This window comes from Rhinolophus ferrumequinum, chromosome 14 (assembly GCF_004115265.2).
Source record: "Rhinolophus ferrumequinum isolate MPI-CBG mRhiFer1 chromosome 14, mRhiFer1_v1.p, whole genome shotgun sequence".
NCBI lineage: Eukaryota > Metazoa > Chordata > Mammalia > Chiroptera > Rhinolophidae > Rhinolophus > Rhinolophus ferrumequinum.
Window position 1 is genome coordinate 11,660,681 of NC_046297.1, and position 288,358 is coordinate 11,949,038.

The 288,358-nt window shown below is 40.0% G+C and overlaps 1 protein-coding gene across 5 annotated transcripts; it reads right to left on the minus strand.

The window, feature by feature from the left end:
• Positions 1 to 4,035: 4,035 nt before the first annotated feature.
• SULF1 (sulfatase 1) lies at positions 4,036 to 151,610 on the minus strand. 5 transcript variants are annotated; one of them, XM_033126610.1, is made up of 22 exons: positions 151,477 to 151,610; positions 129,108 to 129,202; positions 73,132 to 73,204; positions 72,597 to 72,828; positions 62,393 to 62,632; positions 52,419 to 52,570; positions 49,888 to 50,057; positions 39,580 to 39,730; positions 38,437 to 38,612; positions 37,030 to 37,158; positions 36,704 to 36,760; positions 35,787 to 35,916; positions 24,485 to 24,698; positions 21,687 to 21,930; positions 20,304 to 20,400; positions 19,743 to 19,837; positions 19,359 to 19,424; positions 17,955 to 18,127; positions 15,520 to 15,662; positions 15,302 to 15,425; positions 13,436 to 13,469; positions 4,036 to 4,346 (listed from the first exon to the last, which is right to left on the minus strand). In XM_033126610.1, exons 4-22 carry the CDS (start codon positions 72,766 to 72,768, stop codon positions 4,316 to 4,318), a joined length of 2,598 nt encoding a protein of 865 aa, XP_032982501.1. In that variant the 5' UTR covers positions 72,769 to 72,828; positions 73,132 to 73,204; positions 129,108 to 129,202; positions 151,477 to 151,610; the 3' UTR covers positions 4,036 to 4,315. The 5 variants fall into 5 exon arrangements, with proteins under 5 accessions (XP_032982501.1, XP_032982500.1, XP_032982503.1 ...); XM_033126609.1 differs by lacking the exon at positions 151,477 to 151,610 and adding an exon at positions 137,620 to 138,080; XM_033126612.1 differs by lacking the exon at positions 129,108 to 129,202 and having other exon boundaries at positions 4,169 to 4,346.
• Positions 151,611 to 288,358: the final 136,748 nt, after the last annotated feature.

Here is a 288,358-nt window from a genome sequence, read left to right on the forward strand (position 1 = left end):
CCATCAGCTCTAAAATCTGGAAAAATAAACATTGAAAAATAATTTTTAGAAGGTCGACATGATTAGGTACGCTTGGCATGGGATGGGAATTTTAAGTAGTATTCGTTCCTTCTCTCTTAATCAAAATACCTTGCAAATGCTGGTGCCCATAGGAATTTTTGTTTGTTTGTTTAAGAAAGGTGGGAGGAGCCTCAGATATTAGTTACCAAGTTTGGGTGTGGCAGATAGGTTTTCGTCTTGCGTGCCAGTGCCATCAATGCACCAATGCTGATAGCAGCTGACTGGAGAAGTAGCTGCTGTGTTGAAAATGATTCTAAGGGCCCACGTCCTGGGTTGGTGGAAAGTGTCTTGAAGCATTAGCGATATCTTCCGTGGGCACATTTTGGGGAAAGAAACGCATATGCTATCCATTTGCATCCTTAAGTCGAACCTCTTACTTCGCAGTTGAGGAAGATGTTTCGGAAGCTTGTGTGACTTTTCCAAGATCACACAGAGAGTAAAAACTAGACTTTGCCATGAAGTTACGTCTCTCATTTCATGTCCATTGTTCTTTCCATGACTTCTTACCAAATGGGGTCCCACTACAGCCTCTCTTCCCTAGTGTGTGTGCGTGTGCGCATGTGTGTGTGTGTATGTGTGTGTGTTGAAAAAGTGGAGAGGGGCTGGCTCTGGCCTCTGCTAAATCTTTTCCTCCTCTAAATCTGTGGGGAATGGGAAGATGGAAAATCAGTTCAACCCTTCTAAGCGTCAGCCTCCTTACAGATCAAATGAGGCCAGTTGGCCAGCGAGTCTCTCTTGGGCCTTTATTCCACATTATCAGGTTGGTGCCAAAGTAATTCCAGTTTTTGCAATTATTTTTAACCTTTTCAACAGCAATTACTTTTGCACCAACCTAAATATTAAACTAAGATGCAATTTTCCCCAGGATAGCAACATTTGGCCTAGTCACATTTTACAGGAAAGGAACAAGAGGAAGGAAGGTACAGTGACGTGCCTTTGGACAGCACTGTTATCTTGGACTCTTCCCTTGATGAAAACTGTGGCGTATGGACCAAACTGGGACCCCTCTAAATTCATATATTGAAATCCTAACCCCCAATGTGACTGTATGTGGACATAGGGCCTTTAAAGAGTTAAGTAGTTAAGGTTAAATGTGTTCAGAAGGGTGGGTCCTAACCCTCTACGTCTGGTGTCCTTCTAAGAAGACACCGTGCATGCACGTGCACATAGAAAAGGCCAGGTGAGGACACAGTGAGAAGGCGGCCATCTGTAAGCCAAGGGGAGAGGCCTCAGGAGAAAGCAAACCTGCCAACAGCCTGCTCTCAGGCTTCCAGCTTCCAGAACTGTGAGAAAACAAGTGTCTGTTGTTTAAGCCACTTGTCTCTGGTGTTCTGTTATGGCAGCCCTAGCAAGCAAGCTAAATACACATGGTTTCCTCCATGATCAAAAGATTGAATTGGCAGATTCCAAAGTCCTTTGCTTTTTCTCCCCTTTGTTATTACTGGAAATGTTGGATTTCCAGACATTTCATATTGTTAGCCCCTCTACCTGGGGGAGAAAGCACCTCAGGAGCTCTGGAGCAGAAGGAATTGCATGGCATTTGTTAATTAGAAAACTTGAGGTCTTGGAGAGTGATCAGGTTGCCCCCCAAATTCATGGTCTCCAAAGAACCCAACTGCTTTTGGTGGATCTGTCCTCTTGGATGCATAATTTGTGGGTCCAGTGAAAAATGGAAATGCGGGATCCCTTGTTCAAGAATTATTCAAGATTTCAAGATGGTGACAGTAGAGAATGAAACCAGGTCCAGGTTGCAGCCGCCCTGGTGCTGCCTCTGCCACAGCTATGAGATAAAGCCATGTTGTAATCCCTAATGTAAGAATGTTCGATAACCCACTGACTTTGGGTCCGTGTTACTAATACAGCTAATATTCAATTATATAACGTGTGATCAGGACTCAGTTTTACTTACAAGGAATGGATGCACCACAAAGACTTGGTTAAGCTCATTTCTCTGAAACAGGTCAAGTTTAAACACCTTTTATTTCAAGAAATGCTTCTAGACTTTCCTGAAGCCAGAATTGTTCTATAAAAGTATCACAGAATATTACACAAGATTAAAAAAACACAGTATGCGTCCTAATAACCTGAAACTTTCTTTACAAAGCTCATCATTCATGACCATAAATATGTTTCTTCTGTCATTCAGCCAGTGACACACACATCTGATACAGAGCTAGTTAATTTTAACATATGTACAGGGTCTATAATAAAGACTTAAAGTTATCAAAGATTCCACTATAACATATTAAATTTTCTTTAAAAGAGTTTACCTTAAGCACTTAAAGAAAACATAATTTACCTATGTGTTTGAATTATCTAAAAAGAAAATCACTGTTAAGCTATTTTTGGGAAGTTGATTAGGATGCTGATAACTTTCAATGAGGTAATCCTTTTGCTGGTATTTAAAAATCTAATACAGAAGAATAATATTTTCAAGAACTCAGAATCTGAAAAGCAATTTTGAACTATGCCTTTAGAAAGTCAGAACGTGGCGAAGGCCTTAAAAATAATCGTACGACACATAGGGTGTGTTTAAATTATGCAACATTCATGAATTTGTTTTATTGAAAAAAATCCTTATAGAAATTCAAAACGAAACATATTTTCTCAACACTTAAGCTTATTAGCTAGGTCAAGAAAACAGAGATGAGGGGAAAAAAGTCTTCCGTCCTTTTATCCTGGTAAGAAAATAATAAAAATTTAGCAATGTTAAGCATAAGATGAATACTGCGGCTAGGCACAGAGAGAGCAGGCAATCTTTGTTTTGTGTATTTATTTATTTTTACTGCCAACATCATCAGCCATGCCTTTCTGCTAATCAATTTTAGCAAGTCGAGGTGAAACACATGCACTAGTTTCTGGCAAAAGCATATGTTAAACAATATGGGATCCATACTGTGTGTCGTCCTTAGGGGTCTATTTTATTTTGTCACACTGAGAGCAAGCAGTGAGACTGTGACAAGCCTGTAAAAAATAATAATAATATAATAATAAGGACTAGTCAAATTGACATGGCATTCCGATCTCAAAGTGCAAAATCACTGAACTAAAAAGGATGGCATCAAAAAATTCCAGTGGTTAGAAATGAATCAAAACCACATGGTGCAGGCAGTGGAAAGCATGTTGAAAGACTGACCAAAGATATCCAGTTTCAGAAACTCAGCAAGGCACCTTTCTGGCCATCTTCATTGGATAGAATCGATATATGCATGTCCCTACAACTTTCAAAAGATAATACTGTTTTAGTAGCCCCCCCCATAAAGCCCCCCCAAAATCCACAAATCCACCTTTCTTTCTACTCGTGACACATAGTGACATCACTGAGTCCCGGGGCCTCTGCTTGCATGCACACTGACTTCTACTGCACCTAGGGTAGCTTGGAATGTTGGTTGTCATGATTACCTTGATTAGTTTACTAATAAAAAGTTAAAAAAATACTGTGTTTAGGATAAAGTAACAATTTCATCTAATCAGAGGAGAGCGGAAAGGAGGCACTGCCTTCTCGAGTCTGTGAGCTCCCCTTTCTGTGATTCTTCTCTACCTCGATCCGCACGCTCTCCGTGCTGGAGTTAATAGGCTCCTCCAAGGTGGACATTCTGACTGTCTGATGAGTAGAATCAACGTCAGAATGCACAGGAAGATACAGTTGCTCTTTGAAAACATCCCGTCCTGGACCACCTTCCCGGGGAAGTTCTTTCTGGTGTCTAATGGGCTGCAGCCTGGTGCTGGGCTTGGGCATCAGCTCGAGCCCACCATTGCCACTGAAATCAGTTGCAAGATGATTTCTCTTTCTTTATGTTCCATCCATTTGTCAGTTTTATGATTTCTCCAGTGTTCAGAATTCAAATGACTAACTTCTGGAATGTTGTTATTCCATTCAAGTTTCCTCTCTGGACTGAATGTCGGTCGGTTCAAATGCAGGGTGCGAAGGTCAGCTGGCAAGGTCAAATGAGGGGCTTCCCCAATTGTAGGACGTGAGTCTTCATCGGACTCAGCAGAGGCCATCTCTACCGGCACAGAGAGCTCAGCAGATGCAGCCAGGAATCCATCACTTTGAGCAGATTTAGTCTTATTTGTTTGATTTTGCTCATGGTGACTGTTCAGCAGTGCAAATATTCTATCTACATCCTTCAAGTAATTAGTCCAGTCAACCAGACTAAGTCTATAGTTCTGTCTGTATTCATAGACGCTTTCATTCACGCTGTAGAAATTCTCCAGGCCTCCCCAGGTGACGTCTGCAGTGAGACTGCGCCGATTAACCTTCCCATCCATCCCATAACTGTCCTCTGTGAGAAGAGAGATGAAGGTGGGTCATTAGTGGAGAAAGCATTTCCTAGTTTTGGACAAGCAGCATACATTGCTTTTACAGAGCAAATCGATTGGAAATACAACACGAAAAAGCATTTTCCCCTAGTAATTTGTTATTACGGAGTGGCCTTAGCTTACAAAAGTGATCGAACAATAAATAACAAACAGTTGGAAAGAGGATCAAACAAGTGAGAACTACGATTAGGCACAGCTGGTGCTAGAAATGCACTGTACGTCAGTCAAGGGGCTCATGTTTTACTCCTGGCTCCACTCAAGTCAACTGTGTAACGAGGAAACCCTGTGATGAGTCTCTGAGTCTTGGTCTGTCATCTTGTCAAATGTGAGAATCACTTTGTGATACAACCTTGATTACTTATGGGGTTCTGGGGTGAATGACGAATTTGAAAGTATTGTAATGGAATAGTCAATGCTTCGTAAGATATTTTTATTTTATAGTCCCTGCTATAAAAAATCAACCTGAATGCAATTAAACTCTTCAAATCAAATGCTTGACTGTTTCTTTGATTGTTGTTTTTTTGCCCTAAAAGTTCTATGCCTTCAGTAAATCACCCTCTCAGTGGTTTTCAGAGCATGCAAAGAATGCAGCAGCTTTTTCTCTCTCACATCTTTTCTCTAGTTGCATCCAAGTACCATTCTAAAGAGGCGGCTAATCAATCCAATGAACGTCCCGCAAAACAATACAGAGCAACAGAAGCATAGTAAAACTACACAAGACCTATATTCTCAGTTTAACTAGAAGATAGAAAACGATATAATCTTCAAATCACCTATAAGTAAAAAAAAAAAAAAAAAAAGTTAATACCAAATCTAAGCAGAGCTGTATTTCACACTTTGGGGAAAAGCACTGGGAAAACAGTGTGGATAAGAGAAGAAGGAATTGAAGATGGAGCTAAGAGTTGATTTGCAATCATCGCTGGAAATTTGAAGTATGAAATGCTGTGAAGAGTCCTGTAAAATGGCAGTAGTGACAATGAGAAAGGGACTTAAGTGCCCAGGCATTGAGATGGTTGTCCCTAAAAGGTATTGCTTCAGGCAGAAAAGCAGACAAAGGAAGAGAGATATACTCTTTGGAAATTGTGATAAAGAAAAAGGAAGGGGGGGGGCAATTTCACATCCTGCAAGAAAAATAGAAAAACAAAAAATTGGAGGACACACAATTTTTCTCACCTCCCCCCAATAATAATAAAATAAAAAAGAAGAAAGTATACTTGGTTACACTGACAGAAAACGATACTCTTAATCTAGGAAACTTGCAAATATTTCACATCCATGAAATTGATAAAGGCAGTCTAAGTCTACACAAAATTATTAAATAAATAGAAAATAAGAAAAAAAATCGATCGTCTTATGAGAATGCTCCTGCTAAAATACACCATAAAGTGAAAAAAGCCACGACACAACACTGCCAAGTAAATTAAATCAAGTGTCTGAGGATCCTAAATCAGAAATTAAAGTATGAGCCAAGGATCTTATATCCAGCCAAGCTCTGCTTCAAGTACCAATGCTGTAGAAAAACAGTTTTAAAAATGTAAGAATGCAGGGGGTACTGTACACATCAGCTCTTCTCGAATAGTCTTCTAGAAAATGAATTTCATTCAACTAAGAAATCTCTGGGGGAACTACTGCAAAAGGACTGGTGGTGTACATTTAATATATCAGATCTAGGAGTAAAACAAAGCTAGGGGTAGGGTAAAAACAATACATACATTTCACATGACAAAGTGGAAACAATGCAACTGAAAACAGGAGGAAAAATAGAAAAGCTGGAAGAGAATAAGTTCATTGAGAATATAGTTTAAGTAATAGTTGGGAGTTAACAAAACACCATTAAAAACTGACCACTGAGGTAATAAAAGATTAAATAATAAACAGGGATTAGGGATATTAAAAATGTATAAGTTCAAAGGCAACCAACAGGACAAAAGTACAAACCGTATTACGTTCCAAAGGGAAAAATAAAGGGCAACCAGTTTTATAAGGAAGAAGCTACCGGGCCGCCCGGTGGCTCAGGCGGTTGGAGCGCCGCGCTCGTAAAGCTGAAGGCCGCCGGTTCGATTCCCACATGGGCCAGTGAGCTGCACCCTCTACAGCTAAGATTGTGAACAATGGCTCTCCCTGGAGCTGGGCTGCGTGAGCAGCCAGAGGTTGGCATCAGCTGCCGTGGGCTGCTGAGTGCTGCCGTGACTGGTGACAGACTGCCTCAGCCGGGGGGAGCGCAAGGCTCATCACACCAGCCTGGACCGGGGAGCTGCGTCCTACACAGCTAGACTGAGAAACAAGGGCTTGAACCGGAGCGGGGGAGGTAGAAGAAAGGGGGGAATATCTATATAAACAAATAAAAAATAAAAGAATAAACCCTGAATTAAATCTCATTTCTACTGTTTAAAAAAGAAACAAACGAACAAAAAGAAGCTACCTAATAGAATAGAAGATACAGTGAGAAACATAATTAATAGTAGATACTCAATTCAAGACAGGTCAAATCGACTAAAAGCAAATAAGAATGCACAAATACTAATCAGGTAGAGCTTTTAATGATGAAGGAAAAGCCTATTTACAATAGTAACAAAGAAGATAAAGAACTTATGAATAAATTTAACAAGAAATGTACAACACGTATAAGAAAATACTTTAAAAAGTTTCTGAAAGACCCAGAAGTATACTTGACCAAGTAGAAAATTATCCTTTGTTCTTGGATGGAAAACTCAGCATCATAAATTTATCAGTTCTTCAAAAACTAGATAGAAAAAATGGGCAGAAGACACAACCAGATAATCTATAAAAACAAGTAAAATGGGCTTTAAATGTTCAAAAACACGTTCAATTTAACTGCAATATGAATGAAAACCATACTGAGATACCGTTTCTTTCTCATTCGATTGGGAAAAAAATTAAGAAGCTGGACAGCTGTTGAAAGCAGACGTGTATACATTGATGATGGCCAGGCAAAACGGTACAACCTGTATGGAGAGGAGTTTGGCAATATTTAATACATCCATATATGCATTTGCCCGTCAGTTCAGTAATCCCATGACTGGGAATTTCTTCTGAAGATATGTTTAACAATGTGAAACATATTTGCACAAGATTCTTTATTGTGCAACACTACTTGTAGCTGCAAAATATGAGAATAACGCAAATATCTACGCATAAAAGAGTGGTTGAATAAATGACATCCACACAGTAGAGTACTATAAAAGTCACGAAAAGAGAATGGGAAAATCTCTGAACTACCAGGGAGGATGTATTTTAAAGAGAAAATCAGATTTCAAAGTGAAAAAGACACCAAGTACAATGTAGTACGTATAATATGCTACCTTTTATGTAAAAAGGCAAGAGAAATAAAACAAATATACACCATAGGCACATTATTGCACCAAGAAACACAGGAAGGTAAAGCAGACACTGACGAGACTGGTTACCTTCACTGCACGGGTGGGAAGAGGCTGTGGAAAGAAGTAACATTTCTCCACAAAGGAGGTGAAGCCAGAATTTATGCCCAGTTGACCCACAAAAGCGTCCTAACTATTTATGGGACCTAATCTGATCAACCCCAAAGCTTCTTGCTTTCTTTTTCAAATTGTGGCGTTTTGGAACTATGTTGATGCATTGCATACTAAAAAAACGAAACAATGGTGAGAAAAACCAGACCCTAAAATGGACTACGAACAGAAATCAACCAACCTTACTCTTATTTCGAACGAATAACATAATCACAATAAAGAGGGAGGGTGGCATGGAACGAGCCCAAGTAACTTTGAACACAGTTCTGTTTTCTCTTCTAAAGACAAAAAGAATGGAAAAAATATATTGAACTCGAGTTAGCAGGTTTGTTTTTGCAGTAGTAGGATTTAGTCCTTCTGAAATTGCCTTCTGTGTCCTGTAGTGTTTAACCAATGCGTTAACCCATCCAGGATAATGGAAACACCTCACTGTTGGAAAAATAAGTTGTAATATAGAAACTAGGAAGACTACAACGAACCTTGTGGTGTCGCATTAGAAACCTATCAGTATAAACACATTGTTTCTAAATATAGGTAGCTACATCCACACCTATCTCTGTATCTGTAGGTATAGGAATAGCTATTGATATACTGGGGGTGCCCAAAAAAATGTATACACATGACTTATATTCATCTTTTGTTATTGGTATATATTGAGTATTACAATTTTTATTTTTTAATTTTTTACTGGGGAATATTGGGGAACAGTGTATTTTTCCAGGGCCCATCAGCTCCAAGTTAAGTCGTTGTCCTTCAATCTAGTTGTGGAGGGCGCAGCTCAGCTCCAAGTACAGTCGCCGTTTTCAATCTTTAGTTGCAGGGGGCACAGCCCACCATCCCATGTGGGAATTGAACCGGCAACCTTGTTGTTAAGAGCTCGCGCTCTAACCAACTGAGCCATCCATCCGCCCCTTGAATATTACAATTTTCATACAGTTTTTTTCCTTTCTTAAAATGTGTATACCTTTTTTTTATGGCACCCTCTGTGTACATCTGTCCTGGTTTCTGTCAGTCCTCATCTCACAAAACACAATGCCCTTTTCTTGGACCATTCTGAAGTTCTTTATTCAAGGAGCAAAGGGGTGAATAGGTTTGTTTGGAAAAGTGAATTTTCAAAATGAGTGTAGACGATTTCAAGTTACATTTATTTCTCTTTGAACCCGAGAAATAGAAAGGTTGTGAAACCACTAAGGGAAATGAAAAAACCCACACAGGTCTCAAGCTGAGTCATCTTTCTTTCTGGATGGCATTGACTTACTTTGAAAAACATGACCACAGATTGGGTGACTTAGAGATTACATATGCATGGAATTTTAATGCTTCCTGGAGGAGTATTATAGTCAACAAGAGCTACCGGTGTCCTGAGAAGCAGAAAGGACAGTTTCTACAGAGATGGCCTGACTTCCTCAGCCTGTTCTATTCCTTTTCCCCACATCACCCGTGTCCTAGCCTCATGGGACAACGTATAGTTTCCAGAAAGCACCAGATTCTCCGTCCTCAGCACCTGTATTTGTTCCTAGAAGGTGCCTCTGTGCCTCACCATCCTAATTGGCTCTCAGCCTTCAAGATTCAATTTGAGCATCATCCTCCCTGCGAAGCCTTTTGTGACCCTCCTCTTCCCCTCCCCTGGGTTTCCGCAGCACTGGCAGCCCCTCCCAGTAGGTGATTCTGGTATCTGTGCTCAACAGCAAACTTTAAATTTCACCTGGCTAGATGTCTACCAAGTCAAGGAGCGAGGAATAAGTCACCCAGAAATTCATAAAGCGTTCTAGTTTTGCCGATCGTTGCTACCTGGAAGGGCATTTTAACTAATATGGCTATTTTCCTCCCAAGTTTCAGTTCTGAAGGCACCAATCTGATTTTCAAAATGGTAACATTCTTTGGAATTATAGTATCACTTGCTCTCTCCTTTCACATACAGAGAGCGTGACCCTGAAATGTCTCCCTCATGAAAATGTTTTTTGCATCCCCTATTGCACCTTACTAATAATGTCCATCATTACAGGGGTTTGATACGTGCCAGACTTGTTCTCAGCTTCTCATTAGCGAGGCTGGGATTTGAACACAAGGCAGTCCGGCTCCGTTGTCCGTGCTCTAACCACCGTACACTACAACCTCTCACCCACATCCATCTGTAAGGCACAGACTGTGGCTATAGGGGGAGATGCGTCAAAGAAACAGAAAGATGTGGACAGAAGCATGGCTGCTGAGGCTGGAGCACCGTGTGGTCTGCTGGCCTGCAGGGCGTGGGACAGCAGGATCAGGAAGCAGCCCTGCCAGTGTCAGGCTGCTAAGAACTGACTGCCCCACAGCCACTGGGCACACGCCATGACAGGCAGCAGCTCGTGTCGGGCATCAGAGGGCAGCAGCATCAGTTTTCACATGCAGTGGAAAAAATAAACACCCCACCGACCTGTTGATCCTACACTATTTTGCAACACAGAAATTCTTGCTTTCAACTCAAGCCAAAAATTCTTTCCTGAGTCATGGGGGCCACTTACTGAGCTGTGTCGTTATGCTGAGCATGTCCTAACTGAAAAATGACCAGTGGGAGGGCGCCAAGCATGTCAGCTGCCCCCGGCCTCATGTACACACCACAGCAAAAATAAACAGACAAAAGGAATCAGGAAATTGCATAGGGAACAGACTTGCTTTTCGAAGACCTTTTAAATACATCGAAGGATTCCTTTTTGGAAATCTACAAAATTGAAGGTGGTTTAAAAACTCTTGGTGAGTCAGTCTTGTATGAGATACATTTTCTAAAATACGCTTGCATTTTCAAATTTCAAATTCTTCAGGTTTGCTTATCATTTTTTCTCAAAGTCTTTGTAATGAAATTTCATAATTCAAAATGGCTTTTAATGAATTTTTCCATGCCAACCCCCTACCAAACACATCTGAAATAATCAAAGCTTCTGAAACCCAGTAAGCAGTGCCATCATTGGAGGGCTGTGTACTGGTAATACTGGTTCCGCTGGAGATCTGGAGAGAGTTTCTCCGAGGCATCACACATACAGTAGCTTGTTCTGTTCCCTTCCAATCCAACAGGATATAGTGAGCAGGTACGTCCACATCAAACACTGCTTCTGAGTGTCCAGTGAGTCCCCAGGTGTGACCGGCATGTGTTCTCTCAAAAACCCTGTCCCATGATTGTCTGCCTGCAACATGGACACTAACTTAAAAGATAGCTTGCCTCATGGGTTATGGCATGGTGGCACCTGAAAACGCCAGTCATTTTGAGTTACAGAGTATCCTTAGACTTGTTCTTTGGTAAGGAAGTTAGGAGGAAAAAAATAAGCAACTGGTAACACTATTTCACCCTGCACAAACGCGTTCAATGGCCAAATGACCAGAGAGGGGACTCCATTGACAAAGTTCCCACTGCTGTGTCAAATGACCTCAGAAACAATGGGTTTGGCCCCGGTTAGTGGTGGTGGCAGAGCTCAAGAGGGGAGAGCCCCAGATGCTTGCCACTTATTTATGACTGGAGCGCAGCTAAAGGTTCTTCATCTCAAAGCATCTCGGGATGGAGAAGAACTCTGACTCGGCTCTCCCCAGGCTCAAGCCTTAAACAACCTGCTAATATCCTTTTACCTCTCTCGTGACAGAAGTAAAAGAAGGCCAGCCCGAAAAGGTTCAGCTGTAAAACTGAGTGCATCATAAAATAGCTGTCAAGTCAATATTTAGTGTTAGGTCCGTTTCTTTTTTCCCCCCTTTTCCCACCTCCCCCACCCCCACTCTTGTTCAAGCCGTTGTTTCTCAGTCGACACAGCTCCCTGACCCATGCTGATATTATGAGCCTTGCGCTCGACACCAAGCTCGCTCTACGCCAACCTCCAACCTCCGGCAGCTGATGCCAATTTCCAGCTGCTCACTGCAGCCCAGCTCCAGGGAGAGCTGTTGTTCACAGTCTTAGCTGTAGAGGGCGCAGCTCACTGGCCCATGTGGGAATGGACCCGTGACCTAGGCGTTCAGAGCATGGAGCTCCAACCACCTGAGCCACCGGGCCGGCCTGTCAGGTTCATTGCAAATGTCACATTTTGGAAATACCGTGTTTCCCTGAAAATAAGACCTAGCCGGACAATCAGCTGTAATGCGACTTTTGGAGCAAAAATTAATATAAGACCCGGTATTATATTATAAAGACCCGGTCTTATATAAGACCCAGTCTTATTTTACTATAATTTTTGCTCCAAAAGGCACATTAGAGCTGATTGTCTGGCTAGGTCTTATTTTCAGGGAAACACAACATCTTAACCTGATCCCAGTGCTGGCGTATGGGGCATTACCTCGTCAGCTCATATCCTGGGTGAGACCAGCTTAAGAATGGGTTGTTCTGCTCTGCCTTACGTGGGCTAGGGGGTCACGTAGGGCCAGTGTGGGGGCAGAGTGAGGAAAGGAAAGAAGAAAGAAGGGAAAAAAGAGACAGAAATGGTTATCAAGTAGCCTCAAACGTCCAGCTTTCTTTGTTTACATCTTCCCACCACTTTTCCTACTGTTTAGCCTCTGGTCAGACCGGTGAGCTGCCCTCTGAAAGGGGGAATCTGAGACCACAGCTCTGGAGGTTGGAGTGGACGGACAGGGAGCCCTGCAATGTCAATATTGTTTGGTTTCTCTGAGGCGATATCAATATGGATGGCGCCAGTGAAGTCCACGTTCCTTTGATGGAAGTTTTTCTCCCAAGCAGTTCCAGTAACTAGGGTGCTCACACATCATACATCAACTTCCCCACAGTAGAGGTGGTAAGGACACTCCCCTCCTGCTCCACATGGCACATTTCTGACAAACCGGCCTGAGGGCTGTGCTTGGAGTGGAAGTCTGTGCAAGGGACGGGTGGGCGTTAGAGGGGATGAGGTAACTGGGCTGGGGCCTGCTGGTGAAGCGTTTGTGTGTCTGGCAGTCGTGCGTCCATGCTTACTGAGACCTTTCTGCGCGCCTTACTCCTGATACCGTCTCCAGCCCGAGCACCTTCTCTTTAATCACCACCACCCTGCAGAGCCTTCTGCATCACATTACAGCTGCCACTCACCACCAGAATCAATTAAATACTGTTAACAAGGAAGCTTCTACTTCTTCCAACTTCAGCTTTAGCATGCTCTTAAAATTCTCATCCCTCCTTTTGTGCCTTTGACGTTACGGTTCATAAAAATCTCTAACCAGTTTCCATGAAGCGTCTCCACCAAATCAACCGGGAAGCACCACCCGCAACATAATTCTCCCACCCTCTCGCCAGGGCTCCCAGAGGTCATTCTGGTTTTCCTCCTTCACATCATTCCACGCTTAAAAGCATCATTCAACAAGCCAACAAGCATGGGAGTGAGTAAATGCTCTGAGACATCCCATTGTGACAGTGAGCTGATTTCAAAGCAAAATGACAGATCTGGAACCAATGAGGCAACATGGTGGAGAGCACTGTTAGAACATGCATGCAGCCCAGCGAAGCGCTGTGCAACGTGGTCAGAAACAGAAATTAGTGGAAATGGCTGAATCATGCAATTATCGGGAAAGAAGCTGCCAGGGAAGAATAAAAAAAGTGTGAATACCTGTGTAGGTCATAGCTTCCTCCATCTTTATTTCCTGATATAGGAAAATACAAGAGTAATTTATGTTAGCTTTAGGACTCATAAAACCATTCACTATGTAGTGCAGTGTTCCATGTACAACATCTAAATCCTAGAAAGAAACATACTGTGTTAAATATAGACAGTGTTGAGATCCAACAGAGCTTTTCTATTAGACAGGTTCAAAAGGAGGATGGAAAGCTATCCACAAAAAGGTTTCAGATAAAACACACAAGCGTTCCCATGAAAGATGGGTGGGAGTGAGAAAGGAGGGGAGCCCATTGAAAAGCAGCTAGGAAGTGCTTCCAGAAGCCTGTGTAAGTCTCAGTAAAAGTTAAATTTGGGTTATTTTTAGACAAAACACTTGAAGAAAGGGGCCAATCGTCATCTCCCCCAGGAATCGTCTAGAAAGTGGAGAGGACGGCATGAAGTGTGAGAGCACTAACTGGCTCCACCTGGTGTGTGATTTCACCACGAGGAGACTCGATCGGGTTTCACTAAGTAGAGTGGTTATGTCATCACCAATAAGAATACTATGTTCTTTGGGGGAGAAATAGCCGGGTGTAATATTTCCAGTGCCTCCAGAGTTGGCTTCGTTTCCAGGCTTTTTTTTTTCTTTCTTTGTGTAAGGATTGAGGAAAAGGTCAACAGATAAGCAGGATATTTGAAAAGATTTGAGCGGAGTGGGGTCAGCGACCAGAAGGCCTATTCTGCATGGCAGGACTGGGCTTTTCTCGCAGGCAACTAATTTCACCAAGGTGTTAACTGAGATGTGTCAACTGGTAGCTGAGATGGGACCTCTCTCACAGGATTTATGATCGCTTATGGGATTTTCTCTCAGCGCTAAAGCCTCCAGGACCCTACAATGGAAGAAATGACAGGTGGTGATGTCTACCATTTTAGGATGCCCCCACCCCCACCCCTTGAAGTCACGTGACCCAGGGAGCTGCCCAGTTTCATTGTTGGTGATGCTGGCCCCGTGGGCGACCCACAGAGACACAAACTCAGCTGCACAACAGAGGGCTCCTGCACACTGCTCCCCGCTGCCTGTGGGGCCAGCTCTCCGCCCTTTGGGGGTTGGCATGCTATGCTGATGCCAATGGCTTTGGCCAGCTTCAGCTCTTTCTCCTTCCTTCCATGGACAGCGGGTATTTACATTTCTACAAGAATGACGAGAAAGTATTCTCATCCACTAGGAAAGCTCTGGAACAGACACTGAAAAGGACTGCATCCCCAGGAGCCGAGGGAATAAGCGAAAGAAACGCTGACGACCAGAAGAGGACATGTGGTGGATTCCATACAGGCCCTCTTATACGTTAAGATCCCAGGACAAGAAATGGCTCAAATACCGCGTTTCAGATGGGAAATCCTGGCAAAAGAAATTAAACTCACTGTCTATGGGCAGGGGTCCAAATGGGGGAGCTCCAAACTGTGATAAGCAAAAATAGGACATCGTGTGTTTTTCCCTGCAAATTGTCTTGAAATGAATAGGCTATCCTGGTTTATCTAGAGTATATCTTAGGACTGTTGACAGCAATAATAAATGTATGCCCAATGCTTTTGTCCCATCTTCCAATGGATGCTTCTAGCAGGAATTGAGGTTTAACGGAATAGACGTATGGGGAGTTTGGAACGAAACACTCACCAACTCTTTTGGCACATGCCATTTTTCACTAATGCACCCAGAGCTAAATTTAGAGAAGACATTATGTTTGCAATTGCCTGGAAAGTTTCCCCAGTGCTTATCCCAAACTGTATGTTTCTATGCGTATAAACATTTCAAAGGCAGAAAACGACCACACAAAGAATTTCTCAGGTAATATAGGGAAAAAACATTTTTTTCCTTACCCAGTTCAAGGCCCTTAGGTCTTGGGTTGCATTGCTTATAACCTTGACAGGTTCTGAGCTCCATCAGCTGGATATGAAGCTGATTCAAAATGCCCCGTTCTACAGTGTGCACTGTATTTGTGAGCTGTGGGTAAAGAGGCCAGGATGAGATAGTTAAGCTTGTGCCCCGGTTATTCTATTTTCAGTAACGTTCATGAAGTGAAAACATACTGACTTACCTGGTAAGGATCTGTATTCATATCAAAGAACTCCAAAAAGCCAGTGGCGAACTCGCAGAACAGAAAATTATGTGTCTCATTAACTGTACGCAAACACCAATAGGTGTTATTGTTGGAACTTGTGCACGCACAGAAAGACCCCACTGTTGGTAAAGAAAAAAGAAAAACAAAATGGAAAGAATGAAGAAACGGAGGCAGGCTAGCCATTCCAACCTTTTTTAAGTGCTGTGTGTATAGATGTTAAAAATAACTATATTTCCCCCGCTGTCTATACAGATTTTCTGTGAGATGTGAGTTGATGTGATCTTGGACCAGGCAGTTTGCTTATTTGTTTATTCATCTACTATTGATTGAGCATCACAGACATGGTCTGGGATCTTGGGAAACTTACAGTCTAGTAGGGGAGACAATTGCTAAGCAAAAATTAAAAACGAAAAACCACAAAGTGTATTATCACAAATACGGTAAGTTCTACGTAGAAAAAATATGCTGAAAGAGTGTAGAAAAGGGACTTAACCTAGTTTGAGGCACAGGGAAGGTCTCTGTGAGAAGTGACGTTCCCGTTGAGCTCTGAAGGTGAGTAGGTCAAAGACAGGCACAGGAGTTTGGGTGACTGTAGGTCGAAAGTCTTTTAGGGAGTGGGAACAGTGTGTGCAAAGGTCCTGTGGTGGGAGGGCACTTAGGATGCTTGGGGTACAGAGAAAAGCCGAGCAGCTGAAGTAGGTGAGCATGGGAAGAAATGGGCCAGAACAGGACAGGAACGTGGCTTTGCTCTACACGTTAAGGATTTTGCTTTTAATCCTAAGAAAGACAGGATGTAGTAAACGAGGAGTCTACATCCTTTGAGCAGAACAGATTGGAAAGAGCAAGCGGGGAGTCTGGGAGACACACAGGAGGTTCTGCAGTGGTCGAGGTAAGAAATGGTGGCGTCTTGGGCAGGACGGTCTCAGCTCAGATGGGGAGAAACTGATAGAGGAAGGAAGAACTTCCTGTGTAAGTTATGAGCAAACCACAACTTCACTTTTCTCAATACTTCACCTTTAAAGGGGCGTGCCAGTCCTGGACACAACACCTGCACCACTTCCTCAAGACCCTTGGCTCCTGCTATTCCCCCTGTCTGGGATGCTGTCCCCTCCCACCCACGACCCCCTTTCACACGGATTGCTTCTCCTGGTCCTTTAGGTTTCAGTTTAAATTTCACCTCTTCAGAAAGGCCCATCATCCCCGCCCTCTCTCAAAGGGTCCCTTTTAATCATTTTAATCACCATTTTCTTATGGCATCACTACACCTTCTCATTATTTTATCTCATTTACTTTCTTTTTATTATTCCTCACCCCCACTAGAATGTAAGTGGGACAAGGGCAGAGAATGGGGTATGTCTTGCTCATTGTTGTTCTGCAGTGCTCAGCCCAGGGTTTGCTCAGACCCCCAGCCATCTGAGTGGCCCTCAGAGATCCCCACACCCCGCCTTAGGGAACCACACTGAAAGTTACATGCTATGACTTTAAGAGTTCACTCAGCCTTCGTGTGACTGTGAACTTAAATGCAAACGTGGACACGAAACATAAGAAGCATCAAAATAGAAAGATAAAACAAAAATCCTCCTGGGTAGCCCTTAGTTCCCCCAAGAATGGTCCATGGATTTCTGGGCGTCCCCGAGTCCTGGTTTGAGAAACACTGGCCCGGGAGGGGTCTCCTGTGACCGGGTCAGTTAGAAGATTCAATGTTTCAGCCACTCCATGGGATGGTAAGCCTTCAATCAGATGACACGGCACAAGAATCTGGGGTGTTATTTCTATGTGACCTCAGTGAAGATTGCGCACAGATGACTGAAGAAAATCTAAGTGCTAATCTTAAAAGCGCACAGTTGTTGTTATTCCATATCCGCAGCAATTCTACGTAAGAGCAGATATTTTGTGGAGTCCCTATTATCCTGCAAGCACGGGGCCGGGTACTGACGGGGCCCGAGACCGAAGGGGACACGGTCCCTGCATTGAAGCAGCTTTTACTTCCTTTTATTATACTCAGAGCTTGCACTTGAAATAAAGCAGAAATGAAATACATTTGGGGCAGACTTGTTCCTCCATTTATTTAGTTATAGGTATAGAGCAGTTTTACTTGGCAGGAACTCTGCCAGGGGCTGGCAACTGTGTGAACTATCAGGAGGAAAATCCAGAGAGCGCTTGGCATTTTCAAACACAATATTCTCCCCTCCTCTCTGCCCGCCTTCCTCCACAATTTCTGAAGAAAAAAACTAAGTTTTGGCAAAATGATTCTAGCTGCCAGTAGAGAGAATGACACGATGCTCTCCTCTTGAATGAGTCTCGAGTCCTGGCTTTCCGCTGCTGAATTCCTTGTCTAAGTAACTGTAGTGTGTATGAGTCGCTGTCTCTCTGCACGGTGGCAGTAAGTGGCATCCAGGAGGAGGACTTACAGTTCCAGAAGGGGGCGGTCTGCCAGTGGTTGTTGTCGTGGGTGAAGCAGGTGAGGCCAGGAAGGCTGCACTCCTCCCCCTTCCTCTGGCGTTTCTTCTCCTTCCTCTCCTTCTTCCTCCTACGGTTCTCCTTGAAAAGCTGCAGTTTGCTGTCTACTTCTTGAGCGGCCTCCCTATTGCAACAGAAGAGGCTTTTTAATGACCAGAAAGCACTTTCTCAATTAAAAATAGGATTATCGCTATGAACCTCCCACCAAACTTTAGACACACGATAATCGATACACGATAATAGAGCACTTATTCTGCACAGTTTGCTGATTTGACCCCTCAGCTAGAACCAGCAATAGTGAGGACAAGTTCAGGTGACAGGTCTCTTCGAATTTTACGCAGCCTTCACAGCATCAACATTTTCCTTGTTTACACGGAAACATGGATGGAAACAAATGTCAACAGGAGTCTGCAGACCCTGGTGGCCACCTTTTTTTGGACAAAGGGCATAACTTCCTGGTGGCCATGAAGTCAGTGGTTGGTTGGACTTAGACGGCTTGGATTAGAAGGTTTCTAAAACTCCTGTGGCAAATTCGACAGTATAGGCATGGGAAGAACTTTTTTTTAAGTTTGTATTAAATTAATTGGGATGAAATTGGTTAGTAAAATTATATAGGTTTCAAGTGTACAATTCTATAGTACATCATCTATCTATTATACTGAGGGTTCACCACCGAGAGTCAGTTCTCCTTCCATCACCATGTATTGGACCCTCTTTTCCCTCTTCTACCGCCCCCCACCCCGCTGACCCTCTGGTAACCACCAAACTGTTACCGGTGTCTGAGGTTTTGTTGGTTTGTTTGTCCTCTTTGTTTGTTGCTTTCCGTTTTATAGCCCACGTATGAGTGAAGTCATATGGTTCTCGACTTTTTCTGTCTGACTTATTTCAAGGTTAGCACGATAACCTTGATTTTCCCAGAAGGGCTCAAATTTTGTGGAGACGCAAATACTAAATCCCTTTCCTGTGCAGATTTTACTATCATTAACAAAATGTGTATATTTCTTCCAACAGTCAGAATTCACCATGTTGAGCAGGCTGCTTAACAGAACACTGTGACCTAATCCAGGGTCCCCATCTCCACGTCACTGTGCACAGACGGCAGTGCACGGACTAAATTAAACCCAGTTACCTCCACACACGTGGGCAAGAGCATGTACAGCGTTAGAGGAGAACTCCACACAGCTCCCTCGCCAAGGTGTGGGCTTGATTTTAACTTCTGGAGCTGGATGCCCTCCCAGTTGAAGCTACTTTTCCCAAGCAGCGCTCCTTGGAACATAGGGGTCCCTGCGGCCTTCTGGAAACACCCCACGGACAGTCCTTCACTCCCAGCATATGTGGGAAACATAGTGACTTACTTGAATGGGTGAAGATGGCTCTTTAATTTCTCTTGCTTTTTTACACCTTTCTCTTTATTGTAATAGCTAGAGGCAAGGAGATGAAAAAGTGAGTCTTCATAATCATGCATGTGATCAAATAGCTTCTTTTATAAAAAGAAAGCAAAATAGAAGGAAGGCAGTACCTATCTTAGCTTAATGAGACTTTTTTTTTTTTAACCTTCAGCTTAGGTTTATGACATACTTAATTTGACCGAAATAGTTTAGGTCATTACAATATATGATAATGAATTCATTTTATTAAGCTACCTACCGGTAAAAGAGAGGAACAAGCCTCATGCTAATCCATGTAGCTTGTGCAAAAATGAGTTTGGAAAGGGGACCCTGGGGTGGACACACGCTCACCTCTGTTTACTGCAGACACACTCCTCAGGCTTCCTTCTTTTTAGGTGCCCTCTCACTTCTCTTAAATTCTTAATTTTATCTTGCAAAGCTTCAATCTGGAAAACATATAATTCAACAATTATATTTCTAAGATGAGGATTTTCTACGCCAAGTACCTTTCTTCTCACCTTGTTTTCTGGGTTCCATAATTATAGCTGTTCACCTGAGATGATGATTCATTTAGAAACAAACCTTGCATAGATTATACTTACCTCTGTACTCCACCCGGTGTGTTATAGTAAACATTAACAGGTGTCTCTTTTACAATTGAAATATTTTCTGGTAGAGATTTCAAAAGGTCATCATCATTGAGTCAGTCCCCATTCTTTTGGCACACTCTGTTTTCTTTTCTGTCAGGAGAACTCTCAGTGTGTCACGGGAGAATGAGCAATACCCTGCCATTCTGTTTTTCACAGAATTATAAAAAAGATGGAGTGTGCACACAGGATGTCTCACCAGTAGGGCTGGTGCGCCGCTGAGTTTGCTTTTGAAATAGCTTCCCATCCCACAGCCACGGCTTACCTCTTTGTCAATGTACGCCTTGTGGTCCTTCCAGGCTCTGGCTGACTGGTACAGTTCTCTCTCACAATGGATTGTATCATTTGGAAGAATAAAGCACCTGCAAAACCAAACAACAAACATTAGAAATAGGTTTACAGTCTAATATTAAAAAACAACAACACACACCCAAAAACCAAAAAACATTAGAAATACAAAGGGAACTTAATTATCCTCTACACTCTTTATTTAGCTACAAGCAGCAGTTTGGAGCAGAGCCATAGATTGGGATAACTGGGAATGTCTCCTGGTGACTGGTGTGGGGAGAGGACCCCACTAAGATCCCCTTTTGAGGCATCCAGCTCTCAATATTCATGTTCCCGTGAAGAGACATCACCAAACAACTACAGTTTTGAAAGCCCATCAAATATTATAGGGTGAAAAAAAAAGGTTTTCACAGTTATAATGGAAATGGCTCCGTTGAAGAAATACAGTTAGGAGGGGGTTAGTCATCCCATTCGTTTCCATATAAAGGGCTTGCCTGAAGTACCCCATTACGTTTGCTGCAAAGAAGCAGCCCCAGGGATAGAGAGCAGGTGGGATATGAGGTCCATCAATAACGTGAGAGAAGCAAATGCTGGTCTAAATCTCCAAGCACGTAACCATGGCAACTAAAGGCAGCCGGAGACCCATCCAGAGATAAACATCCCGGCAGAACCCATGGTACCCCTACCGCCCCAAGTGGTGGAACGAAAGAGGAAACAAATATCTTGCTGCTAACTTCAGAACAAAAATATTTCTCTGTCAAGAGAGTAAGTAGATTTTGGGAGGAACGGAGGAACGACGGCAGTGTGTTAAAGCTCCCTTCTAGTCGCCTGACTCCCAAGGCCCTCTGTGCTCTCCGGGACCTGGACAGGTGAGGTGTTTTGGCACCTTTCGTCCATTCCCAACCTACGCCATCTCTCTGGAAGCTTCTCCAAGACCCACCGTTCCCCCTTGACCTGTGTTTCACTTCTGAGGCCGTGATGATACCACCGCTGTGTCCTCGGGACCGTGCAGCATGAAAAGCCCCCACCCATCCAGTAATGGCTTCGCTCTGTTTTCTAGACACCCAGAAAGGCAACTACTTAACGACAGAGCTCCATGCCTGCGAAGTCACGATGTGACAGCATCACTCTGGCTCAATTCCCAGCTGTTCAGCCGTAATGTGACACTGAACCCAAAGGACATGTCCAGGCCTACAAGTGTTTGCATCCTTGTTCTTATTTAACTCCCGCATCATCACGCAGGCCAGCCCTCAGATGTCATGTTGCCGAGTGACATTACTTTTTGTAAAGGGACAAATGGTGGTCATATGGGGGGGGGCACTTAGAAGGCAGCCCTCGTGAACGCCCAAAGCCTTCCTACTTGTGGGTCACTCGGACGGTGGTGGGCAGGCCCACGGCATTGCCGCCGTCGGCTAGCATGCTGTCCCCGTTGCCAGCTTGGTGACCTCCTGGCCCCTTGTGACCTTCATCATGACGCTTGGCAACGTTTCTTGGTCGCAACACTTGCAATTCTTCTTCTTCCAGGTTTATGTCGTATATTTCGCCTTCAAATTCGACTGACAAGGAGCGTGTCTGCCGTGTGTGGACAAATCTGGGCTTGTACTCTGGAAATAAGGGAAGATGCGTGAATCCAGAGGTCCAGAGGGACTTGAGGGGAGAAGAAAGTGATCATCTGGTTTGATGAGCATTTTGGAAAGGGACAAGCTGTACATACTGCATTGCCAAGGGGCACCGTGGTGCTATGGACAGCCCCCTGGGATTCCTGCCGGGAGGGCGGGCCCTGGTCCTGGCTGTGCCACTGCATAGCGGTGTGATGGCCACCATGCTTGTCTGGGCCTCAGGCCCTTCGGCCATCAAGCGATGGGGTAGGTCTGGGTGATTGCTAAGATCCTTTCCACTTAAGATAGGCTCTGAATGTCTCCACTGAGTTTTCAACGTGAACTGCTAAGTCAGCTTGTTTGACTAAAACTATATTCACCCTTATGGTATTAAAAATAACGATTATCATTTATTGAGCTTTTGCTATGCATTATTCATCTCGTACTGATCTCTAATCGACAATCTTCAAAGAGTGGTACCATAATAAATCTTTAGGTTAAAAAAAAAAACATCAGATTATCCAAACAGGCTCATGAATTTGGTGTTATCATTCTTCTTTTACAGGTGAGAAAACTGAAGCTTTGAATGTTACATCCATTTTGCAAGGTTACACAGCCAATAGCCAGGTGGGAGCTAGGTTCAGATTCTAAGTAATTCAGATTCTAAACATGACAGTGTCTTCCTACTACTTTGGGATGCTTCAAAAAGCATCTCTGCAGGATCCCGATGGCAGTTTCCAGACAAGGAAACGCCTCTGGCTCTCAAATACATTAAGACTCTATGTGGCTTGAAAAAGTGGCCCCAGACTTCTTCAGTTTGTACTCAATATTGAAAAATCAATGAGCTTACACAATGGAATACTATTCTGCCATAACAAAAGATGAAAGAGGGCCATTTTTGACCACATGGATGGATCTTGAGATTATTATGCTAAGTGAAATAAGTCAGACAGAAAAAGTCAAGAACCATATGATTTCACTGATGTGTGGGATATAAAACGGAAAGCAACAAAGGAACAAGTCAAACAAACAGAAACAAAAACTCACAGACACAGACAATAGTTTAGTGGTTACCAGAGGGTAAGAGGGGAGGGGGGCAGGGCTGGGGTGGGGGGAAAATGAGGGTAGACGGGATCATATGTATGGTGATGGAAGGAGAACTGTCTCTGGGTGGTGAATAGATAGATGATGGATTACAGAATTGTACACCTGAAATCTATGTAACTACTAACCATTGTCACCCCAATAAAATTTAATTAAAAAAAAAAAAGAAAAATCAATAGGCTTTACGAACAGTGCGTGGAGGTGAACATTTAACTTCCTGGGAGAGAAGTGGCTCCTAGCTCTATGCTGACCGTTGTAATCAGCTTCTGTTAAGCGAGAATGTCCCTTGTAGGTTTGCCACTTGATATCTTTGCATGAATTATTAAACCTGGCATTTTCTGTCAGGGAGAGAAGAAAGTCTCCCAAATTAATTGTTCTCAGCCTCTGGGTTATGGACTCATTTAAGAATTTGTTGAAAGTTATAGTCATCGAGAAAAATGTGCAGAGAATATACTTACATTTTTGGATAAAATGTTAGAGGGTTCATGATTCCCTGAAGTTCATCTGCGGAATCCAGGGTAAAAAAAAAAGGCCCTGGCTTAAGAGCTTCCACTGTTCTAGTGAATGATTTGATGTCCTAATTTTGGACAAGGAATTGAGTTTAATGTATTTTGCTGATTTCCAAATCAGTATAGAAAGTAATTACCCCAGAAATGAGTGACTTTTCATATTATACCACTAGATGGCGCTAGACTCCCATTCTTTTATAAATGGTACAGGACAGGGTTCTCGTATCTATATAATCATAGGAATCTCATAGCTGCCCGATAGATAAGAGTTTTTATAAAGAAAATACTTGGCAGTGATTTTCATATTGAATTCGACTAGTTTGACAAGTGAAATTAAAAAAATATATTGTCCGAAAATAAGTATGCCTTTAAAAAAAGTTTTTATGCTTTACCTATTAAATGCACAAACACTAAATCCTTCTTTCTTTCTTTCTTTCTTCTTTCTTTCTTTCTTTCTTTCTTTCTTTCTTTCTTTCTTTCTTTCTTTCTTTCTTTCTTTCTTTCTTTCTTTCTTTCTTTCTTTCTTTCTTTCTCTTTCTCTCTCTCTCTCTCTCTCTCTCTCTCTCTCTCTCTCTCTCTTTCTTTCTTTTCTCTGTCTCTCTCTTTCTCTTTAAAAACAACTTAAGGCAGACAAATCAGGACACTGGCATTAAGGTAAAATAAAACTGGCTTTGCCCCTTGACAGCTCTTTTATGTATGTGCATGTTTTGTGTCTGGTGCTTTTACCGAATATATTTGCATTCCATGCTGAAGTGAAAGTGTTCACAAAGCAAAATTTGAAATTATCTTAGCGTTTTGTTTTCTAAACAGAAAAATTATCTGCTCTTCGCCCTCAAACTATGCACTGGTCATATCTAAAATGTAGAAGGAGCAAGCCTTTTGTCTCCCCAGCGTCCATTCCCAAAGAGCCCGGCCCACCCCTGGGATGGTCACGGCATCTGCCTTACTCGGAGTCCCCTGGTTTCTCAGGAACTGCCGCTGGCTCTTCCTCTGGCTTCTGCTGGCACGATAACCAGACTCTCCACAATTGCACTCTTTGTCCTTGTGGAAGCCGCGAGTGTAGAGGTTCCGTGTGCTCTGCCGGATGGTGAGCAGGTCACTGGATCCTTTACACTTGTGAATGCGAAGCTTGCCAGATGTATCCTCGATGCATTGCCACTTCTGCAAAAGCCAACGGGAAAGCAGTTTACCAATCCCGGTCCAGGTGTTTTTTATTAAGAACTGCTGTTTTAGTTTTTAGAAGCACTGGCAACCCCGTTAATGAGAGCGCATGAAGAAAGGCAGGCTTTTAAGTGACTCTGTACTAGTAAGTCGCCTGCCGGTCCTCTTAGTCACATCTTTCATTGTAGGCAAATACAGATGACAACAAAATCATTGGAAATCAGAACTACTTCAATGACACTAGAGCCCCAAATTGATATATAAATCCCCAGCATCCAGACTAAACAGAGTCTTGAATGAAACATGTAAAAAGCCCTTCATTCACCAGGCACAGAGCACAGCTGTCAGGGCTGATTTCCCCAGACCCCTTTTTCTCTGGAAAAACAAATGTGGCTGCTTTGTTCTCTGCCCCTGAATTTCTAATGCGAGCCAGGGAAGAGAGGCACATGAGGAGGACAGAGATGAGTTTAATCTGAGTCCATCACAGGACGAGCCAACTTTCATATACATTAGCAGACGTGTCAGGTTTTCCTTTGTGCCTTTTCTTACCCTTCTACAGACGCCACACATTCATCCCGCAGAGCAAGCTGCACCTAAACACATCGCTCCCCTTCCCCAAAGACACGCATGAGGAGCTGGCACTGGATTTTCTAGTTTGTGCCTTCTCTCAAGACTGCCGCAGACACAGCCACCTGAATTCCAGACAAATAAGACACAGCGGTGGGTCTCAGTGTCTCCCTCTTTCTTGAGAATCAATCTGGCTGAAATAATAGTGCTTCACCTGGGGGTCATTTCATAGGCTCCCCCATATCTTAAAGACCTAATTCCCTTCCTTTTACTTTCTATTTGTTCTCCCTAAAATGTTAATTGTGGAAGCAGAAGAATACTGACCCTAATTTTAAGCTGATCATGGCTGTTACAACATGCTATAATGTAGTGTTATCAAACTTTTGTCTTTTTTTTTCTACCATGTATATCAACTGTGCGTCATTATTTACTCATACTTTACTTTTGATGGACACATGTCTAAACTGTGGCCAAGGCAATAATGAGTGTAAAATTATGTGTTTGTTGTACCAGTTATGTTTTCAAATATGTGCTAAAACAAATACAAAACTATTAAATAAAATGTTTTTAATGCAGGGACTCAGCTCCTGCTCCCCGCACAAGAACGCAGGATATGGTGAGGCCCAAAAGGAACAAAAACGGAGCCAGAGATAGGGAAGTCATACCGCTATATTCTCGCTGGGGGCTGGTCAAGACGCAAAAGTAGGACCAATACGATCTGCAATCCTCAACCTGCTTGCGAACCACACTTGCTAGCGTAGCCACAGCAGTTATATTAGTGACTAATGGCTCACTGGTTACAGCCGATGGCCAGCGAGTTACACTGATGGCCATCTGATCACAGTTGATGGCCATCTGCTACCTGAGCCAGCCCCTTTCCACGTGAGGCCAAGAGCCTGGAAACTGCTCTCAGGGACCCCGTTCCTACAATGTTCTTTCTTGCCTCACGTAAAACAATCTCACAGTACCCCTTGTTCTACTTGTACCATGCTTTAGGGTACCATTTTGATTTTAAAGTGTCCTAAGGCAAGCTAAAGTTTGGCCGAGGGTCCCAGATGGCTTGGTCCCCTGACAAATGACACCTGTGTACAAAATGGCGCACAACCATCCCCCGCGGTCCAAGGTGCAGAGCACAGTTTATTTTCTCTTAACAGAGTCATATGCCTTCAGTCATATGAACGGTTGCCGCTGCCTTTGAATTTCTCCCTAATCCCAGGCATATAGTCCTTGTCCTGTGATTCCCCTTTAGCCCCACTCTTGGTGCTACTGAATTTGATTATTTCAAGCCACATCAGGTTACAACCTTCTTTGGTGGCTTGGATGGAATGTCTGGAATGCCGAACCTCTCCATCCTAAGAGGCAGGAGCTCAAGAGACAAGGCAGGTAACCACCTATTTACAAAGCCATGAAAAAGCAACACAAACAAGAACAGTCTAAGGACTAAGTTAGAGATGATTTAACTAAAAAAAAAAAAGAAAGAAAAAAACAAAATAACAGCCCCCCCACCCCCCCAAAAAAATGTGAAGTCAACCTGACAAGGCACACAGGAGTAACGTCAGGCACACTTCGCTGGACAATGGGATTTTCGAAAGCTAACCGGGTGATTCTCCTGTGTAGCTGGGGTTCAGAACCACTGCTTTAGACTCGCAAAATCTGGTTACTGCACCTCTTTGCAGCTCGATCCCATGAGGACGGCAGAAGAGATAGCTTTGGGGCTGAGTACCTCCGATGGATGAGTCTTTGAGAGGGGTACATGTATTTTTGGGTGTGGGTGTGAAAGGTATCTGTGTCTAGAAATGTACTGAGGTCACCAGGTCAGAAAATGACTCCAGTTAACAGGTGAACACTACAGCTCATCTATACTGGCAGAACTAAGAGGGACCAGTTCTCCTCAATCTCTTTCCACAGTTCGTTGACAAGGGAGAGAACCAAGTCTTTGTATATTCTTAGCTGAAAACTGCATGTGGTTTATTCCATGGTTCTACCATTTAATGTGGAGACCAGTGATTTCTAAGCCCGGGTTTATAGCACTTCCAGATATGTCCAATTAGCTTGAGGAGGTGCCGTGAAATTCTCCAAAAAGTTCTCAGAAACTCATACGCAACTGCATTAATAAATAATTATGTCTCAGGTAGAATTCGTGCTGGTGAAAATTGTTGTCAAAACAAATGACCTTTCATAGCCCCAAAAAATCTGGGAACCAGTGGTGCTTGAGTGTCTGTCTATAGCCGTCTTAAATCCAAATGGTTTAAGACATATCCATCCACCTGGGTAATCTCTACCTCAAGCATTCAAAACCTAAGAGTTGCCTACTTAATGCCTGTAGTAGCAAAAGAAGCTGTCTGTGGATTCACAATTCAAGCCAAGTAGAATCTTCCAAAGTGCTCTATTTTATATCAGACAGAAAAACGCGGCTAACTATAGACTTGAAAAATAATGGCCTTATATCTTTTTGTGGTTCTAATTTATATCAACTTTAGTATAAATACTAACTTTTAAAACATACAACGTGTTGCAAACCTTCCTTGGTTTTATAACCACAATGAATTAAAAAAAAAAAAAATTCTGCTTTTTTTTTTGGCCTGGAAGAGCTGAGGGTACAAGTAGATTCCTGTAGAACACAAAAGCGTAGGCAGAATTTTTAGTGACTTAGCCTATTTGGAATACAACGTGCATTTTTCCATTAGCCAAATTCCTGCTGACTTCTGAGGGGATAGAGATGAAAGGAAAGACTGTTTCCTTCCTGAAGAGTTGAATTTAACCACACCTGACATCTGGCAATGTCCTTGGCAGTGATGCTATATATACACAATCAAATACACATACATACGTGTGAATGTACACACATGCACACACACATATACCTACTACATACGTGCCGTGTATACTACATATATGCACATACCTACACACATTCATGTATAAAACAAGAGCCGCTGACAAAAATGCCAATAACTTTCTATACTGTGGATCCTTTGAACATGTCACAGACCCTATTAGATAGAATAATTAGCTAGAGGCTTTGACAATCTGCTTAGTGGCAAGCGTCCTCGGAATTTTAAGGAAATGTAATTGCCACACGTTTGCCATCGTCATTTTACTGTTCAATATCACGACAATTTTTACGGCTGAGCAATAAAACCTTGAAAGAGCTGCAGCTAAAACGGTCATCTTACTTGGAGTTTATAGAGGGAGGTGAAGAAAGAGAATGTTTAAAAGAATGGCTCTGAAACTCCTGCCGCGTGCCGTCAAAATGGTCCAAATAACGAGATGATTTTGCACTGCAGAGGTCTGCCAGGAGTCAGAGCAGAGTGTGAACTCAGGTGAGGCACCTGCCAAGGGGACTTGGAGTCAGCCTCAGAAACGAGCTTTTATAAACCAGCGCCCTTGCAGGACTACAGAGGTCACACTATCTCGCTTTTATCTACACCCTTGAAGTTTATCAGTAAGTCAGTTAACTGCCAAATCCACTCTGACCAGTCACTGCTGCAAATCCCTCTCCCGCTTTGTGGGACGACAGCATCTCATCTCCTCCTGCCTCTCGGACAGCCAGCCGTTTAGCACGCATTCATTCCACAGATATTTCTGCATACCTACTGTGTGTGAGGTGGGAGACGAAACTACTTAAATAATTTCTTGAGTTATTATTACTTCATTTTAGCCTTTCCCACCCTATTGGAACTTGGGATTAAGGGCAAAGATCATGCCTCATCTGCCTGAATCGTACCCCAATGTTAGCTCACCATTGAATCGCTGTTTAATAATTATGTCTTTGTATTTTGAGTGATTATATATACCTGTAGGTAAGTAACATCTGATGAAGAAAAGGCTGGCTATTTTGGAACAAGGATGCTTGTGTGCAGCTAGTTTGATGGAATCAAACCTAATGAGAAATATGTCAAATGCCTTTCAAATAATTACTTTTGACACCACTGTCACCACCATCACGGTCATTAGCTATTGAATTTTTATGTGGTCTAGAGTACTGTCTATAACTTTACTCATTTAATCTTCACAACAACTTAAATTGCTGTCATAATTCATTGATAAGAATAGAAATATCATTTCTTGTCGTAGTGAATACAACCTGTATTTTATGCCTGGGACTTGGGAATGGCATTTCACACCCATCCTGATGTGGCTTTGTGGAAAAACATCTGGACTTTCAAGCTAGAAAAGCCTGGATTTGGGTATTAGTTTTACCCCCTTGCTATGTGGCCCTGCGTGAGTCAGCTGCATAATCTAAGCTTCTGAGGGTCACGGGCATGAGGCAAAGGACAGGAGGAGCTGAGCCCATGGCAGGCACTCAGCAAAGGAGCTGCTCTTATTATTATCACTGTTATCACAGACACACACAGTTTATTACTCAAAGAAGTCGATCTCACGTAAATTTGATGAGAGGCAGCCATTTTTAATGGAGATAAGTATTGGGGTAGAGATCTGAAGACCTCGATTTTCATTTTCTTAACTGCCAAGTTTATGGCATTGAGCAAATTGCAGAGTCGCTTTGTTCTTCCAGATTTCACATCTGGGAAAATAACACTTGCTCCTTTTGGCCTCAAGGATATGTCATGAGAATAAATTGTCGAGTGTTTTCAGAGTTCTGAGGAAAAGATGCACTCTATGAATCAGAGCAGTACTATTAATTGAGCTTTCAAAAGGGTTCGCCAATTCTTGGGCAAGTTACTGTTTCCTGGGTGTCCACTGTACATAATATAGTAACTATTATTTGGGGGGGAGACTGTGGTTTTGAATCAGTTTGAACTCCTACTGGTCACCCTTCTAGCTGTGACACTTTGATCAAGTTCCCTTCCTGTCTGAGCTTCGGTCTCTTTAGATTTAAAAGGGGCATAATATCTATTTTATAGAACCGTTTTCAGGTGTAAAATGGTCTCTGTAAAAAACCGAGAGCAATATTAGATAATAGAACTCTGATTACTTCCCTTTCCTGATATGACCTCTAGGTAATCACCATAGTTTCTACATTTTGAATTGCATGTATTTCTCAACTTGCTCAAGAATGTTCTGTATTCTTATGTGTGCCTACTTAGGCCCCTTTTCATAAGAAACAAAAAAATTGGCTACATTTTCAAAGGTACACTGCAATGAAAGCTGAATTTTACACACACATACACACCCACACACCTCATTTCTCCATTATTATGTGTCTTATTACATGAATTTAGTCATAATGCAGGTCAAATCATGTTCTCTAAAATGTAGCAACCATACAGCAATTTTCTGATAATGCAATTATCCTTTTAGGCCAGTCTAACATCATGAAAAGCAGTTACCTGCAGGTGGACATGTGTTTAGAATTTTTATCTCAACACTGGGGAATATAAAGAAACCATATGAACGTCATTGTTCAAACTGCTACTTAGCTCCAGCCATTGCCAATTTTTTCTTTCCCCCACAAATACGAAATCAAATTACTTGTGCCAACGAGATTTTTCACCCATTTTCTTTGAGATGGAGTGAGGAGGAACTGGGGGGAAGAAAAGTGGAAAGGAAGGAGAAGCTGAAGAGAGAGAACAAGCTTCCTCCTTAAGATTTTAATCTGGGTAATCATTTGTAAAAGGCAGTGTTGGAATATTGCAAGAAGTATGGCTCTTGCAGTTCGGGGAAAATAAAATTGGTGACTAGACCAAAGCCGATCATCGATAGCCAGCGCTGGCTCTTGATGCCAGCCCTGTTCCAGATGCTTAATGCATTATATTTAACTTATCAAATCTTTACAGCAACCTTTTGAGGCAGGTGCTATTATTGTGCCCATTTTACAGATAAAGAAACTGTGGCAGAGTTAGGTTAAGTAACTAGCCTGTGTTACGTACCAGGAAAGCAGTGGATCCAAGATGCAACCCTAAGGCACCTTGACCACGACACCAATAAAAAAGGAGAAAGGCTTGGGCCAGAGGGTGAGGCATCAGGTGGGTGTCAGTTGAGGGGACAGCATTTGGAAAGGCAGAGGCAACCACTTACACGCAGATGAGAACATTATGTTGAAGAGACAAGGAGGAGGGGTACCTGACCAGAGCAGGCCGTGTCAGGCAGTAGTGGAAGATAAGATACCATAGCGTACATGACATAGGGTGGGGCCACATGATGTTGTTTATGAGTAATGTTTGTCCTGGAGTTTTGTCTGTTTCTGACTTGTTTAGAGCATCACGAAAGATGGTTTGATGGTTAACCCTGCGGTTTGTATTTTTGGAAAATGCACAGAAGCCAAAACATGTACGTAGATACAAAGCTGTTCCGTGCAGGCAGAGGAGGGGAGCAGGCAAGGTTTAGAGGCTGAGCTGTCCACACTGGGCCCTGTGCAGACCAAAGTTCTGCCAGTGGATGGCACTGGGACCTAGTCCCTCTGGCCGTACGCTCTGGAATCAGGAGAACTGGGGCGGGGAATGCTTGGGAGCCACACAGGGCTCAATGAGTTTCTGGAAACAGGACGTCAATTTCTGACACGCTAGCAATTCTAGCCAGATCTTACTGGTAAATGTCCTTTTATTTCCACTGTGCAGCTGGCCACAAAAGGTCTGAAGGATAACTTTTGGATGAGAACATAAATCCTGGAGCTAAACCAGTTCACACTCAACAAGCTACATTCTTATTCTTTTTGCTTGATGCTGGGTTCTTTTTAAAATTTAAACATATCTTTGATCTTATATTGATACAAGAATAGAAAGGCAAACTACACTGCAAAGAGGTTGGAACTCAACAACTCCACAAAATGACATGGCATTTGCTATATAAAAAGAAAACAATTTTTCCTGTTAAGTGACAGTTATATTTAAAATACACTTCAAAACTGAATGCCCAGGGAATTTCTTTTTTATGTAACTCTGATTTAAGGAGTCAATATCTATGCCTAAAAGAAGAAATAAATAGTGCTTACTCTGCATGGAGGATTCTTAATCTGACTGCTTGGAGGAAACACTCAGGGCTTGGGGAAGACGAAAAACAAACCGCTGATGCCTGGGTCCCATCACCAGAAGTTCTGATTTAATTTGTCTGGGGTGGGACCTAAAAGGCACCGTTTCTAAAACTGCCTGGTGATGTTAACATACAGTCGTAGTTGAGAACCACTGTCTTAGACGGGTTGAGTGGGTCCTAAACCCATGGCTTCAGCCAGGCACATGCCAGGAATAATTTCAAAGGAAACATCTAATATCTTACATTGTTGCATGTTCTGGGGGATAAAAAGACAGAGCATGAAGTGAAGAAGCATAGGATCTGTCTTTGGGTTTGTCCCTGAAGTTTTTTGGATCTAAATTTCCTTATTCGGAAAATGATATCATTCAACTAGAAGATTTCTAAGACCCCCTCTACCTTGGACAATCCCTGACTCGAGGTCTGTGGCTCCTAATCCAATTGAAAACTACTGATGCCTTGGCTTCCATTTTAATCTGATTGGCTTTTGCATCGGTATTTTCAAAAGCGCCCCAGGTGACTGTAATGCACAGCATTGAGCATCACCGGTCTATGTTCTCTGTGGAACCAAAGTCTTACCAGACGTAAGTTGAGATTTGCGTGTGTGTGTGTGTGTGTGTGTGTGTGTGTGGTGTCTGTACATAAATGTGCTTGGGGGTGTAATGCCAGCTGATAGAGTGGTGGGAATTCACCCTCAGGAACATGGAAATAAGGCACGCATTATGCGTCCATGTTGTTTTCATTAGTCCCTGCTGGTTGTTTTGTTCATGTAGTGGAGAAAGGATGCCAGAAGTCTGGACTTCCAGCCCATTTTCATAGAAATGAAGATGACAGTCCCCTAGGAAGGGCGGGGACCATGCCACCTCCCTGCATTTGCACCCTGCTTTACAGTCCTGTACATACCTGATGTTGCTTTATCCTCCCAAGACTGAGATGGATTCGTTCCATTTCAGAAACAGAAAACCTGAGACTCAGCAGAAATCGAGTGTCTTGTCCAAGAATACACATTTACAAAGTAGTGGATGCCAATATTCTAACCCAAACCTAGTGATTTCAATTCTTTTAAAAATTTACTCTATTTCATGCATCCACACTGGTCCTACCACAATCCTTAGCTGACTAGGCATGGCGGTACGGAGGGAGGGGGCACATACCATCTCTTTGGGGATCAGGAGTGAAGAGAATGGCACTAATTGAGCTGATTTTGCCTCTACACTCCACAGAGAGTCAAACCAAAGAGAAGACTGTGTAGTCTTTGAATGAAGCCTACCTTGGTTAGAGGAAGAGACACAGGGCACAGGCCAGGAGTGAAATCATTGTCAAGAGAAGAGAGTCCAAGCAAGTTAGTTCTAGCCTTAGCTGCCACCTTGACCCTGAACAATACAATATCATTATTCTGGACTTTTTTCTTCCTTTTTAAAAGTCAGTGATATTATAACTAAAAAGATAATCTTCAAAGGAGCCAGACAGAGCAAAAGGCCAAATATAAAGATTCTACAGAACACAACTACGCTATGTCAGGTTTGACCTACAGATTCGATAACCGCCTTGAAGAGGCTCACCATTTCTTGAAGTTCTCAGACTCTCACGGAAATCACCATCGTGGGGCACAGTCTAATTCTTTGTCCCACTACTTCAGGCACTTTTAAAAGAGATCATTGCTAACCTTCGCATACATTCGTGTGATAGAATCTAAACTCAAAATGCTTAAGGCAGAAATAAACCAGAGAGGAAAAATTCCAGGGAGCCAGCTATTAAAAGCATTTCATGGAGGACAAACACATTGAGAAAAATACGAAAGAGCAAAGTGAATTTTTAAATAGCGCATACATCCCATGAGTAAAGAGCTTGGGCCAAACACCATGCTCAAGTTTAGGCTCTATCTGCCCTTTAAGACATACATTTAAATATCAGCACAAGCTCTATTGCCAGGTTTGTAAAATTGGGTACTCAGAGGAAGACAGTTTACCTGATTCGCAAATGGTAATAATGCTCGCTACTTACAGGGCTAAAATAGTAACAAGATTGCCCATTTGCATGAGATATATTTAACATGGAACATTTCCAACTCCCGAATAGAAGTAGATTAGCCTACTGAGGCTGCCGCATAGAAATCATTTCAGAGCTACAAAACAATTCTGAGGTTTTTGTCATAATAATACTTAGAGCTTCCATAAGAAGGATTTGAAGACTTCAAATTAAATTATAATGAATAGGTCTAAGCTTCTCCACTAAACACTTGAAAACTAAGACCTACTAGAATGCCGTGCAGGCCTGGTGTTATCCCTTCCTTCAACAAGCCTCCCACCTCATCCTTTTTCCTATTTCAAAGGAATCCCGGTGTACAAAAGGCACAAGGAAATACAGAGAGCAGGAGGATCAAGTTGTTTATTATGAATGTCTCTTTAATAAGCTGGAGACCATATAAAAAGAGTATAATGAACGAGGCCATTTTAATAATAACCGGGCTATTCATTGCATGTGTCCGATATCTTGGACTGGCATTGGCAAATTGTGTGGACATCTAGAGGTCAGGTAAGTTTTTTAAAAAAAGACTCACAAAAGAGTTGAACTTCTTTTCCCCCGATTAACGTAACTTACTTTGGCAGCACGAGGCCTGAGTGTTTTAGTCAGACAACTCCTTTGGATCCCACCTCTGCCACTCTCTAGCTGCCCACGGATGACAATGCCCAGCTCACGTGGCGGATGTGAAGATTCAGTCGGGCTAAAGTATATAAAACCCCAGTACAGTGCCTCGTCTAAGACAAATGCGCTGTAAGTGTTAGTCATTTTTCTCTTTCCTCTGAGTTTATTTTAAATTGCAGTGCGCATTTCTTTTAGCTTGTACAGATTTCAATCAAGAGTGCTTAAAATAGCTCGTGTTCGTATGTATTAACAGGTCTGTGTTAATTCATCACATGGTATTTCTTTAGTTCTTACAGATCACAGTTGGTATTCTGGGTAGCCCTGAATGCTACAGTCATGTTTTTATTAATGAAGAGGACTCATTCAGAAATTTTGTGAGCCAAGGTAGAAGCAATAAACAACGAGTATGGTTTCCCTTTTCATTCCCCAACCTTGGTCATAGAGTCTGTCCTCCTCTCTTAGTTAGGACATCTGACTTTAGTCCAGAGTCGAAAGACCCCCATCACGGCTCTTGCAGTGGTTCGCTGTCCAGAGAGTCAGCATCTACCCACGAACTTGACTAATCTGCCCCTTGACCCTTCTCGATGACCCCAGGGATGGTGCCTTCTCCTCAGATGGAACCAGTCTCCGATCTTTCTAACTGGTCTACCATTTCGTGTGTCTGAACATCTTGAACTGGTGCTGGCTGATTGGATGGAGATCTAGAACGCCCTCTCTGAGAACACATCTCCTATAATAGGAGGACGCACAAGCAAAGAAAAGGAGGCTCCTCTTGGATAAGTCAGACAATTCTCAGTCAGGGGAGAGGTGTCACAGTGAGCACTCCATGAATGGCATAAAAAAATCACTTATACATAAATGTACATTATGGTATATGTTGGAAATCTTTTAAATTAGAAATGGAGACGCACGGGAGCGGTGATGAAGAAAAGTTGTGTCACTCACCTGCCCAGGTTGTTCACAGGCTGTCTGGTACCGGGCCTGCTGGCACAGTTCTTTGACTCTCTCATATTTGGGCAAGTGATTTGACTGTTGGATATTCTTGTTGGCTTCTTCCTTCTTACGGAGAAATTTCCTTCGACAAACAAGGGAGAAGTTTCTTATGGGAGAAGTGATCTGAATTACCTTCCCTGCGACCTGCCTGTTCTTTTTCTTCCCTGTCACACGACTCCACGTTCTTCAAACAGCAAGAAATAGATGTTAAGGCTCTGACCACAGCAGGAGTTCAACACTGATGAGTCTTTTGTGACAAGGTACTATGAAGATGAGAGGTCAGCATAGGAGAAATCATTTCCCCCCCCAACACATTAATTTCAAAACTTTAGACATCCATGTTTAGCTCTACAGGCTCCAAAGTCTTTTTGTTAAAAAGCAATTATAGAAATGCTTTCTCTCATTGTGTATATGGACAAAAACCAAGACAATGAGCATTATAAATCAAAAGGGGAACCCCAGAAGCAACTACAGAAATAATTACAATCTAATACACTCATGTATTTAAAACTAAGAAAGGCACATAAGGGAAAGAAGTAGAAAGGTGCCAGGTAGGGCTTGTGGGAAATGGTTAAGAAAGTCAATTGACTGATCTGACTAGGAACCAAGGTTGGGAAACATAGCAGTGAAATCACAGCCACAGTAAGGGCTTTGGTGCCATCTTAAGAAAATGTATTCTTTACAGTTCCTATGCCACAATTGTTAGTCAGCTGGCGAGCAAAGAATGACTAGCAAATCATTTGCTCTTGTTCCTAGGCTTACGAAATCTCCATGCTTAGTAAACCAAAATAAGAGGGAAAAAAATACCCAGCAGGGACAGCTGCCCAGTAGGAGTGCTTCCCAGAAGGACCCCAGGAACCAATAATTACCCTCTTTCCACGAGGAATGTGTCACGCCAAATTTTGGCCCTCTTGTTTGTTCGAAACCTGCAAACAAAATAATAATATTTACAGTTGGGATCTGGATGCTTTTCCAAACAGATCTGTGCCAACAGTTTATTTAAAGGAACACCTCTCACTTCCCACAGACCATGACTGCGTCTCCATCAATATGCTATATAAAAACAACCGAGACCCTCTCAGCTCGGGGTGATCTGCACGGGCAAAGTGTATTTTGCCTCCATCTCTTTCAGCTGCTGGCTGGCACTGGGTGCTGGTGAGCTTGGGACTCGCAGAGGGAAAGAAAATGCACACACCTGTTACCTGGCTTTTCCAGGTCCAGAAGTTTGAGGACAGACTTGCCGTCCACATCGGGAGGCGGGTCGAGCCCAGCGATGTCCAGAATGGTAGGGGCCAGGTCAATGTTTAGAACGATCTGCGGGACTCTGCAAAGAGACAGATGGTTACGCCTCAAACCCAACACCAGTGGACGGTGGCACTTAGAACCGCTTTCTGCACACCCTGACTCACTGGCCTTCTGTGCTTCTCCCCTTGCCTCTGGTCCCCTAAGGAGGGTAGCTCCATTTGGCCAGGCTGACTCCGCGGTCAGTGACGGCACAGAGCAAAATGAACTGGCTTTCACAGGGCTCCAGCTGGAGAGACGCCCAGACCCCTAAGCTCTGGCCACACTGTCAGACAAAACCTGATGTATGGTCTTTGTAGGATGCATACTTTCTTCAAAAACCTGATCATCCATAACTCCTCCGTTGAACTTTAAAATCAGTCTTCTGAGGAAGGACACAAGGTTTTTATAGCTGAGTCCATTGTATGCTACCTAGTCTTTCACACGTAAAGCCTTCTAACTCTCGATCCGACAATTCGTAAGGTATTTCTAGTGATCTGAGGAGACGTAATACATTCTTCACAGAACCCCTTCTTACTGACATTGCCTTCTCCCTAGGATGTGATAAAGGCAGTGCATGGATGAGGTTCAGATATCTGGGTTCTGGGCCCTGCTGCTGCTACTTCCTGATCGGGGAGTCTGAGAAAGCACTGACGCTATCGAGCTTCCTCATCATTAAATCAGGGGTCCAGGCTAGATGCTGAAGGGCCCTTCCAGCTGTTGAATTCTACTTGCCTTCTTTTCTTCCACTTTCCATAATTGTTTCATGTACACGATCTCATTTTATACAAAACATTCTGTTGTGATTGTCAGGGCATAGGAAAACCATTTTATGATAGGAAAACAGAGATGCAAAGGGATGCAGTGGCTTGCCTTCTTTTCTTTTAAAAGAAAAATCATGCTTTTCAAAATTTACTTAAAAAAAACATTTAGTAATAATTTAAAAAATAAATAAAACAAAGAAGGTGGTGCTGGCTGTTTTTAAAAAAAGAGAGTGTTGCTGATTCAAAGAAGATAAGGATGAAGTTCGTAAAGACCACGTTCTGTGTCTGCATACGTGACATGGATTCTGGTCAATTTGGGAGAATTAATCATTGATACAGTTATATTTCCTTTCTCTTTAAATAGCATACTTTCGTTAATTTAACATGTGGTGGGGGTTGGGGAGGTGTAGGTTTTCATCTTCTAAATTACCAACCTACAAACGCCCTTTTTTTTTTTTTTTGGATGAAAGGAAACCAGACCCTGAGATCCGTAATCGAATTATCTCCGACGTACATGAACTACGACAGCTGAATGTTGCAAACAGAGACATACGTACATGGATCCTGGTTCTACACTTGGACCACGAATAAAGAAAGGCACCCGGATGTCAAAGTCATATGGCATGGATTTCCCCTTGACCAGTCCGAACTGCCCAATATGGTAACCGTGGTCAGCGGTGTAAATAATGTAAGTGTTCTCCAGCTCTCCCGTTTCCACCAGCATGTTATAGAGCTGAAACACAGCACAGGGACAAGTCAGAAGTAATTACGATGGCCCTAAATGACAACAGTGTTGCCACGATTTCCCCCCAATCTTTTCCCCATTATGTTTAAAAGGCGAGGGCTGCTTTAATAAGGCTGACAAACGCAAACAGTAACCATATTTTCCCGTCGCCTAAAATCCCAGAAGGAAAAAAAGTCCAATAATACAGCTGAAAAGTAACATTTTGAATCTGGTACATGCTACTTAAAGGTCTTTGTTCACTTATTTGGGGAAAAAAAAACAACAAAAAACAAAAACACAGAACAAAACGAAAAACAAGACAACCTCTACCACCAAACTTACAGATTTTACTTTGAATAATCCATCGTGAAAGCAAATGTTACCATCATTCTTAGAGCTGGTTACCAAGGGCTAAAAACAGGCCGCTTCTGAAAGCTAGATCTAGTCTTTAGGCAGGTCTTACTTGCCTTGTGTCATGTTTTAGAATTCACAAAATTCCAAATAAAATTTTGGTCGTTCTGGTTTCTTTTAAAAAGTCAGAAGACCTGACAAGGCCAGATCCGCATTTTTGTATGGCAAAAATTAGTTGGAGGTGAGTAGTTGCTCCTTGCTTTGGATAGGGCACTTAATTTCAAGTTCACTGCAATCCCCACCACTCCCTATTGCCTTATCCTGGACCTGTTTTAGTTATTCACATTATTTGCTTAATTCCTGAAGGTATTTGTGGGTGTAGCTCTCGACTTAGGGTGTTTTGACGTTTATCTCCTCTCTGCTGCTGGCTCCCCAAGAACCAAGCCTGGAGAGATAATAGAAGGGGGCAGAAGAAAAGAGAGGACCGATAAAGTCACTGGAGCTCTCGTTCCAAAACAAAAGAAACAGACAAACCCCAACAACAATAAAACAGGATTGGCAAGAATGGGTCCACGCAAGGGAAACTGGGCCAAAACCCATCACTGAGGCACCGACATGTGCTTACCCGTTCCACAGAATCATCCACTGACATCAAAGTCTGAAGCCTTTTGCGATGCAGAACGTTGGTAAATTCCATGTGGATGGGCAGCATGGGTCCTGTGTACTGCATAATCCAGTGCTTATCCATGTTTGGTGCATAGTTATAACTAGGAGTTCTGAAAATATCCAGAAAGGAGTCGTCTTACTATCTATTCTTGAGCCATTTAGAGAAATAGCTCAAGTTAAAGGTAGTGAAATCATTTAGGAAAGATCACGTAGACTCTGCTCCAGTATTTTCCTCTCTGCCATGTTCCTTCATTCTATGTTTCTAAGAAGGTCTGAAGTCTCCGCCACCCCCAAACAGCATACAGCCTCGGAAGGTATAAGGATTCAAACTTACAAAATCAAGACCGGCAGCTGAAAATCTCATTAGTGAAAGTTCATTTGGGTTTATTGAACAAAATGCGTAAAAACACCATCAAGATGATAATGGTAATGTTACAAACCTACAGACGAAACAGTAATGTAGAAAGGAATGTTTTCATGGCGATGTTAACTCGTAAAATTTTATTGCTAATTAGGCTATTAAATATAGTCACAAATATGCTATGTGGAACGATGATGAATCACAATTTCAATGTATTTTTTTTCTCTTGAATTTACTAGAGCATTTTATTGATTACTTATATATCTAGTCTCTACAAGTTTTTTCATTCCTAACCTTGTATATAGATACCATTAATTTAATTGGATTTGCTGGAATTATAACCAAGTCTACTTCTGCAATATACATGCTTTACCAATAAAGCTGTTCATTTTATAGATAAATCAACATAGGTGCAGGGTATAATTTTTGTTAACCACAGGAAAATGGGTCGTGCTGTTTTAGGACAGGTCAGTTCAAGCTTATATTTAATCTATTACAGAAATCCAAGGGATGTCCCATACTTTCCATTGGGGACCCATAAAATGTCACCTTCTCTTTGAAGTCTTACCTAACTCCCTTGAGCATTAGATGCTACCACCTCATATTCCCAAAGAATATATCTATACTAGAGCAATTCTCACACTGAAAATTATTGTATATATTTGACCTCTCCACCAGGCTATAATGTACTTGAAACTTCTTCTCAGCTGTTAAGTGTGTACAGCTGTTGAATGTTAAAAACATAGTATTTACCAAGTGTCAGGTATAGTGCTAAGTGTTTTATGCACATTAGATCCTTTCATTATCTCAGCTCTTCTGGAAAATAGGTTTATCATTCCCATTTTACAGCTGAGAAAACTGAGGCTTAGCAAAGTTAAACATTTTCCTCAGATTAACAAAATAGGCAGGTGGAAGAACCAGGACTTGATTCGAAGGTCCTTTTGCTTTAACAAAAGGAAAGAAAAGTCAAGTGAGGGCTGCTTCCTACCTCTGAGATTGCTTTTCACGTGAACCACGAGTTAACAAATAGCCAATCTCGCAAATAAGCAATAGTTCATGTGGATTAAGAAATTTGATTACCAGTCTCTGTCTGTTCTGGGAAGGATCCTATCGGTGGAAGGTAGTCACAGTGAAGACTGAAGGGGAACCTGGGTCATTTTTTATATTATGAAACTAGAGAAACCATCAGTTGCTGTGAGTCTGGGGAGCTCAGAGCCTCAAGCATTTACTGCACTGGTTCCGTTGTGGAGTGCATTTCCCATGGGGTAAACTTGGAGTTTCTGAGACACAAGAGTGTGCCTGGGGCATTGCACACTGAGCCATATCAATGGCACACGTTAGTGTACATTTTTTTCTGCCAGTGGATGTGCAGAACATCTCTTCTGATTGTTGAGGTTTTGGTGCCATTGGCCGGACAATCGGTATGGATGCTGGTTAACTAGCATCAATGCAGCAGCACAAAAGTCAGTATAACTTGGAGGGCAGAAGACTTGATCTATAAAAGTGTACAAGGTACCCACAGAGTGGAAGTCCACTCCCTTTTAAAGAGACAGATTTGTAGAGTGGTGGAGAAGCAGGTGCTGCCCAATTTGCTCACCTGTAAATGGGGATAATAGTACCTGTCTTAAAAAGCTGTTTTGAGGAACAACTTTATCTATCTGTCTATCTATCTATCTATCTATCTATCTATCTATCTATCTATCTATCTATCTCACCCTTAAAAGTGTCTAGAAGAGAGGAAACACATGAGTTTCCTACATGCATCAATAAAAAAAAGCACATTCTATATAAATAAGTACAGGTTGAAAAAATCCTGTAGCATTAAAAAACAAATGAGCTCCCAGGTACCACCTGCCATTCTTTTTAAGAGAAACTTGCAATATAGACTTTCTTCTGTTTACGAAGTAAATGACTCATAAACCAAACGGTCCCATTTTTCGGATGAAAGGGTGCCTCTTATCTAAATGTGAACCACAGGCTGAATTAGACTCTTGTAACTCAGGAGCTTGTGCAGGAGGAAAGGACGTTAAGCCTGCATTTCTTATTCTTTACTATTCTTACCATAGCATGTCGAGTTACAAACAGGATTGGATTAAGAGCTGAGGTGCAGCTGAGGGGGCTTCTAAATCCCATAGGAAAGGGATTTTCACCCGTTGGGGGTAGTGCGAGGTCAGAGGAACACACCAAGTTGGTAGTGAAAGGTCCCTAACCACTTGCTGATATGTGCCCCTGAAAAAGAATACAGCTATAAAAGATTCCACAGCGTTTCTTTGTAATACCTAAACATCCTCCTCTTTCTGCCTTTGATGTCGGTTCGCCTTAATTTTAAAATAAATTCAGCTGACTTTTTGAAAACCACAAAACTTCAACACAAATAAAAATTACAATAGTGAACTGAAACACAGGCTCACAGTGGGCAAATTATATCTTCCACCAGTTACCTTGATGTGCTTGGCATGGCTCCACCACACTGGGAGGCGGAGGGAAGGTTGCAGCAGATTACAAGCTTCAAATTGGACTCCCGGATTTCCAGAATGACATATGTTAAATCTGGCTTATATTAAAAGCGAGAGTTCAGACCAGTTGTCAAAGCTGTACTCCCCCGCCTTTCTTCCCTTAATTTCTTGATGAGAGAGATGACCCCCAGCTCTGGGGATAAAATCCCAGGTGGGGTCTCAGCAGGGGGAAGGGAGGGGGTATGCATTTGCCTTTTAAAGGAAGGCAGACTGCCACTGCTTCCCACAGAAAGGCAGCTGTTCAGAGACCTGCAGGTGGAAGGTCGGGGGTCGCTGAAATTGACAAAGTTGTTGAAAAGTGATCTTTTGCCAAAGGCCTGTGGTTGCCTCCTGCTGGGGTCCACCAAATTCCTGGAAGACGCAGCCCTGTGTCCCCCAGTGATAATTAAGGCTTGCTTCCCTAACTAAGAATCGCCTTACAATTACTCAAACACGGCCTGGAGCTGTCAGCTGGAACAGAAGCTGCCCACAGAAGCAGGTCATTGTTTTAGGGAGAAGTGGAAAACCACATATCCAATAGTTCCCGAATGTCTTAGAATCACATCCGAATTTTCATCCCAGCCCTGTTACTTACTAGGGTGTGATCTTGGGCAACTTTTTTCTCTAAGCCTCTGTTTCCTCATCTATAGAATGGGTATAACAACTTCAAAGAGTTCTTGTGAGGGTTAAAGGGGATTTCAGGGACTCTAGAGAACACATCCTGGGAAATCTTGTCATTTCATAGTGCATTTGATCGCGGTGACAACCCTGAGGAGCAGGCGGGGTGTCTTATTCCCATCTTACAAACGAGAAAGTAAAATGTACACAGGTCGCTCAGAAAGACCACGCTGGGGCCCCTCCTGCTCCTTCCCTGACGTCACACTGACCAGCGTCTGGAACCACAGTCCCCAAGAAGCACCCCAAAATCCCAGTCATCCAAAGAAGAACTGATACAAACGTTTGTATCAAAAGTCCTGAAATCCTGAGCCTTCATCCTCATTTAAAACATTAGCCGCTTCTGCTTCGTTTTCAGATGCCTCCCAGCAGGTGCTAGTGTCTACTTTTGCTGCAAATACAGAATAAAGTTTGACCCTGCAAAGGCACATTGGATGCATCCAGCGGAAAGGTACATCACGCTGGTTATTTGCTTTAAAATTGAGGGACAAAGGACCAAATCATCGTTTTTGAATTTCGGTTGCACTAAATCCGTGTGAGCTACAGTCCCATGTGCCTGGTCTGGTGAGACTTTCTGTGTAGTCTGTTCAGATGTGTGCTTTGCCCAGAACTGTGCACTCCAGACCTTAGACTCAAGGAAACAAACATACCCGTAACCCTCAATAGACTATTCCAATACTTAAGCCCGTTAACTTCTACCAGCAGGGACTGGCTGCACCTTGCTTTCCTCTAGTGGTTAACTCGTTGGACTGGCCTGCCCAGCCCACTAGATCACGGATTGTTTAGAGCCCACGTTCAGCCTCCCCCATCAATGCTGATTCTCCTTGCCTTTGATTCTCCTTCCAGTATTGCTTATTGACAAGAGAAATCGGAATCCTGAAAATCAGCCATGTCACCTTTCTTTTTGATGGGAGGGGTATTTCAGGAGAATAAGTCTTACTAGCAAAGAAATCGCTTCAAGAAACGCACGTGTTGTAGATTAAATCCATACTTGGGGGAAAGCAAAGAACTAAGCAGCTCATTCTTTGACCTGCTGGCCTTTGTTGTCACCAGTGAAAAGAAACATGTTTCTAAGTGTGTTAGATTTGAACATGTGTTTTCTTCACTTGTTCTTTAGTCTCAGACAACAACAACAAAACCTCACGCTCTAACTCTTCAAGGGTACTGGTAGCAGCAGTGCTATCATGTGCTGAGAAATGAACCAGGTCTGATCCCAGAAGAGGCCAGTTGCACAGATTTCAGACACACACTCAAAGCATTAAATTGGAAACTCTATACTTAATCTCTCCAGCCACATGATCTCAGCTTTGATGAAAACGGAACTTATTTGAATTTGTGGAGCTCTTCCTCACGAGTTCCAATGTCTTTAGGTAGGTAACGTGGAACACATGCAGAATAATGACCCAGATTCTTGTTATAGGTTATGCCATCAAACTAATTTAGAGTCTTCTAATGATGTTGCAAACTCTACTGAGAACTGTGCAAATACACCCATAGGAACCACTTCTAGTACTAATTGTGACAGGGATGGGTATGGAGAAAACCTGCTGGGAACATCACTGGGGTCCAAGAGAATCGAGTTGTGGCCCTGGCTTTGTACCCATTACTTATGTGACCTGGACAAAGCCATTTTCTTAAAATTTGACTTTGGGCTTTCATTTTTTAATAAAAACCTTATGGAACAATACTATCTTTAGGTGTCCTTTCAATTCACAAAACCAATGAACCATTTTTAAATGGTTTCATGTCAGCTAGTTGGTGGGGTTAACATGTTTATTCATTTGCTACACAAAAATATATCCCGTAACTAACTCTCCAGGAGCTGTGCTCAATGGGCACCAGCAGGGAGAGATGAAGCACTTCGTCCTGCCTTCAGGAAAGAGCAGCCTTGCATCACTCCAGAACCCCATTTACACAGTGTTTTGTGTGAATGCTGCCCCCTGGAGTTGTGCCGTTGGATTTCAGGGATCTGGGTAAACAGCCAGTACAATGGGATGGGCAGGAAAGGAGCGAGAGAAAAACACAGGAAAGGGAGCAACCATTTCTGCCCAAATCAGACATTTTTATGGAGGAATTAAAACTCATCTTCGAAAGCGTTTCATTTTATGTATTTGTGGAAGAAATGAAGTAAGGATGTGCACATTCTTTTTAAGGCAAGACATTTCTTTGCAACTTTAGGTAACAAAGGTGTTTCCCAAACTTTGTTTGGAGCCTTCCACAGAGGTCGTTTTCCCTGTAATATACTATGCTCATCCCAAAGCGCCACTTTCAGAACTATTCTTGCCTGTTAGTGGACATGGATTGTTCTACGGACAATTTAGGTTTCCCTTGAACTCGTGTTTGTGTGTTCACACACAGTCACACACAGGTATAGAAAGAAAGCACTGTGGGACTGGAAGAAAGAAAGCACTGTGGGACTGGAACAAAAAAAAAAAATTTTTTTTTTTTTTAAGTCGATAGAGGCATCTTTGGCAGGAAGGTGATAAGGGAGCTCCACAACTGCCCATCGAACTATCTAGTTAGGCCAGTGGACTCTCCCTTCCTCTCAGGGCTTTTGTTGCAGGTGCCTATTATCACGTCACTGAGGCCAAGAGACAGAAGTTACGTCCAAGTGAGAGTGAGGATACAGCATGACTCTGAGGATACTGGGAAGAGAACTTCCTGGAAAGGAGAGCAGAGTCTCAGCCACAGTGAAGGGCTTTATGATACGGATATTTATGAATATTATCGTGATGGGGGCATCCTCGGATTTCTTGCAGGCCCTGAACAGCTGAGCTACTGTCTGATTAAACAGTGTCTCCTGTCACAAGTGGCCGATAATCTGCTCTCCTTCTTAGTTGGTAGGCATAACCTCTAGCCTCGTGTGTAAAGCCAACAAGCCAATACTGGACTGGTTTCCTTTCTTTGTTGGGAACGGCACACACCGTGGAAACGTGATACATTTGCTCTGGGCTGGGAGGGTCAGATAGCAATAACCCAAAGCCGAACGAAAGGCATCTGGATAATGCCTGACCACCAAGGAAGGTGACCTAAAGGAAAGCGTTCACATTACTTGGGTCCCCCCGACAGGGTCGAGTCCGCAGCTTCTTGCTCTGTTTTCATTGGGCCTGCCAAGTACTTAACTTCGTACATCCCTTTGCTTGGCTGTATTTGTTGCTAATGTTTTCGCTAAGGAAACCGGCCTTTCAGGAGCTCCGTGCACCCAAATTGGCAAGCTTGTCTTCCATTTGTCTCACTCCCTTTGTCTGCGGACTGAACTGTGAACCTGTGCAGTCACTCACAGTGACAGGAGACGCACACTGACTCTCTCCAGCCCCTTCCTGCAGCGGCAGCAGGGGAGACCTTTACGACAAGAAGCCAGGAATCCAAGGCTGTCAGGCCGGCGGGGAGACACAGCAGATCTCTTAGGTGTGCCCAAGCCCAAGGCTTAGCAGTAATAGAAGCTGAGTCACTCAGCCAACCACATGAGTTTTCATTTTCTACGGCTAAGGCTGTTCTTCAAACTGGCACTTGCCCCTAGCACACATTTTGCACCTGGAAAAGATAACACAGCCTGGATTGGTGCTTATCCTGTCTGCGTTTTTAGAATGGCCAGGTGTGAGGGGCTCATCACAATGTGGGTCTTAGCTTGTCAAGAGATCTGTCATGTCACAATGGGCAAGTATCAACTTGTCATTTCTCTAGCTGCTTCCCCTAAACATTGAACTGAACCAAATGAAGCTGCACTCTTTGGAGGTCAAGAAAGATCAAATCAAGAAAGGACAGGGTTCACAAGAATTAACATCTATAGGGTGGCTTCTATGTCCCAGGCCCTCCCAGGGACGTTAGCTACGCTGCCTCTCTTTATTTTCATCATGTCAAGGGGCGAGTATTATCCCCATTTTACAGGTGAGACAATGGAGGTTCTGAGAGATTAAAGAAATTGCCCTCGCACCTAATGAGGACAGCTGAGATAGGAACCCACTCTTATTTGTCTCTAAGGTCTGAATACTTTCCAAGTGGCCGTGTGTACATCTCCCTTTATGAAGTCCCTAGGAAGGCACACAGGTGGTTCATTTGAACTTAAAAGGAATAACAGAAGCTATTTCCACGCAGAAATGACCGAGTCAGGTATTATGTCATGACCCTACTAACTGCCCTCCGGTGACTCTCTGCTTATGGTTATGTAACAATTCACACAAGTCCTCAGTATTCTGCTAGTTTCCCATTTGGCTTTATCCCTATTGCTTTCCTTGCCCCCATTCTCCACTTCCCAGGTCACATTTCAGATCGCCTCACTTCCATGGTGGCCACTTGTCCGTGCCACATTCTTTTCCAGAAATCATCGGCCCTGTCTGTAGAATCAGCTGCAGGAATTTTACCCATCCTTTCAGGCCCATTTTGAATGTTTCCTTGTCCATAAAGTTTTCCTGGTTTCCCCCAAAGATGTGAACGCTTCTTCCTCCAAACTTCCACAGCCCCCTGCGTGCCTACTGGAGGTCTTATCACTTGTGGTCCTACTGGTGATATGGCTACTTGGACACTTGCGTGTCTTCCCACTAAGGTGGGGTGGGGGGCCAAGTTATTCTGCCAAGGACCAGACAGTCAGTATTTTAGGCACTGCAGGTCACACTCTGCTATTGTATTGTGAAAGCAGCCATAGACGACAATACCTAAATGAACTGTGTCTCGGTAAAACTTGATTCACAAAACCAGATGGCAAGCTGGATTGGGCCCCCGTGTGCCACCCCCACTGGTTCTCCAATGTCAGCAATTGTGTCTTCTTCATGTCTACATCCCAACTGCCTAGGTCACAGGTAGCACTCCTAAATGTTTGTGGAACTAAACAGAATTTTTAATTGCTGGAAGCAGAGCTGCTTCCTTAGCTGTCACGGAGGCCCTGAGAACTCTGCAGATTCCTCTCCTCCTGAGATTGTCATCTGTGCCCGACAGTCTCTGAACCTGCGGCTGAATTTTCCTGTAGGCTCAGGACCTTGCCTTGAAGCTTCAAAGGCAGGCTGACTCCTAAGGAGCCACAAAGCTCATTCTGTCAACCCCTTCTCCTCAAACTTGGGGAAAACACGGGTAAGGTTTGGTTGTGAAAAGTCAACTTAGCCTAGGAATCTGCTAACGCAACAAAGGAAGCTGCATAAGGTGATTTCTGACTCAGAGGAAAGGGGAACATGGGTCCCAGGGCGGGAAGAAGCCCGCTCAGACCGTTTTCTTTCACAGAACCAGCTGGTTACTGAATTTGTAAGGGACCTGTAATGGAGAGCTGCTGGCCACTGGCTTCCTGGTTATCTATAGGATAGATCTTCAGAGGCCTCGTTGAGATGATTGAAATCCCACTGACAACGAGTCATCCATCTTTCAGTTATCATCAAACACAGAATATAAAGAAGAGGTTCTCCAGGGATGGGTAACGACCAGCAACTGGAGTGCCTTCAGTAGTTACTTCTCTCTTTTCATAAAGAAGTATAGTTGACCCTTGAACCACATGGGTTTGAACTGCGTGGGTCCACTCACACGTGGAATTTTTTCAATAGATCTACAGTTGGCCTTTCGTATCTCCAGGTTTCACACCGTGGATTCCACCAACTGTGGATTGAAAATAGTATTTTCGATCTGTGGGTGACGAGGGCTGACTGCACACATTGTTCTACACCATTGTATACAAGGGACTTGAGCATATGCAGATTTTGGCACGAGAGGGAGGTAGCCCTGGAACCAATCCCCTGCAGACACCGAGGGGTAACTATAGCTAGGTTTTTGGGGAGTCAAAAGCTATATGTGGATTTTCAACTGCATGGAGATCAGCACCCCTAATCTTCCCATTGTTCAAGGGTCAACCATACATCTCATCTTTTTTTCTCTTTGCCTGGGATCGTGGCTAGAAAATCAGTGTGGATAAAAAGGGACGGTATTTAAGCACTAACAGATTAAGAACCGACTGGGGAGGTTTAGTGAGAAAGGAAACAGAAATCAACTCCCTCTTCCCTACCTCTCTGATGGCTAAACTCTCAGCAGACCCAGAGCCAGCTCCTCTGTTTAGAAGACTGCATGTTATCACAAAGGAGAAGAAGAAAATGAGTCCACAGAAATCATGTTCTCTGCTGCCAAAGCATCCAGACTTTTTCCACCCTTGGCTAGAACCACCAACATAATGCAGCCCTCTGCTCTGTCTCACCCCCCCACACCGTCAGCCCCCTTCTCCGTGCCTCCCCACCCACTCCTTTCAAAAAGAAACATTAGGTTATTTTAAAGCTGTGACCTGGGCAGGCCTCTTGGGCAAGCCCCCTCAAGCTGCTTTCTGGAATAATTCTAATTGCACATCTGCAGCAAAGCTGCCACAGTCTTCACCTATAAAATAAATCCATGTTGCTATAAGCAGATGAGGCTCAGCACTCGGCCGCTGTGAAAAGCATACTGTTTGATCCTTATTATTATTCGATTACACTCATGAGTTATCATTTAAGACAACTGAAGGGAAGTCTGGATGGAAACAGCCGCCGTTCACCCTGTGTGTCTCTCTCCCTCTCCTTTCAGTGACTTAGAAGTGCAGGGGATGTGATTCCGAATCAAACCACCTGGACAAGGCCCTTGATTGTAGGCCCTGTTGGCCGGCCTGTTCCGTGGTCTCCGGGCAGACGCCCGCATTCCTACCAAGTGGAAGGAAATGGGGTGTGGGGAGCAGTGGGGTGGGGAGCAAAGGAAAGGCCTGTGTTCAGCAGGTCCCAGAGCTGATGGCATTACTCACATGTGTTGGGAAGCATTGGGGTACAGTTTTGAGAACTGTGGGGCCGAGTCCTCCGGGCCGTGGGGTGCCGCGTGGCTGATCACCATCATTATGGGCCTATGGGGATACATTCTCTTAGACATTTTGAAGTAATTAATGCTCTCGTTAGTGATTAAGTCTGTGAAGTAGTCCTGAAACATACATTTGACACAAAACAAAAATTACAAAAGGTGACATTCATCAGATCACATTTGAATACTGCTTTCCTCAGAAGCAACTCAGTGAATGACGAGGTACGCGCTAAAGCCGGAAGGAGCACTGTACTTCCCAAGACAACAAAACACCTTCCCTAACAGACAAAAATCCGTTGCCAGTGACTTTCTAGAGTTGCTAGCTCGGCAACATGCAAAAAAACGCATTTTAAGGAGTGCACAACTTAGCAATGAGGAAAGAAAAGTCAAGTCCTGTTTGCCCAAGATAGCGATCAGATCTGGCAACCCAAATGCTAGAGCATATGAAACACCGGATACATATTTCATTCTCAGATTTCGTTGATGTAATCCGTTGACAAAAAATTTAATTACTCCAAGGGCAGAAAACACCCACACCCACTACATATTCATTCACAGTTACAGAACACACACACACACAGATACACACACACACACACACTCACACACATGCACAAACAAATGGAAAGATCTTTTCTTCAAATTGAAAAAAATCCCGGTGGGAATTATACAATAATTCCTAAGGAAAACCTTGGCCAAAATCTGGGTGCACAGGGAGAAGCTGCAACATTGTATCAATTAATTCACTTGAAACACTAAATATGGGAAGCAGTTGATTTCCTGCAGATTATCCTCTGTTACTTGCACAACTGAAATGATACAGCTGCTGAGATTAGAGCCTGACTTGCTAATAAAATGCCTTAACTTGCAGTCCAAGGGGCTGATGCGAGTCTATAAGGGGGAGGGAGGAAATGGAATGAAAAGGAAAGAAAAGATGAAAACTTAACTTAAACCACCTGCTTCTCTAAGTGTGTATCAATGGCCTGGAGCTCCAGCATAAACTTCAGAAAGTGCCCAGGCAGGGTTCACAATGTCAGAAGCTTCCAGGCATGACTAATCGCATATAGATTTAAGAACCAGAACAGCTGCAAAGAACAGTGCCCGAGGGACAAAATCTGTGTCACGTGTCATTGTTAGGACAAGTCCACAGCCTATCACCTTCTTCCAGGGGGGGGGGTCTATTTCATTCTTTCCCTCACTTTAAAAAAGATATATATTCCTTTTGGACACAGTTGTCTTTGACACTTAATCAGCTGTGATAATGGGCGAGTTACGCTGATTTAGTCTTTGGAGGGAATCTTGATTACTTTGCTCTCCTTAGGACAACAGGGAAAGAAAGGTTAATGGCTTGAACAAGGAGCATGAAAAGCATCCCCACAGATAAAAAATGATAGCAGTGACAATTAGTGGACTTTGTAGGACCGTTGCTCAAATCTGCCTCTAAGGTCCCTCCCAGCTCTCAACTTTGATGAGTCTGGAAACCTATTAGCAGTGTCTGTGAATTCATTTGCATTCGTTGTTTTCTGAAGGGTATAAAAGGGCGAGACTGACTCCTAATCTCTCACCAAGTCCCTTGCGCTCAAATCAGGTCAAGCATAAAGACAGTTTTGTGGCAAAATGACATCGAGTCCCCTCTTTCTGATTTCTACCAATGCCTCTTTCTAGTGATCTGCGCTAAATGGAGCCGATTCTTGGCCTTTTTGAGGCAAATGAGGAAGAGATGGGTATGGCCAGAAGGGAAGAGGATATTTTAGGCTAATTAGGGACTAAATTCAAAGATATTTTTCCTCCTCACTCCTGTGATCTGAAAATCGTTTTATTTACATTGGCAATCACAGAACCTTTGTGAATGAATTTTAAAGTCTAATGTACGATCTATTCGTTAGAGAACCGTGGGACATGTCAATTTCAGTTTCTATGAACTAATGTGGGAACCTGAGGATTGACAGGCTTCGAGACTTTGGTGGACTCTGGCTGCCATGGGGCAGGTATCCTTGTCACATATCTAAGCTTGGTCAGACGGAAGTAAAAGCAGGGAGTGTCGTTTCCCAACCTTTGATTATCCTGCTTGTCTGCTCTTATTTGTACATCTAAATCTGAAGACAAAATCGACTTTCATCCTAATGAAAAGCAAAATAGTACAAGATGAACATTTGATTATGCGGACAAGTCCTCTGGGGGTGGGAGGGAAACCAAAAATTATCACAAGACAGAATGGATGCATCTATGATTTTCTTGATGATACTTTCATCAAAGGCTGATTGCCTTCTATTCTAATGAGGGGGGAAAAATTACTACATAAAGTCAGTGTTCCTTGAGAGTCTTTTCTTGCCTGGAGTTTAAAATTACCTTAACATTTCTCATTCTAACATTGTGAGAACATAGAAAGCCGATCTTGTGGATAGGTTAACTCACTGAAAATGGCTGTTCCCCATTATGCACAAAGTAAATTGAAGCAGTGTAAAAGGGCCTGAAAATTACCTTTGCATAATCAAATCCATGCTTTTCTTTGATGCCATTGCGACAAACAGTGTAATTATAGAAACGAGAATTCTTGATTAACCCAAGCCATTCTCGCCACCCAGGAGGGATGTAGCTGCCATTATATTCATTGAGGTATTTTCCAAAAAAGGCTGCAATGGGGGGAAAAAAAGGATTATTGTCTCATATGAAATGATTGCTCATAAATAAATGCATAAACATGACATGCTGGCTTGAAACAGAGACAGTGAAACAAAAGTTAACCTAGGTAATAGTGGATGCCAAAATAGCATTAATGTAATATTCCGACCCTTTGGGAAAATGACATACACACATTTTCCTTCTGAATAAATAAAAGTAGCCCCCAAATACACGGCTTATTGTTCAATAAAATCACCGTAACAACCATGGTACAGTGGATGCAGCTATTCTTGTGGTTCTACGGGGGATACCAGCAGAATGTAGCCTTTTGTTAAGTTGATGTAACAATAAGAGAAATAGCCAGTGTGAGATTTACAATGCCACCCCTGGGCACGTATTGGAGAATTGAAAGTTCAGTCTTTGTGATAAATGAAATTTCCCAACTTACTGTTGGAGAGTTGTGAATTACAGAAACACGACTGAAAAGCTTGTCTTTGTTGTTGCATATCCAGAGAGCACAAATTTTGTGGCGAACTCCATTTCTATGGGACGTGGTCAAGGTTTTTATGTCACGTGTATTTTAGGGCATCCGTGTTTACATTCTGTGTCTTTTATGAACGTTTATGTCTGTTGGTAATCAAAACATTCTGGCAACATGGAGTTACTACATAGATAAACTAATTTTCCTAGAATGATATAATCCTATAAAAATTTGCGCCAGAATCATTCCACTGTGCCTTGAACAGGCCACTGGAAGGACTTCACATTCTAACTTCGGCATGTCACATCCAAGAAAGGCGACTGTGCATCACGGCTTACTGAGCCTTTTGGAGAGAGACACCGAGGATTTGGTCCCCTGCCAAAGATAACGATAGGAGAGGAGGTGACAGGGAGAGTAAGGCGGGTTGGGTTTCAGTTTCTATGAACTAATTTGGAATCCTAGGAGTGATAGCCTTAGAGACTTGAGATTCTGGGGTTTCAGGAACACAGTGGGTGCGATTCTCAGTAGGATACCTATCATCAACAGAAAGGTAGCCATAAATGTATTGCTGGCACACTTTTGAGAGAGAAAGAGGGTGATATTTGTAATTATTGTCATTCCACCAGGAAAACAGGTGTAAGCAAGCACTATTCAGGGTATACCTAGATGTTTGATCACCCTATTAGGCACACACATAGCGTTCCCCTCAAGTATGAAGGACTAGAGACCATTTTATATATGTACATATAGGGATACATATGGGTGTAGGCATATGTGTGTGTACACACACACCTGCATCTATTCACACATGCATGCAGTTTTAATTTTCCTGATTTTTTAAAAGGCTGCCATCTTTAATCGAGGGAGAGACCATGTCCTCTGCCGTCTGTGTCAAAGCCATTCTCCGTCTCATTAAGCAGGCTTTACAGGTGCCTCCACTTACATACACGAGGAAAGGGAGTTCCTGGATGACTGGATTGGATGATGGAGCAGATCCTAGAATCCAGGCACTTCCAGGTATTGCTCCTTAAAGCACACACATCTAAACCTTTTTCACATTTTCTTAATGAATTATTTGTCGTACGTCATTCTGTGTCTTTAAGGGATAGCTATTTACCCTGCTTTCATCTTTGATCAACAACTACCTGTAGAAAGCCTCCATCTGAACGTTTTACTCGACCTTAAGACAGTCGTCCAAACAGAATCATTTTCCCTCCTAAATTTACTTCTCTCCTCAAGTATCCTTTAATTCTCTGAGTGGCATAATCACGCCCTGCTGTTTAACCAGGCTTGACAACCTAGAACCTTCCCTGATTCCATCTGCTCCTTTGCTCTGCTTGTCCAGCAGTAGCTACCACCTGTAGGTTCTACCGGGTAACAGCTCTCGAAACTTCCCTCTTTCTCTGATTATGACGCCCCTCATGGATGCTCGTAGTCTCCTGACCAGCTTCCTTAGCCAGGCTCCAGTCTTTCTACTCTCACTGCCACCTTCCTGAAGACCTACTCTGGTCACATCACCCTCCTCTCACAATCTAGATGGACCTTTGTTGCCTGCAGAATCACATTTAATTTGATAGCGTGCCATCCAAGGCCTTCTGAACAAAATCCCTCTTTGCAACCCCATCTTGCGTTCCTGTTAACTGTCCCTCTCTCCAGCTCTGTTTGCTCTGGTTTCCACTTCCCTGCCTCTGTCAGGGCTACTCTCTCCATCTCCCTCTCTGGGTATCAAGGCCAGAGCACAGGCCATTTCACTCCCACTCTTCGCCCCAATCCCACAGGAATTTCTGTCTGTGCTTTAATGCCATCTTCCCTTTCTTCCTCGTGGCACAGTCATGTTCATATTTAAGCCTCATCCTTCTTAGATGGTAAGGCATTTGAGGGCCAACACAGCCTTTGCCTCGTCTCTGAACCCCACCCCCATCCTCGCACATAGTATAGTATCTCCATAATTTTTGTTTCTTGAACTGGAATTCATGGACCTCCCCCCATGTATTCTGGGGATTCCAGTCTTGTTAAGTGTTGCGTTTTCCACTCAAATTATAATGTTTTAAAGCTGATTTGGTCTAAATATTTTCATAGACTAGAGCTTCAGAGTTGCTGAAGTTGATACTTCTCAGATGCATTTCCTTCGAAGGGTTGACTCAAGCCTGAGGAACATGACAATGTTTATTTAGTTGTTGAATAAAGGCGTTTATCTCTTGAATCTGTGAATGAGTGAGTCAAACAAATCATCACTTAGCCAAACGCCCACTGTTGGAGGATTCTGCCAGGGCCCTGAAGGAGATCGAAGGGTGTAGGACCGAGTGTCAGAGGCTCTCACGTCAGCTATGACTCAGGGTTTCCCTCCGAGCTGACTATGTACAGTAGGAATTCTCCTAATGAGGGTTTCTTGTCTTCACAGATTAACCCACCACCTTCTCACAAAGAATCACAACATGTTTTTCTGACAAAAGGCAACATAACTGGGAGTCACAGGCAACTGACCAAGACCACACCCCACCATCATTACTTCAGAAAGGGTCTGTTTCCAGGAACCTACCGCTTAATGAGCTCAGGCACAGATCTCGCCTCTGGCCTGCTCCTCGGCCCTGGGGGTTGATTCCATTTTTCTCTCTTTTTGTCTTCCAAGCAGTAAAAGAGTATAATGGTTTGGGATATAAACCCTAGAGCCAGCCCGCCTGGGATCCAGTCCTGGCTTGCTACTTGCTAGCTATGCGTCCACGGGCAAGGTACTTGACTGTCCCCCGCCTCCAATTCCCTTTCTGTAAAACCGAGAAGGTGATAATGGCAGTGGTAGGGTGGTTGTCAGGATTCAAAGACTTCAGACACAAGTATTTGCTGAATACAGTGCCTGGCACGTAATAAGGGCTTTTTGAGTGCTGCTGTCACTAGTATTATCAGCACCGCCACTATCGTGATCCTTTCAACTCTGAGTTCTGATTTGAAGTCATTCACCATTCGGCAGTACCAGGGAACCTCATCCTAGGGTTGACAGATTTTTTGAGAGGTCACATAGTTTTCTTTTCCCATCTGACTTACTTTTGTGGCAACAAATTCTCACCCATTTGGCTTCCATTTTCCTGCTGGATTCATTTTAAAAGCTGTCCTGCTACTTTTAGTTTTATTTTTGTGTGTTTTCCCCTCAGGGCAGCCATGCCACGTCATTCCTGCCCTCCCTTCATTGTTTCACTCGTTAGGTTATTTTGTACTGTTTCCTATCCATTGCCATGGCTATTCCCTCTCTGTTAATCCTCCCCTTGTAAACTATTTCTGCAAGTCTCCTAACTGTGCTTGTTATTCATGTCAGAACTCCCTCCAGGTTTTTGGTGTCTTTGTGTTAATGGAGTGTAAAAAATGTACTCAGTATTCCAGATGTGCCCTCACCCATCACGCTTGTTCCAAGAGAGGCTGGGATCTCATGAGTCACGATGTGGCACCCCAGTGTTGGCAGCTTCAAGTGACGCTGGCCTTTCTTGTTGCCTCCTGACATTGAGACTCATTTGTAATCACCCCTGGCCTCTTTCAACATTACGCGGCCTGGTAGCGCTCTGCAATTGATTATCTGGGCTTCTAATTATTTTCCTCCAGATGTATTAAATCTCTTTTTCCCTCCCCAAAATGAATTTCATTTTCTTGCTCATATTGCCTTTATAGTATGTGTAGTTTGAAGTTTTTCTCTCTTTTGGCATTGGCAATTCAACTCAACTTACTACTATGCTATCTGAATACACTGCTAACATGCCATCATCCTTCTATACCATTTTCTTCTCTGGGACTCCATTAAACACATCTCTTCACAGCTGTTTAAGAAGGTGGTGGTGGTGGTGGTGGGGTTAAGTGACAGGGAAAAAGATTAGAAACACCTGATTATAATTATTTTTGACTTGAGGCCATGATACTCTGTCTACGACTATCTGTTCCACAACACGTAGAAAAATTTCCTTGAACTATATGAAGCAAAGGCATTTATTTTTAAGTCGGCTTAAAAATAGTAACTACATAAAAGATTTTTGATGCCGTAGAGAAGTTACATCTTGTTTAATATAAAAATGGCATACTAACTGAGCTTTTCCTCTATGTAATTGATAGATGTCGGTCGCAGGATTTCACTGGTAGTAACTAAAAATATACACAATTTTGAACCAAGTTAAAATTATGATTTATTCTTATGTCGACTTGTACACATGAGTCTGGTTTCCCCAATTAGATTGTAAATCTAATGAAGAAAGGGGTCTTATTTTATATCTCTTCGTATCCTAGTGTCTAGTGTAGTTCTAAGCCTACTGTGGTTCAATGAATAGCATACTGTATCATATGTTTATGTGCTTACCAAAAAGCTATAATACCATAACTCATAAAAATAGGAATATTAGTTTGCCTTACTTTAAATGAATTCTACATTAAAACAATCCCATATTAGAGAATTAGTATACTTGCTATAAGTTACATAAATTTTGCAATGCACCATATTTTGCCATGTATAATGCGTATTTTTTTTTATAATGCGTATTTTTTTGCCCAAATTTATGAAGGAAAAATAAGGATGAGCCATAATACATGGGTAGTACTAATTCCGTATCTACATAAATGGTTTTAATTCTTTTATTTATGCTTATGAGTTAAAAGTGTAACTCTAGAAATCAATAACAATATCCATATGCAAAATAATACCCTGGAATACAATCATAGGTTTTGTCGAACTTATGACGAACTTGTAACTGCAAAGAATTCTTGGCCTTCTATGATGCGTAAATATAGTAAATTTGTTACCATTACATAAAATTTCTTGTACTTATGTCTTGGTGCTGTGCTTTGTAATTATTTGTTACATTAAATTTCTTGTACAGTACATTAAAAAATAAATGCTAAAGTTATTTATAATACAAACAACAAGCACCTAAATGTAAACAAATAAAATTTTGAATTGAAAAATTAAAACGAAAAATTTTTTCCCTGAAAGTTTGGACCAAAAACGTAGGTGCGCATTCTACACTGCAAAATACGTTAAAAAGATATGAAATTAGAAAATTGATTAATTTGTCTAAATTATTTTGTTACAAAAGAATTCTTTACAAAAAGATTTATTGCAGATCTCTATAAAATATTACCCCTTCCACTCCAGTGATATGAAGTAGAATTTTAGTAAGACTAAAATTTAATTCACATGAGAGTTCATGTATCACGTGTTCTGATTATAATTTGAACACTACAATTTTTAAATAAATCAACATAATAATTACAGTGATTATAATAAAATTACAGTATAATTTTGGACAGAAAAACAACGTAGGAATCATCCTAGTTCAATCTTTGCATTATAAACATTGGAAAACTGGCCTTTACAAGTTCTCAGAACAAATTAAAGGCAGAGCTAAGATGTGATTGCAGCTCTCCTGAGTTTTTGTTCAGCATTTTTGTTAACACTTGATGCTGCCTCTCAAATGTGGGTTATTACTTTTACCTTAGACACGTATCCTACGTTTTACATTCATGTCTATACCCTCACAAGAAATGTAAACTAAATTTTGTTTTTGAGCATACAGTCAGGCAGGATATTCACTTTTATGACAGATATCCCATGTCATTCCCAGTTCACTTGTCAGAACATAAAATGCAAGACATGTTCCTGTATTTTCCCCTTCTCGAACATTTAAGCTGTTGTAGAGTCATATTTTCCATGAGTAAATTTAGAAAAATTTAGGCAATAGCCAGTCCAAAAATATGCCTCAGTTCTGAAAAAGAAAATTCATGTCATGTAATAGTAAATACAATATTGGATCAATTCGATTCATTAAATCCATGTATTCTGGATGCCTCCCAAAATAAGCCTTTTAGTAATTTGTCTTCTCTGAGCTGTTCTTCATAAATCTGATTGCTGCTTTATGCTTCTCTCTTAATGGATATTTATATGTAATACACATTTCAGTTTCTGTCATTTTTTTTTTTTTAGGTTCTCTGCTAAATGTTCTAAATAATGTATTCATTAGTAGGAAAACAATAAAATATTTATACATTGGCTCTTTTCCGACTAGTCTAGTGGCTCGTAAATAATTATGCTGGTTTGATCCCTGCTCACCAGTTCTTAATTTCCTAAGGTGCCTGTCATCTTGATGTGCTTATTTGTCTATTTTCAAATGTTTCTCTGTCCCTGGCTAGATCAATAATTATCATCGTAGAGACATCTTTACCTCTTAATTGTCTCAGACACTTCAATATGTTCCCATCAAAGATAAATTTAAACTCTGTAGATCTCTATCACTGCCATTTTAGTCTTCTGTTTGTAATTTTTCTGATTTATGAATGGACACATCAAAATTTATTCTCCTAACTAAAATAATTTGGAAAAGTCTTTTGTTTCCCTTAAAAATTCTTTTTAATTTATAAGATGACTCACTATAAATTCCATTGTAACTTCAGTGTTTATCTGGACCCTTGGGGGAAAGCTTGGCTTCGGAATCAGATTTAATTTTCAGGAAGAGATCTCCTGTGCTTGGAGAAGACAACTAACTGAAACAGGCCCACTAGGCTGTACAAAAGGATAGACACCCCTGCCACTGGGGAGGCCACAGTGTGCAATTTCATCCTAGACCTAACCCACAAGGTTAGAGCAGCATACTGGAAACAGGCCTGAAGACGATGCCTGATCTTGACATTAGAACATCAAATGTGTCACTTCAGCAAGTCACCTTCATCTGTGGGTCTAAGTTTGCTCATCTGAAAATAAGGGAATTGAATTAAACTAGCTTGGAGTTTTATTTAAGCTCTGGTAATCCACTGTAGGGTGGATACAGCCTAGCATAATTAAAACAAGCACCAGAATACACTACGTTTCTTAGAAGCAACGACGTTGTTTTTATCTTGGCGACTCAGTGTACTTTGTAATGGACGGTGTTTCAGTTTTTGCCTTTGCTATCCTGGAAGAAGCTTATTTCTGAATAGACAGCCTTTCTCTGTAACTCCATGGCATGCAGCTTATATATCAATCTTTGCCTTGACTTTAACTAGTTCTACTCTTTATTTCCATTTGCCAGGGTCCTAATTGCTCTATATTCTATTATGTTATATGTTTCTCTGTGAGGCTTGATACATGATAGAAGCACATCTAAAGAAATAATGTAGAGGAAAGGCTGTGGAGTCTAATGTGCTGGATTCATTCTATCACTGACTAGCTTGTCTTCTAAAACAATGAACTCTCGAGTTGTCATTTCTTCACTGGTAACATGGACAAATCCTTTCTTTCAAGGTTGCTGTCAGAATCAGGTGAGACAACTTAGCTAAAATGCCTGGTATAGGGTAGCTAATTTCTTTCTCTTCCCTCTTTCTTTACTGAGATAAACTTACAATCAAAAATTGTATATATTTAAGGTATACAACCTGATAGCCTGATACATATAAACATTATGAATATTCATGCTCGCCAAGCCAATCAACATATCCATCACCTCACATCTTTATTACTTTCCTCTTTTCCCCTTTGTGGTGAGACAAAGATCTACCCTCTTAGGTATATAATACAATATCGTTAACTCTAGTCACAATGCTGTATATTGTATCTCCAGAACTTATCATTTTCTTTTTTTTCCCCTTTTTTGGTTTCACCCTGAAACAACTTAGCAAACCCTAGTTGACTACTCTCAGTCCTGGCAGGGTTCTCTGTGTCACCCCACATCTCTATTTCTTATCATGGACATCGTTCCTATTGCTCTGGATATGGTGAGAGCCCCAACCCTTCAAGCTGCATGTCTACTGCTAAGGGATTAAATTATAGGGAGCCTGGGAGTTGATCTCACACATGCTTTTCATGAGCAAAATACAACTGGGTGGTTAAAATCAGGAACCAGGCATTAGGGGACCATTTCTGATTTTGCTTCTGAGCTGGTCACACGATATTTGAAATCCCCACCTCAGGTATAAAACAGAGCCAAGTATACTTGCTGTCTCTGAAGCCTACAGGGATGTTTGATGGATTTGCAAATTGCTTTGGAGCTCTCTAATGAAAGGTGCTATAAATTTAAATCACACATTCAGGAGAAAACACACTCAGGATAAGGCACTCTGAGCAACCTAGTTTCTTTCCTAAGCATAAGCCAACGTTCTTGAGATGCATGCAAGGAGCTTCCTCTGAGTGGAGATCTTAAGATGCCTGGGAATGACAAATCCCACCATGAATATTTCACCATGAATATTTTCATTCATAAATAAGTATTAAGTGCCCATGGGGCGTTCTGCAAAGAAGCAAATGGCCACATATTTCCTGAGTCCAGTGGGAAAGCTTACTTTCATTTTTTTAAAGAGATTTAAGAGAATATATTTATCTGAAATCCTTTATGTTTATACCTTCAGGTGAGAGAATCTGTAAAATCATTTCCAACAGGTTTTAAGGATGACATCACTAATTCTTATAAATAAGTCTCAGTGGCTCTGAAAAAAACTATTTTGCACTGTGGCCCCTCTAGCTATATCCTTGTTTCCTTTCGTGAAGAAATGCTGAGAAACCCCCAGAGAGCATCTAAATGTTCAAAGAATAAAGGCTTTGGTGAGAGTTGGTGAGGGACCATCTTATGAGAAGGTGCCTTGCTTCTTTCTTAGAAAGACTGGAATGATTTTCATGACCTCTCTTGAAAGAGGACCCCAGTCTTCAAAAGACCAGCTAACCTAAACCTTTCTTTTGCTGTATGAGGTGAAATAACAAAAGGCGTAGCCATGGCCTTCTTGTCCTGGAAGATGGAGGTGAACATTTGAGATCTACAAATGACCACAACTGAAGCTAAAGAAACTCCAATTAATCCTATTAATTTTGAAGGAAAAATAGATGAATTAATAAGGTACACATCATTGGTTTATTCATTCAGTTATTTATCATTCATAAATAACTGTGATCACCTACTGTGTGTCCCAGACTTCCCTGGGGGAGATGCTAAGCAGTTTCAAAATCCTTGATGGTTTCTCACTGAACAAGCAGCAGGATTTATCAACATCTAAGACCAGCTTCAAGTGGTTCCATGATCCCTCAAGATTTGGGGAAGTTGAGGGAAGCAGGAAAATGTTATACAAATGCATCTGTTGTAAGTTCTCCTGAAAAATTCCAAGTGCTGGGTGCTCTGATGGGCACACCATTTTCACAACATGTCCAGTGAGAATCATTCTGACTTTTCTCTAAGGGCTTTCTCATGGGTACATCCTTCAGAGTGAAAAAGCAAGGGACGGAGAAGCTACTGATACAGCCTAGAATACTTCCATTGAGGGACTTACTGGAACTCCATATATTTCATTATACACTGCCTTTTCCTGTGTCTAAGACATATTCTCAAAGGCTCCTGAGAGCCTAAAGGCCAGCTAGGTCACCCTTTACCTGTTCTGTAGCCGGTGTTGTTAAGATACACAGCGAAAGTCCGAGGTTCGTGCATCGCCTGCCATGAGGGGGAAGAGCAATTCTCATTGTTGGTGAAGACGTTATGGTTGTGCACGTACTTCCCTGTGAGCATGGAGGACCGGGAAGGGCAGCACATGGGTGTGGTCACAAAGGCGTTGGTGAAAGTGGTCCCACCGTGCTCCATGATCCTCCTCGTTTTGTTCATGACTTGCAGGGACCCTGAAAGGCACAATTCCAGTGTCGCTGAGCAGAGCGCCCCACACAAACACCCATTTCTGTCTTGTCACTCAGTGACTCGGCTCCCCTGATTTATCAATTTCCTCCCCTTGGCTTGAAGGAGTTTATAATTTGACCCGCGCTCATTTCCAGCACAAAATGAAACATGTGGGATCCTACCAGCTCAAGTATTTTGCAGAATAATAAACACATTTCAGCCGCTCACCTTCTTAATCACATAAATAAATAAATAAATAAATAAATAAATAAATAAATAAATAAATAAAAGGGGCAGGCTAATCTGATAATTAAAGCTAGAATTTGAGATAGGGAGCAGATTCAAAGGCCAGCCGCCCTTTGAAGATTACAGGAAACAATAGCCTGTTACACAGAGCATCAACTCCCCAGCCCACCCCACATGCACAAAGCTAGTGACACTGCAGAGATGACTAGTGTTTTAATCATAGGAAATAAAGAGGAAAAAAAAAGTCTTCGATGTTGTAACTTGGTATCCTATAGCAAACTCACAAATGCCTGCCCAGTTTTTTTTTTTTTTTTAACCAGGATAGCACTACCAGTTTATATTTTCACCTGTTTACATGTAATTTTAAAGACAGGTGTGTGCTTGTGAAAGAGCTATGATTCTAATCCACTCAAACGTATTTGCGTGGTCGTAAAATCTTCCATTTAACTGTAAAAGATGAAGTGTAACATAAGATTGCTGAGGAAGAAAAAAAAAATTCTATTTCGATTACTTGATCCAGCCAAACACTGCAGCTGAAACAACATCCAACTACTGCAGAAAAAAGCACAGGCCAGAATTCAATAGCCTTTTCGGGACTTGTCAAGAAATGCACGACAGAGCACTACAGCCAAACCCACTGCATTTGATTCCCCTGGAGCCTCACATTTCCACAGGTCCCACTTCTTCCAAAGAAAGGGAGAAAGTCTATGTAGTTTTCCAGCAAGGAAGGAAATCGTAATGCAAACCAGGCAAGCATTCAGAGCAGAAGAGAAGCGAGCCACCATCCAAAAAGCCACAGTTAGCTTGATTTTTTCACATACCAGCTTTTGCCGTTCACGTGAAACATAGGAAAACAGGAGGAGGGGTTCTAATGGGTCTTTTAGAGTTCCCTAAAATACGTTCACTTAGGAGGACTCCTAACTGCCTTTTCCCCCTCTGGATGTCTTCAGGGGCAAGCAACCTTTTTGTAATCAGTGAATAACAAGTAGTGAGCGCCCACTTCATGCTGAACAGTCCATCAACTTGCATTCTGGGCTGGTCCCCAAGTGTAGCATTCACAAAGGAAATGCAAAATTGTGTGCTGCCTCTGGTCTTCAGGAGTCAACTACCTAGAAGAGAACGTACATATAAAAATCCCTGGGAGATATTTGCAAAGCAACTTACACACACGAGTATGGATATAGCAGCCAGTGTCTCTGGGGATAGAGGGGACCAGGAATGAATGTCTCATAAGAGTTCTGAAGCAAGAGATGAGGGCAAGTGGAAGGACAGAAGGAAGACAAAGTGGATTGTTGGGAGAACGGGGAGGATGCTAAGAAGTCAGTGGAGTGATGAGTACTACACACTGATGTCCTGGAATCGAAAAGAAAATGGAGGATTCTTGGGATGAAATGTGGGAGGTGGAGGTAGCAAAGAGCTGGGAGACTGCGTAGAGATGTTTGGATTTGACAGAATAGACAAAATGAAGGCAGAGTTGATCCTTTGTCAAAGGCATGAACATCATGCTAAGAAAAGTCTTTGAGGAGGTGGCTGTGGCAATGTGGCAATGGGGTTATGTTAAGATGTGGGAACAGGCTGATCCATTGGGGTGGAGCCAAGAAGTCGCTGAAGCCATCAGGCCATGAGGTGAAAAAAACCTGAACGGGATTGTGTCTCTAAAAATAGAGCGACTCTAAGAAGCAGACTCAAGAGACTTTGTAATGCATCAGAGGGCTACGAGTTGACCACAAAGTTTTCGGCATAGGAAGAAGACTGCAGACGTAATTGTTTCACTATGAGTCAAGAAGTAACTAAAAAGAAATATGCACTATAGAGACCATTTTAGAAATGTTGCATTTTATATTTGTGTTGGTTGATCAAATAGGGGGCAACATCCTGGACATAAATAGATGAGTAGGATCATGGGAGTGGGGACAGAGTCCAAAGTCTGATGAACAGTCTCAAGATGCCTAAGTCTGTTCGCTTCGTCCCTCTCCTCTTTAGATTACTGTAGTACTTACTCCCTGTGATGTCTTGAATTTTGGGAAAACTCAGCAAACACTGTTGATGGACTTTCATTGCCTAATATTGTCTTAATTTCAAAGGATGAGCTCTTAGAGTTTCCTTTATGAGCCTAATTCTTAGCTGAATTCAAATTAGAAAAAAAAAAAATAGAGCTGGAGGCCATCTTCTAAGGTCTTGAATCACAAAGCTACAATCTCCAATTTATAGACTAATCCGGACTGCAACTATGGGATGATAGGTCAAAATCTGATGTAAGGTTAAATAACATAAAAACAGGCTAAAACTTAGTTCACATTTCCGGAATTACCCCAGCCAGGACTCTCGCCTCATTCTAAGGATCACACGTTTCTTAATTAACTAAGCTGACTGTCGAGGTCCTCAACAAGCTCTGCCAATGCTCTGCTTCCATCCAGTCCCTGTGTTAAAGGGGCTGATGATGACATTTGGTCCCACTGTCACTGTGACCACTGCATTTCCACCACTGGCGCTCCTGAAAGTGGGCATCTGGCTTGAAGTTTCTCAGTAGACAGGAGATTCGGAGACAATCTTCTCCTAACTTTAAAAATCACCCAGAGAGCATATTAAAACACAGAATTCTGGGCCCACCCACAGATACTGACTTAGTAAGACCAGGGAAGGGCCAGAGAATTTGCATTTCTAACACGCTCCCTGTCCATGGTCCACACCTGGAGAAGTATTCTAGGCTGGACACAGAATCAGGGAAGCTAGAGCTGGGAGAGACTTTGGTGGCTGCCTTGTTTTAAGTGACCTAAGTGGCTCAGACCTCTTCCAAGGCTGCAAGATACTATAGGACAGGAAAAGAAAACACTGATTTCATACTTAGTCTCAGGTTTCCATTAAGTGTTTCACATACATCAATCCATCGTAATCCTGACAATCAACTTTTGCCGCGGGTGCTATTATATCTTATTCTCATTAGGGATGATATAAATAAGGTGCACAGGGTGAAATAACATGCCCGGGGCCACACAAACCTACGGAGCAGAGCTCAGACGCAGTGCAGGCAGCCTGCTCTAGAGACCATCTCTTAAGCTCCATCTAGGCTGTGACATTGATGTTTCAAGACGACGCAACAGAAATGATATCTGTTTGCAGTCAAGAGATGCCTCCCTTTCTGGAGCCTCATACTTGCTTCATCTGGACTCTTAGGGAGATACTAACAGACACTGATGGTTGCCTCCTGCCCTCTGAAGCACTGAAGTGATCTCAGTAGCTGAGGCCCCCGTGAAGGGTGAGGGCTACAGACGTGTCTTCTTCAGTCATTGACAGCGACCTTGGTGTTCAACGCGGCCTCTGATCTTGGTGCATTCCCTGGCTAGATGCGGATGATGGAGTGCAGGAATCATACCTTTTCCCTCTGCTGAGCTGGGAGGCACCAGACTGCCACCCTCCCCGCTCCCCCCCCCAAGCAAGAAGCCTGAATTCATTACCATTTAAAGTTGTCCTGTGAGGTGGAAGCCTGACAGGATGCTATGAAGTGACTGTGATGAGTCCTACCGCTGAGCAGGCTGGCTTGAGGACCAGGAAGGTCCAGGCCACAGTGGAGTCCGAGGACTGCCAAGAAAAGCTGCCCCAGTACCAGAGTTTGCAGGTTGGGACTGGGGACCTCTGCCATTGCTCCTGCAAGGGTGGCGAGGCCATGACAGGATGCCGCTGGGTCAGTGGTGACTGGGGGGGACACAGGGGGCGGGGGGGCGGTAAGGAGACACGGCACTCTTCGGGAATCCTGCAAACATACCAGGTTGCAAGTTGGGTGGTGTTTAAAAATCCAGGCTCTAGGAAGAGTTACTTGGATGGAGTGTGTGATAGGGTATGTATTGGGGCTGGATGGAAGCGTGGGCCAGGCACACTGAAATCATTCTACACACCCATCCCCCAACTCATAATTCCCAACCCAACTTATCTGTGCAAAAAAGGTCAGGAGGGAGACAATGTCCCACTCATCTGAATGACTTTACCAAAGTCACATAGCGAGCTTGAATGACTTTATTTACATGTTAAACTTTACAGCAATGTGTTACTTTTTGTGATTCAAGTATCTTAGTGTTTGATTAGTCAATATTTGGTACTATCAAACCTTAAAATTTTCATCAAGCCTACTTATCATGTCCAGGAAAACTCACAAACCCTGAAATGCAATAATAACTATTGCCATCGCTATCCCTTAAGGAAATCCTGGGCATGTGGAATTCATATATACCTGGCTCCCAAGGGAGACACCCCGTCACCCCACCAAGTGGACTGTAATGGTACATGGTTTGATGAGTGACAGCAACAAGCAAACACAACCCTGATTAATTACACAGGGTTGTTTTTAGATGGCATTGTCTTATGATGAGGTAAAGTTAATGTCCTAAATATATAAACGGTCAGTACTGAATATATCACTGCTATCTTCTCATATGCCAACTGTTAAGTATAGCACCTTAAACAGTGCCATTTCCAATATTAAAAGTGGCTTTATTGGTCTAGTGAATATTTCAATTCTGAAACATAAGACAAAAATAACACGAGAAAACAGTATACCTTCTTCTATCCAAACTGTGGAATTGGTAGGAAAAAATCCAGATGTTTTGGCTAAAACCAGTGGAAGAAAAACAAATTGGGGAATAAAGGGACCAAGAAGCAGATAATAAATCAATCTGGAGTGTTTCTAGGCCACTTGGACTCATTATATTTTTCCCCCCAAAGAGCAAAAGGCCATTAAAAGTGGAGACTAGTTTCTGAGGGGAATGGAAATGAAATGCCTACAGAGCTAGACAGAGAAGGTAAGCAAGTGAAGGCAGCCAGGTACAAGAAAAATCACACGGCTCTTGCCCGTTCAGTTTTTCACATTTGATAGCCGTGTAGGTGCACAGAACTCTTCCCTGACTATAAGAAAAACCACAGTATGGCCATGATAAATGGGCCTACGTGTTGGAGAGCAATGGAGAGTGGTGGGGACCTGGGACATTCTGGGGAAGAAATGCCCGACATAATGGGGGCAGCTTTGACTGCTTTCAAGCATCTAATACATCGTTGCCTCGTGGAAATGCAAGCCCTCAATCTTCTGAATTTTCAAGAAAAGTTGGAACCTGGATTTTTTTTTCCCCCTTTAAAATGTTGCCTTGATTTTACAAAGTGTGCTGGGTAAGCAAAACACATCTATGGGCTTGCTCTGGATGGCACAGCCCATTTGTGACCTTTGATTTAAAGAAACAAAGGGTTTCCATGTATGCATGGCTTCTTAATTCCACTATGATCTAAGAGAAGTATCGGTAGGGTCCGCGTTACTAAGATGTTAGCGTCAGCCCAATTTCCTCAGAGCATGAGAAATGCCACATCGAGTCAGATCAGGGGTCCAATCAGCTCAATAGTTTGTTTCTCAGAGTGGCAACAAGGGACCACTTGGGAAAGATTTAGAACCTACTCTCTTTGACTCCAGTCCCCAAAGGTTAGGGGATTGTGACAAGCATTTCTGATTTTCTTGTTTGTGATTCATAAAATATCTCAAGCTCAGGGACATAACAGTATAAACAACATGTCTCCTAGCTTTAGTGAAGCTTAACATTTGATCATAGTGGCCTCAGATTTATGTTTTAATTTTAAAACAAAATGTGGATACTGTCCACATTCTTGGTTACCTCTCCTTCCCCAAAGTTACCATCATCCCGAAACTTTATGTTGACCATCACCATGTGTGTTTTCTTAGCTTAGAAAAGTATTAACCTTCCACCCATTATCTTGGGCTAAAAACCTGGACTATTTACAGTTGTGGGCATAACCTGAACAACCTCTTAAGTTGTAGGAAAAAAAACCCAAAAAATAAATCCAGAAGTAAGAGGACCATTAACCTCATTTAATCTTTCCACATAGTAAGTTTTCTTCTGGAATAATGATCTTTGTCCTACCCACCCAACTTGGGTGGGATGACAGCAAAATGAAATAATGAGAATGAATGTTCTTTGGAAAAAGATAAAGCATTATCCACATGCACTTTCATTAATGAATTCCTTACATGTCTTGTTCCTTTCACAAAGTATAGTTTATTTTTATTTGTCCTCAAAATTGAGGGAGTGGCCCCTATTCCTCCTGAATAAGAGCTTTCCTTCCCAGCTTGATTTCATAAACTTTGATGACAGCCCTTCTCAGCCTTTGTCTTTCCAGACAAAGAAGTAGAATTGTTCTATTTTCTCCCCAAAACGAAAAGTATTCTATTACAGTTTTCCTAAGCCTATCCTAACTCTGTTATATTTTTCTGGAGGCACAGGAGCCAAAATTGCCTGCAGTATTACAGGTACAAAATGTTTTGCTTAGGTGAATATTTATTCAAGCATTTGGTGAACATAATTACATGTAAGTAAACAAAACAAAACCCAACCATATCAAAACCACAATAAGATACCACCTCACACCCATTAGGATGGCTATTATCAAAAAAACAAAACAAAAACAAAAACAGAAAATAACAAGTTTTGGTGAGGACGTGGAGAAACTGGAACCCTTGTGCACTGCTGGTGGGAATGTAAAATGATGCAGTTGGAAAGCTATGGAAAGCCTGGAAGTTCCTAAAAAAGTTAAAAATGAAATTACCAAATTGTCCAGCAAACCCCTTTCTGGATATAAACCCCAAAGAATTGAAAGCAGGGCATCAAAGAGATATTTATAAACCTACGTTCATAGTAGCATTATTCACAATAGGTGGAAGCAACCCAAATTTCTATCAACAGGTGAATGGATAAAGAAAATGTGACACACACACACACACACACACACACACACACAGTAGACTAGTATTCAGCCTTCAAAAGGAAGGAAATTCTCATAGATGCTACAACACGGATGAATCTTAAGGAAGGACATTATACAATGTGAAATAAGCCTGTCACGAAAAGACACATACTGTGTGATTCCACTTGTATGAAGCACTTAGTATAGTCAAATTCACAGAGGTAGGAAGGAGAATAGTGGTTGCCAGGAACTGGAGGGGTGGGAAGTAATTGTTTAATGGATCCAGAGTTTTAACTTTGTAAGATGAAGAGAGTTTTACAGATTCGTTTGAAAAACAATGTGAATATACTTAACGTTACTGACCTGTACACTTAAAAATGGTTCGGCCGGTAAGAAAAAAAACAACCCCAAACCAACTAAAGTCTAGAGCAGTAAGATTCGTGAGAGATGACGAGAACATCACAAAAGGCTCGGCAAAAGTCTCTGACAAGCAGTACCCGCTACCAAGGGCATAGTTTTTTTGCGGAGAAAAGAGATCTTCTCTAAACTTTTTATCCACGGATCACTGTGGTTCGTCATGAACTTGTTTTGCCAACAAGACAATGAGATGCCTCTTATGCTCCTGTTATGTCTCTCACAGAACCTAGACTATTACAAGCATTTATAGATTGTTTTTAGGAAAGGCTCAATAAACATTTCTTGATAGAATGACTGATTGAAGGGAACACATTTAAAGGTAGCCGTGGAGACCCAGACCTAACAGAGGTCCTAGTTTCACCATTTACTAGCTCACCACAACCTACTTAACTTCTCTGCCTCATTTTTCTAATGCATAAATTAAGGAGACTAATTGTTACAGTTTCATTAATTTATTGTGAAGATTAAACGAGTGATGGTGTAGCATAGTATCTGGCTAGAAAATCAAGGAAAGAGGTAAAGGTAAATATTAAGAAAATAACTGGGCTGATTAAACCTGGTCTGTGACCCTTTATCATTATGCTCACGTCCAATAGAGGCCAGTACTTAGTAGTTGCTCAGTAAGTAATTACTGAATGAAAAATAAATTTATCAAACAATTCCTTAATTTATTTTAAAGACAAAGACATATACTCAAGAGGTAGCTCATGATGGATAATTGTATTCATTTCTGGGGACTGTTACTTTTGCAGGCCCGCGTGGGTCTATTTGCGGTTTATTTAGTACCTACTATATTTCCAGCATAGTCTCAGCATCAGGATTGCAACATAGACAAAACACACCCCTCCCCTCTAATTGCTCTCAGTCAAGTGGAAGAGACAAGCATGAAAGCACAGGATGGATTAAGGGCCACACCGGAGGTATGTCCGAGGTGGTGTAAAGGAAAGTTCCAGCAACCTTGAGAGAGGGGAGTACAGTTTTGGTGAGGGAAGACCCCTCGAGGGTAAGGCATTTGAACTGGGTCATTAAGAGTAGATAGGGCTTCTCCAGGTGGAGAAAGAGGGGAAAGGCAGAGAGGACGAGATGTACAAAGGCATGAAATACAGGTGAGAGAGAAGAAGCCACCAGACATTTTCAGGGAAGTGTCAGTTGTTTCCATGAAGCACAGAGCAAAAGTGGGAGAAAGGGAAGAAGCCTTACAGAGATGGGTGGGGGTGAGATGGCCCAAAGCTCCTCTGCTTGCAGAGGAGAGGAGAGGTGGGGGAAAAGCTGGGAGAGGGAAGGGTCTACAGATCCTGGCTATGGTGACAGGGATGAATGTGAAAGATGCCAAGGAAGGTGAATTCAAATGTGCTCATGTCATTTTATTTGATCTGCAGTAAGTGATTCAAAACTTAAACCACCAGCCTAAAGTCATACCTGCAAGACTTTTCATTTTGGCATGTTGCCCGAAAATCTATACTCTTGTTTAAAAAGTGGAGTGAGAAAGAGAAGACTGTACGCATCTGTCTCAGTAATCATTACCTCCACTGACTTTAATGCATTTGCGTCCCGCTGAACCCAAGGAGTTAACTTAGTTGGAATCCCATGCTTTGGTTTCAAACTGGAAATCAAAGTCCTTTTCCAAGCAGATCAAGTTCCAGCATGGAGAATGCTCTCCTCAAGAACCCTAGCCAGAGGAGCTTTGTAAAGAAGGCAGGTGCTCTGAGAGCACCGAGTCTAGAAAATACTTGTGACAGTCAATTGAGTACGGTGGATAGAGCAGCAGAGCTGAGTGAGGCCTGAGAGCGAGGAATTTGGGTCCAGGAATGGAAATGAGTGGCAGTGACAACTTGTCAGGGCAAGATTTTATCTGTCCTACGGTACCATCGAAAAACTTGACCCCAGGTTACAGCCAAGAGTACGGGGTTGGGCCAAGACAGAAGAAGGTGAGAAGATGAGAAACCCATTCAGATGATACAGAAGCTAAGGTGGGACCGCCAGATGTCAGCAGGCTTTCTAAGCGATCTAGAATTAGTGCAGAGGAGCGAAGTCTTCAAAAAGGCATCACGTCTAAGGGAGTAGTAGTGAATTAATACCAGAAGGTATAGAGAATATTGTAACCTTCAATTACCTAACAATTATGACATAAATAGATCATTCACTCTAACAACAAACCACTGAAAGTTCCTCTAGTATCTATCTATGTTTATATGCATTGCATAGAATCACAATCATAGTCTCATGCTCTTTGAAACAACTTTGCCCAAATTTAAAAAAAAAAAGAGTTTCCAAGTTACACAATCAACTCCTTAACTCCTGTAGTATTTAAGCTGGGCTTCCTCACCTCCTACAATCCTTGGTCCCTCCCCAGACTGTTTCAAAAGCTTGAGACCAGAAACGTAATGTCGAAACACAAACCAAATGCCTTACATACGCGATACGAGTTCCTTTTATACACTAGGTTGTTGGTGAAGGTTCTCTAATCAAGTGCCCAACCCCACAATGTGCCCCGCCGGTTACTGATACCGGGGACCGTCAGCAGGTCACGTGAGCAAAAGCGACTAACAAGTGAGAAATCTGGCGTCTCACCCAGCTCCACATCTTGGTCGTCAGTGAGCACGAGGATGATGTTGGGTCGGATGTTCTTCCGTTCCTGCGGTATGCGTCCTCTGAACCTCGGGGACCTGACCGTCAAACAGAGGCCCCCCAGCAGGTCTGTGCCCAGGACGGCCCAAACCAGAGCCCAGCAAGAATACTTCATTGTGTTGGGTCCAATGGGGCAAACCCCACGAAACGTCTCAGCCTCCTGGTTTCTGCAGGTCTGGGCAGTCGGAGAAAAAGCGACAGGGAGAGACTGAAATGAAATCCAAACTCCAAACACAGTTGCAGAAAAAGGGCTTCAGCTAAGTGAGAACGGGCACATACGCTGGCAGGGAAAGGGCCGACGTGAGTCAGAAGCGGCAAACCCTCACAGGCCTTGGGTAGTTTTTTAAGCACTTGATTATTTTGCAAATTCACTTTTGTCCTTTATTCTCCTTCCAACTTTTCCTGTTTCAATTCACTGCCAAAATATCATTTCCAACACGGGGCTCGAGTGTAAAAGCTTTCTGACAAGAGCTAATACCTTGAATTACGTATCCTCGTTGAAAAATCAATTTCTATACCCAGAGGTGTTCAGCACATCTGCAGAGGGGGTCCTAGAAGGGGGAGAAAAAAAATACAAAGAAAACATCAGTCAAGGATTTTGATACAGGTGTTTGGTCTGAAGTGGTCTCTCAAAACAGCATATTATACATACATACATACAGGCAGGCACACACACACACCACACACACACACACACACACACACACACACACACACACACATTTTATCTGCACTCCAAAAGGGAGAAAAAGGAGGAAGCAATCTTCAGAACTGCTAACAAATGACTCAACATCTTCATCCCATAATCAGCTCCACAAAACGGAGCCAAGTGTATCATCCCCGCTCACTCTCTAATCGTACTTTAAACATCCCCGAGAAAACTAATGATTAATCAGGAAGACGCAGCGGTGCCTGTCAAACCACAGCCCTGTGGAGAGTGCACCTGTGGGGCAGGTGGCACGGTGGTGGGAGGGGGCGTGTTGGGGGAGCGTGAACTCACCTGTGTAAGATACTGACTACTTATCGCAGCGGAATGAAACGCAAAGCTGTCACTTGTCATCTGCATTATGTCACTCACTACCCAGGAGAGTTCTTTCTGCTGACAAAGACTTCATAGTCAGTGAGTGGGACGGCAACCTTTCCCAGCCTCCAAAAAGCTCCTAACTGTCCTCCATCAATCATCAGGGGAAGAGGCACTTCCTTCGAGCAAGGCTGGTCCCTCTGTCCAGCCCGTGTCCTCAGTGCGCTGGCGCCACAGGGGACAGAGCCCTCCTTTGACTGTCAGCGCCAGCCTCACTATTAGCAGGACCGGCTGCAGCGCCACCAGCACAGAGGTGCTTTGCTGCAGCAGATCTAAACCTGCAGAGCAAAATGATTGACGGCTTCTAGGCTGGGGGTGAGAGGCTAGGCTTCCACATTAAAAAAATAAATAAAATGCAGAGGGGAGTGCTGCACAATCCTTGCCAGTCCGCACAAGCGGGGAGTTGGAAAGGGTTGGAAAATGCCCCCTTCGCTTTAGAACACCTGCAGCAAGCTTTCTCCCTGGACTTCTGAAAGATAGCAAAGGGCTCACACAAAAAACAAAAAACAAAAAACAAAAAAAAAACCTGTCCCTTGGCTGTCACAAGGGAATGTCTGAATGGGAATTAAGGCTGCCCTTAAATTAATTAGATAGCAGCTCGCTTCCTCAGGGTGTCTACTGGCCCTGCACACCTGAGGGTCTGTTTGGATTTGCAACAATAAACTGGCATCAGATAAATAAACATAATGAATTGTGAGTATTGCATAGCAAGAGGAAAGGGACTCAATGCCCACGTCCGTGCCTTCCATTCTGGAGGGTGGCACGGGCAGTGACAGAAAAAAGACTGTGTACTGTTTACCTCAGCCACAGTATTGTGTTTATACACACAAACCCCTATTATTTTAAACTTTATGAGCTGTTTTGTAAACAGTGCTAATGTTTTTCATTCTGCAGCCTGTAATTACTCTGGGGGGTGGGTGGGGGGAGAGTCAATAAGAAATAGATTTTGAAACAAAAATATAGTATCTGCTAGGTAGTCTGACTACATTATCTACAGAACAACCAACAAGCCACTTCCGATTGGTCCTGGGGCTCTGAGAAAGTCAATACGTAAGGTTCAGGGTCATTTTTCTTTCTTTCTCTCTCTACCTCTCCCCCCCTCTCTCTTTCTCTTTCTCTCTCTCCCTCTCTGTAATAACTCAGGGTTATTTCAGTGATTCCTGGGCATGCTGAACTCTAAAAGCCCACAATTGTTCTGCACCGACTGTTTGTTTTCTGTGCATTTGTTTTAAGTCATGAGAAAACCGATATGAGCACAAAAGGACAGGAAAACGAAAGAAATAGGTGTCAAACTATGGCTTTCGTCCACGGAGCGTGCATTAGGCTAAGTCGTTAAATACAGAAATTTCTTAGAGGGTTGGCCTTTAAGTAGCAAAACTTTGCTCACCTCTCAAAGCCTGCAAGGGTGTGTGAAGAGAGAGTGAGCGGGGCTTCCGTGCATCTGCTATAGAGTAAACCAACTTCTGCTGACGACAGTGGCCCGGAAAGGACAGTCAGACAGACTCACTGTGTGTGTGGAGCACACAGTAGCGCTCGGAGTTTAAATAACCAAACTGAAAATGCTTGACAATTAAGAGGCTGATAGCATTCCCTAGAGACCAATCAACATTACTGGCTATTCTTTTCTTTATCTTATTTACTTTACTTCTTCCTTTAGGAAAAAGGAAATTAACTTTAATGATATCTTGTGTAAACTACATTGAAAATTATTTCCTAATAAAGAGAAGGGAAATAGAGTAGATTTTTTTTTTCTTTTAACCAATAAAGTGATCTTCCTTTTTGGAGAATTTAAGGTGCAGGAAAGACCAACATTTCTTCTGCCACAGTTTATTATTGATTCAGAGGCTTCGTATGTAAAAGCACGGAAATTGAACGGTAAAGAACTTTCCGACAGGCCTGGCCTGCAGGAGTGCTCTATCCTTTATCCTCCCAATCCCCACTAAAACACACAAAACACACTACTGTGCAAAAAGTTCACACAGACAATTCCTCATTCAAAAATGACCTTTTAAATATCTGTTGTCCTCTCACTGCCTGGTTTCCAGCTCCAGAAGGAAAAGAAGTAAAGAAGAAGAATAAAAAAAAAAAAGAACTCTGTCAGACAAAATGCAGAACTTGACAAAGGAGACAGGATGCAATGTTTGAATTGGATACTTTGCAGCAGACGACAAGTGTCCTTAGAGACTCACAATTTGTCTTGAGAAATTGTGGAACATGGGAGAAATGTAAAAAGAGGTTTTTTCTCACACATGGAAAAGGAGCTTGACGAACGGTGCTCCAAGCCCTAAAATGAAAACGCCAATTACAGCTATAGCCAATCGGGGTGCAAAGTTTACAGGACTTTGTTAAGGGCAGTCAAGCCAAACTATAAATGTGACATTAAAGGTTTCAAGTCATATATGAAAGAAAAAGAAAGACTGGGAAAACTTCAAGCCAACTGGATTGAAAGTCGAGTTCACTTATGCGCGTGTAGCCATACTCCACACTCAATACCCCAGTAGGTTTAAGGGGATCTCTGCCTTCACCAAGCCCCCTTGTCTCTGCGCAGTTGGTGCTAAGGTAAAAGAAATGGTAACAATATGCTGAAAGGGTCCTGCTTTGTCCACCATTGAAGTTTTCAAAGTGTAATCTGAGAATTTGTGGTGGACCCTGGGATCCTTTGGGGGGGGGGGGTCCATAAGGCCATAACTATTTTGATAAGGATATTGACTATTTATTTATTTATTTATTTATTTATTTTACTTTGTTGATATTCCGCTGATGGAGTAAGAACAATGGTGGGTAAAACCCCCTTTGTCTTAATACGAAGGCAAGACCGCCACATACAGTTAAAAAAGAAACGCCAGTTTCACTTAAGACGAAGCAGTATAATGATTAATTTTATTAAACCTGAACCCTTGCATACACTTCTTTTTCATTTTCTGTTTTAGGAGGTAGGAGGTGCATATGAAGGCCTTTGCTGCCTGTGGAGGTGTGATGGTTGTCTTGAGGAAAAAGACTTGTGTGACTGAGTTGCAAGCTGAAGTAGGTACTATTTTTTCCTCATAAACACCGTTTTTACTTGAAAGAATTATTTGGACTTAGATATTTGGCAGTCTAATAATGAACGAAATGAGACTGTCTTTTCAAGGAAAACAACTGGCAGTATTTGTTGTATTTCGTGCCAATGATAGAAATCTAGCTTTCAAGTTAAAATCAGAATTTTGGAAAGCTCGTATATGCCACTGAGCTTGGCAGTTTCCCAATACATAAAACCTTTCTGATGACATTGCTGTTGATATTAACAAGTGTTGTTAACAAGTGTTACTTTTTTAAGTGTTATTTTTTGATATGGTAAAATGAAATGTGTCAGTATTGGCAATAATTCAGTGACCCAGTATTTCCCAAATGACCAAACACAATGCTACAAAATCAAACATGAGTAAAAACATTTCAACTAAAGTGCAAGATGACCATTGAATTTTAAAGAAACAGAGTATTGAAACGTTCATTGATATGGTTTCAGATTTCTTACTACTTCTAACCTTTAAGATATTACCACTTGTCAAGTTTTGGTATAGTATCAAAGAAGATCCACAAGTATCTGAAAAAGCTATTAAAATATTTCTCTTTTTCCAACTACTTATCCAAGTGAGGCTGAATTTTATTCTTATACTTTCACCAAAACAACATATTTCAACAGATTGAACGCAGAAGCTGATATAAGAATACATCTCTCTTCTATTCAGAGAGACATTAAAGCGATTTACAAAAATGTAAAACCACGCCACTTGACTCACCAATATTTTTTTGGTTTGGAAAATATAGGTGTTTTTCATAAAATATATCTTTTAAATTAACATATAGATTCATCATTATTTTCAAAAGGATTAATGAGTATTTTAAAATTTTCTCAGCTTTTATTGAGGACTCTTGGGCGTCCTCAATAAATTTTAATAATATAAATGGATCCCGAGCCCAAAGGCCTTAAGAGATGCTGGCCTACAGTATACCTGGTTCCACAGTTAAGCCTAGACTTTCACCTTTAAGGCTCTAGATCTGACCCTATTCACCAAGTTCTCGTTCCCTTCCCCCCCTTAAAGCTTTGAAATTGTCCTAAGTGCCTGGTATCACACGGGAGTTGTTAATGAGTGATAACATTTTTTTTTTTTTAAATTTGAGGATAACACACAACTTTACAAATGAATACCCACATATCTAAAGTATGCGGGAGACGGGTTCAGAACCACTTACTGGGCACAGAAATGGGACAAAGAATTGTTTCCAGAACAAAGCAAAGCACTCCACAGGACAGAGAAAAAAAGGAACACCATAGCCAATCAAAACAGCAGCAGAGATTAGGCCAGCAACACGCAATTATTATAAGCTGAATACAGCCAGAACACGTGTAGTTTACCACCAGAGTGAAGCAAAGTAGGGATTATACCAGAAAAAAGCTGGTAATCAACCTCCCATCCACACCCACTGCCAATCTACATACGTTTCTTAGTGTCAATTTCCATGGCCCTTTTCCCTTAATTTTGGCTTTCAGGTTTCCCATACATCACTTCTTTCCTTTAAAGGAAGCCTTCAGGACGTGCTAGCTTCTTTACGCTATACGTGAAACCAAGAAGGAGCTAATTTCTTCTCTTTAAAAACGCCATAGCTGGCAACATTCATTTATTGATTGGTTTATCCTCAGAAAGCCTGTTTCCTGATCGAATTTATTACAACTCCAGGCAAAGAAGATAGACAGTAATATTTTTATACTCCTTTAGTAACAAATCTCTTCCAACAACCAAAGTCAGCTGAAAAGCGTGCGTCTCTGGCCTGGAGCACCTTTGGGGAACTACTTGGCTAAATGATGAGCTCCTCCTTGAACAATGTTTGCTTTTCTTCCCTTTCTCCTTTTTTATTTCTCCAATACTGTGAATCCTGAAATTGGAAGGAAACTTGAAAAGTCATCTATTCACAAAACTGTTTATGTCAGTTATCCCCGGGGTATGATGAGAGCGTGAGATGGATTTTAGTTTTTACTTAATTCATAGACATTCTTTTTTAATGCTCTGTTGCATTATAAAAGTAGAAATAAGTAAACTGAAGTTTTCTAGGTTTCCCCTTTGTCTTCTCATGGAGGGAGAGAATCGTAGGATTTGGGGAGTGATAAGAATGAAGGGAGAGGTTACATCAGAAAAAGTACTTTTGAGACTTCTCCACACAAAGGTAGGAAGGAAAAACCACGTAAAAATGAGTTCACCAAGGGCATTTTCGAGACTGCAAGAAGTCCAAGACTAAGATTTGTTCAGCTTCTTTCAAATAAGAATTAGGAAAACAAAGTGATCTAAAAATTATGAAAAGAACGCGAAGGACCTGATATTCCAGAAGCAGAGGCTACCAAGTGCCTGAAGGCTCTGACAATGGTTATTCGCTTCAGTGGTGGCGCTGAGATCCAAGAGAATGAGCACAAGAGATTACTGGAATTTCAAAAAAAGGGGCAATGGAAATTTCAGTTAATATGGGTTTGGTGAAAGGATAGCAATACTGATAAACTACAGATGTGGTCTTAGACCTCTTAGCTAGGTCTTCAAGTATATGATTTAGTACATTAAATTCCATTTAATTTGTCATTGTTTTTACATACTTATAGCTTATTTGTATTGAAGTACCTTGAAGTATTGCACCAGGAAGCAGACAAGCAACTTGGTTGGTTGCAACAATAAACTTCAGATAGCAATGGCTTAACACACTAAAAGTATGTTCATCACTCACACTACAAATCACACCCAGGGTAGCAGGGAGCTTTGCTATGCCCAGTAGAGCATGGACGCAGGCTTATGGGGTCACTGTTGTCTTGTTGCTACAATATATGGACCAAGCAGAGGAAGACAAACCTGGAGAATCTTGCAGTAGCTTTTCATGGCTTCAACCTGGAGACGACTCAGATCAGTTCTAATAGGTCATTGTCTGCAGCTAGTCATTTGGCCCCATCCAGCTACAAGAGAGCTGGAAATATGGTGGAGCAGATGGAACATTTGCTGAGCAAGACTGCCACTGTCAATGCCACAGCATCAAGTTTCACCAGTACTTTATGTATTTATCTCTTTCTCTCTCTCAATCATACACATGCAACCACACATACTTAAGATATATGTGTAAATATATTTCACACAGACACATCTGTCAAGGAACGAAGAAACACAGTCTTCTCCGCAGCTTCAAGTTCAACCATGCTTAGGTATTAAAAATGTACTTTAAACAGATTTGGGATTTGGGGGACATGTTTTCTTTGAGTTTGTTTCCCTGATATATATTATCTGGCACAATACAAATGTATTTTAAAGTTCCACATTTTTTGTGATACATTTCAGTTGAAGAAAATATTTTTACAAAGATAGTTAGATGCTGTGTTTATATTTCGAAAGCATTCCTTCAAATATTTTCTTGCAGTTAAAATCTATGTGAGAAAAGAGGAACACCTGACTTGACTGTATAAATTAAGCCACAGTCAAGAGAATTCCACTGGCCTACTTTCCATGGAGTCAAGCTCACCACGAATGTAATGTTCTTTATCATTTTCTAAGGGTTTAAATCCAGCAGAGTGGAGATACAACCTCCTTCTGAGGGATCCTGCGGGCCTTATACACGAGGACCAAGAAATAGAGAGCAAAGGATGAATACTCATTTCTGGTTCCTGACTGAAGACTTCGGGGCAAAAGTTACGAAGAATAGCTCTGATACGTATATATAACGTATTACTTACCGGAGAACCTTTAAAAAAATCAAACATCCATATTTAAGTCAACTCCTTTGCTTAGAGACATTTCAAAGAAACCTTAAAATTCTGCTTAGTTCATGTACGAGTATTGATTATTTCAAAAATACTGCTTCACAAACAAGTTGTACTGGGCAATATTGTTTTGCGATTTTTTGTGTGTTATTGATTAAATATATACTTTCAAGTCCTTTAATGACAAAATCATCTTCAGTGTGTGCTTTATATGTACCTTAGTCCCTGCGTTATCTACAGATGATCGTCTCTCCTTTAGCTGTATACTCATTGCTCAATTTCGAACAGGCACAGCTATGCATTTATCACGTAAAAAAAAAATGACTCTGTTAAAATTTCAAGTGAAATTCAGGCATTCAATCTTGGGAAATACCACTGCAGTAGAACACAGTGAGTGACTAGAGGCCTTTCTAGGAAAATTAATGTATTAATTTTAGTCATAAAGAGTGTATAAAGCATATAATGGATGCAAATTGTCTATTTTTGTTGACATCATGTGATAACATCTGACATTCTTGCCCAGTCAAATTCCTCTTCCTACCCTCAAATCATGATCTGGACATAGAGCTATTTATCAATGTCTTGAGATGGATTAGCACCTGAAGATATACAGTAGGAGATTTTTAAAACCATAAATTCACTAACACATACTGATTCAAACGATGCTACTTGCATGAAAGGCCTGTAGTAACTTGCAACTTAGAATATGACTTCTGTCTTACTTGACTGTCTGGACAGAAGCTGGGAAATATTTTAGCTAATGAAAGCTAACATTTTCCTTTATTGTTATAAAAGAATAAACTTTATGAAGTTGTAAGCTGTAGGAATTTATAGGATGCAAATTTTAAGAGCCATATTATTACCGTAAACTATAACGTGTTGCATTTGCGAAATAACCTTACTGAAAAGGCTCAGATTATGATCGATGTCCATGGACGTTTCTATTCATTGTCACTGGAGTATCTTGATAAATACAGTTGGACAAAGCCTTAGATTTCATCCAAACTTCTATTCGCCAAACACCCAATGGTGTTCCACTTCCAGAATTTATTATCTCACTGTTTTAAATCTTCATTTCTTAACACACACAAAAACAGCACTTGTCACACAAAGGAGCTGATATAATTAAACCATATTATATGCTCCACAAGTAAAATCAGCCATTCATGAAAGCTGGTCACCAGAGGTTATTTCGAACAATGCATATTTCCGAGTCATCTATAGTAATCTCTTCTCTCTACTGACTTGGTTTCCATGAAGTCTTAAGCACATGTGTAAAAAGGAGGCTTATTAAAACCTGATGTGATATTAGAGATTATAATGCAACAGGGTTCGGCTGATTTTAATATCTGAGTCTTCAAAAAGGAAAGCAATCTTCAATTATATTTGTAAACTTAGTAAAATATTATGCATACAAAGGTATATGGTATTTACTCGTTAAGGAAAAAAATAATGTTATCTGAATTGGGTTTATACATAACATTCGCATATAAAAGTGGAGGAGAAACTAAAACAGTTTTCACTGGTGGATGGATCAGCAAAGCACAGAAATATTTTATAAGTAGTGAGGAGCCTGGATTGATTAGAAAATTCTTTATAAATTTGTGAATCTCTAGTAGATAATTCTTTTGTCTTGCTATGGTGAAACATTATCAAAATCGGTTATATCAGCATTTGACAAGTTCAAAATATTAGTTGTCATCATTTGTTGAACTGGATTCTTACAGTTAGTTATTGTCTGGCTGCCTAAGAAGTTTACCAAGACCTCCAGTTGTGGGGCGGATGGGTGGCTCAGTTGGTTAGAGCGTGAGTTCTGGGCAACGGGGCTGCTGGTTCGATTCCCACATGGGCCAGTGAGCTGCGTCCTCCACAACTAGAATGAAGTCAATGAGCTGCCGCTGAGCTCCCGGGTGACTAGATGGCTCCGTTGGTTGGCTCCGTGGGCTCTCAACCACAAGGTTGCCATTTCGACTCATGGTGGGCTGCGCCCCCTGCAACTAAGATTGAACACAGCACCTTGAGCTGAGCTGCTGCTGAGCACCCGGATGGCTCAGTTGGTTGGAGCGCGTTCTCTCAACCACAAGGTTGCCGGTTCGACTCCCACAAAGGATGGTGGGCTGTGCCTCCTGCACTAACAACTGGACTAGGAGCTGAACTGCGACTTCCACAACTAAGCTTGAAAGGAAAACAACTTGACTTGGGAAAGTCCCGGAAGTACACACTGCTCCCCAATGAAAAAAAAAAAAAAAGACCTCCAGTCCTGGTGGACTTCTTGAAGTTTTGTTTGTTTTTCTTGGTAATTTTTCTATGTCCTATTTGTGTTTAGCTTCAATCACAGATGAAAATACAAAGGATTAGATTTGATATGTTTCGGGATCTCCTGCATACTGCTCTACATCCTTGAAACACATGCATGTGCCTGCCTACACACACACACACACACACACACACACACACACACACACACAAATGATCATGAACTGGTTTTGAAATTAGCAAAAAGCAACATCTTGACACATAGACCAGCTGCTTTTCCTCATTGGAACACCACTTCACAGACCAGATCATATATGAGAAAGGAGGTTAGCAACGTCCACCTTAGAGAGCTCATAGGAAGGAAGGAGACAGTCTAGAAAACACATAGGATCTCACAGTTAGAAGATGGTATGGACTAAATACTTATGTCCCCCCCAAATCCGTATGTTGAAACCCTAACGCCCAATGTGACGGTAGTAGGAGGCGGGGGCATTTGGTAGTTAATTAGGTCATGAAGGTAGAACCCTTATGAATGGGATTAGTTCCCTTATAAAAGGTGCCCTCGGAGAGCTCTCCTGCCCCCTTTCCATGTGAGGACACTGAGAAAATGGCCGTCTATGAACCAGGAAGTGGGCTTTGACCAGACCCTGAATCTGCTGGTGCCTTGATCTTGGACTGACTTCCAGCTTCCTGAACTGTGAGAAATAAATGTTTTTTATTTAAGCCACCTAGTTTATTGCATTTTTGTTATAGTAGGCCAAATGGACTAAGACAAAAGGAATCTTACAGTTCACCTAGATCAGCCTTTAACTAATGACTAAAACTTCTCTGGAGCATCAATGAAAAATGCCTCTGTAGGTAACACAGAAGCAACGAGGCCACTTGATTAGTTTGGGGGCAGCATTTAAGGTTAGAAAATTCTCCCTTTTATTGAACAAAAAATCTGCCTTCCTCTCCTCTTTATGATTAATCATGCTCTATTCTTCTGAGCCACACAACATAATTCTATGCTCTTCTAGATAACAAATGCTTTAAATAGCGAAAGATTGTTTCCTAACTGCTAAATCTTCCTCTCTTACAAAACATACCCATGTGGTGGTTCAGTGGTAAATTATGGGAGAGTGGTGGAGGGGTTATTTTGGATTTGGCCATTGGTTGGCTAAGTATTGGATCAATAGATCCTATAAAACTGTTGTTACAGAAATAGGATGCCAGAATATTTAATGCCAATCTGGCTCAAAGGAGTTTTTACTATCAGACGACTAATCAATGTTTTCCAAATTCACTAAGAAAAATTTCCTTATGTACCACTACTTTCATGTTGGGACTGAATTCAATTCAAAAACATTCCAAAATTTGCTTAATTCACTTGTTAATCAGTTTTATTGGAGCGTAAAGCCAGAACCCAGGCTAAGAGTCATAATGCAAGGATTGCATTTTTCTTTTTTTCCTTTCCTTGACAATTTAATCACTGATTTCTCTCTAGATTTTGAGAAAACTTTCCTTATAAGAAGAAATACCTTCTTTACCACACTGGGCTTCCTATTTCAGAATACTGGATTCTTTGAAAGAGCTGTGCAAAAGAAGAACAACTCTTCCACCATTAAACGAGGGCCCCAAGCTCAAGTACTTCATTTATTAAGATAGAACAGGGGTTTGTCATAAACACTTAGGGTTCTGGTTAATTTCCTCCAGAGTCCCCACATCAAGTGTGAGACGTACGACACTGTGTTTCTAACAAGCTCCTACTACGTACGTGATGCTGGTAACGCTGGTGCAGGGTACAGCAATCAGGTCGCTGGCACTAGCGAAAAGGAAAGAGGTTGCAGTCAAGCCTGGGGCAAGTGCTTCAAGTGTTTTCATGAAGGTTGGTCTCTCAGGCCTTTGCATTGGCTGGAGCAGCTAACCATTCACAAGACAAGACTATTGATCCTGACAGTTATTTCATAGCTGACTGAACTTGTGTAAGACCATCTTGTGCAGAGTTGATGGGAAGGCAAACACTCCAACGCGCTCAGTCTTCCCTACGCATGGGCACCTGGAAGAGTTTTCCATTGGAAACCGTTACACTTCCCTCAGCACATACCCAGCTATGTTCTTCTGAGTGGCTTTCAAATGACCCTCTAATATCCCTTTCTAAATATTCTCACACAACGTCGGAAGAAACTAGGTTCCACAAATCCTTGACGTCCATGAACTAAGGAGTCTGACAGCGGCCCAGCACAATGGTGAAGCTTGTTACGTTTAGTAAACAGTTTTTATGCACAAAGATGGGTTTACCATCACCACATATTATTAGGATGGTGCAAAAGTACTTGCAGTTTTAAAGGTTGAAAAAAAAAAATTACAAAAACCGCAATTACTTTTGCACCAAACCCAATATATCTTTGGGTGAATTATTCCTAGAGATTAAGGAGGCACAGTGAGTTACTTGCTATTGTTTTAATGAAGCCTTTCCTCAGTTTTCCAGTTCTGTCCAGATTTCTCTGTCAATCACCCACTCTGGGCCTTTTACCTCCTCTGAGACCCCTGAACAAATATAGTTGCAGTAAAAGACAAACTCTGACTCAATTCAACAATATGATCCAAGATATATATCAACCCACTGTGATATGCAAGACACGTTGGGTGCTCTGAGGAACCCACACGGAACTCTCCTTCTCACTCTGTGGGAGTCAGGAAAGGGGCGAAGCTACACAAAAGTGACCTGGAAAAGGTGGACCGAACTCCCTGGGACTAGGTGTAGCGGGCTGAAACAGAGGGAAGGGCAGGTCTGCAATCTTCCAAACTACTTTGTGTGTCTGAATTCTTCTAGCAGCCACTTCTCAGAGCTCCACAGTGGGACACATGTCTGATACCTAGTGGAGCAGGTGCAAGAAGTTTGGAATTTGGGTTTTCCAGTTGTCTGACATCAGGGAGTATATTCCAGCCCCACGTGGGCTGCAGCTGGGAGCCAGACACGAATGAAAAGGGGCACATCTTGAATTTGTGGCCTTTTCTTCTTCTTCCTTTCCCCCTCGTACTCCTCATTTCGTCCTCTGTTTCTCCTTCATTCCTCAGATGCTACCTCCCTATGCTTCCCTTTTTACAACCTAAGTCCTTCACCCTCCCTTCTTTCCTTTTGCGCTCTTGGGTCTCCAAATATCCACAATTGCCAACAAAGGAAGGAAACCTTACCTTTTATTAAGAAGTCACAATCTTTGCTAACATCCACTGAGCATGTACTGTGTATCAAACCTTCTGTAGTCCTAGTTCCCTTTACTCCAGCCACATGCCTACAAAGTAGGTACAATTATTACTCATTTGGAAACCGAGATTCAGGGACCTGTTCCCAATAGCGCAGTCTGGTGGGACTCCCTCACTCCAGAATCTTTGTGCTTAACTGTTCTGTGTTTGTCTTTTCTCCTGAAGTGAATGTTCACTTGAAAAGAATGTTGTCTGCCTGAAGAATTCTGAACTGGCAAAATTAACGGGGAGAAAGTTGGGGGGCCAAAATGGGCATCAGGTGTGGCCGGTGTTTCCAGGCATTTGTTACTATGCCTGACAGTATCTACCCAAGGAGAACAAAACAAGGCATCAGTATTGCAGCCACACACCACGCACAGGCCCTCTTTCACCTTACAAACAGAAGGGGACCCTTGGAGCTCAGTAAAACAAAGAGTCGTTGCTGGGCGAGAGAGTGGACTGGCGTGGCTGAACATGAATATTCAAGACCACGAGTCACAACTCCATGAATTCAAGGGTCTCCTCTATTTGTATTTAGTATTGTGTAGTCGCAAGACAACTTGCAATGATTAATTAATCCTTGGTGCTGAGGCAGAAGGTGAAATAATTTGTGCCTAGTCACGCAGTCGGTCATTCTCAGGCTCCCCGTTAGTACTGGACTGCTGCGTTTTCCAGAGACAGAAAGAAGATTGGACTTGACTTTCTGCTCTGTGCCTGTGATCCAAGAGATTCACCCCACAGCCCCTGAAATTTTCTAAAAGGAGGGCAGGTGGCTGCCAGCTGTCCTTAACCCACACCCTCCTGACATCATCCCCCATGCCACCAGTCCATGGGAATTCCTTCCCCTGAGACCCCCACACCCACCCCAGCAGGCTTGTTCCCCAGCCCCAAGGAGGCTTCCTCAGAGGAACTCTCCCTGAGGCTTGGCTTCCTGTCTTGCTGGATGGAGGCGGCATATGGGTTAATATAAGTGCACGTGGCTGCTTCCGTCCGGTTTACCACCATGTCTTCAAGTGCATTTTAACTGAGGCAATTCACAGTAATACCTCCACTATCTATCACAGTAGCAGGAAGGAGAGTCTCCAAATATGCAAATTTCCATAATATCTCACTTTAACTACTTAAAGGCAAGCCCTTAAACAAACAAATAAACAGGAACCATGTTAAAGCACAATGAATTTGCATAAAGGCTTCCCAAAGTGCAGTGGCTTATAACGCAAAAGGATTATTTCTCCCTGTGTTACATGGTGGCTGCAGGTGGTGGTGGCTGGGCCCTGCTTCTGGCTGTGGCTCTGCAGAGACTTCTCATTCCAGGACGCAGGCTGAGGTAGGACCCGCAGGGAGACCCTCAGGGTGGACACCGGAGGCAGGAGAGCTGGTGGAAACTTGGAGTGCAGGTCAGAGAACCTGGGTGCACCTGCTTCCATGCCATTGGCCAAAGCAAGCCATGTGGTGAAGCCTAGGCTGGGGTGGTGACAGGTTTTGCCCTCTGGAGTGCTCTGCAAGTCCCACTGCAGGGGGCGGGGATGATGGACTACGTTCATTTCTCTGGTGGGGGAAGGGTGGCAATAACTGGGGATTGTGATTTAATCTATCACATGCACTTGAAAAATTACATAGTTCCTCGTCTCCAAAGAATACCGGAAATGACGACACTGCTTTGTTTTGTTTCATGGCTCTGGGTCATTGCTGTTAGTATAAATATTGCCCTTGGCTATCATTCAGACTTTCCTTACGGAATACTGGGACAAGGAAAGTTGTTTCCCCGGTGCATTAATAACACTGAAACAATACTGTTTAGAATTGCTTATATGGATGCTTCTCATAGTATTGTTTTACCATCTTTGCTATCAATTATCAGGTATTTCAGTTATTATAAGTGTATTTACCTCTCAGAACTCTGCCACCTCTCACCTAATATGCTAGAGAGATACGAGGGAGATACCTTGTTAGCTCCATGTTTAAAATAAGAGTAGACATGAGGGTCTCCCTCAAGTGCCATCTATTGGTGGGTTTGGTACACAAACTCGGTGACAAACGCTGGATGTAGGTGCTTCACAGGATTATTAGTTCCTTCTTGTTTTTGCCTGTGTCTGGCTGGGTGAGGGCGTTAGATAAATGAAGTTAGGGAAGGCTGGGTTTGGGGGTTAGTCCCATAGCAGCACCACGCTTTGCCATTCTCCATATTTAACAGGAATTCTTTCCTAGACGAGTGACTAGGCGTTAAAACTACTTGCCATTTCTCGTTCAATTCCACTGATTTTAATTGCTACACACATTTAATTCAACCTTTGGTAAAGCACCTGTACAAAGCACTTTGTTAGGCACTGCTAGAGATAATGGAGCAATGAATGAGAAAAGAACCCTGCTTTCAAATAAATAGTCACACACAATGCTAAATATAACATAGGGCCAGATTGTGTTAGTACCAACCCTCTTTGTGAAGGTAGGACAGAGCACATTTTGAAAGGCCCCAGGGCTCCCTAGAATGTGCCTGATACTCACTTTGGATAGGTATTACCCTGAATGGCATAGTGGTGTCTGACATTCATCCTTTTCTAATGAAAACAATCCCCAAAGCGCCACATTAGCCAGTCAAGGTACAGGAAAGTCAAATGTTTCCAACTTGGTTAGCGGACAACTCTCTTTTAGCTAGCACTCACCTCTAATATATTTTTAATTATCCTCTGCATGCCTGAGCTTAGACTGATAATAATTGAACTGTGAACAAGATATTTCATATGCTTAGGTGGTTTCTTGAATCTGAAATCCCAATAGAAGATATATTTGTTCTTTCATGGGTAAAATAACTCCTTCTATCTTCACACTGCATCACAGTTCAGGAAAGGCTTTGGCATAACTGATCAAATTTGCTCTTCACAACGACTTACATAAGAAGCTATAGCAAGCATCATTATTCTTTCTCCAACCCAGCTCCATCCTCCACAGGAGGTTCAAAAAGCTGAAGCTGAAACTCACTCAGATCTAACTCTGAGGCTGATAGCTTTTCCCCTTCATAAATCAATTTTTCCCACTTCATCTGGCTATTTTGTGAATCACTGCCACTTGGTCATCCATGGACATAGATGCTAAAAATATGCAAACTAATGTAAGGAAAAAATAAGCAAAGAAAAAATGCATTCACACCAGTTTCAAGCCTTTTCTTGGCTAGTTTTCATTACAACTCAAGCAAACAGCATATTGGTTTTAGGTTTCCTTATTCTTTCTGCACCAACTCACCAACAACTGAAAATACAAAGAGTAATGTCCATAGTAACGGGAGTGGAGTGAGTTAAAGTGTTAATGCTGTTCTCTAATAATTTTAGCAATACTATTATGTTGATCAGAATACCCTTAATAGACTCTCAGGTTAAAAACATGGGAAAAACAGCTTTTTGATTAAACTATGTTTATGAGATAATTTGGATTAAATAACAAGAGCAAAGCCTTGAAGATACGTTGATTTTTAACAAGTTAACAGTTTTTTTTACAAAAACAGACTAGAAAGTTAGATTGATTACTGCCTGAAAATGCATTGGGATGTGACATGGAACTCCATTTAACAGGAAAGCACCACTTTGTAGAAAGTTAGCACCTTTCTCAGTGGACAGCGGCCAGAAAACTTGTCGTTTCCTACTACGGTGTTTCCCTGAAACTAAGACCTAGCTGGACAATCAGCTCTAATGCATCTTTTGGAGCAAAAATTAACATAAGACCCAGTCTTATTTTACTATAAGACTGGATCTTATATAATATAATATAATATAATATAATATAATATAATATAATATAATATAATATAATATAATATAATATAATACAATACAATACAATATAATACAATACAATACAATACCGGATCTTATATTAATTTTTGCTCCAAAAGACGCATTAGAACTGATGGTCTGGCTCGGTCTTACTTTCGGGAAAACACGGTAGGTAGGAATTGGGGAGAGGGAGTGGACGGGCCAGCTATCCTTGGAAATTTACCTCACCTTGAGTCATTGTTTTGCCTGATCATGCGCTGGAATGTAGAGACCAAAACAGTATGCGATACAATAATGATAAGGCACAACTTTCTTTATTTTTGTCTGATGGTGACAACCTATTTTTCTCCAAATTCTGAGCTTATATCATTTCCATTGCCATTAATTTTGACTGATGCGAATAATTGTAAATTATAAGGTAGGGACTGCTCATTGCCTACCTGATCATTCACTACCGTCTTTATTTGTAACAAGACCCTGATTTTATATGCAGTGGCAACGAGCCCGGCTTTAGGTGACATCTCCCGGCACCCCTCCCAACTCTCTGTGCTCACGTGTGTGAATTCTTTCCAGTGAGATGTAATGAAAGGGCCGGATGGGACTTCCATAAAAGCGTGTGAGTGGCCATTTGTCACATTGCATGGCGAGAGCTTCAGCAGTCACCTTGCACCATGAAATGTTCTCACTGATGAAATGCTCCATGGTGGAGCTGAGCGAAAAGAAGCCTGGGTTTCCAGTGACCATTGTCCCAGCTCTGACAGCCTGACTCTGGGTTTCTTTTACTTGAGAGAACAAAACCTTTTTGTGGCGAAGGCACTATTTTGATTTCTGCTGTGTAGTCAAATTCCTAATTTTATCTCCTAACTAACTCTGGTGTTTTTTTTTTCTTGTTATACCACCGTCCTAGATTTAAAATGTTAAAAGAAACATGGCCTTTTAAAAATCAAACCAGAAGAGTTTGATTTATACTCAGAATAGAAAAAAAAAACAAAACCTGTAGTTAACGAGAGATTTGAAGATATAAAGAACTACACAAATAAAAGTATAATTACAACTTATGATAAGTGCTATGAAATCCATACGGACAAGTGGGAACATGAAATTCTCTCAGCAGGCATTAATCTCCAAATTAATATTTAACTAATATTTAAACCAGTTTAAGGTTTCTGGGTGCATTAAAGAATGTTAGAAATCTCTCATTAGCTATGGAAATAAAAAACAGAAATGGATTCCTCTATCTTTTGACAATTTCCCAGGATTCAAGGGATTTTATCGTAGTATGAACGCCTCTTTAGCATCTTAAAAAATAAACAAATAAAATAAACTTGCAGTCTTTATGTAGACAATCTAACAGTAGTCTACCTTTTTTTTTTTAAAATCATAAATACTTTTGTATAACTGAGGGAAAATCAACCACATGTTTTGAAGATGAATCCATTGGGAAGATAACAGTAAATTTAAAAAAAAGATTTCCACCATTGATTATTCCATTCACATTAAAACACTCATAATTGAAGTCTTTTAAAAAAAAAATGTACAAAGAGCTGCTAGGGTTATATCTGCAGCCAGGTAGGTATCTCAGATGAAACATTCAAGAAAGTTCACTTAACTCCAACTTAATGAAGCTTACGTCACTCGTGTCCTAACAGAAACATGCCAGTTTGAGCAGACGGAGACGAGTGAGAACCCTGCAGGAATTTTCTGGAATGGTTCGAGTGAGCTGCTGGTGAGCTACCTTGCTTTGACGGATGCAACAAGGCAAAAGGCTACCTGAGTTTTCTTGAAAGAGGTTAAATGGTGGCCCCCAATGATGGATTTTCATATTTCACACCCAAAGGAGGAATTTCCGTATTTTCAGGAAACATTGCTTCAGGTATCCTATTATTTCCTTAACTAAGTGCAAAATTTTAATGCTGGATACACAGTTGACAGTAAAAACAACCCCTCTGCAGGAATGTTGGGATATGTTTTTTTCCTTCACCTGCAGACCTTTTCCCTTTTTCCCTTCTCACTCCTACAAATAGGACTTTAAGTTTTGGGTTGAAAACAGGAATTCTGCCTTTATTTGAATAGCACGGATTTCCTACAATAAGCTCCTAAAACTCAAGGTCTCTATGTTTTAAAAGAATGTATAGATGATGTGTTTCACAAATATGCCTCAGGTATGTGTTATACCTCAAATTAAGATGTTGTAAACTCAAATTAATACAAAAATGTGTTACATGTATTTAGGAGAGGCTAAATCACTGACCCTGAATCACTGTTTCTCAAAGTGGAGAAGGAACCCCACCATTTTATGCTTTCCTACAACATCACAGAATGCTCCATTGTGATCGTGTCTGAGCTACATACTGCACTTGATGCAAAACTAATTAAAGGCAGTTTCCTTCTAATTCCATGAATATTTTCACTGAAGGCAGTTCTGTCTCAAGTGAAGGGACTTGCTCAAATGAGCAAACTGCATTCGTGCTGCAAAGAAATGTCTTCTGCCCCCACCACACCCACCTGCCTAAATTTTGTGAAACCCTCTCTAGCATTCTTTGGAGTCTGTGGAACCCCCATGGGTTTAAAGCAGTGATTCCCAGAAGAAGTTATGCCAATGAAGAAGGTATGAGAGGAAGAAAAGGAAACGACTGTATGTCTTCAGCTCTCTGGGAAGAAGGTGTTAGGGAACCTGTGTATTATCCGGCCCTTTAAATGAATGGCTGCATGCTTGATTCTAGACCAGTAAGCACCAAGTTCAAGGAAGGACACCCCCTCCCCAACTCATGCCCATCAATGGTTTGGATCCAGAAGTGTTGAGAAAGAAGACTGGAAAGTCAAATATCTTCAGGGATCAACAAATTGGTGGATCCACAGTTCTGAGCTTAAAACTTTTCCATCTCTCTCTCTTTTTTTTTTAGATCCTCTGCTGTGGAAAACAAAAAAACAGCCCTATTTCGCCATACAAACATCTACTCATAGTACCCGTATGTTCTATCAAATGACTTGTGTCAACATATATTTAGAAAGACAGATTTTCTGCACAGGTTCTCCTGCCTCTGAGAACTTTGGGATTCCATGATACCCTGATTACACAAGACATCTGTATTTTCAACGAACCCGTCGTAACTGTTAGAAGTGGGTTATCTCTCCTGTCTACCTCCGCTGCCTTCTCATTTATTACATCTGATTAGAAAATGTCCTGTATGCCCTCACCAGAGCAGAGTTTATTTCTCCCCTTCCTTCTAAGTGTAAACATAACACGTATAACAGTGAATCCTAAGTTCCTGCATTTCCCTTCATTCCACTGGCTCAGGTTGCCTGATGAAAGACACAGATAAAGTTCAAGAACCTTTCACGTTGCCCCAGTGACACTGGTCAGGCCCCGCTGGCATCTTGCTTCTCAGAGGAAATGCCAACTTGCTCTTACCTAGATTAAGACTCTTGGGGAAGGCCGTGTCTCACAAATGGTCATCATTTCAAGTTAAATGCTTCACTGCCATATTTCTGTATAATGCAGATGCCATTTCTATTTGACGGAATTCCGTGGGAAATTAATGGACATCCCTTCTTTCCTGGAGACTCTGTCCCTTCTGTCCTGTAAATCCTGCCCCCCTCCTCTCCACTCTTGCCCCATCATTCTCCACCTCCCTTCCCCAAACACACACTTTCTGTTTCTTCCCTTCTTTTTTCTTGAGTTCCCCTTTGCAGGAATCCTGTAGCTGTGGCATATAGGTAAGGCGATGAGTTTTTCAGGTTATAGAGTCATATTGAAATTACAGATTTTTTGGCCCAGATTAATTTGGGTTAGAGTAGAGTGGTTCTAACAGAGGTATCTGGAATGCTTCCCATCCCCTACTATGAGACAGATCCTGCGAAAGTTACAAAGAGTGTATTTCCTCTAGGAATTTATCATTGGTCTTTCATTCATATACTCTATCTGGCAAAACACAAAAGAAGGCATAACAAGTATCTCTTTAGAGTGGAGCCCCCAATGACATCCTAGAGCAAGGACGTACACTGCTAACCATGGTTGGCAATTAAGTTCAAAAATGGGCAGGAAAGGCAGGAAGCACCATCACCAAGATGGAAACAGCTTGTGCCCCTGTCATCGCAAGGAGACAGCTCCTCCTAAAAGAACCAGGCCCGCTATAAGAGAAGGAAGGGTGGATTTGGAAGAAACTCCTAAATTTGAGTTTCGGGTTTCCAATTTACTAGTTGTATGATTTTAGAGGAGTTGGTATCTTCTCTGTCTCATAGTTTCTCATCTCTAAAAGGTAATAGCCCTGACTTGAAATCAGTGGAGTCCCTGATAAACATGACAATGCCTTATAAATATTAAGCACTCTAATATTTTGGTCTCTATTTCCAGAAGAGAATCCATGTCATTGTGTCAGGGAGGAAAGTGACTTACCAGTGTCTCCACATCAGTTGGTGGCACAACTATCATTCCACCAATGACAGATGAATTTGGAGGCCGTCCGCATCCCCTCTCTCCATCTATTCTGGCACTCGTGATTCGTTCCCTTTTCTCCATTCCTTTCTTCACTACCGTAGTTCACGTCTTTTCCAGATCATTGTAACAGCTTCTAATGTTTTGTTTGTTTGTTTGTTCTTGTCTCCTGTCTGCTTCCTCTTAAATTCATCCTGAAGTCACCTAGACGCCAGAGCGATCTTAGATGCTGGCCTCATCATGTCTCTTCCCTGTTCAGAATTCAGTACCTTCCCAATCAGGGCCCTAGTACTAAAACCACCATCTAGGGTCAAGCACCTGCTGATGGTCCAGCACGGAACCTGATCTGCCCCATCAACTCCACTCCCACTGCTTTTTACTCCCTAGGGAAGTTTACACGTCAGTGAAGCCTTCCATGACCTCTCCCTGCCACTCACACACTTCCTTCCCTTCCCCAGAAATTCTGTGTTTCTCCTCTGGACTCCGGTAATAGGCTGTGCCTCTGGACTGTCATTGTCCCTTTAGAGCCCACCTAGAATCTAGCACAGCACAGGGTTTACAAAATATTTGTGGAATAAAAGAATGATTGTTTAGATGGCAATGATACCTTTGCAGGTATTTCTCGAACCCAAATGTAACATATTTTTTAAAAAATGAATTGGCTACCTCACCCTTTGGTATTTTCAGTCATATCTAAATATCTAGGTAGCAATAGGACAAGACCTTTTCATATTTGCATATCATAGTGTAATGTGAGAAAAATTAGAACATTTAAAGGCCTTTTCCAAATAACACGGGATTTTTCATCTTTAAAAGCCTTTCCTGTTTTCAATGAGCTTCGATTTCTCTAAAAGATCATTGTCAGCTAGTAGAGAAAAAAAGAATGAAAAGTTGTGAACGTGTGACTTTCCCCCAGTGGATTTGAAAGCCATTTCTTCACTTTTAGGGTGCCCTTTCTGATAACAAAGGCTTAGGCATTTGGATTCCAAAGCAGCCCCTCAGCTTTGTAGCAAGTTGGATGACAGCGGGGTGAGTCTGCGAACAGTGGGAAGGAAGGGTTCACTGACAGACGTGCCCCCCTCTCTTTTCCAAAGACAGCCCTGGACACTAGCAGGTATCCAGCTTCAGGGCTTAGTCCTGACTCGCCTCGCGGTATTCTGGAAATGAATTGAAGTTTGCAAAACGAAAGAGGACTGTAGTGTGAGAAGGCTTAGACATGACAGGATTTTCTGTTTTTTTCTCATTGTCTCATTTTTGCTCAGCACTTAGTTTCTAAGCTCCTCTCCATAGAAACTGTTATTGGAGTATCCCTCCCTCACCTTCTAGACAAGTACTTTCAAAACTCCCTAGGCTTCCCAACTACGTGGGAGAGACTCCTGCATGCTGACAGTCTGGAAAGGGGTTCTAGCCTTAGTGTGCTAGCTAGCACACTTAGCCTGGAAATCTCAAACCACATTTACAGTCACAGCCTGCAGGACAATGGGCCTGGCTGCTGAAGAATTGAGCTTCAGCGGCATCATATAGGAGGTCAGGGGTGTGAAGCATATGCCTGGAAACGAGCTTAATGGCTCAAAAAAAAAAAAAAAAGAAAAAGAAAAAAAAAGAGGCAAAACAAACGGAAAAACCAATACAGAAAACAAAAAGCAGGCTGATTACTTCTTCTCTCCCTGCCTCAAAAAAAGTTGTTTTCCCAGGTTGTTCTATTTTAATTCTTGATGCATGGTTAAAAGGACCCTGAAAAGACACAGCCTCTGAGGAATTTGACAATCAGCAAAAGAAGCGAGAAGTTAAAAGTCCAAGTTGCCATCTTACATCGGACAAAGCACTGCATAGCACAGCCTCATTTCAAACGGGCAGGCTCGGCCTCAATGACCCCTGATATCTGACAGGTATTATGCCTTTCTGCAGGCTGCCTGGCCCTTCGTGGTAAAAATAAGACATATATACCTTTACTATCAGGGAATGGCTGAGTCATGAGGGAGACTCTGCTGGAATGATTCGCATTCCTGAAGTACCTAGATGCCCACCCTCACACCGAGAGTGGAGCTAAGAATATTTTTTATACCTATTTAATATGGTACATTCTTGGAGACCAGAGGCTGAATCAAGAAAATCTCTTAACAGAAGTATGCATCTTTAATGGTAGTTTCTGGCCAGAGCAATCCATTCATCGGACCCTGGGGTTGAAGTTATTAAGAAGAAATGTATAAAACTACCAAGCAATTAATACGCCAGGGGATGAGAAGCAGTTTCAGCCAGAGAGGCAGCATTCATCCAACAGATCTCTAAGGAGCCCCACTGGGAACCACAAGCTGTCGGGGGATGCCCAGAAATCTGGGTATTTGTACTCAGTTCGCCAGCTAATCTCTTTCCACCTACAGAGAGAAACAGAGAGAAGGTTCTGAAGGGCCCAACTTGAGGGCCTCGCTCTCTCGGGAGGGCACAGGTGCTCTAACAGATGTGTAGCACGGCAGTCACGGGAGCTAATTATAAAAGCTTACACTTATGGAGCACACAGTGTACACGAGGAATGATGCAGTCACTGCCCACAAAACCGAGGAGGTAGGACTCTCCCCCATTTTCAGCGGTCGGAACTGAGGTACAGAGATGTAAAATAGCCTTTCCAAGGTTGTGGGGCGGGTCACTGCGGGGTTAATTCAGGCATTTGTGAGCCAGGACAGACACTGCCCTCCTGGGAGGGCCACATTGAGCAATTCGGGGGGTATTCTACCCTCTCCCCCATCTTTCTGGCGGTTACCACTCTCCGTCCTACTTCTGTGGCTTCTTCTTTTCAAACACTGGCATAAATATTGGAAAATGTATCTGCCACACGGCTCTAAATAAATAGAAATCAGTGAATCACCATACCAAGCACCCCTACAAAAAGGAAATATCCCCAAGGGTCTGTGTTCTGAGACTCCATCCTCAGTAATTTTGTTTATCAAATGATTACTTTAAAATGCAACCCACTTGGGCTTGGAGAATGTGGCTAATGGATTGCATTCTGCCACTCCCCCGGACCAAATGTACCTAGTAGGGAGGGGTTCTGCTCACCACAGATATTAATAAACACAAATAGCAGGCTGCAAAGAAAACCTGAATGTCCTCTGACGTGTAGTGTTAATGGTAGGACAGCAGCTATTTTTAATTTCAATTGCAAGTGCTACTCAGGATCACGGAGTTTAGACCAAGTCTAAACACAATGAGTTTCCGTGGCGCATCCGATGGAAGGGAACAGCACTCCCTTTCTGATCCTCTAAACATTGTTTGAATAAGGACTAGAAGATCCCTTCTGAGGAGCTGCGAGATGAATTTATGCACATCAACTCGAGCACAGGGCTTCACTGGCACCCACAAGGACAGTCACGTGTCTTCTCTACCCCAAATAAAAAATGGGTGGGGCTGTTAACCAGAAAACCATGAGAACTAGTGAGACGATGTGAGTAAAACACCTGGGCATAAACACTATTTTAAAAAAATCATGGTCAAATCAAACTGATGGAAGTTTCTAGCATCTAAGTGATTTTCACTATCAAGAAGAGTGAGTGGCTGGTGATGCCATACAGGGTTCTTCTGGTTTCTCCTTGCACGAGGGTGGCTGCCTTGTTCCCTGACAGGTTGCATGCATTTTTTTAGGACACGCTCCCAATTGGCTCTCTTCAGTTGGAACCCTAATGTTATGTAAACCAGTTTCTTGGATTTTATATTAATAAGTATATACGGTGAGAGCCTTGCTTCATACATCATGGAGGGCTGGCTAGTTGCCTTTCTCCTATCTGAGAGCTGTCCCTATTCTTATTAACTGGCCCTGATTTTGCTTTTATTTCTCCCACTTTTGTATCTCATGTGCTTCCAGGAGTAGTCTCACATCCCTCCCCTCGCCAACAGGGCACATTATCTGGGAAACATTCCTTTAATCTTGCCCTCGGCATGAGTGATTGTTTCAGACAGATAACTGACCAAAGCCAGGCCTTTCAGAGCCAGTGAGATTCACTTCAGAGGATTTGTTGTTTGAGCTGTGGAGGAAGCCAGGGCTCTGTTCGCCTGTGAGGGTGTGATGCTGGAGCTGTAGCAGCCACATTGTGCACAGGAGGAGGATGGAAACATGCCTACGCGTAGAGCCTTCTTCAGCAGGCAGATACCAGAGATGCAGGAAAGGGAACAGAGGAGGTGACTTAAATTGAGCTCCAGTACAGCCCCAGCTGCAGGAGCCCTTTTCCTAGGAATTATCATTTGTGAGCCCAAACATTCCCTTGCTGCCTGGGACAATTTGGGCCAATTTTTGTTGTTGTTGTTGTTGTTATATCAACCCAAAGCATTGTAATTGATATACACACACACCGTGTACAACTTTAATTTTAAAAACAGCTTGCTTCCAATCACCACCTTCTTATCTGAATTATTTAAAAATTTTTCACTTAAGTATTAATTAATTATGAATGGTGACTTTTGTGTTTAGAACAACTTAAAAATACGGTACTTGTTAAATATGTATGACATCAATTGTATCAATGTAACACATTCATTGCAGAAGCCTGGGAAATCTGCAATCTTGCCAGCCTCTCAAATTGCCTTTGGAGATCACTGTCTTGTCTCAGTTCTCTTCAGTCTCAAAAGCGTGGTGAAAGAGAGTCTTATAATTCACCTGTTTGTCAAGGAAATGCAGTCTGTGACACATGGACGATCAAGTTGACTTCACCCATGCTGAAGTCTGAATTGGTAATAAAACATACAAGTAAAAGGAATGGAATATTGCTGCTTTTCTGGCACCTCATCTTATGTATGTATTATAAAACTTCAAATGACTTGTGATGCTTCTAGAAATATATCCTTATTCTTCAGAGTTGGCATGTTCAAGTGCAACAGAATCTTATTTCTCACAGCATACAAATAATTCCCTTAAAAGCTGAGTTACTAGTAAGTCACCCAGAAATTGACACGTATGATTTAGTGAAAGTAGCTATTGTGTATCTCTTAATGAAGGAGTTTCTCAAAGAGCCATTTGGCTCCAAAGATGTAATATCATATTATAGACGTTTAAACCATTGGTAAATGCTTCCTGATTTTTTTCCGTTTCCATCTGGACCTTGAAGATTGCCTATTTAATTAGTAGCTACTTCCTATAAGAAATGCAAGTAAGCAAACCAAGGGCTCGATAATGTGAAATGTACATTAGCAAGTGTGTTCAGCCTCAAGATGAACTGCCATCATGTAGCTCTCACTAAAGTCATTAACAGAAGATTCTTCCGAAACCATTGATAGCTTTCTTATCATTCCTATTCCATGTCACGATTTTTGTGACATGGGAATTTTTTTATCATAACAGCTAAGAACAAAACTCCCGTAGGCCAGAGAAAATAGTTGACTTTACAAGTGAACCTTGCAAATATTTTCTCCTAGTCAGTCGGCTGCCTCTTAACTTTCTTTATAGAGTTTTAGGCTATTCACAACAAGCCTTTGATTTTAATATCACGATAGGACAGATTGGGGGTGAAAATCAAAACGTTCTTTCCAAGTTGTTTGGTTTTGGAACGAATGGCCGAAGGGTCGTGAGAGCTAGCTTTCACCATTGCCGGCAGCCCAATACCACCGTGGCCTCCCTGGGATTATAAGTACCAGTGATCAGGTTCTTCAAAAGCTTTTGCACAAAACCAAGCCTGTGGAAGACTGTATTAAACACCATAAGAGCCAAATAAGCGTTCTTAATCACTTGGCCAACCAGGGTTCTAATCCATGATTTTCTTAATTTCTGTACATCCAGATCAATCAATTTGTACACTTAAATCTGATTTGTATTCACAGTTATTCTAATTAGTCATAAATCTATGATGTCTACAAGTCATATGGGTCCACTTCCCTCTTGTATTCTTCTCTCTCTCTCCCTCTTTCCTTTTTTACTGGAGAATGCATTTAGAGATTGTACCATGCATTCTCTTCTTTCAGAGTAGTGAAAGCACTGGTTCCCTTTCGGTTATGAACAGCCTTTCCTAACAGTTAATACTAGCACAGTATTTGTGGTTGTTTGCAAAAAAAGGAGTTAGTGGCCTATTTTTCATGAAGCTAATGAGTGTATTCTATTAATATTGCTGCCCAGTTTTTTTTTTTTTTTTTAAACAATTGAAAGTTGTTTATTTCCCCCTAAATATTGAAAATTCTTTTAAGGTTCAATGAAGCTTAAAGCTTACTCATATATCTGTTTATTTTGAAACAATTATTCTGAGATGTAGAAATGACTTGTTTCCTTGAAGACTCTGGGGCAAAGAAAAGACTTTTTAATGAAAAGATATAAAGTGTGAGGTTATACGATGACCTGAAGAGCAAATTTGTAATCTGAATGGATACTTGTTTCTAATCTAAATGCTAACTGTTTCTCAATGTTCTTTAATGGAGAAGCAGTGACTTCATTATTACTCCTGCTTCCTAACCTATATAACTTGCTTCTCGTGGAGTCTCAACAAAGCTAGAAATTACCCTACTGCAGGTCATCAGCTGGCAAGCGAGTCTCAGGTCTTCAGGTGAAGAACTGCCACTGCTGTTAAGGATGCGAATTCCTGAGCTTAGCAGAGAAGTGTTTCCCCCACAGAGGTGTGGTGGTGAATGCAATCAACTTAGAACTGCCTCTCTTTCCTGTGGTGACACTGAGCTGCTGAGCCAGGACACACCACAGAAACAGAAACAAAGAGGGAAAGGTGTTCTTGGTAACTGAGAAAGAGGAAGAGAAGGAGGAAGAGGAAGAGGAAGCATCGATTATAACGTGCCTGCGTTTAAAAAATTATTCCTGAGTGAACATTATTTCTAAGATGACATTAGAGGTAGGGTTCCATAGAGACCTCTCTCAGTCACAATACAATTGACATTTCAGCTTCCATATTGAATACTGTAATCACAATTCTAAAGCAGTCAAATGTATTGGCTAAGAAGGACTTTGGGGGTGTATAGTATGTACAAGATTTTTTTTGGGGGGGAAATAACTTGATCTTAAAAAATGAGAAACCATTTTTTTCTCCACCAGTAGAAGGGAACCCTCAGTGGGTTGGAATGCAAATGGAGGAGAGGTGGGTGGAGGCTGGGGTGAAAATTTGCCATGAGAACAAAAACTATCTTCAGAGCTCACTGTAGACAGTGCATCCTATTGATGGGGAAAAGGGGAATCAACAAGGAATATTGTTATCAGAGAGATGACAACATATTTGGAAATTCTCCATTTCTACACATAGACAAACATCAAGATAAAATGACTTTTTCAAGCTCAACACTTCCAAAGCAACATGGGACAATCTGAGAAGAGGGCATAGGAGGGAGCGGGCCCCGTTTGTTGACAAGTCAGTCACAAGGTTTACAGGTATCCCCCACTTTTCGAAAGCTTGCTTTATGCCACTTCAGTTTTACGAAAGACCTATTTTATTACCGGTTTCCACTAACCAAAACAAATCCGAGGAGGATTTTCACTTTTACAAAAAGAGGTGAAAAGCGAAAATCGTGTTCAGCATTTGTTTTGCGGTGATTTTGCCCTGAGCCGCTACAGAAGAGCAGGTGGCCCGGCCAAGCTCCCTCCCGGGAACTACACTCAATCCCAGCACCAGGACACCAGAGATCAGAGCTGTCTGTGAACTTCTGCATTTCATCTCGACTTATTTTGTGCATCCGTTAGCAAGATGTGCTCTCTGGTAAATGCCTCTTTGCTTTCCACCATTTTCAGCTTACGAAAGATTCCACAGGTTTCTACTTTTGGGTAGCGTGGTGAGGAAGAACACAGGCTGGGGCAGACCTGGATTTAAGTCCCAAATCTTCTTCTTAATCCCTGAGTGTCCTTGGGCAAGTCCAGTTTTCTTTTCTGTAACATGGGATAATAACCACACCTACTACCTCATGCCATTCTTGTGGGGATGAAAGAGTTGGCACAGGCGTGAACGTGCTAGTGTTCTGCCTGGCACACGGGAGGCCCTCGCTAAGGACTTGCTCCGTTTCTCGCTCTGCCCCACCCCTGCTCAGCCCCCACGTATGCAGGACCAACAGCTTCAGGCTCTTTGGAAACTAGAGCTGTCTGATTCGATATGTTGGTCAAAGAGGACAGAAAGTATTCACTTCTCATTAAGAGTCAATGCCAGTATCGAGGTTTGGTTAGATTTTCCTCTTTCTCAGATAAAGGGGCCAGAGTACATGTCCATATTTTAGTAGAATTCATGTCCCTTTCAGCCAGCTAAAGTATTTTCCAAATTAGCTTTGCAACCTAACACAGACACGGAAGTCCTATCTAGAGAACCACTGTGGTTTTGTCAGCTTATCTTGTCTGCTTTCCTCCCAGCCTTGTCCACCTGACACGATGTCTGTCTCATCAGTAGTGAGAGCTCAAAAGCCATGCTGGTGTCTTCTTTCATTCCTGTACCTCAATGACACCGTCTCTCGTGATACATCGATGTGACTCTGTCTTGTAAGAGTTGTATATCCAAAAGTTGGATTATTAAGAGAAAATTTTAGATAACCAAATATTCCAGTTTTCTCCTCCAAGTTCACAAGGGCATAATTCAAGAAAACCAAGTATTGTAAGAAAAAAATCAAGAGTCGCCTCAATTTCAAAGCACAAGACTAAATTGACTGATCTGTGGAGAATCTGGTCCGACTTTTTCACTCTTTCTTTAAGAGAAAAGAAAACAATCTATTTTTATTTATATGGTATTTCATTCCCAAGCCTATTCGGGTAATGGGAGAGTTCAGAAATCCAACCAATCTCTTCAACGGTCTTTTCTTATAGTAATTGCTGAATTGAGGAGTTAGTGTAGCTCAGAACATTAGCATATTTTTATACACTCCGCCCTTCTATTTGAATTCAGTGGTGGGGGAAAGGGTGGAGTAGAACAGCAGGTGGTTTCATCAAAATCTCCCTGAAACTCTGACCTCGTTTTTTTAAGGTTAGGACGCAACGTGCCAAAGGTCACGTAGGGGCAAAGAGGACTGAAAAGGATTAGAGGAAGATGGAGACTGTGCAGTTGGCCACAAAGGAGTTACTAGAGAAAGGAAGAAGAGGCCTGGATATATATCACACGTTTATTATTTAATTTAAAAACGGTGTCCTCTCCAAACTAGCCTTCCTTTAGTTTGTTGCGTTATACTGGGGGTGGGAAGTTTTTAACCAAACTATTTACAAATTCACTCTTTTCCATTTTCCTCATCCTTGTTTCTCTCTGCCCCCACCCCAGGGCAACACAGAAGGATTTTGTTAGTCAAGCAGCATTTTTCATCATGCATTTTCCCTGCAATTCTAAAGAAAAAGACACACACACACCCCGCACACGTGCCCACATACACGGATAGAAACCATGCAGTGAGAATCTCATTCGTTTTTAAACCTTTAAATATGTATGGAGAATGGTTGTTTACTTTTCATTGAATCTGTCTGCCTATCCTTCTGTATATGTTCTATTTACTTAGGAACGTGTGGAGAAACACATGCGTGGGAGACACCTGCGATTCTGTTTTTTGCGAAACTGCTGTTTTAAGTAAATCAAAAGCCTGTGTCTGCTGAGTCCCTAAGCTGCCACCAGCCACCATCTGTCTTGGAGCCTCTGGCATGAAGCCTTTCACCTCTCCACGGAGCCCTTTGTCTTTCTGACCTCCAGTTCTTTCCTCTTGCTCTACTGGTCATTCGCCTGGTCTTCTCACTTGCCCCCGATGACATGGCTATTGTAAGGTTTTTGTATTATTTTGCTTCCTACTACAAGGCCTTCTACGGAACAATCTGCTAGCTAGAGGGTTTTTTTCCCTGTTACTTTCTCTCGATGTCTTTTCTGTGTATAGCCAATTTATAGATTGAGAATATGGTTGTAAACTGTTCAAATGAAGCTCTGAATACAAGCTACTTTTGCACGGGGAGCCTCTGTCCTGAAGAGTGTTTGATAATACTCTGCCTGCCCATGAGGTCACCCTGGGGAAAAGCAGAATCATCGGTAAACCAGAGAAGGATTCTCAAGGCCATCATAGAATCACCAGCTGAAGTCAAACAAAAGCTGTTCACACTGGCATTTTATTATTTGTATTTCTACAGTGTTTAAAGGACTTTTGGACGAGTCCTATCTTTCAGACACTTACAAGAGACAATTTTGTTTTTCTTGCTATCTTTCTCATGACGTAAATCCTGAATCTTGAATGGAGCTCAAGCAGCCTGTCTATGAACTTCAGGAAACAAGTATGTTGAAACAGAAGCATTTATTTTAAAAGGTCAATCACTTTAACAGACTAATGAAATTTCAGAAAAGATAGGTTGATTTGGGGGAACAACAGTTCATAAACTGAAGTTCTCCTTTGCACTAAAAGGCTGCCATGGGCCTTGGGAGGAAGTCCTTCATGTTCAAAGGGTGTTGAAGGTGAGCTCTCTGCATGGGTATTATTTGCACTTCTAACACAACCACGTGAGGAAAGGAATTCTACTGTACTCAAAACACCTGGCTGGTTACTGGGAAACACTCCTAGTCACCATTCTAGACATCCCTACATCCTGCCCATCCCTGCAAGGGTGGGCAGAAGCCTGACATTTGGTTAGGTAGCAATTTGTACGAACAAACTTTACAGTTCTGGGGAGGAGCTGGCAAATTTGCATTATTCACTCCTAATCATTTTTCTGAGATATATTCTTCCAAACAATACAGTTGGAGTTAACATCCACAGAAGAGCTTTAAGAAACGTGTACCAAGTGCTAGGTTTTTTAGTCCTTTAAAGATGCACCGTCTTTACAGTCACATTGGCAGGGAGATACGTGCGTGCTACTCATACTTCAGCTCATGTGGGACAGTCTTGTGGTCTTCTTAGAATGAAGATGACCTGAGAACAGAGCCTGCAGGTCACCTTGGACACTACAGCCTCAGTAATGTCACTGATCTCAGAACAATATCCTGAATGTATTAATATCTGTTAAATGAATGAATGATTGTCACCTGCCATTTCAGGTGAAGCCACCAAATGCACTTCACCTAGTGTTGGCTGCCTAGGAAGTTTATTGCAATTTAGATTATTGCTATTTATAGTAAAGTACTAGCAAGATCCCAATTTATTAAAAACCCTCTACTGGGGGAGTGACGTCATAGGAATGGCGGCAGCAGGGCGCACTATCTGAGTTCTCCTCCAGATCTTGTTGCAAACGGGAACTATAACCCATCGAGGAAATTTTCGCTCACCACACAATTTTGTGGAGAGATTTGTGGATTGCTTGAAGCTAAGAAATTCTTGGGGATAAGCTAACTGGACGGAGCAAGGAGAGGAGGAGGAGAAGCGGCGTGGGAGCGCCCGGCCGGCAGCGGCGGGAGAGCCCAGCCCCCAGCGGAGCCTCAGCTGGCGGGGGCGAGGACCGAAAACCACGGAGCCGGGCAGGCGCGGGATCCCAGGCGGAGCGGAGAGCGCAGAGACCGGGGGTAGGCCCTTTCCCTGCTCCCACGGCTGATTTCTCCCGCCGGGAAGGCGGCGCGCCCTGCGGTGGACGGAGGGCGCAGTCTCCATACCTGGGCCCCTCCCCCCGCCCTGCCCTCCCAATCCTACCCAGCCCTTCCAGAGACTGGGACTGGAAACCGCGGTGCAGCCCCGCTGTGCCGGGCGCGCAGAGCGCAGAGACCGGGAGGCGGGCGCTTTCCCTGCGTCCCGCGGCTGATTTCTCCCGCCGGGAAGGCGGCGCGCCCTGCGGCGGACGGGGGGCGCAGTCTCCATACCTGGGCCCCTCCCCCCCGCCCTGCCCTCCCAATCTTACCCCGCCCTTCCAGAGACTTAAACCGGCCCCTGAACCGAGAAGTGGTATCTAACGCTCACGCTTTGGGAAGCCTGACGGGCAGCCCTGACCCAGGCAGACTGGGCAGTGTGCGTGATTTTGGCTGCGCTAGGAGAGAAGAGACGCCTCCACCCCCAGCCACCACCTTTTCTGGCCTGCGGGAAGAGGGCGACGCACGGCTGGGCTGGGAGAGTGAAGACCCCTCCATCTCCAGCCCCCACCCTTCCTGGCTTGCCTAGGGTGGGGTGGGTGCAGCGGCCGAGACACACCCGGAGATCAGCAGTGAGGCAGGCGCAGCTCTGGGCTTTCAGCAGATCAGAAATCTTCTGCCCGCACTCACACACACACACTGAAGAGGTGCCTTAAGACTCAAGAGTTTTGGTCACATATCTGGTGGTGCCACTCTCAGTGTGCATTTGTGCAGGCAAGGGCAGAAACTGCACTGATATTGTAAAAACTATCATCCAGACCCCTCAGGCCCACGCTTTTAAGTCTGCAGTCCCAAAGTCTCTCTGGGCACCAGGTGACCGGCTCTGCCTGCGCAATAAGCAGGGGGCTCCTTGGTGCAGCAGAGAACAACCTGGACATTGCTTGGTGGGCTTAGGCCGAGACTGTCGCTGCTTTTTGTATTGCTTTGTTTTGTCTTGTTTTGCTTTGTCTTTATATCTTTGATATCTTTGCCTCTGTCGAGTGGGGTTATCAGGTGGTTTTTGCATGTGAACGTATTTGATATTTTTCTTTGTTGTTGTTGTTGTTGTTGTGCTTGGTGATTTGCTTTGTTCTGAAACTGCCCTGCCGGGGCCCAGCTTGTGAGGCACGGTCAGCAGATCAGAAATCTCCCGCCCGCACCCATACACACACACTGAAGGAGTGCCCTAGGACTCACGAGCTCTGGACAAAGGACTGGTGGTGCTCCTCTCGGTGTGCATACGTGCGGACAAGGGCAGAAGCTGCACTGACTTTGTGGAGACTATCATCCAGACCCCTCAGGCCCACGCTTTTAAGTCTGCAGTCCCAAAGTCTCTCTGAGCACCAGGTGACCGGCTATGCCTGCGCAATAAGCAGGGGGCTCTTTGGTACAGCAGAGGACAACCTGGTCATTGCTTGATGGGCTCAGGCCGAGACGGTCGCTGCTTTTTGTTTTGCTTTGTTTTGCTTTGCTTGGTTTTGTTTTGCTTTATCTTGTATCTTTGATATCTTTGCCTGTGTTGAGCGGGGGTTATCGGCTGTTTTTTTTTTTTTTTTTTTTTTTTTTTTCTTTTCTTCTTCTTTGCTGTTGTCGTTGCTGCTGTGCTTGGTGATTTGCCTTGTTCTGGGACTTCCCTGCCGGGGCCCAGCTTGGGTGGCACGGGACTCGGCATATCTGGGGGCCAACTCCAGACCAAATCGGAGTGCAGCCGGGGTTGACCTACAGGTCACATACCTAGAGGGGGTTCTCGGCAGGCTCTGGAGCCCATAGAGGCCAAATCACATTGGGGTGGTCAACCCTCACGCAGCAGAGTGCCCTGCGGGGGGCAGAGCCAAGTCTCACGGCAGGTCAGCCCAGGAGTTGACCCCACCTGCTCATTAGCGGGAAGCAATTAAAGATCTTCTTGAACGGGACAGTGTACACAACACAAGACTCACCTTTGGAGCACACGCAGAGGAGGACGACGTGGTGCGAGTCAAATATAAAGGACACATACTACACAAGATAACCTAGCAAGAACTAAGAACTCTAGGGGATCTACCTAATATATCAAAATAAACACAGTCAGCCAGAATGGGGAAACAAAGATACACGTCCCAAATAAAAGAACAGAAGAAGCTTCCACAACTGGAACCAAATGAAGCAGACGTAACCAACCTCTCAGAGACTGAGTTCAGAACACTGGTGATAAGAATGTTTAAGGAGCTTAGAGAAGACATAAAGAAGGATGTAGAAATCATAACAAACGAGCTTAGAGAAAACATAAAGAAGGATGTAGAAATCATAACGAAAAACCAGTTGGAACTAAAGAACACAATTACCGAAATTAAGAACTCACTTGAAGGAATTACCAGCAGGCTAGACGAAGCAGAGGATCGAATCAGCGACTTAGAAGACAAGGTAGCAGAGATCACCCAAACGGAACAACAAAAAGAAAAAAGAATAAAAAACAATGAAGATGGCCTAAGAGACCTCTGGGATAACATCAAGCGCAACAACATGCGCATCATAGGAATACCAGAAGGTGAAGAGAGCAAGCAAGGGATTGAGAACATATTTGAAGTAATAATGTCTGAAAACTTCCCCAACCTGATGAAGGAAACCAACATACAAGTCCAGGAAGTGCAGAGAGTTCCAACCAGGATTAACCCAAACAGGTCCACACCAAGACACATTATAGTTAAAATGGCAAAGCTTAAAGACAAAGAGAGAATCCTAAAAGCAGCAAGAGAAAGACGGAGGGTTACATACAAGGGAACTCCCATAAGACTATCAAATGATTTTTCTACAGAAACATTGAAGGCCAGGAGGGAGTGGCAGGAGATACTTAAAGTGATGGAAAACAAAGGCCTACAACCTAGATTGCTTTATCCAGCAAGGCTATCATTTAAAGTTGATGGAGAGATAAAGAGCTTTCCAGAAAAAAATAAGCTAAAGGAATTTATTACCACCAAGCCAGCATTGCAAGAAATACTAAAAGGTCTTCTGTAAATAGGAGAAAGATCAAAACAACCTAACTACAAATTTAAAAATGGCAATATCTATGTACCTATCAATAATCACTTTAAATGTAAATGGATTAAATGCTCCAATCAAAAGACATAGGGTGGCTGACTGGATAAGACAGCAAGACCCTTGTATATGCTGTATACAAGAGACTCACCTCAGAACAAAAGACACACACAGTCTGAAAGTGAAGGGTTGGAGTAAGATATTTCATGCAAATGGAAACGAGAAAAAAGCTGGAGTTGCAATACTTATTTCTGACAAAATAGACTTTAAAATGAAGAACATACTAAAAGATAAAGATGGGCACTATATAATAATAAAGGGATCGATCCGACAAGAGGACATAACCCTAGTAAACATCTATGCACCCAACATAGGAGCACCTAAATATATAAAACAGGTACTGACTGACATAAAGGCAGAGATCAACAGTAACACTATTATAGTCGGGGACTTCAACACACCTCTGACCACAAGGGACAGGTCTTCCAGACAGAAAATCAATATGGAAACAACAGCCTTAAATGATACATTGGACCACTTGGATTTAATCGATATTTTCAGAACATTTCACCCCAATGCTGCAAAATACACCTTCTTCTCAAGCGCACATGGAACATTTTCCAAGATAGATCATATGTTAGGCCACAAAACAAGTCTTGATAAATTTAAGAAAATTGAAATCATACCAATTGTCTTCTCTGATCACAATGCTATGAAATTAGAAATGAACTACAGGAAAAAAACGGGAAGACACACCAATTCATGGAGGCTGAATAACTTATTACTAAATAATGAATGGGTCAAGCAGGAGATCAAGGAAGAAATCAAAAGATATTTCGAGATAAATGAAAATGAAAACACGACGACCCAAAATCTTTGGGATGCCGCGAAAGCAGTCCTAAGAGGGAAATTCATAGCTTTGCAGGCCTACCTAAAGAAACAAGAAACATCACTAATCAACAGTTTATCTTCACATTTAAGGGATCTGGAAAAAGAACAGCAAAATAAGCCCAAAGGGAACACAAGGAAGGAGATAATAAAGATCAGAGCAGAATTAAATGAAATAGAAACCAGAAAAACAATACAAAAGATCAATGAATCCAAGAGTTGGTTCTTAGAGAAGATAAACAAAATCGACAAACCATTAGCCAGACTCATTAAAAAAAAGAGAGAGAGGACCCAAATTAATAAAATCAGAAACGAAAGAGGAGAAGTGACAACGGACACTGCAGAAATACAAAGAGTTTTAAGAAGTTACTATGAGCAACTATATGCCAACAAATTTGACAATTTGGAAGAAATGGACAATTTTCTAGAGGCGTACAACCTTCCAAGGCTAACTCAAGAAGAAACAGAAAACCTGAATAGACTGATTACCACCACGGAAATTGAATCAGTAATCAACAGTCTCCCAACAAACAAAAGCCCTGGACCAGATGGCTTTACAGGTGAATTTTACAAAGCGTTCAAAAAAGAATTATCACCAATTCTCCTCAAGCTCTTCCAAAAAATCCAGAAGGAGGGAAGACTCCCAAACACTTTTTACGAAGCCACTATCACCCTGATCCCAAAATTAGACAAAGACACCACAAAAAAAGAAAACTACAGGCCGATATCTTTAATGAACATAGATGCAAAAATCCTCAACAAAATATTAGCAAACAGAATTCAGCAATACATTAAAAAGATCATTCACCACGATCAAGTGGGATTCATTCCTGGTATGCAGGGGTGGTTCAACATCCGCAAATCTATTAATGTGATACACCACATTAACAAAATGAAAAATAAAAATCACATGATCATATCAATAGATGCAGAAAAAGCATTTGATAAAATTCAACAGCCATTTATGATAAAAACCCTTAAGAAAGTGGGAATAGAGGGATCTTATCTCAACATAATAAAGGCCATATATGACAAACCCACAGCTAACATCATACTCAATGGGGAAAAGCTAAAACCATTCCCCCTAAGATCAGGAACAAGGCAAGGATGCCCATTATCTCCGCTTCTATTCAACATAGTTCTGGAAGTTCTTGCCACAGCAATCAGACAAGAAAAAGAAATAAAAGGCATCCAGATTGGTAAGGAGGAAGTAAAGTTATCATTGTATGCAGATGATATGATACTATATATAGAGAACCCTAAAGACTCCACCAAGAAGCTATTAGAGCTGATAGATGAATTTAGTAAAGTGGCAGGATACAAAATTAATATTCAGAAATCAGTTGCATTTGTATATACCAATAATAAAACATCAGAAGGAGAAATTAAAAAAACAATCCCATTTACAATCGCTCCAAAGACTATAAAATACCTGGGAATAAATTTAACCAAAGAAGTAAAAGATCTATACTCAGAAAATTATAAGACACTGATGAAAGGAATGAAGGAAGATATAAATAGATGGAAACACATATCATGTTCATGGATAGGAAGAATTAATATAATTAAAATGTCCATACTGCCTAAGGCAATATACATATTCAATGCAATTCCTATCAAACTGCCAACGTCGTTTTTCACAGAAATAGAACATATAATCCTAAAATTTATATGGGACCATAAAAGACCCCGAATAGCAAAGGCAATCTTGAGAAATAAGAACAAAGTGGGAGGTATAACAATACCTGACTTCAAATTATACTACAAGGCTACAGTAATCAAAACAGCATGGTACTGGCATAAAAACAGACACATAGATCAATGGAACAGAATAGAGAGTCCAGAAATAAATCCACGCCTATATGGCCATTTAATCTACGACAATGGAAGCAAGAATGTACGATGGAGTAATGACAGTCTATTCAATAAATGGTGCTGGGAAACCTGGACAGACACATGCAAAAAAATGAAGTTGGACCACCTCCTTACACCATATACAAAAATAAATTCAAAATGGCTTAAAGACTTAAATGTAAGGTCTGAAACCATAAAATACCTAGAAGAAAATATAGGAAGAAACTTCTCAGACATTACCCGGAGTAAGATTTTTACTGATATACACCCTCGCGCGAGGGAACTAAGAGAAAGAATAAACATGTGGGATTATATCAAACTAAAAAGTTTTTTCACAGCAAAGGAAACCATCAATAAAACAAGAAGGGATCCTACTGAATGGGAAAAGATATTTGCCAGTGATATATCTGATAAGGGATTAATATCACAAATCTATGGAAAACTTACTCAACCCAACTCCAAAAAAACAAACGATCCAATTAAAAAATGGGCAGAGGACTTGAAGAGACATTTTTCTGAAAAGGACATACAGATGGCAAACAGACATATGAAGAAATGCTCAACCTCACTAACCATCAGAGAAATGCAAATAAAAACCACAATGAGATACCACCTCACCCCAGTCAGAATGGCTATCATCAATAAATCAACAAACAACAAGTGCTGGCGCGGATGTGGAGAAAAGGGAACGCTTGTGCACTGTTGGTGGGATTGCAGACTGGTGCAGCCGCTATGGAAAACAGTATGGAGGTATCTCAAAATTCTGAAAATGGAACTACCTTATGATCCAGTAATTCCACTCCTAGGTATCTATCCGGAGAAATCCAGAACTTCAATTCAAAAATCTCTATGCACTCCTATGTTTATTGCAGCACTATACACAATAGCTAAGACATGGAAACAACCAAAATGCCCATCGGTAGATGATTGGATTAAGAAACTGTGGTACATTTATACAATGGAGTATTATGCAGCCATAAGGAAGAAAGAAATCTTACCATTTGCAACAACATGGATGGATCTAGAGAACATTATGTTAAGTGAAATAAGTCAGACAGAGAAAGATAAGTTCCATATGATCTCACTTATTTGCGGATTCTAAAGAAAAGAATAAGTGAATGAACTAATCAGAAACTGGGAGACAATGAGGAAAAACTGAGGGTTGCTAGATGGGCGGGGGGAGTGGGGGGTGGGGGGAGGGTGAGGGGATTGGAGGGCAGTCGGTGACCACAGGATGGCCACGGGGTTTGAAAATTAATCTGGGGAACGTAATTTGGTGGTTACCAGAGCGTAAGGGGGTTGGGGGGTGGGGGATGAGGGTGAGGGGGATCAAATGTACGGTGATGGAAGGGGAGCTGTCTCTGGGTGGTGAACACACAGTGTGATTTATGGATGATGTGATTCAGAATTGCACAACTGAAATCTATGTAATTCTACTAACAATTGTCACCCCAATAAATTAAAAAAATAAAAAAAATATTAAAAAAAAAAAAAAAAAAAAAAAAAAAAAACAACCCTCTACTGAATGTTCTTTTACTATCTGAACATTTCTTTTCTCCCACTGATTTCGTAAACAAGTATAAGGAAAAAGGTTTCCTCTGGTTTACTGATTTTTGAAATGAGTCGTGACAATTTTGCTGACCTTAGTTCATCATAATTCAAATAGAGTCCGCAGCCAAGAAATCAAGAGAAGGCTGAGACTCGGAAGGTCTACGATGGAAGAATAAGAAAAGATCTGCAAGAGCAAAGATGTGTCGTTAGAGACCAAGATTATTTAAGATCATCCACAACCTTGCAGTCCAAGTTACTACGTACAGACGCAAAGGTGGGACAGTAAACAAGGCTCGTCATGAAAAAAAAATTGATTCACTTGAAATGTGGTGTTGGAGGAGAGCTCTGCGGATACCCTGGACCACCAGAAAGATGAACAAGTGGGTCCTAGAGCAAATTAAACCCGAAACGTCGCTGGACACAAAAATGATGACATTGAAGTTGTCCTACATCGGGCACCTCATGAGAAGGCAGGGTTCTTTGGAAAAGACGATAATGGCGGGAAAAATGCAAGGCAGCAGGAAGAGGGGAAGACCAAATATGAGATGGACTGACTCCACAAAAGAAGCCATAGGCATGAGTCTGCCGGAGCTGAGCAGGGCTGTGAGGACCGGACACTGTGGACGTCACTCATGCATAAGGTTGCCAGGAGTTGGAGCCGACTCAAGATGTGCACATGTACCTGGTGTCATCCTTGCCATCGCTTGCCACAGACAAGGAGATAATTCACAAACATGAAAAGGAAAACTACTCCAGGGGAATTCTACCCAGCCATGTTTCTCGATTTCAGTCCAAAGAAAATAGGATTCATGTCCACTACAAAACTGAACTGACAACAGGATTAACAGTCATGTGACCTAGTGCCACTCAGTACATTCTGAGTATCTGTGAGCTCAGACTGGTACAGAACCTGGCCAAGGTGCCGTTCTTGACATCCAAGATTTTTCCCCCCAAATATTCCTATGGCATCAAGAATAGATTATGGCTTAACTATGAAAATATAAAAATTTGATCATCTTCGATGAGCTATGACCAGGATAAATACTATGAATTAATTTTGCTGGCCTAAAGTCTGTATAGGTGTCATCATCAAAATAAATTCACATCAGAATGATCTTCTGTCACAGTAAGGAGGAGACGCAAAGCCATAAAAAGGGGTACTAAAGCCACCACTATATATATAAAGTACTATCCATCGTCCTTCAGAGATTTCAGATCTTTTTTCCCAGGGAAGATATTTGGTTTATTATTGCCATAAAGGAAGCCTGGACCATCGATATTTCAATTGGATTCCTTCTTCTACACCTTTGTTTGACACTTTTCTACGGACCTTTTTGTTTGTTTCACTACAAAACAAGAAGCAGCAAGTTCCTGGGCATCTTGACAGTTTCTGATGGGAAAGGGGAAAGAATCTCATTTTGCCAAAATGTTCCTTTATACAAAATGTAATGATTTATCCAGGTGTGCATGTAGCTATCTTTGAATAATATAATTATAGAAAATTGAATGCAATTTTGGATGTATCCATTATATCAGTGTTATGCAAAACTCTTTCTTAAAGCCTGCCAGCCTTCCTTTCGCCCTCCCTCTCTCCCTCCCTCTCTCTAGTTTGCTCCTTAAATCTGCATGCTTCCTTATTTCTCATCTTACGAAAAAAATTAGCTTGTGTTACCAGATTACATAGCCTACTACATCCATAGTTACTGAATGACCCTAGGACATTCCTCTTCATTTCTAAGTGATTTTAGCTCCTGCCTCACTTTCACTGTCTGCATTTTTGTAGATTTCAAAGTTCATGGATGTGAGCTCACCAGCACCAGAGCCTCTTTTTTTTTTTTGGACCCTAGATCACCTTTCCTGGACCACCTTTCCTCTCATCTCAAGGCCCGTTTAGTCAATCCCTAGCCCTTAGCAGTTGGGTAACTGCCACCCTTCCTGTCATCTCCATTTCAGGCACCCCACCCTCTGATGTTAAGCTCAGTCTTTCCACATGCCAAGCCCAACAATTCTTTGACACAGCAGGGTTCTTGAAACCTTTGATCCTACCACTGCTTTACTGGCCCTCATTCCCGTAGTGTCCTCACTCTCCTCCTTTATCAGATTGAACGGCACAGTTGGTCATTATAATCAGTCCTCTGTGAATCCTCTCAACTTCCTCCTCTGTCACTACTCCATCCTTGTCTGACACACCACAATCTAGTTCAAATCCAGCTCCCACTCCCTGACCACTTTGCAGCTGCACCTGTGCAACTGAACAAGCCTGGGGATAAACACAACACCCTGAATGGCCTCATCATATATGCAGTGCAATCCATGAACCTCAAGGAAGCCCTCAATGTTGCCAGGCAACTATACTTTATTTCCTTAGTCCAGTTATTCCTCCATGTTGTCAGATGTCCATTTCACATCATCTCCCTCCTCACGTCCACAGCACTCCTCCTTGACCTTCACCCTTGGCAGGTAACCTTGGTTCATATTTCGCTGAAGAAAGAGAAGCAATTGGAGAACTTCCACAGGCTTCCTCCGTCCTTCCCCCAATCCCTAGGCTGCTCACCTACCAGCATTTGCTCCCCTATATTCTGCCTTCTCATCTATTTGAGTACGTGAATAATCCATGTTCTGTCTGTCTGAAGTCAATTCTTCCACCTGTGTACTAGGTTCTATTTTTTTCTCACCTATCCAAGAAAATCATACTCCAGCAATGCCCCCCTTTGGCTCAGATCACCATTTTTCCTCCTCAAATTCCATCATCCCATCAGATATAAACATGCTGTTATTTCTCTGATGTTTCAAAAAACTCTTGACTTAACTTTTCTCATCAGCTACTGCCCTGTTTCTTTGCTCCCCTTGCAGCAAACTTCTTGGAAGAACTGCCATATTTCTGTCTTAGTTTCTCTTCTCCCATCCTCTCTATGCCTCCTATAGAATCAGGCTTTCTGTCCCTCTACTTCATCAAAGTTGCTCTCATACATGTCACCAAAGACTACCAAGCAGAAAAATCCAACAATTAGTTCTCAATCTTCATCCCACTGGACTTGCCAGGCATAGTTGCACACTACTCTTTCCTGCTTGAAAACCTGTCTTCACTTCACTTTTAGGAAACCAAGAACTCCCTTACCCCTTAGTCTCCCCCACTAGTTAACTGAGCTCTTTCTCAATGTCTTTTGTTGACCTCTCCTCTTCTCTTTGACCTCTTAATGTTGGAGTATCTCAGAGGCTAGTCTTTTCTTTTCTCTGTCTATACTCACACATCCTTGATATCACGCTAATGACTTCTAAATACAAACCTCTATTCCCAAATCTAGACTCATCAATCCAACTGCCTACTCCACTTGGAGGTGTAGACATCTCAAACTTGGTTTCCAGAACTGAATCCCTGATCTTCCTCCCTACAACTCTTCCAACTGCAGCCTTTCTTCCAATCTCGGTTGACGGTGATTCTATCCTTTCAGTTGGTTGGGCCTTAACCTTTGAAGCATCCTTGAGTCTTTCCTTTTCTTCCCCCGACACCACACACACATCACATTCAATCAATCAGGTAATACTGTGGCCTCTATCTTCAAAAACAGCTAGCATTTTTGCTACTTCTGCTGCTACCACCAAATTTAAAACACTCTTCTTTCTTTCAGTAGCCTTGTAATAAATCTTCTCTTTTTACCTTTGCCCATCAACAGATAGAAAGCTTTTCAAAATATAAATCAAAATACTCGTATACTATTCCTGTGTACAAAATCCCACAATGGCTTCATTTCCATCTGGAGAAATAGCCAAAATCCTTCTCATGGCCTATGGGGCACGTGCTGGCCTATTGTTATTTGTTTGACCTCATTTTCTACCACTGTTTTGTTTATTCACTCCATTTCTATCTGTCACAATGGCCTCACTGTAGTTCCTCTAATATGTCAGAATAATTCCATGTTGGGGTTTTGCTCTAGCTGTTCTGTCTGGAATGCTCTTCCTCAAGGTATCTGGTTGCTACTTCTCACTTCTTTTGAGTCTTTGTTCAAATCTTACCATCTCAATGAGGCTCTCCTTGTGAGTCCTTTTTTTTTTTTTTTAACTTTTATTTATTTTAAGTGTGTTTTTCCAGGACCCATCAGCTCCAAGTCAAGTAGTTGTTTCAGTCTAGTCGTGGAGGGCGCAGCTCACAGTGGCCCCTGTGGGGATCGAACCGGCAACCTTGTTAAGAGCACCACGCTCTAACCAACTGAGGTAACCGGCTGCCCCATGAATCCTTTTTAACACTGTAACCTACCTTGATCTCTAATTTCACTTTATTGTTTTTTTCATTGTACTATGAACTAATACTAGCTTCTAATGTACTATATATATAAATTTGACTTATATATGATGTTTAGTTTTATTTTCTGTCTTCTGCTACTAGAAAGCAAAACTCACAGAAGTTGGGATCTCTACATATCGTGCTCATGGATGTATTCTGAATATCTTGGAACAGGGCTTGGCGTGTCATGTGGTAGGTGCTCAGTGAATATTTGCTGAACTAATGAATGCATAAGTAAAGGAAGGAACAAAGGAAAGAGTGAACTAACCTGGTCTCTCTGAGCTACTTGAAAACTCTTTTGTTGAGACTTCAAAAGAAATTCTTTCCCCAAAGTATTAGGCCTGATACTAGAGCCTCTTATTGAGTCTGTCTGGTTTCCCAATTAGAATGGGTTCCAAGGAGCTGAGCAATTCTCCCCCACGTTATTCTAAAAGAAGGTGTCGCTGCACCTCCGCCTCTAGTAACGATTATACACACTCTGGGGACATTATAATAAGAGCTTTTTGAAAGACTGAACTAGGTGAGGGGCCTCATTTTAGGGTCTGATATAAAATCAAAACTCGGAGCAGGTTCACCTAAAGCTTGGCCAAGTTTCCCGTAAACCTGGCTCACACTGAAAGAGAACCTAAGCTGATATATCATTTCAAATGGAAACTATGCAAAATTCAGTGGCTTCATGTGGTTTCAACCCCAAACCAGGTGGAACCTGAGGCTTTGGCAAAGGTTCACTTTAAATTCCTAACTGGGGAATGTAAACCAAGGGGGTAAATGTTGGGGAAAAGCAAAGTGAAATAAAACCTGTCGTTTTGAACAGTTCTGGAACCACACACTTAAATCACTGCTCTTTAAACGTCGTTTCACTCAGGCTTTAAACAAGTACAATCATTATTTTGAAAAATTTCCCTCAATAATGAACGAGTTCTTTTGTTATCCTATATTAGAATTTAAGGGATCCTTCACTCTCATGTGGAGATCGAATTATTATTTCCATCTGGTAGGTTCTGTAATCAAAGAACAAAGATGAAAAGGTGACTTGCCGAAGGTAGCTAGAAGAATGAACCAACAGATTCAATATCTCATTCACAGTTGAATTCCTTAACCCAAAAAAATGCTACCTTTCATTGAAAGAAAGCAGAAATACAGTAAAAAAAAGAAACAAAAAGGGATTTTAAGAATCCTGGGGATCAAATGAGATTAAATATTAAAAGACTGTTTTTGATAATAACAATATTGTGCAAACCCTGAATTGACCTATGGACTAAGAATAATTTATCAGTATTGTGATTTGTTTGTGCATATACATGTGTGATTGTGTGCGTGTGTGTGTGTATAGAACTAGACTACTTCTGAATTTTAAGAACTCTTTAAATAATTAGGTATTTAAAGTATTCTAATTATAGGAAATGTACCCGTATCCAGAGATTTAAAGCATCATATACATTTTTTATTTTGTAGCTCTCTTTATTTTATATACGTGTGTGTATATACACTATTTATTTATTTATTCAAGCATCATAGATTGTTAAGAGACTTCCATAAACCCTATATTCTTCCAGATACAAATATTTCTTATATATAGGTGTTGTATTAAGATTTCAGAGCGAAATCTTTAACATGAAAATGCAGGACTTCTTCCCCACCTGACTGGTACTGTTTATAGCAATTTGACCATTATTCTTAATTTGGAAGTCTACTTATTGTTCATAGGATGAAAACTAGATAGACTTTTGAAAGACCAACTCAATGCATTTTGCTACGTAAACAAAAAGTCATTAGAGTCCCTTCAACAGACTAAGGTAAATAAAACTATTGCCTGAAAATGTATAACCCTGGTATGTGCTTAGAAGCAGAAATCCCAAGGTACATACTGCATGCAGAAATCCCAAGGTACATTCATGGACTAAATATTAAAAACAGCCACCACTACTTTTAATTCTGGAATAACTTGTCATTACTGTCCAATTCGTAGGTACCTGAAAACATGTGACCTCTGTTTCTGGATACTGGCATGTTATAGCTATAAGGAATAATAGCTAAGCTTAACACAGAACTAGTCTACCCTATCATTGATCTCTAGCTTATATGAATTCAGTTGTTTAACAGATTTTTCTCTGTTGCTTAAAAAAGTACATGTTACAGAAGCACTTAGATATTTACATCAAGTCTCAACTAAAAGTAGATATCCTAAAGATTGTGAGTCAGTTTAACAAGTCATTCATTCTTTTGTTCAGCAAGATTTATTATGCCTGTTACATGCTAACCTCTATGTTAGGCACTGGGAATACAGACTTGAATGAGATCTGGTCACTGCACTGAAAGGTCTTACTAACTAGTGGGGAGAAAAGAGACAGAAACAAAGTTTGAATACAAATGTGGTGCGACTCTCATTCCAGTCAAGATGGACTCACCGATACTATCCTAGACTTCTTGCTATGAACAGTCAGAAAATTAAGTCTGTGAAGCAACTCTCTCACACATAGGACAACAGGTTGTGATCCCGGAGAGAAGGGACATGATGAGGTATGTCCCAGTAGAGACCACTTCTGGAATATGGCACAGAGAAGGGAACCCAAGCAGAGCTGAGGAGAGAGTGCAACTTGGGGACATGGGGTGGAATTTGTGGGGTAGTTTATAAGAGAAGAGGGCAACGAAGAGAAAGAGCTCCAGAAATCTGTTTGGGATCTCTTTGAGTTGTTGGCTGAACACTAAGCTACAGACGTGGGGGGTGAGATTCCACAAATGTGGGCAAAGGACACCTACCAGGGGGCTGTAAGATGAACACGTTGCACTACACGTGGCTGGGAGATATTCAAGTTCTGACCAGCCATAGTGAAAAGAACTCATTGAACACAAGTGAGGCATTCAGTGGAGATCTCAGAAAGGTCAAACCTTAAGAAGAGGGCTCAACTAGACCTGGCGTGCTTTGTGCACATAAAATCACCTCATTTCAGGCAGCCGACCACCAATGTGGCTTTTCTTCTGCCTCCATCTTTGTGTTTCTCAGTCATGAGCGGTTGTATCATTAGACTTACAATTGCCTCTGGAGTGTTTCTATGTGCAAAGGATTATGGTCTTTCAGAGTGTTCCCTTGTAACAAGCTACTTTTAAGAGACACTGATGTATAGCAATGAGATTTGGGGGCTCTTTCATTCATTAGTCCATGGGGTCCTTGCTTTTCATAACAGCTCCATATGCACCTGCCATCTTTCACTAAACTCTACAAGAGAGATGCCAGGCTGCAGGCTCCTGCTCGATATTTAATTCTGAGTTTATTTGCACGGGGACCTTCTAACTATTCAAATACTTAAGCAAGTAGAAGAAAAACAATGTATAAGTGATTTTTAACATATGCCACCAAGAAACTGGCCTGAACCAAAGCATGGATGCCTCCTGTTGGCAAGTCACAAAGCTCAGTATTTTTAAGCCAGAAGTCACAACATTGTGTTTTAAATTAAAAAGAAGCATTTATTTTGCACGGAACTAGCAAAGGACTCTGCTAAAAGTAGTAAGAAACGAAAAGATGATACTCCTGACTCAAAGAGCACACAATCGAATGGGAGGCACAGACATGTAAATGCCAGCAGGGTACAAATGAGACTTAACTAAATATGAGCCGTAATTAAAGTATAAAGGCCATAGGAGTGCAAAAGAAGAAATGATCAAATTCTGGCTGTGAGGGAATCAAGGGATAGTTCCCAAAGGTTATATATGGCATTTGAGCTTTTGCTAGAACCTGGAGGAAAGGGCATTCTGGTCCTATGTAAATAACAGGGCTTGGTCCATAAAGGGTGCATTTGAGGGAGCATGAGCAGCCTGGAGCAGAGTGTAGGGGGCCCAGGGGGCCCAGCAGGGATGGGCTGGGAAGTTGGAAAGGGCTAAGTCACAAATAGGGAAGGAGGAGGAGGGGTGCTGTGTACCAAGATAAGATGGGGACAGAAACGAGTGCTTCTCAGATACATGTCATCTGCGTGGCCCTGGACTTGGTGTTTTGTACACACCTTCTCTTTGAGTCCCTCACAACAACACTGTGAGCTAACTGCAGTTACCCACATTTTACCAAAAGGCAACCTGAGACTCAAAGGCTACACAGCTTGCCCAATTCCACAAGCTGGTAAATGGCGCAGCACCTTGGGTGTCTTTTCACGGTACCGTATTTCTCCTCTCATACTGATGGTCCTTGGATGGCCTTATAAAGGTTTGCACTTGACTCTTTACTCAAAGGGCAGCTACTGCATGTTGTTCATTCAGTGCCATGCTAACGATCACCTTTAATTTTCACTTGGGAGACGTTGAAGGGAGATGACAGTGCGTACAACACTCACGCATAAGGCACTTTTTCTACTCTGCCTTCAGTGTAGCAAGTATTTGCCAGGTCTTGCCACACTGATGTCACAACAGAGACAGAAAAGTGGAAAAACCAAACCCCAAGCTTATTATTTCAAAATCCAGTGGCAGCATTTGATATGCAATTATATATAAAGTGTCTTTTTAAGAACTATCAAATACAAGCAGAATGTGTGAAAAATCTCCAAAATACACATGAAACCTCTCTTCATGAGACTTCTATTCATCATTCTCTAAGATTATTTTTTCTCTCCTTTCAACAAGGGAATCTTAATAATGGCACAAATAGAAAAGCATGGTGCTTTATGGTTGTCATCCTGGAGTTTTGAAATTATATCATCATTTAAATAGTGATAGCTGTAAAAAAATAATCAAATTCTGGTCACCTTCGGGAGAAGGTCAAGTGCTATCAGCAGCAAAAGTGATCTTTTCTAGTAGCCTTTAAAGAAATCTAAGTCCATAGGCAGTTGACAACAGCATCTGAAATGCAGGTGTTACTTAAAGCAAATCCATTATTTACAAAGCGAGTGAATCAGGCGTGGCTTCTTACAATGGGATTCCATAATGGATATGATAATGGACTTAGATTTCTTTAAAGGCTGCTAGAAAAGATCACCTTTGCTGGTGACAGCACTTGAACTTCTCCTAAAGGCTCCCTACGGTAGGAAAGGCTCTTTTTATATCAACCCTAATATACATCACCGAGTACATTCTCAGACACCCATGTAAGCCAATGGTTCAGCTTAATTATTGCCAAGTAGATGGTTGGTCTTACATGAGTCAGGGGCAAAAAAAAAAAAAAAAAAAAAAATCAATGTTTTGATAGTCAGAATTATTGCCTGTCATTTAGGGATTGGTTGTCACTAAAACGCTTATTCATACATATAACGCGTATACATGTCATACTATATAAACTGTCTTAATATTTCCACAACCAGAGAGAAAGTTCTTCAAATGAAGATGGACTTCCAAATGAGAAATGTAAATTACATTCCTCTCCTTTCACCCAGAAGGGACATCTCAGCACTTACAAACCACTAAGCTGATACTGTAGATGTCATTTAAAGAAATTCCTCTATAAGTTGATGCTTGAGGGTGGAAAAAGCAACCAGAAAATTGAAGATTTCCCTAAGAGAAAGGCAGTTTTGTGACAGGCACTGACAGTGAGCAGAGTGATTTCAATTTTTTTTCTCTGGCCACTGTCTAGGGGATGCAGATGATGGCAATTTCTCAGTCCATTTTAGTGCATGCCAGGAGACAATCAACAAGATATTAAAAGCAATAGCACCCATCATCTCCAGGGAATGCCTCTTACACATCTTTTGTCTAATCATAAAGATTCTTTGGACTCATTCCTTAGCTGAATTCCAACAACTACAAGTGTATAATACAGTACATGCTATTTTTTTCACTTTCATGTTTAATGCTTCAGCCAGTAAAGAAATTTCATTTTGAAGCTTTTCTTTAAATTGCACTGAATACATAGTTCTACTCCAAGTGATTCTGAAGCCTTCCTTCGCAAAACATTTTTGAATTTTTGCCAATCAAAAATACACATTGGGATTAGTTTACTGGCAGAGACATAAAACTAAAAAAATAATGAAGGAGCAATAAGGTGCTGGGAATAGCAGTCTGATGGGAATTAACGATTACCGTGCAATACCTTAGCCTTTTAATATTACAACAAGAGCAATAGGTTGTGTTTGAGTGGCTCCACACGTCTGCTCGGTCCAAATGTATTTTACATTCTTTATTTTAGATCTACAACAGCCCAGTGAGGTAAGTGGGACAAGTATTATTTTAATTTTGTGGAAAGTTATGCAATAAACAAAATGCCTAAAATTGGAACCAACCCTCAGTGCAGTGTTCTTTGGGCAGAATTTAGTGACTAGTTATGTTATGGCATAATTATCATCCAGAGAGATACTCTAAAACATCTATATATCCCTTACATCATGGGCTGTATCTGCTCTGAATAACTACTAGTCCTTCTCCCAGACCACTCGGTCTTGCTGGGCACCATCCTATGAATATGTAGGATGGATTTAATCTGGGACATTCTTACTTTAGGTAATAACTAAATACTTTTTAATGCAAAACAATGTATCAAGTCTTTCTTGGTAAAACTGGAAGAGCAAATAATTTTGAAATTAATTTTATGGTGAATCCCATTGTAAGAAGTCATGCCTGATTTACTTGCTTCGTAAATAATGGATTTGCTTAAAGTAACACCTGCATGTTGCATGCTATTATCAACTGGCTATGGATGGTGGACTTAGATTTCTTTAAAGTCTAGGAAAGAAACAGACAATTAAACACTGTCTTGATAACTTGGGGACTTCCGATGGTGCTGACCATTGGTTTGGAAATATTTTGGTTACTTTTTAAAACATTTTAAAATAATTATTCTATCTCAAAGGCCCAATAGCCTAATGGCCTCTCATTTAAAAATAAGGCAGGCAGAAATAATTGAAGTCCATGTTAGAATCTGCCCCCCAAAAAAGGCTCCTTCAAAATGTGTCTCTTTCCATTTTGATACCCACAAGCGACAGCAGCTTTCAACACATTTGTCATATATATGTCACCATTTCCCCTTCACTCTAGATTACCACCCAAAATCCCCTAGTAATTAGAGCAAAATCATAAAACACATATGAAGTCCCACTGTAATACAATTTTATTTGTACATGTTTGTGTAGTCTACAGGAGAGGACCTACGCGTGTGTACCTGAAGACCAGTGGTTTACCAAAATTGAACATTGCGTTTTGCAAATTCTCTAAACTGCAGATGCCAATGTCAAAAGCCCACAGTGTTCCAGTTCTATGATAAATACTCACACAGCAAAACTATCCTTAAAAAAGCCTCAGTCAATGGCTTACTTGTCTTAAGCCCCATTAATGCAATAACAACTGAATCTTAATAACAGGATTTGACCCTCACACCTAATTATTCCAGGGATGATTTCTTAGAAAAAGCGAACCTTCATTTGTAATTGTGATGCATGCCCTCTTGTGAAATCTAAGCAGATGAATGAGGTGAAATTAGGACACCATTGCGAGAAGGAACCTAAAATTGAATATGTCTGCCCCCGGGGCTCCAAGAATACAGTATCAACACAGATCAAATGCTTCCTATGCGAGCAGAATTAATCAGTCCTAAAAAAACGCTCTAACGTGGCACAAGGCAGTATTTTTTTTCAGGAAGTGCCAACTTTCTACTGAGAAATATATTCCATCTGAACGTCAGATTGCCATTCGAAATTATCCTGCAAAAATGGGCACGAATTGAAAACATCTGGCCTGATACTGAGTTATGCATTCCGCTTCTTGAAATTCACTGTGTTGTAAGAATCTGGACACTTTTTCTATCCTGAATTTGTGGCTTAGTGATCTTAAACAAATGTCGGGAACCTAGTGTAGGACATCTCAGCACTGGATGGAATGACTGTGCCCCTCATGTCTGTCCTAACGATGTCTTGGCAGGGGTGTTGATGCGGACAGGGCCCTGAGACCCTTCCTAAAAAGCATTACTGCAAAGTAATCTCTTGTAACACTTATGGTTCTGGGCATAGAACAACGGCATTGTGTGTGACCTGATTTCATTTCAGAGACTGTCTCCGTAAAGAATGACATCATCCCATTCTCTTTTCTTGACCTTCACTGTCCTGGTTCCCCAACCCCCACCCTCATCATCATTAAAACTGCTTGTTCCCTCCTTCCCACTCCCCACCCCTCATCTCCAGGAGAATAGCTATTTTCCTCTTCACTTCCTGCCTGAATATATTACTATGGCAAGAGCAAAGGGTTTTCCTCTGGTCGTTCAACATCCCAGGAGTTTGCTTCCTCACCGTACTAGACAAAGCGCTATTCTGTGGGCAGCCAAAGCATACTGAGAGAGCCATCTGCTGGGACAGGTCTCCGTCAGATGGGAACGGAGACAAGACAGCTAACGGCAGCACAGCTTGACGAGCACAATGCTTCTCATCCCATTGGAGCTTGGGGTTTTCTTTCAACACAAACTGGTTGGCTCTGCGGATGTATTGTTTAAACAGATCCATTTAACTATGTCCGTCCATGCACACAGATGTGTACACTTGTGCACACTACGGCTTGCTCTATCACTTAGATTTGTATTCAGGCTCACATGTGAAAGTATTCGGTTGCAGAGGGAGGAAAGGATGATGCCGGAGAAGACACTAGTTTTAAAACTGGCATCAGAATGCAACCCGGTAGAATGGCTGTGCAGGAAGTTGTGATTGTGTGTGTGTGTGTGTTTTGAGTGTTATGTTTTACAGTAAAAAGCAAAACCAACTTATATGTCCCACGTCAAATTATATGTCCCGTATCCATATGCAAATTTAAACTATGAACTATGTAGACAACGAAGAAATCGTCAACTATTTTGTTATAAAATTACATGAGAAGAGTCAGAATAAAACTGTACAGTCTCCAATCTTCCAATGATGTAAAACATGAGGTAGTATTATCTGAAACTGTTGGTTTGTAGGTCAAAAATAGCCAAATAACAGCAATTTTCTATGATTCCACATAGCATATAGTCATATAGAAAAGACTTATGGGCTTGGATTAAGTGTGTGTGTGTGTGTGTGTGTGTGTGTGTGTGTTTTAACTCAAAAAAATTCATACCAGACAGCTGTTATATTGTTTGCATGACAAATACATTATTTTAACTAACATCAGGATTCTGTGAGATAAAATGTGAAGAGTAAGACTGATCACAGAGTCTGCTTCTCAGCACCTCCAGTCCAGCTCTTTTTATTCCGTACTGAACTGTAAATGCTCATTGGCTACCAACACAAGGATCATTTTAGCATTTTTAGGGTCCACATCTGAAACTGATTTCTTGACAAGCTGTAGTTTACTATTATACTCTATGGACTTTTTAAAAAAAAAAAAACCACTTAAATTGAAATTAATATATTGAGGATAACTTAAATAATTAAAGTAGTATAAAAAAATAAGGTAAAATAAATACAAAATAAACTAAGGCAGGCTTATGATAAAATTTTCCATCCCAAATAGGCATCCACAGGACCAGAAAAGGTCTTACTTTCCTTACAAACAGTATAGTTGCTGTTCTAAGTTATCCCATCTGTGTACACCAAACCTAGTCTGACAGGGCAGTGTTTGAGTCCAGAAGGTACAATAGCAGCCATTCAGATTTTGGCAGGTGTATTTCAAGCTGCAAACTAGGCTCCACAAAAAAAAAAAAAAAAAAAAAAAAAAAAAAAAAAATAGCAGTTTGTTCACAGGTGTGAACATTTTTGACAAGAACTCTCAACGTCGCCCCCACACTGTGAAATTTAATTGTCCTTTTGGTGTCTTATTATATGTGAATACAACCTCTCTCTCCTTGGAAAAAGGGAGAATCTTCTGGCAACTGAATAGTCAGAAGATATTTAGGCAGCTCCGGAAATGTAGTTATAACATCTCGTTCTGCTTTTTGCGTTATGTATTTTGGAGGTGAGGCCACGTTCCGTGAACTGCAGGTAAGCAGTTTTTCAAACTGGAAAAATATTAAATGAAAGAACTTTATGCCCAGATGATAGTAGCAGAGAGGCAATCAAAAATGCACAGGGCAGCATTTTGAAATCCTAAGGCCCATTAAAATGGTCCTTATTTTATAAACCTGACCATCTGAGAATGCACAGAAAGGACCAATTTCTTTCTACAAAATTTATCGGATGGGAAGATTGTGCGTCTATGAACACGAATGTGGTGGTGGAAGTGACTCCGCTACCTATTTAATCCAGCTGGAATGATAGGTAAGGAGGGGCAGAGATCTCTGAAACTGGCAGCTGGTTAGACTCTGAATTTTCCATTGCAAAGACAGAAAAAGCAGACTGGAGCCTGCTCTCATAGGGGCTTCACAGATTTTTAAGAAATAAATGTCATGTGTGTTAAATTTGAGAAAGTGATTCCAACTCAATCCAATGTGTAAACACATTTCTATTTTCTCATAATGAGGGCATGCTGGGAAATGAAAAGGATATAATGCTTAAAGTGGTGAAATTACCAAATAAAGGGAAAAAAAGTGTGAAATGGAAGAATACTGGCCAGAAAATAAACAACATGGCATCCCAGAAAAAGTGACCTCTTCATATGCAAAAGAAACTAAGACAGATGGATTTGTAAAACCAGGTCTTCAGTGACCTCTTGGGAAGATGGAGGGAGAGCTCCAGTATTAAGGTTTTCCAGTCTCTTCTACAGTTAATTTTGAATGGCATAATACTGTACGGCAACCTCTTTCTTTACTACAGAAAAAAAAAAAAGGAAAAATGATGCATTGGACTAGAGGTTCACAAAGGAACGGGTTGGAAAACTGAATCCTGAAGATGAAGAACTCTTCAGAAGTCACAGTTCTATTGTTTATAGAACTTATTCCTAGACAGGTATCTTTTTTAGTTTCTGTTTGGGAACATTTTCCTCTCCTGTTGAGAATTTTGAAGTAAGGAGACCTAAACTTCACCTTGTGTTCTCTCACTGTTCGTTGAGCTTGGGGATAACCAGCACCCAATACATTACTGGTGATACCCCAGACCACCTACAGACAAAGTCTGAGAATTATGGAAAAACTGCCAGTGATCATGATTTCAGGTCAAGGAACTAACCCCAGTCTCCCATATACGTCCAGCCATTTCCCATCTTCACTTGTCATTTGTAGTATGAAGATAAAATTTTTAATTCCATAAGTATTAGAAAAAGAAGTTGGATAAATTCTCACAAGAAAAACCTGAAATTCAGGCCAGACTTGTTGAAGATTTTGTTGTTTTATTGTGGGAAGTTCATGAACTTTTTGGTGATTAGAGGACTTATTCCAAGCCAACATGGGCCAACACAAGGCTTAGAATGAAATCAAGCAAAGGGCTAAGATTTTAAAGAGGAGCACTTTGAAATCAAGAGGAACCCAACAGTTTCCACAGCATTCGTTTCGGTTGCGGGTGGACGGAAACAACTTTCAATGTTGACATTTGAGAAAAGACTCATGGAAGTATCAACTCATATGAAACAACCGCCCTAAGACTGTTTCTGCAGCCAGGGTTGTATTACTAAAGCAGGTCTCCATAAATCTCCCCAGCTCTACAACTCTCTTGGCACTACTATTTACATGGCCAAGGCAAGAAACTGTGAAGGCAAGCTGTGAACGGGACAAGTGACATCGGTGCAGCTTCCACTCCTGAGACTGTGGATGACAAGGCATAGCTGGCCTGCCCTTCACCGTCCCTTTAATGCTCCTGAGCTTCCTGAACAGCTCATGACGTGTTAGAAAAGTTATGTGATTCTCTGAATGCCTATTTTTCAGATGGTTCTTTGGCCATTCCTGAAGACTAATTTCATGAAATGGCTCTGCCCATTCAAGTCCTCTTTTAGCTCTGAGCCAAGAAGGATGAGATGACAGGAAAAACTATCAACACCTCCATTTCTTACAATTCCCCATCCGTGAAATGTTCCCCTCTTCAAGTGACGTGGAGGGCTCAGTTTTAATGAGTGTCTTGGTTCAATTCATCAAGAGATAAATACTTGATATGAGTACCTTTGAAGATTTTCTGCAGTTACTCTGTCTTGGAGAACCTGCATGTCATTTGCCAAATTCACCTTTTTCAGATGATGGTGGGTGGCCGTTGGCACCTGCCATGGAGGAAAGCAAACTGCCATCAGTTGCGTTTTATCAGTGATTTATCTTTCAGATGTTGCCCTTTCATAATTTCAAAGGGTGACATCATTAGGAATAATATTCCTTAAATTTCATCTAGACTGACTTTCTTACAATCATTCTCAAGAGACCTTGCAGCATTGTGGGTAATTCAGTCCTTTTGTAGAAGTTTCCATTTGACTCTCTCTTCATCAAGGGAAAGACTTTCCATTGGATTCATTGCATATTATTCTTTGACTGGATTTCATAAAACCAATGAAGAAGAGTTTCTTTTCAAAAGTTTACAAAGTGTTTCAAGTTTAAAAGTTGAGTGATGTCTCATTTTAGGTTACGAGATCTATTTTAAAGGAAAGTGTGCTGAAATCATAAAATATTCTAAAGTTGCTGCAAGTATTATTTGATGAATAACAAAACAAGCATTTACAAGTAGTTAAATTGGTTTCTATTCTGCACTTGTGATAGTGGAAAAATGTAAGTGACTAAAATCAATTTAGATACTTTGAATAAGAGGAAACACCTATTTTAATGCATTAAGTATTTAATGAAGCAGTCTTGCTGCCATGAATAGTATTTTAACATATACATGTTATATATAAATGTGGATATGGTATATAATACAGAAGAGGACATATAAGATGTATTTTATAAGGAAGTACAAGATATAACAATAGGAAAATGACAAACACTAACAACTCAAAATTTCCTTTACATTTAAAAAATATTTCTCTTGCCCGTGTAAATATTAAGCACTTCATTTGGAGCCTTTTTACCTCTTCACTGAAGAATACAACTGTACGTTGGTGTACACAGATGGGAACCGCAGAGGTAATGGGTGGAGATTATTTCCCTCAATACAACAGACCTGGAATCTCTTGTTCTGAAATGGCCCTGATGATTCAGGGCAAAGGTGGGCAGTCCCAGGTCTTTCCCTCTGTTCTAGAAGCTTCACTCTTACTGGGAGATTGCTGCAGCAGGGCCTCCTGGAGCTGGCCTGTTGCTGCAGGATTCTTCCTCCCACATCACCCTTATCACATCTCTTTCCATTCCCAGCAGCTCCACCCGTTTACGCCACCCTCTGTAATCTGGCACACCCAATCCACGTGGCCCTTTGATCACAACCCTGTGCTCCTCTCTGGGGAATTGATGAGCTCTAGGAGAACTTTTATTTTCTCTATTTCCACGTCTCTGATAACATTACAAATTATTATAAGCATCGTGCAGATGTCCACTTTTAAAATATGTCCCAGGATATACAAATGTTTATTTAGATGCCCAAATTCCAGGCCACAGCATTCAATGGCTGTGTGACCTTGAACAAGTTACTGAGTTTCTCTGTGCCTCAGTAACCTCTGAAAACTGGAGATTAAAAATAATACCTCCCTCACAGGGTCGATGTGAGGATTATGTGCAAACTAAACAACGGCAATCATTATTACTTGGGTTGATTTTTCTTTTAAGCCAGTAATAAATATATAACTTTCCTTGCAGTGGTAATTTGCAATCAAAAGACATTTTCATGGGGCGGCTGGTTAGCTCAGTTGGTTAGAGTTGGTTAGTGCTCTTAACAACAAGGTTGCCGGCTCGATCCCCACATGGGCCACTGCGAGCTGCGCCCTCAACTAGATTCAAACAACTACTTAACTTGGAGCTGATGGGTCCCGGAAAAACACACTTAAAAAAAAAAAAAAAGACATTTTCATGGCATGAGATCAGAGTTTTCATAAATTTTATAAACAGAGACTTTGATTTGTCATCATTAACATGATAATGGATGGGAGAACAATATAATAATTTAATTGCGATAGGCTATGATGAAAGAACAGAGGCAGCCTAAACAACTGCTTGATAGGTATATACTTGCAAGAGTCAAATACTTCCTGCTGTGCTGTATGGTTTTATTTGCCAGAATAGAGTAAGGTGACAGGATGACTGAGCCATCAGTTCTCAGCGCCATTATCTTGACCCCAGCAGATGATGGCCTGGATCCTTTCCTCCTTTGCATCAACTTGTGACAATTCATTATAAGCAGGCATAGCACTTAACGTGCAATAGAAATTTTTTACTAAAATTTTTTTGGTATAATTTCATTAAAGAACACTTGGTTAAAACAAATGTATTCTTTAGTTTCAACAAAACAGCATCATCTAGCAAATAAAATTAATATTATTAAATGGAGTATTATGGGTGTCTGGTTTTGTTTATATTTAATTAGCAATTGATTTTGGATTTTCCATAAAATAATCATGATACTGTTGTAGATTTAAAGTTATAGAAATATAACTCAAGTAATTTATACCTGGGGTTTTTTGGGGGGTACCTATTTCAGTAACAGTTTAGTAGGTAATAATGAAAGTCAATACTGAGGGCTCCCATTGATGGGGTTGGAAAATGCTGGAGAGCGAGCATCCATCAGCCTGGCTTCCTCAGTACCCCTCGAGGTTCTCTCCCAGCTTCCGTTTCTGCTGTTCTTCACCTAGCAAAGTCTACCGTTATTCTCTCCACATATTCAAATTCTAAGCACCGCGCGGGCATCAGGTGAACTTCTGTCTCCTGACAACCCAATTCCATTGCTCTCTCTCACTAGAACGCCTCCAACACTTCAAACCTGTGCCACTCAATGTCGCACTTTGTTAGTCTCCACCGTTGTCACTGCTGTCTGCCCGGGGAAGGTCTCGGCTGCCTGGGCAGGTCTTAAGATGATTCATTCCTCCGCGCAAGGGTTGTACCTCAGGCTCTGTCTACATCTTGTATTCTCATGACAACGTCCCGCCCCCCGCTGTGACAACCCTGCACCGACTGGGCATCGCTGCATAGTCAGGACCTAAAGCACATAGTGATCCTCGGTTTGTTTTGGAGTTTATCCAAGTTTTGGCCCAAAATAGGTAATCTCAGACTCGGGATGGTTCCTGAAGCAAGGATAAATCGTCAGCCTATACAGTCCTGAAGCTGTGCCACACAAACTTGAATGGATCAGGGAACCACTGGCCTAGCTCCGGGTTATTCGATCCTTTCTTAAGCCAGACCTATGCTATTTTCTGTAAGCAATGACTCAGCATAAGACACAGAAGAGTGTGTGTGTGTGTGTGTGTGTGTGTGTGTGTGTGTGTGTTCAGGGGGAAAGGGAGAGAGAAAGAGAGACAGAGATCATAGGAGTCCCAGGTTCTCTATTGCTAAAATAGAACATCAGATGGGAAGACCTCCAAAATCCCTCCTGCTCTAAAATTCTATAAAATGTTGGCACGTATGCCCATTAATTTGACGTTAACATCCACAGATAATTGGGGGTGTATGCCAGAATTTCACCTGCTGGTAATATAGTGGAAAGTTAAGCTTGATGGTTTAAGAGCTGTACTTTAAGAGTTTGGTTTGGCTTCTCTCTCTGTAGTAGTGTGACTGCACTTAGCACTTACAAATCCATTCTATAAAGCAAGTAGATGACTGAACTTCACTCTCTTGGCTTTCTCAGTTGTTCAGAAACTGAGCTGCATTTCCTGGCTCTCAAACTTCATAAACTCATCAGATTTTGCTGCAGAGAAATGTCACTAAAATAACAGTCCACAGTGGAAAACACTAGCACCATTCAGAGTGAAATGCTGAAACAGGAACTGATATTTTTAAACTGTGAATTGGAGGCATTTTTCTGTACTGTACACATATATACATTTAGATAGATGTGTATGGTACAAGTTTATTTTTCTTAGGCAGTTGTCCTTTAATTGTCTCCTAAAAGTGGCTTTATCCTTGTTGTAGAGCTACACTCTGTCCTTGCTCCCTTTGCCTCAGAGTGTAGTAACCAGTTCCAAACTGCTTTCCCCCCAAGGAGTTGTTGGAAGGTCCAAAATGTCCTCGTTAGAAAACTTGCGCTGAACCACACAAATCTTGCCATTGTGGACAGTGCACGCGTGTGGGACTATTACTTCATGCACAATGACATGAGACCAGAAAACATGCGAGCAGGAAGCCAAACCCAAGAGAGGGCTGGGGAGTGTCCAGCTTTCCGCGAAGCTCAGAAACGAAGAAAACGCAGAAATATTCTGAACTCAGGTGTCTGGGGGATTGCACCGCTGCACCCTATCCACCCTTCAAACACTGCGTAGGGGAGCTGAGTGGCTCAGGGCACCCCCAGGCTGGCAGAAATCATTATGCCAGCAAACCCCAAAAGACTATGACTTTACAGCACTTGCTTAGGATGCCAAGTCTTTAAACTAAAAGTGGAATGGCCAGCACCATATATGGAAGCTCGGTATAGTCTTCATGCTTTCAATTGTACGAACGGGAATTCCCCAAGTGTATCTTGTTCCTTTAAATAAGAACATTTCCCATGATGCAAACTCATTTATTCTAAAGTATATATTCGGTGATTATTTTATTCAACTGTGATAGGAACAGTTCCTTTCTGGGACTCCAATTATTTTTTTCTTTTTTTTTTTTTTCCTGGAGGAGGCATTTTAGAAAAAAATCTAGAAACCCTTTTCATCATTTGAAAAGCCAAAGTTAATTTCTGAAGTTTGGGGAATTTTGAAGTGAGCCACCAGGAACTGGATGGAATTCAGATTATAACTTATAAGCAAATACTATTTGTTTGTCTTCCCCTTTTATCCAAATACTAACTTTGTGATGAGTGGTGAAACTCTGTATTTACAGGTAGACAGAGGTTCTTAAATCTTTTAAAATGTGGTGATAGAGTTTACCTATCAGAAAGAAATATTATACGATACTTCGAGCCTAGCCATGAAGTCTGGAGCTAAGCCCCTTTCGTAATAAATGGTATTTGCTCTGCTGTGCTTAGGTGGGGTAAGAACTCTGAACCCCAGGAAATCCGATAGAAGCTTAGCCACAGAAGATTAAGAGCTAAGCGGAGATAGGGCGAAAGGGTATACGAAAACTAAGGTTATCAAGTAATCAGACCTCAAAGATTTCAAAAGTTACAGCTTCCTGTCTACTAATCAGATTTTTGTCTATTCATTCTAAATGTTAAAATTCTTCCACTTGTCATCTTTTAAAAATTCGCAAATGGTACCCACCTCTCCTTTCCAATTTTGCACCACTCAAGCACATGGGAAAAACTTCCTGCTCACACGAAGAAGAAGGAAATGTTTGTAGGCTAAGTAATGGTTAAGAAACCATTTCTTTTGTTTTAGTCTTAGAAATCATCTCTTTCAGTCTCTCAGTGAGTTCCTCAATTCAAGGAAGGTGAAACAGCCCCGTTAAGGAAAGGGCTGCTTCTTGATGAATAAATATTCCTTTTTTATGAATAAGTATTCTATTAGCCCACAGAGTTTTTTCCTAGTCTCTGCTTTCTAAAGGCTCAGAGGAAGTAAAAATTACTCTCTTTTGAGGGTATACATAGCTATTGGCAAGACTGCCCTAGACATGGTCTTCCTGCTGAAAAGTTAATGGGAAAGTAATCGACTCAACAGCAGGAATAAAAGGCAAAAGCTCAGAGCTCAATGAGTTCAGATATTGACATTTCTTGGGGGCATTGAACATCATAGGGAGAGTCCAGACTCTGTTGCTCTTTAAAATTTCCACAAAAAATCTGGCAATTTTACTTTTTTTTTTTTATAAACTGCTTTTGATTCTTACTCAGTGTTGCAATCTAACCTCTTACTGACATCTCAACACAACATTACCCCAACGAACTCAATTTTCTTCTGTTACTTGTACCTCCTCTTGCTTTATGGTTTTCCATGACAGCTACCCAGTTGCCCAAGCCCCAAACTGATATTCTAGACATTTCCTTTTTCTTCATTCGGTCCCCAAGATGAGAATGTTCCACCTTCTAAATATGTCTGGATCGGTGCCTTATCGTCCACTTACACTGCACAGGACCTCAGCATGTCTCACTTGTACAGGACAATCCTCTTTTCACTGGTCTGCTAGTTTACAGTGTTGCCACCCTCAGGCCTATGACATACTGGATGCGACGTGATCTAGATAAAATATCCCTAAAACATCGATCACGTCTACTCTCCATCTTCTCAGCCCCATTCAAAGTTTCCCCTTGTCTCCCCACTGAGTAAAGAGCGGCCCTGAAAGTGCCTGGCTGAGTTGAGGAGTTTGTGCTACCACGCTCCCATCATTGAGACGGGTCTGCTACAATCAAATGAACAACATGATCTATTGAACCAATGTCTTAATGATGTCGTTGACTCACATTGCAGACCAAGCTTTTCATGTTGATGTGAACTTATAAAACAAACGTTTTGTGGATCACGAGCTGGTCCATGCATGAGTGTGAGTTCCACGAGAGTAACAGGTCCAAACACCTCCGCATGAAGCATCAGAATACCCAAGATTGGGCCCCGGACTAAATCTCCAGTCCCCCTAGATTCAACACCTCTAGCACCAATTGAAACCAGTTCCTGTCCCCAGGCTTTCTCACACCTGCTCCCCAAAGCTCTTCCCTTCCTTCCACACTCCTACCGATCCTTTAAAAGGCACACAATCAACATCACCTTTGTAAGAGCTCCTTTGACTTTCACCAGGAGAGATAATCCCCTTTGGGCTCAATTCTGTCACTTAATTTTGAACACACTTCTATTTTTGCAGGTATTATACTGTTAAGGAAATTATCTGTTGTTTTGGTCTGTCTCCTCAGACTATGAACTCTTCCAGGGCAGGATATTAATCTTACTCACCTTTGAATAACTAGTGTTTAGTATAGCATGCAATACGTAGTAAGTAGATGCTCAATAAATGAAGGAATTGAATCAAAGATGGAAAAATCCTAACACTGACTGAAACTCTGCTGTGTTTCAGACATTGTGCTACTTATTTTACACATATTCTTTCCTTTTCGTCCTTTCAACAATCCTCTCCTTGGGGTAAACAGTGTTAGTTTTATTTTATAGATGTGAAATCTGAGGCTAAAAATCTTAAAAGATCTTGCTGCTGGTCATATAACCAGGTGATGGCAAAAACAAGCCTCAAATCCGATCCCATCAGAGTGTGCGTTCTTTCTACTATGGCTGAGTATGCCTTTGAGGCTAACTTTGAGATTATGTGGCTGACCTTGGTAATTAAATTAGCTAGAGGATAGAAGTTAGTGTTGACAGATCACTTTTAAATTTAGGGGTAAAAGCAACTAGAATCCAGTCATTTTCAACTTGCGTTATGCCTTAGAATTTCTTGGAAGCCACAGAGAATTCTAAGTGGAAATGTCATTTAAACAACTCTTAAACATAGAAATAACTTTATTATGTTTCCCATGTTTGTTGGATAAGTAATGAATAAATTGCTCTATTGCATTCTGAAATTATATAGGAAATCTTTCCACTTGGCCCATTTTGGATATTATACTACCACGTAAAACACTGAGCATTAGATAGATACAGCAAATGGAAGAGTTCAGGATAGTTAAATAAATACACACCTATTATATACACAAGTTATATGTGGTTTGCACATCTGAGAAAGACAATGAAGTTCAGTGGATTAATTATAGCATTTATGCCATTAAAAGTGAGAGGTCTTGCTTTTCTACATTACTACCAAATTATATTTCTTAGTTTCCTTACCTGAAATAAGGGCGGTAAATTTGTATATCTCAAAAGTTCACAAGTTATAATTGTGGCTTTATAAATGCAAATTGTACAACTACTCAAAACAGAACTCTACTTTCTTGGCTTGTTCAATTAGCAAATCATACTTTCTAAGTGTGCACAAATCATCTGTTTCTCAGTACGATTCTGGAGTTTTAAATCCCCCTTTTATTAAAAGGCAATTTCTCAAAGCAACCAGCATCATCCCTGAGAAAAATACTCGGTTTGATTCAGCATTCTTTACAGAAACCTAGTTTAATAACAGAGCTTGGGGTTTTGCAAGTCCATGCTCCTGTAATATTTACATCCTTGAGCTATGCAGTGAAAAACTTCACAACTCACAATTCCACTATAGTTACAGGGTTTTACAGAGTTCCCACAAGCCGGTGCAAGTTTCAAGCCTACACTGGAAAGATGGCATTTACTTCACAGTGTGCAAAGAAACTTCCAACAGTTATATTTGTCCGAAATTGTAAACACGAAAGCAGAGAAACTGAAAAATCAAAGTTGCTGCGTGGTTTCCCGTTCCTGACAAGCCAGGTGCTCTCTGGGTGAGGAGGTGTGTGCAGAAGTGTAGCCAGGGCTCAGGGAAAGTGGCCGACTGCAGCACCTCACCTGGGTGCCAATTTGTTACAGTAAATTAGCACCAGAAGCCACTTACCTCTCCTATTATATTTAGGAGGGACACAATCGGGTGGAGAACTTTTTGGCCAGAAACATACTTTCCATCATTTAAGAATCAGACTGAGGGAAACGACTCGAGTGAATAAATATCATGGCATGGACTAAGGCAGCAAGAAAAGTTTGTTTCTTTCCTCTTTAAAGAAAAATCGGAGCATCATACTTACAAGAGCCGCCTTCAGAGTCTTCTCTAGAGGACAAGCTCAGGGCGCTGGGAGCCCGCGGAGGCGCAGAGATAAGGTGGCAGCGGGACCTCCCTCCTCCCGAAGGCGAGAGTCATTGTTTCTTATCTCCCCTGACCTCCCCGGCGAAGGAGCCAGGAAGGCCTGGCCTCTGACCCTCGGCGCCCTCCCTCCTGGCCTCCTGGCCTCCGGGCCTCCGCCTGGGGTTTCCTATTTGCCGCTACAGCCGCTGGGCCCGACACCGGCCCGAAGCTTCATTAGGGACTGTCTGCCAAGTGCTTGCAAGATGAAGAGGGTTATATAAGCCCGCGGATTATCATCATCACACACCCCCATAGAATCAAGGCTGCCAGACAAACAAAAGGCAGTTCCAAGAAGAGGAGGAGCAGAAGCAGAAGTTACACTGGGGGTGAATTTCGGGACACTGCTGAACTGACTGGAAAAAGAAGGCAACTCAATATGTGCATGCAAACCTCGGCAAACAAACAGGGAGTTGCAGCTGGCCGGCCGGCGACGGGGGAGGGCTCCTGGGGAGAGGGAGGGACGATGGGCAGCAGGGGGTGGGAGGGAGGGCAGTCCGGGTTTCCAGGCGTGCGGTTCCGCCATCCCCCCTGCCCCGCCCCCCCGGCCCCCCGCCCCCCAACACCCGGCACAGTAGCTGCCTGCGGCAGGATGGAGTGGAGAGGAAGATGTGGTATTTGGAAAGGCAGGCGTTCCAGAGACCAAGTGCTTAGTAAACACTGATGTTCCTTAGAGTCAGACCAGGTACTTCTGCCGCTTCTCTTTATTCCTGGTCTCTTGTTTTCCTAATGATGGTTTGTAGGGAGTTCCCGGGGCCAGGGCCAACCCTCTGTTTTAAACCTCTATCGGTCTCTGCTCTTTTCTCTGTGGGAGCAGGAAACCGAGGCGGAGAGTTCTTTACACCAGACCTTGGGGCACCTCTGCTCCCCACCCTCCTCAATTTTGGACCTCGTGTTTTCTTTAGATTATTATTATCCTGCCCTTTTCCCGGCACTGCTCCCCAACAAGTAAGGAACTTCCCATCCAGGCGTTCAAAGCTTCCATCAGTAGTCTCCACGCTACCCCTCTGCCTCTCACCTACCCCAGCACATTCAAATATGAGTCACGCTCTAAAATGGCCCTGTAAGTCCTTCACTTGGCCCACCGTTAGGTATTCACACCCCCTGCTCAGCCTGGGTTGTCGTCAATCCCATTTCCTTTCAAGTTTAGTTCACATCCCATTTTTCCCACAAAAGCCTTTCCCAGTGTCCTCTCTTTTCTCCTGGTCGACTCTGCTTTTCTGTTGTAATTCCTCCTGTGTTGCCTGGCTTCCTAGGTTTGGGGACGTGAGTGGTTCTCCAGGGTGGCCTAGGACAGGGGCCTGCCTAAAGCAGGTGCTTAATGTGTGTTTACTGGATTTAACTGACAACTGACCTGACCTTCCCTGGGCCACCGGTGTTGGCGTAAAAGGGACCCTAGGTAATCTCCAGGGGCTCAGGTGAGAGCCGCCACTGTGATGTTGGAGGTGTGAAATAGGCTTATGGGGATTTGTGATATCCTTTCCTTTTGGGTGTGTTTGGAAATTGTCATAAGTTATAAAAAAGTAAACTTTATAAAACGTGGTGAGGAGCCATTAAACTTTGAGTCAGCTTCTTTTAGGGCGCAAGTCCATGATGGTAACCGCTTAAGAGGTGGTTACTTAACAGAACGCCAGGAAGATTCCCAAAAGGTGAGGTTTTCAGAAATCACAGACTTTTGGGATGCACGTTCTCAGGGGGAACTCCTCCACTATGGAAAGAATGCAGGCTCTCACAACAGCAGCTCGACAAATGAACAACAGCTTCTCTGCTGAATTGTTGTATGATACGGCGTGAAATATGGAACATGAGCCACCAGGTACTGAATTTCTTGTGGCTTAGTATTAAAGCGATCTCACTGACATGTCCCCTGTCATTCTTTGGTGAAAGCAACGTGCTTTAAATTCCATCAGTGGTGCTTAGATCAACCATGGTGTCATTTAAGAGACTTGGGGTGTGTCTACACAGTGCATGCTCTCCAAGGCATACAGAATGTTCAGTGAATTAGAAGAATTTTCCCGCCTCCACTAATTTGGAACAATAAAAACCAATTCAGGTTCTAAAGAGGAATTTTAGCCTCATGTTCCTGAGGTTTTGACTTCAGAAATGACAGAGGTCTCATTGCAGTTTAGTAGTTCAAGTATAGGATCTTCCCTCATTCAGTTCTGTTCCAGTTGGAGACATAATCTTTATTATAGTTATTATTTATGAGTCCCCACAGGGTTTCGGTCACTGGCTAGATGCGTTACATGCATTCTTAACCTAGCAATTGTCCTACAAGAGCTATTTTCATCATCACTTTACAGATGGGGAAACTGGTCATACAGCTTAGGAAGTGACAGAACTAGAATTTGAACCAAAATTTGTTTGACTCCATAGTCTATGATTTTTTTCCCCATTCTGCTAAAAGCTTGAAGGAACCTTAGATAGTAGCTCATCTGCTGGTTTTCAAACAGGGTTCCAAGGAGCCCTAGTCTTTCAAGGAAGTGTTTCAGGAATCTTGGGAAGACGTAGGGGAATAGAGAAGGAGCAAATGTGAGGGGGAAGCCAGCTCAACTGGGCTTGGGCTCTATTTATTGGATTTAAACAAGGAAGCTTCATTTCTATATGTTTTATAAAGTGACTTTAGATTTTGTTTGAAACAAAGGTTTTGTTACTAAAAAAAAAAACGTATTTAAATACTCTTGATCTAATCTAACTTCCTCATTAAAAAGGCACAGAACTTGGGGTCCGGAGTGATTAAATGCCTTGCCCAAGATTTTATAACAGGCCCAGCATTAACTTCACATGTCCAAGCTCTGCCTGAATCTGTTGGCCTCTCCATGTCCTTTCTCCCCACTTGTTAAATCACAGGCAAAGTGAGAAATAATCTGACCCGATTGTGTTTCCTGACAGTATTATTCTTGAAAAATGGAAAGCAGAAATACCTTCACTTTGGCAAGCGAAACCATTTTTTGGCCTTTGGCTGTAAGTCTGAAGTTGGTCAACCTTCACCTCATGACAAATTAAAATCAAGTGAAGAGTTAAATATGTAATTTGTCTAGATGATTTAGGACTCTCTTTCTCTTTTCATTCAAATCAAGGCGAGTAGCAAAGGATACTTCTGCATGAATCATCTAGCTAATTACATAGCCTTGGTCTGTGAGTACTCTTGCTACAAAACTGCTTACACTTCCATGTTTATCAATCCCGTCAAAAGCGACTCTTCACAGACAAAATAGGTGTGGCAAAGATGTTACTCTTGGACGGTTCAGGTATAGCCAAGGAACGCATGTGAGCTGATATAACTTACATGGATGACTGGCTTGTAAAGCCTAAGCTTTCAGGCGTTGCCTTGACATCTTTACACCTCACAGGGCCCCAAAGGCCTGTGACTTCCTCTACTTTTACTTGATTTCCACCCCTCTCCCCAAATGGGAAAGGCTCCCTACCTGGCTAATTCCTCTACAACTGGATCAGCTACACTCCACCTGGTCCTCAACCTAATAGGTTTCACTTCCCTGCCAGCCCACACAGTCATTGAAACAAGCCAATTGCTCCTCTCCTGGGAAACCAGGGTATACCTCACCCTCTGGTTACTACTACAAAGCCTGGCACCCCCAGAGCCTCTCCTGGTCCACTCTGTTCCTGAATTCAACATCTGTGTGGCCCTACGTGGCACGTAGTATGTATGTGACCAACAGACTGCTACTGGTCCTATGTGTCCAGTGTCGGATGTCCTGTGTTTGGTCCTTCCAGAACCCCCAGGCAATGAGGAGGTGATGAGAGTTGAACAAAACAATAACCAGACATTAATACTAATACTAACTGTCATTTTCAGAGAACTAGTGCCAAACATCACATCCTTTGGAGTTTTGCTAAGTGTCAGGCTATTTGCAAATAGAAACGAATTTTAACTGAAGTGATGTCTGCCAGAACTGATCTTTATTAATTTCAGGGCTCCTGAGCTTTCCCATCTGCTCTTTTTAATTTTTATCATTCTCACCTGGAGGTTTTGCTCTCTTTCCTGAGATGGTTCAACCTTAGTCCTGCCTGAAGACAAAGGACTGAAAAGCTGACCCCTCCAATCCTGTCATTTAAATCTTCACACTAACTGCATTCTTTCAGTTAAAGGTGGCAGAAAGAGTTTTTTCTCATCTCCACAGACAAAAGATTATAATAAACAGCTCTAATTTTTCCGTTGGAAATACCCAATATTAATATATTTTCAAATTATCAGCTGTAGAAACAAAGCTTTAGACGTAATGTCTTTTCTTATTCATGAGATTTAGAACAGGAAGGTCATGTTTGTATTAGATTCTGGTTTGAAATTAATCTTTTTTCCGCAGCATTTCTATAGAATCCAGGCACTTCATTATTTAGTCATTTCCAAATATGAAATGCTTGTCATTCTCGAACAACGATCTAATCTTCCCTTAATGGGTGGAGAAACTAAGTTGTGGAACTTGCAAATCACTGCCAGAAAGTGCATCACCCAACAGGTTGTGGCTACCCATTGAATTGCTTTTCTCCACATATTCGACGGCAGAAAATGGTAAATTCTTTCATAATCTGCTCGTATGGCATCCCCCACCCCTTAGAAACTATGAATTACACCCTCGTTTGCATTCTGCCTCATGAGAGAAACTTCACGGAGTAAATAAATACATTCACAGCCCACAACCAGCCTCGACACTGAGGCTGTGCCATTGTCACCTCCCCTCTTTTTGGACTGTGCCTCCTACAGATCAAAATATATTCTTAGTTCAGCTGAGCAAGGGTTCATTTAAACCACATCTGTTGCTCATCAAACATCTATTTTAGGAGTGGGGAATTCTTTTTCAGAGATAGATTCTGTCTGGAAGCTCTATGGCGGCAAATAATCCTTATTAAATTTCACAACATTTTACCAACATATACCCGGTACTCGCTTTCATGTGATTATAGGATCCAAGCAAAACCCTGCACCCCCACTTCAAAGGATTCTTCACTTGACTAATTCTAAAGAGTAAATTGATTTTCTCATCATTTGTTGTGTTTGACAATAGAAAGGCTGACACAGCAACATTGCTAAAATGACAGCTCTTTTCTATTCAAGGGGAAGGAATTTGTGTTAATATTCTTAATGACTGGCATCTTTATGAGAAATGTGAAAGCATTTATCCTTAGCAATAACCTGACTGGGATTCAAAAGTATAATACTTGGTGCTCAGAACGGAAGTCATCTGTCAGGAAAAATTATTGAGACTGATGCAAATTAACTGAAAAAAGGGCCTTCCTAATTATGGTGTGTACAGTCAAGTTTGTTAAAATCAGTTTGAAGTGAGGAAGAATTTGGAAAGGATCTTTCAAGAAGTGACCTGACATTCTGTTGGAGGAGAAGACAACACATTTACTTGATAAATTCCTTTCACATTTCCTAAGAATTTCTGGAAATGATTTAAGAAGCAAGGACATGTCAATTGAGGGAAAACATTAAGTAAGCGCGTTATGTCTGGCTTACTTGGAACAATGGAATAATGCCTTACGGAAAATTCTGGGCCGCACGTTCGTTGTAATGCCCTGGATTCTAAATAAGCAGTAATGTTTCCATAGGGGGTTGTTTCACCCTCTCAGGGCTGGCTTGGGCATGAGCCCACGGGACAAGTCTAGGAGAGAAAAGCACTTAGGCCTTCATGAGCACTGCAAAACCCCAGTCTGGCTTCTGTCGCAGTTCCATTCTTAATAGGCGCCGTGTTGCATACCCGTTAACAAGTTTTTATGGGAATCTCAGTCTTCTCTTGTTCACCAGCTTCACGGCACACCTTCGTTTAGCTCTTTACCCAAAAGCCTAGTAAATGGTGAGAAGCACGTTACCAGCGTTGGAAATTAATTAGTCTGGGAAAAAAGGTGTGAACTGCAGGAAAATGTGAACGGTGTAATTAATGACTGGGTTTTACTGGTTAGTCTTTACAGAGAACCTTCTTTTGAGAGATGGCATTGGTTTTTGGAGACAAGCTGAGTTGGGTGCAAATCCTAGCACCTTGGGTGTGTAATTGTTTTTAGCGTAGTGCTTTTACTTATAACTAGAACGACTAGTATAGGATTAACTAAGTCCGAAAGGGAAAAGCAGTGTCCGGCCTGTAGTGTCCTTCAGTTTCTCCTTCCTTTTTGAAAGTCTTTTAGGGCATTCATGTCCTAACCACTAGTTCAGGATTATTTGTCCTAAGTGCGTAAAAAACATATGCCGCTTTTCAGGGAGCGTTAACTGAGGGGTGACCCTGACATCAGTTGCCTAGGTTTCTGTGTTTAAATATGAATATTAAATGATATAAAAGAAAAACAACAGGGATCTCTTTAAAAAGATGGTGACTGATAATCATTAACAATAACTTGAATGTCAGTATTGTGAGTTCAGTCACCGGGACAGTTAACCAGGGAATCAGGTAAACGCAACTAGGTGGGGCTGGTGGTGTTGGAAATCCTAAGAAAGCGTTTGCTAGAAAATGGTGGGTCAGAGAGACATAGAAAAAATGAAGAGTGGGAACATCATCCCAGAAAATCCGTATGTGTCAAATCCAGTTTGTGCCCTCCAGCTTTTTGTGAGAACGTGGAGGAATAAATTGCAAATGAAAAAACAAGTAAGCCAGAGAGTGGGAGCTGAGGCAATGTGTAGGAGTGTAGACTGGGCAGAGGAGATGAAGAGAAAGCAGGACGTGTGGGGGACAGGGCAGAGCAGATTGCAGAGGGTGCACTGTCTGAGAAAAGGGCCCTGGACAGAGCAGATGCAGAGGTTGCATTGTTTGAGAGAAGGGTCCTGGACACAGCGGATGCAGATGTTGCTCTGTCTGAGAAAAGCACCCTGGACACAGTGGATGCAGAGGTTGCACTGTCAAGAGAAGGGCCCTGAGCACAGCAGATGCAGAGGTAGCACTGTCTGAGAAAAGCACCCTGGACACAGCAGATGCAGAGGTAGCACTGTCTGAGAAAAGCACCCTGGACACAGCGGATGCAGAGGTAGCACTGTCTGAGAAAAACACCCTGGCCACAACGGATGCAGAGGTAGCACTGTCTGAGAAGAGCACCCTGGCCACAACGGATGCAGAGGTAGCACTGTCTGAGAAAAGCACCCTGGCCACAGCGGATGCAGAGGTGGCACTGTCTGAGAAAAGCACCCTGGACACAGCGGACGCAGAGGTAGCACTGTCTGAGAAAAGCACCCTGGCCACAGCGGATGCAGAGGTTGCACTGTCTGAGAAAAGCACCCTGGACACAGCGGATGCAGAGGTAGCACTGTCTGAGAAAAGCACCCTGGACACAGTGGATGCAGAGGTTGCACTGTCGAGAGAAGGGCCCTGAGCACAGCAGATGCAGAGGTAGTACTGTCTGAGAAAAGCACCCTGGACACAGCAGATGCAGAGGTAGCACTGTCTGAGAAAAGCACCCTGGACACAGCGGATGCAGAGGTAGCACTGTCTGAGAAAAGCACCCTGGACACAGCGGATGCAGAGGTAGCACTGTCTGAGAAAAGCACCCTGGACACAGCGGATGCAGAGGTGGCACTGTCTGAGAAAAGCACCCTGGACACAGTGGATGCAGAGGTTGCACTGTCGAGAGAAGGGCCCTGAGCACAGCAGATGCAGAGGTAGCACTGTCTGAGAAAAGCACCCTGGACACAGCGGATGCAGAGGTAGCACTGTCTGAGAAAAGCAACCTGGCCACAGCGGATGCAGAGGTTGCACTGTCAAGAGGAGGGCCTAGGACTCAGCGGACTGCAGAGGTTGCACTGTCTGAGAGAAAAGCCCTGGACACAGCAGACTGCAGAGGTTGCCCTGTCTGGGAGACACTGCTAGAGGATATGCTCAGACTAAGACAGGAAGAAGCCTCTTTCTGCAGAATCTGCAACTACCTATGTCTGGGGCTGGCAGGTGCATTAGTAAGAAGAACCAGAGGCTAAGAGCCTGAGCCTGAGGCAAGGGTGACGGACAGCAAAGAAGGTGATAACGGGTGATGCCTGACAGGAATTGCTTTAATGCTTTAAACTGGTGCCAAGCTGAGTAACCTGAGACCCGATGTGCGATTGACTTCCGTGAATGCAGTTTTTACCCTAAAATTCCCTTACTCTGCAGTAAGGTTATGCTGTGCACTTAAGGTGTCTGTACTGTGCTGGAATGTACGGGGCAGAACAGAGGCGGTATTTCTAAAGGAGGAAGGAGGTAGTGAATGCGGTTCTCTCAGCTCACCCAACCATTCCTGTCTGCAAACTGTACAAAAATGAGTATCATCAGGAACTCTGGAGTGGGAAGAAACCACAAAAGGGACGCTGACAGCTTGCATTGGAGAGAGAGGTGGGAAAGTGTACCCGTGAATCCTGGCACTTATCTTGACCTCACGTCTTCCCTGACTGGTCCCATCCTGTTTCACTGCTCCAGCGGCACCTGTGAAAGCCAGCTGTGTTCACCTCTTTTTATCCTGAGCAGTTATGGCCAAGGGAAACATCATGAAGTCCAACCCGTGGTGGGACGGAGCATCGGTTTTGTCATGTAGACAAGACATTACAATCTCACAGAGATTGTCCCGTCAAAAGCCACATGTGTCAGATTATCGACAAAACAATTCAACTTTCCAAGGGATGGCTTAAAAATAAAAATTAAAAAAAATTTAAATGCATGAAATTTGTTTTATTATTTTTTTTCCTGGTTCTGAAACTGTGTGCTATGCTGTAAAGCTAAGGTTTGGAGAACTGAACCAACTTCATTTTTAGGTCTTGTGTTTAAGTATTTAGATCATCACATCTTAAAAACTTTTTAAGAGAGAACTCCAAACACCATTCATTCGTTTGCCAGACATTTACTGAAGGCTTAATGTGTTGATGCAAATAAGATGTGGCACCTGCTTTTCATACATATGCTTTTCCATGCAAACTCTGTTCCTGGAAAGGATTCTGTCCATTGCAGAATTTAAAAATCACTGAATACATGGGCAAGAAATTGGTTAAAGTATTGGCTGAGTTTAAAGGACAAAAGGGAAAATGTGGACTATGGACTATTGAAATAATGGTACCAAATAATGGTATTGAAATAAGGGGTTTTGGGGTTCCAGGTCCTGCCTTGACTGACTGACCCATCACTGGTCCATCTCATCAGTCCAGTAAGTCAAGCTCTCAGACTTCTGTCCTTGTTTGTATGATGGTGACCACGTGAATTCCATAGAGATGTCGGAAAAATTAAATTAGATAATGCTTGTAAAGCACTTGTACATGGCAGCTAGGTACTTAATAAATCTTGGCTGTTAAAGATAATATTAGTAAATAAAACATCGGCAGCTTTCACAGTCATTTTGTTCTTGTTCTTCAAGAGAACGTTATTTTTTTCTATTGCTAAATACAACATAAATCCCATAAGTTTTAGATATGGTCATTAGGGTATGAAAAGACATTGGAAAGTCAAGAGGATATGTTGGAAAGTGTGCTGGTGCTGGAATTTTAGGACTTGAATATCTGTCTGCAGAATATGGTTCTGCCATTTGGTAGTTATGAACAATGATACATGTGATCTTCACAGCCTGTTTTTTAATCTGTAGTGTGGGTTCAATAATAACGCCTGTGCTATCTACTTCATTTAAAGCATTCTGAGGCTTAAATAAAATAGGGTTGTAAAAACGATTTGCAATAGGTAATATGTTATATAAATAAAAGTTATAGTTAAACAATAATTGAGTTTTCCCTGGGCTATGGTACTGATTATTGATGATTGATTAGCAGAAGGTGTGATGTGGTTTATAAATACTTTAAAGTGCAAAGTACTTTTCAGTCTATACAGAAATGGATTACAGGTTTGGAGGAAATGTGGAGAAATAGAACACCTGCATTTTGGTTCTTCATTTTGCCTCTAATCAGCTCTATTAGCATATGCAAATTATTTAAACATCCCTGTATATCTGTATCTTTAAAAAAATTTTTGTATTTGAAAATAATTACAAAAAAAAATCCCCTGAGGTTTGGGGAGTTGAGCCTAACCTATAGAAAAGTTGCAGGAATAATAGAGAAAAAAACTTGTATACCATTTATTCAGATTCATTATGGCCTTGTACCCCTAAATATTTTTCAGTGTATATGACTTAAGAATGTCGCTGTTTCTTATCTTTTAAAAGGGGCACAAATACCTAGTTATGTGACATGTTCCACAGGACTCTCAAGGCCAGACGAAATGTTTGAAAAACACTTTGGAAAGTATACATTGTCATATAAGATTAAAGGAGGTGTATTTCATAAACTAGGAAAAGTCAAATTACGTAAAATTTCAGAGGACTTATAATACAAATTATAGTAGAGTACAAACTAAGAAAATCTGTTGTCTCTGTGCAAGATTATAGCTACTTAAGGGTCCCTGTGATGAGTGAGAAAAACAAGACAGATGCTCTCACACTATGTGTCATACTTTTTGAGTTATATTCTTCCTGCAAGGACTTGCGTCATTTTCTGTGCTGCTTTTTACTTTAACAGTTTGCCATTTTATGTGGTCTTTTGGGAGGGGATTTTGAGCATGTTTGAGTCATAGAAACTCAAGGGCAGTCGCTGCTGAATGGCAGAACAATAGAGCTGTAAGGAATTCAGTAAGAGCTCAGCTTTATTTCTTCTGGGCCTCCCTTTGCATAGTGAAAATGTCCTGCTTTATTTTCATCATAGACAACAACTGAGCTACATATAGGAAACAGGAAAGCATGTTTTACAAAGTGTTCAATACATAGGCTTACTTGAAAATTGTATGAACGAAGGGTTCATATGGACCAAAGAAGTAACTTTTCATAGAATCCCTTTTCAGCATTCACTGTAATAAAGTTTAGCTGTATGACAAACAGATAATAATTCTGCCACATTATCTTCACATTCTCAACAGAATCCTCTCCTTTCATCAGAAGATGTAATACTGGTAAACCTGATTTCTTTATAATTCTAACCAGATTTGCAATCACATTCTCCAGTGGATTGAAATACAACCAATAACTTAAAAACATAAATGAAAATCCTGTTTTTCCTGTGACATATTTATTTCATTGCTCCGACAATCATAAGGGCTTCATTTCGATACTCACAACAACAAAAAAGGAAATCTAAAACATGTTTTAAAAACAAAATGATTTTTTTCAAAAGGTCAAACCACACTTAATAGTCTAAATTTATCTTTTATTTTGAATTATTAAATTATGATTCTTTATAGTGCAAAATGAAAAATGTGAGTTAATGGCTAGGAAATACATTTATAATCCAATAATGATTGATTCTACTTCCTTTACAAATAAATCAGTTTTAACCATCAATTGTATAGATATATAATGGTATATACACTCTGTAATTTATTAAGTTGCGAAGAAGATTGATCTTATACTTCTCTTGGGAAAATTCCAGTACTTGAGGTATTTCAAATGTTTCTCAAGGAGGTGGCATTACTGAGGGAGATCTGAGCTGTTCTAACGTAAGAGGTTTCCCTAATATTGAGAAAATAGGATCTATCTTGAATCACTTGATGCATGGAGCAGTAAAGGGGAACAGAAGACATGAGTTCTGATGCTGATCACCCCATTCTGTAGCTCTTTAGACTTTAGCTTGGCCTCTCAGATTCAGTTTTCTGGCGTGCAGAAATGGCGTAGGAGTACACGTGAATATTATCGTCACCATTTGGGTAGCATTCGTGGGGCATGAGTTAAAAAAAGGCCTTTACAAAAAAGGTTATCTAAATAAAGCTACATACTTTCAGACCATCCAGAGAAACAGCGTTGGGGTATTTCTGTTAGGATGGATTTTCTGCAAGGAATCCATATGAACAATAAATGCTTTTTCAGACCTTTGTTCCAGTCCCAAGAATTCTCTTTATAACACTTGATTATTCATCCTAGCACTCAGCAAGCCAGTCCATGGTCACAAGGACAGCTGGGTTGATGCCTTCAGATTCTCAGTAGGTCTTAAAGTACAATTGACACATGAACTCCCTTCAGTCCTGCTAGAATTTCACTGACTTGTACAATTTTTTTTTTTTAATAAAGTCTAGTGTGTACAACTCTGTCTGGAAGAATGAGTTTTGTGATTTTAGGCAGGTCTCTAAACACCCCCAGGCCTCAGTTTCCTCAGATGTAAAATGAGGGATTTTACTCATGATCTCTAAGGCATACCTCTAACATTCTGTGTTTCTTTGTATCTTACATGCCTTTCCTGGAAAATCATTCCTAATTCTAAATTACTTAAGAAAACTATACGAAATAAGATCCAGTAGCTTTGTAATATTTTCCTCTTTCTTCTAAGTAATTTAAAGCCTCTCACTCACTGGCTAATTGTCCTACAAATGAGAATGCAACTCTTAGCCAAAGAATTTTTACAATCAAATCTCACTACCAGAAAAAAGAATAAGAAAAAGAAAGAAAAAAACAAAAAACCACTATGATTTACTATGGAGTTTACAAGGCATTTTAATTTTTGCTATGCTATAGATAGTGAATATATTCCTTCAGGTGGGATAGGTCCATGTAATTGGCACTATCTCTGAAGTTATGGTCTAGCCATAATTTTAAAGGTCTTTAAAAACAGAATTGTCACAATCTCCTCCGATCAGCTCTCAAGAGAAATCAATGGATAAAAGAATCCTGAGTGGCTGGTATGTGAGTGACATCCAGCTATACTATTTCACAACTGATCAAGAAAGATGGCAATTCTGCTTGGTCTATTGTCTTTTTGAATCTGATGGAGTCTAGCTGGCTCAAATTCAGCCCTGGACGGTGATGTGGATGGAAGATGGGAAAAAATTGAAGCCAGAGAACTGGCGTATGAGATAGTACCCTCCACATGGTCAAAAGAATTGACTGGTGTAGCCATGGATTTCCTGCTGGTTAGTTTCCTAAAATTTCTCAATGACTAAAATGCAATTTTCTATCCCAGTAGCCCTAAAAGATCTATGAACAATAGCAATAAATGCAAAATTATTGCTAATTAAGAGCTAAAATGATATGATAAGATTTTCACTGATAAGAGAACACCTATGAGAAGAAAATTATTGATGGTTGGAATAGTTAGCAAAAGTTCCATGGAGGTGATGAAAGTAATTTTTTTTTTTTTAAGGGTCAATGCAATTTGGACATTCAGAACCATAATGGGAGGGCAGTCCATCCCAGAAAACAGTATGAGCAAATGCTTAGTAGTAGAAGTGAATGATGTCAATTCAGGAGAGGCTGGACCAGCTTAGTGAAGAGCAGAAAGTGGTGACAGTGGAAAAGATGATGCAGGTTCTTAAATGCTGGTGTTTTATTTAGACTGGACACTGTAGACCATTGGGAGATGGCCGTTTTAGAGTAATGCAATGACAGGATGCAACAGTGCTCAGGAAGATAAGTTGAGCAGTGGTATGTATGAAAGAGATAAAGTATGAAGCTCCATTTAGAAGCATGAGGTGATGCAGAGCTGGACTTTCCCCGCACCATGCTTTTCCGTTTCAAGGGGGAATGTTTTATGTATTTAGGCTTGTCTTAAGGGAAGAGCAGAGTTTGCAAGTAATGGAGAATAGTGCGATCTAGATGGAGGGAAGGCAAAATAGAGACAAAGAGGTGGGGGGGTGGCATTGTCCCGAAAGAGTAACCACTTTGCTCAGCATCACACTACTAATAGGAGCCAAGTTCTTGAATCCAGGTTTCCAGTGTTTTTCCACGGTACCATCCTGCCTCTTTTTCCTAACTATAACGTGACTCTCATTATTTAGCAAATGTCATTTCCTTGCTAGTAACATGTTAAAGTATTATTTACCTGGCATGAAATATGATTTACCTGAAGCCAATGAGGCAGTCCAGTGGGTAGCTTAAGCTTCCAAAGGGCAGTGGCAGAAGCAATTGTAGGAACACCTCCAATTCCACTTCTGAGACAATCAGACTAGTGGTTGATCAGAATGGTAGATCAATGGATAGCTGTTTTGGGAACAAAATGGCTAATGAGAATAAGTTACTATACATGAAGCACAGAGCTTATTTTCTCTAGGTTTCTTTTTTGTTGTTCTTGTCCCTATGTTTGTGTCAAAAAAGGGACTCTGATAGAACATGTTTTGACTAAATTGATATTCTTTCTTTTCCTCTTTTTCTCCCCTCCACTTATTTACTTTTCATTCTTTTTTTTTTTTTTTTTTTTTTAACAAGGATCACGCTTCTCCAGTTCAAAAAGTACCTCTGAGATGGGTCTCGAAGCTGAACATGTAGGAGTAGAATCCTGAATTGAAAGCTGAAGTTCGATAATCTGAAATTGAGACGTTTAAGTATCAGCTCACGTCCCATACCCTAACCTCCACGTGGGCACATTAGCCCATTGACCTAAGTGGGTACCAGATGAAGAGATCTGATCTAGTACGTATTAAGCTGGACAGCTAAGCCCAACTTTTGTGCTTGCTGCAAATGACATTTAGTGATTTAACTATGGCACTTGTGTATTATATCTTTTCCCTTTTGGTTCCTTAAACTGGCCAATCAGTCCTAGCCATTAGTAGCTTCCAAATATAAACTGGCTCATTCCAATTACACCCTCATGCATGGCAACCCTGAAAGAGACATAGGTTACACGTACGGATGCTTAGGCTGGCATCTCTCCCACAGAAATGAGGAAACACGGTTCAGAAAACTCAGTAAAATCAATCAGGCCAAAATCTTCATTAAAAACTTGAGCGGAACCCAAGTCTCTTTTGAGGAACCCACAAATAGGACTACGTTTTAATTCCAAATCTTGCTGACTCAAAGCCGTGTATTCTTTCAATCATGGTACCTCTCAACATCTAGTGCAAGAGTTTGAAATGGCAAGTACAGGCTTGGACTTCTAATAAAATTATTCCTAATCCTGAAAACCAGTCACTGATTTAGTATAAGGATGTGGCCGAGGAATGGCTTTTGAAGAGGATCTTAAAATGAAGAGTGACTAAAACAAGTAAAAGAATAAGGCAAAGCAAGAGGGGATAGAAAGAAAAGCAGGGGTGGAGGAAACCTTTCATAAATCTTAAAATTAAGAATCATTTGTTTTGGAGTGAGTGAAAAGGAGAGTGTCTGTATCATTTGTAAATGATATTCATACATTCTGCAAATGGATGTCAACCCGTTATTTCCAAAATGGAAGCTGAATGTTTATGAACAGAAGTAGCGTAAGTATTTCATAGCTTCTTCCCTCTAGACTCTCTTTAAATTATATATCCCTCTCCACCACCACCATTTTCTTAGTTGAAAGGAAGAGAATTATACATGAAAGTTAAAAGTTGAAGTTTCAAGAATAGGTGTTTTGCAGAAGTAGTTTGTTGTTCTGACTTGAAAATTCATTATTTCCCCAAAGTTTAAAAACACTAGAATTGTTATTTGGCCAACCATTTTCTTAATCTGAAAAAAGATCCGTTTTATCTAAGGAGGACTGTGTCATTTAAAAAAAATCACAGTTGTGTATTCCATCTTATGTCTATCGATGATCAGAATACTAGATTTTTATCTGTTTAAATTATAATATCAAACATTTATATACACATATATTTACCGTGTTTGCATTATAAACTTATCCCAAGCATAGCTATTAATTTACAGATAACAGATAAACATTTGTTCCATAATGACTATTGTCACTTTGGAAAATTATGGTGTTGCAAAATGAAATTCCACTCCCATTTTCCTTAGGTGGGGTCACCATTCTCCTGTTTCCTAGGCTTGATACTTCAGTGTCATCTTTCTCATTTCTTTCTTTTGTCCTCTATTTGATAAATCACCAAGTTGTTGGTATTGTTATTTCTACATAAAGTTTCTTACACCCATCCTGTCCTCATACTCTATGTCATTAATGGGACTAAGCAACATTTTTGGAATTTGGTACTCTCCCAATTCTCTCTCTCTTCTCTCTCTTCCCTCTTCTCTCTCTCTCTCTCTCTCTCTCTCTCTCCTCTCTCTCTCTCTCTCTCTCTCTCTCTCTCTCTCTCGCTTCATTCCTGAAAATTCTACTGCTTAAACTTACTAAGGCACCTATTTAAATCTAAAGTCCAACCTCTCTACTTGATGTGTCAGGACACTCTAGCATCTGGCCTAATTCAACTATGTCATGACATGATTAAAATAGAAAAGTGCACAGAGTAGAGGCATCCAAGGACCACACTCTCTCTCCTCCTCCTCCTCCTTTTTCTTCTTCCCTCTCTTCTTGTCCTCTATCACTCCTCTTTTCTCCCGCCCCCTTCCTTTCCTCCTTCTCCTCTTTGCCTGGTGCCTCCCTTCATTGTATTCCCAAACTGCATCTATGATAACCTTCTGATTCAAAAGTACTGTGTCTTTGTTTGAAAATGCCATACTCAGTTTAATAGCAAGCCTGAGCTCAAGTGATTCTTTTCGCTTGGAAAAAAAAAATGTAGCTATTGGAGCACTTATTATATGTTATGCTTTGTGTTCAACATCTTACTTTTATTATCTCACTTAACCTTTATAACAGTCCTTTGTGAGAACCATATCTCTATTTTTAGAAAGAGGAAACTGAATGAAAAAGAGGGTAAATAAATCACCCACACACAGTTTGTAAACGATAGAGATGAATTACTGCACGAATTCATCTGCTCATGGATGTTGGGCAAAGTCTAGTCCAGCTCAGGTTCCAGCTCCTCCAATAGGGGGCTCTGTTGACATCCCTTTTATTTAATTAGTACTAGTAATTGATTCTTAGCCACAAAATTATTTTCATTATTACTGAGAACGTTTTTGTGTTCATATCTTCCCTTCACAGCTAAATTAGATATTTCTTCAGAGCAAGGATGGTGTCTCATGTTATTTTGTATTCCTCTCTACACTAGGACAGAAATACATACACAGGAAGTTATTGAATCCATATGGAATAAATGAATTAACACATTGATGGAGTTTTCTTAAGCCTGTTCCTTTTGGCTCTGATTCCATTTAGAAGGCACATTATAGTTATTCCTTAGGGCATCAACTCAGCTGCTAAAAAGTAATTTAAGCTGTTTGATATTGAGTATATCCCTCAAGTCTCTTTTACTAAATATAGATGTCATATGAAAAAAAAAATGTGACAACACATGTGAAGCCTCTAGGTGTCACAAATAAAAAAATATTATGTACCCTATGCTTTTATTCATCGGCTATATTCAGAACACCTTCCTTTCTTTTCACAGCATGAAGTTCTCAAGAGGGAAAAAAGGAGCATATGATTTGTAGAGGCCTCTCTTTTCTGGGATGCATTTCTTATACGTGAAAGTTAAAAGCTGAAGTTTCAAGAATTTGTGGATGCACTGCCAAGCACATCTGTTTACTGGGACATTCTATTTAGGGGAAGATTGATTATCGGCAGGTGAGGGTTAAGGGGGAAGCTTTAAACTGGCAGGAAGTCTATTCAGAGGACATGTTATATTATAGAAAGGTGATTTGGGTGCTAAGCCAGCCCTATTCGTGATATGAGTTTGAAGGTAATACCCACAGGTGCACACTTCTAAATTAACTCATCAATAAATGCACACACAGCACGCAATTAATCATTTCTCACCATGACTCTGGGCTAGTGAATATCTTACGAGTCTAAGCTTCCGTTTTATTTTAAATTAATATAGCCGGCATTGCCTCTGAGCTGTTATGGTGCCATACCACAAAATTGGACAATAAACAGAACTCTCTGTAATTCAGATTTCTGTTTTGTTTATTGAGGACATTCTGCTATTGCTCAGAAAAAATGGGATGACACTTAGGTCGGTATATTTTGGGCCTCTTTCATCAAGGGAATGGATTCAGGGGGATTTTCCTGAGTACTTGAGACAAACCTGTTTCAGGCTTTTTGTGTATTCTATAAAGTGGACATGTTGTATATATTACGAGACCTATCTGCAGATGGGAAAAACCATAGCACAAAGTAAACATATAAACAAACAAACAAACAAACAGGAACCAAAACCCCCCAAACTCGTACAAATTTAGGGTTTCTGTCAATTGCAGCAACATAACTAGTATCAGGGAACAGCAATTTGTAGCTGAACTAAAGATTTGGACAACAGCAACAAAAGAGTTGAGATGAAAACTGAGGAGAAAGCAAAAATATGTGAAGGTAGATGAAAATGTACGTCAGAGTCAGTTGCTTAGGAACAGAAAATTCAATAATTATAGTTTTACAACATTCTCGATATGTGACAAAACAAGTCACCTTGTTATTACGGTATTCTTCTCTTACAAAAGTGTCCAGGCTTGCTCATGAGTTTATCACCCAGGTGAACTTGAACATCTTTATTTTACGTTCAGCCAGAACCATGTGGGTTCTTGTTAGTTCCCCAACTCTCCTCCCGCCGCCAACCACCTAACCTTGATTATATTGATTGGTATTACATGAAATGTATAGATTAATTGGGGAGACTCTACCTTTTGCAAAGATTTGTTTACCCAGAGAAACCACGGTGTGTCTGTTCGTTTATTCACCACAGCAGTTTCACGTCCACCTCACCCACTACCGTTCAGTCCAAGTCCCTTCAATTCACATTTTAGGAAATGCAGAAATAGTTTCCCACAGAAATAGTTTCCTATGTGTATTTTTTTTTTTTTTAAAAAGTACTAGAAAAGGATTTTCCTTTGAAGGTAAAGTGGAGAGCTGCATTTTTTTTTAGTTAACATTATTGTGCAGTAGTACATGGACCACAAATTTTGAGGGCAAAGAGAGCTAGGTTAGCTGCTACCTCTGAAGATGAGTTCAAGTAATAATAACTGTTAAGGCTTCTTTTTGAAAGGTTTATACTTGTTTGCTGGGGGGGCAGCGGGTCCTTCAGAAATACGGCCTTGTCCTTTGTGCCAGAGGACTTCCTGTTTCTTTCCTCTCCCTGGCCTGGGGCAGGTGCAGACCAGATGACCAGGATGGGAAAGACTATCCTTTGATCTAACCTCAGATCCCGCAAACTGAAATTGAATGACCAGCATCCCAGGGCATATTTTCTAGGTGGCAGTCGGTGCCTTGTTAGGTAACTTCTCAGTCAGCTGTCCTTCTGTGGAAAGGGCCCAGGCAGAAGACTCAATGTTTGATGGTAGGTGGGTGGGTGCAGAGTTTGGGAACAGACCAGAGCTTGAGCTGATTGCTTTCAGCTTTTTGTGAAATTTGGTTTGTGAAGGACGGCAAAGATCCAAGCCCCTTGTTTTGTCTAAATGGTATCTTGCTTTCCCAATTACTTCTGGAAGCTTGACCTGACTCTCAACAATGTTTTGCCAAGTTATTATTTCTTTCTAAACAGTGGGCCAGGAGGAAGGAAGAGGAGCACATGACCCTGTGGTGAATTCAACTCCCCGCTGGGGTCCACTGCTCAGCCCTTTGTTCCCCCAGCACTGAGACCCAGCGTCTGTTCTTTATTATTCTTTAATGCAGGACCCAGGACTGCTCCTCCCTGCAAAGTGTATTCAACTGTCAAGTCCCTACAGACCCATTAACTCAGTTGCTCCAAATCTCTAAATGCCCAAAGCAGTTACCTCCCTCTCTCTTTCTCTCCACTTTTTCATTCTCACTTTCTTGATCTCTCTCTCTTCCCCATCCCGTCTTTGGTGGCAGAAAAAAGACACACCATACGTAGATGGAATTAATGCCTGACATAACTGAGGTGAACACCTTCATGCAACCTAGATCTGTATGCACTTACCAACCTTCTTTCTCTCCCACGTGGTGCACATGTGCCAAGGTAGGTGCTTTATGTGTTTTTGTCACAGCATCCCCAAGGTGAGTATTCCTATTTCCATTTTACAGAGGAGAGAGCTGAGCGGTTAGGTCACCTGTCCACAGCCACACAGCTCGTGAAAGGTGGTCCCTGGATTAGAACCCCAGTCTGTCCGAATCCCAAGACTGTACATTCCTGCTTCCAAAATCACACTTAAATTTTATAGCACAGAGGGCCAGCTAATAGATGTGATTTCTACCATAGTTATAGAAAATTGAAATAGATACGGATCTTTCATATAGTATACCAGCTTAAAGTAGGGCAACAATTTCACATTCTGCTTAAGTGGCATTTTCCCTAAGCTGCCCCAAAATACAACCAGTCAAGTTTCATCATTGTTTTCCTTTCATCTCACAGGTGGAGAGGGCTATGAGAGCGCAAATGGCTCTACAGTGAGCTTGTCAACACACGTTGACGAGTGTCTTCTGTGGGGCACAAAAGTGGACCGGGCCAGTCCCTGGCTTAGGAGACCTCACCCTACCTGAAGAGTCGAGGAATAAAAAGGCAAAGCAGAAAGCAGGATAGAAACAAGGCGGTTGTGTTAAACGCAACCCATAGATAACTAACTCCCGGTCCGCTTCAAGGTCGGGAGCACATCACTGAGAGGTGTGGTAGTCAGGTGAGGCTTCTTGGAGGAGGTGAAACTTAAGCTGAAACTTTCAAGGATGAGGATGGAGAGGGTGAGGAGGGTATTCTCCACACAGTCGTATAAACATAGAACTAGAAGGAACCACGCACACGACGACAAACTCTCGTTTCGCAGACAGCCACATAGAAAACGAGAGTGGTTAGGGGTTAGAGAACAGGAAGGGGGAACGTTGAGCTGGCCACTTCAGCTGCTGGGAAGGGGAGACTGCTGCTGCGAGAGGAATTTGGTGGGAGATCCAGTCAGAGAGCTGCGGCCAAATAACCGGGGGCCAGCACCTCAGATGGAGAAATTCAAACTTCATCCTGAAGGTCCACGTGGGACTTCTCCGCTGGGAAATGCTTTGAGGCAAGAAGTGCTTTGGGAAGCTTTGTCTGCGATGGTGGACACAAGAGGGAAATGGAGGCAGTGGACCAGTCAGAGGTTGTCCTAATGAGACACGTGTGATATGCTCATTGTACTGGCGCGGTAGCTGTGGGCCAGATGGGAGAGGCGTTTGAAAGGAAGGGCTCACGGCATTTGATGACAGATTAGTTAGGGGGGTGTGGGGAATATTAGAGAAAAAAAAGCTAACAGGCTAATTCCCCTCCTTCCCAGCATATGAGATAGAATTGAAACTATTTTAAATAAGAAACATATTTCAGAACAAACTTTTTCCAGAAAGTATCTTCTTTCAAATACCATCCCCACCCCCCATGGATCTAACCTAAAGTAAAGGTAAATTTACCATGTGACCATAGACTTAATTTTATATATGAGCCTCTTTACTCTCAAAGTCAATAATGATGATAAAAATAATAATCTATTTAGAGTCAGCTCCTTAAAATGTTTAATCCTCTGAAACTTGCTCCACACTTGCCACACAGAAATATTGCACAGGGAGAAAAGAACCAGATGTCCTGACCGGACCCATTGGTTGGCTTCATCCACATGGCAGTGGTTGGGGAAAGCTCAATGCTCAGTATCAGAAATCCTGCTTTACGGATCTTTCAAAAAATAAACCATTTTAAGTAAAAAAAAAAACACAAAAGAACCAAGTTCCTATCCATTCCCATCTGGATACACAGGTATAATTAAGGAAAAAAAAATGCAAGGGTCGCACTTGGCCACTTGTCTCTACTATTACAATGGAAATGACCATAGCAATTTCCCTGAAGTCACATAAATTTCCTTAGAAGGAAACAGAGTAGAGCCCTTTTTCAGTTCTTTGATGAAGGTTCCCCCTCAATCCAACAGGAGTTCAGTGACTACCTGGATTCGTGTATTTTAGTTTTCCACTCCACCATAAAAATGGATTCTGTAACTTAATGAATCCAGCTTTCGGATTCTCTTTCGCCTCAAGGATTCATCCCCTCACTGCATGCCTAGAGAGCAGGGTGCATCAACAGTGCACCCCAGCTATTTTTCACTTCTCTGGGAGAGATCTGGGCGATCCCTCGCGCTCAAACACTTTTTACAGCTGTTAGAATACTGATGGGAAATTCATGTGTGTTACCGGCACAAGTGCTGTCAGGAAGAAACCAAATGTCAAACAGAGGTATGTAGAAGTCACCATAAATATGTCTCTGAATGTTTACCATCTGGAACAGTAGACTCGGAGTTTGACCAGAGACGGGGATTGGCCTGTGGGTACTGTCTTTCAAGCAGACCCTTCCAGTTTGTCTCAGTAACTTCCTACTGGGGGAAATCACACACAACTTTGCCTTTTCAAGGTGTGAATTGATTATTTCTCAACACTTCCTTTCTTGTTTCCATCTTGCCTAGTCCTGGGTACAGTTGACGTTTGGGGTGGGGATTCTCCCATATTGTCAGAGTCCTGGGCAGGCAGCCTGATGGTCAGTCTACCACATACATTAGCGACATATGCTCTTGGGGCTCCCGTGGCTCCACAGCGACTGGCCTTTGTTAGATGCCATCACGCGGCCTCTCACGAGGAGAAGCCCATCTGGGATGAGGAACTTGACTTTCTCCTGAAATATTTCTGCGATAGTAAAAAGTGGCATCAGTAGTCAGCTGTGTGTGTAGTCCTAATCCTCATACAACACGAGCCATTAGTCTGCCTTTCTGCCTTTATTTTTCTAAACCCCTGTTCCACTGTAAATCCAAAATGGAATGACAGGAATGCCAAAAGACTTCAGCTTATGAACTTGGTCCGATTTTAGTTATGTAATAGTGGGAATCGTATACTACTCCATCATCATAACTGCCTGGTTATTTATGAGGATATTTTCTCATTGAAGATTTTGGAGACAATAACCAGAGAACTTTCTGAATAACAACTAAACACTATACTAAAATATGGTTTTAATCATGACTTTTGAAAAAGAGGATTCAAGCTATCAACTGGTTGCAAATATATATATATATACATAACGCAACTTAAAACATAATTTTACAGGAATCTTTATGCAGATAAAGATAAAAAAAAATCCCACAGCACTAGCCATAAATCCTGTTATACAACCTATTAAATAGCTCCTATTTCAGAATAGCTTACATACAGTATTATTCATAGAATCTCTCACCTACAAAGGGTGAGAATGGTATTGGGTTTCTCTACCTAATGTGCAAGTCCAGTGGGAGCAAGAATTCTTGAGCACCACAGGTATATGAATTTGAATGTGAAAGGGCAAGTCTGTTAGGTTACTGACTCACCTTGTTTGATCAAAAATTTGAAAACTGAAAATTTAATATTTTGATCCCTGGGAAAACAGAGCATCAATTTGAAAGGACTTTTTTACACCCCAAATTAAACATAGTATGTAAACCCCATTGTTATATGCAGTTCAATTTAATTTTGATGGGTGCTTTGGGCAGGGTGGTTCTGTGAACGGCTACTCACACACAGGATGACAACTCATTTTCTGTGGCACAGGCAGCGGATGACCATCCATTTCCAATGACTAATTTATAATTAAAGCCTTTTTAAAAGACATTTGTTTATAAGCAAGCCAGAAAATCTATTTACATTTAATTAACACTCCAGATAGCCTGGTTAGGACCCATAAATGCAGTGACTCTAATGATCCATTACAGAGATGCTGCTTTAGTTTTCAATGACTTGTAAAACTTTCACAAACAGATTTGCAAATGAATTACCGCCAAGCGCTCCCCTGCAGCTATAGAAGGAGCTACATTAAGAGTATTTTCCTACTTCCTCCTCTTCTGCTTTGCGTCGAGCTCTAAGCATTTTTGTTTTAGAGCCATTCTATCGGCTCCTCAAAGGGTAGCCGCTGCTCTTAAGGAGTTTTCAAACTTTGGAGTCCATCTCCAAAAAAATTTTAAAACACTTAGGTCCATCATACATCAGACATACTGCAAAAATCAGTTAAAACATTTCCATCTCTGCCAGCAACTCAGTAATAAGACGCTGATTTAAATCTTTATAAATGGAGTAGTAACATGCAACAGTTTTGAAGTGATTTTTAATTTTGAAAGCTAAAATGAATAAATGCTTGGCCTTATCCATCCTTTATGGACGATCAATAGCTCCCATTTGGAGTATGTAAGGAGGATATGAAAGGGTACAAACACCACTCCAAAAGACATTTTCTTAGCTACACCTTCAAGAGCAAGCAGGGCATGAGGAGTGTTAGTTTTACAAAGACAGCCAAGCACCAGGCTGCGTTCACTGTTATCTGTCAGCCGTACAATAGCAGCATTGAGAGGATAGCAACAACTGGCTTTGACAAGTGTGCTGCACTAGCATTCCATTCAAAACTATGTCGAGAGAGAGAGAGAGAGAGAGAGAGAGAGAGAGAGAGAGAGAGAGAGAGAGAGAGAGGAAAGAAGCATTCTTTGACTTTACCTGAAAAAAAAAAAATACTGCTTTTCTTGTGGCTGCAGAAAATGAATTCCTCCTCTTGTTCCGAAAGCAAAGTCGTTCTCTTGCCTGCAGCTCTCACTTGGAGAAGACCACACAGCTCCAGCAAGGCAGCCGTCCTGCTCCTAATCCCCACTCGAATGTGATGACACACACTAACCCCAACCATCTGGTGAGACGCGTCCTCAAGCACTCAGCACAGTGGTGTGTCAAGACAGGCTGCCCAATCCAATTGCTGAGGCTGGGTGACTCTCACCGACGGGAGGCTGCGGGCAGGGCTGAAACTGGAGGTCTGAGAACTCCCGGTCAAGTAACCTGAGATTTCCAGAGAGAAAGGACTGCTAGAAAAAGAAGAGAAGTGGGAGGTGCTAAAGAGAAGGTGGAGGGAATGAATTCTCCTGGTGGCCAGTTGTGCGTTACTTTTCACAATCCCCCGTGCGCCCCTGGGACGTCTGGGACCCTCCGTAGGATGCACAGGACCACTAAATACCTTTTCCTGCCAACTCCGTGAGCGCAACCTTCTCAGCGAGGCACTCCCTCCCCTTCCTACGTCCTCCCCCAGCTAAAAGATTCATCTTGCCATACTAAAGTGCTAATGTAGGAGTAGTTTGCACTGAAATGTGACATCTACATTTTGAAATCTAAACTCCTACCTTCCTTTGATTAGATTGTGGCTGCCTCCGACATTCCTGAGAGGAAGGCGGAGGTGGGGGGGGGGGGGCGGCGCGCAGCTAAGAGCAGAAACTTCTCTGTTCCCACGTACAGCTTTTCGCCGCTTGCCACAGGCTGAACTTCAGAAATCGTCAATGAAAATCATTTTACTTTCTACGCGTGTAAAATAGCACGCACGCCCATAGATAAAGGTGGCTTTTTAAATCACTTGCTGCTTTCACAGACATCTCTTTGTAAAAGCACTTGGTACCAGAGGGCTGCACTCTGTCATTGATTATTTTTATTGGCTTCTAGTTAATTGCACTTATAATGTCCATATCGCTCAAACAGCTCATTAACAATTTTGCTTTGAAATGTTTTCAATTTGGGGTCATTTCAGTACCTCCTTATGTCTCTCTCTCTCTCTCTCTCTCTCTCTCTCTCTCTCTCTCTCTCTCTCTCCCTCTCTCTTCCTCTCTCTCTCTTTCTTTTTTGAGTTCTGTGGGACTATTTTATAGAACTAATTAACAGTAGTCTGAACTACTAGAAAATGGCTATACTTGTTACACTGCTTTAAGGAGATATCTGAAAATAAGTTAATTGCTACAAATCTTACTATTCAAAAAATTTGATCAGACTTCTCAGGAGTTTTGATAATCTGAAAGAGAAAATAGGAATGTGAAATATTATCAATTCCCTGACAGTGTCTGTGGGAAGACAATATTTAAAATTTTGAAATTCTTTGAACTGGGAAGGGAATCACTGGAATAAAAACAAAACAAAACAAAAACTTTAAACCTGTCTAAAACATTAAAATCTAGACTATAGATAGATATCTAATACTCAGAGCGCCGGTATCACAAAAAGAATTATGTCAATATCTTGCAAAACTGATTTGATGGGCATGTTTTTCCCCCCAGGAATTTTTGTGTGATATTATGGTAATATACTTAAAAATAACTTCTGGTACAATTTTCTGAAGCACAGGATTAGAGAACTGTAATTTTCAGGCAGTGAAGTTTTCCTATAACTGGGGTGTGGGGAAGAAGGAAGGAAACAAACAAAAAAAAGAATTAGAGGTTGGAGTTCTGATTCATTTGCTCAATTGCTTCCCAGAAGTGATTATGAGGTGTCCGTTTCACAATATATAGTATATTTACCAAACCACTACTCCTAATCAGCTAAATTCAGATACATAATCAACACAGAAACATTGAACAATGACAAGTGGTACCACAGGGCTAAAACCTCCCTTGGGTACCATAAAAATTTTAATAGTGCCAATTATTGCAATGCAATTTTTTTCATTTAAATTTTGTTTGTTTGTTTGTTTAATCTAACCAGACTCATGTCTGGAAACCTGGATTACCTCAACTGCTTAGATTTTGAAGACCCTGGAGACATTATTAAGGTAGTTTGCATTCTCTTAAACTGTAAATTGAGTTACAAAAGTAAAACCTAAGAAACTGTGAAGGTGTTGAATCATGTTTTGTCAACCATGTGCTTGTAACACACCTTTTAGAAGTCATTTTCCCAACTGGCCGTGGCTCTGACTCACATTATTGTTGAAAGTGCTTTTTAACACACTTTTCTTCTAAATTAATTGTAAGTCTTTTCATTAAATCTCAGTCACTACTTCTCTTTTATTGATAACTTCAGCTATTTATTCTACTTAAAACTTGCTTCTAAAAAAGTGCACATTTGAGCAACAGATCCTGCCTATTTGCTACCATCTTAATTCTTGCTCTGTGCAGTGGTGTCTGTAAACATTGCCTTTCAAACGTATTCTAAAATGCGAACACCACGCCTTTTTTTTTGGTTGATGTTCTGAAATGCTTTTGTTAGGGAAAATCAACTCAAACAAAAACCTGAAGCTGGTGCTATAGGATAAGCTCCCAGCTCCCCTTTCCCTGTAGCCAGCTTCAGTGCTCAGCAGCGTCAGTTTAGAAGCTAAGAATTTTCCATTACCTCCCTTCCTTTCTCCTTGCCATCTGCAAACAGTTTATTTTTTAAGAAAAAAAAAAGTGAAATTGATTCTGTCTTGAAAGATCTAAACCTAAAACACAGCGCACTCTAAAAGATGAAATTCAGCATTTGAATGTAATGTTGGTTGATCATGGTGAGGGCGTGTGCGGAGGGAATAGCTTCATCATAGGAATTAAGGAAGGACATTCCTGAAATGAAATATTAATTGTAGGTAACGGTAATATTGAAAAATAGCCCCTCCTATTCTGTTCCCACAGTTAACACATCCCTTTACTTATTGGCGCCAATTAGTTTCCATGGCAACCGACCAGCCCTTGTAAACCCCGCACTCTGAGCTTCACTCATCTTTGTCTAGACGGAGCTCACCACCCTTCTTCCTCTGCAGAAGGCAGTTTAGCTGGGTCTCTATCTATATCCATGTCTTTTGCGCACATACAACCGGCACAGAAATGCCTACATCCATTTATTACTAGTGCAGTGGTGGCCAAGGGAGAATGCAGGTGCCATTTAATCCCCCACCTGCAACACGTGCATCTGCTGCCACACTACTTCCCCCCACTTGGTTATTGTTTCTTCCAGTCTTGTTCTATTATCAGCTGTTTGCTGCTCGTGATTTCTTTTCAGGGAAGCCAGTACAGTACAATAAAAACCTCATTAAACAGACACACCTATCAACCTCGGAGAAAGCCCTAAACTACCCTTTTCTGTTTAAAGAATCATTACAGTGATTGTTTGCCATGCTTGAAAAAAAAGAGAACAAAGCCAACATAAAGGTGGACGAAGCCAGGGGGCCAATGTGAAGATTTAATGCACTTAAGACACCAGGGTAATCCCCTTGTGCTGCCAGTTGGCCAAGAATCCCAAGTTAGTGCAGTTAGAAAACGATCAGGGAGGCAGCACTCACTCCATCACCGGGTGGGGAGGGAGGTAGTGGGCCCTGCACGCTCCTGGCTGTCACAGGCTGCGCTGTGCCCTCGGGCTGCTGGCAGGTGATGCTGCCAGGTCCCCGGAAGTGAGTGTGACTGGAGAAGAACCTGCTGTGGAGTGGGGGGTGGACCCCTCAGCAAATGATTGAAATCGGGAAAACTCAGCAAGCCATGGGCTCTCAGAATTTGTGCGGACTTTACTTTGGACCCAACTCAACTTTAATTCAGTGTTATTTTGAGGTTAAACCATTCCTTACTTAAAAGAATTGAGACGATGCCAACATTTTTTTGTGATGGCCATATTTCGTCTTGAGAAGAGTCAGTCAAAATGTTTGCTTTAGATTTCTCCCTTTTATATTACGTCTGCTACCATCATTTGCCCAACACCTGTTTTGACATACAAATAATGATAGAGAAGAGGATTCCCCAATTCTCGTGCAACGCTTTCTTCTTAAAATTGTTTCTAAGGGGGCCGGCCCGGTGGCTCAGGCAGTTGGAGCTCCGTTCTCCTAACTCTGAAGGCTGCCGATTGGAATCCCACATGGGCCAGTGGGCTCTCAACAACAAGGTTGCTGGTTCAACTCCCGCAAGGGATGGTGGGCTGTGCCCCCTGCAACTAAGATTGAAAGGACAACAACTTGACTTGGAAAAAAGTCCTGGAAGTACACGCCTGTTCCCCAATAAAGTCCTGTTTAAAAAAAAAAAAATTGTTTCTAAGGTTGGGCCTGAGGTTGTCTATGATCTAAGTATTAGTCAAGAGAAAGCTCTGATCCCCAATGTTTTCTCTAATAGGATATGGGAATCTGTGAAGCTCTTTTACAGATGGCAATATTCCCTTAGATTCTTTTCCCTTTGAAACAAATGACAAATGTCATCTAAAGTCCCACTATGCTAGAAATATCTTAACAATTAGCCCATTGCTATTCATACCATATAAAGTATCTGTAGATGAACAATAAATCTTGTCCTTTGGAACATCCGGCACTTCTAAATTACTCAGGACTGCACAGCTTCAGACATTTACTTATTCTCTTTCGACTACATTTTACTGCTTTTATTCACTTTGAATGAAATCCGTCTCAGAAAGAGGGGGGCAAGTTATTGCTTGTTAAATGAAGTTGCATGCTACGCCACAAGCATTAAACTTGCTTATGTTTTCAATGACCGCATATGAGGGGTGACACTGGAGCCAGTGGAGGTATTCATACCAGGTGAATGGTTTTATCACTGAAGTTACGTTCTCTCCAGGAAGCATAAGCCTAAGAATGCTGAGATGTCATGTGTAACTGCACTGTAAATAATTTTAGGAGGATGCGGTAAGGTGCTAAACCACGTAGGACAAAACAGTGACCCATAAATAGGATAACTTAACGAAAGATACTAGATTCAATAGAATATGGCAAAAAGATAGTAAAAAGTTTTAAAATGTGTTTTAAATATGTATTTGTGGAAATCAGTGTTTGGGGCACTGGATCTTAGTCCTCATTTGAGTGGATAATTAAGTGTATGAGACATGATATTAGGAAGTATAGATAGCAAGTAAGAAGAAAATGTGAATTTCAGCAATTAGAACTTGATGTTTTATTGGATCTGCCTGGAGGTAGGCTTAGGGATACTTGAGGTATATCCTAAACCTGTGAGTCATATAATTATCTTTCACTTGTAATAGGTACATCTCCAGTTAAGATAAATAGAGTGAAAAAGGTAGAAAACTGGATGCAGGATGGGCATCACTCATCCAGGGAGTACAAGAGAATTTTACTTTTGGAAGGAATAATAGACAAAATCAAAAAGGTTCAGAACAGGCCTTCCCAAGATAAGCCATTTTGATATGTGAATTACTTTGAGCTGAAGGCTCAAGAGAAACTCTCTCTTATGGAATTTAAATGAGGGGCTTTGCCAATAATAAATGATATTAGAAAAAATAACCTCTTTTTGATCTACCTATAGAGCAAGGCAAACTTCTAATTACTAAACATTTGCTCTTCTTATCACCCTGAGAACAACCTTCCTCTCTTCTGAAGCCCCAAAGCTTATCTTGGCTCAAAATGTCATATGAGTCTCATTTTTCCTTTCTGTCTCTGAACCTCTCATGAACGTAGAGTTCTCATACATACGCATGTAATTAAATTTGATTATTTTTTCTTGTTAATCTGTTAAATGTAGATTTAATATTAGACCAGACAAAAGAAACTTGGAGGGTAGAAAAAAGTTTCTTTCTCTCCCACAAAATCTAATCCCCTTATTTTAGAGACAAGAAAAGTGAGGCTTGGGAAGAATAAGGATAATATCTAAGTCATTGGAATAGGGAATAAACCCCACGATTCAAACTATTAGTTCACTATATTTTTATGTCCATAGTAATATGCACTTCCATTAGAAACAAAAATTAAAAATGCGAAGATGCTCTTAAATTTCAGTGATTATGTTTTCTTGGTGTCACATTACATAATTTGAGAAGTTACTGTGAATCAAATGCACAAAATCCCTTTAGTTATTCAGCATGTCTTCTTTAAGCCTCCAGAGTGCTTAAAGATAAGAGAATTGTTAGGTAGATGTAATCATAAGTGCAATAAAGCTTTACTTAATAATTATTAACTTTTTTGTGGCCATGCTTCATTGTAAAAAGTGAGAGATCCCATGGCATACGTCATCTATCTTTCTCACGTTCATGTCTTTTCTTTCAATATGCAGGATTAGAGATTTGTGGATATATCAATGAGGTTAAATGCGATATTACTTTTAGAAGAAATTGACATCAGACCCTGAACTGAAATTTTTCTTTCCTAGGGCCATAAGACAATTGGGAACTAGGGTAGGAATATATGTGTCTGTCATTTGCCTAATGTCTGGGAAATTAACACAGGTACATTGCCCCTCAACTAGGATCATATTTTAAAAAGTAGAGTTCACTACTTTTCTGACATTTACTTGAAAATGTTAAAGTATAAAGCTGAGCCTTAGACAAATTGAAGAAATGAAAAAAAAATTAATGGTGGAACAGTAATCACAACCAATACAATAGAAGACAACAGACAAATGGATACATAGGGCAAAAGTAATTCCATAAAATAAATAAATAAATAAAAATAAATAACTGTTATTAGGGAAAAAGAGGGGGAGAATTTTCTCCTCTTAGAGCTCCAAGCCAATGCGTTTTAAAATCACAGACCCTTGGAGAGGAAAAACTGTCTTATTCATCTTTGTAGTCCTTCTCCCTAGAACCTTGCATGCTGCATTTATGTAATAGTGCGGATGAAAAAGGGATCACACACTACACTTGACGAACCCAGAGACCAAAGGAATCACACAGGGTGGTCTGAATGGAAAAATTCCTCACTAAAAGCAGGTCGTGGTGCATAGTCACAGGTAGGCCTGTAGCTTCTTTACCTTTGAAATTATCTATTATCTTTGTGCATCTAAGATAACATACCTTTGAAATGTCAGAGTAATCTCCTTTTCCACATCCCTCAGGGCACCACCTGAACACAAGACCACAGAACCCCTCATTGTTATCTTGGTCCCCGCATACCATCTCTATGTGCTGTTAATGTTAATTATTAACCACCGTGTACTACTAAAAGGAGTGTCTCCCTGATTTACTTTTGAGCTCAGAGATCTCCCCATTTTGCTTTCTCCCACTTCCCTAATCTACCACCAATGAATTTCATGCAAACCTCTTTACGTCTCCGCCTTTGAATCTAAATGTATAAAATAAGCTGCAAAACTGCCGTACTCTGGAGCATTTTGTTAATCCACTAAGATTTTGCTTTCTGGCAATTGTCAATTTGACTCAAACCTTGTGAGAGTTTTTCTTAGGCTGGACATTCTTTCAGTGACCATAGATCGTCAATAAAAGTTTTCAAAACTCGCGGGTTGCTTGTCTTGCTAGAATTTCCAGGTGCTGCTTCTTGAAAAAAATACCTCAGCTTGTCTAAGGAGATTAAGGAGTTAGCTTCCAGGCCCTTACTTCTGAGTACATAGCTGGCCTGCTGAGTACACAGCTGTTCAAAAGCACAGGGCAGTCCCTTACATACTTGCTTTCCTCATTTTAAGGAAGGTAATATGGCTCTAGTACTCACTTAACATTACTGGGAAGTAAGTACTTGTGTAAAAGTTTCTGAGTAACAGATGGAAAACAGCTGCACACTCATACTTAACTATTACAGTCCTTACTAAAAAAAAAAACAAACCCAAAGCTTACAGATGTTAATAAAAAAATTAATAAAAAAAGGAGATCCTGGATTTCCATAAATATACAGGTTTTTTAATTAATTAATTTTATTTATTTTTACTGAGAAGCAATCTTCAGTTGCTTACTCAAGTAATAGGCCAATTTCTGCAAGCTAAATAAAAATAGATTTTGTTAAATCTTTTTAGAAAGATATCCAACACATTGACATTATGAGTCTATCCTTAGTTCTCATGCCTTAAAATATGCAAAAAACACAACTGTATAAAATGGAAACTCTGCTTCTTTTTCTCTTGATAGTTATAAAATGTGGTTTGCTTATTTTCACAACCACGATTTCTTTCACATCAGCTAAGTTTCCTAGAAAGACTGTCGAAAGACCAGTCACAATATTTTCGCAGTTGCTTTTAAAGGCAGATTTGTCAAGTATTTTCCAACAAACCTCTTTTAAAAAATAGGACGTACCTAAACCAGTGTTAACTTTTTCTTATGCTAAGTAGCTCTTTCTGGTTTAGTTTAACAAATGCTTTGATTTCAAGTGTAAATATGCCAGAAACTAAAGTTGAAGTAGTTTATTTTCTTTCTACTTTGCATCAATGCAGAGCTAATTAATGGTTTAATTGTGTTTAATGTCATCAATTACAATATTAAAGCCAGAAGCTATAAAACAGTACACTGTAGAGGTTTATTACTATGATTTTTATCTTTGAAAACAAATAGAATTGATTTTAAAAATCTATTCTATGAAAGGATTTTAATTTTAAAAATTAATTAATTTTTTCCTGTTAACATAAACCTTGCAAGCACTGACATATCTTTTCATTTAAAGATATTGTTCTTTCATCTTGCCTTTTCCTCCCTGACCTATCCCGTTAAAAGGACGTTTTTTTTCCTTCCAAATTCTTACCATAATAAAAATAATAATAGTTAATAGTCTTGGAACACTCACTATCAGTGAGGCTTTTTAATATATTCATCCAGATTAATTTAATTAATGATCACAGTGCTCCAATGAAGAAGAGCTTACTATTATCTGTATTTTTTTTTAATTAAAATTTATTGGGGTGACAGTGGTTAGTAAAATTACATAGGTTTCAAGTGTACAATTCTGTGATACATCATCTATGTATCACATTGTGTGTTCAGCACCCAGAGTCAGTTCTCCTTCCATCACCATATATTTGATCCCCTTTACTCTCTTCTGTATTTTATAGAAAAGAGAATCGAGGTTTAGAAATAGAAAGTTCTCTACTCAAGGTCCAACATCCAGTAAGAAGGAGATCCTGGATTTGAACTCCTACTTTCAGAGTTTATAGCACTAATGAATTCGTCATCCTTGTTTCAACTCTCTAATTCTTATTTACGAGAATTTTAAGATGGTAGGATCATTCATTAAAAGTCTCTGTCACTTTGCTAAAGCCTAACTCCTCTCATGCTTGTGTATGTATTTATGAAGTCTAAGGCTACTTTATACAAAGACAGGATTTCTGTAAACTGTAGAAATAACTCCACTTTGCTCTGAAGTGAGATACACAAGTGAACCATGTTAAAAACAAGACAACAGGCCCAAAATGGAGTCGCTTACGCTAACCCCCACATCACCAAACTGAGACTTAACGTAATTACAGTTTTGGTTCTTCCAGAAATAGAATCTTAAACCAGTCGATCAGGAGTCCCTCGATCAGCACTAGTGAGGTAATCTGCCTCACGGACCCCTCCATTCCCTAAAGGAAAGTGACCTTGTAAATAACCAACTCGCTTTTTTTGTATAACTTTCTTTTTCCTGCTCCCTTTTGCCTATAAAAAAAGTCTTTCATTTTTTACAGCTCTTGGAGCTCCTTTCTAGATTGGCTGCTGTCTGATTCATGAATAATTGAATAAGACCAACAAAATCTTTAAAATTTACGCAGTTGAATTTTTTTTTTTTTTAACCAACTTTAAAGAAGAATTTTCCTGCAACAAATAATCTGTGTCTTGCATCCAGTTGGGGGGATCTCATTCCTCCAGCTAGCCAATCCAAAGACACTGGAGTACTTAGGACTCAGAAGATGCTCAGGTTATATTAAATAACGTGGAGACAAATACATCCACCTATGTATACCTGCACGCCCTATGTCAGTCAGATCCTTGGTCATCTTTCATGTTTCTAAGTCTCGACATCTTTTACAGGGTCTAATAGCCACATGCATTTGACTTTCTTTTTTTTTTTTTTTTTTTTTTAACATGGCAAATATCCCCATGGCAGTTCTTAAATACCATTCTTAATCATTTCCAACTCCTTTAATTAATGCCAGGGGAATTTTAATTGGCATGCATTACTTTCTCAGGGCAACACCTTGCATGATTTTCTGATGCTTCATTTGAACCAGAAGTGGGTTCTAATCCTCAAAAGATGTTTGATAACAGTTTAAGCCACTGTGAACTCAATTATGGGATTAGAAATTAGATTTAAAAGTAGTCAAAGAGAAAATATAAAGGGTTGTAGCATTGAAAACAAAACTTTTTATGGTTTTTATTTTTTTCCCCAGAAGTATTTTTAAAAATGGTTTGTCAAAATATATTAAAAAAGAAAATTTGATATGATATGGTCTGGTATCTTATCCTTTTATTACCCTGGTTTTTAAGACACCTAAGAAATTAATTAAACTTGCTTATCGGTTATAAAGGTCACCCAAGTAAAATACTTGATTGATCACAAACTCCATTATTGACTAAATTTGAAAAAAAAAAATTTTCCTAGAGAAAATATATCTGGAATTCTACATAATCTGAAAGTCATAAACTGAAAATTTAGGGGACCTGATACTAACAGAAAACTCAGCCTTGTTGACTTCTCTCATCAAATTCCTTTGATGGAGATTTATCTGGGGTTTAATAGGTATAGTTTTAGAAACAAAAACCATCTGCCCTTTACTCTTCAGAGAAGGATTTTGCCAACTCATGAGGAGGATGTGGGAGGGTGCCGCAGGGAGGAAGTTGTGACAGGGATGGCAGAAAAGATGGAAAGCGGGCTGGGAAGACATCAAATAAAATCTTTGCCTATTCCAAAGCTGTGCCTAGAATTGACGTTTCACTAAGCTAGGGAATGTCCATCCTTCTTCAGTAACTCATAACTTAGTTATACTACAGAGTAATCAGGCTTCTGACACTTGTTTGTTTCAAAGATAATCACATTTATAACATCGTATCAAAGGGGAAAATGTTTTCCTAAGTTTCCAGACACCAGGAATCTAAAGTGGGTTGGACATTCTGTGTTTTCTATATTACTTATAAGAGATTTAAAAATGTAAATTAATCTAAAGCTTGATTTGTAACCATTCAGGCAGTCCTCAACTTCCTCCCATATAGCTTTGAAAATTCATACACTCTCCCATCTCTCTTTGTTTCCTACTTCCACTCTCACCTGTGCAGTGGCTTTTGGGGACCAAATTCTGCAGACCGCTGCTGGTGATAACATTACCTAGGAGAATGGAAAGTTGGAGGAAGGTTTCTGGCATACTAAAAAAATGAGACTGCCATAACGTAATATGGCCTTTTGGTATATATTAAGTGTGGTATAGATTTATATTTGAAACTTTATGCTTGTAACCCACAAATATTAATGCAATATAATTGGACCACTCATACTATGATTATAAGATTTATCAAAAATAGCAATTCCTAGTATACAACGAGGGAGAGAGAGAGAGAGAGAGAGAGAGAGAGAGAGAGAGAGAGAGAGAGAGAGAGAATGGCTATCAGCGATTGAGGTGCCACGAACTGGTGAAGGTTTAGAATTCAAGTGGGTTTAAAGGGACCAAGCATCCAAGCATCGTGGCAACCTAGAGGTCTTAGCTGGGTGGGAGGGAATGCAGTCATAGCACAGGCTTGGTTTGGATTTGGATCTTCATCATGACTGGAGCGAAAAAGTAATTTCAGGCCAGGGGAACGAGAACCATTGCAGATCTGGAAGAGATGTGTACCTTTGCCTAATTAGTACATGCTGGTCGCCAAGCCCTAATTTAAACACTTTCCCGGAAATGACAGACAGGGACTGAGAGGATCAGGAAGTTTTGTACAGACTGAAGCAACGTTGCTGGACAGGAACTTGTGATGACAGCAGCAAGCGCTGTTCTCCAGGAAGTCCGACTCCAAGAGCTGGCAGCGAGGTCCAAAGTTCAAGTGCTGGCACATATCCAGAACATACACACTTTGCGGTGTAGAACTTCTATTTATCCTGGAAAGTCCTGCTCAGGTGTCACTTCTGGGAATATTTTCTACCCTCATAGACAGAGACAATCATGCCTTTCTTTTTACTACTTAGCCACTTCAACTCATACCTCTGTTATCAAACTCAGTGAGGCAGTAACAAGAGGATCTGTGAGCATCGCTGTCTCCTACACTGAGACAGGGAGCTCAGGACCTTTCATTTCCGGGCTACTCAGTGCGCATGGCAATGAACACCAATGCCATCCACCTCCAGGGGGCGCTCTGAGGATCCTGAGATGAAGAGCATGGCAGCCCCTTGACAGTTAGTTGTCTCATGCCCTGGTTGGCAGAAGTGTGGCGTTTGTGGAAGGCAGAGCATTGCGAATAATGTTGCTGCTTTGATATGGTTCAAATGTTACCTTTTATTAGGAGTACGAAGTTAGTTAGGAGAGATGGATGGCAGGCACAATGGAAAGGAAAACAAGCACTAATTTCATTTCATTTCAGCTCTGCTACCCTTGCTACTCTTTGGAGGAGCTACTGCTCATGCGTGGGATTTGGTTTTCCCATTGTGACATGAGAATGAACACTTCAAGTTCCATGTTAGGGTCTCCTGCTACCCATAAAGTCCTCGAGGCCCCTCCACTAGGCAGCCACATACTATCAACTTGTGGCTCCCAAATTCTCCCCCAATAATCCTGGGAAACTTCACATTTGTTCAGATCTCATATTTCCTTCGTTCTGCCATTGCAGACCCATTTGATGGGAGGAGGACAGATAGTGCCTGGATTGTGGAGTGCTTCAAATACCACACTGAGGTGTACTTGAGTTGTGCAATTCTGTGGGGCTCTATGCCTGTGTGGTCCCTGGAAGCAGAACCTGGCCCTGCTGACAGTCTGTTTGGGGCCATGATTATCGTGAGATTCAGCCTGTATCGCTTCTTTCCCCATATCTTACTAGTTGGGGAATCGGCATGGAACTGGACAGGACGTACAGGATTGTGCTGGCTCACACATCCTCTCTATTTAGAGTAATAGATTTGATGATCTCCCAAAACGTTTCTACGCAAACTTGCTGTGGTTTCAGGCATGCTCCCTAGGCCACATGGTGCAAAATGGATTTACAGAGACTTGCCAGGAGGCCACCACAGGCACTGAGGCCAGAGGTGTTGAAAACCTGAATCTGGGGCTTGGCCGTGGGGATGGAAGGGTGCAGGTGGATACAAAGACCATTTGAAGGAAAGATCAACACTATTTACTGACTAACGGGAGATCCCGGATGAAGGAAAATACTGAGTGAAAGATGACTGCAACCTTTCAGAGTTGACTGCACTAGCTGGCTAGGCGGCTTGAACAGCTCACATCTCCTTGGTTTTGGACTCTGTAAATTCGCAGGATTGGTCAAAAGGGTACAAGAGAAAAGTGGGCGATGGGGGATGTTTCGTGGAGGAATTATGAATATGTAAGCATGAGATGATGGTGAGCAAATTGGAAATACCCGTCTCTGATCTCAGGAGAGAGGTGAGGAGTAAAAATACAAGCTGGGTGATTGCATGTGGACAGTTGAAGCTTCTGAGGGAAGAAAGATATAAAGAGCAGGTCTGTGCCCAAAGACGAAGATTGGAAAAAGCAGTTCTTCTTGACATGGGAGAATCTAGCAAAGTTTTAAGAAGACCTAGTTACCAGTAGCATCAAGTATTAAGAGTTGTCAAAAAAAAAAAAAAAAAAAAATGAGGACGTTTGGGTTTCACAGTAAATAAGTTTTTTAGTCTTCTTTTATCTTGGCCTCTTTGTCTTTATCTCGGTGTTTCTATTTGTCTCCCAGTCTATTTCTCTTCTTTCTGCTTCTCCCCCTCTTCTTTTTTTTTTTTTTAAATTGGTATAACATAAATAACAAAATTTGCCATTTTAACCATTTTAAATTGTACAATATAGTGACATTAACTACATTCAAAATATGCAACCATCATCACTATCTATGTTCCAGAACATTTTCATCACCTCATGAGGTAGCCTCATATCCATGAGGTAAAATACCATAAACCAGTCACCCACAACGCCTTTTCTCCAAAATCCTGGCAATCGCTAATCTGTTTTCTGTCCCCATGGATTTGCCTTTCTGGAGATTTCATATAAATGGATTCATACAATATGGGGTCTTTTATATCGGCTTATTGTACTTAGCATAATGTTCTCAAGATTTATCCATGTTGTAATATGTATCAGTACTCCATTCCTTTTCTATGGCTAATTAACATTGCATTGTATGGATTTACCACATTTTATTTGTCCATTCATATGGTGGATATTTGGGTTGTTTTCACCTTTTGGCTCTTATGAATAATGTTCCGAATATTTGTATATAAGCTTTCTTGTGGATATATGTCTTCATTTCTCTTGGGTATTTACCTAGGAGTGGAATTACTGGGTTGTATGGTTAATTCTTTGTTTAACTCATTGAGGAACCATCAAACTGGTTTCTACTGTGGCCATACCATTTTATATTCTTGCCAGCAGTGTCTGAGGGTTCCATTTTCTCTACATCCTCACCAATGCTTGTCATTTCAGTTTTATTGTTTAAAACTCTAGCCATCTTAGTGCGTGTGAAGGAGTGTGTTATTATGGTTTTGATTTTCATTTTCTTGAGAGCTAATGACATTGAGCGTCTGCTCATATGTTTGTTGGACAATTGTGTACTTCTTTGGAGAAATGTCTATTCATGTTCTTTGTTCATTTTTAAATTAGGTTGTTTGAATTTTTGCTGTTGAGTTGTAAAAACTCTTTATATATTCTGGATACTAGACCCTCTTCCCACCTATTAAACTGCACTCTGAAGGAAAAGTGGAAGTTAACTTGGTAAAGAGTTGTGGGAGAATCTTTCTGGGTAGGGAACACAGTGCATACCTGCTGTCTCAGTCTGCTCAGGCTGCCATAATGAAATACCATAGGCTGGGTAGCTAAAACAACGGACATTTATTTTCTCACAGTTTTGGGGGCTGGGAGGTTGAGAGCAGCGTGCTATCAGAGCTCTAATCCCATTGTGAGGGCCCCACCCTCATGACCTCATCTAAACTTAATCATTTCCCAAAGACCCCATCTCCAAATACCATCACATTGGGGGTCAGTGATGACACAGGAGGATTGTAATGGTGGCACTAAATCTTCTACTTTGAGATTTGGATCTCTGGTATAATTCGATTTTGAGATTTGGATCTCTGGTATAATTCAAATTAACAAGCGTAATGTAGCTTGGGAGCTTTCAAAAAGTCCCAAGCTAAATCACACTTGTTAATTTGAATTATACCAGAGATCCAAAGCTCAAAATAGAAGATTTAGTGCCACCATTACAGTCCCCCTGTCTCATCAGTTAGGGCTTCAACGTATGAATTTCAGGGCACACAAACCTTCAGTCCATAGCCCCTGCGAAGGAAGGCTCTGTGGGGGAAAGGAGCATGGTGAACAAGGCCCTGAGGGTACATGTCTGCTGCTGGATCACAGAGATCCCTAAAGAGGCTGGTCTCAGTGAGGCTGGTGCTGTGGCAGGAGAGCCCATCCTGAAGAGCAAGGCTTCTCAATCCTAATATGCATAAGAATCACTGGGGAGTTTGTGAAAATGCAGTTCTGACTCAGTAGGCTTGGGAAGAGGTAGAGAGTCTGCATTTCTAAGTTCCTGGGTGATATTGACATTGCAAGGACATAAAGTCCCCACCCCCCCAAAAGCCTGTTAAGAATAGTGATATTTTCTAAGAGCAATGCTAAGTATTGCAAGGTTTAAAAAAGGAGAGTAACAAGATGGGCTCTGAGTTTTTAAAAGATCGGTCTAGTTGCTCATTGGAAAATATATTGGAATGGGACAAAAGTATGGGGAAAGCATAGCTAAATTAATCATGGCTAAATAAATTAAGGCCTGTATATTCAAAAGACAGAATGTTCTATAAACATGAACAACAATGGTTATGAAGACCTTTTCATGACATGGGAAAATATTTATGACATAATACTAAATAAAAAGACAGAAATCAAAACTATACATGCAAGTGGGTTTCAATTTTGTAAAACAATGCGTGTAAGAGGAGGCAAATGTACCAAATTGTTCACAGAGCCTCTTGGGAGGTCGGATGATGGGTGCTTGTTATTCTTTATTTATGTTTTCTTCTGTTTCATTTTTCTACCATTTTCGCTCTGATATTTTATTTGTTTAAACTGCTTGCTTTCTGAACAACTGAATGTTACCCAAATTATCAAAGACCTGGACATTTCTGTCTCTGAATAAACCTCTACAGAACTGCAGCTCTCATACAGTAAATAGGAACACTGGTTGAATTCATTTCCTGGCGCTTCCTAAGGTGCCATGCTGTTGCTGGTTGTCAATTTCACACATGCTATTTCTATCCATTCAAAGCTGACAGCTTGGATTTCCCCCTCCATTGTAATAGCTGTTCTCTCTTCTGGCTTCCCCCAGCTTGCATTTGGTAACCTTTGCCCTTTTATTTGGTACAAGCCAAAATGCCATCTTTGGAAAACTAATGTACCAGAGAAAATGGTAGCACGAAGCCACATAACCTACTGTTCTTTTCCTTTCTGTTTGTAAAGGTTATTATTAGAGCTCATTTTAGAGAATTTCAAATCCATTCAAAGTATCATGGGTTTAAAATTTTCTAATGGAAGCAAAGCTTTTGATGTTTGGGTTTAGAAAGCTGCCTAGCCTCTTTAGAGTTCAAATTTTCATACATTGGCACAATTGATCAAAGACTTTATTTTAAGACAGAGAGAAAAGGCAATTTACCTATAGTTGTTTTGTATTCTCAACCTTATTATACTCTCTCGTATTTCTTCTTTTTTTTTTTTTTTTCTGAACCATCTCCGTTGTTTGAAGATCTAGTTTTGTACTAACATATAGTGGCTTCACCTTCTTTTTGATCATGACAAACCATCTGGAAACAATTGAGAGTGACGTCACAAATCCAGCATTATGATTTCAATGTAGGATCAAAGAATAGAGAGGGAAAAAAATCAAGGAGTGGAGAAGCTTGATTTAACCTTTAAGCACAAATATCTAACAAGGTATGAAGAGGCAAGAAAACATGATAAAATGAAAGGATTATTGATGGGCATTAAACTAAGGGTAGTTGGTTTACTTTGAGGTTCAACTTAGTTAATATGCTGGCATCCATTTATATATTTTTTGAAGGAAAAAGAGAAAAGCAGTCATCCAGGATCAGTATGACAAGTGATGCCAAAGTTAGAAAGACTTTGTAGCTTTGGGTTTGGCAACGTCCTGAAGCTAAATGCAGACAACTATGAAAAAAGTCTTGAACTGGGGCTAACGGTCATAAGCAAGGACAACAGACCTGGAATTTGGAGGAATTCATACTCTACTGAAAATTCCTAGATCACTCATGAAAATAACAAATTTGCCTAGTCACCAGAAAAAAAGGAAAACTAAAACTAAGCCAACCCTGGGGAGCAAACACATGATTGAAGGGGTAAAAGGGATCAAATATATGGTGATGGAAGGAGAACTGACTTGGTGGTGAATACACAATGTGATACATAGATGATGTATTACAGAAGTGTACACCTGAAACCTATGTAACTTTACTAACCATTGTCACCCTAATAAACTTTAATTTAAAAAAAAGAAGAGGGATTTCAGGAGCATGAGAAGGTAAGAACCTAGAATCTTGATGTGAATGACTGTGAAATTATACCTCACATAGGAAGTGGGGTCGTTATGTCTCTAGAACCTGACTGACAGTTTGCTCTTAAGAATATTAGCTCATTCTGCACAGTAGTGTATGTGTTTGTAGCTGATCAGAACAGTTGATCTCCTACGATGTGTGGATTTCAGACAGAAGCTAAAGGAGGTGAGTGAATTTCATGGAGGTGATGGGTCTGGCAAGGTGTAAGGATTTTTATTTGGGGAAATCAGAGAACAGCAGCTTCAAAATTCTTTTCCTGCTATTTAAATCAACAGTCCTGCATTTTTCAGGACCATTCCCAAATATAATATATTTGTATATCTTTTGAATATCACCATTAATATGAAGGCAATTTATTAAAAACATCCTTGGATGTTATTTAATTTTAGTATCTTTTCAAAATATCTTTATACCAACACATGTAGTCATTCATTTAAAAAGTCATTATGGGTTGTGTGTTCCAATTTAGGTTTGGAAAATACAGTCACTGTACTAGTTCACAATCTTCCTTTGATCATTATAAAATGCCCAGAGATTTTTCTCTAAATTAGTTGTTGTTACTCTTACCACCATAGAAATTATTAAAATATTCTATTGAAGGAACTCTTATCTAATATATTTATTTCCAACTCTTTATTCTCTTGTTGTTCCTCTTTTTTTTTTAACTGTAACATGCCCCAAATGAAACACCAATAGAATCTTATTTTTTAAAATAAAAAAACAAGTGGCCTTACCTATGAAAAAACTAATGTTTAGAAGAAACACACACAAGACCACATTTTACTATCCTTAATTTGATGTGGAAATTTTTTAAACACTCAAGGAAAGTAAACACATGTCTTGTGTGCTCCATTCCCACACCAATAGAACTTCTTAAACAGATTGCTGTAAGCTTCTTCTGAACTTGGTCAAGCCTTCAGAATCCTTCTTAACACAATATTCCAGGAGACACCAACCATTGATCATAGATCATAGTTTGCATTTGAGTTCAAAAGGAATTTGCCTACCTGGCTTTAAAGGAAGAGCATTTCACTTCTGCTGATAATTTTGGAGAAGGCTACATGTGATTTTATTTAGAAATGGAATGATTTCGTATTTTTGCTTAAACATAATTATAACTGTATAGACAAGACATTCCCAATTTACAAATGTTCCCTTGGCAGGTTGTTTAAAACTCATAACCTATGAAAACAGTTGGGAGTAGGAGGACAAGAAAATCAGGCAGAGTGTGTTTTGCTTACTTCTATCAGCAAAGCAGAACCAACTTGTGTAGAGTGAGATGCCTTTGGCTTCAACTTTCTTTTTCATCATGTACTAAGCTGCATAAATTCTTATCTTTGAGTCTTGGTTCCCTCATTTGCAAAATGGGGTTGTTTTCAAAGTTAAGTATGGCAGTTCAGGCAAAGCATTTAGCTTGGTGCACAGTAAACCCTCCATAAATGTTATCTTTGATTAACAGAGAAATTGTTATTTCTCTTCCCAGTGAAATGAAGAGAATCCTTCCCAATTCTAACCTTTTTTTCCCCAATAGGATCCTTGGCAAATTTTATAATTAGACATCACTTGGATCACAGACTATGCTAATGCAACGCAGGTGGTCCAAAAAGCCGTGTCCTAAGAACTATAAACCAGACGCCTTAGGTCCTATCTGGTCTTCAACAAATTGTTGAGCCAGTTATTTATTTTACTGGCCTTTCAGTTTCCCACATGTTAAGTTAGGATCCTAAGATGTTATGATATTAGATGGTATTATTTCAGAAGGATTTGGAAATTGGGAAATCGGTGAACTAAGTCCCATCCACTTAGTCTTGAATGTTGTTCTTTGATTACCTCTCCTCACCCTTCTCAGGCACTCACCCACTCAGAGAATCTACCCAGGTGATTCAGAGTCAAGTTTAGTCTACGTCAAGTTAAAATTTATATGTGAACCCAAGAGAAATGAAAACATATGTCCACACAAAAACTTGGATACAAATGTTCAGAGTCGCATGATGCATAATAGCCAAAGGGGGAAAACAATCCAACTTCCCAGCAACTGATGAATGGATAAATAAAATGAGGTCCATCCATACAACGCAATATTAATTGGCTATAAAAAGGAATGAAGTACTAATACGTGTTACAATATAGTTGAACCTTGAAAACATTATGCTAAGTGAAATAAGCCAGTCAGAAAGGACTGCAGATTGCATGATTCCATTTATACGAAATATCCAGAATAGGCAAATCCGTAGAGACAGATAGTAGATTAGTGATTGCCGGGAGCTGGGGGAAAGGAGAGTGGGAAATGACTGCTAACGGATATAGGGTTTCTTCTGGAGGTGATGAAAATGTTTTAAAATCATTGTGATGATATTTGCTCAACTCTCTGAACATATTAAGTATCTTTAAAGTGCACTGTTTTAAATGGCCAAATTGTATAATCCACAGTATGTGGATTATAACTCAATAAAGCTGTTATTAAAAAAAATGGTATTAGCAGCTGAATTTTGTAATAGGGTACGTGGTAAATCAAAAATTTCACTCTAAAAATTAAGGTCAATAGCCAAACAAATCTATATTGAGTGTTCTTAGGTTTTCCCTTGAGATAAATAAAAATAAATCTGGTTTGTGGATTCTGACCATTAACTGTTGCTTTTTCACTAAATTTCAAATTTCAAAATATTCTATCGTAATTCCTGAAGACAAAATTCTCCACCAATAAGGCCAACCCAAGTAATCTGAGGCAATAATTATAAGGCAATGGTTAGTCTCCCTCCCCTTGCTTTGCAGATACACAAGTCCTGGGATCTCTGACTTCTGTTTTAGAATGAATGTATGTTTTTGTCTTGCGAACCTACCCTAGAGACTCATTTTAAACTGACTTATCAATGTGTGTGTAGCAGTCACTACAAATCATTTATTAATGTTAAGTATCTAAAGATGCTTCTGTAGTTCTTATCACTAGTATTGTTATAATTATTAGGCACAGTGAAAAATCTTACCCACGGTGGTGAAACAAAAAGCCCCACACATCCCCTTCAAAAACAAAAGTCTCACCCAAGCAGCAGAAATGGTAAACACTGAGAAATAGAGAGCTGACAGAGTAGTTGTCACTTTTCTCAAGAAAACTAGAGGTAGAGGTCAGGTGGGGAGGAGTTCTACACCTGGTTGCCAGCTCTGATGCTCTAACTCCCAATAATTGAGGGAAGCTGGGTCTCTTTCTTCTCCTTCTGCTGGGATCATGTAAGAAATCACTCATCCTTAGCAATCTTGCCACGAGACTTTCTGCCTAGCTGCTCATCCTGATGAAGGGGCTCTAGTAGCACGTAGAGCATGTAGCTAATTTTCTCTTCCCAAAGCAAGGAAAAAGGAGAGCAAGAGGGGCTCCAAATACGGGACGTATAGCCCCAGTACTGCCCAGAGTCAAAGATTTACTTAAGTAAGGGCGGGGAAGAGGAAGTTGCCTGGGCAAGTGAGAGATGGTGGGAGCAAGAAGGGAATTGGGACTTCTGACAGAGAGATGTAAAAGTCATCTGCTCCTTCATTTTTGTTGTAAAATACACACAATATAATTTTAGGTATTTTTAAGTGCCCAAGACAGTAGTGTTAAGTACATTCACAATGTTAGGCAATCCCACTGCTGGTCTCAGAAATTTTTCATCACTGCGAACGGAGACCCTGAAGGCATTAAGCAGGCTCTCCCCACTCTCCCTTCCCCCAGGCCCTGGCAGCCAGTAATCTGATTTCTGTCTCTGGAAACTTGTACATGAATGTTCATGGCACTATTGACAATGGCTAAAAGGTAGAAAGAACCCAAATGTCCATCAACAGATCAATGGAGAGACAAAATGTGGTTTGTCCACACAATGGAATATTATTCAGCCATAAAAAGGAACAGAGTAATAAGAATACGTTCTACAACACAAATGACCCTTGAAACACTGAACTTTCCATTTCTGTCCTTAGAAAGGGTGAAGGCGTTAGCAGGGGAGTGGCAGACCGTCACACTAGAGTCAACAGGTCTGGGCTCTGGGAGTAGTTTCTTTTCTATTGTAGGGCGTCATGTAGCACCATTCAGGACGTCAGATGCTCCAGCTGCAAAGCTGTGAGAAGAAACTCTGCTTCTGTATAAGTTCATTTTAAGAATTTGAATGTTTCTTTTAAAGTGCTGTAAAAATGGCTAAAAGCAGGCTGGGAGTAACTTAGGGGTTAGAAGGAATTGGGAGAAATAAATCAAGAAGGGTAGAATTATCAAAGAGCCGACCCTTCCATCCTCAATTTTTATGACTCACCTTCAGTGCTACCTCTCCTCTACTCCCTGCTCAACCCCCACACTAATTCCCTCATATACACCTACCAGGCTGGGTGCTTCTCTCTTTGAACCTGTTTTGTGATCTGTTTCCTCATCTATGCTCAGGTAGACCCTGTGTACCCAGTAACTAGCCCAGTGTTTGGTGTGTGCAGCACTTGATAAACGGCATTGGAATGAATGAAAGAATAATGAGTGAAGGCGTAGAGTGCATGGGACAGGTAGACATTGAAGCAGGTCTCACCTCCTAAACATTACTTTACCCAAACTCCAGATCCCTCATCTAGAATGACTCTCTGAACTGTTATGTCAGTGCTTACATTACTCCATATATATATATTTTTTTTTTACTCCTTATATTTTGTGCCTAACAGTGCAAAGATTTTATCCATATTCAACTCCATATTTTCCTCCAGCACCTGGTAGATTCATCTGCACAAAGATGTACTCCACGACACTCATTCTATGAAATTACTTGGAGAATCTACAGAATAGAATAAAATCCTACATAACCTCTCCTTTTAGACCTAGATAAAATAACCTCTGTGAAGCTTTCTGAGACACTCCCAGGAAAATTGATCCATCTTGTACTCAGATAGCACTTTTTATGCCCCTTTTCTATTGCAGCTAAGGATTTTTGGTTTAATGTTCCCTTGAGGTATTGTTACGTCCTTTAAAATAGAGATACCTCAATTGTACCTGTATGTATGGATATGTATTGGTTGGATAAATAAATGGATGAATTGTACTAATTCTAATTTTTCTTTAAGGAAGATAGGACAGGCTCCATCAAGGATAAAAGGATTTGATAATAAAATAAATTATGAAAGTAAGCTTGAAGAAGTGTGTCCTTTATCTCATTTGGAAAAATCACAATTTAAAAATGTAGTCTAGTAACCCTATTTTCATAAAAGTGATTTTTCTTTTCTTTTTCTTTGATCACAATTGTGTATATCGTTTAAAGAGATAGACAGTTATTCGAGTTATGTTATCAAAAATGGCAATTTTCATTGCCCTCATCCAGATTTTTCCTCCCAGAGGCAAACACTTTCTTTCAGCTGATTTTTTTTTTTTTTAAAGATTTTGTTGGGGAAGGGGAACAGGACTTTATTGGGGAACAGTGTGTACTTCCAGGACTTTTTTTTCCAAGTCAAGTTGTTGTCCTTTCAATCTTAGTTGTGGAGGGTGCCGTCCAGCTTCAAGTTGTCCTTTACAGTCTTAGTTGTGGAGGGCGCAGCTCAGCTCCGGGTCCAGTTGCCATTGCTAGTTGCAGGGGGCACTGCCCACCATCACTTGGGCGACTCGAGGAATTGAACTGGCAACTTTGTGGTTGAGAGCCCACTGGCCCATGTGGGAATCGAACCGGCAGCCTTTGGAGTTAAGAGCATGGAGTTCTAACCACCTGAGCCACCAGGCCATCCCTCTCATTCAGCTGATTTTTAAATTGACATCCACGTGTCTAAATTCCATGATTTTCTTGCTGTATATGATCCTTAGCTTCGCTATTATTTGCCTCTCTTCAGAAAATGAAGATGTAACTCTCTTTTATTCACCTACTCTCACCACACACACGTACTCATATTTGTACATTGCTTCATCCTCCCAACATTGTGGTATCATCATTTTGATTACATCAGTATTCAGTGCTTACATTATCATGGCAATAGAAACATAAATGCTATTCATGGTTGAGCCATGTACTAAGTAATTCTTACTTTTCCCGTCCGCATGTTTTGTTTTCTCTGAAGGTAATGATTTTTGGTTTGTTTGTTTGCTTCATTTTCTTCTTCCTTACCAATAATTCAACTCCAATACCAGTCACTTTTCTACATTTCATGGTATGTGACATTAATACCTGAACATCTAGAAGAGTCAGTGCCACCAGAAAGGCGCAATGGTATGAACTATACCCCAAAGACCTTCAGACTGATCAGCAATTCTCTCATTTTTATATTCATAAAGAAATCCCTATCAGAGCCTTCTAAGCTGAGTCTATGTGCCTGTTTGACTTGTGTGGCAGGTCCGAGCTGCCATCCTGGATCTCCCTCTTTATCCTCTTGCTGATACTTCCACCTCTCTTCAATGTGGGGGTTTCACGTTTCTTGTATCCTATCTCCTACTTTTTCTTAGTTTACAACCTCATTTTTCTGGAGTACAGAAATTTAGAGTAATTTCTGTAATTTAGAGTATCCTCTAGTACGGGGGTGTCCAAACTGCAGCCCGCGGGCCAACTGCAGCCCGCAATCCATTGTTAATTGGCCCGCAGCAAATTCCAAAAATATATTTAGTTTACTTAAATAAACCAGGTGAGGCAATACGTACTTCACCTCGAGTGAGTGGCCCGGCTGTTTGTGTATTTTACCGCATGTGGCCCTTGGTAAAAAACGTTGAAAAAAGTTTGGACACTCCTGCTCTAGTACATTAGAGAAAGGACGTAAGCAAGGTAAAAGTTTTGAGAGCTTGTTTGTCTGAAAATGCCTTTCTTAGCCCTTTGACTTGATGTATACTTTAGCTGAGGTGGAGTTCTAGGTAGGAAATAGTTTTCCTTCAGAAGTTTCAAAGAATTGTTCTATTGTAAAAAAAAAAATCTTTTTTGCTGCCTACAGGAATGCATTTTATTGTATTTTCAGCTTTATTGATATATAATTGACAAATAAAATTGTAACAAGGTGTACAATGTGATGATTTGATATATGTACACATTGTGAAATGCTTACCACAATAAGGTTAGTCAACACATCCATCATCTCACACAGTTACCTTTTTGGGTGTGTGTGATGAGACCTTTTAAAGTTTAGCAACTTTCAAGAATGAAGTATTGTTAACCATAGTTAACAATAGCCAATGCTCTGCATTAGATGTAGAAGGTTTTCATATGGTATTTCATTTAATTCTTATGACCGTGTATGAAATAAATACTATCATATAATGTTGTTGTCTAAATGAGAAAAGTATAGAGATGTTAGCTTCCCCAGTAGTCATTCTTATAAAGTAATATATTCAAAGTTTGGATCAAAGTTTTATTTCATCTCTCATGTTTCACTGGCCAGAGTTGGATTTTACACTTGCCCTAAACCAGTCTCTGTCAAGGAGAATGTAACTCCCATGGTTGGCTTAGACTATTCAGGATTTACTTATGAGTCACGTGAAACAGAGGTAGACACTTGAACAAAATCAGAGGTACTCAGCAAAGAGAAAGACGGACTGGTAGTAGAAACAATATCATTGACCATAGTAATGAATACCGATCCTTGAAGGAGAAGAGATCTACTGTTAGAGCCGCTGTATTAATATACTAAAATTAAAAAATATAACTAAACTGTCTCAGAAGAACTTGAGATGAGAATTCTCTGATATACCTAGTTATATTTCAAAACCATGTCAATATCTCACATAATTATACAACAAATTAAATGTTAAAAATCTCTAAATATCAAAAGCACAACGAAACAAATAATCTATCGACTTGATAGAAAAATCCTCATGGAAAGAACTATTACAAATAGCTTTTTGAAAACACAGGAATTTGACTATATCCAGAGTAAGATCCACCTAAAGGACAAAGAAGAACAGCCATATAATTTAAAATTATCTTTTGTTGTCATATCATTAGTGATAGTGTCCTTTCTAATCCTGAGTTCACTGGGTGAATGTTGTAGAGAAAGCAAATGAGAAATTATGTAGGTGTTGTTGAGAACTGGGCTTTCAGAATGGAAGAAAGGGAATCTGATGTCAGATCCATGAGGTTAATACTCTTTTAGTCCTAAATTTGAGTTGGACTCATTAGGACAAACTCATGAAGCATTTTGTGTTAAAATTATGTTCTATACACTGAAAAGCCCTAGGGGCAATGAGAAACATGGTAGCTATGAACAACTACTATCCTTTTGGGTGTTCTAATTAGCTATTGAAAATAAAAACATGCAGGTAATTTGACCCAGTAATCCCATAGGTGGTGATATATTTCATAGAAATATGTCATTCTAAATACCATTTCCATGGAGGTTGGACCAGGGATCGTTGGTGACATGAATAATTCCAGATCTGTGGTTGGTAACATATAACCCAAACATGACATATCTTGTCCTATGAGGGTGAAATGGTTATCAGAGACTACCAGAATTGGGCCCAAAATGCCTCACAGTGGCAAAAGATGTGACAATTTAAACATCCTCAAGGATAATAAGCACAGTGGATTGAAACATGCAAAATATGTTTGAATCCATAAATTCATGTTGATATTTAGAGATTATTCATCATTTTTGGACGGTGTAGGAAATCTAACTCACTATTTCAAAAAGAGGTAAGTAAAGGAAAAGATTTAAACATTTGTCCTCTCTTTCCTATACAATCTACTTCTCAGCATAATCAAGTTGTGAATGAGAGGCCTTTTCTGTCTTATACCACTATTCCAGGGAATGAATCAAGGAGAAATGATATCATTAGACTATAACAATTTTGCAACCACAGATGAATTAGGCAATGATTATGAATGGCTGCTAATATCACAAAAAGAGACCGCCAGATGTGTGGGAAAATATACAGCCCAACCTATGAGGTATCCCTTCTCAAAATATCCAGATTGTGAGAAACTGTAGGACCAACACCAGCCTTTTTTTCTTCCTCCTGAACATATCAAAGAACTTTCAGAGAATAAAAAGAACAAATGTATAAAGAGTGTAGCTTATTCTTTTTTATTATTATTTTAAATTAAAAAATATTTATTTGTTGTTGTTTTTGAATTAAAAAGCCCTCAATTTCTTTTGAATGTGATTTGTCAGAACAGTGAAACATCAGCAAACCGAATTTAGAGAGTGAAGTAAAAAAAAAGACACAACTGTGTGTGTGTGTGTTTGTGTGTGTGTGTGTGTGTGTGTATTATGAAGCTATGTCAAAGGAGAAAATAGAGAACGACATAAAACCAAAAGTTCCAAGTAACAATCAACAATGACTTCAGCATGAGGCACTCAGTGTCACTGATTCTGAAAGCTCTCCTTTTGAAAAGTCACTTTAATGAGTACACAAGTGACCGTTTTAATTTTCTCTAGTTTATCCACTCAGTTGATGGAACTCTGATTAGTCAATATCCCCTTTTTCTTCACTTTCTTTTACCACCAAATGCCCTGAAAAGGATAAGAGAGCAGCATATCCTGAAGCATGGGGCTCTTCCATCACCCTGAAATTATTTCTGTTGTGTGTGTGTGTGTGTGTGTGTGTGTGTGTGTGTGTGTGTGTGTGTTTTAAATCCTCCTTACAAAAAAGAACAATAGAAGGACCTAAAGTTCTGTCTTAGCACTAACGCCTCTTGGTGCTGTGGAAATATTTTGTTTTCTAGCGATTTCAGGGTCTGTCTATACATTTCCTGCTGTTATAGTCTTCATCAAAATAAAAAGAAAGGAGAAAAGAACAGAAGAAAGAAAAGAAGAAACACAACATGATAGGAACATTAAACTCCAAGGGTGGTTCATTTCAATTTTGAAGTCTTTCTTCACTACTGCAGGGTCACTATGTCACATCTTAGTAAGAGAAGTAAAGCAGTTTATACGCCTCCGAGTGTGTGCACTCAAACCAGAAAATGGGCGTGAAGGAGGAGAAGGCCAGCCCTGCCTTAGACCAATGGCTGCCCCCTAGTAAGGGGCCTCTTACGGTGAGGACCAGATGACACAACTTGCAGAGGGCAGGTTTAATGTTGTCACTTTGAGGTCTGGGAGGAAAACATCTTTGAAGAAAACTTTGTTTTAGCCTCTTTCTCCCCAAATCTTGAAGTCATCTCATATACTGTATGTGGAAAAGAATTCTACTCAAATTCAATGAAATTCTATATTTATAATGTTGTAATAACCTTGCACTGCAAACAGAAGACATTTCTGTAACCTAGGGTAACGTTGCTGTAATGAGAACTGCTATATCAGGCATTAGATTTCAATTTTGAATATTATAAATTATTTCTATATATAAATTAATACATTATACAATATAATGTATCAGTGACTCAGTCCCACTTGCGTTTTGATAACCATCAAAGCAAATGGAAAACTGAGAGCCATTAGTTTGTTTGAATTTTAAAATATTCCATAAGTAATATTTAATGACATAGAATTTTCATTACCCCGTTTTTTGGATTATGTTATTTAGACTTTGAAGTTGTTTACGTTATGACTTGCCAGAACAAAACAAAAGCATGAAATTAAAATTGGAGAGAGTTAGCCAAATATTTTGAAGTGTACACTTCCCATAAAGATATTCTTTTTTCTCTGTTTTCTTATTTATTATGAAATCTGCCTAAATGAAAGGGCCCAAAAGTCTCAGGATAGCTCACTTCGTTCAGACTTTTATGTGGATTTCCCTTTGTGGGTCTTAATTAAAGGGCTCACTAATTAATGACAATTTTTAAAAATAGCAACTTACATAACCTTGGATTGACAGAAAATCTTCAATGGTCAAGTTCAAATAAAATTTTGAAACCAATTTTGCATACTAATGAAAGTCAACATAAATATATTAACCAGCATTCTTTCGGTTTGTGACAGTAACAAACTCAAGATGACACTAGCATGGAAAGGAAGACATGTTTTTTTTCTTTTCGTAACTACAAACTCCAGAGATTCAACTGGCTTCACGTATTGCAGGTTGTAGAAGCTTTCTTCCCTCCCATTTTTTTTTCCTTTTTTGATGTATGTTTCAGTTTTAATCTTAGATTTTTTTCCCCAGTGGTGTCAGAAAAAGCCATTGGTGACCCTGGGCTCATGTCTTAAAACTTTAGCAATCTCAGGAAAGACTCAGTCGACATTTCCAGCCATTAATTCTGATTGGGATAGTTTGGACATACAGCTCCTGAATCAATCACTATGTTCAGAGGAATGGAATATTCTAATTGGCCAAGTCTGGGACAAGCACTCATCTCTGAAGCTAGGACGTAGGCTCATCTCCAACTGATCCATGAAGACTGGGATAGAGGAGAAAAAAAATTATAATGCACAATACAGAAAATTGCATCGATGAGTTTGACGGTCAACATTACTAGTGTTAAAAGAAGAGAGACAGTGAACTAGAATCCAGATGATCAGAGTCTTTGTTTATTAGCTGACAGTCTTCAGGCAAATAACTTTGCGAATTATATTTAAAACGTGTAATTATAATTCTATATTATAATGCTTATATCATATATTATAATTATAACTTTAAAACTGGGCATTAATTATATATGAATTAAGTTTTCTAATCTGTGAAATGGGCCTGATCTCTTTCATTGTTTCAATTGCAACCTACATGGTGCTAGATCTCCAAACTTAATCTATAGATCTCCCTCTGACTTAGAACATTCTATAATATTCTCTGTGGAGGATATTCTCCAGATCTCTGGATCTCCAGATCCACCTTTGCCCTTCCCTACCCTGTTATGGGCCCTAGGAGGTCCATCTTGTGGACACATGAATAAGCTCCCTTGCCCTCTAACTTCTATTTGTGTTTGGTCAATGAAAACCAATGGCAAGGAAGTGTGGGAGAGCAGAAGAAGAGGTGAGCATATGCATCACTTAGTACCCTTCCTCTCAGCCAGTGGGTTGTTAGTGGTTGTGTTCCTGGACTGCATGGCCACAGCTTTTGTCTACAGCTATAGCTAAAGGTCTCTTTGGGTTGATAATTGCTCCCCTCATTTATGCCTTTAAGCCTAGGAGGGGAGAAGGCTTACCTCTGATTGCTAGATTGGGGTGCTTCATCATTTCTTATTGATTTCTTTTAATGCTACCCACAACTCTGTAAATAGTCTCTTCATTAAGTCTATTCAAACATTTTTTTGGAGTGCATCATAAATTTTGTGTTGGGACCCTGACAGAAACAGCTCTAGACAAATTTCCAAAGGCATCCCAAGTTCAATATTTGCAAAATGGAGACTATTATCTCAATTCAACTCAAGAGTATTTCTTTTCTTCATTAGATGCAACACTATCCATTAGTCATTCTGACTTAACAACTTGATGATGACTTCAAATGTTCAGTCTTCTTTACCTTTATATTCAACTGACTATTAAATATTATCAATCTTAATTCATAATTATTTAAAAAATACATTCTCCCTCAACATTTCAAACGCCTAAATGGCCCCTTCGTTACTTCCGTTTTGACAGTCCTATCTTCTACATAATCACAAATCTGACTGCTCTATAAGAAGTTCATGTTTCCAGGACTCTCGGTCAACTACAAAATAACTCTGATATCCTTCTCAGTGTTATCAAGACCTTTCACGATGTGGGTTATGCATACCTTTTAGAACTGTACAACTATGTACAATACCTTGAACAACCATTCTTTTTAGCATTTCCATGTCTTAGCACACGCTCTTCTTTGCTAAAATGCTCTTACCTTTTTCTACTTACAGTATGCCAACTCATTCATTAAATCTTACTTTGTACTTTACCTTCTCTGTGAAGAATTATCAATGCCCCATTAGTAATTTGTTTTTTATGCTTCAAATATGAGATCTAACAATTAAGTTTGCAAACTTGTGGCAACAATGTTGCTAACCATTTTTTTTAATATCAGAGGGATTATTCATTATGAATTTGTCTCAAAGGTGACTGTAGTGATATTCAACAATAAGGTATGTAACACTTTTTCTAGGATGAGTTTGCAAACTTAATATGTATACATTGTACACACATTTTTAAAGCACTATGAGTATGTTATTGCAATGCAGCTACTAATAATGTGTTTCTCAACTTGATGATGGACCTCTTGAGGGCAAGTGCTGTATCTTATCTATTTTTGTAGTGTTGGTGTCTAGTCACAGAGCCTGGTACATGATGGCCTCTTAAAAATAAAGGACATCTCAGAGAACAAAAAGACAAATCATAGACTAGGAGAAAATATATGCAAAACATATGTCTGATAAAGGACTGTTATCCAAAACATACAAAGAACTCTTAAACCTAACACTAAGAAAGCAAACATGTGAATTAAAACATGGACATAAAGTCTGAACAGACACCTTACCAAAGAAGATATACAGATGGCAAGTAAGCATACGAAAAGGTGCTAAACATCCTATGGCGTTAGGGAATTATAAATTAAAATAATGAAATACTACTATACACCTATTAGAATGGCTAAAATACAAAAACCTTGAAACCAAATGCTGGTGAGGATATGTAGCAGTAGGAACTCTCATTCGTCAGAATGCTGGTCAGAATGCAAGACGGTACAGCCACTTTGAAAGATAGTTTGGCATCTCCTTACAAAGCTTAACATAGTCTTACCATTCGATCCAGAAATTATGCTTTTAGGTTTTTACTCAAATGAGTTGACAACTTATGTCCACTCAAAAACTGGCACGCAAATATTTATAGCAGCTTTGTTCATAATTGCCTGAAACTGGATGTTGGCAAGATGTCCTTTGCAGTTGGTGAATGGAGAAATAAACTGTGGTACGTCCAAACAATGCAATATTATTTCATGCTAAAGGACTAAGCTGCTAAGCCACGAAAAGACATGGAGGAATCTTAAATGCAAATTACTAAGTGAGAGAAGCAACTCTATAAAGACGACATATTATACGATTCGATTCCACTATGTGATGAAATCTCAGTTTATATTTTATGGTACTGTAATGGTGGCTACATGATATTAGGGTTGGTGCAAAAGTTACTGCAGTTCTTGTAATTTTTTTTTTAACCTTTTAAACAGCAATTACTTTTACACCAACCTAATATTTTGGACTGAATGTTTGTGTCACCCCAAAATTCATATTTTGAAGTCCTATCCCCAATGTGACTGTATTTGGAGATAGGGTTGGAAATAATTAAGGTTTAATGAGATCATAAGTGTGGGCCCTGATCTGATAGGATTAGTGTGCTAATAAAAAGAGACACCAGAGAGCTCTGAGTACTCTCTGTCTAACAGCAAGAAGGTTGCTATCTGCTTCCCAGAAGAAAACCTCACCAGAACCCACCCGTGCTGGCACTCTGATCTTGGAGTTCTGGCCTCCAGACTGTGAGAAAATACATTTCTGTTGTTTAAGCCACACAGCTCATTCATTTATTCATTCATCCACGTCATCAGCATTTAGCAAATAATGAAGACCTCAAACAAACAAAGCAGGAACTACAAAAAGTATTTCAAATGATACCATTTGAATACATGTGCAATTTCCTAATAAGATTCATTGATGTGAATTCATTTTTTTCTATGTAGAACGCATTCCGTATATTGTCATTTCTTATAAATATGTATCATAGCTAACTAAAAACAATTTTCATTATTGTTAGTTTAAATTTTTCAAAGTAAATGTAATGTAGGAATAAGAAAGGAACATTATTTTAAATAGTATTCCAAATGAGTCCTTATTCGTGTGACAAACTCATTTAATGAAGTTTACTTTTTTTTTTTTTTTTTGCAAATGAAGACATTGTGTGAATCCTATGAAAGGTCTGGCAAAATTGTCTAAAACCTCGGTATTAATAGAGAGATGTTTCTTGGCTCCATTTTTGGAACGTAAGCTTTCACATCACTCTGAAATGAAAACTGACAAAGAAAAGAGAAGACAAATATGTCTAATTTTATCAAGGTATTTCTCCTAATGGATGTCAATATAATAGTCTTCCTGCTTTCATTTTTACTGGGATTTCAGGAAGTCACATTGATTTGGCAATATTTGATCTCATCATGTATACATAGTTTAAATATCAGCCCTTCTTGATGATGTATTCATTTGGCAGGCTATAAAATCCCACATTTTTTGGGTCAAAATTATATCTGTGAAATAACATAGGGTGTGTGCATTAAGAACACTTCTGACCTGTATTAAAGAAATAATTCTGGTGACTCTGAGGTAAGTTAAAATAACAGAAAAGTCGAAAAATATCCAAATAATAGTCCATACTAGTTCACCAACCAGTAACTACATGTTTTGTGTGTAAACACGGGCAGTCAGCAATGTGACAGTTTGAAATAAACACACACACACACACACACACACACACACACACACACACACACACACACACACACACCATGAATGCTTTGTTTTGGGCTCACATCCACAGAAAGCCTGGGTCAGAAAGTAATGAAACACAATGAAAACAATAGTGCTGTTCCCCAACCAGTACATCTGTATTACCAAACTTCAAAGCTTGTTATAGATGTTAGAGTATTTGATCACCCCATCTCTATATGGGGGGATATAATTCCCAACTTGAAACTGAGGAAAAGGGATTAAGTGATTTGTACAGACCTCAGGGAGCCAAACTAAATCCCTGTGATTCTCTAGTAGGAAAATAATTTTCTTTGCATACTTTCATCTAAAGTGGCTTAAGATTTAATTAAAATTATACACATTTTGAAATACATAAAATTCTAAATGCCAATCAAGACTGAACTTGACCTTCTCTGTTCGACTACTTGAGACATAAATCAATTCTATGGTTATTGTTTTAAGTTTTTCAAGATTTCCTGATGCTTCTTCCCTTAAAAAATTCTAAGAGGTTATTTTTATTTACTTAAATGCATGTGCAATTGATTGGCGATGTCTGTAAATATAATTTTCACCAACTATCTGAATGTGGGTATTAGAATTTTTAACTGGAAAATATTATAACAGATAAAACAAATTGTGGTAGTTTGTGGAGAGTGTTATGTGCCCAGCAGGCATGCTTGTTTCTTCAATGCTATATCTTCAATGTTTACGTATTGTGTGTACTTTAATTCTTTGGGAAATAAAATAGATTAGAACAGTTTTCCAACTTTTTTGATTAATGACTTCCTTTCACTGTAATATATAATCTCACAGATCTCCTTTATGAATTTTTGTAATCCTTTTTCCATTTTTATGAAGTGATTTATAAAGAAACTATTTTAGGCAAAAATGTTATATCATCACATTATTAAAATTATAATTATAAATTTTATTTAATATAACATTTAATATTCTTAAGATAGAGGTAAATTTCAAATTTTCTCCATTTATCAAATGACCCATGCTATTTAATTTAAATACGAAAGAAAAAAGAATGGCTTGTTAACTAACATAATATGATATTACTTAAAATTTAGTGATTTAACACATGTTAAAAAGTAGACTGAAATATAATTGACATATTCCAGCATCCAAAATAGATAGAAACAGTTTTTATGACATCTTTGAAGTTTCTGTTGTAAACTTTAATTGATCAATTTATTTTCATACATTACAAAAATTTAAATTGTAGAAATTTGGAAGACATTTTAAAAATTATCATTTTTATGAATTTAAAACATTTTCAAAAGTTTTAACAAAGATTGATATATGCAAGTGGTATTAGTAAGCACCTATCCACAAATTATATATTGTACATAGATATCATTTTTATTTACAATTAAAGTCAATGTAGGTACATTTATCACTGTATTTACTCCTTTTAATCCTAGTTCTGAATTACTAGACATAAATTGGTGTAAAAAATTTAATTAGATGAATGCATTGTACAGGTATAATGAATAGTGTATTGGGGTGATTGTGCGGAATTTTTATTATTTTTATGGTCTTTATCAATGTTCTCTATTTGAAAATATGTTTCTTACAGTTCTTGTATTTATTCAATAATCCATTATTGGCATAAATTGAACAATAAATGCCACATTCAATGTAGCTCTATTCCTTTCTCACTCAGATTTGGGACACACAATGCAGAATGTGAAAACACTAAACTCTTGAAGTCAACTTGCTGGTACTTTAGTTTATCATCCATGTTACAAACGTGAGTTTTTTGGTTAATACTTGCTTGATTTATGTTTGTCCAAGTATTAACTTTTAATTTGTTATGGTAATTTGCTTATCTTACAAAGGGAATGAGTAGATTTTTAAAATAGAACTTAGTTGAGACTTTGTCTTTTAAATGATTTAAAATAATTGTAGGAATTAATCTATTTGTTCTTACTTTGGCTGTCCCATGGGAAATTATCTTTGTGCAACAATACCTCCAAATATCTTAGCCAGGCAAACTATCCCAATGGTTGTGGGATAGACAGAGGAGCTCACAGAGTAATTTAAAACGCTCAACTCACATGTTTCTTAAAACACATAATGAAAAGCACGGGGAAAGAGAAGGGAGAGGTAAACACACTTAGGATAGGGTGTCAGCAGGGTGGAAGGGCCACACTGCTTGGTCCTGATCTTTTGGGACTCCTAAGTCCTTCCAGCTAATGGTATGGTTCTGGAGAAGTCCAAGAGATGGAATTTACCAGGGTCCACACACTTGCTAAGTCCGAGGGAAGCAGGTAAATATATTTGACCCCTCCTGTGATTTGCCAGTTAATCTACTGAACAGCTCTGGGTTATATTTGAATTTCTTGAGCAAAGTACATGCCGGGCCAGAATTAGACCATGATGGGTGTCATCAATGGATAGCCAATTTATAGATGACATAGCTGACAGTATAGATGACAGCTGTCAGTATAGAGGTGACATGATCTGTAATGTATTACTTGGCCTTTCCATTCCTTTGTATATAACTATAATTCTTGTTTGTTTCATCATATATTCCATTTATTTTATATTTCCTAACATGCCTTATAGGTTGCTACTTATTCGATATTTAATAAGTCTTGTGTATGCTGCCTAAGTCTCTCAAGCTTCCTGCTTACTCATTATCTAATATAACACATCCTGTGAGTTTCATATATATCTCATAAACTGCTTGCTTAATGACTATCTATGCTTAACTTTTATGGGTTTCCTTCATCCCACTTATTTTGCTTGTTCTCTGTAGCAGAGTTGAATATTCTCAAACAAGACAGCAATCGCACATTATATTGGCATTTGGCAATGATCTGAAAGTTAAAGAATCTTACGCCTATATTACTTTAATAACCAAAGTCAAGAATATACCCGTAATGTTTGAAAAATTATTTAGCTTGCTTTTACTTTGTTATTCTTTTTCTTAACTCCAGTAGTTTATGAGTGTTTAATTTATTAAAGATGGTGGCAATTGTTACTAAATAATTAACTTAATCTATTTTTATCTTGCATTCCTTTCAAGGTTTACGACTAGCATTTGATTTTGCTGTTTTAGCTACAACATAAACTTAGTGCTATATATGTTAACTGATTTTAATACAACTGAGCAAAAGTACATCAACTCTTCTTGCCACCATCGAATGCTGTAAATAACTAGCTGTTCATGTGCCATCAATTTGGACTAATAAATATTTGGGCTAGTGAACAGCACTTTGGAAGTGAACATATCCTTTAGTAGAAGAGCTTCTGAATTTTCAGGTGATATAGTTATCTTGCAGGAGAGAAAAAAATCAATGAAAACTATTTGAGCTATAAGATGATTTAATAACGTGGCCTTTTTCTAAACAAATACACTGATATCTATTATTATACTCAGAAAAACAACAGAATAAATTCAACTTAGCAATAACATCAAATTTATAACATATTTGGAATAAACTTAATAAATGGACAAGGGGATGCAAATTTTCACTGATGCATAAAGACAACTAAAAATGTTCAGAGATAGGGCAAGTTCTCAAAATATATATCACTCTCAAAAAGGTACTTAGAGACGTAATTTAGCCAAAGTAAAGATGCATGAAGTTTCAGAATTCAAGAATGATCAAGTCATGATGTGAAAGGACTGTGACGGACACGTGAATCCGACTGCATCTCAAAACCAGAGACTGACCACCCAGTATACATAGCATTTTGGTTCTGTACCATTAGTAGTATGCATTCTAAGACAAGAACTGCAAAGAAAACTTGAACTTAGCAGGTTTGTTGTTGACACTGAAGTTGGTAACTAATTTTATATACATTGTAGAATCGAGTCAATGAGTAAATAATATCAATGTTATTGGGAACCAGGGTTCTGGGAGGATATACAAATAAGTCATGGAAAGAGGAAGAATACTGTGGTGTGGGAAGAGGAAGAATACTGTGGTGTGGGATTTGAATTGGAGGTGTAAGTATCAACTCATTTTTAAAAATTTATTTCATGGCTCTGTTCAGTGAAAGACCCCCAGAAGCAAAAAGCATATCAAGCACTTATAGTCTCTAATACCATTCCCCAGAAAAAGGACCAAGGCTCTAAGGAAAAATGGCTGATTCCAGGTGTGGCATAGGGGAGGGCAAAGTGAGCCGAGAACATTTTGTGCTAAAAAAGAAAGAAAATGCTTGAAGAGTAATGGGAACGTGTCAAAAGGACATAGAAACCGGCTTAATGGGGGCGGCCCTTGACTATATTCAAGCATCAACATGAGTCCTAGTGGTAAGGGATCATAACACATTCAACACAAATTAATCCATGAATCTACTATGACACTCAAAAAAAGCTGAGGAGTCAGGGACAAAATATTCTTCTCTAAATATTTATAGCTAATAAAATGCAGAATATAAGTAGAAAATTACCATTTTACAATCACCAGCATAATAATTGATTGAGGCAGGGATTAGCTACTGCTGCTAAAATTACTTATTAATTACAAAGAAGTAAATGTACCTTTAAATGGGAGAGCTGACAGAAGTCACATTAACCACGTGAGCAAATTTAGCATTATCACTAGCAAACAAATGAATTTATATGCCTCCTGATGTGATGTAGGGGAAAGCATGAAATATAACCCATGTTCTATTCTTGCCAAAAACGGTTAATCTGAATCTAATCATGAGGAAATTACCCAACAAATCCAGACTGCAGGACACTTTATAAGACAACTATCCTGGACCTTTCAAAAGTGTTAATGCTAAGAAAGAGAAACAGCTGGAGGAAATCTGTTCAGCCTAAATTCTTCAGAGAGACACATGAAGTATTGAGGGGTGAAGGGTCATGATATCTGCAACTTACTTTCAAATGGTTTAGAATCTATCTATCTATCTATCTATCTATCTATCTATCTATCTATCTATCTATCTATCTATCTATCTATCTATCTATCATGAGAATGAGCAAATGTACCACAGTTGGTGAATCTAATAAAAGGTACACAGATTTTTCATTGTCCTATGCTTTCCACTGTAAGTTAGAAATTTGTCAAAGGAAAAAGAATCGAGGTGGAGGAGGAAAAATATTCTTGGTTAGAAAGGGATAATGCATAGCTGGTGGTTTGAAAGAAAAAATCTAGACTCTGAAATAAAACCTGTGTTTAAATCTCGGCTTAAATTTAAATTTACTACCACGTGACCTTAGCCAAATTACTAAAACAGTAGATTCTTACTAAGCAAATAATATAAAGCAAATGTAATTAAATGGGACAGGTTTTATTCTTCTCTTATCTACCTGTCATTGCTGAGAAAATATAAAATACCAAATAATTGCTGATTTATTGATTCTCTATGTGATACAGGATTTTGAAGGTGAGGGCAAAATGGGCTGGACTCTTCAGAAATTCTGGAATTTGTTCACAGATCTTTTTAAAAAAATTATTGTGCCTAAGATTAAAGGAAGATAACAATGTTGAGTATGTTTCCATTTTAATCATAGTTTTCTTATTTTCAAAATCTATATTACTTAGGATTTAGCATGAGTGTATTAATTCTGTTTGTTCTAGTTGTGACAGGAGGCCATTTTAAAGTAGCTTAGATAGGCAGAAGGATTTACGGAAGGGAAAGGTTTAAGCGCTAAACCACAAAGGGCTAAGATATGGCTGGGTCTTTGGAACAACCGGAACTAAGGACATGAATGCTGACGGGTGTTTTTCATTCTACATCTCACCTTTTTATTTCTCTATTAGTTTCATCCCCTCTACTGGCTGACCATGCTCCTCTATGGGGAAGGGGACATGGGCATTAAAAACGACTGCATTCCTCCTTGTGTAGGTTCTATCACTAGAGGTAGACCGACTTTCTACATTGCATTCAGTACAAAAGGCCTGGAGAAGGAATCAGGTTGGCTGTTTTGGGTTGGACACCCACTTCTGGACCAATAATCAACTATGGTCCTGTGATTGAGGAGGGTGGGTAGAGTGATGTAAAATCACTGCTCTTTTTTGAACCCACATGGTTGGAGTTACAGAAGGAGCAATCCCAGACAGAACAAGTGGAGTGCTGGCCAGGCAGAGTGTACGTATCTACAACACCAGAATCGTGGGTTTAACTTTATTCTCATTTTGATCACCAAAGAATACGGGATAAAATTTATATTTTTATGAAATAAATACCTTAGTAATGCATCCTTTTTCAGAAAAATAATCCTGTGAATCTGAAGTACTCATTAAATTTCCAGAGAACATGTGACAACCAAAGACATTAAGTTGACATAGAAAGTAAGCAAAATAATTATTCTCATTTTCATAAATGAAATATTGTATGGGTGCTTCTAGGGTGGAGAAAAAAGGTAGTGTAGTTTAATTATGCATCTGGGTCTGAAAATTTAGAGTAAAAATACACTGTGACATCGTTATGACTAAGAAAATTGCAAGTCGCACATAGTGAAGAGGTTAAGAAAGGTTAAACTGAAGAGTTACCACTTAACACTATCCCTTTAAAGACCAGAGAACTGAAATCCACAGCCACAGTATTTGTTTTTGACCTGTATTTGACTCCTACGACTATCTTTAACTCCTATATGCTTGGAATTTTACCAAAAACTTCTGGGAATTCTTTCCATGTTATTAGCATTCTCAACCAGTGAACATGCCTACAACAAAGTGAAAATAGACTTTGCCTCTGATGTTTTTCCATCTTTGAATGTGTTTAGCATCTCCCACCTCTGGCATCCCCCAGCTGAGAGCAAGAAGCAAAAACCACGCCTCACAACGTGACAGATGGCATATACTACTTTCAAAAAGTAGTTAAAGGTAATTGTCCAATTATGAGGGGGTAGGGTGGAGTTGTGGGTAGCAAAAGGAGCCAACTTTGCTCAGTCCAGGTAGATGATGTGGAGTGTGTAAGATTCAATTGGTGTAGTGTGCATCAGTTTGTCTGCTTACAGAAGGGCATGCCAGGCACTTGGGTGTGTTAGGGTAACTGTACTCTTTTAAACAACTGCTGACAACGTGAATAGACTCCACGTTATTATCTCCAGTTTGGTTCCCAATGAGAGAATAAGAAAATGAAAGAGTGAGAGGAAAGAACAAAAACATCCAAAAGCATACATTAAGACGCCACTTGCATAAAATCATCTATGGCTTCAGATTATTAAATATTTTATGCAGTGACTATGAGAGCAGAGGTCCAGATTGTCAGAGCCAAAGCATTTCTTCCTAGGGAGGTGACACTCACATTGCTCTGCGAAAGGAAGTTGCGAGAACTGAGTGTACTTACAGATGTTGTGACTTGCATCTAGAGCCAGAAATATGACAAGTATATATTCTTGAAAAATTAGAATTTCAAAAACATATTGCTTTGTTTGCTGAAAATGACCAGGGCAGGAAAACAAGATCAAATATTAAAATAAATTGGAACTTGCTACCCCTGGCCCGGTGACTTACACGGTATTTGCAAAATGTATTATGTTTTTAATTTAAAAAAAGAGTAAGGAGAAAAAGAAGTGCTTTTGGCGAATTTAAAAATCACTCTGAACTTTAGATTAAAAGGTTTGTTAAGACACCTAAATATCATAGATAGTATATGAATTAGACACTCACAATATATGTAGTAGATTCAATAATAGGTGTTTTTACAAGTTACATATAAATCCTAGTGGAATCCCTAATGATCTGGTGTTGTTTGGAAAATTCACAAGCCAGTCTTGACTGAGACAGAGCCTGGGGAATTGGGGATCTGGGGACAGTTAACTCTGAGGGGCCACAAACACAAGATTTGTACCTGTTTGTTATTTGGTACTTATGTTCAAGTTGGCCTCAAAATTGTGTTTGTTTTATTTCCCTCAGCAAAATGGTGCAACCAACTTTTAACATATGGAAACATTTCCACACTGCAAGAGAGAAAGAATGAGATTTCAAAATAATGTCATATAGAATATACAATTCCAACGGACAGTCCTAGATAATATTTCATATAGCAAAAGTAATAGCCAATGAAGTTTGTATCTCTCCCCTTTTTCTTCTTAAATACATTTCTTTTTAAAAAAGTGCTTTCTGAATTCATTTGACACAGTAGAGTATATTTTAAAATATTGATTCTTCTCTGTTAAAATCTTGGTTTGCTTCTCATATTCTAGAAAAAGTTCAGTAAGAAAGAAGTGTTGGATTCCATAAAGTTCAACAGCACGAGCTTCTATTTATTAATAAAAGAAAAAAAATTCAACTAGTGACTTTTATGCTGCCTGATAAGGTTTGTTTTAAAATTTAATATATAACTATTTTGTAAGCAAACCAATTTCTATATAATATAGGTAATACTCATAGATTAGCAGAGTTTTCTTAGATCTAGAAAATACGCTTTACTATTTGCATTATTTTAATATTCCCACGAGCTCTTTCCTCCCTCTCTCCCTCCTTCCTTCCCTCTCTTCTTTCCTTCCTTCTTTTCCTCCTTCCCTCCCTCTCTTCCTTCCTCCTCCCTCTCTCTTTTCCTTCCTTCCTTCCCCCATTGAGGAAAAGAACAAAAAAATTGAAAACAATTTTTTTCCCTCGGGGCTTCAAAATATCTAGAAATGTTAAATCTCTGTTTAAGATGTCTCTGAGGTTGGTTACAATGATCTATAAGCTCTGGAATTTTCCTATACTAATCAAAACGTGGCAAGTTGGTAAGTTTTGAAAGTCTGGATGCAAGGATTTATATTCACGTGCGTGAGAGCATTGTGCCCATTTTACAATTGTTTCAATTATTTAATTTTTAAACATCTAATTCCTGTCTTTCTTTTATAGCTCTTGATTTGGCAGATTGTTACGTAGGTTAATCACTCAGTAGCCCCTTTTGCTTGCACGATATTCATTTGAAACTCTCCAGTTCAGACAGCCTTTAATAACCAGCTTGCATAGCAATGAAAACCATTGTTCTACTAAATACTTTGGCCCTTATATCTCTAATGGGGGAATAAAAGCTCCATCCTGGTTTTAATTAGTGCTTGGCCGTATAGCGCACAACTATAAAATACTTATTTTATTGTATCAGAAAAAAATTTGTGCCACGTTTGTGAATGCAAACAGTGGCATACTTTAGAAGATATACGAGAATAAAATACAGCTTCTTAAGTCTATGTCTGAAAATGGGGAAAACTCAACAAACACACATTGAGCACTTGCTCAAGCAATACAAACAGAGTAAAAAAAAAAATCAAGTGGACCACATACGGAGTTATCGTTCAAAACATGGAGAGTATAATATTTTGCATTAACCCTCCAACTTTCTATTGTGAAACAGTCAATAGGGTGATTTCTTCAGATTTGTGGGTAATGGGCACAATCTATTACACTACATGCTACATAATTTTGAAAGAAAAGTCTTGCCAGAAAGAAAGATGTAATTAGCTTCTAGCCATAGGATTTCACTTTCAGCTATAAAGAGAAAATAATCAGTGAAGCAACCAGTTGGTTGAAATGAGGAAATAGGGAGGGAATAATTATCAGTTTGTAATCGCTGTGACCATTACCCTCTGTCTATAGTCTCCTCTTGAGTGAGGCTTCTGCACCTGGCACTCGTGTGTGCTTGCAGCTGAGAGGACACAGAAGGCCAGGCCATAATGGCCTGCTTCCTGGCCCTCTGAGCAGGTCGCCATCTCAATGGCTGCAGATGTTTGCGAAGAATGATCACTCTTAGGTACCCTCCTTCAGTCATAATCCAGAGTCCTTGTTGCAGCCGGCAGCTTGAGCTCTTTCACATAAAGGCCAAGCCTGAATTAAAGGTCTTGGGAAACCTTTGATAGGCCGGGCTTTAGATGTTCTAAGCAGATTGTGAAAATAATTTACAACAAAGGGCCAGGTTAATTTAAAAATAGGGTGTTTTTTTTTTTTAAACATTAAATCCATGTTATGCTGCCTCTGATGAGTTTCTATAAACTGATAAGCTTGTCTGATGTAGCTTTCTGAATTTTAAACACATATGCACAAGCTAGCTAGGCTATAACTGGTTCTTATTAAGCTATTAAAAGGGAATGCTAAAAGGAGGCTTAAAATCAGGTGCATTCAATAAAACTCTATTTGAGTTGGCACAGAAGCAGTTGCATATGTTTTCTGGTTGAGTTGGTGCTGGAAGTTTATCACCTGTATTACCTATGCTTAAATGGCATTTTGCTTCAATAAAAGTACCATTTACAATTTCTATCAACTATCGTTTAGTGTATATTCATAGTTGATGAATCAACTTCATGTTAAGAAGCAATTAATACACCCATTAGATTTACTGTATTTTAATCGTGATTTATGCCTGTTGATTAGCCATGACTTTCAGTAGACTAAAAAGGAGTTCAAAGAGGGATCCTTAGGGCAGAATAAGTGCTCCATTTAAATTAACAGATTAAACATGTTTATTACCATTAGCAATATCACCAGAGTGAGACAAGAAATGATCCCCAACAAAGAAGGCCGTTAACGTCCTACTTTAAGGGGCCAAATTATTGTTCTCTCTTTATGATTCTAACCAAAAGGAAATATTTTCTTCATCGTTCATGGAAAGATTTTGAAATTTGCTGAAGTTGGAATCAACCGACCCTGTAAGGTACGCCCTTCAATGCAATCTGTCTTCCTCTGGCAAAACACTTGTCCTCCCTGGAATTTGTTAAGACCCTCTGAGTTGGCCAGAAGGAGCTGCCAAAGACAAACCGGGCTTCATGAGATGTCGAGATCCAAGAATGGGACTATGGTTTCATCCATACACACTCCACTTCCTGGGCCAACAAAACAGCATATACTGTGAGCTGTGTTCTCAGCGTAGCTCAGATAAGTATTATTCAATATAAAATGAATTCTGTCTAGGGTGTCCATGCGCACTTCCTGGAGAGACTAGTTATCTAAATTCAGTGACTTTCTAACTGAAAAGGATATCTGAGACCCACTGGATGTTAATCCGGTACAGCAAATACCATTTTTTAAAGCCAACAACCTCCCTCCTCCCACATTTTTTTTGAAGAGCTGGTGGCTCTGACTTTCTCTTTTGGTATCCCAGTGACAGTACTGTAATTACACATTCCCAGACACATTTCTCACGACCATTTCTGAAATAATGAAATTAAACTAGATCTCGAAATTGTGTTCATTATTTGGAAAAGATTGTTATGAGGTTTTAATTAGAAGTTATGTGCACCGAGAGATTTATGGCTGTAAATTTCCCCATACACATGGTTTTCATTAGAATGGCAGCGAACCAATAACTTTTAAGCGATTCCCATCACCCCACTCCTCCCTGTGCCACCCCCCCACCCTCCATGAAGTTCAAATCATATTAGAGGTCACCCAGGTTTTTGAAAGAAAAGTGGACATTTATATATTTTCTTGAAACAGGAATCCTTCTGTTTAGGAAATAAGCCAGAACTACCATAGAAAAAGATTAGCTACATTATTCTTTGTCATGAAAGTGTGGGAAGATAAAAACTATATGAAACTCAGGCTTGTTCTAACAGTAATACTTTTTTTGGGGGGGAATGCATATTTCCTATGAAGAATATCTTACTCAATTCAGCATTGTGGTGGTGGTCACAGACTGATTAATGTGCCCCAGTCCTTTCACAATCACATTATATATCGTTAAATCAGCGCTCTGTACAAAAACACAGCCATTGCCCTCTACAACCCTCCCTCCCCACCAAGTTGGATTGTTGCAAATAATGTGGCCTATGTTATGAAATAACTCTTACTTTCCCTTGGTGAAAATTATGAGTATTATGTATGGTTAAGCAATCTTCATATTAAAAACTATAATTCTGAAATCCCCCTGGTTCCCTAGGGTGGCTGAGCGAATCCATCATCTTCAACATCAGGAGGAGATGGGTAGAAATGACACTTGAACTTTTTTGATCAGAAGGACGCTTTTCACATGGAAAACATTTTATGTATTTCCATTGCATAGTTATACTTTCAGTAGCCATTGTCTGAGAAAGTAAATTTTGCTGAATCTAACATGAATGAATTCAGTAGCACTTTGAAATAAATTGATAATTGTAATAGTATCTATTTACATTTGAGGAATACTAGAGCAGTTATTTGCAATACATCATTGATTCAGTCTAAAAATTTGGTGGACCTATATAGAAAGAACTCCCCTGACTTGGCACTCCCCCAAGGGTACCAACCACAGATTTGAAACATTGTTTAAAATTATATTTAAAGAGTCAACTCCATTTTACAATGACAACATGTCATGCAGAGTCCCGCTCCCTGCAAAAGAACGCAGGATATGGTGAGGCCAAAAAGGAACCCTAAATAACAGAGCCCTAGATGGGGGAATCACACCACTATATTCTCGCTGGCGGCTGGGTTGGAGACACAGGAAGCAGGAGCCACACGATGTGCAATCCGCCATCCACTTCTCTGCCTGCCAACCAAACAACCAACCAACCAACCACCCAACCCCTTGCTAACTGCTATCCGCGCTCAGCCACGGCAGTTATATCAGTGGCCAGTGGCTAACTGGTTATTGCTGATGGCCAACTAGTCACAGCTGATGACCAAAGCCAACACCTTTCCACGTGAGGCCGAGAGCCTGGAAACTGCTCTCTGGGACTCTGTCCCCACACAACAATAAACAACAACAAACAACAATAATAACAATAATTCCTTCAGACCTCTGAGAACATGTCTGTGGCCTTTCTGGTCCTTAGAGGAGAAAGAGCATCTGAAGAAATTAAAATCAACTTTATGAAAACTTCTCAGAAATTTGCATTAACACGACCAAATAATTTTATTTATAAGATTATAATAATGCTGAGAATGCAGTTTTTAAAAATGTTGGTAAACTTGTGTGCTTCTGCAAACATGTGTGAAGACCTCCCCACTCCCCAGGTCCAAAAAAACCCACCAAAACAAAACTAATTATCCAGATCGAATACTAATCACAGAGCATAACAATTGTTTTGGCTTTGAAAATGAACTTTAAACTTAGAATATTACTCAGATTAGAAACAAGAATATTCTGGAACATCCTATAAGAACTGAAGACCTTTTGAACTAGAAAAGGTCAAAAATTATTATGCGCTGAGTACCTACAGTGTACTGTGCAATGTTCTAGGTGACATATGTGTACTATTGACCTCTCAAAATAATCCTATAATGTAGTTATAACTATCCCCCAAATGGAGCCAAAAAAAGCAGTGAGCATGTGGAAGCAACATGTTGGACAAATAAACTCTTGGGACGCGAGTCTCCCCATCTGGACCAAATGGCAACCAGGAAGCTTTGGCTGAGACATTAACTTAGAATAATAGGTGAAGAATCCCAGCGTCCCTGAAGGGTGGGCCAGCCTTAGCAACCACACAGCTATTGTGCTGCAGACAAGCAACACATAACACTGACGGAACTGGGCTCAGGGAAAGACTTTTTCAGGACCGAAGCCAAGGAGACTTATAGGAGGGCTGGAAGAGGCAGCAGCAAGTCCTCTGGGGATCAGGAAGAGAGCCTTTCAGATTTCCCGAGGAAAGGACCAGTGGTCCTGGGTAGGGCCTGAAAATGCCCGTCTAACACATATTAGGAACTCAATAAGATTTTTTTTTAAATGGATGAATAGTTCTAGTAACTATTGCTACATTATAAATTCTCCTAAAACTTAGTGGCATAAAATAATTAGTTTATCATGGTCAAGGATTGGGAGGATTAGGAATTTGCATAGGGCACAGTGGGGATGGCTTGTCAAAGTCTGGATGACACAAGGGGTAGGTAGAGCCTGGAATCCTCTTCACTTATGTATCCAGAAATGGCTGTTGGCTGGAGCCTCCTCTGGGGTTGTCCACTCTACCTGGCCTCTCCATGCAGTCTTTCCAAGTGGGCCACTTTGGGCTGTCTCTCACCATGGCTTCCAAGAGCAAGTAACCCAGGAGACCCAAGCAGAAGTTCTAGTACCTTTGATGACCTAGCCCCAGAAGTCACAGGACATCACTTCCACCAGAATTACAAATTCAATGAGAGGGAATATATACCACACCTAGGAGAAGAGCCGGAGTCATATTGTACACAGAGCATGTAGGACGGGAACATTTTTTGCAGCTATTGTTGGAAAATAACAATTTGCCACAAATGTAGTAGCACCGGGTGCTAGGCAGGAGTGAGACACAAGTCTCTCAAGTTGGTCTGGCAAGGTCTGAAGCACAAGGGAAGCACCTGCAAAATGAGGAAAGTGCTTTCTTTCTCCAGGTGATCACTGCTGGTCTTAACATTGCTCTAGGATGGAGATGCGTCTAAACGGTTTAGCTCCAAACCAAGGATCAGCCGAGAGAAGCTTCTAGCTGAAAAGGGAGACTGGGTATCAGCTAACAAATGAAGTTTCAGGAATTAGAGAATAAGGGACAGTGAGGAAGCAAACTTATTAAGAGCCTAGAACCTTGTCATTGTCTCTTATTTGTTACAATGATCAGAGGCACTCATCTTTTAAAGGTTACTGTCTAATTTGGGGGACTGCAAAGACTTGTGGGGCTGGGGAGACTGCTCTGCTCAATTATTCTTTCATTAATAAATTAATCAATCAATTCAATGAAAACTTGAGTGTAATTACGTGCCAGTCTAGAGAAGGGGAGAAACTCAAAAAAAGTGTAGTTGGTGGCTAAACTGAGAGGTGAAGAAAAGCAGCTGAATCTGGGAGACCAATGGGAGTAAGAAGAGAGGGCCAAGCCTTCTATAAGGAAAGAACCCTGGGGGTTCAAGTAGCAGGAAGCCTAACATCCGCCTTGTTTATAGTCCGGTTCAAATGAACAGTCAAGTCTCCCAGAAAAGCAAAGGTAGGTTAGCTCCCCCTTGGCTGATGCTCTTTCCGTTGAAACTCAGATTCACTGCAAACATGTTTCTTTGGCCTTTCCCATAATTCCACCAGCCATTTAATAACCATTAGTCAATCCGCTGTAAACATTTTCAAACATTTCAGTACTGTGACTTAGATTAAAATGTTGCTTCGTGGCCCTTTGTCCCTCACTTCTTTGTCTTTGCTTTAAATTGTCTCCGTGAAAATGTATTTTGAACGATTTTATTCAAAGGCCTCAAATTTGTACATCTTTTTCCGTAATCTTAAATATTTTATTGTTGCTGTAAATCTCACAGTATGGAAACATTTAGCCAGTGCTCAGTTTTTCCTAGGTTGACTATTCCATAAGTGAAGGATCCAAGCATTTTGTTTTTCTTCCTGATAGCTGTCTTCTTTTCAGCACTTTTACTCCTTATGAGTGCACTGTGGAAGGAGGCATGCAGAAGCAAAAATAAAACCCAAAACATTTACTTTGCCATTTATGAATTACTATTTCCACTAAAATGATCAGAGAAAGAAGACTTTAAGTGCTAGTCAAAGTGCTTTCTTCCTATAGACTTCAGTTCCGGATATGACCTTGTTCTAGCTCTCCACACTAATTAACAGAATTCTTTTGTAATCGATATAAAGTTGCACACCATATCTTTTACATAGGACGTCTCATTTCATGCACTCCACCCTCCTTCCAGGCTCTCTTTAGCTCAGATTCTGAATGTCACTTTGGTTTGTCAATCAGATGCTCAGATGCTCTTGCTAAGTTAGAAGCTAGAAAATGACTATTTTCCCACTGTATCTAGTTTCTCTTCGTTGACACTGTACAACACTGTTTCTGTGGCAGATCCTTGGTTGTGGCAGTTGGGGTGTGGTCCTAGAGTTTTCCAATCTTGCAGTGGCTTCTAGATCACAGACAACAGCTTCTCCCTTTGGGGTGTAATTCTGAGGAACGTCTGTCTACCTAGCCCTAAGTTTCTTTGGCCTTTCCAACAATTCCGCAAGTCATGTATAATCATTAATCAATATACCTTTTGTAAACTAGCTAAAGTGGTTCCCTTCTCTGAAACAGATCTCTGACTGAAACAGGTAGAAAGTTTGGCTGGCCAAGGTAGGAAAATAAAGTCCTGGGCATCCTGGGTATACAGTAATATTAACCTAGTATTACACTTAGTATTCAGAAAAGTGGTTTTAATGCTAGTTTTCTAGAAAACATCAGCCTACACATCAATTTATAGAGGCCTGTGGTTCTTTAGAGTCTGTGATGGGATTGACTCTAAGAACATAGTCTCCTCCAAAGCAAAAGAAACCTGACTTGTTTTCAAGAACTTTTCTTGCTTTTTTCAAGAACATTTCTTGCTTTCCTTGAATCTAGGCGTGGATAGGTGACTAAGTCCTATACAGTGAGATATAAGTGGAAGTTATTTTCTGTGTTCCCTGGGAAATTATTTTGAAAAGATAACTTTCTTACAGCTAGCTGTATAGTAGCTAGAGCCAACAAGATTTGCCAACAGATTTGTTGTGAGGTGTGAGAAAAAGAGAACCAAGGCAAACTTCATGGACTTGGGTCAGAGCTACTCAGGGATGGATATGTTACTAACTGAAGTGGGGAAAGCTATGGTAGAGGTTTGAGGAAACATCAGTTCAGTTTTGGACACGTTAAGTTAGACATACGTATTTGAGATCCAGGTGGAGATAGCAAGTAGGCAATTTGATGTGTAAGCCTGGAGTTCAGGAGAGAGGTCTGGGCTGTGTAGGGGTGGGGGTATATTTTTGAGAGTCTTTGTCATTTAAAGGCCGTTGACTTTTTGTTTTTACGATTTGAGTTCAATTTTTATCGACTTGTTCTAGAATTTTTATGCTTACACAGATCAAGTAAGAATTTGGTAGGCATCCTATCTATGTCACTTCTAGGAACACTGTGATCACTAGCCAACACCATAGGTCTGTGCGAGTCAGACAATTCCCCTTGCTGCTTTGAGTCTTCTGTCCATTACAGTAACCACGCCCACCTTGCCTTTGGAGGTTGAGTGCCAACGCTTGGCCCTGGCCACTCCCAGATCCACTTATTCTCATTGCATCTAGGTTTTCCAGTTGAGTGGCTGCAATTCACACTGTAAGGTCTGGACTACAGAGAAGAGCAATCACGGAAGTCTTCAAGAACACTGGGGCTCCCCTTTCAAACTTATTTCTCAAAGTCTCTCAGACTTTCAGGGCTAAAGAAACAGAGACTCCAGAGGCTGTGTCACACCCAAGGAAAAGGTAATACGCAGAGGAAAAATGAGTCTTACTAAGACTGGAGCCTCTTCTTGATCCAGTTCATTTTTTGATTGAATTGAGGTAATCGATTATGAAGCCTCTGCAATTCTTTCATACAATATCTAATATAGAATTATTTGACATACAAGGAAGTAATATGTGATTAATAATTACGAGAAAAAATAAATAATAGAAGATGGCCAACAGATCATATAGATCTTGAAATTAGCAGACAAGAACTTTAAAATAACCATGGGAATTTTTTATATACCTCTCATAGTAATTGACAGAGCAAGCAAGAAAATTTGTAAGAAAATAGAAGTTATGAATGACATAAGGAATCAACTTAAATTAATTGACATACATGGAATCCTAGACCCACTGCAGAATGCACATTTTTTTCAAGTGCATTTGGGATAGTTACCGAAAGAGATCTCATACAACACCGTAAAGCAACTCTCAACAAATTAAATCACGTAGAGGGTATCCTCTGATGACCGTCGATCTAAATTATAAATCAAGTACATAAAAATCCCCAAATGTTTGGAAGGTAACACATACACTTCTAAATAATTCACTGAACGCAGAAAAAAAAATTCACGATAGAAAAGAGGAAAAATTTGAACTAAATAATAATGACGATTCCACAGATCAAAAAAACAGTACTCAAAACAAAATTTATATGCATGTGTTAGAAAAGAAGAAAGGTTTAAAACCATTCATTAAGCTTTCACCTTATTAAGTTAAAGAGGAGTAAATTAAACTCAGAGAAAATGCAAGGCAGGTAATAATAAAGTAAAAGCATTGATCAATAACATAGACTAGAAATACAATAATAAAAAGCCAACAAAGCCAAGAATTGGTTCTTCGAAAAGATTAAAAATTGATAAACCTCCAGCAAGACTGATCAAGAAAAGGAGAAAGTGCAAATCATCTGTATGAGGAATGAAACAGGGACTTATCTATCTGATACTATAGATATCATAAAAATAACATTAGTAGCAACTTTCATGCTGAGGTAGGGAAGAAGGCTGAGGGTCTCTGCCTTTGTCATGTACAATTTCACTTTACCCCCCCTTGGCACCCCCCCCCCCGCCCCCGCTGCTTTTTCGGGTGATATCCCAGCAATCTCTTGTGCTGGTCTCTTCAGGCCCTCTTTCTAGAAAATACATCTCTAGTCTTCTGCAGTGGAGAAAGACCAGTGCTGGCCCCTTAAAATGGAGAGGGGAAGTAGGACTAGGTTTTACAGCAAACTTTCAACTGATCTTGCTGTTTTTGGTTCCAGTCCAGCACTAATTCCAAAAATACATGGTGTTTCCATTTCTTAAGATTTTCTGGGATTGCACTGTGGTAAAAATTGGCCTAATTCTTGGCTTTCCCCTGCTGGCTAAGGATTTAATTTTCTTAGAACTGCTAATTTAATTCAATTGTCACTCATTCTTCTGCTTCTAGCAGTCTGTAGCTCTCTTCCATCTTTTTGTTCCTGTTTCTCTGCATCTTCAGAGCTCAGCTCCAGCCATCTCTTCTATGAAGTCTTGATTAGCACCTCACTCCTTCCTCTTCCCACCATAGAATGGGTACCCCTGTTGCATTCCTACCACATACTATACATATACTTTAGCTATGATACTTTATAGCATTTTAAAAAAACTTATTCTGTTATTTATTGGCTCTTTGACCTTGGGCGAGTAAACATACCTTCCTGAGCCTGAATTGCTTTATTTGTAAAATAGAGATTCCTACCTCAGAGGATTGTTTTGAAAATTCAATAATGGTGTGTACGAGGTACCTTGCATAGTATAAGGTACACACAAGGAAATATTGTGTGTACAAATATTCTATTTCTGCCCTTTCATATGAGCAAAAGCTTGGAGAGGAGGAGGCAAGAATGTGTGTTGGGGGAAGGGCAAGGAGTGGGCAACCATCCCTGGGGGTCTGTGAAGAACAATTAGGAGCTTCATCTGGATGTCAGCTGGAAATCACTACCCACGTGGCGCATTTTTAGTTTCTAAAATCAATATCTTTCTTTTTTCCTCCCTTCAGTTTAATTAACATCAACAAAAATTTGAAAGTCACACCAAACGTATGAGGCTTCAATCAGCCTTACAAAATCCTGTTCAGCCGCTTACAGGTTTAAATCAAACAAGTAAAAAGGAAAATAAATGTATTTTACCATTTTTTTCTATGTGAATACTTTCTTGGAAATCCACAACTGATTTTCTTTTTTTTAAAGGTTAAAAGAATCAGACACTCATTTTCTGACCATAAGTCTTACTATTTGTAAATGTAATTATGAAAGAAGGAAATAAAATGTAGTAGTTTAAGAATCTGAAAACATTGAGAACAAAGCTCTTATGTTTACAAGAGTGTCCAGGAGTGAAATAGTTTAAAATTAGTTTATTAATTTTAGTCATCTAGTTTTAAATCATTTAAATTTAATGTTTAGCTTCGTCCAACTCTATGTAAAAATTTTGTATCTAGCCAGAGATGCTCATGAATGAAAAATACTTAATAGATACATTTCTAGGTATGAAAACCATAAACCAGCATAAGGAAGTCTCTGTTTGGGTCTGGTAAATGTAGACATTGTAATGTAGGGACGATGCAGTGAGTAAGTGAAATTTTAATTGCTGGGAGCCCGCAGACATCCCGTAGTCAGAAAATCGTCAGTTGATATCTGTACAGCAACCACTGTATACTTGAAACTTCACTCATGATTTTCACTCTTTTATTAAAAAAAAAAAAAAAAAAAAGGAAAGAGAAAAAAGACAAGAGAGAAAGAAAAGATGGAAACAAACCACCCTTTTCCCCATGCTGAAAGCTCAGAGAACTGTTCATGTTCTCAGCCTTGAAGACAGTGAGAGTAATCTCAGGAGAAGAGGGAGTGTATTAAAAACGTAAATCTGAGCAGATGATACAGTTGGGCCACCTCTCTCTAAGTCTCTTAACCATCCTCTTTAGATTGAAATTCAGCCCCTTCCACAAAGACCACGCTTTTGTGATATATTATGACCCACAATCATTAAACACACGTGCTTAGCCCCAAACAGAATAAGGAATGCTTTTCCTGCATTGAAGTAAAAAGGAGTCATTCAAAAAAAGAACTTCATTAAGACCTATTGTCCCAACTCTGGCCTGTGAAAGCCAAGGGGCCCCTGCCTTTTTTATTTCCCTAAAGAGGATCCCAGTAAAGATCCTAACTCTGCCACTGAACTAATCTGTCAACTCCACAGGATTCCTGGCGAAAGGCAGAAATTTGATGTGGGCGTTCCTTATAGTAGCATATTCACAAATGCTACAGGTTAATCGACACTTTCATTGGGTTTAAAATCTCGATGTAAAATTCACTCCCGAGAACTCCCAATTCTTGCCATAAATATATATATACACACATCTCAAAGGACTTTTAAAAGAATATCAGTTTCTTCTGGAGCTGATAAGCACTCAGAGCAGCTAGCCTGGGGACTGCAGCATTCTCCTCTTCGCTGCTTTGTCTCAGGGAGAAGAGAAAAAGGGAAATTCTTTATTCGTACTTTTCTGAATTTACAACCTCCAATTCAGGGCTGTCATGGCCAAGTTAGGGTCTGGAGAAGCAAAGGGTGCAGAGACAGCCGAGGAAAGTTCTGGAGAAGAGGGAAGTGAACTCGGCGTGTGAGAGCAACAGCCTCTAGAATCTCCAAATTGCTGTAATGTTTTCAGGAAGGAAACCAGGAAAATAGATATAGTAAATTATTCTGATGCCTCTTTTACTGTATCACCAATCTTTTAATTGGACAGACATATGTGGGTATGGCAGGCAAGAAAAGTGGTACCTGAGTTTTTCCAATGATTGGAGGTAGGTTGTAATTCGTAGCTCATTTGGCTTAAAGTTCCCTAAAAGGGCAAGGAAAAGGGATAGGCAAAAGAAAATAAATGGGCAGAGAAAAGAGCATAGGTGGGTCTGTCTCTTCTTTTTAAATCTGCTGCTGTCACATGACCGAGAATGGCTTTTAGAGAAATGCTTCTTTATGGGAGGCTGCACACTTCCTCACAAGATGACTAAAACTTAGCTAAGAAAAAAGTAGCCTAAATATTAATTCCGAAGTAATAAAGCAACTCAAAGCAATGAGATTCAGGAAAATTGTTGACGTCATATGCTGACCAAGAATTTCTCAAAATATTGACGGAAATAGAAAGAAAAAAGATCGTTTCACTTTTAAACATAATTTAAATATATGTGGATCACATCGTTTATAGAAGGATAAAAATTCTGACTGGAATCTGAAATATGAATTCCCTTCTTATCTCCTTACAGTTTTAACAAGCCACTAAATGTTAATAAACAAGGTTATCACAAAATGTACTTTTCAAAAGACATATTCTGTGTCAGTTAAAGAGTTTGGCCCATGAGCATTTTAAAGAGATTTATCTGAATTTTATAGTTTAAAAAAAAAAAAAAAGAGAAGGCCGTTCTTATCAGTTCTGCACCTGTAATGAGTAAGCCCTTTGTTCTTCAAACAGTCACAGTCTCAAGAGCAGGGATAGGCCACAGCCAAAGGACCTCTGTGTCCCCGGCCACCTTTGCTTGCTGGGAGGCATCCAAAAGTGCCATTGCAGCCACTATAGAACACTCTTTTCCCTACGGGGGAATTCCAGAAGATGAGAAACCCATCTGCAGTATACCGGGATCCCTTTTTATAAATCATGACAAGACGAATACAGAAAATTTAACCAAGAAAACACCCAGGGTCTAACTCATTCCCCTGAGGTAGCAGAGGGGAAATTTCTAGGGAGATAGGGTTTCGTTTTTGTATAATTACACAGTCCATTGAATTTAATCATTTCATAGTTAAAATACTAGAAGACAAATGTGTCCTCAGCATATAACTTCATTGTCTTTCTGGGGTAAATCATGTATTTCCAGATTGTTTTGGTGAGGAACTGTGCTGTAGCTAATGCTCAAATTATGGTATGAAATGAGAGCTCTCTTTGCAAAGTCCTTTCATTGTCTGTTATTTTGCTGGGCTCATTTTCACAAAATGTTAAAAGTTGGTTAAGGCTCTTTATTTTGAGGTCACAAATCCCTATTCCCATCTCATCTAGCTTTTGGAGGCTTCTGTTGAACTTTTCGGGGTCTGATTATTAGGTCATTTAAAGGGTCAGCTCCTGCCTGAGCCACCCCACTAAGCTGGTAGTATACCGGAAAGGAGATGAGGTTTTGAAAGATTTATCTCAGAGGCCGGAGGTTTCCACCCAATGTCAGACATTCTGTAACTTTTCTCAGTGTGAGTTTGACAACTTCGTCTGGCTAAATTAGGTCCAAAGTAGGCTGTTGCCAAGTGTGGTTATGGGAAGAATGCTGGTGGAGAGCCCTGGTTTCTTTCTAGGTCTAGCTTTGCCACTAATTGGCTACGTGACTCAAACTTTCAATCAACATTTATCCAACCTTTGTGAATGCCTCTTACACGGCAGACTGATGGTGTGTTGCTGGCTTTCTTCTTAAAGGTGGGGATGAACTGAGGTGTAGTAGCTAAGAGCAGGTCCCTGGAATCAGATAGAGCCCAGTTTGAGTCCCAGCTGTGTGACTAACTAATGTGACCTTATGCACTTGTTTACTCTCTCCAGGCCTCTGTTTCCTTATTTATACTTTCCATTTGACAGTGATTCAGAAGAGACAACGAAGGCGACACTCCTCGTACAGCGCCTGGCCAACTGGACGTGTCCTTTACATAGCAGCTACTGGGGTCACATTGAGATGGACAAGCCAGCGGGGACCAGTGGATTCTCATTCTGACTGAGAGTCAGATGTGGTTTGCGTGCTCCGTCTGCCACTTGGCCTTGGGCAAGTGACTGAAACTTTTTCATCCTGAATTCATATCTGCACAGAGAGGACAAGATGTCTTGCCTTCCTTGGGTGCCTTGCTTTACTGGCTTAAAGGAGATGTGTGTGAAAACATGGCCGTTAGTCTATTTCTGCCCCACAGGCCCCAGAATCCAGAAGGAATGTTGTAAAACACAATTTTGGTCTCACTTAACATTTGTTATTGACTCTTGATTTTCTCCTGAATTACGTTCCAAATTCATGAGCCTGGCATACTAACCTTCCTTAGGCTATAACTGCTATTTCAACACCTCTTCCCATTGTCTCCAGCTAATTTCCAATCACATGGAACGAACACATATTTCCTCAATCTCTCTCTGCCCGTACACAGCCTATCCCTCCTGATTAAGTGCCTTTTCTCTTTTTTTACTTAGCAAACTCCTGTCATCGTTCAGCACAGTCCTCTTGTATTCTTTGCAGATTTTCCTGAGTACTTTAGTGGGGAGTGAGCTCATCACTCTGTCCTCTTCTATGATATAGCAATTTGGTGACCCTTCCTTCTGGAACAAAGAAATAGCCCTGTGACTTTCATCAACACATCTATTTCCTTAAGAACATGAAGAGTATTTTATTAATCTTTGCATCCCAAGAAGCTAGAACGATGCCCGGAATGTCTTGGCATTCAATAAAGTATGTTTAAAAAAAAAAAAGAAAGAAGGAAAGAAAGCATGAAAGTTATTATCATTATTGAATTCATTTTTACTATAACAGACACACTCATAGCTTTTTGAGTTAATATAAGAAAAGGACACAGGAACTTGGAATACTTTGCTCCAAAGAGTCAGTCTGAACTGAGCCGACACTGAGCTGACACTGCAGACAAGAGGAAGTCCTCTAAAGTCAGCTGCTTTTAAAAATTGTAATTTCAACATTTATTGGTATTCAGAAAACAAAATGATGAACCTTTTCTTTCTTCCAATACATATCAATAACACAGATGTTCCTAAGAAAAACATCATACAGTAATTTAAAAATGAATAAAATGTGTCTGTGTAATCAATATAAGGATTTTCTTGGTTTGGGTCTTCATGGAAAAATCATAACTGGTCTTTATATACATTGAAAACAAATCCTGGTAAGCTTTGCAAAATTTCAACATAAATGACTAACAGGTAATTACCAACTCAATATGGAAAAACACAAATGGTGGGAGGAGATGAAAACAGGTGTGAATGAGGAGAAAGGGACAAGGTTTTCGGGCTCTTAAGCTTCTTCAATATGGCGGCAGCAATATCCAGGCTGACTTCTTGACTCTTCCATGAGATATTCCCAAGTAAATTTATGGGTAAGGTTCAGTTTCTTTGGGTCGATTTCTAGTTTATTTTCTTATCTTTTCCTTCACATTCAAGTATCCAGATATTTTTGCTGTTTGGTTCCCCCATTGTCCCCAGGTCTCAGATGGTCTGTGACCCTCTGAAGTGACCCAGGCCCCTACATTGCTTTCCTCTGCATGACAGCTATGTGGCTTCAGAAGCTCTCAACTAACGCAAACTGCTAAACAAATCCACGCTAGGGCGTAAGCTTCCCAGGGGGTTTCACATTTGAAAAGAGGTCAGCAAGTTAACCAAAATGCATATCTGAGGGAGAGGATTTCAAGGGGTGTGAGAAAGTGAAGTGTGGAATTTCATGCCTCTTGAGGAAGACAATTTTAGCCTTGGAAGTCTTCTCAGTATGTTATTATTCAGCCATAGATTGTTGCCACTGGGTTTCCTGTCACTCAGGGAAGTGGAAGAGACTGGAAGAAATGGGGCTGCTGGGGCTGGTGGGCAGAAGCTGGTAACAAATGGTTACACAGCAGCGGAAGGGGATGCCAATATACAGCAGGTGGCTGCAGTGTTTTAACTTGCTCAGCATTCGCTTCTAAGCTTTTCTTTCACCTATGGTTGTTGTAAATAATATTCCCTAAAGCCCATTTTTAAGGTTGTTAATATAAACTTTAATTCACTGTTTTCCAAGACAGATTTAATGAACACAAAGCCACTGAACAGTCAGCTTCTCATTGTTGGTCTGGAGCAGAGGACATAATTACGGGAATGGTCCTACACTTTCATTAAGACATTAAGTTTTACTTTAACCACTGTGTAAACTATGCTTTTTTTAATGCCAAGTGAGTCTCTTAAAAGAGGGATGCAAATCACTATAAAAAAGACCTCCAGGTGTTGACTAGGATAAAATTCTAAAATCTGGTGTTGTGAGGACTGGGAGAGAGGGGGTGGAGGAAGGGAGGGAGGAAATGAGGGGAGACAAAGGAGGAAGGAGATGACGTCATCTTTAAGAAAAGTGCAGCTACCAGACCAGCTAGAACTAGATTTCGGTGGCCAAGAGTGTGGCCAGGATGGTGCTCTTTAGCTAATTATAACAAATTATAAAATTATTAGCATGGCGACCAGGAAAAAAAATCTCCATTCCCTATGTCACTATGAGAGTCCCAACAAGAGACAAATAAGGACCAAAAAAATCCCTCCTTCCGACGAGAAAGAGTGGTCAGCCTAGGAACGCCTGTAACGCCACCCCTAAAACTTGGATATTTCGCGCCCTCATTTTAAAAGGAATAAATTCTTAAGCCTCTTTGTTCTGCAGCTGCTCTTCTCTGGACCTGCCCGCTCTCACCATCTTGAGAGTGTACTCTCCTTTCTAATAAATCTATCACTTGCTTGGCTTATTTAGTGCGTCCTTGAATTCTCTGCTGCGACTGACACCAGGGACCCATTTTTTGGCAGCATGAGGAAATTTAAAGATCGTCCTCCCTCTGACTTTTGCAAGTTGCTATTATTTGAAGAAATGGGAGTACAGGCTAGAAGAAACTATTTTGTCTTGGGATCTAAAAAACCCTCAATTATTCTCTCAATGTTGCATTCTCCTTGGCATGATGTTAGACAAATGACTTTTTTTCTTTAAGAGGGTGGTAAACTGGTAGCTAAAGGCCACGATTCAGTCCAAACAAATGTTTTGTTTGTCCTACAGCATTTAGAAAACTGGAAAATGCCACCTAAAATTCTGGACTTCCAGTTTCTCATGAACAAAATGGAGGGGGCTAATTGGTTGACCTTGAGTCTGCATTTTCCATGACACTTGAACAGAGCTGAGTAGTACCATGCCCTTTAGCTGGAACACGAACTGTCACGGTGGCCGCTGCCCTCACCACTCTCTGCTGTCGTATCCAGGCCCGTCCCTCTTATTCATCATCTGGGTCTGCACGGCACTGAGTCTGCAATCTCTGAGCTAGACCCACATGTATCAATATCATTATCTGTAAAATGGGCAGTGGGGGCGGGGGTGACAGGTGATACTAGAAAAGTAGTTTCCAAATTTAGTTCATTATAGAAATCATTTGGCATATCAATAAAAATGCGTATTCTTGGGCCCCACTCATGTGGATTCTGACTCCGTGGATGTGGGATGGGGTCTCTGATTCTGTGTTGTTGTTTTGAAAGTTCCCTCACTTATGCCAGCAATAAGCTAGGGTTAGAATTCTGACTTAAATGATCTCTAAAATTTTAGGTCTAAAATTCTATCAGTGCAACTAACCCTAGAATTCTAGTTTGACTGTTCTTTTTCAGGGCAATGGACTTCAGTGCGCTGAAGGCTCTGGTGCAATTATTAAATCCAATTAGCCACTGAGTTCAATTATTTTCAGCCAGCCTTAGGCTATTTACCATAACATCCCTCAACCTGTGATCTTAAATAGGAACAAAGGGACATGGGGAGTAAACACTGCTCATCTATCACCTCTACATTCAAGTGACTTGTTCACACAGCCAGTACAAATTCCCACAGCCTGGTTTCACTCTGCTGAAGATATACATATTAAAAAAAAAAAAAAAGGGCAGAGAGGAAATTCTTATTAATGCACCATTTGAATGTAAATGACAGAAAGGGATATTCTGATAACAGGCACATTTTACATGGGCCTTTTAAACGAATGTGAGGGTCAGTTTCTTAGAACACTGAAGAAAAAAAAATACAGGAAGGCTTTAAATGTGATGTAGTGGGGTCTTTAAAAATTTGGCACACGTCTTTTTGTTCTTTCAGCTCACCCTTCAAGGTATCACAATGTGAGAGAATGCAGGCTTCAGACTCAGACTGCCTAATATCAGAAAACTGTGGACTGATGTCTGTAGACAAGAGGCTTGGGGAGCTGAGCGGTTTCTATGGAGATGGGAATTAGTGAGGAAGTGCTTTCCTTTTGATTATTCTCCATCCTAATAGGGACAATTGCAACCATTTGTCTTTTTCTGAAGGAATAAGGACATCTTTGGGAACAATAGCAAGGACTTGAGTGAGACTGTTTCATGTTAAATATCCTAAAATATCACCGCTGCTTCTTTCAGTGTAAATCATAAGGTCTTTGAAGGTGGCCTTCACCTAAGAGGTATGGCTTTGATTTTGTCAGAAGACAAAATCAGGAAACCACGGGAACTTGTTACGTCCTATAAATTACTACATTATTTTAAAATGGAGATGTATAGTAAATATGTGTAATGATAATAGTCTGAATTCATATTTAGTCTCGGGACAGAACACAACACTTTCACTTATATGTGAGAACCATCATTCCCATTGTTCAGATGGAGAAACTAAGGTGTATAAACAACTTAAGGGATGTTTTTTAAAATTTGTGGAAAATGAATGTATGAATATGTATAATGGCTTTGAAATCCAAATTTAATGACTTTTCTTTTGTATTCCTATTAATATTTTTCTTCTCTTATTCTTTACAAATACATAGCTGTAGCACAGTTGAATTAAAAAAGTGTACAAAAAAGTGAAAGTTATACAAATTCCACTACCCAGAACTACCTGTGATCTCTTTAATTGACATCCTTCCAGATTTTCTCTCTCAATCTCTCTCTCTCTCTCTCTCTCTCTCTCTCTCTCTCTCTCTCTCTCTATATATATATATATATATATATATATATATAATTTATTTACTTATATTTGATAAAAATGTGCTCCTATCAATTAGATAATTTTCAAATGTTTTTCTTTGACAAAATATCACGGATTTTTTTTCTAGGTCAGCACATCCCAAACTACAGCTTATGTGGATGTGCCATAATTTATTTAATCTAGTTCTTATTTGGGACATTTAAGTTGTTTTCTTTCTTTCTTTCTTTCTTTCTTTCTTTCTTTCTTTCTTTCTTTCTTTCTTTCTTTCTTTCTTTCTTTCTTTCTTTTCTCTCTCTCTCTCTCTCTCTTTCTTTTCTTCATTTTTTAAAATAAACAATGTTGCTTTAATTAACATTTAGAAGTGTGACATGTACTATCAATATGTCCTCTAACATTTCATTGCAGCAAAACCACTGAGAAGGTGCATTTTCAACTCGCTGATGTACACAGGATGGTTTTCATGGAAAAAATTATACTATATATGTCCTAATTGTCCTGTGAAAATTGGTAACTCAAAGTCTCAATATGTACTTCTTTGAATAGTAGTGAGTGTTTCGATTCACTTTGAACAATAATGCTAGAACCTTTTAACCCTAGAGGTTTGTAACCTCGCTTGCACATAGAAACTCTTAGAGAATTTGTAAAATTTCTGAAGCTCAGGGCAAGGCTACAATTAAATCACAACCTCTGGAGGCAACTCCTAGGCATGAGCACTTCTGAAAGCTCCGCAGAGGAGTCCAATGTGCATGGTTGAATTCATGAGCCAGAGCTAAGAAAGCGCCCCTGCTTGGCTTAAGGCTCTGCTATCACTGTCTTGACATTTGTAATACTTTTATCTTTGAAATTGTGTTTTGTTGTTGTTGTTGTTTTTAGGTGACGTATGATGGGACAATGGCACATCCCATTCACATATAGCCTCCGCGATGCCTCATGGGCACTGAATTCGGGTGGACCTACGATACGTGGGAGTTGGGTGAGATTCAAAGTGCGTATGAGTTAAGCAGGTTACGTCAACGACTCAGTGAGCAGGGGCGATAACAGCTTCGAGAAGCTACTCTTTCCGTTTAGTCCAGAACTTACTTCAAACACAGAAAGAGGGCAATGATATTTTCAGAACGACAAGGAACGCTATCATATCCTTTCTTATGTCACTTCCCTCTATTAGCCGTTTCATTTACATGGAGACTTTCTCTTACATGGAAGGAAAGAAAAGAGGCAAAACTTTTTGGACCTTCCTTATTCATCAGTAAGCTGAAGAGAGAGAGTGTTGGTAGAATGTGTGTGAATCAATAAGTGAAATAGACAATTGAGTTAGTTTTGTGCAGCGCTTCCACTGTTCTGGTAAGAATAAAATATACGTGCGTGCACGAGCTATGAAGTACAAATCGTGCAATTTTGCTGATTCTGCCTAGGAGTTACTGCTCTTCTGTTTGCTTTTGAAACTATCATTGCACTTTTTAAAACTATCATATATAAAGAGAATGACAAAATTCATGCTAATAATTTGAGATTTAAAATTTTCTTTACCTAGAACACCATTAAATAGCAAATAACGCTATTACTACTCAAGAGAGAGAAGGTGGATAAAAAGAAAAAAAACAATTATGCTTTACTACCTTTTTACGTGTTTGAACAAGGGGTCCGTCACTTTATTTTGCACTGGGCCCCACAAATCATGTTGCCAGTCCTGGCAATGTATAGTCAATTTTGAGAATCACTGGCCTAATCTTACATTGTATAAGGTTCTCTCTCCCTTCTACTTGATCTCCAGTGTGACTATTTCATTATACTTTAATTGTTTATGGTTTACTCTAGAGGAATCTAACTCCCCCTGCCCCACCCCACCCAAGAAGAAGGCTAGAAATCTAGGAGCTGTGAAGAATATAGAAGCATACATATACAATTGTTTTTCTGAGTCAAGAGTAAATGATAGAATTCCAAGTAATTCAGATATTTTTTGACATGATTATAGGAGATATTGTATCATTCTCAATGGATTATAAACTCCACAGAGGCACAATTTTTGTACCCCTCCTAAGAACTACTAGAATGCCAACTGTATAGCAGTTGCTCCATAAATATTGCTGAATAAATTAATCGCAAAGTTTGCAAAGATTTTAATATTTGAGTTTACTCTTCTTACACATACATACATTCACATGCTATATTAACCACTGTCTCATTAACACTTCATCTTGACTAGTGTTTTTGCTGTGGGTTCTTAGTTCTCACTCTGCATCTTGGAATAGCTCTTTTATCTCTTAGTTGAAACTATGAAGTTTGATGGCTCACATAATTGTTCTTTGTGGTTATGGTAAGGCAGTTTATGAAGAGCATTTTTAAAAGATCTCATTGGTAAAATTGAATTTTTTCATTTGGAGATTTGTTAATATAATTTGTTAATTATATTAACATACACAGTAAACCTTAGGGATATTGCCCAGAGAGAGAAATCATGGGCTGTGAACCACAGGTGACCTTGTTCCAAAGCGGACTTCTTTGTTTGAAAGACCTGGAATGGAAGCAGCCAGATAGAACTTCCTACCTCTGCAGCTGGGCCTGGGCCTGGTCCAGTAGATTTGTAGCCAAGGAGAAAGAGGACAGTGGAACTGCCTTCCTGGGGAAAGGTGGTAAGGATCCACAGTGAAGGAAATTGATGGGGAAGTGTGGGAATCCATGAAACAAAATGATAGAATTAAAAAATAAATAAATAAATAAAAATCTAAGTAGTCGCCAAAATTTGGAAACAACAAAATTAAAATGTTTCTACATTAAGATTTCTTGGAATGCCTGCTCCTGAGCTTATTTTCAGAACCTCCTTAAAGAGATAGAAATTTAATTATTGCTGAAAACTCTGTCAGCCTGAAGACCTAGAGGCGTTATGCATTTAGAAAGTAAACTTGAGTTTTTGACATTACATAATCAGCTCAAGTGGTGCTAGCCTCATGGTAATTAAAGAGAAGAGGATTATATTTAGCTTATTTTCAAACTTGTCTTAGTGAACATCACAGGCACGGATATTAATTTTTTAAATGAAAAGTGGACTGTCTACCATGCACAAAGGATCATTTGTGCTACCCAAATCTATGCTAATCTCCATTTCATATCCCTTAGCAACTGTTACTTGGTTAGAAAGTTTCAATTTTCATGAAAGAAGAAAAAAAAAACAATTTTCTGAACATGTTGCAGCAAAATTTGGTTTTGGAGTAATGAGTTATTAAAAATACTAAAAAAGCACAGAAAGTAATAAAATGGTTGTTTAAAATGAGTTTGAATTATTCTTTAAGGGCAATAAGGTCTTTCTAAATCTGCTGCTCAAATTAGATGTTTACACTGTAATAAAAGATAAATAATAAAAATATAAAAATATACTCAAACAGTATATGAACCGGAGATAAAAAAGACTTCCAATAGCTTTAAGTAGATATTCATTATTTGCTCTCTCAACAAACAGTACATGAGCGTCTACCATTTACTAGATTCCATGCAGAGACAGAAGAATAGCTCTCGTGTCTTGCCTGAAGGAATTTATAATCTAGTGGGAATATGAACTTATGAATTTATAGATATATGAAGTATAATCACTGATATGATGGAGATATAAAGAACTTTACTTTCACATTTAAAAACTCAAGTGAAATGAAACATGTTTAGGAAAAAAATATAACTTACTAATATCAAATCAAGAAGAAATAAACCATTAAAGATATTGTATAACAATAAAACTAAATAAAGAAAAAACCCGCACAAAATCCAGTTCATTTATAGGCGCATTCTCCAAACATTTAAAGAACAAATAATTTCTGTATTTTATAGCATGTTCTAAATAGGTATTTGTTAAATAAGTGTATTACTGCATAAAGAGAAAATGCTTCCCATTTCCTCTTATGAGGCTAATGTAACCTTGATAACAAAACCAGACAACAACAACACAAGAAAGGAAAATTATAATCTAATAACATTTACGAAATACACGTTCATATTAGATTCACACATATATATATATATAAATATTTATATATATTTGTGCCTGGGTGTGTATGTGAGTATGTGTATATAATATAATAACGCATCATGATCAAGTTGAGTTTAGCTCAGGAGCTAAAGAAGGCTTAAAATTAAAGACTTTATTGATGTGATTCTCCACATTAAATATTAAATGACACAAAATAGTTGATTATCTCAAGAGATGCAGAAAAACCGTCTGATAAAATCTACTTCCTTTCCTTATAAAAAGTCTCAGCAAAATAGAAATAGCAGTGCATTTCTTTTACTTGATAAAAAGAATTTATCAAAATTCTATGCAAATAGCATACTTAATGGTGACCAGAAGAATGTCCTTTGTCGTCAGGATCGAGAGCAGGAAACTTACTCATCATTGCATCAGAGATACAAGCTAGTTGTAGCCAGACCAGAAAAAAAGGCATAAAGATTGAAAAGACACAACAACACTTTCAATACTTATATGTTATGTTTATATATTATATTTGAGATAAACATCCAAGAGAATCTAGGAGATGCAAAGAAAATCTCATTAGATCTAATAAGAGACTTTCACAAAGGTTCTGTATACCAAAATCAATTATATTAACATATCACAACAACAAACAATTAGAAACTATAATTTAAAAGGTTATATTTTATAACAGCAATAAAACCTCTAATGTGCCTAGGAATAAATCTGATAAAAGACATGGAGTGGTTTAGCTGCTAGAAAAAGAAAATAAGACTTAAATCATGAGGACATTTACTGTTCAGTAAAGAAAATGTCTGAAGGTAGTTTGTTTTGGCAGCTCCACAATGACGCAATGATCTTGACTGTGCCATTGGGGCTGGCTTCAGGGGCGTGTGACCCGTGAAATCACACAGGTCTCCACACTCAGACGGGCTCCATGCTTGGTTTAATGCTCTGCTGTTACTGTTTGGAAAGTCTTGATGATTTTATCTTTGAACTTCAGTTTAGTAAATGAAGTCCAATGAGACAATGGGACATGCATGTGAGCAGAGGAGACCTGTGCAATATATGTGTGTGTCATTCTTTGCTACTCCATTTACACATCGTCTTTGTGATAGCCCGTGAGCGCAGAATTCTGATGGACCCACGATGCAGGGGAGTTCAGGGAGACTCAAAGTAAGTACTAGATAGGTGTGTTACATCTAGGCCTGAGTACGTCAAAGACATACTAGCCCAGGGAGGCTACATTTTCCATTTGAACAAGGACTTGTTTCAAGTATAGGAAGAAGGCACTGGCATTTTAAGAAACATGAACAACCAAGGAACTCCATCATATCCTTCCTTACTTAGGTCACTTCCCTATATTAGCCATTTCATTTATACTGAAAATGATGGCATAGAAGGGAAGGGAAAGACAGGGCAACCCATTGTATCGTTTCCTTTCAGTCTTCCTTACTTATCAGTAAGTCCAAGGTAGAGAGTGTTGGTAGAATGTGTGCAAATCAAGACATGAAATAAAGACAACTGAGTTCGTCTTGTGCATCATTTCCACTGTCCTGATAAGAATGAAATACATATGTGTGTACAAGCAATGAAGTACAAATTGTGAAATTTGGAGATTCTGTATGTGAGTCGAATGCTCTCATATCTGCATTTAAAAATGGCATTACACAATATAGAGAAAATGTTAAAATTCATGCTAACAAGTGGAGGTTTTAATTTTTCTTTACTGAGAACACCAATAAATAGCAAATAAAAAACACCATGGCAAATTGAGAGAGACACCATGGATGAGAGGCATAAGCTTTATATTTTAGTACCTTTAATGGTACTCTTTTCCTGCTTCTTGAACAAAGGGCTGTGCATTTTCATTTTTGTGTTAGGCCTTGCAAATTACGTAGCTGGCCCTGTCTGCCTTCCTCAGCTTATTGCTTGCCCTCCACCCTTCCTCCTGTAACAGTAGCCCGTAATTGCAAGATCACTCTCAAAGCTCCCGACATCAAGTCGATATTGGCGGCAGGAAAAAGGTGGAAGGGTTGGTGACAGCAAGCTTTTATTTTATAGTCATTGCCTTTATCAGGAATTTAAAAGTCTTTCCAGAAGTGTTCAGCCAACTCTGGGCCCCATGGACACTTCAAGTTGTAAAAAAGAATGGAACAGTAAGCATCTGGAAAAGAGGATAGAGCCATCCAAGCAAATGTCTGGCTAAGAATACTGTCTAAAGCAGGGGTTGGCAAATTTTTCTGTAAAAAGGCCAGGTAGGCTTTGGTGGCCATATAGTCAGACACTGTTGTAAGCAGTCAGTCAACTTTGCTGCTGTAGTGTGAAAGTAGATATAGAGAACAGGTAAAATAATGGGCATAACTGTGTTCCCATAAAAATTTCTTTACAAAAACAGGAAGTGGCTTTACAAAAACAGGAAGTGACTAAGAGCCAGTCTGTCGGCCATTATTCGCTGACCCCTGCATAGTGCTTTATTTTCCTTTCATTAAGAAATGGTGGGCCACAAATACCATATGATCTCACTTATATGTGGAATCTAAAGAACTGAATAAATGAGCAAAGTAAACAGAAATCGGCTCAGAGATATAGAGGAAAAACTGAGGGTTGTTAGATGGGGGTTGGGGGAGTGGGGATGAGGGAGAAGGCGAGGGGATTAGAAAGCACAAATTGGTAACTGCAGTATTGCCAGGGAGATATGAAAGACAGTGTGGGGAACATCAATAATATTGTAAAGATTTTGTAGGGTGTCAGATGGGCACTTGTCTTATTAGGGAGACCATGTCATGGATGGTGTTGATGACTGACCACTGCGCTGTACACCTGAGGCTGAAGCTGAATAATATTGAATGTCAACTATAATTTTATATATGTATATATATAAATATATATAGATGGTATATAAATATTATATCAATATAAATATATATATATATGGTAATGGGATATAGAGCACAGCTTAGGGAATAGAATCAATGGAATTGTAATAGATATATACGATGTCAGAGGGGCAATAGATTGGGGAAGGGTGTTATCACTTTGTGAGGGGTGAAATGTCTAACTATTACATTGTTTTGTACACCTGAAACTAAAAAATGAAAAAGAAAGAAATGGTGGGCCGTGGAGTGATGATAGTAAGTTGTTGCCGCTTATTGGATGACTTCTGTGTGTTCATCACCAAAGGCTGGGCACGTTGTCATTTCTAAACAAATGTACTTGTATTTTGTTATCAAGGAAGAAGTTTGTTGGGAAGGCAAGAAGTAGAGTCTGCCACAATATAAATGAATACACGATTAAAAGGAAAGAGATACAAATGTATAGATGGAAAGGCTTACTATTATGAAGATGTCGCTTTTCTCCAAATTTTTCCATCAATTTCATGCAATTCCAATTAAAATTCCTGTAGGTTTTTTTTAATGAAATGTAACCCAGCTGATCTTAAAATTCATATGGAAAAACAAAGTCTTAAGAATAGCTGGAGCAGTTTTGAAGATGGGTAATAGAAATAGCAGGGGAATTTGTCCTACTGATTATTGAAACTTGCTACAAAGCTGAACTAATTAAGATAGTGATATTGGCTTTGGACTAGAAAGACAAACTGATCAACAGAAGAGAGGATGCAGGAACTGAGCTGTTCCTATCTGATGGAAGAAGCATTATAAATACGTAAAGGCTGAATGAGTCAGTACATAACGGTGGGGAAAACTAGTTATTTCATTGGGAAGACATCAGAATCCTACCTCATCCTAATGACAAAAATGAACTCCAGGTGAATTAAAGACAAACATGTAAAAAGCAAAATGTTAACACTTTTGGTAGAAATATTAACTTGAAATAGGAAAAAACATTTAAAAAGACACAAAAAACGTAAGTGAAAAGACATATTTTGGTGAATCTGTTTTCATTAAAATGAAAACCTTTCAAAGAATAAAAGACATCGGAATCAAAGTGAAAAGACATTCCAGGGAATGGTGGACATTAGTAAAGCATATAATGAAAAAATGGTTAGGTCTGGAATATATAAAAACAATTGGAGAAAAGTGGGTGAATGATGTGAACCAGAAATTCTCAGAAGTACCCTGAGAGGCCCACAAACATGTGAAACTGATTCTCAGTCTCTGTAGAATCAGAGAAATGGAAATTAAACAACAATCAGATTTTATGTCACTCCCATTAGATAGGCAGTCGTTTTCAAAAAATGACAATTCAGGGGTTGGCAAATACGTGGAACAATTAAAGTTCTCAACCACTGCTGGTGGGATTATCAACTAGCACAACTACCCTAGAAGGAAAATTGGTAAAATAAAGGAGGATACGCGTTGCAGTTACTTAGCGGAATATTCACTAGTAGCGATTCTTCACCTATCATATTTTACACTCTCCTTTTATCACAACTATTTTGTAACACCTCCAACAGAACTCCCTTTTTGATTCAAAACAGAAATCAGTACAATGCCATCACATACATATAGAGGAGAAATGAAGTAACAAAATGAAATACTGTGTTTCCCCAAAAATAAGACCTAGCCAGACGATCAGCTTTAATGTGTGTTTTGGAGCAAAAATTAATATAGTAAATTAAGTAAAATAAGACTGGGTCTTTATAATATAATATAATATAATATAATATAATATAATATAATATAATATAATATATAATATGATATAATATAATACTGTGTCTGATATTAATTTTTGTTCCAAAAGATGCATTAGAGCTAATTGTCCGGCTAGGTCTTATTTTCGGGGAAACATGGCATGCACGTATTTCAATATGTACATGCTTGAGCACGACTAAACTAGAAGAAATAATGAGGAAGGACATGCCTGCATATACCATGTGAATGGGACTTTAAAAAATGCTGACTGTTCACGGGGATGTGAAGTACAGTATGGGGAATATAATCAATAAGGTTGTATAGATTCGGTAGGGTGTCAGAGGGGCACTGGACTTATCGGGGAGACCACTTCATAGATTGTGTAGATGACTGACCACTGTGCTGCACACCTGAAGCTGCTGTAGAATAATATTGAATATAGAATAATTCAAGCTGCTGTAGAATAATATTGTAGAATATAATTATACTGGGGGTGTCAAAGAATGTATACAAGTGGACACTTTGGTCAACGTTGCTCAAGCAGTAGTTCACCATAATCAGAAGTGTCTGGACGCTGATGGTAACCACTTTGAGCACCTCTTGTAATTGCAGAAGTCAAACGTGACTTGTATTCATCTTTTATTACCGGTATATATTGAATATTAAAATTTTAATAGAGTTTTCCTTTCTTAAAATGTGTATACATTTTTTTGGCACCCTCTGTATATAATTTATATATACATATATATGTATATATAGTCACGAAATGTAAAGTGCATCATAGGGAATATAGTCCATGGTATAGAGACAGCTATATACGACGTCAGAGGGGTAGTAGACTGGGGGGGGGGGGCGTATCATTTTGTGAGAGATGTAAATGTCTAATCATTATGTTGTTTTGTACACCTAAAACTAATAAAAAAATTTTAAAAAAATTAAAAATAGAATAAAGATGCAGACTTGTTTTGGCCACTCACATGTTTTGTTAGTGTTGGCGATGTAATTTTTCAAAAATGGCAAACAAATTTTAACGAAGTTGTGAACATCCAGTGTACATGAGCAATAGTTTGTACATATATGTGTATATATATATACACATATATGTATATATATGTATATATATTCATATATATGCACATATATATGTATATATGTGTGTGTATATATGTGTGTATACACACACACACACACACATATATATATATATATATATAATGGAGTAAGGTTCTAGGTTTGGATGCTCACAAACAGATTTTTCATTTACAGAGATGTCCTACTGTAGAATACAGGACAATTCTTTGTGCTCCCTTGGCTTTGGCACAGGAAATGTCACAATTGGGTACACACAATTGTTGTGACAACCAAAATCTCCCACTACAAAATGCTGAATTGTTTCCTACAGGGTAATCCTGCCTCATTGGGAGCTACTGCTCAAGAAAAACTCTCATGTGTACACAGAGAAAAATGTGAAGGCATTTTCATTGCTACATCGTTTGTAATAGAAAATAATCAGAAACTAACATCCATTAACATACCCTCTCTTCTCCATTTCTCTCTCCCCTTCCCTTTCTCTCTCTCTTCCCCCTCTCTCTCTCCCTGGTTTTGGTATACTCATATAATGAAATTTTAGATATCGAAATGATAAATGAGAGTTACAGTATCAAAATGGATACAACTCAAAAATGTCATGTAAGAAAAAACAATTTGCAGAGTACTACAAATAGTATGACACCACAAACTGAGTTACAAAACATTCGTAACAATAGTATATTTTAGTCTATAATTTACATTAGGAAAAACCTTTAAAAAATGCACATGGCAATGGAAACACCCAATTCTGGATAGTGGTTACATCTAGAGAGGGATGAAGAGCAATATGATAGGTTAAGGCAGGGTAAACAGCAGAATTTAGCTAATATACTCTGTAATGTTTTATTTCTTAAAAACAAACAAAATATTTGAAGCAAATATTCCAAAATATATCTTAATATATTTGACAAAACTGATTAGCAAATAAACAGATGTTATTTTTTCTCCATGCCATTTTGTGTGTTTGAAAATATTTCATAATACAAATTTGAACTGCTCTCTGCGGTAGCCTTTGACAGATTTTGCAGGATGTAGCCGTGACTTGCTGTTTCTATTTGTATAAAATGATGTCGATTTTGAGTCTCTTTCAGGCATTATTCTTGGCTTTTTGAAGGCTCATTTAGACATGGCAAAGAGAGTACTAGGAATCCCACCCCCTCCAATACTAGGTGACGTTTGGGACATGTTAGCTGTCTTTAGCTGTATGAGGGCCCCTCAAGGGACTGCAAGACTTGGATGTACCTGGCTAGGACGGCACTTCCACTGTGGCTGTCACTGCTGCTTGGATAACAGCCTTGTCCTGAGTCTTAGCTTTCTTGGCCAAAACCTGCTATTCAATTTCCGTTCTCTATTCTCCATGCTGTACTGTACCATGTCACGTGGCTCTCCTATCGTATTCATATGATCCTTATAATTGCCTCTGCTTAGAAACTTTTTATCATGGCCCACCATCAAGGTGGACCATCTCATGTTGCAAAGCCAGCCAGGTCCAAATCTGATTTGTCACGCACCTCAGCCCTCTGTAGCAGATCACCCTACTTATGACCTTGTTAGTTCCTGTGTCTATTCTTGTCATGAGCCCCACTAGGCTTTCTGGGACCATCCTTGTATACGTCCATTATTACAGTACAATTATTATCACACCCCTTCATACTTAAAAATGTCTTAGTTTGGGTAATGAATAATACGAGATCTGACAATTAAGTTCGCGAACTTGTTGCAATGATGTTGCTAACCTTTTTTGATATCAGAGGGATTATTCATTATGAATTTGTACCAACTGGACAAACATAAAGAATAAATGATCATTCTATGTTTCCCAAATGCAAGCTTATTTTAGGCTGTTGTTTAAAATGGAGACTACTTTGGAGAATATGGAGTATTTTTTTGTAAAGATGCATAATCAGATGTGATTTACGAATAGAGTGATCCTACGAGGTAGGACAATTAAGTTTGCGAACTCATCCTAGAAAAAGTGCTACACACCTCATTGTTGAATATCATTATGGTCACCTTTGAAGTACTCCACTTGGGAAGCTGTGCCCCGACACCAGTATCTAGTTCACCTTTCAAAGCAATTTTGAGCTCTTTTTCTGGAATGGCCATCAGAGCTGTCACCGTATTACCCTTGATGTCCTGAATGTCATCAAAATATTTTCCTTTCAATATTTCCTTTATCTTTGAGTAAAGAAAGAAGTGATCAGGTGAGTAGGGAGGGTGTGTCAATACAGTTATTTGTTTACTTGCTAAAAACTCCCTCACAGATAGTGCCATGTGAGCTGGTGCATTGTCGTGATGCAAGAGCCATGAATTGTTGGTGAAAAGTTCAGGTGGTCTAACTTTTTCACGAAGCACTTTCAGCACTTCCAAATAGTAAACTTGGTTAACTGTTTGTCCAGTAGGTACAAATTCATAATGAATAATCCCTCTCATATAAAAAAAGGTTAGCAACATCATTGCAACAAGTCCACGAACTGAATTGTCAGGCTTCATATTATTCATCACCCAAACTAAGACATTTCTAAGTATGCAAGGGGTGTGATAATAGTTCTCCACATAATGGAAGTTGAGGAAAATCTACATGTTGTGTTATGTACTGAAATGGCAACTATCAATCATGAGGTATGTTATGTGTACTTTATTATTTAATAGTCAAGAAAACTGAGATTTTTTACAATGTTATTTTTTAAGTTAGAATAAACTGCAGGAGGTCCATTGTCATCACACCAAATGCCCACTTGCATTACAACATGCTTTCTTGATAAAGGAAGACAAAGTGTAGAATTACATACAGTTGGCAATTCTATGATTCCAGCCCTGTAGGCTAAAAACTTGGAATCATCCCTGATAGTTCTCTTCCACCTGTACCTCAAATCTAATTCATGAGGAAATCCATCGATCACATCTCAATCTGGTCACACATCATTGCTGCCACTAGTGCCGCCCTGGTGCCAGCAGCCATCGTCTTTCTCCTGGTTTATCGCAGGAGCTTTCTCCTAGTGGTCTCCATGCCTCAGGCCTTGGGCTCCTAGATCTGCTCCTCCAGAGTGAATGGGTCACACCACTCCTTGCTATGAACACGCCAGTGGATTCTTATCTTACAATTAAAAGAACTCTCAAACATCATCTCTTCTTACTGTGCTCTAGGGAGACTGGATTCCTTATAATTTCTCAGACACGTGAAGTTCCTGCCTTTCCTCTTTGTTCTCCCTAATCTCATCGCCCCAGACATTCTTATGGCTGATGCCTCACTTCCTTCTGGTCTCTTCTCAAATGTCACCCCATCAGAAAGTATGTCCGTGGTGACTCTACCTGAAATAGCACCTCATGTCCAATGTCTCCCTGTAACCTTCACCCGTTTAATTTTTCATAACATTTCCAACTCCTGACATGTTACATTTGTACATGTTTATGTCCCGTCCCATAAGAGCAGGGACTCTAGCTCCTAAAGCCAAATCCAACACACAGTAATGGGGAGTCAGATAATGCAGTATAATACTTGAGTCAGTGTCTCCTACATAAATAATATCTAATTGTGCGTGTGTGTGTGTGTACATTTATTCCAAACCAATATTATCAGGTAATATGAGGCATGTGCTTTATTTAACCACAGAAAAATCTATGAGTCTTTGTTTTTAAACAACAAGATAGGAGGTGGATTTATTGTCTCTGAAGGCAACTCGCTGATTTGCCTTTCCTGCCACTTCCGCTGAATACTCTTGGAAGCATAAAAACTGACTCAGAGTTCCGACAACACTGGAAACTAGGGATATCAAATAATAGATTTCCAGACACTGGGAAGAATTTCAGTAACCACTGCACATATGGGGCTGGATTGACAGGCTATTAGTGGCTGACAGATACTTTGAAAATGCTGAAACAGAACAGCAAGGTCAGACAGGAAAAGCTTAGGGCACCCAGGTATTCCGCTTGGGAGTGGACAGTCTGTATGAGGTTTCTGCTGATGAAATAAAGATGAGATATAAAAATGCCCATTTAAAAAATTAAGGCCATTTTATTATAACATGACTTACTTGCAATGCCATGCCGCATATTGTTTCATTTTGTCAAATATTTATAAGCATATAAGATCTATTTATAGTATGTAATATATAGTATTTTCTGTAAAAGCTGTAATATGGGCTGCTATTAATATAGTTTACAGATTGTGTTTTTGATCTATACATTTTACGGATATATTTCAGTCTATACATTTTTATCAGGTGTGTCTGGTATGTTGGCTGAAACCACATGGCAATCCTAAGAAGGATGAGAAAAGTTTTCCAGCCATGACATGTCTTGGGCCAATTCAGAGGTGAGGCTAATCAGAGAAGCCTTTACTGTACCACATGGCCGATGCTTTCTGTGGATGGCCACACCTGTTTCCAAGGCCAGCTTCTTGGGCATGCAACCTGAGCAATTACATGGCATTCATGCTTAGAAGCACTTGGTTTGGTGCTCTGCAGTTGCCATCTTGAAATTCTTAATAATGTTACATTTGAATGTGTGTTTCATAAGGAACAATGGAGCATGTGTGCGAATAGAGGAGATATATGCAACGTGTCTGTTATTTCTTGCCACCCCATTCTCATACAACCTTCTTCATGTCCCGGAAGCACAGAACTCCAGTGGATCCACAATGCAATAATAGACTCTGAGAGAGTACAAGTAAGTGTATGATGTTGAGTCAGTGGAGAAGATGGTAGCCCCAAAAGCCACATTTCCCGTTAGAACCAGAATTTACTTTGAATGCAGAAAGAAGGCAATGCCATTCTAAGAAGCATGAACAACCAGGAAACACTATTATGTCCTTTCTTACTGTTATAGGCTGAATTGTGTCGCCTCAAATTCCTATGTTGAAGTCCTGCCCCCCAATACTGAAGAATGTGATTACATTTGGAGAGTGGGTCTTTAAGGAGTTGATTTAAGTTAAATGAGGTCATTAGTGTGGGATCTAAACCAATAACCTGACAAAAAGGGGGAAATTTGGACACAAACACACACAGAGGGAAGATCATTTGACGACATAGGGAGATGACAGCCATCTATACACCAAAGAGAGAGGGCTGAGAAGAAACCAACTCTGATGTCATCTTGCTCTGGGACTTCTGCCCCCAAAACTGTAAGAAGATACATATCTGTTATGTAAGCCAGCCAGTCTGTGGTACTTTGTTATATGGCAGCCCTAGCAAAGAAATATATGCATATTTACCATGTTTGTTTCTTGTGTTAGACAGTCACTTATACTAAAAATGATGACAGAGAGGAAAGAGATAAATAGGGCAACCCATAATTTCTTTTCCTGTAAGTTCTTTCCTATTTGTCAGTAAGATGAAGGTAGACAGTGCTGGCTGAATGTGTGTGACTCAAAGAGTGAAATAAAAATAGCTGAGTTAATTTTGTGTAGCATGTCCATTGTTCTGGTAAGAACAAAATACACATGCATGCTCCCTCTGTCCTAAATCAGCAACTGCCCTCTCTACTGCATCATTTCCATCAGCATCCATGTACATTCTAGCATCCCCAACGTCTTCACCAGTTTCCTTTGATGGCTCTACCACCTCTATCAACCTTCAAAGTTGGAGGCATCTTGATGCCTGGTCCTGATGTCTTCCCTCCTAATCTTTTCTCTCCTTTCTCCTCCTTTCTGTTTCCTCTCTCTAGTGATAGTACCAGGGCTTTAAATGGCATCTAAAGGCTGATGATTCCCAAGTTTTGTATGTACCGTGTGGACTCCTCCCTTGAGCTACACACCTGATATCTGACGGATAATGGATAACTCCACTTGAAAGTTGCAAGGGCATATCAAGGACAATATGTGGCAGGCAGAGCTCTGCATTCCATTTCTACCCTTACCTCTTCCTCTTCCAGCAGTCTCCATAACAACAAAAGGCACCATCATTTACTCTCTTGCTCATGACATTGTTTAGTTCCCATAGCAGTTACTTAGCACAAGTAAGAACAAGTAAGCACCTTGTTCACTTTTTCATGTGTTTAGTACATGTCCATGTAACGTACATCCCTTCCTTGAAGGCAAGTTACATAGGGTAGAAACCTGTCCTGTTCTCTCTCTTACAACTTCAACCTTGTATTAAATATAAAATAGAGAAATATAGTCTATATGTGGGTTCTAAAATCAAACTGTGGATAGCTCGCAAAATTTAAAACTGTGTATTTCACTAGAGAGAAAAATAGAAAACATAGTTATAGTAAGATGTAGGGAAAAGGATAACTGTAACATCTGTAACTAAACATATTAGTCATCACAATGAGAATAAATGAGTTAAATTACCTAAGTAAAAGTTAAGATTTAGAATGAATTCAAAAAGTTTCCTGTTATATTTTGCTTTTAAGAGATACATGTGAAACTAAATGACATGGCTGATTATGTCCTTTCATTCAGATTATAAAGTTTTTCACCTGATATTTTGAAAAGGTCCAAGGACAATCCCCCTTTGGAGTTATGCCCTCCAAATATATATTTTACAACAGAATTTTCTTCATATGCTATCAAACTGTTTCCTACAATATTCAAAGCCATAAGAAGGATCGGTTAGAGTAAGTATAAATTCAGACATGAACATATTTTTGACATTCATGGGTGCGACTGCTATTCAGGTATATAATTTCAAAGGTTTAGTAGTGACTTGAGAACGGGCAGCCCATCCCTGTTTCCTGGCCACCCTCCAGTAGCTGCAAGGAACCTGTCACAAACACCACGCTGGCTCCTGTGAAAAGCCTGAGTGAACAGGACTGGCTGTCTAGTCCATGCAGTGGTGATACTCCTGTGAGGAAGAGGGAATATTTCTACCAATTCCCAACCAACATGTGGAACCAGGAAACCGTCACGGTTTAGGTTTCCTCTCTCTCACTCCCCTTTCTAAAGGAATGGTACCTGGAGCCGTCTATTCTCCATGGATTAGGGAGTCTACTCTTCTTTCGTGACTACATCTCTGGTGAGGAGGTGGCATTGATCTTGCTTTTCTTTTACTTTGAATTGCTTCTAGGTGTAGGAACACACTCAATTAAAGAAGGTGTTTTCAGTTACTATTTTGGTAGCGGGAATAATGCCAACTCCCCCATTTTCCCAGAGATGTCTGTGTCCTAATTCTGGGACCTGTAAATCTGTTAGTTTATATGGCACAGGGGAATTAAGGTTGCAATTTGGCCCATCTTAAATAGGGAGATTGTCCTGGATGGTGTGATTGGGTTCAACAAGGATCTTTAAAAGTAGAAGATGGAGGAGCAGAGGAAACAGAGTCAGAAGGAGATGTGACACAACAAGAAGTTCGGAGTGATGCCATGTCAGAATACTCAACGCACAGCTACTGGCTTCCAAGATGGAGAAATAGGTCACTAGCCTCTCAAGAAGCTGGAAAAGACAAGGAAATGGACTCTCTTTTGAAGACTTCAGAAAGAAGTGCAGCCCAGCGACACGTTGATTTTAGTCCCGTGAAAACTGTGTTTGACCTCTGCCCTGTGGAACTGTTTAAATAATAACTTTGTGTTGTTTCAAGCCGCTAGGTTTGTAGTAATTCGTTACTGCAGCAATAGGAAACTAATCCAACCTAGACTGAGACAATAGAGAATGCTAGTTTTCATTAGGAAATATTTCCAGGCTCCATGCTTAACTTTTTACTATAAAAGCTAACACTTAGTGTTCATACGTTTTCTATAGATAGGTCATCGTTTTACAAAGACGTGTTTCCTTCCTGTAAGAAAACATGATTTGTGCAAGACTTCCTTTTGCACTTTTTGATTTCTCATACTCTGATACTCTGTGCAAGTGGCAGCGTTAAGTTGAGGTAATTATCTGTAGGTTTCAGTGTGCACCTGGAGTCTCTTGAAAATTGAGAAAAAGGTTTCTTCCTGGGGGTTTGAGGGGTCAGCATAGACACTACCACTTTAACTTTCTTTTACCTTTCTAGGTAGACAGTGTCCTGAAGGATATTATGCAAATCGATTCGAGAGAACCTATTATGTCCACAGCAGATTAGGAGCAAGGAGAGAAACTGGAGATCCCGTTCCTGCAGGATCACACCTCAGTCACGGAGCAGCTTTAGCTGTATTTGAAGAGCTCCCCAGAAGGTCACATGGCTCCTCCTGGTAACAAGGGATTCTATCCTAATGTGCTTCTCCTGCCCCAAAGTGTGTGAGTAAGCAGGTTTCAAATTGTTCCACAGTACCATGCCTTACCCCATGGGGGCTTCTATCAATAAAATCTCATGCTTAATAAGAGTAGCACAGATATGCTATTAGTCGTGGTCCACTGGAAAAAGAGAATAATTTGCCTGCAATTTTTTTTTTACAAACAAGCAAAATGTGGTATATATCATGGCATACTACCTCTACTTTCAAAACGGCAAATTATAAGAACCTATCTATCTATAGTCTCAGGTTCTCTCTCTTCTCTTTCTGAGATATCTGGGTTTCCCTGAAGACATTGTTCTCCAATTCTTCTAAGAGGTCACTTCTTCCCAGCTTAACTCTAAGTCCAGGCTCCCCTTTCCTCCCACACCTGTTCCTGCCTGGGCAGCAAGCGTGAGGACGATGCCGTAGCCCCAGGTTGCTATTGCTAGGCCAGGCTGTGGGCTCCTCCACTCAGGGCCCTGGCGCTCCCTGTACTCGGCTTCACTCTCACTGCTTGGGCCTGCACACGGCTCCCTGTTTCCTGACCACTAGAGATAACTCTGTCTCTTGTGTTCACCTTCCAGACAGACAAATTGACTCTATGTTCTGTAACCTTGATTGAGGCCTGGTCCTTGTGTTCCTGATTCCTACCTGTTTTCCTACTCCAGAGGCCACCTGTGTGCTGGAATGACAATGCCACAACTAAGGAATGCCATAGCACAGAATGTCTTACGTTCTCCCAGCCTGTGACTATGACTAGGGCAGAATAAGGACAATGGATCCCACTACAAAAAGCATGAAGTGTGCAGCCAGACAGATCTGGAGCATATGATGTCGGACAATTAAGTTCGCGAACTCATCCTAGAAAAAGTACTACATACCTCATTGCTGAATATCACCACGGTCACCTTCCAAGTACTTCCCTTGGGAAGCTATGCACTGACGCCAGCACCTAGTCCACCCTTCAAAGCAATTTTGGAACTCTTTTTCTGGAATGGCCATCAGAGCTGTTGTAGTGTTACCCTTGATGTCCTGAATGTCATCAAAATGTCTTCCTTTCAATATTTCCTTTCTCTTTGGGTAAAGATAGAAGTCGTTGGGGGCCAGATCAGGTGAGTAGGGAGGATGTTCCAATACAGTTATTTGTGCCTTGTGAGCTGGTGCATTGTCGTGATGCAAGAGCCATGAATTGTTGGAGAAGAGTTTAGGTTGTCTGATTTTTTCATGCAGCCTTTTCAGCACTTCCAAATAGTAAACTTGGTTAACTGTTTGTCCAGTTGGTACAAATTCATAATGAATAATCCCTTTGATATAAAAAATTTAGCAACAGCATTGCAGTAAGTTCATGAACTTAATTGTCAGACCTCGTATGTAGCTCTATATGTCTATAGAGTAGTCCCCCTCTTATCTGTGGTTTCACTTTTCAAGGTTTCAGTTACCCACAGTCAACTGCAGTCAAAAAATATCAAACGAAAGATTCCAGAAATCATTCATAAGTTTTAAATTGTGTGCCTTTCTGGGCAGTGGGATGATGTAGTTGTTACTTCATCACATTGTGAAGGATTTTATAGAGTCCATTTGCACAAACACACATATACACAGAAGAGTCCCCCTTTTATCCTCTGGGGAAATGTTCCAAGACCTCCGGTGGATGCCTAAAACCACAGATAATACCAAATTCTACATATATACAGTTTTTTCCTGTACATACCTATGATAAAGTTTAATTCATAAATTAGGCACAGAAAGAGATTAACAACACTAACTAATAATAAAATGGAACAAGTATAACAATCTACTGTAATAGAGATTATGTGAATGTTGTCTCTCTCTCTCAAAATATCTTATTGTAGTGTATTCACATTTCTTGTGATGCTGTGAGATGATACAGTGCCGATGTGATGAGATAAAGTGAGGTGAATGACGTAGGCATTGTGACACGGTTTGGGGTACTGCAAGGGTTACTTGAAGGCAAGCACTGCAACAATCCATCTGATAACTGAGATGGCTACTAAGTGACTAAAGGGTGGGGCGCATGCAGCATGGGGACGCTGGACAAAGGGATGAGTCACATCCTGGGCCAAACAAAGCAGGACGGAGGCAGATTTCATCATACTACTCAGAACAGTGCACAGTTTAAAACATATGAATTGTTTATTTCTGGAATTTTCCATTTAATAGGTTTGGACTGTGGCTGACTATGGGTAATTGAAATAGTGGAAAGGGAATCTAGATGAGGGGGACTACAATATAGACATGTAGATATGCATATGTTCAGATCTGGGTCTGTCTGGCTGTAAACCTTATGCTCTTTTTAGCGAGACACATGGTTTTGACTCTGCCTTTAATTTCATCTTTCTCTGCTCACTCCCACCTACAAGTCTCTCTTTTCTAATTATTTTCACCCAGCGATAAATTAGGAAAGTAGTTGGATAAGTAAGGAAGGAAGAGTTGTTAACTTGGAGGCTTGAAATTTAGGTTTGAGCTGATGGGCAAGATGTAGCGGGGGAAGTTCTTGAATGAAGGAGTGATGAAATGAGAGAGATTTTAAGGATTATCATCTCATCAGTTAGGTATTGATCTAAAGAAAGGGAGAACAGCTAACTTTTGTCATAAGCTAGGCATGAAAATCTGTAAAGGCAAGAGAAATGACTGTGAGAATGGAAAGAAAAAATTCAACCTTTTGGTTGAATGTGAGAGACATGGAAAATATTTGGAAAGACTTTATGACAGAATTATTTTGAGACATGTGGGAAACCATTTCAATTTTATTGCGACACCGTTATCTGTCACATATCATTTTGAAGACTAAACTCTGACTACTCTTTGAAAACTTAACTCATGCTATGATTCCCCAAATAGTATCACATTTTAAACTCTCCAGGTAATGAATTTAAGAGACGAGGGAAACATTGATAAAATTAGTAGTAAAAACTGGTTTGAAGGAATGCTCCCTTGGGGAGTAAAATAGTGTTTTGAGTTTTCCACATGCTAGGTTCCATGTATTGGTATATTTCATTCACTTGAAGTGTGATGCAGATGCAAAAAAGGCATGAGACGTATAGATTTTGAGTGAATGCAAACATCCAGATTTACCTAATCTTCCCTGAAGAAAAGATTTGGAAACCGAATTTTCAGGTCAGCCTCAGTCAGGTGATACAAAGATGAAGAGAAGCCAGTAATTGAGAAAGAGGCAGAGAGTAATCAGAAAAAGGCAGCGAAGTGGAAAGAAGATTGGATTTTGAGTGACTCCTGATTCGGCCACTTCCTAACTGTTGACTTTGGGCAGCTCTCTTAGGCTAACAATGGGGAATTTTCTCCTCAGCACAAGGGCGTTGGACATGGTGAACTCTATGTTCTTTCAGAGCATGAAGAATTGACATTCCCAACTAGAAAGTGTGAGAGAGTTTCAAGGATGAAATGTTGGTGAAAAAGGGTCAAATACAGTGCCATTCCACTCCTCCCTTCCTCGACCCCTGCCTTGGTCACCGCATGTCAAAATTCTAGCATCACCAAAATAACAATGATGAGCACGTCAGTACAAGAAACTGCATAATAAATGACATTGGACACTTCAACAGAATTTAATGAAAGAATTTAATGAAAGAATTTTATGGTATGATAAATTTTGCTTCTGTCATTTCCTTCCCACATGCGTAAGTCACAGATTGGCAGATATCATACTCCAAATGCAAAAACAAATAGGGAAACCATGTTTTCTACACACAGGGTACTGTCCACTTAGAGATGTAGCAGGTCATCAATGTGAGGTGTTTTGATACAATATAGTAACCTTCAAGACTTAAAATAATACCTTTTGATTACAGAGGATTTTGTTTTCATATGAATGGATTTGATTTTGTTGGGCTATCTCTATTTGCAGGAGTTTTCCAGATCATTGTTCCTTAGGTTTTTTTCCCTTTTTCAAAATGAAGTTCAAGGGCCTAATGTGTAAACATGATATTGAATCTCCCTACTGCCAAACCCTAGGGCTCTAACAAACTAATCCAATTCCATCACCAAAGGAAAGGCATTCAAACCTAACTAGCATTAGTGTTGGATGGAAAAATGAAATTGTTCTCAGCTGAATGAAAAAAAAATCTTGTTAGCAATGAATTTAATAATGTATTCATAAAGTTCTTATGAGACATTTTATTCTTAATCTTTTATGGAAGGATAATTTTTCAATTTAATTTGTTTTTTTTTGTTGAGGAAGAGAAATTTCACTTCAGTTTCTCTGGTAAAAAGGGTTTTGCTAATTAAAACAAATGTTTCCCTCAAATTTATAGATATTAAAAGATTTTATTTATTTTTTAGGAGAGAAGACTCTTACTTTTGAGATAGTAAAAATTAAACTTAACAAATCCCTCTTTAAGAGAGATTTAAATTTTTTTTTTTAAAATTGGGGAAAGGGAACAGGATTTTTTTTTTTTTTTTTTTTTTTTTTTTTTTTTTAATTGGGGAACAGTGTGTACTTCCAGGACTTTTTTTTTTTTCCAAGTCAAGTTGTTGTCCTTTCAATCTCAGTTGTGGAGGGCGCAGCTCAGCTCCAGGTCCAGCCTCTGTTACCAACTGCAGGGGGCGCAGCCCACCATCCCTTGCGGGAGTCGAACCGGCAACTTTTTTGTGGTTGAGAGGATGCTCTCCAACCAACTGAGCCATCCGGGAGCTCAGCGGCAGCTCAGCTCAAGGTGTCATGTTCAATGAGATTTAAAATTTTAAAATAAAAGTCCTTATTTAAAAAGTGTAACCACTGGTACTTAAATCTTTATGAAAATATTACTTGTTAGGGTTATGATTATGTTTTGGGACCAGAGATTCAAATCCTGGCCCCATAACTTTCAAGTTGGGTGACATTGGGAAAATTACTTAAATTCTCACAGCCTCGTTTTCTTTATATATAAAATAAAGACAATGATATCATCTATCTCGTGAGCTTGTTTTAATAATTAAGTGAGAGAAACCATGTATGCAATTGGCACATAAAAAGTACTACAGCTCTAGTGTTACTTTCATGACTATTACTGTTATTTTTTTAAGTAAGCACAAAATTAATTAGGAAAATTATAAAATGCAGAAAATGAAAGCTCAAAATAATTTCTCCAAGCTAAACTGGACACAATAGATCTCCCCCACCCCCCGGTTAAATACCTGGAAATGTCACAAATGAATAAATGTTTCACATTTAGATATCATATCTGTCATTATACTTTTGTAAATTTCTAAAAAGAATTCCAAAAGATGCTATCATATATCTGGTGAAGAGAGAGCAAGGGTAGTTGCATGATTGGTTAAAAAATGTTTTAGTAAGAAAAATATTTAAGAACATTTACCTGTTCTTCTGTTTATTTATATATCTATTTATGTCTAGCCTCATTCTAAAAATAATGTGAGGTGGTAAATAGAAGATTAAAATTTGGCCAGTTAATAACTTATGGAAATAGAAATATGATGTTGTACCAAAAAAGGATGGGATCGGGAAAATATATTAGAAATACAAATATGAAGAGTTTTAATTCGCTTAGGATAACATGTGTTGAATTACTCTATGGAAAAATAAAACTTAACAAAAATTGAAAAAGTATCTTAATAACATTCTTTTAGCTTTGCCGCTGTGAGGCTTAATTTGGAACAAAACACAATTTTCCTGAGAGCCAAAGAAATTCAGTATTGTATCAAAATACCTCCTATTAATTATACAACAACAAAGACCCTCAGATAAGTGAGCTATCAATGGGACAAATATTTGTGAAAGACAGGTTTCCTTTACCAAATGACTAAAAACAGATCCATCAAGGACAACTGCATTGCATACATATCGAACATTCATGTCATCTTCAACTGTGACCAGAGAATACTATTTTTAAAAAACAAACTACAAGAATTAATGATCTTATTTGCCCTAAAAATGCTTGTACTATTCTTGGCATATCCATGTAATGTATGTGGTTTTGTGGATGACACTGTCAAGATGAAAAAAGGCATAATCTGTTCCAGACTCGTTGGAAACAACAACAAAATAGCAACAAACAGTTACAAAAGTGTGGCAAGCGCTACAAACAATTACAAAAGCAGGTAGAATGCTGCCACACGGATTCCCTCTCTCTCTCTTCCTCTCTCTCTCTCTCTCTCTCTTTCACTCACACACACACAAACAAAAGTGCATATAATATGTACAAATAAATTGTATTGGTTCTGAATTTGACTTCATTTGTGAATTGGAAAGTAAGGCAGTAGGATTTCACCTTGAAATACTTTCAGCCAATTGCCGTCCTACACATAACAGATAATATTAGCATAATCTGTGAGGACCATCTTTTAAAATACGCAGCTGAGCAATTAATTCTTCACGGGGTGACTTTTCTTCCTGATAATATTCCTAAGATTTTCTGGGTGGAGTGCAGAGAGCAGATTTCTCCACTTTAGTTGAAAACATTGTTATTGGACCTAGTTTGTTACTTCTCATCACTAAGCTAGTGTGTGGTTGGGAAACTAAAACCAATTAAAAAGTTTATTAATTACTATAATATACAAAGCATTATTAAAATCATTTTGACACTGTCCTAAACCTTCAGTCTAAGTCACTGTTTTACCAAACTGTGTTCCATGGTCAAGTCAATTTGGTAAACATTCCATATAACTTACCTCCCCACCCTTAAAGTTGCACAAAGTGCATTAGAATATTAAATGCTTGTCTAAGTATTTATTTTTTATTTTTCATTTATTTTTATGACAGCTATTCTTTTTTAAACTTTTATTTAAAGTGTGTTTTTCCAAGGTTTATTTTAAATGTGTTTTTCCAGCACCCATCAGCTCCAAGTCAAGTAGTTGTTTCAATCTAGTTGTGGAGAGTGCAGCTCACAGTGGCCCATGTGGGGATCAAACCGGCAACCTTGTTGTTAAGAGCACCGCGCTCTAACCAACTGAGCTAACCAGCCGCCCTACGTATTTATTTTAAAAACATGTTTAACTTGGGGTTTCCCAAGCTTAATGAAGAAACAGCTTTCAAAAACAGCTATTAATATGTTATTAGATCCTGGACTTGTGTGCTCTTGCCCAAGAAAAATGGTACGAAAATATGTTGTGCCTCTCTCCAAAGTCAAATATAAATGACCTTTGGAAAACATGCCATTTTATATGATGGGTACCCCTCCCTTCATGGTTTCGATTAATCAAATAGAAAGAAGCATAGTCCAGTATATCAGTACTGCAGCTTGAGATCAGTGAGCAGGCCTTTTGGTGACCAGCAGGCTGGTAGAACCTGTAAACACAAGTTCTTTGACTGATTCTGCAAAGCGGGAATGTCTTCCCTTATTCTCTGCCTATGCAGGTGATTTGCTTTGCTTGGTCCTGAGGGAATAATTTACTGTTCAAATCAGGACAGTTTGGAGAGCCAGAGGGGCAGTGTTCCTAGTTGCACAGGCCCAGGAACCCTACGGAAAGTGTGGTTACACTCTCTGTGTCTATGTGCAAGCTACACAGAGGACGACTGAGAGGACCATCGCTTTCCAGGACCCCTCAACAATTAATGTACAAAATGTGCTTGTCATAGGGAATATAGTAATAATATCATAATTAATATGTATGGTATCAGATGGGTAGTAGATTTCTCAGGGTGATTACTTTGTAAAGTATAAAAACATCTAATCACTCTGTTGTACACCTGAAACTAACACATTGTATGCCAACTGTAATTGGAAAATAAAATAATTGAAAAAGTGTACTTGTTATTTAGTTCCAAAAAAATTATTAATGAAAGAAAAATCAAAGAATAAACTATGAAAAGAGCACTTACAATCTTATGCCTCTTCTGAGTTCACTAGTCTACAGTTTCCACAGAAAATCTTTGATATAGCGACAACGACTTTAGATTAAGAATATGAAGGGGGCATGAAAACGGGGAGATGAAACGATGAGCAAGTAATGCAATACTAAAATAGAGGTTTTTGGAGCTAATTTTAAAATGGAAAAGATAGCCTAGAAACAAAGTTCCCAAGAGTTCCCAGGTTAAAGGATGACTCAGGTTTTCTATGTGTCGCATCGTGATATGGTGGAGAGAGTGCAAGCTGAGAAAGGCAGGAGTGAGGCTGCAATCCTACAGGTTGTGCAGCTTTAACCAAGTCATATCTGCAACATAAAGCATGACACGGTACCGCAGAGGTGTTGTAAGGCTCGAATGAGGCAAGGTATGTGGAGATGCTTTGAGAATCACAAGGATATGCCATCAATAGCTCTCCTTTTACCCAGTATTTTCACCTAAGCAACTACACAACAACCTCTGAGGATTCCCAACTTGCCCTTCTAGATTGTCTGCGTTTATGAGACAAGCAAGAAAATCAAGAGAAAGTCTCTGACCAAGTTGCACATTTCTGCTTGTGGTTACCACCGGAGAGAGACTTTTAAAAAGTTTTCTGTACCTAGTGCCTTGAAAGCAAGCTCTCACAGGGAAGCAAAACAAAGAGATGGGTTCCCTGGGCAGATACTAAACTGACAGATGTGTACAGAACATCCAGAGTCCAGGTAGCTGACTCCACGTTGCCATACCAGAGGATGGTTCCATTCAGAGGGCTAGCGTGGTCCCGTTATAAGACACTTTCACTCCCCACGACTTTCATAGGTGCTTCCCTTGCCCAAACTTTATTGCTTGTTGCGCATAGTAAACCAAGGATTATCTTTAATGACTTTGCCTTAAATAGCTTGATAAACAACATCATCAACAGCTTAAAAAAGAAGCAAACAGAATTTAACAGATGAGTTGAAATCAACTGTTTCTAAACACGTTTGGCCTTCTCTGTAACGTGTGCCTAATGGATGGCCCCTCTTGCACTCCACCACTTCCTTGATCTCCTTCCCACCCACCTCTCCTCACCAAGATAAAGAAGCATTGCATTAACTCCGTTTAGTCTATCCTTTCCCACTTAACGTTTGTGATTTTCCAGAGCCTGGCAGATATTCTCTATTTTGTATTTTTCATCTTCCTGTTTGATTTGCATTTCTATACAAGATGAGAGTGAGAGCGATGAGTGAGGATAAAGGGTTATTTCCTTTCACTTCTTTTTATGACTCTTGAAGGAAGCAAGAAGCAGCATATAGGGGGTCAGTGTAGAAACAAAAATAAATAATACAAAACTGTTGTTTTGGTTTGATGATGCTGGAAAATACTATGATTTCCAAAGTGTAATATGTGTCTTTTCAAAAATGTCGATGTTACCAACTCTGAAAGTTTTGTATGATAGGCTATTTGCAATCATTGCATGCAAGGACATGGGGCTAGTCCTGCAAAATGTTGGTGAAATCTCTTCTTTGCCTCAGTTTTAGTTTTCTACCAGCCTCTGGTGCTATTGTCCCTGTTTCCCCACAAAGAATGATTGTTTCTTTAAGTTCTTAGGATTATGTATATATTAAAAGAAGACCAATGCAAGGAAAACTCAAAGTTATTAAATTCTAATGATCGAATGTGAGATGATGTGGAATTGGGATTTTAAAAAACTGGACTACTTCAAATCACACCGCGTCACACAGGTAAACACTTATTCTGCCTACACATAGGTTGATGCTTCAGGTTCCACAAGAGAACATATATCATGACAGATTTATGTTTAGGTGTCTATATTATCTAACTCTGGGAAATGTACCAGGCCCCAAGCTTAGGGTTAGAGATTTAAAACGAATGAGACACAGTCGCTGTCCTTCTTGGATCAAAACTGAATTAAATAGTAACATAGAACTATAAAGATGTGCTAAATGATTGCCATAGAAATTGTATTCTGGAGAGGAGTAGGCAGCAAACATTTAGTGAAGGTCCAGCTTGTTCTAGATGCTACACTATGTCATCTCTCAAAACACCAAAAAAACATAATGGAGGCGTGATATATATGCACAACCTTTATTTCCCATTTTCAGATAAGATATTTGAGACTCAAGGAGCTTCAATTATTCGATTCAAATTTTACAGCACAGTCATGAATGACGGAGGTTCAATTAAAAAAATCCATAGTTCTTTTTTTCCCAAGAACTATGGATTTTCTTAATTGAACCTCCGTCATTCATGACTGTGTATTACCATATGACCCAGCAATCCCTCTCCTGGGTGTCTACCCCCAAAATCTGAAAACATTTATCTGTAAAGATATATGTGCTCTGATGTTCATTGCTGCTTTATTTACCGTGGCCAAGACACGGAAACAAGCAAAGTGTTCTTTGATAGATGATTGGATAAAGAAGATACGGTATATATACACAATGGAATGCAATTCTGCCGTAAGAAAAGATGAAATAGTGCCATTTGCGACAACATGGATGGATCTCGAAATTATTATGCTAAGCAAAATAACTCAGACAGAAAAAGTCAAGAACCATGTGATTTCACTGATATGTGGTATATAAAACTGAAAACAACAAAGGAACAAGACAAACAAATGAAGAACTAAAAACTCATAGATACAGACAATAGTTTAGTGGTTACCAGAGGGTAAGGGGGTGGGGAGTGGTAGGTGAGGGTAAGGGGGATCAAATATATGGCAATGGAAGGAGAACTGACTCCGGGTGGTGAACACAAAACATGATATATAGATGATGTATTATAGAATTGTACACTTGAAACCTATGTAACTTTACTAACAATTGTCATCCCAATAAACTTTAATGGAAAAAACAAAAAAGAAAATGTTTGAAGAAAATAAAAATACTAATTACTGTCTTCAACATCTTTAATCTGGTTCCAGACATCAAAATGTTCTCCATGGAAATGCTAAAGTGACTGCATTTATAGTCAATAACCATGATTAATTGTTGTGGCAGAAAAATGAAACATTCTTTAAAAATTCAAATTCAAAATTCTAATCCATATTTCCACAATACTTGACTAATTAAAAAAAATTCTGTAAGGATTTACTTGTGGTCCCTTTGCATAACAAATATAATATTGAATGTGGTAATACTGAAAGCAATTTCATAAATAACAGCTGTTTGAATGTCTGAATATTTAGTTTTGTATCAAACTATTAATCTGTTCAGTAAAATAAAATCTAGCTTTCTACCTTGATAAATAGGGCTTACTATAACAAAATAAACTATACGTGTGAAATTACTTTAATAATGTGATTGAAATTTGGCAAAATATCAAAGATGACTTTTTTTCTTGTGCTTGCCTAAATATTCTGTTGATGGGCTCATGATATTTAGATGAGCGATCAAATGAAAATACACATAAATCATTATAAACTTAACCCATATGATTTATTTTTTCTTTGAGCAAAATCACTATTTATGTTATTTCTGCACAAATTATGAAATTTCCTTATGTAAGAATCTATTACATTCAGGCTTCAGAGAGGAAAGGTTTTTTTCTTAATTGACTAAATTTGACATGTAATATTGTGCAAGTTTAAGGTATATATCATTTTACTCTGATACATTTATATATTGTAATTTAATTGCCGATGTAGTGATATGTATCACATTACATAATTATAGTACAATATAATTGTCTATATTCATTATACCGTGCATTAGATCTCTATAGTTTATTTACTACTCATTACAAGTTTATATCCTTAAACGACATTACTCTCATTCCCTCCTCCCACAGCCACTGCTAAACAGCATTTTATTCTTTGTTTTTTGCAGGTTTAACTTTTTTAGATTCCACATGTAAGTGATATCATACAGTACGTGTCTTTCTCTGTCTGGTTTATCTAGCTTAGTATAATGTGCTCTAGGTCCATCTACGTTGTCACAAATGGAAGAATAGCCTCCTTTTTCATGGCTGACTGTGTGTATGTACTACATCTTTTTTACCCATTCATTTGTTGTCCCAATAAATGCATTTGGGTGTTTGGGTTGTTTCCTTATCTTGGCTATGGTGAATAATGCTGAAATAAACATAGGAGTGTACATATTTGTCAAAAATCCTTTCATTTCCTTTGCGTGTAGACCCAGAAGTGAAATTGCCAGATTGTATGGTAGATCTATTTTTAATTTTTTGAGGAACTTCCATATTGTTTTCCATAGAGGTTGGACCAATTTACATTCCCACCAACAACATATAAAAGTTCCCTTTTCACTGCCTCCAGAGAGGAAAAGTTTGGCAAGCTAATTAGTTTGTCCTTTTCTTACCTAAAAGTTTCCACCTCTCAAATCTTCCCCATCCTACAAATCAGGGTTTATCGCTGATGCTATCAGAAACCCAACACAGAAAACGTCGTGGCATTTGGACACAGCCGCCTTTTGTTCAGTAGTAGAGGGCAAGAGATACAGGGATATGTTAGTCACATAAGCGGATGGGCAGGGTTACAAGCAGTGCTGGAGCCGGCTCGTATGGGCCAAAGAGCATTCATTGGCGGCATCCGTCCCACTGCTGAGGTCCGTGACATCACATTAGGAGCCTAAATTCCACCGTGGGTGGGAGTATTTACACCTCAGACATGAGCACACGCTGCAGATCAGGTTCCCCTGGCCTGTGAGTAAGTAGGGCGTTAACCATAGACACAGCCCTTCACAGGTTGCTCTGAGAGTTGGTTCGTGAGTGACAGAGGTGTGCATGTGCCCTTTAATAAATTTATTTTGTGCCTCAGTTTATGACATTCAGAGCTCTGTGAAACACCCTTGCTTCTCTTGCCAGGATCGAAGGGCAGCACTGCAGAACATTAGATTGTTCTTCTCTCGGAAACTGTCATTCTCTGAAATTCTCTAAACCAAAAACTAATTTTAGAGAGACCATGATTTTTTCCTTCCAAAGAAGACTATATATGTTACATGTTTGATACTCATCCTATAACTAAATCAAATTATAAGGTTACATGTTGGGCGCCACATGGTGAAATAAATCTCTTTTCTTAGTCTAAATTGACATCAAGTTCTTAATCTGTTTCCTTTTTTTTATCGTTGCTAGAGCCGATTTTAAGTAACTGAGCATTGATCTAAATAGGGAAATGAAATGTCACTGGATAAAAAGACCCGAGGAAGATTGTGTGTCACCAAAAGGGCATTGTTTAACTCTTAGAAAGACCGTCAATTAATAAACAGTAATATATCAATAAAAAGATGGAACATAGTAGAAAAAGTAGGACTGGTCAGAGTAATTGTGTTAAATTACACTAATGTAGTACATAAAAAAAAAATGAAAAAGTTTACCATGTAATTTTTGTTCTAGATAATATAAAAAAGGCAAAATAGCTAGGGTTGCCAGGAATTCAACATGGTAATTAAGAAACTGATATATGAAGCAGAAAAGGAATTTATGTAACGACTCAACAGAAAGCAAATCTTCCAATACAGAATTATTTCCATCTTGTTCTTTATATGATAAGTATACTTAGACCAGAGCCCTGTCAACTCTTATAACACACTCCGCTTTTCATCCATGTCCCTCCAAGGCAAATAGATTAGTAACTCATTCTTGAGCTTTATGAAAATACTATTGTAAAATTATCCTGACATATGTTGACTATGAAAGCCAGGTACTGTCTCTTTTTCCTCGTAGAATGAATTCAACTCAGTTGATTGAATATGTTTAATATATTGTGGGGTTTACATTTATAAATTAATTTAGTTCAAAATGCTTTTCCATGCCTATTTTTGTTTATGTAAATAAGCTTGGATAAAATTATGTTTTATGTTTAAAAATTGGATAAAAAGCGAGTGTTTTCTCAATTTTGAGTTGGGGATTTGTTTTCATAGTTGAGCAGGGCACCTTATGAGGAAGGCAGCTGCTAAGAAATACAACAAAATATGCATTTGTTCTTTGGTTTCCAGGATAGGAGAAAGCAAGAAGCTATTTAGCTATAAATTTAATAATGTCTATTTGCCCAAGCTTTTGTCTACCATGGCAGCCACGTTTGCTGTAAATTACTTGGGTTAATGATGGGGACTCTGGGAAGATGTTGCCATGGGCTGCGCAGCACTGAGTTCCAATCAGAGCTCCGCATATGGCATCTCTTCCACTCACTGGAACTCACTTGTTTGCCTCCTTTGTCTGTTGTACAGCAGTGCCCTGTGGCTTAGTGTAAATATCCACCTGAGACTGGAGAGGACCACTGTGCAGGTTTTATGTCTGCTGAGCTTTTCCAAAAGGGAGGACAGAGCAGTAGAAGGGACCAGGGTGCCATGTGAAATGAGCAAAGATTTACAAAATCTCATTGCAAGCTTTTCCTGGCCCTAATTTTATTATAGGGCTGAGATAGAGAAAGGGCAAGGTACAGCTTCCTTAATTGGAATAAAAAAGAAGGAGGTAGTAGAGTGAAGGTATAGGGACAATGGATGGGGAAAAAAATCCCTGCAAAAACAGAACTTAAAAATCATGTTTTATAGTCATGACCTGTAGAAGTATCATTTAAAATTACAGAAAATTCTTTAGACATTTAGACCTTATTAGAACTACAAAAAAAAAAAAAAATCGGTGGTCAAGCTCGCACAACATGACTTAGGTATCCAATTTCCCACATATTTGTCAGAAATAAAATAAGAAAATGTGTCTGTTGTGATCACACTATTTATTGATTTAATCTCTTGACATGTTCCAGACAAGAGAGGGCTGGAGAATCTCTTCCGTAGGCCCAGGTCTTTCGTTGTTGTTTGGACTGGTTGTATTGAAGGCACTCCTCAGATGGCCTCCGAGGCCCTCATTCCCCAGCTGCTGGGAGCATTGGGTGTTGATGGCCACCACCTAGATCATTGTGTGGGAGTTGCCCCAGGCCAATGAGAGCCACCTCACCTAATGCCTCCCTCCAATTCTGCCCCCCACCACGCTACAACTCAAGGAGACTCCTCAAGGAGCCCCTACCGAGTGAAGATAAGGCCCAACCTCTTTGCCTCCATGAGACAACGCTGTAGGACCATCCCAGCTCCAGAGCTCCCTGTGGATTTGGCTGAGGGCTCCTTTGCTGAGATTGTATCACGTTTTATCTCCCCTCTCTGTCCTGTCCTGATTCCTTTACTACTGCCCCAACAGATGGTGATCTCAGTAAACCACCCACACCTGCATGTCTGTCTCAGAGTCTGCCTTCTTTGCAGTGTTGCTGATGAAAACTTGGTCTTAGACAGTCTGATGCATTCTTGTTCATCGGGGCTGCCTCATAGGTCTCGTCACCTGCACGACTGCAATGGGGCTCAATCCTTGAGCTCCTAACATTAGAGCTTTTTTAAAAAAAAATGCACACTCATTACCCTCAAAATGTGCCTTTTAATATTACAGGGGCTCCATCACACGCTGTGGCAAAACTAGCTATTCTCCAAAATGAAGGCATATGTGTTAAACTGTGCTTACTCAACCTTTATAGTAAATTTTACTTTGGGGCCCTTGGTTTCCTTTCTTACCAGCAAACCGTAGTTAAGACTAAGAGAATCCATTGTGGGGGAGGGTCTAATATTATGGAACCACCAAACAACAGGTATTCCAGGTCTTAATCTTTTTCTTCTGGAATATTCCTTGGGTATTACTAAGATTAGCCCATTCTCCTTGCCCATTACCACGGCTGTAAATCCAAAAGTATTAGAAGAGGTGGTCTCTATTAGTCCACAGATTATCCTTATACAATCTATTCAAATGTAGCTAACAAGGAATATTTAAGAGCTGGTGAAGAAACAAAGAAAATCTGCTCCAAGGTAAGTTTTGTATCCACATAAGTAAAGAAGAAACTTGTAGCATCTCCCACAAAAAATAAAATAAAATAAATAAAAATAGTATATAGCCTCTCCTTTCCAGTAGCATTTACTACTATACAGGCAAAAGGCTAAATAAAAGTAGTATCAATGACACAATGAATGATTAATCATGGAAACTGCTCCAATGATCATCCTTTATTAATTAGAAACTTAATTTTTTTTTTTTTGCTTAACAGCTTTAATGAGATGCTTATGAATTTTTTATTTGGAAATAATACACATTCTAAGATATATTCTTTTTTTTCCTGAGTCTAGTCCTCTATCTAAATGGTTAAGTCATCAGATTTTATGATTCTGGAGTGTTCATCTATCTCCCCCCATATCTCGTCCTTCATTTCTTAAACCACTTCAAATCTCCCTGGGCTTTGCCTTTATCAGCTTGCTTTACACAGTTGTCTCCTTAGCTCATACAAGCCATTGGACTTAAGTACAAGATTTCTTATTTTCTCTTATACATCCTAAGATTTTAATGTAAAACCTCTACTCTTCTACCATAAAATGTATCATTTTCAAAACTTTGGTTTTCTCTTTTTGGAATTGCTATCAGTCGAAGTAACTTGCAATTTTAGCAATTTGCATATACTGAAACAACTACTGTGAATGTCAAATGATGTAAAGAAGTAAATTAATATACAAGAGTATTTCACAGAAAAGGGGTTTTTAAACACACACAGGCTCTTCCTCTCCTGTCCCCACATATTGTTAATTTTTTGTAAAATGCTCTTTCCTATTTTGTCCACATGGAAAAATAAAAATCTCACTTATATATGACTACTTTTTTAAAGCTTCCCTCACATGCTTCTATTTCCCTGACTTTATTTACGAATTATCTCCGCCTTGTGTGGATGTCATCATGATGGAAACTATCTCTTGTATAATAATAATTATTACTATTTTACTTTTTCATTTTTACTTGTCTTTCCTCCTAGTAGGCTTTGGGGTTCTTGAAATAAAAATCTACCAGTCATCTTTGAATTTCCAGTGTAGCCTACTGCAGAGTATAGATAAGATGATTAGTGAATGTTGGTGAAATAAGTACAGGTGTATCTAATTAAGATGGTGAATGAGACTATTTTCTGCTATATGGTGATTTCCAAGGTGGGTTAAGCTTTTTGATTACAAAAGGTACATAAATAGGAAGAAATCACTACGAAAGAGGTGATAATAAATATTCTTATTTTAAAAACACCACTCAGAAGATACTGGATCCAAGATGGTGGAGTAAATAAACTCTGTCCCTGCCTCCTCCCTTGAACACATTACAACTAAAACTACAACTAAATTATAGAACAATCAACCTTAAGAACCATCTAAATTCTAGCTGAACAGAAGTTCTATAACTGAAAATATACAGAAGCCATGCTGAGACTGGGAAGGAGGGGCAGAGATGGAAACGGGCCGGCCCCAAACCTGTGTGTGGTGGTTGAGAATTGGGAGTGATAAATTGGCTGTGGAGGGTCCCCCCAGAGGAGCAAGGGACCCCGGCCTCACACCAGGCTCCCCAGAGTACCAATGCCAGAAAAAAGAAGCCCCACCACATCTGGCTGTGAAAAACAGTGGGGATTCTGACCATCTGGGTGGGATGGAGGAGACCCAGACATCCTCTTAAAGGGCCTGCACACAGTCTCACTCTCTAGCAGACACTAACCCTGGGCTCCAGCGGAGGGATGGTGACTCAGGGAATATCAGAGACATATGGTGGGCAGACTGAGGTGTGTGGCTCTGAAAGAAGGGCTGGAGGACAGTCGTCATTTTCCCTGTGCAGGTCTTTCTCCTCCCGTGCAGCCATCTTTTCTGTGTTGAGCCCACCCCCACATGGCTAAATTTATATCTGATTGGTCTGGTGAGCTCCCCACTCCTCCCTGCTGACTCACTGAAACCCCCCCTACCTAACTCCCATAACACCTGAAGTATTTTCTAGGGAGCAGCCAGCTCCACCCACATTGCACTCTACCTTGGAAAAGTATCTGAATCCATTGGCCCCAGGCAGATGGCAACTGGCATTGGTGTGCTCTGAGAATTTCGCTGAGTAGCTCCAGGCTCAGCACTGGCACCAAACCAGAATCCATTATACATTAACCTGGTGGCCACAACTCTTGCCACTCTGTTGACTCCCTGAGACTCTGCCTCACACAACTCGCATACTGCATAAGGCTCTTATCAGCAGCTGAAACTTATGGAAGCTGGCAGGTGGCAGCAAGCCTCAGGGTGTCCTGGCTTTTTGTGGAGCTAACCCAGGCCTGGTACTGGTGGCAGCCATCTCTGGTTGCAGTCTGGCCTCTCCCACATGCCTCCAAGTATAGCACAGGCAGCGACCAACCAAATATTGCTTTGTAGCTCCTACCAAGTAGACCCTGGCTGGTCACAGGCAGTGGGTGACCAGGGTATGCACTGGAGCTCCTACCAACATACTTGGAAGTTGGCTTCAGACGACAGCAAAGCACCACCCAATTAGCCCCACAAGTGGCACACTCAAAGGGCTGTCTCGACAGGCACCAGAGCCCACTGGGGCAAATTCCACTCAGTGGGCTAGTCAGCATGAGGGTCAATCCCACCCACTGATGTGTCAATAGCAATCAAGGCTCAACTATAACAGGAGGGCATACACAGCCCACACAAGGGACACTCCTGGAGCACCCAGCACAAGTAACCAGGGCGACTGTGCCACTGTGTTTCTCAGGGCCACTATTACATAAGGCCACCCGGGCAAGACTATGAGATCTCCTGAATACATAAAAAGAAACACAGAGAGGCAGCCAAAATAAGGAAATAAAGAAATGCATCTCATATGAAGAAGAGAAGAAAACTCCAGAAAAAGAACTAAATGAAATGGAGAAAAGAAACCTACCAGATACAGAGTTATTTTCCAGTTAGTTCTTATTTTGGGGGAAACACGGTAATAATAGCCACACAAAGATGCCCATATCCTAATCCACAGAATCTGAATACTAGTATGTCAGCTTACATGGCAAAAGAAGGTTTGCAGATGGAATTAAAATTATGGAACTTAAGATATGGAGATTATTGGGTAGATCCAATGTAATTACATGGGCCTTTACAAGTACAAGAGGAGGGCAGAACAGGAAGTCAGAGAGAAGAGAAAGAAGAAGAGGAAGGAGACATTTGAAGCCCATGAAAGACACCATTGCTGGCTTTGAAGATAGAGGGGAAAAGCCATGAACCAAGGTATGTGGTCAGCCTCTGGAAGATGGAAAAGGCAAGATTTTCCCCTGAAGCCAACAGAGGAAATACAGCTATGCTGACATCTCGATTTTGGACTTGTGACACTTGAAGCAAAGAAATCAACTAAACCTATAAACTTCCGACCATGAAGTTTGCAGCAATTTGTCACTGTAGCAATCAGAAAACACATTCTTCTTCTCCAGTTCCTTTATCTTCTTCATTTCCACAATCTTATTATATCATCATCACCTCATCATCATCATCATCATCACCATCACACCATCATCATCACCATCATCACATCATCACCATCATCACCAGCAGCATCACCATCGCACCAGCAGCACCATCCATCATCACCATCCACCGCAGCACCATCATCAAGCACCAGCAGCACCAGCAGCATCAACACGCATCATCACCATCACACCATCAGCACCAGCAGCACCATCAAGCAGCACCAGCAGACCATCCCACCAGCATCATCACCATCACCAGCATCCCATCATCACCAGCAGCAGCACATCACCAGCATCATCAACCAGCAGCCAGCAGCAGCACCATCAGCACCATCAGCACCACCATCATCACCATTCAGCACCAGCCGCACCATCATCATCACCATCAGCATCAGCATCACCATCATCATCACCATCATCACCATCATCACCATCACCATCATCACCATCACCATCATCATCATCATCACCATCATCATCACCATCATCACCATCATCACCATCACCATCATCACCACCATCATCATCACCATCATCACCATCATCACCACCATCATCACCATCATCACCATCATCACCCATCATCATCACCATCATCACCATCATCACCATCATCATAATCATTACCAGCATTGCTCCCTTTTATTGAGTGTCTATTAAATAGGAGGCACTGAACTTAATGTTTCATATCCATTACTTCTGATCTTTACAACAACCCTACCAGCTAGATATTATTAACGCGTCTTGACAAATGAAGTGATCGAATCCTGGATAGTTAAGCGATTTGTCATAGACTCCAAAGGTAAGAAATACAGGATCCTAGACAGCTATCTGTGGATGAAAAATTATTCCAACTTTGTAGGTAGGCAAAAGTTATAATGCTGTATTGTTTATTTAAAATATATATATATATATATTTATGAGGGATCTAATAAGACAAAAAATCTTTTGAATTGATAAACTCTGATTTATAGGCATGTAATTATCAGCAGGGTTTAGTAGGAGAGAAAAATGAAATATGTATGTATAAACAAGAAATTTAAAATTGTCATGTATTTTATTCTTGCTTTTTGGATTTTTTTTTTTTTTTTTTTTTTTTTTTTTAGTTTTAAGATAACGGCATGACAGCTGAGTCTTCTTATAGTATGTGCATATATATAAGAAACCCCGCATGTGTGGAAATTACACACTCACCCATGTGCCTGAAGTCAGTGTATAGCTCATTTTTGTGTTACTTAAATCAGGCAATCCTAGGGGATCACCCAACCTTTAAAGAAAGTATTCCTTCAAATTGATTGCTGAAAAAACTATGTGAAAAAACCAAAAACAGTCAGATGCAACTCACAGTTCTTTGGGCAGAGTTATCTGAGCTGAATTAAAATTTGATGCAATGTTGGAGGTTTTAAGAAGATGTTTCATGGGGGGAAATTGGAAGGAAATGTCATTGAGTACATGAAGCTAAGTTTGGGGTCAACGTTGACTTGAGAAATATTTTAATTTTTAATTTTGGAAAATGTTGAATTTTTCAGGCGTAAACTCAGTGTAAGGCCCCTATAGAAAGTTGATTTTAAAAGTATTTCTGAGTTTCCAATTCCGTATCTTTTTCCCCCATCCATTTTGTATGCTATACATACAAAATACACTGCTATAGTTTGGAATAAATAAAATATTTTGGAGTTAAAAAAAGAAATTAAAAAAATATTTAGCTATAGCTATCCAAATGAATGTGGTATTTTGAGTAATCATATTCCACGAGAGTATGCAATGTAGTAAACATTCCATCTATAAGCCTAGAGATTATTAAAATCATCTTACGTGATTTTGCAAGAAGCTTTTGTGACTTAGATAAGATTTTCTAATCTCTTCATTAACTGATCTAGAATTAAGTTCAAATTGGCTAAGCACTGCTATGTGTTTACATCATCTGAATTAATTGGCTGAAAATATGTATGCCAGTCTCAGAGTGTTGAAATGATTAAAAATATGCAGGGAATAGATGCTTACCAAATACTGTTTGCTGATGTTTCTGAATCTGTAGGTTGCAGGAAAGCCTGGAGACTGACTATGTGTCTGTGTTACTACATTATGGTACCGGGAGTGAGGTGTCAGATGGAATTCATGAACGGATGGCAGTGTTAGTGGACGTTAGAGAGGCGATCTGGTGAACACCCTAGAAGGTCAGGGAAAGTAGGAAAGGAAAAAAAGTAAAAGGCAGAAAAAAGGCTCATAGAAACCAAAACATAACACACAGAGAGTGATAGAACAGACCTAGGGAAAAAAGACTGGACATATTTAAAACAGAGGTGTCAGGAACGGTACCTATAACAACATCAACAAAAAAGGTTTGATGTTTTAGGTGAGAGAGTTTAGGATGAGTTCAGTTAAAAACCAAAGAAATTTTTAGGGTAGTTGTTTTTATGCCCCACCCCATTTTTTAAAGGGTTCAGTCTTTACCTCGTGTACAAATATCAAACCAACAGCTGACTAACATTTTTGAGCATTTACTATGTAACAAAAATGTTGTATTGCTTGGTCATTAGTTCACACCACTAGTGAACAAAAGAGCTGGGATTTGGTTCTAATTCTTCCAGACATTCAAGTTCACTTGATTTTAACCACTACGCTGTAATTTTGAAGACAGGTAGAATGTATATTTGCATCTAGTCAGGATGATTAATGAGTTTCAGTCATGCCTGGATATCCTGGGTCTAGGCTCTTGAAGAACAAAGGAAGAAGGGAGCACAGGTCATTGTTCCCACTGCCCTAAACAGGGACGGATAAGGCTTATGGTCAGGACTTCTCAGAAATCCAGACATCGTCCTGCTTCTCAATACCTGTATGGAAAGGAGATGGAAAGCAGGGTGGAAGAGACAGAGAGTGGCCACAAATATCCATTCTTTCATTGTTTTGTTCTTTAAGTAGAGAACCCCAGTGCTATTTTGGATGTCAATGTTCACAGCATTTCAGCTTTTGTAGCCCCCTTACATATAGGTAGGCTCATGTAATTATGTGATTATGTTCTAGACAATGAAACAAAAGGAAAGTTGTATGGAACTTCTAAGAAGGCTCTGAAAAGGAGCTGGATCATTAGAAGAAATACTTTTTTGGTGCTGCCATTACGTTTTCCCTGGGGAAGATGGGATGATTGGAGATCCAGCAGCCATTCTATACCATGAAGATGAAAGCTAGCATTAAGTTGGTGAAGCAAAAAGATAGATGACTCCATGCTTACACCAAATTCTGGACTTTCTACCCCTGGACTTAAGAGAAATAGAATTTGATGATCATTGAGACAGTGCTATTTTGGGTTTCCTAATAGAGTCAAGGTAATGTAATCCAACTGCATGAATCTGAGTCTTCATAGAAGCAGACATCAAGAGAGGATTGGAGATTTAAGAGATTTATTGTTGTAAAGCTCAAGGTCTATGGGAAAAAAAGGTAAGGGGTGGGGGGAGGGGGAGAGCCAGAAGTGGTGAGGAAAGCCCTGGAAAGAGAGGGAAGTCAGGGGGGAAAGGGGTAGGCAGAGTTTCAGTCTTTAGTGCAGTTCTTGGGTGGTTTTGGCCCAAGAGAGGAGGCACTGCATCTCTTAGGCATGGGCCTTCCCAAGTGTTCCTTGCAGTCATGGGTTTGCCGTGTATCCAGTATTTGCTCGGAGCAGCAAGTGCAATGGTGGAGTCAGAGCACAGAGACTGGGCTTTTGTTAGTCATTTCTCATAGCAGAACTAGTGGAAGTGCATTTTCATGGCCTCCAGAGTGGTTCAGTTTTGTTTATATCTGTTTACGTGTAGACCCCCTCCTCAAAAATATTCTTAGAGACAGCAGTGGTGGCAAACTGTCCAAAAACATTTTACGGGACAAAACCCAAAACTGTGTCATTAGTGACATTTTGTTACCAGTGTCCCTCAAAGGTCGGGGTAGCTTTTATAGGCGGAATCCATTTTGGAGGTGAGAGAAAGACAGCACACGTAGTGGTTTCTCCCAGTTTGGAAAGTAACTGGGAACTGAGGACTCTGAACAGAGATGAGGCCACAGCTGGTCCAATGCCGGATGGTGGAGAGTGTGGGTCTCATTCTGGCTGCATCAAAATCTGCCCAATGCCACCACTCAGACTGCCACTAAGCAACACACTGCAGAAACATCAGGACTGTGAATGCACTACAAAGGCTATAAATGGAAAATGTGCTTTTCCTATTGACTTGCTTGTATAAATAGCTTAGAGATGTTTTCCAAGTGCAAATCCCTAACACTTTAAAATTTTTACTTCACCCAGTGGGAAGAATATACTCTTTAAAGGTAAACCACAAACCTCAGCTTCTTGGCAGGAATTTTCACCTCATTACATGGTAATTAATGCTAATCTATATGCAAAAAAAAGTAAAAAAAAAAAAAAGCAACCTTTTTTCTTTGTTCCAATTTTTATACTGCCGCTCTGCCAGACAGCCAATAAAGCTAAAACAGAATCCTTCATTTACTTAAGAGACTATAATGCAAATGAAAATTTTCATGCCTAGGCTGAAGAGATTTATATATTTCTAGGTTCTCGATGATAAAAGTTTAGCATTATTTTTTTTTTAAATTACTAACATCGCTAAAATACATTGCAACAACTCTAGACCCACAACCAGTAAAAATAATGCGAACAGTAGCAGGAATCCAAAAACTCTTTAAACCCACTTTTTCAGATATGGCTTTATCTGGATTAGATTACTTAATCATGTGATCTCACTGAGTGAAATTATATTTCATATTCTATCTGTTATCAGATATGCTAGGCTCATTATGGAATTCAAAAGCATGATCTCTGATGAGTATCCAAACTAAACCATACAGAATAAATGAGAGACAAATAGCTTGTATCTTAAAAATATGAATATAGAATATTTTTGTTTGCACTTGTGCACTCATATTTTTGGGAAAAATTATAATAACAGAAGAGAGGTGAGAAAGAAAATATACATATGCATTTTCTTTTCTGAGATTTCAGGAAATAATAATACTGGTCGTGACTATGGTGATGAACAAGAAAGTGATTAAGAAAGTAAACAAGATATAATGCTAGAAGGAGAACAGGTTGGGAAGGAAATAAGCATTAAGTACTTACTATAAATAAAGTGCTAGATATGGACAGTACATTTGTTGTGAATTTAAATTATGTAAATTTGAAAATATACATACATATTAAAATTTTACTTTATGACAAATTGAAATGATTTGAATCCTCCCAAATTAAAAATTCTTTAAAATATTGTGTATTTACAAAGGTTAAGGGGTGGGTAAAATGTATTTATGCCATTGACGTGTTGTCTGGAAACAAAAATACCTGCTACCCTTTGTTGTGATTTTGTTACTGTGACAGTATTGAGTTAAGCCAAGTCTTCAGAAATATGTCCCTTTCATGCACTGTGACTGCTGTCCACTGGGTTTTGGGGACACCAAATTGAAACAAACAGTTATTGCCACTGAGGGTCTCACAGTCCAGGGTGGGAGGTGAAGAAGTATGTAGAGTACTAGAATAAGGTAAGATGTGAAAATCTGAGGCATTCACAGAATGTTTCCAAAGTAGAGAAGGGGGACCTGACCTAACATGAAAGGCAGGTAAGACATCCTAAGCAACTCTCCACCTGAGTTGATTCATAAGTGGAATTTAACCTGGGAAATTACTGATTGGATGTTGAGTGGATTGTAGGAGGAAAAGCAAATTCCAATAAAGGAAACAATACGCACAAGCATGGAGACAAAGAAGCATTTTGGTTAGTCTGGAACACGATGAGCAACGAGGCTGGTGAGGTAATTGCCAGCCATATTATTCAGGGCTATGTTAAGGAAGATGGACAAAATGGGCATACTAACCTTTCACAGGCTTTAAGCAGCGGAATGACACCGGCAAAACTGCTATTGCAGGGGTCATTCTAAAAGCAGTATGGAAGATGATTGGCAGACAGGATGAAGTTGAAAATTAAGCAGTAGAAGTGGGAAAGGAAAACAAAGGATTAAATGAAGAGGACTTTATGCAAAATATGAATACATTTTGGTGATGGATTTAGTTTGGGGTTGGGGAAGGAAGTGCTGGGGAGGAGGAATGAATGTATGGATATATAGGGATCTTGCTGATCTACTGGGAGAGAACCTCTAAGCCCTTGGAATATCTTGCTTGTCAAACTGCTTTTGTTTACCTGAGGCCTTGGGCCATGCTAGATAGTTTATGCTAATACTGTGATTTATGGCGGGGATGATGGACATGCAGCATCCACTTGATCTGGAGGGAATATCACTAAGTAACTAATATCAGCCATGCGGGCAGTTAGCTATGCCTATGTGATTGACCTCCAATAAAAACTCTGGACATGAAGGCTCAGGGAGCCTCCCTGGTGGGTAATACTTCGTGTGTGTGTTGTCACACGGCATCACTAAGAGAATGAAGTGCTGTCTGTAAGACTTCACTGGGAGAGGACAACTAGAAGCTTGTACCTGGTCTCTCCTGGTCTCTGCTCTCTTAACCTTTGCTGATTTTAATCTGTATGCTTTTATTACAAGAAACTGTAACAGTGAGTACCGTGTTTCCCCGAAAATAAGACCTAGCCGGACCATTAGCTGTAATGTGTCTTTGAAGCAAAAATTAATATAAGACCCAGTCTTATTTTTACTATAATATAAACCCGGTATAATATAATAAATATAATATAATATAATATAATATAATATAATATAATATAATATAATATAATATAACATAACATAATATAACATAACATAACACAATACAATACAATACAATACAATATAAGACCGGGTCTTACATTAATTTTTGTTCCAAAAGATACATTAGAGCTGATGGTCTGGCTAGATCTTATTTTTGGGGAAACACGGTATAACAGCTTTTCTGAGTTCTATGTGTCTTTTCTAGTGAATCATTGAACATGAGGGTGGGTTTGGGGACCTCTGAACACAAGTAATCAATTAAATAAATAGTGCTGCCATTCACGGAGTTAGGAAATACATGAGGAAAAACAGATTTGGAGGGAACATATGAATCCACCTTTGAACATGTTCAGTAAAGGTGCTTGGGGAACATCCAGGTGAAAATGTCCAGTAAGAAGTATATGCAAATATGAAATTAAGAACAAAGGACTAAGCCAGATCTAAGAAAAGCTAGGCACCATAATTGCCGAGATGTTATTTAAATCAATGGATAAGGATGAAGATCACTCTGGGAATAAGAAAAGAGTTAAATACAATATTTTTGGAAACCCTGATGTTTAAGTGAAATAGAACATACAATCTTAGAGCCAGGAAGAAATCAAGAAATCAATGGTATCTCAACAGCCAGAGCGAAAGACTGTTCCAAACAGGAGCTATTATCTAACGATATCAAAAGTCACACAGACAGACCAAGTAAGGCCAGGAGTGAAGAGTGTCACTGGATTTTAAAATGATGACATTGACATTGCCATCTCCACTTGATAGGTGAAGGGACAGAGGCTTCTACAACTGATTCTTGCCCCCGTCGTGATCATGAAACTCGTCACATGGAATCGTAATTACTCATTTGCATTCCTGTCTTCTAGGCTGCAAGCTTCTAGAAGGCCCTCTGCCATTTTCTTCTCCGTACTACTCGGGTAGACTTGCTCAATAAGTGTTTGTTGACTGACAATTTCACTGACTATATCAATGAATGCATAGAGGCACAGTGTTCAAATAGAATTTGTGATGCCTGCCAATTGATCGATAGCCACAGGACAGATTGGACCAGGATAGGGGGATGTCTTAATGCCTGTTACTTAGTTTGGTTGATTCCTTATTTTAGTAAAATTGTTCTGCTTTGTGAGCAATGGTTGAATTACCAATTGCCTGTCTTCTCCTTGTACTTTTTCAATTGTCTTATATCACGGTGGAATCCTCTCGTTCTGCTAATTCACTTTACTGACTGTTCAATTTCTATACCCCTGTTCAAGCACCTTCAGTTCGGTCCTTATTCTTATAGAAAATTGTCCAAATCCTTTCCTTGTACTGAGTCAAGAATAGAAGCAGGAGAACCTCTAAGGAGCTAAAGAGAGATAATGGTGATTGGCACTAGGATAGCAGCAGTGGAAAGGAAGCGACATGGAACTACTTGGTATGTGTGCATGTCGTAGAGGCAGGGCCAACAAATCTTGCTGAAGGATTATGTATGGGAGGTAAGAGATTTATTAGCGGTAAATTCAGGATTGGGTTTGGGCAACTGGGAGGAAGGAGATCTATTTAACGAGATGGGTAAGACCAGGACAGTTTGGTTTTTTCTTTAATGTTGTGTGGTATGTGTGTGTGCACATGTGCGTGTATGTGTGTGGGCACGTGCATGCATGCATGTGCACATGTGTTGCAGTGACATTGGAAAGCAAAAGTTGTGTTTGGACAAGTTAACTTTGAGCTGCATGGTAAGTTAGACACCAGAGATGTCGGGTTGGTACTGAGCACACCAGTTTGGCACTCAGGTAGGCGCTCAGAGAAGGGGTATTGGGTTTAGGATTCGCTAGCACAGATGTGATGTTCCAAGGTCCAAGAGTGTTCGACATCACCTGGGGAAAGAGTGGAGAGAGAGAGGCGGAAGGGCCCCGGACTCACGCCGGGATAAGTAACAACACAGATGACATGTATTACCACTGATTTCCAATGCATGTCTTTTAGTATTAGCAATCACTTTAAAAAGGCTGAAACTTCCATTTTATAGGATCCCAGCCTCAGAGAGTTCAAAAGAATTACACATTCCATATAATTTAGCACTGCTTATTTTGAAAAAAAAAAGTTTCCGTTAAGATATGCAGTTATGCTTGCCATTGCTATATGAGAAGCCTCAACTTTTGAAGAGACCTGTAATTTTCTTTTAATTTCTGATGTGAAGAGTCTGTCGATAGATCTTAATCTGTTAATTACTGAAGCTTTATGCTGGTTTCAACTTGCTAGAAAACATTTAAATTTGATACCATTAGGGAAAATGCTTTATATGTCTTTTACACTCACTTCTCTGTTCTCGAAGCATTTATAAACAAAGTAGCTGAAGTTTCTTATGCAAGGAATAGCATAGATTTATTAATAGAGTACAGTTTGGATTTCTAACCCACTATCATCATCCCCCCAAGAGCCAGCATGGTTCAGCTTACCTCATTCTGACTTCTTGTTGAGACATGAAAATACAGTCTATAAAAAATTGGCAGAAATCTACAATGCTTTTACACACATTGATTTGACAGAGACCCTCCGGGGAAACACACACATACACCAAACAAAAAACAACACACTCACCAATGGCAGCGCTCCCTGTTTCCCAGGCCTGTTTTCCCCACCGACATGTAATAAGTCCATTTTACAGAACATCTATATAAAAGAAAATAAACGTACTCAGTTGATACCCTTGACAGCTAAGCCTATTTTGGAATGTCATCACACACCCTCCCTGACACAAGCCCTGTGCAGGAGAGAAAAAAACTGGCTCTCAGTCTTAAGTCTTCCTCCCAGTTCACACAGAAGATACTTAACGCTTAGCTATGGCCTTACCGGTCATGACGGCCTTGCTGGGGTTTTGCCAGTGCCATTCGCTCCCACTATAAATCTTCTAATGCCATTCTAATGCTTTATTTTTTCAGGTTCCTCCTGATCTTCTTCTCACTGTGATTTAGCAGAAAAACCCACGCGCTGCCAAATGATCCTATACAATTACAGGATTTACGGGGTGCTAAAGGAGCCCTCGGGCGAGGCCATCAAAGGAAAGCAACTCTTCATTTATTCTGTAGTTTGTGGCTCTACAAAAGGAAATGGCCAACACGGCCACTGTTTATTACCAAATCTCAAGAATTCTAGCCGTTATGCAGGACGATCTGCTGAGCAGGAGGAACACGAGACTATACACAAGGGTGAGGTGTGGTTTATGGTTTAACTCTCAGTGGATGGACTTCTGAGACTTTGGGTCCATTCAAGCCAGGGCACCCTTGTTCCGTAGAGAAAGGCTGCTCCTTTATCCTGTTTCAAATTCTCTACTTGGGTGAAGATGTGAATGAAATGCAGATGTTTAGAAAACATAAAAATCTAATTTGCTGTGAGTCCTCAGATTGGGAAGACAGCCAATAGAATCACTAATTTTGTTTTCTATTTGTTATGTTTCCTGAGAGGTTTTAGAGGTAAGAATATTAAAAAAAAATTAAAGACTTCTGATAAATGTCGACTTTTTTTACAGTAGTTTCTTTTTTTTTTTTTAATAATGGAATGGGAAATTGTACCATTTTAACCAAATCTACAGTTGTCTAATTATGCAGGCCAGAAAGCTTAGAAATTGTCCCTCTTTAAAAATATTTTTCCATGGCAATATGAATACTCTGAGTAATGTGGTCCTAACTTTCTAGGGCTGTCATGTTCACTTTTCTCCTGATTCATCGCTGTCCTGAAGATGTGTATCAGTAAAGCCAAGCACTGTAGCAATTACACTGAAGATGAGCTAAGTTTGTGGAGGTGATTGTGGTTCACTGCTCTGCCAGTGCATGAACTGGGTCCTGGGGTCTGCTGGTCAATTTTCCCTCATCATTATAACCTTATAACTTGCAATGCCTTGGATATGGGGAATTTTAAAAGGTAACTGCTACTTTCTACAAGGCTGGTAAGAACATGTCATGAGTCCATATTTATAGTGGTCCACGAGGTGGGTGGCATTATTCTAGCCTACTCTGCGGGTCTCTGTCTCACTGTTCTTTTAAGTCAAAAGGCACTGCAGAAGAGTGGACAGTCACGTACAGTCAACCGTCCCCAGGAAAGGTCTGGGAAGAGGACATCTTGGAAGGGTCTAAGGCTGCATCATAAGTCCAAGAAAGATCTGAAGAACATTTCGGAGTAATATATTGGAAGAGGGGAATACATAATAACCCAGTCCTTACTGTATTTTTTTTAGGGGACTTTATTCAAACCAGTCCCCAAAGAGCTCTGCCTAGCTTTTGTGTTTAAAAATCTGAATAGAAGGTTATTTAAAACCTTCATCTGTGGAAGCATTCCAATGTCTCCAATGCATAGAACACTAAAGTCGGACTTTAATGTCCCATCCAAAGGAAATACTGTGTCAGAGAGGCACTCATATAGACCTTATGTATTTTACTGGGACCTGACGCATTTCTTCTGAGCCTCTGTGGTTCATGGTGGAGGGTAGCTGGATCACAAGACAGAAAGTCCAGGTGCTAGCTAGCTTGTGTTCATTCCCAAGCTCATGAGTGTCTGCAAAAGCCTGTGAGACTGCACGAAGGGGATTGCTTTTCATGTAATTTCTATTATTAAAAAAAAAGATCCTTCTGCATGCCAGTTTCTCAAGCCTAAAATTGCGAGGCCTTTCCAAGGTTTTTAGGTGGTTGTTAGAAAAGTAGTTGAAACATGTTCTTTGTTTCCCATTTAAATCAGTTCAGACAAAAAAAAAAAAAGACATTAATTCTAACTCAAAGTGAACAGCACTTAAATCAAGATGTTGAAAAGCTACTTGAGCATGCAGGGATAATAATGACTCTCATTTCTTAAGCGTTGCAATGTGCTCTACCCCTCACCAGCATCCTAAGAATTAGGTATTGTTTACTCCATTTTATAGACAAGAAAATTGAGGCTCAGAAAGGTCAAGTAAATCAGCCAGCATTCCACAGTCGGGAAGTAACTGAGCCTACATTTGATACCAGAGCCTGCGTTCTCCTATTCTTATTACAAGGCCATGTAGTCTATATACTTGCTGAGAGTTCTCCGAAATATTCACCTAGGACCTTGTTTCTCTGAGGTCTTCTACCTGACTGTTACTCAAAATGAAATGGAATATTGAACAACAACAACAAACACTGCATCTAGACAAAATGGGATTTTCAGATTACAAGACTCTTTAACTAGGTTTTTGTTGTTTGATTATCTATAAATTATCTTAACTCTGTACTCAGTTCTGCCTGTGTAAAATTTGGGCACTGTGAAAGCATTGTCTGCTTTCCTCCAGGGTATTGTGGTTAGATGTGAATTCATAATTTAAGCTACTAATGCTATTGGTTAGAGCTCTCTGTGGCTTCATTATACTTTACACTGGGCGATTTTAGATGACTAATGTTGCAATCTAAAGGCTTTTTATCAATATACTGATACATCTGAATGTACATATTTATACACTTTTTTTTTCTCTCTCTCTCTCTTTGTAATGGTTCTTGGAGCTTCCTGCTGAACATCAATATTTTCAGGGATGCTTCCAGCTTCCTTGTGGGTCCCTTGGAGAATGTACAAGTTGGCCATGATCTCAGCTGCTTTCCCTCCAAAGATGGTAAAGCGTTTCAGATGAAAGTTCAAATTGTGCCTCTCTGCCAAAGAAAACATATCCAGTATCTCTCTCATAGGTTTGTTTTGCCAAGCTCCAAAGGGAAGACTGTATTAATATGGTGTCTTTTCATTAAGTTTTCAAACATCACCAGGACTAAAATAATGATGAACTTTCCCATTTCTTTGGGTCTCATAACTGTTTCAGGTGCTATGTGAAGACATGTCAGAAGACTCTTCGTTGGCCACCTCAGTGTCCCAAGCACAGGCCAGCATGTATCCCTTTCCTTCATCCCCACACTCCACTATCTTTTACTCTGAGAAACTCCATCATTTAAGGAACAGATTTTGCTTTTGGGCTCTGAACTCAAATGCTCTCAATAGGATACTGACGAATGTTTTAGGTTTACCATGGACAAATTTTCATCTACTTTGGATTATCAATGTTTTAGTTTTTATTGCCGCTCTTGCAAGCCAGTGGAATTATTATGAAAACATAAAAGTTAAAAGAAAAATTTACGTTTTTAAAATCCATATCCTCTAAGAGTTCCAACAAGAGCTACATCCACAATAAAACCTTTATTGATTGCCTTGAGAAGAATTGATGGCTCATACTCATATATTTACTCCTGTTATGTTTTGTTCTTCCTTGGGTTATTGGTTTTTATATTTCCCTTTTTTTTTTCCCCTACAGTGATCTGTACAAAGTAATTCAATAAACGCTTTCTGAATAAATGCATATTAAATGAATTTTAGGGGCAAGAAACAGTAGGTGCATGTAAGTAAAGTTATGTACTAGTAGTTTGATATTATGAGTAACGTGAAATTACTTTCTGAAATTTATCAAAAGTTACTTAATTTATCAAGAGATCATAGAGCTCTTAATAAATATTAATGTATGGTCAAAATCAGATCAACATTCATACAAGTTAAGAATTCCATCAACTTTCAAATGTCTGCATTTAAGGACCAGGAACTCAAAAGTTCAAAAAACAAATTTCCAGGTGTCTATGGATTTAAATTATGAAATGAATATAATGTGGAGGTGTTGGTGGGGCTGAAAAATAATCTATGTAGTTAAAGCTTTCTTTGTCTAGTAGCCAGGTTTCAATTCCATGGGTTTACTACCCATGAAGAACTGGGTAGTAAAATGTGGGCTGGAAGGCAGTCTTCATAGATAAGCTCAGGATTCAAAATTTGCAAAGAAAAAAAAGACAGACCTCCAAAGACTTATCTGAGATAAAAGATAAAAGATTTATCTGAGAGAGTAAAAAACTGCTTATTATTTTATAAAGGCTACCATGTCTTAAAGTGAACAATGATTAGTAAATTATAACTGTAGAAGAAGACAACTGTTCATGAATGCCATCTGGTGTCAGGTACGATGGTAGGCCCTTCCAGATTCATAATGAGTGTTAGTAATAAAAGTTTATATAAACCTTACTAAGCACCTAACATTTTTCTAACTGCTTTACATATATTCACTCTTTTCATCTTCGCCACAATCCTATTACGTATTAGTATTATGACCCCCACTTCACATTAGAAGAGATTGAGGCCTAGAAGTAAAGGAACTTCCCAGGTCACAGAGCTAGTAAGTGACAGCAGAGGTTGTATGAGTGTCCTAGTGCTTCTGTAACAAATAACCCAAACTGCGTGGCTTAAAACAATAGAAACTTATTTCTCACGGTTCTGGAGGCCAGAAGTCCAGAATTAAGGTGTGGGTAGGGCCATGCTCTCTCTGAAACCTGCAGGGGAGAATTCTTTCTTGTTCCTTCTAGTTTCTGGTGTTTGCCTGCAATTCTTATTGTTCCTTGGTTTGTGGCTGCAACACTCCAATCTCTCCATTCATGACTATATTCTTGTGTCTATTTCATTTTCTTGTAAGAACATCAGTCATGTTGGATAAGGGTTCACCCAGCTCCAGTACGACTTCATCTTAATTAATTACATCTGCTATGACCCTATTTTCAAATAAGTTTACACTCTGAGGTACTGGGAGTTAGGACTTCAACACAATTGTCGGCGACACAATTCAACCCACAACATACCCCACTCCATGTTTGTTTGTTTCTTAAACACTGCACTATGCTGTCTTTTTTTTTTTTTTTTTTTTTTTTTTTTTTTTTACAGATACAAATGTTTATTCTACATAAAAATGTCACAAAATGGGCAGCTGGTTGTACCAGCTATGTCTTTTTCCATGATGCCAAGTTTTCCATTTCAGTTATTATTTAGTAAGCTTCATTGTGCATTTTGTATTATAAAAGTGGTTTACGTGGGTAAGAGTCTTAAAAATGCATTTATCCCTCAATGGAATACAAATTAAGAACATAATGACTCTATTATTACTTTGTTATTCTTATTAAAAATTCAAATCCATTTTTCCTAATGCTTCTCTGTGTATTTAACAACAGGTATACAAGTAGGTTTTGTTATTTTTTAATGCCGAAGGCAGAGGTTATCAACTGTTCTCCACCTTAACCCACCTGGTGCGTATTGCCTACTCCAATGGGTAATAGTGGCTCTTTGCAACTATGTTCTCAAGTAGACCAGGAAATGTCAAATGAGTGCTTGAATCTCTTTGGGGGAAGCCCATGTAGAAGGAGAAGTTTACTTGAGGAGGAATCTTGACTTAACCTCCCTACGTGAAACTCATCCTGTCCCACCTATCACCTAACTCTGAGAACTGTGAGGATTGGTGCCGTAGTATACAAATCAATTCTCATTTCCTATGAGAAAAATGGAGGAAAATATCCACTTTTCTTCTTAGAACAGTTTCCTCTTTTCTTATATCTAAGTACATGAATTAATTTTACATCTCCAGAAATAGTGGGTAATGGGTATCAAAAGGAGTGATTTTTTTCCCACCGAATTCAAAGTACCAGCTATGTATAAATGAAAAGCCATCTTGAATAAGGGACAAAATCACAGTATTATGTGATAACCATGGAAGAAATACTTTTAAACTAGGAAAACAGTCCAAGCATTCTGTATTCCTTCTCCAGGATTGTAGTTAAGTTTTGTATTTAATGAAACTCCACTCTCCCAGTTATCTTTCATCTTTTGACGGCTTTCCTGTTGCTGCCCAATAGATATTACAGCAGGCTTATTCCTTAGTAGGATCCTTTCTCATCTCTGTTTCTGTACTTATGTACAGTCACTCAGCCCCATAGTATAAGAGATGCTATATGTACCAATTTCACCCAGACAGTTTTCTTCAGCCTTGAGCTCTTGTCTCCCTGGTCAGCAGACTGCTTGGCATAAGAAACTCCCTTCTTGGTATTTCTGTTTGTTTAATAGACATTTCAAATTTAATCAAAGCAGGATTCTTGATTTTTCACATTCTCCCACATGGTTTATTCTTCCAGTTTTCCCATCTCAGAAAATGACACCCCCATTATCATCTGGAGAGCAGCAATAGCCTCTTAACTGGAAGCCTCCTGCTTCTAATAATAGTTCCTCTTTGATCTATTTCTCCCTCAACAGTCAGTGAGATCTCTGAAAAACCTAAACCAGTGATCTTCTTCCCCTGAGTAAAACCCTCATGAGTGGTTCTCTATTGCATTTACAATAAAATTCAGATTTTTATCTTTGCCTATAAAATCCTACTGAATCTGGCCTCTCTCTGCCTACATCTTTGACCTGATTTCCTACCATATTCTTCTTGTCCGCTACTCTCTAAGCCATCTATTTTTATTCGTTGAACACTAAGCTTCTTTCTGCCCATAAGCATTTATACGGGGTCTTCTGGATCTTTACATGGGTGGTTCCTTCTTGTCATCCAGTTTTCTGTTTGAGTGTAATCTCACTCAATTCACTGTAGACACAAAGTTAGTCTCTGTCACATCACCAGGTTTGGAGTATCTGCTGGCACTTCTTTATACCTGACAACTTCTTGTTTATTTACTTCATTGAGTACTGCATCTTTACCCCTTATCCTCACCAGCATGGGAATTTGTCTGACTTCTTACCAGAGCCAAACTGTCTACCACAATGCCTGGCATCTGAGAGACACTTGGTAACTATGCACCCATGAATCCTACTCTTCCATGAGTGCCTACCCAGTAGTAGGTACTCTGCTGGAAGCTAGGAATCAATGGTAGAAAAGACCTTGTTCCTGCCATCTCAGAGGGCTAGAGAGAGACAAATGAACTTGTTATTACAATATAGCGCAAATGCTGTTGTAGACACTAGCACAGGATGTACATAGCCTTTTCCAAAATCAATATTGAGAGTCTAGAGCATGTCAGCTTGTAAAAGTGTTTGGGAATGTATTTTCCTAAACGTATTACTTTACGTTTTCCACACTGAAACTTCCTTGGACCATTTGTACCTCTTTCTAGGTGTTTTGAGTTGCCTTTCCTCCTTCACTCTCTAGAACTGTGATTCTCAACCTTGATTATAGATTGGAATCATCTAGGAAGATTTAAAAAATACTTGTGTCTAGGTTCTACCCCCAGAAATTCTGATTTAATTGTTCTGGGGTGTGGCTCAGACATTGGAATTTTAAAGGTTTCCCCAAGTGCTTCTAATGTGCAACCAGAGTTGAGAACGACTGCTCTAGATGTCCTGCTCCTCAGTGCATGGTTTGGGGCAAACAGCTTTTGCATCACCTGAGAGGTTGTTAGAAATGGAAACTCTCGGATCCCACCCAGACCCACTGAATCAAACCTGCGTATTAACAAGATAGCTTTAGCCTAGACGATTTTAGTGGTTTTCTCTGAACTTGTAAGTCTCACTATACATTTCTTCCTTGAAATCATTTATACAAATGATAAATGAGGAAAGTTCCAAAATCTGTCTTTAGGAGATGTGATTGTTGATACTTTCCACACAGAGAACTGCTCTTTTCTACCTAGCTATTGTTTATTGTTTTTAAACCAGATCTGTAGCCATTGCCAAAATTTTTTACAGTTTCCAAATTATTTTAAAACAAGCTTTCTTGTGGAGACATGTAAACAGCTTTATGAAATTTTAAATGAAATATTTCCAGCATCTTCTCCTTGTGCATGAACACATCCTCTCAAAAAAATAGATGATCTGGAGAAATAACTCAATAAATACTTTAGGAAATAGTAAGTGAATAAGGTAAGGAATATTATACACATTCTGAAATATGAAGTTTTAAGCTTACTCACTTGAAAAAAAATGCAAGAGGGCTATTTGGTAAAGTATTACAATCTGTAATGTCATAAGTTTGGTTTGTTTGCTTTAAAATTTCTATGTCTCATAAAATTACAAAATAAATTTTATTTCTATAGGACTCAACTTTTAAAATTCACTTTGTGTTTTAATTTTACAAAATAAAGTCAATCTATCTTTGAGCAACTACTTTGTGTCTCTGTTCCTACTATTGCATATTGAGTTCATCAATGAGTTCTCAATTCTGAAATCCGTGGACGTGTTTCCCTGTATTTCTTATTAACTTATTTAATTTCATTTTAAAAATAAAAGTTCTACATATTTAATGTGCACAACATGATGACTTGATATACACAAGGTGCCAAAAAATGTACACACATTTTAAGAAAGGAAAACTATATTAAAATTGTCATATTCAATATATACCAACAACAAAAGATGAATACAAGTCACATTTGACTTCTGCAGTTACAAGAGGGGCTCAAAGTGGTTCCCATCAGCGTCTAGACACTTCTGATTATGGCAAACTGCTGCTTGAGCAATGCTGACCAAAGTGTCCACTTGTATACATTTTTTTGGCACCCACGGTATATGCACCTTGAAATGATTGCTACCGTCAAGCTAATTAACATATCTGCTCCTCACGTAGGCACTATTTTTGTGAGTGGTGAGAGCAGCTGAAATCTACTTTTAGTAAATTTCCAGAATTCAATATAGTTTCTGTCCTCCTTTAGGGTCCAACACGGGAGATTGAAAAAGTGTTTCGCTCACACGAGATTAAGGTGTTGTTTTACACTTCATCCTCAAAAGGAGTAATTATTCAAGCAAACTTCTTTCCCTTTTTTCAAAGGCACATCCCACGTGGAAGGTCTGTATATTTGTATTTTAACAGTTACAAAAATCATAACCATGGAGGTGCAATAAAAAGACATTTCTAGTTTGTCCAAATATCCTAGATTTGCTTCTCCAATTACAGATGGGACTCAGGGAAAGAGCGTCTAGGAGTGAATGGCTGTCATTTCTGAGACATGTAGAGTTTCAGACTCTATAAATTTTAATTCTGTGTCTGAAGGCAAAGGGGTATTTTTATTTAAAAAAGAAAACACCAGAAAGAGTGGCTCAAACCCATAGACATTAGAAAAGGATATTAAATATTCCAGGGAAAATGATCAATAATGAGGCAGTTAAATACACTGAAAGAAACCCTGCCCCTGAAGCCTTAGGGAAGAAATTGAAACCACATCTGAAACCCACAGCAAAAAAGTTAGCTGGGAAAAGCACCTGGCCTCCACAATGCTATGAGTGAGCTCATAAAAGCGGCGGGCAATTATGTAGCTAGTACCCTGTAAAATTTGTCAGTGCACATGGAAAAACAGAGGAATAGCCAGAAGCCTGGTACAAATCAAATGCTAAAGACTGCTAAATAAGGGAGAACACAGAGTGAGGAAGGATCGCAGATCAGGCCCAGGAAAGCCTATTTCCCACCGATCCAGCCAAATGCCTCAAATGCTTCAATAAACTATTTTAAGCACAAGATGTACAAGATAGTCCCAGGAGGAGAAAGGAGAAGTCGGGGGGACATTTTTGGAAAGAAAGCCAAATTAAACGCAGCAATGGAGATGGAGTCATCTTAGCATCTTGGTGATCTGCACATGACTGGAGTTCCAGTCCTCTATCAAGAGAGCACTTTTCAATTAAGGCACAGTTCTAAAGCGACAGCAGTTAGCCCCGTGCCCCTTCTCTCACAACGGAGTCAGCACAGAAGCCGGGGGCTATAAAATATACAGTGGGAATCAAGATGGGCTTTACATGGATTATATCTCTCATCTGGAAACCCAGCCTTATGTTATGAGAAACAACACAGGAGGGGGGTGGCACAGAAAGTGACCACAAAAACAGTGCCTAGCAGTCACTGCTGATATAATTAATCAATTGATTGATTGGGTGCAATTAATCAACTCCCTCTTGTTGGGCACTTAACTCATTTCCAAGTTGACGTTATTATAATAAATGCTATCACAATTCCACCCTAAAGTCTGTTTCCCTACATTTAAGATCCTGTCTGGCGGGATACATTCCTAGGAGTGGAATTTATAGACTGAAAGACATTCAACTCCTAAGTAGGTCTGTATCTATTGCTAACCCCCGGAAATGTCACAACTTTCTCTTTTCCCTGAATCCTTATAAACACTGCATGTAATCATTTGGAAAAAATGCATTTTTCTTAGGAAAAAATAAACAGTATTACATTTTTAATTTAATGTACATTCCTTTCATTACTTGTGAAACTGGATATTTATTTTCTATGTCAATTGGCCCATTTTTTTAAAATACAGGGGATGTTCTTCTTTCCTTTATTGGTTTGCAAGTGCTCTGTACACATACTTGAAGTGCCTGGAAATATAATAGACTTTGTGAGGCGATCTGTTACTATTTCAGTTGTTCTCTGAGTACACACTGAGTGATCTTTATGCCTCTCTAAGGTAGTAGCCAGTACTTTACATAATAATCTGCCCATTATTTCACCAAAGGGAAGCAGCAGTCTCCCTTTGCATAATACACATCACACTTTTAACATAGACTAATACCATACTAATTTTATTGAATGTTGCATTATATTGTTAAGGTCACTGGTAGCTCTAAGTCTTTTGAAAAAATATCCTATTACTCGGAAGTTATTGCGGTAGTTTTCAACCAGGGACAAGTTTGCCCTCCCCAACCAGGAGACATATGGCAATATAGAGACATTTTCGGTTGTCAAATTAGTATAGGGAATGCTCCTGGGATCTAGTGGATAGGAGCCAAGGATGTGCTGAAAATCCCACAATGCAATGGAAAGCCCCTACAACAAAGAATTATCTGGTCCAAAAATGTCAATAGTGCCCAGGTTGAAAAATCCTGAGTTAACATTTGAGATTCAAACACAGACACTTTCAAATTAAAAATCAATTTAGATTGATCCATTTATCATCTGTCAAGGTTCTGCCTCTCATTTACTGTTTGACTTTGTGTAAGGAATTTGCCTTCTCTGAAACTTGATGTTCTCATCTATAAAATGGGTAGTATGGACTGAATTGTTCACCCACCCAAATTCATATGTGGAACTCTATCTCTCATATCTCAGAATGTGACTATTTGAAGATAGGGACTTTAAAGAGGTAATTAAGTTAAAATGAGTCCAATCTGACCTCTGCCTTTACAACAAGAGGAGATTCAGAAGTTCAGAGAGACACCAGGGACGTGCGTGCACAGAGGTACAACCGTATGAAGAGGTAGCAAGACAGCAGCCATCTGCAAACCAACCAGAGAAGCCTCAGGGAAAACCAAACTTGACGGCACTTTGATCTTGAAATTCCAGCCTCTAGAACTGTAAGACAACACATTTCTGTTGTTTAAGTCACCCAGTCTGTGGCGTGTTGTTCTGGCAGCCCCAGCCAACAACTGGGGTATGATAATTACTACCCTGGCAGTCCTACAAGATTACTGTAAGAATAGAGTGAGATAACATGTATGAAAGCATTGTTATTATACTTATTTTTAAATTGGTTTTAAAAGAAAATAAAATTAAAACATTGAATAGGCCCTGCTGCTCTGGTATCCTCAACATTATGGGGCCTAAACTGGCTGAGTGTCCACATGCCATGGAGTAAAGAGGGCAAATGGAAAGGGTTGTGCCTGCTCATTTAATAAGACTACTTAAAAAATGGCACACCATCACTTCTGTACCTATCTATTGGCCAACGTTTGGTCACATTGCCACACTTTGCTGCAAGGGAGGCTGGGTAAGTTTGAGCTTGGTAGCCTTATGTTCAGGTAAACCTCCCTTACTATTAACTAAATGGGTGAACACATATAAAGTTCTTAGAACAGAGCCTGGCACATAGTAAACACTGTATAATTGCTAGCTATAGCATAACTGTTAAGACCATGGAAGAAAAGAGAACAGAGATTGAGGGATAACATCTGCTGCCCATGTGAAAATAACAGTTTTCAGTAAAATAAACAACAAATCAGGTTTGTCATAGAACTGTCAAAAAAGGTAGAATGTATTGATTTTTTAAGTGTAGACGAACATTAGCCAGTTTAGGATTCTAGCTAATAAATTTTCATGCAATTAAATTTTAAAGTGTGTTGAATGTGTGTGTGCGTGTGTGTGTGTGTGTGTGTATTTCAGTATTTGTAAAATGAAAGGCCATATATTTTTATTTAGCTAGAACCATTCAATTATACATATTCAGGAAAATTTGCTTTCCAAATTATTTAAAATCTTTACGAAGGATTTAGAGAAAATTTTGAGGTAGGTGCATTTTTTGTTAATTTTGTCACCTCATCTTTCCACTAAGTGCCTCCCCTTCAAAAGAAGTTCAGTGATCAACCTATTCAAAAATATTACTTCTATCTTTCCAAAACAATAGTTGGAAAATTATTACCGTGGTTTCTAGGTTGTACTTAGAGTAGTCCTTGGGTTCCATAAAATAACTGGAGGCCTGATGAAGCACTATGTGTGGCTGTCACTTCCTATGTGATTACAGATGAAGAGACGGGATTGGCTCAGGATACCAGAATAGGTGCTGATGTGTCTGTCCTTGGGTTGGTGGGCTTTTCCCTGGCCCACTGCTCCCTGGGTTTGAAAGCCTCCCCAGACGGAGTGTAGCTTACTCAACTTACCCAGTGGTTTTTATCTAATTTTACGCCATTATCAGCAGCATGCTTTTAACCCGTTTGTATTGATCTCAAGTCCAGGGAGATGAGACTCATTTAAAAAAGTCTCAGCAGAAGCATGGAAGAACCTAGAGTTTCTGTAATTGGCTACAGGAAGGGAGAGCAAGGTCTGTGAGCATTGATGGGTATGTATCCAAAACAATTGGAATGGAACTGGGACAGGGCAAGTGTAAAAGGAGATTATACTGAATTTTGCTCATGGTAGCTGTCCCATAACATATGCTGAATGAGTATATGTATTCTGATAGTGTCTTTTCGTCCTGCCAAACAGATGGGAGTGAGTTAAATGTGAACACGATGGAGAAAGAGACCAAGGCTTAATCATGTCTTATTCATCTTGGTATCACTAGTTCATTAAATGGGACCTGACGCATACTTGGTGTTTAATAAATGTTTCATAAATGACTGAATTGATGAATAAATAAATAGTAGTGAATTTCCTGACAGGTGGCATTCATTTGAGGAAAATATTTAGGGGCAGGTAATACTACGCTGTGGCTCCAATCACACTGGGAGGATAGCAGACACCAAAGAATTCCTGCCTGCCTCTGAGAAGTTTGGAATCTATTCAGGAAGTCAGCATAGAGACAAGGGAACAATTGAATAATAAGTACTAAGTTTAAATGTGAGGGCAACCAGTGTGCGTGCCTACAAAGCATTAATAACATGGATCTTTATAGGGTGAACTATCTTATATTCACTTGGAACGAGATTGAAACAACCTGCATTTCTGAGTTGTTATTAAGCAAATCCCAATGGGTGTTCTTTTCAGACATTATTTATTAAAATATACATGCACACAGAGTTGTAATTTTTGCCGTCAGTAACCTAACAAATAAGGTGGGAAGAGTCTGAGTTTTACCTCTCATTCTGGTTTTCCGAAACTAGCGAGCAAATCAAATTGGTTCTAGATAATTCTACACTTTCTGCAAATGCTGAGAGCTCTTGTTCACTGGGAGAGCTGTTCAGATTGAGCCATTGCAGTTGGCATCTTGTGTTGGCCTCGGGGATGATGACATGACGCCTCTGACAATATTGGGGACTCTGGGGTCCTTGGGGTATCAGTCATGAGATGGAACGTTCTGTTGGAGAACACACCACATGTGCATGTGTAACAATGCAGTTACGCTGATGTCTGGGGAGTTCACACGATGACTGAGCTTCATGAAAGGGGAGGGGGTGGTGTGTGCAGTGGTGCTTATTGGACTCTTTAGGAAAGAAGTGCTTTCTTTCAATTTCATATCAGGTATGAATTAATGAGACAAAGGAAGCCCAAAATGGTTACTCTCAAGTCATTTAACTAATGGTGATGCAATTGATCATTTTTATTTTGACTCCTTAATTACAGTGATACCAAGAGAAAAATCTATCAAGGTATCTATGATTTCAGAATGCCTTTCGTTTTTTATTATATTTTACAACGAACCTGATTATGTTCACAGCAAAAACTTGTACATTGTAGAAAAGTAGGAGAAGGTAAATGAAAATCTCCAATTTTAACTCTCAGGGGACTCTACCTTTCAGTATATTTCCTTTCTAGATCTGCACACTGTAGGACCCCAAACACTTTAAAAATATGTGGCTCTGATATACGTGTATGGCTTTTATCGTACTCTGCTTCTTTCACTTTACTTTATATCCTGGTATTTCTGTAAGTCACTAATTTCTTTTTTTGTAAACATGAGTTTTGTGAAGTTAAGCCTAAGCTTCTTTGGCTTAGGCTGCTATGACAAAATATCATAAATGAGGTTGGCTTATCCATACAGAATTTTTTTTTTCCTCACAGATCTGGAGGTTGGAAATCTGAGCTCATGCTGCTGGCGTGGTTGGGTTCTGGTGAAGTCTTCTTGCAAGGCGCAGACTGCTGAATTCTTGTTGGATCCTCACATGGTGAAAAGAAAGCCTCTTCTTCTAAGGGCACAAATCCCACTCATGAGATCTCCTCCCTCATGATCTGATCACTCCCCAAATGTTCCACGTCCTAATCCCATCAGAGTGGGATTAGATTTCTACATATGAATTTGGGGGAAACACAAACATTCCATCCATAACAACTACATTGTTTCATTTTTTTAGTTGAATATCTTTGATCCCTTTTTCAATCATTGAATAGTTCTCAGGCTTCTGATTTACTCTTATTACAAATAATAATGTGATTAACATCGTGGTGCATAAACATGGGTCTCACTTTCCGATGCCTTCAATGGCTAAATTGTTTTCCAGATAAGTTACATTTTAATTAGCAGTCTGAGGAAGTCGTAATCTTAGAACACTCTGATCGTCACTGAATATTATGGTTTATAAAAACACTGATTTGTTGGTGGAACTGAAGTATCATCCTGTTCCTTTAATTTGTGCTTTTTAGACTACTATGAGGTGGCACTTCTTGTCTTTGCTTATTATTCCCTTATTATTCCTCTTTTGTGTATTATTCATCTTTATTCTCCGCCTACTTTTCTGCTACGATAGTAATGTTTTCCTTATGGGTGGAATTGAGTTCTTTATACATTAACTCTTTGTTGCATTTTTGGCAAATATTTCCCCTAATTTTTTCTTTGGATTTTCGTATTGAGTTTTTGATATGTAAAAGTTTAAAATGTCTAGGCAATCAAATCTATCATTTTTTTTTTCCTTCTGAAAACTTTTATTATTTTTAGGCCTTGAGAATATTTTCCCATTTAGAAATAAGATACACATTAACTTATGTTTCTGTTAGATGTTTCTAATTTTATTTTTAATATTTATTTTTTCCATTTGTATGGCACAAGGTAGGGGTCTAAACTGATTTAAAAATTAGTGAATTAACTTTTCAATAAGTCATTACATAATTTTACTCTTTCTCCTTTGACTGTTTGTGGTTTAAATTATAAATACTATTAAATACTAATTCAAGTCTGTTTCTGGGCTTTTTATTTGTTTATTAATTTGTATGTCTTTTCTTATGTCAGTACAATACTGTCTTAGTGAATGAAGCGTTATAGTACATTTTATTTCTCAGAATTAATTCTCTTTCATTAGTTTTCAAAACTTTTCTTAAAAATATTCACCTGTTCTTTTTCAGAAAAGAATTTCTCTTCTAAAAATATCAAAATGGAATTTTGATAAGAATTATGTGAAAACTTAAAATTACTTTGGAAAACATTTATACTTTATCAATATTTATTCTTTCCACACATGTATGGCTTTTCACTTACATCTTCATGTGTGAGCAAACTTTTGTAATTTTCTTTGTACAGATCCTACACATTAAAAAGTTTCTTTTCCTAATTCTTTTACATTCTTCTTTAGTATTTTAAATGGACTTGCTATTCTTAGTCTGCTAATTTTTATGCTAGCATCCAGTAAAATTACTAACATTGGGAATTCTTTTGTTAAATTCAGCCATAATAATCTTTACGGTAAATATTTCAAAACCAAACTATTGTAAGAGATGGTATAGCTTGTTTCTTTTTAAAGAAAGTGAAGTTAATTAGATTTATTGTTTTCAGCCGTTAGTGATTTGACAGCCTGAGTTTGAATTTCCGTCATATGGAAAGTTTTATGCTGGTTACACAAAAGCACCACAGCTTTTCCATTCTCACCATTGTCCCATGGTAGCGATATGCCATTCCTGAATAATAAACTTTTAAGTTAGGAACACTTAGCCACCCCACAGAATCCCTCTGGCAATATCTGCAGAATGATAAACAAATGTTTTGGAAGGAAAGAATCAAGTGCATGAGATGGTAAAATCTTAGTGTACGAATCTTTTCCTGATGATCTCATATATTATAAAACAGTTCTGCGAAGTATGGTGTATGTTGCCTTATACTGGCCCAGAAATTGCTTTACTGTGACATGGATGATGAAATTGATGGGAGGTACAAGTCATTTTAATTTTCTCCAGGGCCAGAAGCTGACTGATGTGCAATTGTTCTATACGTGGGCAGGGAGGTTAGCCCTAGTCCTAAGGGTATTGTCGTGCGGGGTGTCAGGCAGGGTCTCTGGTCCCGCACCCCACACAAGAACGCAGGATATGGCTAGGCCAAAAAGGAACACCCACGGAGCCATAGGTAGGGGAGTCATACCACTATGGTCTCGCTGGGTTTATACGACGTGCGACCTGCTGTCCGCTTTGCTGCCAACCGTCCGACTCTCCTCCCCTCTCCTCCACTCTCCTTCAGTCTCCTTCAGTCTCCTTCAGTCTCCTCCAGTCTCCTCCTCTCTCCTCCTCTCTCCTCCTCTCTCCTCGACTTTCCTCCGTAGCCGCGGCAGTTATATTAGTGGCCAATGGCTCAATGGCCACAGCTGACGGCCAACCAGCCACAGCCGATGGCCATTTACTACCCGAGCCAGCACCCCCCCACATGAGGCCGAGAGCCTGGAAACCGCCCTCCGGGGCTCTGTCCCCACAGGTATCCAAGAAGGTTTCGTGAGAAATCCTTGGGGCAAAGCGAGGGCTGTGCAGTGATGTAAACCTGTATTTTATTCCTATCTTACTTACTGGATTGACTAATTAGTTTAACCCAGTATGTCTCAATCTAAGCTGCAAATTGGAGTCACCTTGAGAGCTCTTAAAAAATACTATTACCTAGGTTCCAATCCCAGAGTTTCTGATTTAGTTGTGGGTTGAGACTCAGATATTGTTATTTTAAAAACACTCCCGTTGATTTCTTATGTGGAACCAAGATAGATATTCCCTGGAAACTCTGAATCTATTCCCTCAGCAGCTACTACTTCATCTAACAACTTTTCAATAACTTCCAGATATTAGTACCATTAAAAAATAATGAAGGCTTAGAGTCTAGACTGAAGTATATAAAAGAAGGAGGTAATCTTCAACGTATTTAAGACCCTGTACCCCACACCTATACAGGAATGAGATGCTATTGCTTTTGAAAAAGCATCAAATGGGATTTTTGAATGTACACACTCCTGCCATCTATGCCTGTTTTCTGGAGTTCTGCTCTATGCATCATTTTCCTGATTATCTCAAAGTGCAGTTGCATTTCAGGGTCTCAAAATTTTATTCTTTATTTATTGCATTACTAAGAGATGGCAAGGAGAAAATATATTCAGTCTTCAAAATATTTTACCTTTGGTGAGAAAACACTAAGCTCATTTGAGTATAAGCCATTTATCTAATTCCATTTCTAGCTGGTGGTTTAAATAAAGGCCCAAATTCCTGAAATTTGTTCTAAGTAACCTAACACAAATCAATCAGGAGATATTTGACATGTAACAAGTCTCCTAAAACTCAACAACTTCCTTAAATATCAGATGGAGGCAGGCTGCTTAAATATTCAATGCAAGCATGAAGTTTGTAGACATCTCTATTTGTAGAGTCTCTGCGGCCTCCCAATATTTCAACCCTCCTGCCATTGTGCTTATTAAAAAAAAAGGAAAAAAAACATTCTGAAATAATTCAGGTGCAATGACTTTCTACACATACATATTATAATGATAAAAGACATACTGTAGGATCTTTTTCCATATGGTGCTAGCAATTTGGATTTTACTAGCAGTTTTTATAACTTGCAGCTCACCACTAAAATGTCAGAGCACATGAGAATAAAACAATTTCTATTTTAGGTTTTAAATTCATTTGCTCTGATCTCTCAACCAGAAAAACGGACTCTAAAGGCCTCTTTATTCTGAATGAATTTCACTTTCATTCCCCTACTAACTACCCTCTCAGTCTATTAAGGCTGAGAGTATTCCAGTATCTCTTGTTTTTGTTCACTTACTGACATTTATTGAACATGTGCCATGAAGGGCAGTTTGTCACCACAGTTAACAAACTGACCCCTATGGTAATGGAAACCAGCATAAGACAAACTACATAGACATACAAATATGTATATGTATACATATATATTAATCACATTGCTAGAAGCCCATGTCTGAAGCCAAGCAAAGACTCTCCTCATTTTTAAACCAATTTAAGAAATTTGAGAGAAAGCAGGATAGAGTAACTTGTTCTGAGAAAATTAATAAATTTGCCTTGGTGTTGGCTCTTAAATTAGAGACACATTTTATAATCATTGGGTCGTTTTGAAATGCCTGAAAAACTCAATAGTGAAATGAACTGTCAAGCATTTTCACCAGGCAATACTTATTTCAGAAATGACAAATCTTTTTCTGACATCCCCCTGGCCTAGCAAGGAGTTTGATATCTTATAGTGTGTACCATCTTTAGTCAATGTGATACTTTAATGATTATTTCAGAGCCACACGCCCCCTCCTTCTATAGAATTAAAATAACAAATTGCTATAGATAATTCATATTTGTAATGTACAACATGATGAATGTAGCCAACACTGCTGTATAATATATATGAAAGTTGAGAGAAGAGATACGAGTTCTCATCACAAGGGAAAAATATTTTTTTCTTTTTAAAAAAATTATATCTGTAGGAGATGATGGATGCTAACTAAACTTACTTTGATAACCATTTCACAATATATGTAAGTCAAACCATTATACTGTACCCTTAAACTGATACAGTGATGTATGTCAAGCATATCTTAATAACACTGGAAACTATCATAAAAAGGTTAATATTTAGACAAGCAATTCTCTTTGCTCAGACGTGCAGTAATCAAATCTGATCAATTTCCAACAGGAAGTAACCTTCTGAACCAACTGTTCTGGAATAGTTAGTTGTCTGTGAAAATGAGGCCTACATAACAATAACGATAGCTTTTGGAAACTTAGTGACACTTAGAAGAATTCAGGGACCAAATCATAAGATCCTTGGATATCTTCCTTCACTGATTTGGTTAGGTGCATGGACTCTGCTTAAGATATAATGGACTT

What these genes read in the sequence shown, in the direction of transcription:
- SULF1 (XM_033126610.1), bottom strand. Translation starts at nt 72,768, where the DNA reads ATGAAGTATTCTTGCTGGGCTCTGGTTTGGGCCGTCCTGGGCACAGAC. An exon ending in TGGATGATTCTGTGGAACGG is followed by an intron (nt 38,613 to 39,579) that starts GTAAGCACATGT and finishes GCTGTGTTTCAG; the next exon opens with CTCTATAACATGCTGGTGGA. An exon ending in ACCTAAGGGCCTTGAACTGG is followed by an intron (nt 13,470 to 15,301) that starts GTAAGGAAAAAA and finishes TTCCTATATCAG; the next exon opens with GAAATAAAGATGGAGGAAGC.